Here is a 288,358-nt window from a genome sequence, read left to right on the forward strand (position 1 = left end):
CTCGGTTCTTTCAGTACCAAGGGTCTGGGCTCAATCCTTGGTCAGGGAACCAAGATCCCATAAACTGTGTAATGTTGCCAAAAAAAAAGAAAGAAAGAAAAAAAATGCAAACTAAAATTACAATGAGATGTCTTTATCTCATCATACTGGCAAAATTTAAAAGATTTACGAAGTGCAGAATGGGTGAAGGAAATTGTGGAGAAACAAGCATGTTCATGCCCTGTTGGGAGAACTTACATTAATTTGGTCTCTTGAAGGTGACTAAGCAGTAGCTATGGAAATGTAGATGGTATACTCTGACCCAGTATTTACATCTATAAATCTTTTCTATTAAAATACTCTCATATGTGCTCACTATATATGTATATATATATATATATATATATATATATATACACACACATACATATATGTATATACATACGAGGGTAATTGCATGGTATTATTTATAATAACAAAACTTTACAAACAAGCTGTAAGCCATCAACAACGAATATTTGGCACAACACTCTATCTTGATACATACAATGTCAGTTAGTTCACTTGCTCAGTCATGTCCAACTCTTTGCGACCCCACGGACTGCAGCATGCCAGGCTTCTTTGTCCATCACCAATTCCTGGAGCTTGCTCAGATTCATGTCCATCTAGTTGGTGATGCCACCCAACCATACAGTGTAGCTTTATGCAATATTTACATTGAATCAGATAATGTAAAATATTGAAGTGAAAAAACCTTTTATATGACAGAGACTCCCAGAGCTGTATATAAATAAGTAAATATACAGTTCAGTTCAGTTCAGTCACTCAGTCGTGTCCGACTCTTTGAGACCCCATGAATCGCAGCACTCCAGGCCTCCCCGTCCATCACCAACTCCCGGAGCTCTCTCAGACTCATAGAATATAAGAAAATGTCTAAGATTCCAGCTTTCAGGATGAAGAGGGGAAAGAGTCTAAAATTGAGGGGGCAAAAGAGGAATTGAGAAAGAAAAAAAGGAGGGTGATTTTCTTTGGAAACATGCTGGATTAAAGGTTTAAAAAAGAAAAAGTGGGTGCATCCTGAATACTCAAGGAAATATTGAATTAGAGCTCAGTTTAAAGGGCTCTCAAGTGCTGCTTTCCCCCAAAGTTAGAGTTTTATTAAAATAATTCATTCAGGTTCTATAATCCAAAACCCAGTCCAGTTTTGGATTATAGAGTCCAAAGTCCAGTGAAGGTTATACCATGAAATGTGCCTGAAGGCCCAAGTCAGTGCTCTCGTCAGGATCACTCTATGATCAAATGACCAAAGCTCTTGTACAAACAGATGTCCTATTCCTTCTCTCAACGTGAGTTATCTCACAAGAGACTCTGGGCCACCTGGCAAATGCTCTTTTGGTTTATCTGCCCTCCCATTCGTCACACATACCTAAAAATGTATAATTCTCATTTTGAGATCAATCACTATCTCTCAGCTGCATTTATTCCAGGTGGCACAATAGTAAAGAATCCACCTGCCAATGCAGGAGACACAAGAAATGAGGGTTTGATCCCTGGGTTGGGAAGATCCCCTGGAGGAGGGCATGACAACCCACTCCAGTACTCTTGCCTGGAGAATCCCATGGACAGAGGAGCCTTGTGGGCTACAGTCCCTGGGTCACAAAGAGTCGGACATAACTGAGCATGCGCAAGATCCAAGTATCGCTCAGCTGCATTAATCAATATGTGATATTCTTTTCTTATAAATTGTTTCATTTTCAAATAAAGCTATTAAACTCTAAAATTAGTTGTAGTTAATTTTTAAAAAATTTAGGGGGACTTCCCTGTTGGTCCAATGGCTGACTCTGCACTCCAAATGCAGGGAGGCTGGGTTTGATCCCTGGTTAGGGAACTAGATTCTGCCTACTATAACTGAAGATCCCGCATGCCTCAAAGAAGATAGAAGATTTTGAGGGCTGCAACTAAGACCTGGCACTGCCAAAGAAATAAACATATATTTTTTTTATTTTGGGGAAAATATTTTAAACATTATTTAAACAGCAGAATGTACTTATGTTTACATTTATGCACAAGGAAAATTAGAAGGTTTAAAAATAACCATGGTACAATATTGAGGTTGTTGATATTATAGAAGGTATAATCTGTTTAGGTGAGTTCATAAATACTCATACCCTAAACTTATCACCTGATGAAGTTCTAGAGAATTTGAGAATCATGTTCCTTGGAATCTATCCCTTTCTTCTAGGTTATCCAATTTGTTGACATGTAATTGTTCATATGGTTTCACTGGACCCTTTAAAATACCTTTAAAAGGTATTTCTGTGGCACCTGCTATACTGTTGCCTTTTTAAATTCCTAGATTTATTTATTTATTTGAGTTATCTCTCCTTAACTAGATGGACCTTTTTTGGCAAACTAATGTCCCTGCTTTTTAATATGTTGTCTAGGTTTGTCATAACTTTCCTTCCAAGGAGTGTCTTTTAATTTTGTAGCTGCATCACCATCTGCAATGATTTTGGAGCCCCCCAAAATAAAGTCTCTCACTGTTTCCTCTATTTCCCCATCTATTTGCTCTCTTAAATTAGGTCAAAGCATACTCTTAGCACACATCAGATCTTTCGTGGTGGAGATGTTGAGATTGGTCCAAATAAGAGCTGCAAGCTCGTCTCCTCATGTCTATGCCAGGCAGCCCAGAGTGGGTGAGGCTGAAAGTGTGGGTGGTATTTACTCACAGACTCACCTTTCCTGTTCTAGCTTTAGTTCCTTCACCAACCACATTCCAAAAGTCTCTCGTTTAGTGTGGCTGCTGGTACCTCAGTTCTGAAGACTTGATGTCAAAGCAAAGAAATATTTTACTTTATAGTAAAATACTATAGTATACTTTATAGTATTTTTTCCTAAATTCTAACACATTCTTTACTTACAATGACAGTAAGACTATTCTCCTGCTTTGCTTAAATATTAGTTGGGAAAGGCATTGCTCAAACAGTTGGCTGAACTGGGACATTTAGCTCATGAAAGTAACTAGGCTGCAACTTGCTTTAGTTATTGCAGATGATTTAATTACCAGGTATCCATCAAATTAATCTCTCAGCTATTAACTAGTGATTACAACCCCAAATAAAACCCATCATCTATTTAGCTAAGCGAGCTAGAAATGACTTAAACATGGAGGATTCAGTCTTTCGATCAACGTTTTTACCCATCACTGAAAATAGAAAATATCTTAAAATTTTTTCCACATTTTAAGTAAAAATGCTTATCACTACATTGACCTTCAACCAAAGGACAGTGATCACTAAAGCCCTAGAATGTGGCTATAAATTAGGGTTATAAAGTTTTCTGCAGACTTCATGTCTTTCTACTTAACAAAAGAAAGGTAAGATAAGAAATAAGAAAAAGATCATTTGTACCTTTTTTTCAGTTTCCACATATAAGTGATATCATATACTTATCTATGAAACAGAAATAGACTTACAGATGTAGAAAATAAACCTATGGTTACAAAGGGATAAAGGGAGAGAAATTGGAATATTCATATTAACATATACACATTAGTATACATAAATATAAAATAGATAACTAATAAGGGCCTACTGTATAACACAGGGAATTCTACTCAATACTCCGTAATGACCAAAAGAGGAGATATATGTATATGTATAACAGATCCACTTGCTGTACATCTGAAACTAACACACTATAAATCAACTTTATTCCAGTAAAAAGTTTTTTGAAGAACTAGGTAAAAAGAAAATGACGCTTCCTTCCTGTGTTCATACTGGCTTCCCTCATGGCTCAGTGGTAAAGAATCTGCCTGCAGTGCAGGAGACCTGGGTTCGATCCCTGGGTTGGGAAGATCCCCTGGAGGAGGGCATGGCAACCCACTCCAGTATTCTTACCTGGAGAATCTCCATGGACAGAGGAGCTTGGCGGGCTATAATCCATGGGGTTGAAAAGAGTCAGACACGACTGAGTGGCTAAGCACAACAAGGTTCATATTACCTGATGGTGAACAGAGATTTTTATGGGTTGTATCAAATGCACTTAATTGCAGGTTGCATCAGAGAAAGTTCTTTCTACACACCAATTCATGTGATGGAATGGGAGGAGCCAGATAGTATTGGGACATTCTAAATGGTGTTTCCATTCTACTTTATGTTCCTTCGTTACTACCAACCAAGCTTATTTAATATGCTTTGGAATTCGGAGAAGAAATTATAGCTGGCCAACATGTGAAAGAGTTTTTAAACCTAGAGGTTCTTCTGACTTTAGAATCAGTTGTTATATTACCAGGAAGAGATAAATGCAGGTGTTGGAACATGCCAAAAATCTTGTCAAGAGAATGGATTGTTTCGTACAGAAACGAGATATGGCTTCTGATCCTGGTGGCGCATTTGTTCCAGAGAAATGTGAATTCAGGACCTATGCCGACTATCACTGTGGACCCAGAAGCATTCATGAATATTGTAAGTTGGGATTTTCCAGGTCTGGGGGGAAAGGAAGTACCTTACCTGCTTGTTGCTTACGACTGTGTGTTATCTGCATTATATATCATATTTATATGTGGTGGTGATTTTTGCAAGTTGAGCATAGTTTTAAATGAATATATTGTCCTGAAAAGAAAACACTAAGCTGGGTGTGAGTGGATGTGGCTTCACCTCGAACAGTTTCAGTAAATTCAGGCAAATAATAATCCCTTTGAGCTTCAAACACAATTTAACTTTTCCTTGAATTCTTAGCTTCATCCTATGAACAGTTAAATGATTGCAGTGTCTTGGGTCAAGCTCAGAGCTATGATTATTTCCATATCATCTGTGCTAATTGTATTCCTCTTCTACTTTTTCCAATATTAGAAAGATGTTATACCTCCTTTCTTACTCTCAGGACAGCCCCTTTTAGCAACATTTTGTGCCATTCTAATCTATTTAATCCTAGTTTGAACTGGTAAATCTGTTGACTGGCAATAAAAGGACCCTTATAAATGATAGAGAGGGCTTCCTGTCGGTAAAATTCATGAATGATGTGACCTCTCTAGACAGCTCACAGAATGTTTTTTTGGCTTCTGCTCACATTCTTAGCTGAATTTTAATAACATTCATGATATAGTAATATTTATCCCACAGCAGACATTGTGATGAAAGCTGAAAAGATATTATTTCATCTTCACTGTCGTATGCTATAGATATGACCAAATCAAAGAACTGAGATGAAAGAAGTTAAGCAACTCAAATCAGGCCACATCCCTGGTAGGTGGTAGAACTAGAATTCAAATCTAGGCCTGCCTGAACACACAACTTATAATTGTAACCACTGTGCAACAAATCCTCCCAGGGAAGAAGAGGCTGCCTCCAGCTGAATAAGGTGATTCTCTGTAATGTTCATGCTCCATAGCTTTATCATAGACTTAATATACCTTTATACAGATTTAAGATGCTTTTTACAGAAACTTCCTTGAATGAATTCTAAAACTCTAAATAGGCTATTGAAATATTCTGAATCTACACACATGCAAATACTGGGAATGGGTTGCCATTTCCTTCTCCAGGGAGCCGTCCCCACCTAGGGGTCAAACTCCCATTTGGTACATTGCAGACGGATTCTTTACCACTGAGCCGTCGGGGAAGCCATATAAATTAGTACTCTGCAGCACTTCTATTCTACTTCACTTAATTTATATGAGAGATTATAAGGATTTTCTATCTTACTTTGACTCTCCATGTACAATTCTCTATGCAGAGTCCAATTTAATGGATTTTAGTCTTAGGGCTCCTGAAGCCTGAGTGTTGTGTAGGTGCTGGGCACACCCAGTGGGTGAGGCCCAGGGAGATTGGCTATATCTACAACTAAAGAGATTCTCTTCACTCAACAACCCAGAAGAATCTGTATGGGAACTTCTAAGGGCCAGAAGGATGTCTCCCAAAGATCTGGCTCAGTGGTAAACAATATGCCTGTCAATGCAGAAGACACTGTAACACAGGCTCAATTCCTGTATCGGAAAGATCCCCTGGAGAAGGAAATGGCTACCCACTCCAGTGTTCTTGCCTGGAAAATGTCTTGGACAGAGGAGCCTGGCAGGCTACAGTTCATAGGGTTGTAAATAATGGGTCATGACTAAGTGTCTGAGCATATACACACACTAATTCATAAGGATATAATTTATCCTATATTTTGGTATACAACTTGCCTCACTCAAGTATTCTTCCAGCTAGTGTTAATTGAGCACCTGTTAGGCCTCAATACTGGGCTAGGCACCAAAGTTAGAGAGATCTAAGCATATCAAAGCCCTGAGTTCATGGAGTTAACAATCCAGCAGAGAAGACAGACACTCAATTATCAACCACAAGAGCAGTGAAATCAAAAAGAAAATATAAAATAGAGAAATTAAGAACGTTTTTCTGAAGAAAGATTTCTTAACCTGAATTCTGAAAGATGAGTAGGAGTTACTTGAAGGGGTAGGAGAGATTTTTAATTACAGAAGTAGCTAATGCTCGTTAAGTCCCTACTATGTACCAGTCAATCTTGTTGGTGTCATATGTGAATTATCTTTTTACATTCTTTGCAGTAATCCCACAGAATGCAAACTATTGCAAAAGCATGTGTGGGTGCTCATGTGTCTTTGAGATCCTACAGGCTGTAGCCTTCTAGGCTCCTCTATCCATGGGATTGTCCCAGCAAGAAAATGGAGTGGATTTCCATTTCCTCCACTAGGGGATATCTTCCTGACTCAGGGATCAAATCTGCATCTCCTGCACTGCAGGCAGATTCTTTATCACCGAGGCACCTGGGAAACCAAAATAAACTATTGGTGTACCTAATTTATGAACAAATAACCTGAGCAATAGGGACAGGTTAACTAAATTTCCTAAGATCACACAGTTTATGTATTAGTGCAAGAGTCAGGATTTAAAAACTCAAGCGTTGGGACCCCACAGCCTTTCTCTTAACTCCAATGCCCTTTTATCTTATATACTACACTGGCCACTTTGCACCTAGCTTTCTCCTCTCCTGTTCCTTTAAAACCAGCAGCTAATAGGAATAATTCCCTCCTTCTCAAATACTTAGGAGATTTGGCAGCTTTATAGTCTGTTGGCATATTGAGTGCAGCTTTATATTCTACCAATGCATTGGAATTACCTATTTCCTAACCTGAAGTGACTCAGGAATATTTAAGTGCCCCCAATGTTTCTGACATATGCTCAAGTTTTGGAATAAGTGTTCTTGTCCAGTGGTTCTCAAATGTTAGAGTGCATCAGAATTTCGTAAGAGACTTGCTAAGACCCAAATTACTGGACCCTATCCTCGGAGTTTCCAATTCAATAGGTTTGACTGGAAACTGATCATTTTGTGTTTCTGCCAATTGTCCAAGTGATGCTATGCTCTTGGCTCAAGGCTACACTTTAAAAACTATCCTTCTAGTTCAATCTCCACATTCAGTTCAGTTCAGTTGCTCAGTCGTGTCCCAGACTTTGCGACTCCATGAATTGCAGCACGCTAGGCCTCCCTGTCCATCACCAACTCCCAGAGTTCACTCAGACTCACATCCATTGAGTCTGTAATGCCATCTAGCCATCTTATCCTCTGTTGTCCCCTTCTCCTCCTGTCCCCAATCCCTCCCAGCATCAGAGTATTTTCCAATGAGTCAACTCTTCGCATGAGGTGGCCAAAGTATTGGAGTTTCACTTTAGCATCATTCTTTCCAAAGAAATCCCAGGGCTGATCTCCTTCAGAATGGACTGGCTGGATCTCCTTGCAGTCCAAGGGACTCTCAAGAGTCTTCTCCAACACCACAGTTCAAAAGCATCAATTCTCCGGCACTCAGCTTTCTTCACAGTCCAACTCTCACATCCATACATGACCACTGGAGAAACCATAGCCTTGACTAGACAGACCTTTGTTGACAAAGTAGTCTCTGCTTTTCAATATGCTATCTAGGTTGGTCATAACTTTTCTTCCAAGGAGTAAGCATCTTTTAATTTCATGGCTGCAGTCACCATCTGCAGTGATTTTGGAGCCCAAAAAAATAAAGTCAGACACTGTTTCCACTGTTTCCCCATCTATTTCCCATGAAGTGATGGGACCAGATGCCATGATCTTCATTTTCTGAATGTTGAGTTTTAAGCCAACATTTTCCCTCTCCTTTCACCTTCATCAAGAGGCTTATTAGTTCCTCTTCACTTTCTGCCATAAGGGTGGTGTCGTCTGTATATCTGAGGTTATTGATATTTCTCCTAGCAATCTTGATTCCCGCTTATGCTTCTTCCAGCCCACCATTTCTAAGGATGCACTCTGCATAGAAGTTAAATAAGCAGGGTGACAATATACAGCCTTGACGAACTCCTTTTCCTATTTGGAACCAGTCTGTTGTCCCATGTCCACTTCTAACTGTTGCTTCCTGACCTGCATACAGATTTCTCAAGAGGCAAGTCAGGTTGTCTAGTATTCCCATCTCTTGAAGAATTTTCCACAGTTGATTGTGATCCACACAAAGGCTTTGGCATAGTCAATAAAGCAGAAAGAGATGTTTTTCTGGAACTCTCTTGCTTTTTCCATGATCCAACAGATGTTGGCAACTTGATCTCTGGTTCCTCTGCCTTTTCTAAAACCAGCTTGAACATCAGGGAGTTCACAGTTCACGTATTGCTGAAGCCTGGCTTGGAGAATTTTGAGTGTTACTTTACTAGCATATGAGATGAGTGCAATTGTGCGGTAGTTTGAGCATTATTTGGCATTGCCTTTCTTTGAGATTGGAATGAAAACTGACCTTTTCCAGTCCTGTGGCCACTGAGTTTTCCAAATTTGTTGGCATATTGAGTGCAGCACTTTCACAGCATCATCTTTCAGGATTTGAAATAGCTCAAATGGAATTCCATCACCTCCACTAGCTTTGTTTGTAGTGATGTTTTCTAAGGCCCACTTGACTTCACATCAGGATGTCTGGCGCTAGGTGAGTGATCACACCATCATGATTACCTGGGTCGTGAAGATCTTTTTTGTACAGTTCTTCCGTGTATTCTTGCCACCTCTTCTTAATATCTTCTGCTTCTGTTAGGTCCATACCATACAAGACGGTAGGTAAGAGGGTAGGTGTTGCAAGAGGGCATCAGAGGGCAGACACACTGAAACCATACTCACAGAAAACTAGTCAATCTAATCACACTAGGACCACAGCCTTGTCTAACTCAATGAAACTAAGCCATGCCCGTGGGGCAACCCAAAATGGGATGGTCATGGTGGAGAGGTCTGACAGAATGTGGTCCACTGGAGAAGGAAATGGCAAACCACTTCAGTATTCTTGCCTTGAGAACCCCATGAACAGTAGGAAAAGGCAAAATGATAGGACACTGAAAGGGGAACTCCCCAGGTAGGTAGCAGGCCAATATGCTACTGGAGATCAGTGGAGAAATAACTCCAGAAAGAATGAAGGGATGGGGCCAAAGCAAAAACAATACCCAGTTGTGGATGTGACTGGTGATAGAAGCAAGGTCCAATGCTGTAAAGAGCAATATTGCATAGGAACCTGGAATGTCACATCCATGAATCAAGGCAAATTGGAAGTGGTCAAACAAGAGATGGCAAGAGTGAATGTCGACATTCTCGGACTCAGTGAACTAAAATGGACTGGAATGGGTGAATTTAACTCAGATGACCATTACATCTACTACTGTGGGCAGGAATCCCTCAGAAGAAATGGAGTAGCCATCATGGTCAACAAAAGAGTCTGAAATGCAGTACTTGGATGCAGTCTCAAAAACGACAGAATGATCTCTCTTCGTCTCCAAGGCAAACCATTCAATATCATGGTAGTCCAAATCTATGCCCTGCCGGGGTCCAGCCCCGGTGGATCCAGGGTAATTCGAAAGGGGCACGGCGTGGCAAGGAAAAACTTACTTATTTAGAAATATAAAGAGAGATTAGAAAAAATAGTATAGTGGGAAAATTAGTGGAGAAAAGAGTCTGAATAACTTGGTTTACGTGGAAAACAAATAAAGTTCCAAGACAAGGAACTTGCACCATCTACGTTAGGCCACCAGCGCCCACTTGAATAGTGGAGGGTGCCCCACCTTGGGCTCCCGCTCGCGTATGTCTTAGAAGCCAGGGCAAGTAAGTAAACTCAGAGAGACTCCACGCCCCAGATGTGAATTCAGCCTGAAAAAGAGAGTGAGGGAGAGGGAGAAAGAGAGAGAGAGAGATTCAACATGGAGGAAACCAGTCTTTCCAGTGACTTGCCCATCCTTTATTGTCCGGGAAAGCTGTTTATACTTTTGGTTGTACATAGAGATCAATGGATAATACAAAATTATGCAGCATCAGCAGCCCTGACTCTTATTGAGACCAGGCTTTCTCTCTGCATACCTAGCTGTATACACAAGTCTTAGGTGATTTACATCATCTTCTGGCCAGAAGGCCAATTAACATTTTACAGCCCTTCTCTGGTAAGGGTCTGTCAACCAGAGAAATTATTTGCCTTAATAGTGTTGTTCTTCCCAAAGTCTGGTGCCGCTCTCAAAAAGCACTAAATAAAGTTACATTCTTACATAGCAAGGACACAACAATTTATAAGGAAGAAAGAGGAGTACAGTGATTTATAACAAAGAGAAAGTTCATTAGCTCAAAAGTCTAGTGTTGCTAACATCAAAACTACTGTATCCCTTTTTCTATATCCCAATTACATTGATTAATATCCTTCAGGTGCCTAAAAGATAAAGTATATGGAGGCCTGGCAGCAGACGTTAACTCAACAAAGAAACACTTCACCAAACTAATTCTTAGCTCTAAAAGGCTCTATATCTTTAAGATGTTTTAAGCTTCGTGCCTCTCACGGTTGGGGGCTGTAAACAATCACAAGTTGTAAAAGTTTCCAACTGTCAGGCAAGTTAGAGAGCCATCAGAGGGATTTGAGCTGAAACATTCCTTTCATATGCAGGCGACCGGTTGGAGCCCTAAGTTAACTTTTTCCAGAGAAAGGTGGTCGGGGATAGCCCCCTGTAATGTCAGAAGAGTATAGTATAGCAGACAGTAAACAGACAGATTTTGGTTTCGGGGTAGATGCTCAGGCAGAGGACCCCTCAAGACCTGACTCGCCTTGCTCGTTAGGTCTCTCCACATGACCTTGTCATGGGTGGGATCTATGCCCCAACCAGTAACGCTGAAGAAGCTGAAGTTGAACGGTTCTATGAAGAGCTACAAGACCTTTTAGAACTAACACCCAAAAAAGATGTCCTTTTCATTATAGGGGACTGGAATGCAAAAGTAGGAAGTCAAGAAACACCTGGAGTAACAGGCAAATTTGGCCTTGGAATGCAGAATGAAGCAGGGCAAAGACTAATAGAGTTTTGCCAAGAAAATGCACTGGTCATAGCAAACACCCTCTTCCAACAACACAAGAGAAGACTCTACACATGGACATCACCAGATGGTCAACACCAAAATCAGATTGATTATACTCTTTGCAGCCAAAGATGGAGAAGCTCTATACAGTCAACAAAAACAAGACCGGGAGCTGACTGTGGCTCAGATCATGAACTCCTTATTACCAAATTCAGACTCAAATTGAAGAAAGTAGGGAAAACCACTCGCCTATTCAGGTATGACCTAAATAAAATCCCTTATGATTATACAGTGGAAGTGAGAAATATATTTAAGGGACTAGGTCTGATAGAGTGCCTGATGAACTATGGATGGAGGTTCGTGACATTGTACAGGAGACAGGGATCAAGACCATCCCCATGGAAAAGAAATGCAAAAAAGCAAAATGTCTGTCTGAGGAGGCCTTACAAATAGCTGTGAAAAGAAGAGAAGTGAAAAGCAAAGGAGAAAAGTAAAGATATAAGCATCTGAATGCTGAGTTCCAAAGAATAGCAAGAAGAGATAAGAAAGCCTTCTTCAGCGATCAATGAAAACAAATAAAGGAAAACAACAGAATGGGAAAGACTAGAGATCTCCACATTAAAGATAAAGAAAATGAGAACTGGAGAGGGTTTACTTTAAAAAAAACAACAACAACAACAACAATAACCTAATTAGCTAGTGAGAAGCAAGGAATTTCTTGTCTATTTCTTCCATGCTCAAGAAATCTACTTTTTACTTTATAATCATTGAGAACATAACCATACAGAACTGAACTAAAAAAAAATTTTTTTTTTGCTTTTTCTGTAGAGTGAAATCATCCAACATAAAGGTTATCCTTGTGAGGAGTATGAAGTCTTAACAGAAGATGGGTATATCCTTTCTGTTAACAGGATTCCTCAAGGCCTCGTGCAACTTAAGAAGACAGGTATGATTTCCCCTATATTATCCTAACATCGCAGTCTTCCCTACAGTAAAGAATTCCTTGTGATTTGAGTATGTAGAAAGAAACATGGAATTTTGGTACAGACTGGGCCCATTATGCCAGCCAGAAGGTGGCTTCAGCTCCTTCTTAATTCCCATCACCACCGTCCCACTCCCAAGTATCTCAAATAAACAGTGAGGCATGGTTGTGGTTGTTGTTGTTGTTGTTGTGTTTGGCTGTGCTGAGCACACAGGCTTTCTCTACTTGCAGCACACAGGTTTAGTTGCCCCTAAGATCCGTGTGGGATCTTAGTTCCCTGACCAGGGATTGAATCCACATCCCCTGCACTGGAAGGGGAATTCTTAACCACTGGACCACTAGGGAAGTCTCTAAACACAGCATTTGCTTTTCAAAAGACACCTTCAAGAAAAGCTTATTTTTTATCCCTTCTAGTAATTAATTCATTCCCCCCAATCCCTCCTATATAGATATTCTAGAATATCCCCTGATGATCTCTTAAATAGATCACTGCAAACCTTGCTCACAAAGAATATAAACTCCAACATGGCATCTGATATCCACCCTAGCACATATATTTCCCATCCAGATAGTCTTATAAGTATCCTGTAAATATTTCAGATGTTGCTTAGCTTTTCACTAGTCTTTTAAAGAACTGAGCACTATATGTATATTTTAAGGTTTTGGTGCATGTTTCCATGGCTCTTACAATCCCTTTTTTTTAATAATGATTTTCAGCCACTGTTGGCTTTTAAGAAATTCACTTTCATTACTAATTAAAGTGTACCCATCCTTCAGCTACATTTGGCTCTATTCCTTTTAAAAGGCTAGAGCTATATTTACAGCAGCAACTACATTATCTGTCATGAGTGCTGCTGCTACGTCACTTCAGTCGTGTCCGACTCTATGCGACCCCATAGATGGCAGCCCACCAGGCTCCCCCATATCTGGGATTCTCCAGGCAAGAACACTGGAGTGGGTTGCCATTTCCTTCTCCAATGCATGAAAGTGAAAAGTGAAAGTGAAGTTGCTCAGTCGTATCCAACTCTTAGCAACCCCATGGACTGCAGCCTACCAGGCTCCTCCATCCATAGGATTTTCCAGGCAAGAGTACTGGAGTGGGGTGCCATTGCCTTAGTACGGATAATGTAATTTCTTACTGTCTTCTTTCATATACCAGGTACAATGCTAAATTCATTTACATTAATGCCATTTAGCTTTCATAATAATCTGAAGAAACTGCCACTCACAGAGGTTAAATTACCTCGAGAATCTCTGCTAGTACTTGCTAGTATGTTGCAAAACCTGCACTCAAATTAAGATTCCTCTCTTAACTAGGACCAGAAAATGCTGAATGAATGCTATTTGGCTTTGGTATAAAGAAGCTTCAGGGTTCTGTTTTACTCTAATTTACATTTGTACAGCTTTTTCAAACAATATATTTTCATTTTATTTTATTTTTTTCTTTGGAGTATAATTATTTTATAATGTTGTTACTTTCTGCTGTACAAGGAAGTGAATCAGCTTGATGTATACATACATCCCCACCCTCTTGGACTTCCCTTCCTCCCTACCCCAATCCCACCTCTCCTAGGTCATCACGGAGCACCAAGCTGAGCTCCCTGTACTATAAAGCAGGTTCCCACTAGCTATCTGTTTTACACATGGTGGGAGCCTGGCGAGCTAAGTCCATGGGGTCACACAGAGTCGAACACGACTGAGCAGCTAAGCACAGCACACAGCACAGTGTGTATATATCAAGCCTAATCTCAAAATTCATCCCACCCCCTCCTTCCCCCTCCCCCATGTCCACGTATCAATTCTCTAAGTCTTTATCTCTCTCTATTCCTGACCTGCAAATAGATATATCTGTACCATTTTTCTAGATCCCACATATATGCATTGTGAAGTGAGTCTCTCAGTCCTGTCTGATTCTTTGTGACCCCATGGACTATGGAATTCTCCAAGCCAGAATACTGGAGTGGGTAGCCTTTCCCTTCTCCAGGGGATCTTTCCAAGAGATTGAACCCAGGTCTCCCATATAGCAGATTCTTTACCAGCTGAGCCACAAGGGAAGCCCACATATGTACATTGTTATATGATACTTGATTTTCTCTGACTTACTTCACTCTGCATGACAGACTCTAGGTCCATCCACATCTCAACAAATGGCCCAATTTTGTTTCTTTTTATGACTAATATTCTATTGTGTATATATACCACACCATCTCTATCCATTCCTCTCTTGATGGACATTTAGGTTGCCTCCACATCCTGGCTATTGTAAACAGTACTTCAATGAATTTTGGGGTACACGTGTCCTTTTAAACTATGGTTTTCTACTGGAGAGGGTGTGGCGAAAAGGGAACTCTTTTGCAGTGTTGGTGGGAATGTGCAGCTTTTTTTCACACCAGGTAAATAGCTGTGCTTTATATATGTCCAGCATGCCCTTACGTCAGTGCTTTTGAACTTACAGTTCTCTCTCTGGACCGCAGTTCCATCAGATACCCATGCAGTTTGCTCTGGCCTCTCTCTTTCAGCTCTTTTGCCATGTTCTGCCTAACCAGTCTGTTCAAAATAACAAACCCTTGCCAACTATGGAGATCTGGCCCTTTATCCTGATTACTTTTCATTATAGCCCTTAACACCATTGATATGATAGATATTTTCTCGTTTGTTTATTAACTGTCTCTTCCAACCAGGATGTAAACTCAGCAAGAAATTTTATCAGTTTTGTTCAAGGGTATAACCAGTGCCTAAAATAGTACCAAGCACATGGCAGGTGTCAAATATATGTGGAATGAATGAATGAATATTTTATAAATAAATGAATAGCCTGGAGATGGAAAGAACTTTTTCACTAAGCCCCCCGAATCCTAGAGGGAAAGCAAGCCACAGTTCTTCCAAGCAATCAGGAGACTGCCGCGTTTCATAAGCTTAAGGGGTTACCTGCAGCACCTGTTCAGGGATGGAGTTTGTTTTCTTAAATACTGTTTATTTAGACTGTTCCCTCATTGCCCAGGCAATTGGAGTTCAAGGTGAAAGTGAAAGTCACTCAGTCATGTCCAAATCTTTGCGACTCCGTGGACTACATAGTACATGGAATTCTCCAGGCCAGAATACTGGGGTGGGCGGCCATTTCCTTCTCCAGGGGATCTTCCCACGCCATAGATGGAATCCAGGTCTCCCGCGTTGCAGGCGGATTCCTTACCAACTGAGCTATCGGGTGCAGAATACTCCCCTCTAGTGGCTGATATTGTTCCTGCAGCTCCCGTTGGCCTCTTCAAGGAAGAAATCTCCCAGCAATGACGGAGAAGGATTTCTCACCATCTCTTCAAAAAGAGGGCCGATAAAATTCATAGTGAAACAACTGAAAGATGTCTATAAGTTTGTGACAAAAGCCTTTTTTAAATTTTGTTTTCTCAAATAATCATTGTTAGCTTCAAATATTTACATCAAGAGGTAACATAGGCTGGGCCATCTTCAGAAACGATAGATCTTTCAGCAGCCCTTACACACTCACCTGCTAGCTATAATTTAAATGAAAGCCCATGACTCAAGGGGATATTTGAAATGAAATAAATCATTTCTAAGCCAATTTATTCACTAGGTGAACCATAAGTACAAAGCGTACTGCTAAGGAGGACCAAGCTGGCCTCAATCATGGGAAATGTCCTTAGCGTTCCAAAGAGGAGCACTGATTCTCCTTGATTTGATCACCTCATGTTAAGGTCATCTCCTTGAAGGTTAAGAGGATGAACTCAAGGACCAGACATAAAGGAAAGCCTAAAATAATTCTGAGTTCCTTTATCCTGGCCTTGCAGTAGCAGCCCTCGAGTTCTCTCTCCAGAAGCATAAAATGAGGCAAATGGCATTCATGAAGACTGCCCAGATGCTGAATGAGTTTTCTCTAGAAAGGCCTTTGTCTTATATGGAGGCTCTGAATATGGACTGAGTATGGACTCAGTTCACTGATAAGAACTCAGTTTACTGAATGACAAGAGCTACTATCTTTTAAGAAGTCAGGCATTTCCATTTTGGCAATATTTAGCAGCAATGATGACTTTGCTAAGGTGGTGTCTGCTGTTTTTCTACCATAAAGTTCATATTCTTCACTCTGGAATTCATAAATAATTTGTGAGGAGATATTTTCAAGACAAGTAAATATCCTATATCTCTTCAAACTTTTACCCACTAGTTGTAGCATCCATGGATGAATTTATAACACCATCCAAGTTTCCATATTCCCTGGTGGCTCACACAGTAAAGAATCTGCCTGCAATGCAGGAAACCTGGGTTCGATCCCTGGGTCAGGAAGATCAATGGCAACCCACTTCAGTATTCTTGCCTGAGAATTCCATGAACAGATGAGCCTGGCAGGCTACAGTGCAGAGAGTCACAAAGGTCGGACACAAATGAATGACACTTTCACACACATGCTGTAACTAAGAGTTTTTTTCCTCCATAATTACTTATTTTTTTGTTGGTGTCATTGTTAACTCATACATTTTTAATTTATTCAGTGGGATGTAATTTATATCATCATTATTTATTTTGATGTTAAAAATTTCACATGTTTAACAGTTGAAATTCCTTCAAGTTGGTTGCCAGTCCTCTTGATATGAAAGACCTATAATAATTAAGCCATTAAGTGTATGGTGTATGGGTGTATACATATGTGTGTGTATAAATATCATAATATTTATAATTATACAAGTGTATGTTTATGTATTATTTATATAGTAAATATATATAGCCTGATGAACTATGGAATGAGGTTCGTGACATTGTACAGGAGACAGGGATCAAGACCGTCCCCATGGAAAAGAAATGCAAGAAAGCAAAATGGCTGTCTGGGGAGGCCTTACAAATAGCTGTGAAAAGAAGAGAAGTGAAAAGCAAATGAGAAAAGGAAAGATATAAACATCTGAATGCAGAGTTCCAAAGAATAGCAAGAAGAGATAAGAAAGCCTTCTTCAGTGATCAATGCAAAGAAATAGAGGAAAAAAAACAGAATGGGAAAGACCAGAGATCTCTTCAAGAAATTAGAGATACCAAGGGAACATTTCATGCAAAGATGGGCTCGATAAAGGACAGAAATGGTAGGGACCTAACAGAAGTAGAAGATATTAAGAAGAGGTGGCAAGAATACACAGAAGAACTATACGAAAAAGATCTTCACGACCCAGATAATCACAATGGTGTGATCACTCATCTAGAGCCAGACATCCTGGAATGTGAAGTCAAGTGGGCCTTAGAAAGCATCACTATGAACAAAGCGAGTGGAGGTGATGGAATTCCATTTGAGCTATTTCAAATCCTGAAAGATGATGCTGTGAAAGTGCTGCACTCAATATGCCAACAAATTTGGAAAACTCAGCAGTGGCCACAGGACTGGAAAAGGTCAGTTTTCATACCAATCCCAAAGAAAGGCAATGCCAAAGAATGTTCAAACAACCGCACAATTGCACTCATCTCACATGCTAGTAAAGTAATGCTCAAAATTCTCCAAGCCAGGCTTCAACAATATGTGAACCGTACACTTCCAGATGTTCAAGCTGGTTTTAGAAAAGGCAGAGGAACCAGAGATCAAATTGCCAACATCCGCTGGATCATGGAAAAAGCAAGAGAGTTCCAGAAAAACATCTATTTCTGCTTTATGGACTATGCCAAAGCCTTTGACTGTGTGGATCACAAGAAACTGTGGAAAATTCTGAGAGAGATGAGAATACCAGACTGCCTAACCTGCCTCTTGAGAAATCTGTATGCAGGTCAGGAAGCAACAGTTAGAACTGGACATGGAACAACGACTGGTTCCAAAGAGGAAAAGGAATACGTCAAGGCTGTATATTGTCACCCTGCTTATTTAACTTCTATGCAGAGTACATCATGAGAAACGCTGGGCTGGAAGAAGCATAAGCGGGAATCAAGATTGCCAGGAGAAATATCAATCACCTCAGATATGCAGATGACACCACCCTTATGGCAGAAAATGAAGAGGAACTAAAAAGCCTCTTGATGAAAGTGAAAGAGGAGAGTGAAAAAGTTGGCTTAAAGCTCGACATTCAGAAAACGAAGATCATGGCATCTGGTCCCATCACTTCATGGCAAATAGATGGGGAAACAGTGGAAACAGTGGCAGACTTTATTTTGGGGGGCTCCAAAATCACTGCAGATGGTGACTGCAGCCATGAAATTAAAAGACGCTTACTCCTTGGAAGAAAAGTTATGACCAACCTAGATAGCATATTGAAAAGCAGACATTACTTTGCCAACTAAGGTCCATCTACTCAAGGCTATGGTTTTTCCAGTGGTCATGTATGGATGTGAGAGTTGGACTGTGAAGAAAGCTGAGCACCAAAGAATTGATTCTTTTGAACTGTGGTGTTGGAGAAAACTCTTGAGAGTCCCTTGGACTGCAAGGAGATACAACCAGTCCATTCTGAAGGAGATCAGCCCTGGGATTTCTTTGGAAGGAATGATGCTAAAGCTGAAACTCCAGTACTTTGGCCACCTCATGCGAAGAGTTGATTCATTGGAAAAGACTTTGATGCTGGGAGGAATTGGGGGCAGGAGGAGAAGAGGACGACAGAGGATGAGATGGCTGGCTGGCATCACAGGCTCAATGGACATGAGTCTGAGTGAACTTTGGGAGTTGGTGATGGACAGGGAGGCCTGGCATGCTGTATTTCATGGGGTCACAAAGAGTTGGACACGACTGAGTGACTGAACTGAGCTGATACAAGTGTATATATTAATAGTATTTCAATAATTTATATACTTTATAATCCTAGTTTTAAATTGTATATTAATTTTATTGCTCAGTCACTAAGTCATGTCTGACTCTTTACTGCCCATAGTATACATTATTGATATTATGATATTAATATGCACATATATTTATGTATAATTTTATAATATAGCTTATCAAAATATAATGACATTATTTTCTAATTTATATATTATAGTTATAATTATATATAATTAAATTAATCATTATACTATACGTTCTTCCTGGGGCACTTCCAATATCCTTTGACCCCAGGCAAGTCTAATGATAATGGTAACTACACAAAAGCAATAATAGAAGGCAAGCGCTATTGATTCTTTCTCTGTGCCAGACATTCTGCCATCTGCTTCTTGTGCACTATTTTACTTAATCATAACAAAAATACTATTTTTTTCATGAGGAAATCAAGGCAGAAAGGTTAAGTAACTGGCCAAGGTAATCAAGTTAGCAAGCAGCTGAATCGAGGTTTGAACACAGGTCTGTCTAACTTTAAACCTTCAAACACATTAAGGGATAAGGCAGGTGCAGAACATTACATGCTGTTGAAATTCACTTTTTTGTAGGTCCCAGACCTGTGGTGTTACTGCAGCATGGCCTGTTGGGAGATGCTAGCAACTGGATTTCCAACCTGCCCAACAACAGCCTGGGCTTCATTCTGGCAGATGCTGGTTTTGACGTGTGGCTGGGAAACAGCAGAGGAAACACTTGGTCTCGGAAGCACAAGACCCTCTCCATAGACCAAGATGAGTTCTGGGCTTTCAGGTATATGTAAATCTTGAGAGTGAAGGTGGGCATGGATATCTGGGAGAACTGAGTAAAGAATTAGAGCTCCTGGTATTAGGATAATTTACTTTGGTTGACCCATCAATATCACAACACTATGTCCCCCAGTTGTCATAGTTGACTAGTGATTCTCTGGGGGCAGTAAACTGAGTTCCCCAAGTAGAAGGTTGGTATGGCCAGTGGGGTAAGGTGATGGAGACTGGGATGGGAGAAACGTAGGTCCATTTCCTTGTAGGCGGATATCCTGGGACTGACTCTTCCCTAAGTGATGACTCCCACCCCCAGAAGAAGATGAGGACAGGCAATGTTAAAGATATAAGGAGAATGAATAAGCCTTAGGGGCCGTCAACTTGGTTACTGTATCTCTCACACCCTTACAGAAGTTTTTTTAATGTTTTATTTGAATGATCTATTAATATTCAACTTGCTGTTTATCCATTTCACCAGAGAAGGGACCCTGCAGCATCTTTAATACATTTCATATCAAGAATCTGCATAGGAATTCTCTGGCAGTCCCATCGTTCAGACTTCATGCTCCCACTGAGGGCAGTATGGGTTTAATCCCTGGTGGGGAACTAAGATCCTGCAGGTCGCCTGGCATGGCCAAAAAAAAAAAAACCAATCTGGTTGGCCCCATGCTATTCTGCTAGTCGAATAACAAGGACACCTCCACCAGGAGGTGGAGCTTGTGCTCACTAAATGTTGATTAAGATGGTTATTTCTCTTTGATAATATCTAGCGAAACTTAGCAGCAGCAGCGAAAACAGCAGTTTGCTAACAGCCCATGATCCCAGAGGCACCCACGCACCATGGGTTTGAAACAAGTCCATCCTGTTGTGAGGAGCACAGTAACAAGCTGATGGATGGGACTGACAACTCAAGGGTGTTTGTAAACCCTGGAGGGCTTCTTTTGTTTGTTTCTGGTTATAATTTTTCATTTAACTTTGTCTTTTCCCCTTGTAGCTATGATGAGATGGCTAGGTTTGACCTTCCTGCAGTCATGAACTTTATTTTGCAGAAAACAGGCCAAGAAAAGATTTATTATGTCGGCTATTCACAGGGCACCACCATGGGTAGGTTCCAAAAAAAATCAGGTTTGTATATTCAGGAGAAATGTGAGCGTATATGAGCACAGCCAGGCCAGGCATCACACAGTTCTCTCAGATCTGGCTTCTTCAGGGCCGTGAGATTCTGATTTCTCCCTGCCCACCCTCCTGCCCCACAACATGCAAATATCAGCTTAGACAGAGAGTGTGCAGGTGCTTTTGAAACAGATACAGAGTATTTCAAATATAACGGCCATGCTCTGGCTGTCTATGATAGTATTTTCCTCCTGAAGGCTCTAGAAAGATTGTCCCTTTGCAATCTGGGGTATTCGTCTCTATTTTATAAGTATGGAAACTGAGGCACAGACTGACTTTACCAATATCCCAGACCTAGTCTATGGGCAGAAATAAGAACTGGAATCCAGTTCACTGAACATTTCTACTAGTGTGTGTGGAAGTCGCTCAGTCGTGTCTGACTCTTTGCAACCCCATGGGCTATACAGTCCATGGAATTCTCCGGGCCAGAATATTGGAGTAGGTAGCTGTTCCCTTCTCTAGGAGATCCTCCCAACCCAGGGACTGAACCCAGGTCTCCCACATTGCAGGCAGATTATTTAGCAGCTGAGCCACCAGGGAAGCCCATGAATACTGGACTGGGTAACCTATCCCTTCTCCAGCAAATCTTCCCAACCCAGGAATCGAACCAGGGTCTCCTGCACTGCAGGTGGATTCTTTTCCCACCTGAGCTACTGTGTTCCAATTTGGGCTCCAGAAAAGCTGGAGATCCAAGAAAACTAGCAAAACTCTGTTATTTCAATACCCATTATGTTAGACAACATGCTTTTTATCAATAAACAAGAAAATATCTCTCATCCTTGATGTCTCTCACTATAAAGATGTATGAAAAATATCTCACAAACATCTGAGAATTAAGTAAGATCCATGAAAGTCTCCTGCAAAGTGTCTAACATATAGTTGCCTCTCAATATACGTATTTTCTCAAAATCCATATTATTGGATTCAATAATTGAATAATTCACTGAGAACCTAGCAATGGGCAGCAAGTATCCTATACGTCAGAGGAAGCTCAGAGATGTGGTTGCTGCCATTGTTTTTGCCTGTCAAGGAGCTTATAATTTCTCAAGAGAGTTAAAACACACATAATTCAGTTCAGTTCAGTTCAGTTCAGTCTCTCAGTTGTGTCCATTAGCACACATAATTACCGAGCTACTAAACAACAAAACAATTACTGAAACATCTTGATAGAAGTAAAATACGCATTTTATTCACTCTAGGATATTCGATATCCATGTTGACATATTTCTTTTTTGCAGGCTTTATTGCATTTTCCACCATGCCAGAGCTGGCTCAGAAAATAAAAATGTATTTTGCTTTAGCACCCATAGCTACTATTAAATATGCAAAAAGCCCTGGGACCAAATTTTTGCTGCTGCCAGATATGATGATCAAGGTATGTGACTCCTCAGAAAATTCCTTGCCTATACACAAGAGTTTTCCAGCCCATTGGCTAGGAAATACACTTTTACATTAGAGACACTTCTTGTTTCCTATAATGACTATTTCATTTCATGTTTTTACAGGGATTGTTTGGCAAAAGAGAATTTCTCTACCAGACCCGATTTCTTAGACAGTTTGTTATTTACCTTTGTGGCCAGGTGATTATGGATCAGATTTGTAGCAACATCATCTTACTCCTGGGAGGATTTAATGCAAAGAATATGAACATGGTAAGTGGCAGCCTAGTCAATTCTCAGTGTCCCAGAACAAAGCAAACAATTATTAGTCTCCCTCCTTGAGGGTGAGCTAATGCCAGGAAAGATTTAGGGAAGTGATGCTCCAAGAAACTCAGTTTTCTTCAAATCAGAATACTATGCAAAAAATACTTCAACATGGGCTGAGTCAAGTTTAACATGACGACACATTAACTCCATAGATTCAAGATTGAAGAGGTCTGAAAGCAGCCTTACTATAGTGAATTAACATCTGCAAAAATATGTGATTAGAACCCATAAGTCAAAAGAGAAAACTGCTGTGCACTATCCATGTCTTCTTTTTACTCAGACTTTCCTGGTTTGTAGTTCAAGTTCTGTGATAGGCTGCCTGGGAGTTTCAGTCTGGCTAAGACAGCTTCCCAGGGCTTCCCAGGTGGTGTTAGTGGTAAAGAACTTGCCTGCCAATGCAGGAGATGTAAGAGACACAGGTTTGGTCCCTGGGTTGGGAAGATCCCCTGGTGGAGGGCATGGCAACCCACTCCAGTATTCATGCTTGGAGAATCCCGTAAACAGAGATGCCTGGCAGTTTATGGCCCATAGAATTGCAAAGAGTCAGACACAACTGAAGCAACTTAGCACACACAAGGCATAGCTACCATTTTGCAAGTATGACAGTGGGTTCCCCAGGAAGCATACTCTGAGATGGAGATTTGTGTGCAGAATGATTCAGGCTATGGCCTTGGGATAACAACACATAGGAAAGGGAAGGCAACAGGACTTGGTAGATCAAAAAAGTCCAACTGAGATGTAGCCTTAGTGGGAACCTCAGTTGACTGCCGGGAGCCAACATGAGGAATCCCGCCCGTAGCAAAGGTTATGAGGAAGGAAGCCAGACATACGCAAAGGCGTGATCTGACTTCAGGGGTTCCCCCTGGGTTTTCCTGAACATCTACCCCCAAAAACCAGAGTCTGCCTGCCTTATTGTACTGTGCTTTCCACTCTTCTGCCTCTAAAAGGAATTAACTTAGGGCTCCAGTTAACAGTCTCCTGCATATAAAAAGAATGTCTTGGCTTAAACCCCTTTGATAGCTTTCTAACTTACCTGACCGGTCTGCCCAGATTTTATAACTTGTGAATTGTTTATAGCCCCTCAATGGTGAGAGGCACAAAGCTTGAAGCATCTTAAAGATACAAAGCCTTTTTCTAAAGAGCTAAAAATTATATTGGTGACGGGTTTCACTGTTGAGTCAATGACTGCTTCCAGGCCTCCATATTCTTTATCTTTTAGGCACCTGAAGGATACTAATCAATGTAATTGGAATACAGAAAAAGGAATATAGTAGTTTTGACGTTAGCAACACTAGACTTTTGAGTTAATTACTTTTCTCTTTGTTATAAATCACTGCACTCCTTTTCCTTGTTATAAATTGTTATGTCCTTCCTATGTAAGAATGTAACTTTATTTAGTGTTTTCTGAGAGTGGCACCAGACTTTGGGAAGAACAACACTTTTAAGACAAATAAGTCTCTGGTTGACAAACCCTTATCAGAAAAGGGCTGTAAAATGTTAATTGGCCTTCTGGCCAGAAGATGATGTAAATCACCTAAGACTTGTATATACAACTAGGTATGCAGAGAGAAAGCCTGGTCTCGATAAGAGTCAGGGCTGCTGATGCTGCATAATTTTGTATTATCCATTGATCTCTATGTAAAATCAAAAGTATGTAAGGCCTTTCCGGACAAAAGAGGATGGGCAAGTCACTGGAAAGACTGGTTTCCCCCGTGTCTTCTTTTCTTACTCTATTTTCAGGCTGAATTCCCATCTGGGGCGTGGAGGCTTGCCATGTATACTTACATGCCCCAGCTTCTAAGACCCATGATAGAGGGAGCCCAAAGCGGGGCACCTTCCACTATTCAAACAGGCACCAGTGGCCTAACGTAGATGGTGCAAAGCTCTTGTCCTGAGGTTTTATTAGTTCTCCATGGAAACCAAGTTATTCAGCCTCTTTTCTCTACTAATTTTTCTACTATACTCTTTCTTCATAATCTCTTTTTATATTTCTAAATAAATAAGTTTTTCCTCGCCACGCCATCCCTGCTTCGAATTACCCTGGATCCACAAGGACTGGACCCCGGCAGTTGACCCTCTAGGGATCTGTAAAGATGGGATGATCCTTCAGAATTGTCCCAAGTTAGCATGAGAGGGCTGGGTCTTTATAACCCCCACATCAAATAGTCATTTAATGCAGACAGCAGCAGTCGTGGGGAGATGGGCAGTGCAGCTCTCTGCAGAGGGGACAGTTCCCCAAGGACACCAGACAGCAGAGGGCTATCTGTCAACAGTTGGAGGAACATGTTTTTAATTCCTGAAGATTGTTTTGCCTTTTTTTAATCAAAAATATGATGAACAGCTATCATTTGATAAGCATTTTATTGTATGTCAGGCTATTATTCCCTATAATAACCCTATGAGACAGGTATTATCAATATTCCCACTTTACAGATTAATAACCTGACATTTAGTGGATTAAGCTATGCTCTTAATTTCTCCTAAAAATTAAACAGCAGAAGTGAGATTTGAATGCAATCTCAGTTTTTGCGTCTTTATCCTTAATTACTTTAGGAAAACTTTTTAAAAGATAAAGTCAGATGTCTAATGAGAAGCTTTTCTCAGATGAAAAATTTAGGTGCCTGGGATAGGTTTAGGGACATTTTTAAATTATCTGCATATGTAGTTTTCTATTTCATGGATAAATGCTGAGACTTTAATGATGTTCCCTTTTCTGAGTTTGACACCCTGAAGATTTGATCTTAACAAGGTGCAAATCTTGTGAGTTTTTCCATTCATGTCCCACAAACTACTCATACTTTGTTACAGAGCCGAGCAAATGTCTATGTTGCTCATACTCCTTCAGGAACATCTGTGCAAAATATCCTGCACTGGAGCCAGGTAAGGATGCTGAATTTGTAGTCTTTGTTTAAGGTGTTTGTGCAGTTTGTCTGGAAAAGTCAACGCTCTTCGGACAGCCCAGGAGTTGTTTCACCTTTATTCCAAGATGACACGTGATTCTGCCAACACTATTTCAACTGTGAGTTTGATCTAGAACATTGAAACTTTTCAAAATATGGGAGGAAAGGATTGGCCCTAGGACATCTTTAGTAGACTTCTGAAAATGTGAATTCAGACGGTCCAGGTGAGACCTTCTCAGTCCCTAGCCACCTCAAAGATGAGACTGGAGATAGGCTTTTCCAGCAGGACGGCATGGTCAAAAAAAAAAATGCAAACGCAGGTCTAATTCCCCAAAGAGGTTTCCAGGGAAGTCCTTTGTGCTGCAGATTTCACCTGTAGCCGAGGAAGGAATGTCCTGATTAATAGTTACAGGAACTCTCTCTAGGCACAGTGTGGTGAGTTTGTTCTGCATTGGTTCAAGGAACAACATGACTGGTAATTATTCTTTCACATGTGAAGAAGCAACAAAACTGATATTGCTCATTAGAGATGATACTACAGAGTGACCCCAATTGGCTGTGGGAATAAAAATGCACATAGGACAGAGAGTTAGAACCTCACCAACCTTAGATTCTCACCTATTAAAAATACCCCTGGAGAAGGGAATGCCACCCACTCCAGTATTCTTGCCTGGAGAATTCCATGGAAGAGGAGCCTGGTGGACTCTAAAGTCCATGGGGCTGCAAAAGAGTCAGACATGACTGAGCAGCTAATGTATATACATATATACTAAAAATACTACTTTGTTTTTTAAAAATGAGAGACTTTTAACTCAACAAAAAGTTGTAATAGTGATGATGACATTAATAAATCATAAATATTGGTACTGTCCATTTTTCTAATTTAGAACCTAGTCAAATTGTTCTTCAAAGGTCATTGTTATATTTTAGTAGATGTGTGTGAGAGCAGGAGAAAGAGAGAGAGAAGAATGGGGAGAGGCATTTTATCATCAAAATCAAAGACTTCTAAACTGGATTAAGTGTTGGTCATCTTCTTCCAGAGTCACTACATTGCACAACTGTACGGGGTACTCTCCCACTGTAGGTTTGTGCAGGATATCCACCTACATAGACTATGATGGGAATACACTTCCCGGGGTTGTATAATATGGTGGTCAAGTTCTATAGCTCATTTTTCTTCCTGAAGGACCTTATTCTTATCTTTACAGTCTCCTGAAGATTATCCTGAAGTTGAATGGAAAGCAGCTTCAGGCTTTATTCTCTGCTTCCCTCATAACTGCAGATTTGGCAGCAGTTTCCACCCTTCCTCCCATCTTTACCCCTTAACACATTTGAATGCCATCTAAATTTTTGTTTCCTTTTAGGCAATGAATTCTGGGGAACTCCGGGCATTTGACTGGGGCAGTGAGACCAAAAATCTGGAAAAAGGAAATCAGGTAAGAAAATCAAATACCATCTGCTGAAAACATATCCTTTTGAAATGCATGAGAGAAAAGTTATCCTGGCAGTTTATTCTAGAAATGCAAATAAAGTACAAGAAATCAAGTAGAATAGAATACTACTCAGCCTTAAAAAAAAGAATGTAATAATGCCATTTGCAGCAATATGGATGCACCCAGAGATTATCACACTAAGTGAAGCATGTCAGAAAAAGAAAGAAAAATACCATATGTTATCACTTATATGTGGCATCTAAAATATGTCACGAATGAACTTATCTACAAAACAGACCTACAGACAAAGAGAACAGCAGACTTGTGGTTGCCAGGGCAGAGGGGTTAGGAGAGGGATTGACCTGAAGTTTGGGATTAGCAAATGCAAACTATTATATATAGGATAGATAAACAACAGCATCCTACTGTATAGCACAGAGGACTCTATTCAATATCTGGTGAATATAATTGAAAAGAAAATGAAAAAGAATATATATCTGAATCATTTTGCTGTACAGCAGAAATTAACACGACACTGTCAGTCAACTATGTGCATGGCATAAAATAAATTCTTAAAAAAGAATTCAAGTGGAAAGTAGTTCTGGTTCAACTTCACTTAAGAATGAGAAAATTTAAAGCTTTGACAAGAGATTTTTAGAAGTTAAAAAAAAACTGTTATAATGCTTAGGAGAACTTTTCTGGTAATGCTGCCTCTGTGAACAAGGGACTGGGCCTCTTAGGAGCAAGACTGGGTAGACAGTGAAGGGAAGGGTGTAGTCTGGTGGCTGCTAGAAAGATCTTTCAAGATTTAAAAACAACAATGACAACCAGAAAAAAATGACGATGGCAGGAGTGAGGTTGGTTCATGGTACAATAAAAGGAGTATTAATAACAAGTGAGAATTATTGCATTAGTTGGGCCTCTACCCTACAAAATTGTGTAATGATGGCTAGACTGCTTTAATTCTTCAGGCCTCAATCTGTTTCTCTTTAAAATGAAAATTATTAGACTAAGTAACTTTTAAGAATTCTCCCTGGTTACACTTTTAATGAATCTGTAATCTACAAGTGAAAAATATGAAAAAATATTACCCAAGAAAATGTGTGTGTGGTAAGTGCTATGGACTAAAATTTAAAGTAAAAGTAATGGGCATCAAACTTTTCTGAGCATAAAATCTCCACTGAAGTTTATTGGTTAGCTCATACATGAATGTAAACAGATATTGACCATGCAAACACAAAGCTGGAGGTAGCAGAATACACACACAGGTGAATCTCTCGAGAGTCTCACATCATACTTACCATCCATTTTTCTGTTACAGTCTAGATATAAAAGTATAGGAAACTGGAGAGGCCACCGCAGTGCCACTGAAGAGCAAACTCTCAATCACCAGTATCAGCTATATATTTTTAGATCCTTCTTGTTTCCTAAAATATATCTTTAGAGAAAGCATACCAGTTCCAAGGTATATTTAATTAATCAATATTTAAGGTCATGAGTTAGAAAGCGAAGCATGCAAAATAGGTGACAGAAAATGTCATGGAAAGAAAAACACACATACCAAAAGGTGTTATTACACAAAAAGATATCACAGAAGCACACAGCCTTAGAGCCAGTCCTGATATTCAGTTCAACCTTTTCACCTGTTAGATGAGAAAAACATATTATAGGTTCCATAGACTATTACAACCTTTCACATCTAGTTACTCTTTAAAAAGTGGATCTGACCTCAAACGTGGATGAAGACCATACACATATGTCTTATTATAACTCACAGTATCAGATGCTGTACCTTCAAATTCTTAAAAGCCACAAAGAGAAATAAAGACTCCCAGGATTGGAGTCCTGGGTCCAGGGTGGATTTTCTGAGAAGTGGGCGTGGACATTTCTGTTGAGAGTTCTCATTGTTTATTAACATCAAGGGCTCTCAGCCAGCCAAACTGATCTGGTAGTTCTGTTTGAATAAGAGAAGATCTCAAGAACTAGGAATCCTAGATATCCTTTCTCTGGGTGATGGGCGACTAGAGCAGGGGTCTAATTCTCACCACTTCTGGGTTCAAACTCCCTAAGTTTCTGTGCCATTGGCTTCCCCATGTTTCTGGAGACACAGAACAGAAAACCCCTGTGAACAGCCAAGTCCTTCTAGGTAGGTTCCATCCTCTTCCCTTTCTCTGTAGACTCTCTTCAATCTGACCTCACGAAATGTTGTGAAATTATCTTTGAAAAAAACAGGAGTATTATCTTTTAAAGGCAATTTATATATTAAATATTTACTAATAGGAAGGGAAAGAATTGAACGTGCAGTGCCAAAGGGGCTAGGCAACTGAGATGTTTTCTCATTTAACTTGGTAAATTGTTCCAGGCATCATCCACGTTTTGCAGATGAAGAAACCGAGGTTAAATGAGCTTAAGCAGGAGTTGGAGTGGAAACTCTTAATGAAGTTTTGAATGGCTCCAGTGCCCATGCACTTTCATCACAACACAGAGCACATTCACTGTGTTTATTAGAAAAGTAGATTATGAGTTTGGAAGTCCAAATGTTGTACAGTTAAAAACGATTTCTTTTCTCTAGCCAACTCCCGTAAGGTACAGAGTTAGAGACATGACAGTTCCTACGGCAATGTGGACCGGGGGTCAGGACTGGCTTTCAAATCCGGAGGATGTGAGAACACTGCTCTCCGAGGTGACCAACCTCATCTACCATAAGAACATTCCTGAATGGGCTCACGTGGATTTCATCTGGGGTCTGGATGCTCCTCACCGTATGTACAATGAAATTGTACATCTGATGAAACAGGAAGAAGTTCCCTTTCCTGGGGAGCTATCAGTGTAAGCTTGTGAAGCATCTGTTACTAACTAGTCTTAGGAAAAACCTTATGAATGATAGGGCCAAGAATGAAAGATATTAAAGATTTTCAGCATTGGAAACCCACCATATTAGTTAAAGGGAGGGCAGACATTAGGGTTAAGATTGTACTCATTTCTTCAGATTTTTGCATTTGAGGCTAAAACTGACATTTAATTTTTTCAGTTAATTGAACTGCTCATTGGGTAAACACAGTTTTCATGTTCTATTGTGTATTCTGTCATCTTGAAAGGTAGGTTTTAGCTGACAGCTAGGAATTATCTAGTCATTCTCTACATCATTCAAATAAACTTCCCTAAAACTTTTGTTCATGTCTATGAGCCATATTTTTGGAGCAATAAAATAAAATGATGAACTGGAGTCAGAGGTCTTGAATCTCCAGATGGTTGCTGAATTTGAAAAAATAAGCTAGATGTTTTTACCTTATTGCTACAGAGACATAACACTACCTCAGGAAGCCAAATTGCTTTAACCAAAAAAGAAAAATCAATGTACAGTATAGATGAAAAGGCCAAGATTCATAGCTGAGAGTCAAAGAAGATTATCTTCTAGGATATTTATGAGTTTTTCCAATAAAGTATGCGTGTGTATTTCAGTACCTAGATTCTAGCTCAAGCTTCTTTGATAATTTACAGGTTGTTGCTAGGAGACCTACTGGCTACAAATGTCCAGCCCAGTTTTCTGCCTTCAAAAGTTAAATACCAGGAAGAAAGTTTTAAAAATATCATGAACATAATACAACATGTTTTGATCTTAACAGAGATACTGTTATTAGACTACCATACCCAGTTCAGTTCAGTTCAGTTGCTCAGTTGTGTCCGACTCTTTGCGACCACATGGACTGCAGCACACCAGGCCTCCCTGTCCATTGCCAATTCCCGGAGTTCACTCAAACTCATATCCATTGAGTCAGTGATGCCATCCAACCATCTCATCCTCTGCCGTCCCCGTCTCCTCCTGCCCTCAATCTTTCCCAGCATCAGAGTCTTTTCAAGTGAGTCAGTTCTTCACATCAGGTGGCCAAAGTATTGGAGTTTCAGCTTCAACATCATTCCTTCCAAAGAAATCCCCCAGGGCTGATCTCCTTCAGAATGGATTGGTTGGATCTCCTTGCAGTTCAAGGGACTCTCAAGACTTTTCTCCAACACCACAGTTCAAAAGCATCAATTCTTCAGCGCTCAGCTTTCTTTATAAGCCAACTCTCACACCCATATATGAATACTGGAAAAACCATAGCCTTGACTAGATGGACCTTTGTTGGCAAAGTAACTCGTTTATAAATCTGGATTTATTTCTTTAGGAAATTGTTCAATTTTCACACAGTTTCAAAGACAACAGTTATGAATTACATGATATGGTGATTTTGCAGAACTCTGACACCAAACCAAAGGCATACTGGCAATTTGTTGGAAGTTTCACTTTTTTGTTTTTAAATCTTCAAAGTCACCTTATAACTCAGTTCAATGTGAATGGATCTTAGATAATGTAGTAAGAGACATTTAAGGGCTTCAGAATCTATATCTACACACAACTACTTCCCTCACAAAGTATGTACTTAAGGAACTGTGCAGAGTTCAATAAATTTTCCTGGATTTTATTTTTTTGTTAGACCTTTGTTCTGTTTGGAGATGGTAAACCTTTCATTCTTAGACTGCATTTGTTTCTACACACTGTGTAGTCCATGGATAAAAATAATTAAGATGCAGTCTTGCTTTGCAAAATTCAATTATTTTTAAATGTGCTTATTTCTGTTCTGTCTCACTGACAAAGAACTTGAGACAGATATTTCAATGTTCACTATCTCTCTTCTAGAAGTTTAATCCAGACTCCACCTCATCACATAGTTCTTTCTTGTAAAGAATTATTTTATTCAAATAATTTACAATATTTTTATTTTATCAATAAAAATTACACTGACAAGGTAACTGCCCTGCATTCACAAGAGAATCATAAAAATATTTTTGAACAAACAACCTGATAGTCACATAATCACGTTTGAAATCAAGACGGCTCTAATTTGTAAACTGATAGCAAAACATCTCGAGATGTGCTGGTACACTGGCTCTTTGTAAGGGAAAAAAAAAAGCTGACTGGAAGCATTTGCCAATATCTGTGGTTGACAACTGATACATGATTTTGTTGAAGTTGGAATATTTACATAAAAATCTCTAAACCTACACACATACATATACCATTCTGTACAAATATATATGCTTGATTCTTTGTCTTATTACTCAAAGGAGCCTCAGAGGAACAGTTTATCTCTTGGGGCAGGATACGGACGGGACATCCTCTTTATAAGAGCAGTGCAACTGAAAAGAGAGAAGAACACTGATCCTTTCCTTCAGGAGAAATTGACTTTGAAACACCAACTTTTTTTGACTGATGTGGAGAGTCCAACATCTTTAGTGTCTCTCTGAAAAGGATTGTGACCACAATGAACTCCACTGAGCAAAAGACATTAGAAATACAAAGCTCTTCAAAAATGTTACCCATGGCAACCAACCTTATCCCCATACCACGGGGGTCTCCAGAGTGAGTGGTCTGCAGACCCATAGTCCAAGATTGAGACACAATCCAGGCCTAACTTCTTCATATGAGATCGCAAAGATTATGATGCTTTCCTTAGCATTAATTCAATCTGGGAAAATTTTAATCTCTGTGCAATATCCAGGGAAGTCTCACCATGCTGAGAAGAAAAAGAAACTGTAGTTATCGCCAAGAAAGTCAAATGTCACTGCAAAGGCTCTAGTAAACAGTTTAGTGTGACTGACTCACAGGCTTGGCAAGGGCTTTGAATGCCACTGGGTTCTAACTTTAATGGGATAACTTGATTCCTTAATAACTTGCTATTAACAACTTCAGGGGCAATTTATTTATGTCAACACAAGGCCAACGTTAGAAGGCGATGCTGCTGGAAGGACCTCAGACCGTGGTCCACAGATCCTTACCTTATTCTTTATCATGGGGTTTGCATGGGCTTCAAGGAGCAGAGGAATGAGAGTCTGGTTCTTCATTTCACAGGCATAGTGTAGCGCAGTGCAGCCATACTGAAACGCAAAAGACCAACACTGCAATGGACCCATCGGAACCCTTACACACTGAGCATGTGGCTTCTTTAGCACACATTTTTTCATAGTTTGTCTTGTACAGCTAAGCCAAGCCAACAGTCTGCAAACCATCCACGTGCAATTACATTTCCTGTGCTCAAAACGTCTGTACTGCCTCGGTGTGTATATTACCAACAGCCTGTAAGTCATCCATATCTTCCCTTGTTTTCTGTTCCACTAAACAAACTCCGCTTATAAAAGGCTGATGCTGAACTATCCCAAGGTTTCTTTCTACAGTTCTGGACAATCACCACCTTGATTATGTTACCATCTTTTCTCTTAAAAAGTTCCCAAGTTTTTACAAATATCATCCTTTATGGTTCATAATCAAAACCCCTCCAGTCTGAAGAAGGTTGCTGGTGCTCAGATGTTATAGCACACCTACGAAATCAGTGTTGGTCCACATAGTCATTGCCCATCCTTGCTTTGTTGTAGCTTATATTATGTATTATACAATAGCAGACCTACTAGATGGGTCTAATTTAAAACACTAGCTGACAGTCAAAGGAAATTTATAGCTGAGATATTCATGCCCAAAATTTTGTCTTTTAAGAAGCTGCCAAATAACTATGATTTTGAATAATAATATTCAAGAAGTGAAGAAATAGTATGCTTGACTGTCAAGACTAATAAAATTGACTCTGGATCTTATTCCCCAGAAATTCCTCTAAGATCGTAGGAAATAATGCTGCAATCATTTATTTTTTATTAAATGATAACATGTTAAATGAAGATCTGGATCTGAGTTTTTCCATATGAAATAAATAGGATCTAATTACCTAAAAATGCAATATACTACATTACTTAGATTTGGAAAAGGGGCCTTAATATTCAGATGGTTTTTGAAAAATAGTGATGAAAGAGAGTGTCTGCATGTGTGTGCTTGTGTGTATGCAGAAATGTGATTTTCTATCCAGAGATGGAGAGAGACATAGATAATGAGAAAAATGTGCTAGGGAAATTTCAGTCATAGGCAAAGTTTTAAACCTTTTTTAAGGGAAATTAAGTTTGCAATTATTATTATGAACACATTTTTAAAAATAGATACACTCTCTGTTGACTCATTTATATACATCCTTGGTGTAGCATGTTGAAAATCATCAACTACTAAGTTAGAAACTAAAAAGCTCTGGATGAAATGATCTTTCAAGACATTCCACGTGCTTTACATATTTTTAGTTATATAAATAACACTGCTGCTGCTGCTGCTAAGTCGCCACAGTCGTGTCCAACTCTGTGCGACTCCATAGACGGCAGCCCATCAGGCTCCCCCGTCCCTGGGATTCTCCAGGCAAGAACACTGGAGTGGGTTGCCATTTCCTTCTCCAATGCATGAAAGTGAAGAGTGAAAGTGAAGTCGCTCAGTCGCGTCCGACTCTTAGCGACTCCATGGACTGCAGCCTACCAGGCTCCTCAGTCAGTGGGATTTTCCAGGCAAGAGTAATGGAGTGGGCTGCCATTGCCTTCTCCAACAAATAACACTAAATAAGCAGAATCTTGAATTAGACAAGACATCAGAAGTCATCCAATAAAGTCTCTAACCGCAAGTGGTTAGATAATACTTAAAGCAAAAACTATTTAAAAAAGAAAAAAAAATTCACTTTTGAATTTAAATAAGAAGACCAATCAATACCTGCAACAAATATTTTAGGCTTTTTAAACATCTTACTTAATACATTTCAAAGTTATCTAAGAAAATGATGATGCACAGTCTAGCCAAATTAATCCAAAAATTCTACCCTAAATAAAAGGGAAAACATTCATTTCATAAATGTATTCTCTTGGGCATTCTCCTACTATATCTCTCTTTCTCTTTCTCTCTCTCTCTCTCTCTCTCTCTCTCTCTCTCTCTCTCACACACACACACACACACACACACACACACAGAGTGTTACCTCCATTTAAACAATACCAATATAACCAAAACTAAAATTACAATAATGCAAACAGGGGTGGGGACATTTTCTCTATCACAGAAAAATGGTAATAGACACGCACACACACAGATGTACACAGCATAAAATACACAGCATGGATGTACAAGCATGGATCATAAAGAAAACCTAAGAATATTGGTTGTCTTAGGATCAAATTTCAACTTGCGTGCCCTTTCAATAAAGAACTGGGAATCAAAGTTTCATTTTACTAATATAAGCAAAATTTCATGCCAGTAAACTTTTGATCCCTATATTATCATGTAAGAGAAGATGAGTACAAGGGTATGGGGCAAAAGGAGAATTCAAAATCTTATATTTAAACAGGAAGAAAGTAGCTTACACTGCTTCTGTTATCACTGTCTTTACTGTCATTTGGGTTTCTCTTTGCCCTTTGCCCTTATTTTTCCTTAGTTTGCAGTTGGGGACCTTCTCACCAGTGGGTTGGGGTTTTGGCTGCAACAGCTGTTAGGATTCATTGAGCCCTTACTGTGTGCCAGTCACTCTGCTCAGTGCCTCACATGAAGAGCCTTGTAAGAACTAGTGATGTCCTCATCTTACCACCCAAGAGTCAGGCAAGTTTAAAACTTGCCACAACTCGCATACGTAAAAACTGGCAAGGGATCTGTCAGTTTACGCACAGACATTGGGATCCCAGCTTAACTTCTGAGAATGGAATTTTGTAATCAGAGCCTCCATTTTCATTACCTTCCCACTACTGGTGGAGCAGTTCTCTTAAAAATGTCCTGTATTCAATAAAAGTATTAATCCAGTGAGTTCAGTGGCAATCTCAAGGTTGCCTGACACAGTAAAAAGGAAGAAGAAAAAGGAGGGCAGGAGGGAGCGAGGCAAAGAAGGAGGGCGGGAAGAAGAAAGGCAAGAAAGGAGGAAGGAGCAGCTAAATGTTCAAGTGTTTCACAAAATAAAAAACAAGCAATTTATAGATGACAAGTATCGTTGCTGTTTAGTTGCTAAGTCATGTCTGACTCTTTCGAGACAAGTATGCTACCCATACAGAGAAGGCGATGGCACCCCACTCCAGTACTCTTGCCTGGAAAATCCCATGGATGGAGGAGCCTGGTGGGCTGCAGCCCATGGGGTCACTACGAGTTGGACACGACTGAGCGACTTCACTTTCGCGTTTCACTTTCATGCATTGGAGAAGGAAATGGCAACCCCCTCTGGTGTTCTTGCTTGGAGAATCCCAGGGGTGGGGGAGCCTGGTGGGCTGCCATCTCTGGGGTCACACAGAGTCGGACACGACTGAAGCGACTTAGCAGCATACTACCCATAAATGCCATTTTGAATGTTATTTCAAAGTGACTAAAAATGTAAGCTTACACAGTCTGTGGCATTAACTTCGACACCAGCATTAAGCAGCTTCCGTACAAGAGCCTCATTCTGCTTCGTCTTTGACACCTGTTACAACAGCAAGCACAAGAAGAACAAGAGAGGGTTATTTACAAACATGGTCTCCATCTTATATCTGGAATATTCCCATCAGTAGGCTCTATTTTAATCCCAACATCCCGTTGCATCTCTGTATCATTCTTAAATTCTCCCCACTTCCCCCCTGCCCCCCCATAACAACTAGGGAAAGCCATGGTTGTCAGAGTGTAATCCTGGAGTAGCAGCATCAGCATCTGGGGACCTAGAAATGCAAAATCTAGAGCGCCATGCCAGACCCACCAAATGCTACTGAGGTTGGAGTCCAGTGACCTGTCTTTCTTTTCCTCACTCAAAACCTTTCTATAACATCCCATTGTTCTGGGGACAAAAGCAAAATCTTCAGCCTGTGGCAATCCCCATATATTCTGCCCTCCACGTACAGCCTCAGCCATCTCAACCACAGCCCCCAGCTCACCTTGCTCCAGCCACATTGGCCTCTGTTAATCTTTCATCCCCACAGGCTCCGCTGTGCCATAGAAGAGTTGCACTGACTGTTTCTTCTGCCTAGAAGCCTCCTCTCTTTCTTCTTTGCCTGGTAAATATCTCACCCTATGCCCCTCTTCCTCCAGCAGGCTTTCTCTGACCTACCTGTCCAGGCAACATCCCTCTCCATTGACCACCTCTGTGTACCAACTACCTCATGAGAGTTTCATAAGTTTCTTTCACTGTTTGATTGAGTGACTCATTCTTCACTACCATCTAACTCTCATGAGGACAAGGATCAAACCTGTTTGGTGCATCATTGTATTGCTAATACCCATCACCATGTCTGGCACATAAAAGGTTTATAATTAAAAAGGTGAATGATTGAAAACATGAATGAAATTAACTAGGCTCCTCAGAAATCCACCTTTCCTGCCTAGTCTTCTGAGATTCTGGGGGACACTTTGAGCATCCCCCACCATTCCACTGTGTAGGGAGCATGGCTGTCCCTATTCAAGTGGGCGTGTCCTGGAGTTAAGCCCCTTTATCATTTAGGAAGCTCCATCCAGCTGTCTTCTCTTTGCAGTTCCCTCCCACCTCAATATCTGCCTTTCTCCTCCTGTCCTCTAATGAAACACAGTCCTTTCTGATCCCTTCCCAGATTATTTCCTCTCATGTCATTTATTCCTTATGCATCATAAATTTACAACTTCAGTTCAGTTCAGTTGCTCAGTCATGTCTGACTCTTTGTGACCCCATGAACTGCAGCACACCAGGCCTCCCTGTCCATCACCAACTCCCAGAATTCACTCAAACTCATGTCCATCAAGTCAGTGATGCCATCCAGCCATCTCATCCTCGGTCGTCCCCTTCTCCTCTTGTCCCCAATCCCTCCCAGCATCAGGGTCTTTTCCAATGAGTCAACTCTTCACATCAGGTGGCCAAAGTATTGGAGTTTCAGCTTCAGCACCAAAGAACACCCAGGACTGATCTCCTTTAGGATGGACTGGTTGGATCTCCTTGCAGTCCAAGAGACTCTCAAGAGTCTTGTCCAACACCACAGTTCAAAAGCATCAATTCTTCAGCGCTCAGCTTTCTTCACAGTCCAGCTCTCACATCCATACATGACCGCTGGAAAAACCATAGCCTGGACTAGACAGAACTTTGTTGGCAAAGTAATATCTCTGCTTTTCAATATGCATCAGAGGGCAGACACACTGAAACCATAATCACAGAAAACTAGCCAATCTGATCACATGGACCACAAGCTTGTCTATCTCAATGAAACTAAGCCATGCCATGTGGGCCACCCAAGATGGGAGGGTCATGGTGGAGAGGTCTGACAGAATGTGGTCCACTGGAGAAGGCAATGGCAAACCACTTCAGTTTTCTTGCCTTGAGAACCCCATGAATAGTATGAAAAGACAAAATGATAGGATACTGAAAGAGGAACTCCTTGGGTCAGTAGGTGCCCAATATTCTACTGGAGATCAGTGGAGAAATAACTCCAGAAAGAATGAAGGGATGGAGCCAGAGAAAAAACAATACCCAGTTGTAGATGTGACTGGTGATAGAAGCAAGGTCCAAAGCTGTAAAAGAGCAATATTGCATAGGAACCTGGAATGTCAGGTCCATGAATCAAAGCAGATTGGAAGTGGTCAAACAGGAGATGGCAAGACTGAACATCAACATTCTAGGAATCAGCAAACTAAAACGGACTGGAATGGGTGAATTTAACTCAGATGACCATTATATCCACAACTTCAGGCCCCATGAATTAATATAATACATATACAATCAGAGCTGACTTATTCACTGTAATTCATCTTTTTTGCCCAGGCTCCAGCTTTAAACATTGCACCATTTTAGAGTGCAAGTTTGTGTGTCAACAAATTCTGAAACAGCCTGAGCAATCCTAGTTGAGACTTTTTCTTCATAATCTCTAAAAAGGCTTGGAAGTGAATGGCAGATTCTGCTCCCCCCACACACACACCAAAACTACAAATATTTGAATGCTGTAGACTAAATATACATTTTTAAGAACTTTTTGAGAGTATAAACAGATTATATGTTTGTCAGTGAATTATAGTTTTCCTGCTCTCTCATAAATCCAAGTATCAGAATCAATGTTACCATATTTAATTATAGTTCTTCAAAATTTATAACATTTAATTACTCAAGGTGATAATCACATTGCCTACCAGCAGAGTTTGTTCTGGAGCTTATGTTGACAAGAATAACTAACAGCCATACTCTATTAGCAAGAAGGGAAGGGAGTTGGTCACTTAACTGAAATGAATTGCATATATGTTGAGTCATCTCTCAAACGTGGAACTTGCCAAAAGAGGAACCAGATGGGAAAAAGTGAATGAGTTAGTGCAAATCTGCCATTCTATTTGGGAAAAAAACTCAAGCTTCATTCTCTACTCATAATAGGATTGTATTCATATACCAACTGCATCTTTCTTTATGCAAGCAGATTATTGCACTCCAAAGCTTCCTTCAAGCATGAATAAATCTACCAAGGGGAAAGGTGGGCTTCAAATTCTCTGTAAAGATCTCTTATGTTTGTCAGCTTCTGATGCAAATCTCCTGGGATCTGTTTTTTAATTCACACCAGGGTGAGTCCTAAAAGTCAGAAACTCAGAAAGATATGTACAGACTTACACTCTCCTTACAAAAAAAAAAAAAAGAGAGAGAGAGAGAGAGAGAAAATAAACAGTAGGAAGGGGATTTTTTTAATATTTAGAAGTTTTGCTTTTCCTTCAGAAGATTCGTAATCAAAATTAATTTATTTTTCCAAACAAACATTGTATAGATTATTTTATCATTGATTGATTGACCTGGGTTCCTTTCTTCTTGCTTTATTTCAGTCATAGCATTGCATATATGTTGGTAATGCCCTTTATAGAATACAAACCAAGAGCTTATTTTTGTTACCATTTATTTACATCTCACCAGTGTAGCAAATCTTAATGACTCATGTTGACGAACTCTTACTCACTTATCTCATGAGTATTGTACTCACCATGAGGAAATACCCAATAAGCAGGACAGGCATTAAGAGGATAATGAGTAGATAATCAAAGAAGGTAAATCTTTTCTTCACGGCATAATGCAAGCAGGTTCTCTGTTTCTAAAAAATTCATAAAAGGACTCTTTATTAGTAAAACACTTTTTCAAAATTCAGATATTTAAATTATAATATCAAAAAATTTAGTCTGTGATTTTTATTTTTGTGGTACCCATGGCACCCTTTTCTGAAGAGTACATCTAACAAATAAACCCCGTTTGCCATTGACCAGAATATTGAACACAGTAAGTCTAAAGGAAAAGTTGGGCCACAGAAGAAGACAGTAAATAAAATGTACATTTTACAAATTATCAGAAGATGGATTATCGCACTCTGTTTGGGGGGAAAATGCATTGAGATATAAACAAAGGACTGAATTTAGTATGAAAATCTATAGTTAGTCCTTAATCTGGGCTTTCCTGGTGGCTCAGCAATAAAGAAATCACCTGCAATGCGGGAGGTGCAGGTTTGAGACTTGGGTTTGATCCCTGAGTCGGGAAGATTCCCTGAATGAAGGCATGGCAACCCACTCTAGCATTCTTGTCTGGAGAATCCCCAAGGACGGAGAAGCCTGGCAGGCCACAGTCCATGGGATCACAAGAGTCAGACATGACTTAGCAACCAAGCTACCACCACCACCCCTCCTTAATCATCAATGGTACACACCAGAGCGTTTTGTTTGTTTGCTTTTAAGGACTCCAGTTAGGAGTCCTTACTCCTAACTCCTAGGTTAGGAGAACTTCCTGAAGGCAGTTCATAGACCTAAGAAATGAGAAAGCACCAGTTCAAATTATTAATGTATAAGAATTAATAATAGGGGAAAATGTAACAGATTAAACCTTTAAAAAACATTAAAAATATTTTTTAAATTGCAAACCAAATACCACTTCTCATAAAATCTCTTCTTAAGTAGCCACTGAAGTCCTTTCCATGACCTCCATGAGCAGGCTGGCTCAGGTTCTCTGCCAAACAGAGCTAAGCTGCCTCCTCAGCCCGTCCTGGTGTTTACAAACATCTCCCTCTCTCAGCTTCCTAAACACCAAGTCTCCTGAGAGGGCATGAACCCAGACACATCTGTCTTGGCCACCCGCTCTCACCACAAGGCCACCTACCTGGTTCCTCAGCTGGGTGCTGGGGCAATCATGTCACACTCCACTAAACTCCCTATCTGTTAGATTCAGCCCAGCCGTGACTTGCTTTTAAGCCCCACAACACAAGAAATAGGAAGCACAAACAAGAAAGTCCAGCAGTGATCCATTTTCTGGTAATAAATTATTACTCCAAATGTGGACTTTGAAGTTACTTGGAAGGGGCCGGTGGGGCCTTATGGGCTATTTTCCGTCATTGAACGTACTTGAGTGGGTACTGGACATGCACAGTTATTACAAGAGTGACTTTTTATGTTTACTCAGTGTCCTTTAAATGTCGGCTTTACTGTGATGCCAGAACTGGACATTCCCATCGGGTTCTGAAAGGATGTTCACAGCATCTCCTGTCTGGTTTCAAGTAGCCTCATATTTGTTCTTTGCAAATTTCTTACCTAAGTTCTTTTAGTCCATAAGCAAATTATAGAATCTCTCGGAGATCAGAACATTGACATAGTAGACAAAAGTCTAACTAATGAAATAGCAGCACCAGGTCAGTACTTGTTTCCCAGGAACTCTTGCCAATTACGTTTGTAATAGTGAGGAAGATGAGCAGGGAAAGAAGAAGGGCAAAGAGAAGCCTGGGGAGGAGGAGAAAGAGGAAAAGAAAGGAAGACGCTCTTGGCAGACAAATGAGTGAACCATTCCGGTTTTGTTTTGCTTTTTCATAAATGCAAGGACATAATTGCCACAAAACCCACAAAATATGCCTGCTCATGGAACTATGCTTTATTTTGCTTTTTAGCCTGATAACATGGCCTCAGTAAGTGTCAGTCTCTCTAAAGTAAGGCCAAAAAAATTTTTGTTGATATTAAGAGCTGCAAGCAACAAGCAAATGACATCCACTGCTTCCACTGGGCCAAGGGGAAAGGCATTACTGTAGTCACAGCCTCACCTGGTTTTTGAGGTTCACATCAGCATTTCTTCTCAGAAGGAAGGAAACAATTCTCATGTGCCCCCGCCTGCAAGCGCAGATCAAGGGGGTGTCTCCATTAAAGCTGTCTTGGATGTTGATATAGTTGCCGTCTTCCCTCACCCACCGCCACACTTGACCCAGGTCATTCTGATAGGCCGCCTGGCAGATGGGCTGAGGAGAGGAAAACAAACGCAGGTTTTGAAATACAGGAATAATTAAACTACAGAAAAAAAAATCACCTGATACCTTGAAATTCAGTGTTTTGGAACAGTCGTCCTCTGCTTTGTAGATGAGATCTTGAGTCTCCATTATGCCTACTTTTAAGTCTGGGACAAGCATAAGTACACAAGGAACCTGTTATGACTTCCTAAATTGCTTGGCACACAGGCATGTCCATCCAAGACCAGCGAGTGAAAGAATGGATACAATATTACCAACTCAGTAAGGAAATCATGTGTTGGGTTCATGGATTAATGTCTGTCAGGAAAGCAGGATTTTACTTAAAATGGAATTGGCCTATGGGAGGAGTTCAGGGCAGCAGCAAGTAATGGGTTAAGGACATATAACCACCTGCTCCCTTCCCGCACACCCCACCAAGGAGCTCTGCACAGTGGGAAAGACCTATTTCAGACAAATAATATACAAATAATGAATTATGTAATTAGTTGCAATTAGATGCTGTTTATTTTATGAAAGCATTATAAGGAACTTTGCAAAACACAATGGGAGGTTCTGAGCCTACCTAATCTTGCCAATTTTCCCTCTTTGCTCTCCCTCTGAACTTCTCTCTTTTTTTCAATTTGTTGATGTTTAGTCACTAAGTCATGCCAGACTCTTTTGCAACCGCTATGGACTGTAACCTGCCAGGCTCCTCTGTCCATGAGATTTCCCAGGCAAGAATACTGGGGTGGATTGCTATTTCCTTCACCAGAGGGTCTTCCCAGGGATCAAACCCACATCTCCTACACTGACAGATGGATTCTTTATCACTGGGTCACCAGGGAACCCCATGTTTAATTTCCCCATCGGGGCCTCTGCCCTTACTACCCCCTCTGCAAAATAAACAAGCTAAGCAAAACACTTTTCACCTCTCTCCTCACCTGGCTAACTTCTAGCTTATCCTTCATGTCATAAGTTATTTTCATCCAAGTTTTTCCTGACTGCAGCATTCCTTTACAGCAACTGGCATAATTATACCTCTTTTCTTATTTATAATTGTGTGTTTCACACCAGTGTGAATCAGGAGGTGTTGAGGCCACAGTGAGTGTGGGGAAGCACTGAAGCTCAGGCTAGAAATTCCACTTGAATAGAAACAACTTAATTCTATTCACCATCACAGCCCCAGAAAAGAGTGCTGAATTTGATCATTAATGACCATTCAGAGGTCATGCAGTGTTGGGAAGCACTGGGGAAAGAGGAGAAAAACATTAAGTATTTTCAGATTGATTGTAATTAGACAGTATTAAAAAACACTAAAAATACCTAGCACATGAATCATACTTAGTTTATGGAAGCTATTATTATCACTTATGAGTTTCCCGGGTGACATTAGTGGTAAAGAACCCGCGTGTCACTGCAGGAGACATAAGAGACACAGGTTCGATCCCTGGGTCAAGAAGATCCCCTGGAGGAGGAAATGGCAACCCACTCCAGTATTCTTACCTGGAGAATCCCATAGACAGAGGAGCCTGGCGGACTGCAGTCCATGGAGTTGTGGAGAGTTGGACATAATTTAGTGACTAAAGCAAGTATTAATTAAATTAATCAGTAGTATCTGCCAGGAGGTAAAGAAATAGTGTCCAGAGAGGTTGCAAGAGAAGCCAGGAAAAGATATGGCCCAAATGCAAATGAGGCAAAGCTTTTCTTAATTATAAAATTAGATTGTTATGAATGTTCAAACTACCGCACAATTGCACTCATCTCACACACTAGTAAAGTAATGCTTAAAATTCTCCAAGCCAAGCTTCAGCAATACGTGAACCGTGAACTTCCTGATGTTCAAGCTGGTTTTAGAAAAGGCAGAGGAACCAGAGATCAAATTGCCAACATCCACTGGATCATGGAAAAAGCAAGAGAGTTCCAGAAAAAGAGCTTTCTGCTTTATTGACTATGACAAAGCCTTTGACTGTGTGGATCACAAGAAAGTGTGGAAAATTCTGAAAGAGATGGGAATACCAGACCACCTGACCTGCCTCTTGAGAAATCTGTATGCAGGTCAGGAAGCAACAGTTAGAACTGGACATGGAACAACAGACTGGTTCCAAATAGGAAATGGAATATGTCAAGGCTGTATATTGTTACCCTGCTTATTTAACTTCTATGCAGAGTACATCATGAGAAACGCTGGCCTGGAAGAAGCACAAGCTGGAATCAAGATTGCCGGGAGAAGTATCAGTAACCTCAGATATGCAGATGCCACCAACCTTATGGCAGAAAGTGAAGAGGAACTAAAAAGCCTCTTGATGAAAGTGAAAGAGGAGAGTGAAAAAGTTGGCTTAAAGCTCAACATTCAGAAAACGAAGATCATGGCCTCTGGTCCCATCACTTCATGGGAAATAGCTGGGGAAACAGTGGAAACAGTGTCAGACTTTATCTTTTGGGGCTCCAAAATCACTGCAGATGGTGATTGCAGCCATGAAATTAAAAGACGCTTACTCTTTGGAAGGAAAGTAATGACCAACCTAGACAGCATATTCAAAAGCAGAGACATTACTTTGCCGACTCAGGTCCGTCTAGTCAAGGCTATGGTTTTTCCAGTGGTCATGTATGGATGTGAAGAGTTGGACTGTGAAGAAAGCTGAGAGCCAAAGAATTGATGCTTTTGAACTGTGGTGTTGGAGAAGACTCTTGAGAGTCCGTTGGACTGCAAGGAGATCCAACCAGTCCATTCTGAAGGAGATCAGCCCTGGGATTTCTTTGGAAGGAATGTGAAGCTGAAACTCCAGTACTTTGGCCACCTCATGCGAAGAGTTGACTCATTGGAAAAGACTCTGATGCTGGGAGGGATTGGGGGCAGGAGGAGAAGGGGACGACAGAGGATGAGATGGCTGGATGGCATCACCGACTCAATGGACATGAGTTTGCGTGAACTCCGGTAGTTGGTGATGGACAGGGAGGCCTGGCGTGCTGCAATTCATGGGGTCACAAAGAGTCGGAGACAGCTGAGCGACTGAAGTGAACTGAACTGAACTGACCGTAAAGAGCCTGCCCGCGATGCAGGAGGCGTGAGTTCCATCCCTGGGTCCGGAAGATCCCCTGGAGAAGGAAATGGCAACACACTCCAGTATTCTTGCCTGGAAAATCCCACGGACGGAGGAGCCTGGCGGCTACATACAGTCAATAGGATCTCAAAGAGTCGAACACGACTGAGCGACTACACCTTCACTCTCAACTTTTATTTAGACATCACACAATGATTTGTTGGATGACTTGTACAAGCAGATGAGAAAATTCTATGTTGTTATACACGATATCTCCACTAGGGGGCAGCTCGGAGTCATAAAAGCACTGACAACAGTCTAATCAGAAGGGGAAAACAGTCTGCAGTCTGTCATATTAGCTAGATTGAGCGGTTTGGAAAAACCCATTTCATTTTTTAAAAATTTAACCATATACCTGTGAAACTTTGCCTCTGGTCACTACTACTCATGGGAAATGATGGTCTCCAAAACTTAAAAACAGGTGGCTCTAGAGTTAAATTTTCTGTTAAAAAGTAAAGTGTCTTCCTGGCTTGGTTAGACATCCTACACGAATTGTTAATTTTTCTTTTTTAAAAATTTTTGTTGACAATATTTAAAAACGTGGAGTCTTTCATGTAGTAATCTGGCTTTCCAGATCAAACATTTTAAGAGCCCACAATTCACACAGGACACCACACAAAGCTCCCTCTGCTTGGGCTGCTCAAAATCTCCATTGAGAGTTAAATATGAGGAGGAAAGGAAAAGTGGACAGTTTTCCTGCAAGAGTTGCCAAGCCCTTGGTGTGTTTTCTCAATCCCATTTGAGCGACATTACTTACAATATTAACTTGACCTTATTTTTCCATCATTCCTAGGCTTCTTATAACCTAGAAACATAGTTTCTGTATTTAGCAATATCTGCTTTAAAAAAAAGTTTAAAAATTTCAAGAAGGAAGATAGAATTAAGAAAGTCAAGTGCAGTTCTGATGAGATGGATGAAACTGGAGCCGATTATACAGAGTGAAGTAAGCCAGAAAGAAAAACACCAATACAGTATACTAACACATATATATGGAATTTAGAAAGATGGCAATGATGACCCTGTATGCAAGACAGCAAAAAAGACACAGATGTGTATATCGGACATTTGGACTCAGAGGGAGAGGGAGAGGGTGGGATGATTTGGGAGAATGGCATTGAAACATGTATACTATCATGTAAGAATCGAATCGCAAGTCTATGTCCGATGCAGGATACAGCATGCTTGGGGCTGGTGCATGGGGATGACCCAGAAGGATGTTATGGGGAGGCAGGTGGCAGGGGCGTTCATGTTTGGGATCGCATGTACACCTGTGGTGGATTCATGTCAATATATGGCAAAACCAATACAGTATTATAAAGTAAAATAAAGTAAAAATAAAAATTAAAAAAAAAAGAAAGTCAAGTGCAAGAAAAGATTGTTGGATCTGATCATTAATAACCATTCAGAGATCAAGATCATACAGGCTTGGACTTCCCTGGTGGCTCAGACGGTAAAGCGTCTGTCTACAATGCAGGAGACCCAGATTCGATCCGTGGGTTGGGAAGATCCCCTGGAGAGGGAAATGGCCACTCCAGTACTAGTGCCTGGAAATACCCATGAACAGAGAGGAGCCTGGTAGGCTGCAGTCCATGGGGTCACTAAGAGTCAGACATGACTGAGTCACACACCAAACTTGCCACAAATTCCTCTCTGATCACACTCTGCGGAATTTCCCAGAGAAGAATACTGGAGTGGGTTGTAAGTTTGGTAGTGAAAGCTAAGAGGGAGCCAGTGGGTACCCAGAGGGGAGTAGCAGGGACCAGCCAAAGTTCTACCCCCCTTATAGACAAGACGGTGGTTTCAAGTGGTTATAAACATGGGCACTGGAAGCAAAGTTCCTAGGTTCTGATCTCAGCTCTGCCATTCAACAACTGTGCTATTTGGACAACTGAAACAATTTGTGTTCAGTTTGTTTCTTCATTTAATAATCACATCTTCTTTACTAGGTTACAAAAAGGATTAAGTGTGACTGTATAGATAAGCACATAGCTCAGGTCTGACTCATAATAAACCCTCAATTAATATAAACTATACCCTTATAACTATTTTTTTAAAACATAGGAGGCCAGTGAAGATAAGCAGAGATGGTTATCAGATAAATAATTACTGAAAGAGTAATGATGGGATAGGAAACAGAAGTCAAAGCATTAACCTTACTAAAGAGAATGACAATTTGGTGCTAAGGAAATTTGAACAGTTTGGTTCAAAGCAACAGAGAAAAGATAGTCAAGATATAGAGAACTTTATATTAGCTGAGTTTTTTGCCAGAAAATCTGAGGTTTGACCTTCATGCTTTATGCTAACATGTTTTTATCATAAATAAATATAGACATAGTTAATAAATACCAATTATGTTTAAATAGATGAATGGGCTAATGATGTAGGGGAGCAAAACTTGATACCCCAAAATATCTCTCTTTGGCATGAGGATTAATTTAGGCTGGTTATTTTTAAGAAACTGAAGACTCAGAAAGTCTTTCTTTTTTACCTCCCACTTAGTTACCTGAAGAATTTAGATAAAAAGGCCTATTATGATTCTTTGCCATGTGTATGAAAGTCACTTAGCTGTATCTGACTCTTTGCAACACAATGAACAGTACAGACCACGGAATTCTCCAGGTCAGAATACTGGAGTGGGTAGCCTTTCCCTTCTCCAGGGAATTTTCCCAACCCAGAGACTGAACCCAGGTCTCCCACATTGCAGGCAGATTCTTTACCAGCTGAGCCACAAGGAAAGCCCAAGGATACTGGAGTGGGTAGCCTGGCCCTTCTCCAGGGCATCTTCCCAACCCAGGAATCAAACTGGGGTCTCCTGCAATGTAGGTGGATTCTTTACCAACTGATGTTAGGCATTTCTGCAAAGAAGACATATAGAGGGTCAATAGGAACAAGAAAACATGCTCAACATAACTAATTATTGTGCCTGCTAAGTTACTTGAATCGTGTCCAGCTCTTTGCGACCTGCTGTCCATGGGATTCTCTAGGCAAGAATACTGGAGTGGGTTGCCATTCCCTACTCCAGGGGATCTTCCTGACCCAGGGATCGAACCCAAGTCTCCTGTGTCTCCTGCATTGCAAGCAGATTCTTTACTGCTGGCCCCATCACTGGGGAAGCCCCATCACTAATTATTGGAGGAGGGGTAAACTGGGGAATTGAAACTGACATATACACACTACCATATATAAAATTGTGTTGGAGAAGGAAATGGCAACCCACTCCTGTGTTCTTGCCTGGAGAATCCCAGGGATGGGGGAGCCTGGTGGGCTGCTGTCTATGGGGTCGCACAGAGTCGGACACGACTGAAGTGACTTAGCAGCATATATAAAATAGATAACTAGAAAGCACCCACTGTATAGCGCAAGGAGCTCTACTCAATGCCCGGAAATGAACTATATGGAAATAGAACCTAATGCCATTTGCAGCAATATGGAGACCATCATACTAAGGGAAGTAAGTCAGAAAGAGAAAGACAAGCGCCATGTGATATCACTTACATGTGGAATCTAAAATGTGGCACAAATGAACCTATCTGTGAGATAGCAACAGACTCATAGACTATTGGTTGAGATCAGACTTGTGGTTGCCAGGGGGCTGAGGAGAGGGAGAGAGATGGACTGGGAGTTTGGGGTTGGTAGATAAGGCAATGGCACCCCACTCCAGTACTCTTGCCTGGAGAATCCCATGGATGGAGGAGCCTAGTGGCCTACACAGTCCATGGGGTCGCTAAGAGTCGGACACGACTGAGCGACTTCACTTTCACTTTTCTCTTTCATGCATTGGAGAAGGAAATGGCAACCCAGTTCAGTGTTCTTGCCTGGAGAATCCCAGGGACGGGGGAGCCTGGTGGGCTGCCGTCTACGGGGTGGCGCAGAGTCGAACACGACTGAAGCAACTTGGCAGCAGCGGCAGATGTAAACCATCACATTTAGAATGGATAAACTGTATCCAGTCTCCTGGGATAAACCGTAATAGAAAAGATACTTAAAAATAAGAATGTATGTATATGCAAAACTGAATCACTTTTCTATACAGCAGAGATTGGCACAACATTCTAAATCAACTATAATTTAAAAAAAAAAAAGGCCCGTTCCAAAATAGAGCTATCACCAGAGGTCTCTGCAAGGAGTATGGGAAAACTCAGCAAAGCCTAAAAGTCAGAGTTCACTTTGTGTCCCACTGTTTATGCAGGCCCAGCAAACATCCATCTACCAAATATCTGCTTTTTCATCTTTTTAAAGAAAAACGTTCATTTTGTTTTTCTGACTGCACCGGGTCTTAGTTGTGGCATGAGGATCTAGTTCCCTGAGCAGAGATCAAATCTGAGCCCCCTGCATTGGGAGCATGGAGTTTTAGCCACCTGCCCACCAGGGAAGTTCTGTGCTTTTTCACCTTTACGTGAATTGCCTTCTTCCCCTTTGAAGTCTCAAATCACTACCCCGACATCCTCTTCATATTTAGCTGAAGATGGTATTTAACGTGAGGGTTTCAGCCATTTGGGCGAGCTCCTCAGTTATCCTGGGTCTCTCCCATGTAAACATGTTATCAAAGGTTCGATTGATTTTCTCCTGTGTATCTTCCTCATGCCCATCTAATTCGCAGATCAGCCAGAAGAAGAGGAAGTGTATGTGTCTGGCCTTAAAAATAGTCAGGAGCTGGGTGCTGGAAGCCCACCTCTGCCCACTGTGTATCTCACCTTTTTAGGCTTAGAGGGTAAAGAATCCACCTGCCAATACAGGAGACCCAGATTCAAGCCCTGGGTTGGGAAGATCCCTTGGAGAGGGGAATGGCAAACCCACTCCAGTGTTCTTGCCTGGAGAATTCCATGGACAGAGGAGCCTGGTGGGTTACAGTCCGTGGGTTTGCATTTCTAGTAACATGGAAGAATCTGAGCTCCCTGCACCATTAGAGACTCTCTGAAAGCGAAGTTTCTCCCGCCACTGCCGTCCTCAGTATTGCTTCCCTTTAAGTGCAGAGGATCTTCCTGAGCTGTCTGTCTAAAGAAAGGTGATGTGGAACTCTGCCTTGATAAGTTGCTTGCTAACCATCTCCATGCTGAAGATCCACTCATTTAAAATGTTCCCTGGGGCTTCCCTGGTGGTCCAGCGGTTAAGAGTCTGCACTCCCAATGCAGGGAGCACACAGGTTTGATCCCTGGCTGGGGAACTAAGATCCTGCATGCTACACGGCATGGCAAAAAAGGTCTGTGGGGGGGAATTAAAGTTGTTCCCTAACAACTTCTGAGGAGAATGAGTGGCTTTTGATGCAACATGGTTCAGGTAAAGAGCCTTGTATATTAACGAAATGTCTTCCCAGAAAAGTCCAGAAAGCATTTTCCTCCTCTTCAATTCAGGAAATCTTAAGGAACAATAATGAAGGTTTAATTTTATTTGTACAATAAATCTCAAGCCTTTCCTTCTGATGACTTCTTTCTTCACATACTGTGACTTAAATTTCCCAGTAAATTCTTTCTTTCAGACAAATTTTTTAAAAAGGCACAAGATGTTTTTGTTGTTGTTGCTGTTTTTTGTCTTTAGGTCCACTATCCTTTATGTTACGTGAAGGATAGTCTCAGCAGTGGTTGGGTTATCAGGAGTAGTAGCAGTGAAGGGGAAATCAAGGCAAGGCACACATTTATCTATTTTCTATTCTTTCTCCAACAAATATCCTCTTGAGAATGTGATGATGTCTTCACTGCCAGAAAGCTAAAGAAGCATCATTACCACACTTGAGACTGAGAAGCCCTGCGGTCAGTGATGGGGACCAGGAGACGGCAAGCTTGCTTGAGGAGAAGGGGCAGAGGAAGCACGGGTTCTAACTGCTAGATTTCACACATCAGAAGCCCTGTATCTCCCCACCAGCTCAGACCTCCAAAGAAGTAAGTGCAGAGCTTTGAGGAGGAAGCAGTGTTGAGGCAGGAGATAGATGGGCCCCAGTCTGAACAGCTGGAGTTTCTTCCCTGTAGATAGATACTCCAAAATAGCTGGAGCAAGAGAGGAGCTGAGCCTTACCCAGGTCAGAGATAAACTATCACATATTCCTCATTCTCGAAGGCAAGGAGACCTTCCAGGTGACGCATGTGCAGAAAGACTCCTTGAAGGTCAGAAAGGGAGGCAGCATCACCTCATAGCAAGTGATGTCAACTTCCCGGGGGCCTCTTCGCTAGAATGCATCTTGGCTAAGAGACGCATACGCACACTTAGGAGGATCCTGGTGTGCACCAAATATATCAGAACCAAGCAAAGCAAGGTGAATGGCCAAAGGAAACCCAGAAGAAATGCCCCATAAAAGTAATTCAAACTACCAGGGGGACAACACTCTCTCTCTCTGAGCCTGCCTGTATGTCTTTCCATATGGACTCTTTTTCCTGCTAATAGACACTTTACTTGCTTCACAACTGTCCATCTCTACGTGGAAATTCATTTCCACACAGCTGCGGGGCCAGGGTCTTGTCATCGATCACTGGTCCCTGGTGGTCTGGTGGCCAGGATTTGACACTCTCGCTGCCGTAGCCCAACATCAGTCTCTGCCAGGAGCTAGAACTCTGCTTCAAGCTGCTACAGGTCGAGACCAACAGAGATTAGCGTCACACTTCCTGCTTTCTGTACTCCGGGACTTGCTGCCAAACAATGACTGCCCAAGGGTGGGGAGGACCATGTTAAACTGACATTATTTAGAATCACTGGAGCAGTGATGACAAAAAGCAAATCAATCCTGAGTCAGATTCATTAATCTTTAAATTCCAGGCTTCCCTGGTGGCAGAGTGGTGAAGAATCTGCCTGACAATGCAGGAGATACAAGAGATGTGGGTTCAGTCCCCAGGTCAGAAAGATCCCTTGGAAAAGAAAATGGCAACCCACTCCAATATTCTTGCCTGGAAAATCCTATGGATAGAGAAGTCTGATGGGCTACAGTCCGTAGGGTCACAAAGGGTCAGACACAACCTGAGCACAAGAAAGCACAAATTCTGAATAGACAATAAAACTTCTTCTTGCCTGTACCTAGATGAACTGTTCTTACCAGCATGCCTTGCATACACTGCTCAGTTAGTCCAATTGGCCCAACCTCCCATGCTTCAGATTCTCCACACATGCATCCTCTGTCCAGGACACTATCTCCAAGAGTAGATTCCCCAGAGTTCAGCTCGAATGTCACTATCTCAGAGAAGCCTTTCAGGACAAATCTAATTCCATACATACACCCCTCTTAGATACTTTTTCTTTATCCTGTTGCTTCCTTGCTTCCTCTTTTCGCTATAATTCTTTTTCATATAATTCTTTTTTTTTCCAATTTGTATATTCATTTCACACTGGTAGCTCCAAGAGGTCCAGATCCACTTTTATTTTATTTTTTATCACTATGTACCAGGAACTAGCACGGGCCTGGAATGTAGTATGTGATCAATATTGTTGATTAAACAAACAGGTGACTGAATGCATGAATAAATATTTATTAGCACTTAGTTCTGGTTTCTGCTCATACATTGAAGTTATCATTTCCTCTTTGAAAAGTGATTTAGTACCTTATTATCATTTGTAAAATACTTAAAATATACAAGGAAGGAATCAAGACATCAGCTGGGTGCTCTTTGGTGCTCTTTTTAAATACATAGTGCCAAAATTTTGCAAAGGGAGCAATATACAAACAAAGAAGACACAGCTTGCAAAATTAAGAGGGAGAATTTTGTTTTTCAACTGCCTTTGCTTCTCCTTTTCCCTCATCTGAAATGACGCAGTGTTTCATGCTGAACTGGATCTCACCCAGTCCTCTTGCTTTATGTGTATCAAAACTGTGACCTGGAGAGGTTAAATGGTATCCGGTAAGGGCCAAGAGTTTCTGGCACAATGGGGACTAAACTCCAGGTCTTCCGGATTTCCATTCCGATGGCCTTTCCACTCATTACATCTCTCTTTCTCTCCCCACTGAGCTCTCCTCCTCAGGGGTACCAGCTCTCCCCAAAAAGCCCTGCTCAGCTGAAATTGCTTTCTTTCACTGTTTATTTCAATATGATAAGCTTTTCTTTAAACCATATGCTCTTTTGCTACGGCATCATCTTCCTATCTGAAAAATAGATTCATTTCTAAAACATTAATACTAAGAGTGTGTGTCTGTAAGCACCTCTGTTCACAGGTAATTTTAACATTTAACTTTCCTAAAGTTTAAAGGGCTACATCACTTATCATATGATTCTCTAGATATTCCGCTTAGGGCCTGCTTCCCCAGCTGACAAGTATAAGAGCTTAGAGAAGATTCTATAGGTCTCCTAAGCATGAAGTCTTGAGCCCTTTAAGTTTTTATACATATTTCTGCTTTCTAATTTTTGTTTGGCAACAATCCTTTCCAGTGCAACGCTTCTCTACAGCTGAGAGTAAGATGCACCTCACTGGCACCTGGATTTAGTACCCTATTCTTCTAACTAAGGGAAAGGGCCGTAGTGTGTCTTCGTGGGGAGCAGAGTGGTTAAGGCCAGCTTCTTTATGGAGAGTGACATGCCTGTTTAGAGAGCTCTAGGGAAAGAGTTTAGCAGGTTCACCAGCAGGTAAGCAGAATTCCCCTGCACAGGTCTCTAGCCAGTAAGTATTCTTTAGTTGCATAACTCTGAGCAGGTTCCAGAAACTGTCTCTGCCTCATGTGTACATGCGTGCTAAGCCGCTTCAGTCATGTCCGACTCTACAACCGTGTAGACTGTAGCCCGCCAGGCTCCTCTGTCCATGGGATTCTCCAGGCAAGAATACTGGAGTGGGTTGCCATGCCCTCCTCCAGGGGATCTTCCCAACCCAGGGAAGGAACTTGAATCTCTTACGTGTCCTGCATTGGCAGGCGCAGCCAGGCACATAAAAGTCCAAAGTATATGTTTGTTATTACTGTAAATAGTGTGAACAGATATGTGTCATAAAGGTTTAAATGAATCAGCCTTGTTTAAAAATCCAGCTTGCGTAACTGGGAGTGATCACTCCACTTCTCTCACTGAGCTCTGAGCATATCCCCTACTGTAGCCATTAGGAATGACTCTGGGATGCCCCCTCATTCCCTCCTTCTATTTTTAAAAAAATTTATTGGAGTATAGTTGATCCACAATGTTGTGTTAGTTTCTCCTTCTTTCTTAAAAATATATTAGAAACAACTTAAATGTCCATCAGTGAATCCATGGATAAAGAAAATGTGGTATATCTATATCTACAGTGGAATATTATTCAGCCGTAAAAAGGAGCGAGTTTCTTTTACCACTTGTAACAACATAGATGGAGGAGGAAATGGCAACCCACTCCAGTATGCTTGCCTGGAGAATCACATGGACAGAGGTGTCTGGTGGGCTACAGTCCATGAGGTTGCAAAGAGTCAGACACGACTGAAGCAACTTAGCAGGGGCTCATAACAAAGATGGACCTTCAGGGTATTACACTAAGTGAAGTATGTCACACAGAAAAAGATAAATACCAGACGCTCTAACTTCTGTGCTGTGATTAGTTGCTCAGTCATGTCTGACTCTTCACGGAATCAAGTAACAACAATGAAAAACAACAAACAAGCACACACACACAAACGCACACATGAATATTGAGAATAGATGGTGGTTGCCTGAGACAGAGGGAAGGAAGTGGAAGGCGGGGGAAATGGGTAAAGGAAGCCAAAAGGTGCAAACTTCTAGTTATAAAATGAGTAAGTCATTGGGATGCAATGTAAGCTTGGTGACTATAGTTAGTAACAGTACAGTTCTTGCTTGAAAGCAACTAGAGGAGTGGATCCTAAATGTTATCATCAAAAAAGTTTCTAGGAACTTCCCTGGTAATCCAGTGGTAAAGACTCCAAGCTTGCAGTGCAGGGGCGTGGGTTCAAACCCTGATCAGGGAGCTAAGATTCCACATGCCACATGGCCAAAAAAAAATTTTTTTTAATTCTAACTACATATGGTGATGGATGATAACTGGACTTATTGTGGTGATCTTTTGCAATATATACAAATATTGAATCATAACTTTATACACCTGAACCTAATGTAATGTTATGTCAGTTATATCTCAATAAATATATATATGCTAGGTATTAATATAAATAGATATTAATATAAAATAGCATAACTATTAGCAATGCAAGACTCTAAAGAGTAGCAGAATATGCACCCCAATTTTCACCTCTTAATGTAACAGTTATTTTGAGGTAAAAGCAATTGAGAAAAAGTAGATACAAAGATTGTTCTCTGCCCTCCTACTTAACTAAAAGCAGGATATAAATTTGTGAAGGTATCGCCCTTCCTTCTCTACCAGAAAACACAATATTACCCTTGTCAGCCCAGAGGAGGCAACAAAGCAATCTACAGAAACTAGCTCTCATCTTCCATTAGCTAGCTTATGTGTTTGCCGTCCCTCAATTTTCTGCCTTAGGAACCCAAAGTTCTTTTCCTTCCATCTTGCCACTGATATACAAACTCGTTTTTCTTTTGTTAAGATGCTATGTGAGCCCAAGTCGTAAACACCTCTTTGAGTTGCCCAGAGTAGTAGCATTTGATAATTAGTTGCATGGAAATACCTTTTATCCCATCACTACGTTATTGCCTGCCACATCAGTAAACAAAGGATGTCAAAATCATCGTAGGCTGCAGCCACCTCTGACCATCAAAGGTGACCTGGTGAGCCCTGAGGGAACTCTGGAAGAAAACAAAGAATAACCTGCCTTCAGACTGTGGCCACTACCTACAGTGAGCCCTGAGAACACTCAGGATGTGGAAACCAGGATATAGGCCCCAGATAGCTGAGATGCATATCAAAGAAATGATTTCAGTGAGCCCAGACTCTGGCGTCTTTCCATACACGGAAAAGCACTAAATTCTTTAACTTGAGATATCTAGCTTTCTTCGGTTAACAGTAATCTTTTGTTCCTACTCCCTGCCCTTGCTTGCAAAGCTCCTATATATCCTGGCTTCCCCTTCACCTCCTTGGAGCAGTTTTCTGAGGGTTACTTGAGATGCTGCGTTCTAGGCTTCGTCCTCAGAGTGTCTGCTGAATAAAACATAATTCTCAACTTTTAGGTTGTGCATGTGTTTTTCAGTCAATACTATTCACGATTCAATATTAATTATGAGCTTTGAATAATTACCTATGAGTTTCTGAGTAAGTTAAAGTCTTTAGGGATGTGTGTAAGCATCCCTAGAGAAGGGAATGGCAAGCCACTTCAGTATTCTTGCCTTGAGAACCCCATGAACAGTAGGAAAGGCAAAATGATAGGACACTGAAACAGGAACTCCCCAGGTCATTAGGTGCCCAATATGTTACTGGAGATCAGTGGAGAAATAACTCCAGAAAGAATGAAGGGATGGAGCCAAAGCAAAAACAATACCCAGTTGTGGCTGTGACTGGTGATAGAAGTAAGATCTGATGCTGTAAAGAGCAATATTGCATAGGAACCTGGAATGTCAGGTCCATGAATCAGGGCAAATTGGAAGTGGTCAAACAAGAGATGGCAAGGGTGAACGTCGACATTCTAGGAATCAGCGAACTAAAATGGACTGGAAAGGGTGAATTTAACTCAGATGACCATTATATCTACTACTGCGGGCAGGAATCCCTCAGAAGAAATGGAGTAGCCATCATGGTCAACAAAAGAGTCTGAAATGAAGTACTTAGATGCAATCTCAAAAACGACAGAATGATCTCTGTTCATCTCCAAGGCAAACCATTCAATATCACAGTAACCCAAGTCTATGCCCCAACCAGTAACGCTGAAGAAACTGAAGTTGAACGGTTTCATGAAGACCTACAAGATCTTTTAGAACTAACACCCAAAAAAGATATCCTTTTCATTATAGGGGACTGGAATGCAAAAGTAGGAAGTCAAGAAACACCTGGAGTAATAGGCAAATTTGGCCTTGGAATGTGGAATGAAGCAGGGCAAAGACTAATAGACTTTTGCCAAGAAAATGCACTGGTCATAGCAAACACCCTCTTCCAACAACACAAGAGAAGACTCTACACATGGACATCATCAGATGGTCAACACCGAAATCAGACTGATTATATTCTTTGCAGCCAAAGATGGAGAAGCTCTATACAGTCAACAAAAACAAGACCAGGAGCTGACTGTGGCTCAGATCATGAACTCCTTATTACCAAATTCAGACTGAAATTGAAGAAAGTAGGGAAAACCACTAGACCATTCAGGTATGACCTAAATCAAATCCGTTATGATTATACAGTGGAAATGAGAAATAGATTTAAGGGCCTAGATCTGATAGATAGAGTGCCTGATGAACTATGGAATGAGGTTCGTGACATTGTACAGGAGACAGGGATCAAGACCATCCCCATGGAAAAGAAATGCAAAAAAACAAAATGGCTGTCTGGGGAGGCCTTACAAATAGCTGTGAAAAGGAGAGAAACAAAAGACAAAGGAGAAAAGGAAAGATATAAGCATCTGAATGCAGAGTTCCAAAGAATAGCAAGAAGAGATAAGAAAGCCTTCTTCAGCAATCAATGCAAAGAAATAGAGGAAAACAACAGAATGGGAAAGACTAGAGATCTCTTCAAGAAAACTAGAGATACCAAGGGAACATTTCATGCAAAGATGGGCTCGATAAAGGACAGAAATGGTAGGGACCTAACAGAAGCAGAAGATATTAAGAAGAGGTGGCAAGAATACACGGAAGAACTGTACAAAAAAGATCTTAATGACCCAGATAATCATGATGATGTGATCGCTGATCTAGAGCCAGACAATTTGGAATGTGAAGTCAAGTGGGCCTTAGAAAGCATCACTCCGAACAAAGCTAGTGGAGGTGATGGAATTCCAGTGGAGCTGTTTCAAATCCTGAAAGATGATGCTGTGAAAGTACTGCACTCAATATGCCAACAAATTTGGAAAACTCAGCCACAGGACTGGAAAAGGTCAGTTTTCATTCCAAATCCAAAGAAGGCAATGCCAAAGAATGTTCAAACTACCGCACAATTGCACTCATCTCACATGCTAGTAAAGTAATGCTCAAAATTCTCCAAGCCAGGCTTCAGCAATACGTGAACCATGAACTTCCTGATGTTCAAGCTGGTTTTAGAAAAGGCAGAGGAACCAGAGATCAAATTGCCAACATCCGCTGGATCATCAAAACAGCAAGAGAGTTCCAGAAAAATATCTCTTTTTGCTTTATTGACTATGACAAAGCTTTTGACTCTGTGGATCACAATAAACTGTGGAAAATTCTGAAAGAGATGGGAATACCAGACCACCTAACCTGCCTCTTGATAAATCTGTATGCAGGTCAGGAAGCAACAGTTCGAACTGGACATGGAACAACAGACTGGTTCCAAATAGGAAAAGGAGTAGGTCAAGGCTGTATACTGTTACCCTGCTTATTTAACTTCTATGCAGAGTACATCGTGAGAAACGCTGGACTGGAAGAAACACAAGCTGGAATCAAGATTGCCGGGAGAAATATCAATAACCTCAGATATGCAGGTGACACCACCCTTATGGCAGAAAGTGAAGAGGAGCTAAAAAGCCTCTTGATGAAAGTGAAAGAGGAGAGTGAAAAAGTTGACCTAAAGCTCAACATTCAGAAAATGAAGATCATGGCATCTGGTCCCATCACTGCATGGGAAATAGATGGGGAAACAGTAGAAACAGTGTCAGACTTTATTTTTGGGGGCTCCAAAATCACCGCAGATGGTGACTGCAGCCATGAAATTAAAAGACGCTTACTCCTTGGAAGAAAAGTTATGACCAACCTAGACAGTATATTCAAAAGCAGAGACATTACTTTGCCGACTAAGGTCCGTCTAGTCAAGGCTATGGTTTTTCCTGTGGTCATGTATGGATGTGAGAGTTGGCCTGTGAAGAAGGCTGAGCGCCAAAGAATTGATGCTTTTGAACTGTGGTGTTGGAGAAGACTCTTGAGAGTCCCTTGGACTGCAAGGAGATCCAACCAGTCCATTCTGAAGGAGATCAACCCTGGGATTTCTTTGGAAGGAATGATGCTGAGGCTGAAACTCCAGTACTTTGGCCACCTCATGTGAAAAGTTGACTCATTGGAAAAGACTCTGATGCTGGGAGGGATTGAGGGCAGGAGGAGAAGGGGATGACCCAGGAGGAGATGGCTGGATGGCATCACAGACTCGATGGACGTGAGTCTGAGTGAACTTCGGGAGTTGGTGATGGACAGGGAGGCCTGGCGTGCTGCGATTCCTGGGGTCGCAAAGAGTCGGACACGACTGAGCGACTCAACTGAACTGAACTGTGTAAGCATGTGATGTGTGTATATGCATGTGGTTGTTGTATTTGCTTTCAAATATGACAGTAAATTCCACATTGCTTTGTCCTCAATATATCTGAAAAGTGAACCATTCATTCTGCTTCTGAGGATATTCTCATTGATACTGCTAGTGAAGTGAAGTCCCTCAGTCGTGTCCAACTCTTTGCGAGCCCATGGACTGTAGCCTACCAGGCTTCTCCTTCCATGGGATTCTCCAGGCAAGAATACTGGAGTGGGTTACCATTTCCTTCTCCAGGGGATCTTCCTGACCCAGGGATCTAACCCGGGTCTCCCGCATTGGAGGTGGACGCTTTAACCTCTGAGCCACCAGGGAAGCCCACATTGATACTGCTAAGTAACTCATTATGTCTTACCTTGCCTTGACTCAACCACCTGCCACATCAGCAGGCCATTAACAATTACACTGCTCACACAGAAATTTCTGTAAGTAGTTATTTCTGGGGCCTAAACTACAGTCTGGTCTTCCCTATTGGTTCAGTTAGGAAAGAATTAGCCTGCAATGCAGGAGACCTGGGTTCGATCCCTCGGTTGGGAAGATCCCTTGGAGAAGGGGACGACTAAAACTCGCAGCTGTGGTCCTGGCCCAGCAGCATTATTTTAGGCCCAGCCAGACCTACAGAATAATAATCTATATTTGAACAAGATGTTTGAGTGACCTGTATGCACATTAAAATTTGAAAAGCACTGGCCTAAAGCAGTATTTCTCTTGGGAGAATGGCACTGAAACATGTACACTATCATATAAGAAATGAACCTCCAGTCTAGGTTCGATGCAGGATACAGGATGCTTGGGGCTGGTGCACTGGGAAGACCCAGAGAGATGGTATGGGGAGGGAGGAGGGAGGGAGGTTCAGGATTGGGAACACGTGTACACCCGTGGCAGATCATGTTGATGTATGGCAAAACCAATACAGCATTGTAAAGCAAAATAAAATATAAAATCAATAAATAAAGCAGTGTTTCTCTCCAAGAAGTGGTAAGCTGATCGCTTACGTCAGGATCACTTGAGAGGCTCCTCTACAAAGTAGGTTTCTGGACCCTACCCCAAACTGAGTGAAACAGACTCTCTAGGGTGGGGGCCCTTGAAACTGCATTGTCAACAAGTTCCTCTCCCCGGCGCTTAGGCAATCTATGGTTTAAGAAAAGCTGGAGTAGCATTTTAGAATATTATACGTGTTGACACTTTCATCTATGTGAGTTTTTCACCAGCCTACAGTCATTGGTCAAGACACACCTAGAAATATAAACTAATTAAAGAACAAGTTGACTACAGAAACACACACCCACAACTGGCATTAGACAAAACTGCCAACACTGAGAAACTGCCTTTAGTAACAGACGAACCACTCAAAGAGGTTCTACTGAGCGTCTGCAATGAAATGCAGACAGACAGGCTATTTGTGTCAGAGAGGAGAGGGAGCAAATCGTGAATAATAGCATCATTTCCTCTCTTATTTAAACATCACTCTCTTGTTCTCCTTTAAAACATTAGTAAAAATCTATTTGATTCTAACTGGTTACTCTCAATATAGGACAAAGTATTTCTGTATCCATCAGACGTGAAAAGAAAAATATCAAAATATATTCTGTTTTTATCTGTCTTCTATATAGACAGAGGCTTTATTAGTAACTGCTAGAGGTGAATTTCCCTTCAAATACCAAGAAAAAAGGTGTTACTCTGTATTATACAAATGGATCCTTAAAAGAACCAGGCTATCTTTTGTCTGTTTAGAAAATTCAGCTGAGGACAATTTTTACTTATCCCCCGGATATTTGACATCAAAAAACACAACTCCATTAACTCCATCTTCATAAATTTCATTTTATGAATCCAAATTACCCCCATAAACATCTGGACATCATGACTTGTACACACTATGACTCTGTCTAGCTGAAGTTTTAGAGCTGCAAAATAATATTGCCTTAACAATATTAAACATATCAAAAAGACTAGCACACAGGACCTTATTTTGACTTAGTGCCCTTACAGAAAATTAGAAAAGAGAAGTGGAGACATATTAAGAGGGATAGGAAGTTCCATTTGAAAAGCAGGAGCCAGTCTTAACACCCTGGGAATCTTATTTCCAGAGAACTTACATACCTCAGAGTATAGGATTCCCATGCTAGTCCTTCACGGATTTACTTCACCTCTACAGCTTCTTGAATCTTCTCGAGGTATTTCCAGTTAATATCCAAATCCTTCCCAGTCCAGAGAAAGGTCTCTAGAAGCCCAGGTCGGTCAGTGGCAAGTCGTATCTTCCCACGCCAGTGAGTACTCTTTCCGCAGCCCAGGCGGCAACACACCTTCCAGTGAGCCCAACCCCGGGAAGCAAGTTTACTGTGTAATGAATGGCCCAGTCTTGCATCATCTAATGTTACAACCCTGAGGAACCAGTTTCTGAGTCATATCTAGTCTGCCAATGGTGACATGTGAAAAGAAGGAAGCAGAGTTGAAGAGGGAAGGAAAGTTCTCACGGGGGCAGGAAGGACTCAGGGCTCAAAACGGGGTACTGTGTTTGGGACATTTCCTATTGAAATCTGGTTTTCAGTAGCTATTGAGAAAGGCTAAGTACAAACAAACTCACTTGTTAGACCCATATATGTCGGCACAGGACTTGACCTTTGTGAAAAATCAACTTTAAAACTAATGGATTATTGCTATCTTTATTCACAGATAAGTTTGTTTAACATTCCTTGATGTTTTAATATAAACTAATTAAAATAATAAAGCCAATTTGAGAGCTATACTATTTTATATAAATAAATACAATGACTTTCAAGGGCATCTCTGAGTAAAGTTTGAGCAACTCAAAAAGAAACTAACTTTTGGAAAAATTAGTCCCATTTACGTTCTAGTCAATTCAATTACCTTGAAAGGTTTAAATTATACTTATAGTACTACCATATTTCATTTTCCTTTATAAGCACTGTAATTCTGAGCATAACAAGTAATACTTTCATGGCTAAACAACCTTGTGAATCTAATAAACTTACTCTAATGAAACAAATATTAAATTGTCTTAAACATTCTTTTTTCAAATTTAGTCAAATTAATTTATAATATTCCATTTAGAAATCATAAGTCTAAAATCTCTACTATACACTTGATGCTTTTGAGCTGTGGTATTGGAGAGGACTCTTGAGATTCCCTTGGACTACAAGGAGATCAAACTATTCAATTCTAAAGTAAACCAATCTTGAATATTTATTGCAAGGACTGATGTTAAAGTTGAAGTTCCAAAACTTTCTCCACCTGATGCCAAGGGCCAACTCATTGGAAAAGACCCTGATGCTGGGAAAGACTGAAGGCAGGAGGAGAAGGGGACGATAGAGGATGAGATGGTTGGATGGCATTACAGACTCAATGAACATGAGTTTGAGCAAGCTCTGGGAGACGATGAAAGAGGGAGAAACCTGGTGTGCTGCAGTCCATGGAGTCACAAAGAGTCAGACACAATAGAGCAACTGAACAACAACAATACATTTTTCATGGAATCACCAGGCCACGGGGTCAAATAGGCTAGCATGCCAAATCTCTTAAGCACTGTTGACATTGTGTGTGTGTGCGTGTGTGTGTGTGTGTGTGTGTGTGTGTGTGAATAGTCAGTTACTCAGTCATGGCTGACTCTCTGCAGACCCATGGACTGTAGTTTGCCAGGCTCCTCCATCAGTGGAATATTCCAGGCAGGAATACTGGAGCAGGTGACCATTTCCTGCTCCAGGGGATCTTCCTGACCCAGAGATCAACCCAATGGAGTTCTCTTACTTCTCCTGGATTGGCAGGTGGATTCTTTACCACAAGCGCCATTGGAGGAGGAAATGGCAATCCACTCCAGTGTTCTTGCCTGGAGAATCCAAGAGGCGGCGACGCCTGGTGGGCTGCTCTCTGGTCGCACAGAGTCAGACACAACTGTAGCGACTTAGCAGCAGCAGCAGCTCCATCTAGGAAAACCAGACATTTTATATACCAAGTGAAAGTTCAAGTTGCTCAGTCATGTCCCAATCTTTGTGAGCCCAAGAACTGTAGCCTGCCAGTTCAGAGCCTCCTCTGTCCATGAAATTCTCCAGGCAAAAATACTGGAGTGGGTAGTGGTTAGTTCCCTTCTCCAGGGGATACTCCCAACCCAGGGATCAAACACAGGTCTCCCGCATTTCAGGTGGATTCCTTAGCAGCTGAGCCACCAGGGAAGTTGTCATATTTGATACCAAATATAATACAAAATATTCACACATTTTCTCTGAACGTAACACAATCACAGCAAAGTGCTAAACATTCTCAGAATTAAAACACACACTCAAGAGAAGAGTTCAATCATCCCAAGCAAACGGATGGAACTCTCTGATCAACTGAGGTTCTTTCTGGTCAAGATTAAGGAGCTAGGATTCAACCTGAGCTCTTGAATTTCTTTTCCTCCCCAGGGAAATTCTCTCTACTCCACTGATGGATGCAGAGGGCTAGCCTTATTGTTGTTATCATGAGAATTATACACCCTTATGCCTTCGCTTTGGAGCCAACCCCCCAGTAGCTTTAAGAATTAGCTAACACTTCTGCTGGAGACTTGGAGGCGGAAGCCTGCAATATGCACTAAGATTGCAGCTGACTTCCTCTTTGGCTTAGTTTGATTTTGCGTTTCTTTATTCTTAAGACATTCAGTGTCTTTCCCATTGACCTAAACATCAATGCTGTTTCCAGGGGGTACTTCACTCTTGTGTAAATCTTCTGTAACCTTTTTTAGCTTCCTTTGTAACCTCTTCTAACTAACCTATTCAACAGAACTCTTCACTTTCACTACCTCCACGCTAAGGTTGCTGCTGGCTTCTCCAAGCTCTTCGCACCCTAACTGAACTGAGAAGTCTCCTTTAATTTCCTATCAGGACCACAGCTCCTCTAACTGGAATCTGTATCTCTCTCTTGACTGCATCTTGAAGGCCTGGGAGTTTGAAACAAGCTTCCCCAAATGTGCCATGTTAACATAAAGATTGCTTTGAACTAAAGGCAATGGAGATCCAGTGGGTTCAAGAGAATCCATTGCCCCTCTCTTAACTACCCAGATTGATTTTATTCTTTGCAGCCAAAGATGGAGAAGCTCTATGCAGTCAGCAAAAATAAGACCCAGAGCTGACTGTGGCTCAGATCATGAACTCCTTATTGCCAAATTCAGACTTAAATTGAAGAAAGTAGGAAAACCACTAGACCATTCAGCTATGACCTAAATCAAATCCCTTTATGATTATACAGTGGGTGAGAAATAGATTCAAGGGATTAGATCTGATAGACAGAGTGCCTGAAGAGCTATGGACAGAAGTTTGTGACATTGTACAGGAGGCAGGGATCAAGAACATCCCTAAGAAAAAGAAATGCAAAAAGGCAAAATGGTTGTCTGAGGAGGCCCTACACCACATAGCATTGAAAAGAAGAGAAGCAGAAGACAAAGAAGAAAAGGAAAGATATACCCATTTGAATGCAGAGTTCCAAAGAATAGCAAGGAGAGATAAGAAAGCCTTCTTCAGTGATCAATGCAAAGAAATCGAGGAAAACAACAGAATGGGAAAGATTAGAGATCTCGTCAAGAAAATTAGAAATACCAAGGGAAATTTTCATGCAAAGATGACCACAATAAAGGACAGAAATGGTATGGACCTAACAGAAGCAGAAGATATTAGAAGAAGTGGAAAGAATACACAGAAGAACAATACAAAAAAGATCTTCACCATCCAGATAATCACGATGCTGTGATCACTCACCTGGAGCCAGACATCCTGGAATGCGAAGTCAAGTGGGCCTTAGGAAGCATCACTAAGAACAAAGCTAGTGGAGGTGATGGAATTCTAGTGGAGCTATTTCAAATCCTGAAAGATGATGCTGTGAAAGTGCTGCACTAAATATGCCAGCAAATTTGGAAAACTCAGCATTGGCCACAGGACTGGAAAAGGTCAGTTTTCATTCCAATCCCAAAGAAAGGCAATGCCAAAGAATGCTCAAACTACCACACAATTGCACTCATCTCACATGCTAGTAAAGTAATGCTCAAAGTTTTCCAAGCCAGGCTTCAACAATATGTGAACCGTGAACTTCCTGATGTTCAAGCTGAATTTAGAAAAGGCAGAAGAACCAGAGATCAAATTGCCAACAACTGTTGGATCATCAAAAAACAAGAGAGTTCCAGAAAAACATCTACTTCTGCTTTATTGACTATGACAAAGGCTTTGATTGTGTGAATCTCAACAAACTGTGGAAAATTCTTCAAGAGATGGGAATACCAGACCACCTGACCTGCCTCCTGAGAAATCTGTATGTAGGTCAGGAAGAAACAGTTAGAACTGGACATGGAACCACAGACTGGTTCCAAATCGGGAAAGGATTACGTCAAGACTGTATATTGTCACCTTGCTTATTTAACTTATATTCAGCAGTACATCATGAGAAATGCTGAACTGGATGAAGCACAAATTGGGAATCAAGATTGCCGGGAGAAATATCAATAACCTCAGATATGCAGAGGACACCACCCTTATGGCAGAAAATGAAGAGGAACTAAAAAGCCTCTTGATGAAAGTGAAAGAGGAGAGTGAAAATGTTGGCTTAAAACCCAACTTTCAGAAAACTAAGATCATGGCATCTGGTCCCATCACTTCATGGAAAATAGATGGGGAAAGAGTGAAAACAATGAGAGACTTTATTTTGGGGGGCTCCAAAATCATTGCAGATGTCGACTGCAGCGTAAAATTAACACACTTGCTCCTTGGAAGAAAAGTTATGACCAACCTAGACAGCATATTCAAAAGTAGAGACATTACTTTGTGAATAAAGCTCCATCTAGTCAAAGCTATGGTTTTTCCTGTGGTCATGTATGGATGTGAGAGTTGGGCTATAAAGAAAGCTGAGCACCGAAGAATTGATGCTTTTGAACTGTGGTGTTGGAGAAGACTCTTATGAGTCCCTTGGCCTGCAAGGAGATCCAACCAGTCCCTCCTAAAGGAAATCAGTCCTGAATATTCATTGGAAGGACTGAGGCTGAAGCTGTAACTCCAATACTTTGGCCACTTGATGTGAAGAACCGACTCATTTGAAAAGACCCTGATACTGGGAAAGATTGAAGGTGGGAAGAGAAGGGGATGACAGAGGATGAGACGGTTGGATATCACTGACTCAATGGACATGACTTTGAGTAAACTCTGGGAGTGGGTGACGGACAGAGAGGCCTGGCGAGCTGCAGGCCACGAGGTCGCAGAGTTGGACACGACTGAGCAACTGAACTGAACTGAACTGACTACCCAGATGAACTTAAGTTTGGAGTTTTTCCCAAAAAAAGCCTTGCTATTGGAGATAAATTTTATCTAAGTGGCTCATTTAATACTGCAGGGCAAATATTAAATTACCAAACATGTCCTCTTATTATCTTGCAAATGAATTTCCTGTCCTTTGAAGCCCCAGGCCCCTGTTCCATTGCTTAGCTCAGGATGGCATATATACCTCATTCACTTTTCTCTCTCTCTGAACTTCTCATGTATGTGTGGTTCCAGTGCGTACAAAATTAAATCTGATCTTTTCCTGTTAATCTGCTTCTTGTCAACTAATTTTTAGGCCAGCCAAAGAACCTAGAAGAGTAGAGAATTTTTTTTTCCTTCCTGATAAATGGTAGCAGAATATGTCATCTTAAAATAGGCCTTTTTGACATAAGGATTATTTTGAATTGATTATTATTAAAACTGCAAATTCTCAAGAGAATCTCTGAAAACAGTAGAATTCACTCTTTTAAATGTATTTATTTTAATTAGAGCCTAATTACTTTACAATATTGTAGTGGTTTTTGCCATACACTGACATAAATCAGCCATGGGTGTACATGTGTTCCCCATATTGAACCCCGCTCCCACCTCCCTCCCCATCCCATCCCTCTGGGTCATCCCAGTGCACCAGCCCTGAGCACCCTGTCTCATGCATCGAACTTGGACTGGTGATCTGAAAACAGCAGAAGTTACTCTTTTGCAAGGGAGATTTACATTTAAAATGAAAGCCTCCATTTGCAGTGTCTCCTTCACTGTACCTGGAAGAAAATGTGCTTGTGCCTACTCAGTTGCTAAGTCTGTCTGCCTCGGCCACCCCATGGACTGTAGCCCACCAAGTTCCTCTCCATGGGAATTCTCCAGGCAAGAATACTGGAATGGGTAGCAATTTCCTTCTCCAAGGGATATTCCTCACCCAGGGATCAAACTGCGTCTCCTGTATTACAGGCAGATGCTTCACCACTGAGCCACCTGGGAATCCCCACCAGAGAGAAAGGGTGATTCTAAATCTCTAGAAATTTATCCGAGGAGAAAGAATGACTTAAATCTGCCTAACACCATTACCCTTGTTTCCTGTGCTTTCTTGATCACCTCCCATAACTGCCGCTCCCCCAAAATCTTCTTCTGCCTGAAGATGGTATTGAAGGTGGTGACTTGGCCATTTCCAAGAGTTTCCCTGGTTCTCTCCCAGTACATGAGTATACATGTTAGTAAACTTCTGCTCCATTTTCTCTTGTTAATCTGCCTTTATTACAAGGGAGTTCTCAGCCATAGAATCTAGAAGAGTAGAGGGAAAATCCTTTTTCCTGCCCTATAATCCGTTTCTAAAGGCATGATACTTATTATAATCATGAAAAATCAAATGTTTGAATGTAGATATTGTTGTACTGTTCAGTGGCTAAGTCGTGTCTGACTTTGCTACCCCATGGGCTGCAGCACACCAGGCTCCTCTGTTCTCCACTGTCTCCTGGAGTTTGCTCAAATTCATATCCACTGAGTCAGTGATGCAGACACTAAAAGCAAAGTGATAAAAAAGCAGCTGATTCATTGCAAGTGGTGAAACACGTTCATTAACCTCTGAACCAGAGCCTCTCGATCAGGGATGCTATTCTTCCCCAGGTAAGACAGCCAGATCTAGCACATAAAAATGCAGGGTGTTCAATTAAATGTAAATTTTAGATCAATTTCTTAAATGTTGCATGGAACATGCTTATACTATATAATCATGTCATTTAACTGAAATTGCTGTTTAACTCAAAATGAGACATCTGGCATTATCTGGAGACATTTTTGGTTGCCACAACCAGGTGTGTGGGGCACACCACTTGTCTTGAGAAGGTAGACGCTAGGGATGCTGCTAAGCATCCTGGTACAGGACAGTCTCTCCCAGCCAAGAATTATCCTCCCCAAATAGTGTTGAGGTAGAGAAGCCCTATTCTAGGCCAACAGGAGAATTAAAGGTGAAGATAGAGGACAGATCAATTGTAGTGTGAGAATGGAGTATCACTGTAGAGGAGAAAAAAATTTTATTTTTCCCTCTACCCTTCTAGGTTCTTGCTGGGGGCTCTTAACAACTGGAAAGTTTGTTTGCTTGTTTTTCCTTCGGCTGTGCCTCTCAGCTTATGGGATCTTAGTTAACTTCGCTAGGGATTGAATCCATGCCCTCTGCAGTGGAAGCACTGAGTCCTAAACACTAGGGCAGCCTTAACCACTGGACCACCAAAGAATTCCGAGGGTCTCTTAAGAAAAGAAAGATTAATAAGAGAACAACAGGGACTTTTCTGGAGGTCCAGTGTTGAAGACTCCCAGCTTCCAATGCAGGGGGCTCCAGGTTTCCACCCTTTCCATTATAGATACAAATTTTCTTCACAAAAAGAAAACTTGGATCTTGCTTTTAAATCTTTTCCTGCATCTGCTGGTCCTCAGTGGACTTTAGTTCAATAAAGTAATTCATTTGCCAAAGAAGCATAGTTAGGGGGAGTATGTTCTGGTGGCCCTCATGGTGAAACACTGTCATAATGACGTCTGAAAGTGAAAGTTGCTCAGTTGCGTCTTTGCGACCCATGGACTATACAGTCCGTGGGATTCTCCAGGCCAGAATACTGGAGTGGGTAGCCTTTCCCGACTCCGGGGGATCTTCCCAACCCAGGGATCGAACCCAGGTCTCCCACATTGCAGGTGGATTCTTTACCAGCTGTGCCACCAGGGAAGCCCACTGAAGTATGAGAAACATAATTTTTTAAACCTGTTTAGAGTTTATGCTCTGGAAACTGAGCCATAATTATAGGGGGGGAAAAAAATTCTATGAAACAACTTTCACCCATGAATGCCTTCTATCATGAAACAATGTTTGAGTCAGACACTGGCAGCCTTAAAATTAAGTGTCCACTTCATATGGGTTTCGTTGTTCTGTCTCTCAGTTGTGTCCACCTCTTTGTGACCTCATGGACTGCAAGATGCCAGGCTTCACTGTCCTTCACTCTCTCCCAGAGTTTGCTCACACTCATGTCCACTGAGTCAGTGATGCCATCCAACCATCTCATCCTCTGTTGCCCCCTTTGTGGACAGAGTCAACTCCAGCTGCCCAGCACCTTACTGTCTGTGAGGAAAAAGAGGTTCCTACAAGGTATAACCCAAAGACTTGCTCCTCATGAGAGTTCAGTAGAGCATACCTAGGGAGGGTGGTCCACGCAACCTCAGAGTTTTCCTCTGAGATCTTGACGTATCACATTGTCTAAGGGCTCCCATAGCAGGCACTTGAGTAAAGGAATGTCATGATCAGAAGTTCCTTTATATAATAAAGCTATCACTTGGGCCATTGTGTGGAGACTGGATTTGAAGCAGCCAAGAGAGAAAACAGCAAGACCAGAGAGAAGGATGTTGCATTAGGTCAATGAGAGATTATGGTTCCAAAAGCAGAAGAGCCGTAGTGGGATTGGAGAGGGAAGGAAGAACTCTGAAGGCCGCAAGGAGCCAGGTCAGCAGACCAAAACTTACTTAACTTTTGTGTTCTTATAAATGCTCTGATTGACCAAAAACACAGTTTGACCAAAACCACAGTATTTCCAGCCTGCCAGTCCTTAAACATCAAGAACCTGTTTTCATATCTTTGTTCTAAATAAGATCAGAGGGACTTCCCTGGTGGTCCAATGACTAAGAAATCGGTGCTCCTAATGCAAGGATCCTGAGTTCAATCCCTGGTCAGGGAACTAGAACCCACATGCCGCAATTAAGAGCTGGCATGCCACAACTGAAAAGAACCTGCATGCTGCAACTAAGACTCAGCGAGGCCAAATAAATGAATAAACAAATAAGATCAGATGGGCAACCCCAGAGTAATCAGTTTAAGCCAAAAGTCCAAACATTTTCCTTATTCTGTAAGTGACCTGCCAGGCTTATGAAGAAATCTCCATACTCCTAACCCATCATGCCCTATTTCTGTGTCACTGCTCCTAACAACCTATAAAATTCACTCCTGCCCAAACATCCCTCAGGCAGAGTACTCCACTGCTTCTGAACCTCTCTCCTCCTCCAATCCACGGATTGCTTTCCCTTAAACAAAGGACATCATATTGAACTGTTTTATTTTTGTCATTTGATGGGTACTATCCCCTGGCACCAAACACAGTGCTTTCTGTTTTAGCCTGGGATGCTGACATCGGAACTCTGTAAACTACCATTTCTTTTCTCTCCATTGGCTTCCTGTTAGGTTCTCCCAATAGGGAAATCTCAAGGGAGACTACACAGCTAATGAGGGAGAAAGAGACTCCCTCATTCCTCCATGTTTGCTGATCGTATCAGCGTAAGCCCAGGACAGCCTTTCATTCTAGGAATAGCCATTGGTCCAGCTTCCTTCCACACTCCCTGAACCAACCTAATCACACCCTTCAGTGGTCCCAGGACCAGCTCTCTCTCTCCCAACTTGATGCAGCGCCTCTGCTGAGCTCCTGCAGCATTAGCAACAACCAGACAATGGCCCCTCTTCGTGCCTGGGTCCCAAGAATTTCAGGGTCCTTCCCGAAAGTTCCTGAACTCTGATGATCCCAACCTATGCTCTCTGTTCCTCCAGTCCAAGAGGTAGTGGCTGCCCCTGAACTCTCTCAGTTAGTTTAAGGTTCTGTCTTTCCTTTTCCAACCCTCCAATACCCACTTAACTGATTCCTTATATTAAATCTTTCTTTTGAAGTAACTAGTGTGCTTGTCCCCACTGATATAATGATCTAGAGATCTAGAGATCAGGTGGCCAAAATATTGGAGCTTCAGCTTCAGCATCAGTCCTTCCAATTCAAGGTTGATTTCCAAACTGACTGGTTTGATCTCCTTGCAGTCCAAGGGACACTCAAGAGTCCCTTTAACAAGAAACAGGAGAGTTTATTTGTATTTCTTGGTAAAAACAGAAAGTAAAACTTAGGAAGTAAATATATTACTGACAAATCTTGTTACACTGATGGCTCTTTCAAGATACAGCTACCTACTTCTGCAAATTTTCCATTATTTCTCCACTGACTTTTAAGTCTCTTTCAATTTCGCTGTAAACCCAGTTTCACAGTATGAAACAAACGATACACTTCAGGGTGTGAGTTTATTACTCTGACCCAGAATGAAGAATGCAGCCTACTTTACACTGTGACCTACAAGTTTACTTTATTCCTGGTGCTTTTCAGGGTTTAAAAAAAAAGGATTTATGTCTACTCCCTTATGAGGTCCTATGAGATGGTCCTATAAGCCTATGAAATGCAGTCTCAAGCTGTTATGGGATTTTGTGTGTTTGGTTCCAATTTATAATAAAGTGTTTTGGGGGTATATACCCTTCACTATTCTTCCTATAAATATGTATACACTGTTTAGCTATTTGGAAAGAAATGACATTTTTTGCATGATTTTTTTGCATCCTATGTTTGCCCTTCAACAGTACATAGTAACACTCTTCCATGTTATAAAATAGTCTTTAACATCATTCTTAGTGACTACCTAGCCATTCCTTGATATCAAAGATAACAGCTCTCATTTATTTATCACTTACCATGGGCTGAGCCCATTGCCAGCAGGCTTAACAAACATGATTTCCTAGGACCCTCTCCCCTGGTGCTGCTTTCCCATGTTTACCAACTCACCATTCTCTTGGGGAGTCATCCCGTCTTCAGCCATGCCCCTCACCTTGTTAACCCCAGTGATGATAATGGTTCTGGCAGGCCTTGTGACTTGCCTGTAACTTGCCTCATCCTAACCCTGAGTCATCCGTGACTCTACAGGAAACCATCTTATTTGAGCTATATGAAAAGAAACACTGGAATTTGGCCATATCTCTCTTCTTCTCTTGGAAGGATTCTGGTGTGCCTTGACTTGCCTTTCTATCAACAAGCCATGAAACAAGCAAATAAACAAAAGCAAGACAACCCCTCCAAATCATCCAGTGCAGCTAGAAGAAAGTAGAAAACTTGGTAGGGCTCCCCAGGTGGCACAGGGATAAAGAATCCACCTGCAATGCAGGGGACTTGGATTTGATCCCTGGGTTGGGAAGATCCCCAGAAGTAGAAAATGGCAACCCACTCCAGCATTCTTGCCTGGGAAATCCAATGGACGGAAGAGCCAGGCAGGCTACAGTCCATGGGGTCACAAAGAGTTAGACATGACTGATCACATACACACACACACATACACACACACACACACACACACACACACAGAGAAATGAAATGTATTTACTGCTTAGAGTGCCATCTGGCGCACTGTTTGCCAAGTGGCATAAACATCTCTGTTAGGAGCCATGGGTTGTGGCTCAGCTGGTAAAGAATCTGCCTGGAATGTGGGAGACCTGGGTTTGATCCCTGGGTTGGGAAGATCCCCTGGAGGAGGGAAAGGCTACCCACTCCAGTATTCTGGCCTGGGGAATTCCATGGACTGTATAGTCTGTGGGGTCACAAAGAGTCGGACACGACTGAGCGACTTTCTCTTTCTTTTTCATTCTAACGGTTTTCTAAGATGGATTGTGTATATTGTATCATCTTCCCTCTAAGAGTAGCTACTTTGATTAAACGCCAACTCTACATTTCAAGCTATGGTTTTTCTAGTAGTCATGTACAGATGTGAAAGCTGGACCATAAAGAAGGCTGGGCACCAAAGAATTGCTGCTTTCAAACTGTGGTGCTGGAGAACACTCTTGAGAGTCCCTTGGACAGCAAGGAGGTCAAACCAGTCCATCCTAAAGGAAACCAACCCTGAATATTCATTGGAAGGACTGATGCTGAAGCTGAAACTCCAATACTTGGGCCACCTGATGTGAAGAGCCAACTCACCGGAAAAGACACTGATGCTGGGAAAGTTAAGGACAAGAGAAAGGGGCAATAAAAGATGAGATGATTGGATCACATCATCGACTCAAGGGACACGAATTTGAGCAAACTCAGGGAGACAGTGAAGGACCGGGAAGCCTGACATGCTGCAGTCCATGGGGTCACAAATAGTCAGACACAACTAAGCAACTGAACAACACTTCAAGTTAATTAAATATTGCATAAAACTCTCTTAATTTAAAGAATAATGGACTGATAGAATGAGAAAAGCCTTAAAAGTCATCTTCTCCTTTACTACTTAATTTTAAATGCTTTTTTTTTTTTTTTTGGCCACTTCACACAGCATGCAGGATCTTAATTCCCCAACCAGGGATTGAATCTGGCCCCATCAGTGAAATCACCAAGTCCTAACCATTGGACCCCCAGGGAAGTTCTTCCAAACCATCTTGAACACAGTGCCCAGATGCCCTTTCAAACTGGCTTTTCATAAAGAGGTGTTTAGTGAAAGACATGTATTTCTTCTATAACGTTTAAAAGTTTTATTATTATAAAAGTAATAGGTGTTCTTTGCAGAAATATTGAAAAAATAGAAAAACCATACAATTAGAAAAACTGCAAAAAGTGAAGAAGCTTATAATCACTTATGAATCCATCCCCCATCACCCAAGAGCTTTCCAGAATTCAAGTCATTCTCTAGTCACTGATATAATGCTAGAGTAAGTTATTTCTATTCCAATAGCTTCCTTAGGCTAAGTCAAAACCGATTTTAATCAGGTTAAATCAGATTTTAATGAAGTATCTGCTGACAGATGCATTTGTCTCCTTAGTCTAGCCTGCATTGCAAGTATATCTTTTTGGCTTTATATAGGGCTTCCCTGCTGACTCAGACAGTAAAGCATCTGTCCGAAATGCAAGAGACATGGGTTCGATCCCTGGGTCAGAAAGATATCCTGGAGAAGGAAATGGCAACCCGCTCCAGTACTGAAAGAGTATCCAAAGGCTTCCAAGCAGAACACATCACTTTCCTGAAAAGTAAGCTTGGCTATTTGCATGCTAAATAGCCTGTAAGTACATAGACAGACTCTGTACCCCCTGCCCCCTACCCCTAGCCCATAAACACACTTTTTTTGTTGTTCAGTTTCTCTTTGTGAGAGAAAAAGTCATATCTTTATGACTTGTGAAAGTCATATCTCTTTGTGACCTCATGGACTGCCATACACCAGGCTTCTCTGTCCTTACTATCTCCTGGAGTTTGCTCAAACTCATGTCCATTGAGTCAATGATACCATCCAACCATCTCATCCTCTGCATCTCTTCCCCTCCTGCCCTCAATATTTCCCAGCCTCAGGGTCTTTTCCAATGAGGTGGCTCTTCGCATCAGGTGGGCAAAGTATTGGAACTTCTACTTCAGCATCAGTCCTTCCAATTAATGGTCAAGGTTGATTTCCTTTAGGATTGACTGGTTTGATCCTATTTTGTAGCTAAAGAACTTGCGGGATGGCTCAGAAAAGTCTCTCCATCTGACTCTGCCCATCTGACTGACCTGCTAACCAGGGACTCCTTTTTCACCACTAACTGTAATGGTGACTAGTTTTTGAGTGCCCACAGGGTGCTGATCACTGTGCTAAGTACATACTATAACAGCTCAGTGCATAGCGATTAACTCCCTTTGAAGTAAATTACTATCCCTGTTTTATAGATGAGTAAACTAACATTCAGGGAAGTTAATTCACTGGCTCAAAGGTCACACAGCTGCAAAGTGGCAGTACTAAGATTTAAACCCAGGTCTGACTCCAAAGCACTTTCTCTCTTAATCATTGCTGTAAATGACCTTGCTTTTGGCAGACATAGCCTGTGTTCACGGTTATAATGATCCAGGTTCAGAGGAAAATGCTGAACCAAGAGTAAAGAGTCTTGCACTCAAACCTTAACTCAAAGATCCCACCTTGAAACTTAAAATTGAATAGTTTAGGGTCAGTGAAGCAGATTTCCATTGAATTATTTTATTTGGTAGGATAGTTCCTCTCTCCCTGCATTATTGATCCCATCCTTTAAGATCTTGCTGTCTTCACTGGATGCATGCTAAGTTGCTTCAGTCGTGTCTGACTCTGCAACCCCATGGACTGTAGCCCGCCAGGCTCTTCTGTCCATGGGATTCTCCAGGCAAGGATACTGGAGTGGGTTGCTGCTCTCCTCCGGGGGATCTTCCTGACTCAGGGATTGAACCCAGGTCTCTTGAGTCTTCTGGCAAGCAGGTCCATAACCAGCAGCACCACCTGGGAAGCCCAAGAAGTAATGAAGCTGTCTTCATTACTTCTTTGCATATTGCACAGTCTTCTTTATGCCTTTTGATACCTGGTCTTTCCCTTTGCTTCCCTGACTAGATGAAGAAGCTATCAGTTCTCGGCTCTGGGGACCTCCTGATTACCAGTCTAGTCTTTGCCTTCCTTTGGGGTAACTGATGCACAGTTGGCTTCCCATTTTTTTCCCAAAACTTTCTTTTCACTTCCCTGTAAACTGATTGATGTGCTACCCCTCTCCTGAAAGCATACTCTTTAGGACCAGTGACTTGTAAATGGGAAAATCCAGTTGCCTTCCTTCAGACTTTGTTCTTGCCATCCCTGCAGCATTTGGCTCTGTTCACCACCCCTTACTTAATGAGATCCTCTGCTCCCTGTGGTTCAGAATGCCAGCTTTCATCATGGTTATATCACTCCATTTTCTCACCAGGAAAATAAAGGTGATGATATAACCTACTTTGTTGAGTTGTATGGATTAAATGAGAGGATGTAAGCAAATGGGCCAGGAAAAGTCAGCGTTTTTACAACATTTCCCACACTCAGTTATACCTGGCTCTCTTCTAAGACTGCTCTTTTCTAGCTCCTCTTCCTTCTTCAGCCCAGCACACACAGAAATCCATGGTGCTCAGGCCTTTCCCATTAAGCCTTTAGGCTTTTGTTTATTTTCTGATCACCATTCAGCAACTAATCTCCAAATCTATACCTTAAGGTTAAAGTCTCAGGATTGCTAGGCATTTCCACTTGGCTGCTCTGCATTCAGAGAAGCCAATGGCACCCCACTCCAGTACTCTTGCCTGGAAAATCCCATGGGTGGAGGAGCCTGGTGGGCTGCAGTCCATGGGGTCAGGAAGAGTCAGACATGACTCAGCGACTTCACTTTCACTTTTCACTTTCATGCATTGGAGAAGGAAATGGCAACCCACTCCAGTGTTCTTGCCTGGAGAATCCCAAGGATGGGGGAGCCTGGTGGGCTTCCGTCTATGGGGTCGCACAGAGTCGGACACGACTGAAGCGACTTAGCAGCAGCAGCAGCTCTGCATTCATTGCCAACACAGCACCATCTCACATAGCCTATGTAATTGCTTGATTTTTTCCTAGCAAAAATAGTGTGAAAATTAATAAAGGGAAACTCATGAAAATAGATTTGGGGCCCAGTAGGGGGAGCCCTCACACATTTACCACTTGCCATCAATACAGATTCCAACAAAAAGAGCTGTACCTTGCACCTCTGGCAGGAAGTGACACTGCTTCACCACCAACAGGAGGAAGATTTTCTTCTTACCTAGTAACAGCTCCACTGAGAGATTGCCATAACTCAGCCAATGAAAAGCTACTAGACTTTGAACTCCCAATTTCCTCCAACGGACTTCTTGTTAACAACAGGCTTTCCCAATGTCCTAGTCTCCTCTATAAAAGTACAGCTTCCTCGCCTTTCCTGTTCCCAAATAGATCTGCTTGTGGTAATAAATAAATAAATGGCTATTTTATTGCTTTATGTTAAAAACAGCACCATTCTTTTTGTAGTCCAGACTAAAACCCCCTTCCATCCCTTCCTGCCTTATACAGAAGAAGCTAAATATGGTTTATTTAATCTTCATAAGAATTCTATTGTATTTACCCATCAATAAACCGAGGCTTAGATAAATCAACTGCTTTTTAATTTTTTAATTCATTTGTTTATAGTTTCTGGTCATGCTACCACGCGGCATGTAGGATCTTAGTTTCCCCAGTCAGGGGTCAAACCTCCACTCCTTGAGGCGGAGGAACAGCTTTAGCCACTGGACCATCACGGAAGTCCCTTAACCATCTCGCTCTTGATGTAAAGTCTGTCCGACTGAAAGCAACCATGTTTTGTCCTCGACTATCTTGCCACCCCACATCCAACTTCACAAATTCATTTATCTTCCATCATGCAGAACAGATATCCATTTGTGTCTATATGGCACTGGAGTTCCACTTTATTTCTGACCCTTACTGTCATGTGTTTTGCAGATTTTTAGTCTTCTCAGCTCCACTCTTTTCTGTTACCCCTTCTAGAAACACAATCCTTCACCTTTTGGCCTTGCATACAACCTTTTAGTTTCACAGGGTTAAGAGAACCAACCAATCAATATCATGCCTGGGAAAGTAATGTACAATCAGTAAAAGTAAAATCTAACCCTAGCTAGTGGTGAGCTAACCATGTTTCCTGACTGTAATGGAACAGATTCAAGACTAAACTGTAGTGCAGTCTACAGTGACCTTGACAAGTCATTGCCACTTTCAAGATCTCAGTTTCCTCCTCTGTGAAGCAAGGAAGTTGGGCTAGATGATATCTGTGGTAACTTTGGATTCTCAAACTTGAAAATTCTGCTTGTTCAGGAAAATGTACCTTATTTTCTACCTCAAAAAAATGATAACAAAATCGTTCTGATTTAAAAAAATGAGGAAGTCAAAGACAGGGAATAACAATAACTTCTCAGTACTTGGTCTGCCCTCTCTTTTTGCAGGGCAGACTGTGTCTGTATTTATTTGAGTCTAAAAACCTGATGCATTATGACAGAGGGACCTGTGATGACAAAGTTTGACATTTATTCAGAGTAACTGAGTAAGTGAGTGCATAACATGAGAGTCATAAGTGTTTCGTGCCCTGGGGTAGAAGAATCCTATAGTTCCTAAGAGGCTCGTGTGAAACTATGCGGTTTTATTCAAGCTCTATTTTGTATCGAATACCTGGAAAATGTGTTGCCAGAGACTGAATTGGGTGCCCCCAAATGTGACTCAATATGACTATATTTAAAGACAAGACTTTTAGGGAGTGATTAAGGACATGAGGGAGTGTCCCAAGACATTTAGGGAGTGATTAAATGACATGAGTTTGGATAAACCCCAGGAGTTGGTGTTGGACAGGGAGACTTGGCGTGCTGCAGTCCATGGGGTCACAAAGAGTCGGACACAGCTGAGCAACTGAACTGAACTGAACTGAAGGCTAAATAAGGGCTTTCCTGATGGCTCAGATGGTAAATGCAGGAGACCTGGGTTCAATCCCTGGGTCGAATGGCTACCCACCATATTCTTGCCTGGAGAATTCCATGGACAGAAGAAGCTGGCAGGCTACAGCCCGTGGAGTCTCAAAGAGTTGGACAGAACTGAGTAACTAACACTTCCACTTTCTTTTCAAGATTAAATAGTCAGAAAGGTAGAGTCCTAATCCTAAAGAATTAGTGGCCTTATAATAAGAGGAAGCGGAGAAGGCAATGGCACCCCACTCCAGTACTCCTGTCTGGAAAATCCCATGGATGGAGGAACCTGGTGGGCTGCAGTCCATGGGGTCGCTGAGGGTCAGACACGACTGAGCGACTTCACTTTCACTTTTCATTTTCTGGCATTGGAGAAGGAAATGACACCCCACTCCAGTACTCCTGCCTGGAGAATCCCAGGGATGGGGGAGCCTGGTGGCCTGCAGTCTATGGGGTCACACAGAGTCAGACACAACTGAAGTGACTTAGTAGCAGCAATAAGAGGAAGAGAGAGAGAGATCGGTTTCTCCCCTGGGCCTCCATGTGAGGACACAGAGAGAAGGTTGGTGTCTACAAGACAGGAAGAGTGCTCTCACCAGAAACCCAGTTAGCCAGCACCTTAATAGGGGCTTGCCAGTGTTCAGAAACATGAGGAAAACTATGCAGTTTAAGCCACGCTGTCTGTGGCCTTTTGTTGCAGTGGCCTGAGCAGACAAAGACATTAGCATGTATCTACATTATGAGACTAATTTTAAGCCCAGCTGCACAGGTATCTTTAGAGATCTGCTATTTTTACTATTTGTCTTTGGAAAAGGTCATGTCTTTGCTCACACAGCAATAGATTAAGTTTAAGAGTTGTATTTTAGGAAGGTTTCATTCTCTCCGATGAAAACTTCAGCTGGGCACATTTTTCTATAAACAGAAGATATTCTCCTTCCATTGCCCAGACATTTTAAATTTAAATAACAAATACAATGCTATCCTGTGTGCTTTTCTGCTTGAATCTACTGAATAGCTGTTAAATAATAGTCAAAGCTTACCACAGAAGGATTTCTGTTACATGAAGCAGCCCCAGGGGAGATGCTGCTATCACAGGATATGTTGTGACCGTAAGGGTAGGGGTCAGATGCTCTTCTATTAATACCACCTCTCTCCTGCTCTTCCTCTACCTGTCTGTCCCTCCAAACACATCCTTTATGTCCATATGTAACCCCCTGCAAACAAAGGTCTTTAGAGAAAAGTCTATTGCTCCAAACACTACTATTATTTATCCACATTTATCAACATCTTATGTACCTGAATCCAAGGGATTAATACCAGTTGAAGAAAGAATTTACATTTTCATCAAAAGTCTGGATGTCAAAATGTTAAATTGTAGTAAGCCTTCTATCTGTAAAGCTCATTGTCGTTTCCAAAATATTTTCATATTTATCAGTTTTGTAGCTTCATTAAGAGCTTCACACCCCTTTGTAACGTGGCCATCATTCCCATGTTCTGGAGGAAAAATTAGGCTCAGAAGGATGAGACTCAGGGCAGTTTGTAGGAGAAGACAAGTTTCCAGGAATTCTGAAACCTCATTGAGTATCTAGTATACTGGATATATGAGAACATAATGGGCATAGAATTCTCTGAAGCCTAAGTAACTCACAGGAAGAGAGCACCAAAATAAATCTCAGGAGTGGAAAAAGCCAAACGTGCCTGCAGTTTCCATTTTTGAAGCAGTTGTTTCCTGCGTTTACTGACACAGGCTAGTTGCCATAGTTATGATATATTTCCTCAATGAGGTTTGAGGGGAAAATAGGTTATTCAGAGCTTGGGTGGTGGTGTGTGTTCTCAGTCTTGCCAACTCTTTGAGACCCCATGGACTGCAGCCTGCCAGGCTCCTCTGTCCATGAAATTTTCCAGGCAAGAATACTGAAGTGGCTTGCCATTTCCTAATCCAGGGGATCTTCCTCACCCAGGGATCGAATCTGTGTCTCCTGTGTCTCATGCTTCAGTAGGAAGATTCTTTACCCCTGAGCCACCTCGGATTTTCCAGCGGTCATGTATGGATGTGAGAGTTGGACTATAAAGAAAGCTGAGTGCCGAAGAATTGATGCTTTTGAACTGCGGTGTTGGAGAAGCCTCTTGAGAGCCCCTTGGACTGCAAGGAGATCCAACCAGTCCATTCTAAAGGAGACCAGTCCTGGGTGTTCATTGGAAGGACTGATACTAAAGCTGAAACTCCAGTACTTTGGCCACCTCATGCGAAGGGTTGACTCATTGGAAAAGACTCTGATGCTGGGAGGGATTGGGGGCAGGAGGAGAAGGGGGCAGGAGGAGAAGGGGACAACAGAGGATGAGATGGCTGGATGTCATCACTGATTCGATGGACATGAGTTTGAGTGAACTCCGGGAGTTGGTGATGGGCAGGGTGACCTTGTGTGCTGCAATTCATGGGGTCGCAGAGAGTCGGACACGACTGAGTGAAACGAACTGAGCCACCTGGAAAGTCCCTATTTAGATAATAACAAGCCCCTTATTATTAATAACTCCTTGATGTCACAGATCATTGGCTTGCAAACTTTTCAGCCTCAGAACTCTATACAATCTTCTTTTTAATTTCTTTTTTTGAAGTATAGTTGATTTACAATGTTGTGTTAGTTTTAAGTGTACATCTATACAATCTTAAAACAAGTTTCAGAATTATTGAGGACTCTAAAGAGTTTTATTTATGTGAGTTACATCTATCCATTTTTTACTATACTAGAAAATAATATAGACACATTTAAAATATTTATCCCTGTAATAAAAATAATAAACTGATCCCATGTTAAACCAAACAAACTCACTTTCATTACAATATAATGGTATTTTCACCAAACTTAATGCAAATTAGTAAGAAAACTGGCCCTATTTTATATCATTACAAATCTCTTTCAGCATCTGGTTTCATAGGACATGACTGGATTCTCACACCTGTGTCTGCACTCTAGCTGTGGAGACATCATCCACACAGCTCTGGAAAACTTCACTACGAACTCATAAGAAATTGAGGACAAAAATGTCAAATCATGGATTTATGTTTTCATGAAAACAGTTTTGACCTTGCTGAACAGACTGGATAGTTTTGACTGTCTGAAAAGATTTCAAGGGTCACTTCCATATTTTGAGAACCATTGGTATAAACAACTGCAAACCCGAGAGCTTTAAGAACAAATGTTTTTAAAAATATAATAATTTCTAAAGGAAGTGCTTTTAAATACACAATCTATGAGATGAATTTTTCTTCCAGTAGAATGAGCTGGTCATTTTCATTCACTTTTCCCCCTTGATTTTAAAGATAATCCAGAGTCAGGAAATTTTAAATCTGTGAAACAAAGAACAAGAATTCCAGTTCATCTGGTCTCAGGAAGGACCCCCAGTAAAGAAAGTGAAAGTTGCTCAGACATGACTGACCCTTCACGGACAGAGAACTCCTCTGTCTGTGGAATTCTCCACTCAGGAATACTGGAGTGGATTGCCATTCTCTTCTTCAGGGAATCTTCCCCACCCAGAAATCAAATCCAGGTCTCTTGCACTGCAGGCAGTTTCTTTATTATCTGAGCCACCAGGGAAGCATTCCAAAGACCACCATTTTATGTGCACACACCAAACAATTTGGGGAATGCACAAATGCAATTTCAGTCTCTTAATCAATCTAAACTCAACCCTGCCCACTTTCTCTTTGCACCATTGTTGCTGTTCAGACTCTAAGTTGCGTCCAACCCTTTGAGAATCCCTGGACGGCACCATGCCAGGCTCCTCTGTCCTTCACTATCTCCCTGAGTTTGCTCAAATTCATGTCCATTGAGTCGGTGAGGCTATCTAACCATCTCATCCTCTGCTGCCTCTTTTTCCTGTTGCCTTCAATCTTTCCCAGCATCAAGGTCTTTTCCAATGAGTCAGCTTATTTGCATCAGGTGGCCAAAGTATTGGTGCTTCAGCTTTAGCATCAGTCCTTCCAATGAATATTCAGGGTTGATCTCCTTCAGGATTGATTGGTTTGATCTCCTTGCTGTCCAAGGGACTCTCCAAAGTCTTTTCCAGCACCACTTTGAAAGCATCAATTCAGGCCCAGGTTTTTTTTTACTGTCCAGTTCTTACATCCTTACATGACTACTGGAAAAAACCACAGCTTTGACCATACAGACCTTTGTGGACAAAGTGATGTATCTTTTTAAAAAATATGCTGTCTAGGTTTGTCCCATAGCTTTATTTCCAAGGTGCAAGTGTTGTCAGTTTCAGCAAATAAGATTCTATTAGGATGTTGACTGATGGGAAGAACAAAGACTACTCCAAACTTGTGGACTTTTGGGTGCCCCCAAGGAAGGTTGGCAAGCAGCCAGGTGAAGGCCAGTCAGAGGCAAGAAGTTGCCTGTTTGTCTTAAACACTAACACCCTGTGCTCATCCAACTTCTCTGAACAGACTTATCGCTGATGTTGTGGAACAGGGAAAAAAAAAAAATCTCCCTATTACTCATCCAGTGAGAAAGGTATTACTGTTTTGCCACTTATTACAGTTGGGAAATATTCAAATGCAGTATTACTTAATAAAGCTATTTAGAATGGCATTACAGTTTCTATATGTACCATCAACTAAGCAAATGACAGGGGAGACACTATCCTTAATTCATTTTGTGAAATAGTGTGACCTTACTTCCTTTCTCCCTCCCTTCTTTACTCCTACCTTTAGATTTTTCTCAAACATTTGTCATGTAACTATTACGAATGAGGCAGTGATGGACTATTGTAGTTTTAGTCCTTAAGTTTTGTCCAATTCTTTTGAGACCCCATGGACAGTAGACCATCAGGCTCCTCTGTCTATGAAACTTCCCAGGCAAGAATACTGGAGTGGGTTGCCACTTCCTTCCCCAGGGGATCTTCCTGACCCAGGAATCAAACCCTTATCCCCTGCATTGGCAGGCTGATTCTTTACCACTGAGCCACCAGGGAAGCCCACTGTGACAGGTAAAACATTACTATTTTTCTGATTACAATACTGTTTATTTTTATTTAATATTTCTGTTCTCTGAATAAGACAAAATCATGTCCTTTACAGGAAATCTAAATTACAGCAATGTATAAAGAAGGCAATTAGAATTGCCCATGACTAATCTCTAGGGGGTAATTTTAATAAATTATCTTATGTGTTTTCCCTCTGTTTTTACCTACTTGAAATTATATATATATATATATATATATATGCAGTTTTGTACCATTCTTATGTATTTAATACTGTATTGTAAGCAGCTTCATAATAAACATAACTTTAAAGTCCAGAGTTGGTGATAAATATCTCAGTGGAAAAACATCTTACTCATTTCCAATTTCCTTAGGATAAATTGCTTCCCGGAAGTGGAATTACTTTGGGCAAAGAGATGTGGGTATTTTATAGCTTCTGTTAAATAAATTAACATACTGATAAATTCCATCCCTGGGAGTATATCCAAATTGTACCACCAGATGAGGGGCTCATTTTATTGCATCCTCACTAGCGTTGAGGTCAACTTTTTTATACACAATCTTTGTTAATATAATGGATAAAAGTGAAAAATCCTATCTTTTAAAGGGATTAACGCTGAAATAGAATCTCCACAAGTGGAAGAAAAATTATAGAACACTTTAAAATTCTCTGAGATAAAAGTTGTAGGGCATCCCTGATGGGTTAGTGGTAAAGAATACACCTGTCAATGCAGGAGACACGGGTTCAATCCCTGGTCCAAGAAGATCCCATATCCTCGAAGCCCAGCTCTTGAGCCTGTGTTCTGACTGAAATGAGAAGCCCAAATATGGCAACTAAGTAGCCCCCACTTGCCACCAGAGGAGAGCCCCTGCAGCAACACAGCCCAGAACAGCCAAAATAACATTAATTAATTTTTAAAAGTTGTATAGTAGACTTGTGCCCACTTTATTATTGTTGTCATTGTCATTACTTATTATTATTTTTTGAAGCCCCTCTGTGCAGGGTGAGGGATCTTACTTCCCCAACCAGGGATTGAATCTGTGCCCCCTGCATTAAAAGCATGGAGTCCTAACCACTAGACCACCACGGAAGTATCTGTGCCTGCTGCTGCTGCTGCTGCTGCTGCTGCTGCTAAGTCACTTCAGTCGTGTCCAACTCTGTGCGACCCCATAGATGGCTGCCCACCAGGCTCCACCATCCCTGGGATTCTCCAGGCAAGAACACTGGAGTGGGTTGCCATTTCCTTCTCCAATGCATGAAAGTGAGAAGTGAAAGTGCAGTCGCCCAGTCGTGTCTGACTAGTAGCGACCCCATGGACTGCAGCCTACCAGGCTCCTCTGTCCATGGGATTTTCCAGGCAAGAGTACTGGGGTGGGGTGCCATTGCCTTCTCCAGTCTCTGTGCCTACTTCTCATTAATTTAATTAATGAAAGGGAAGCAAAGTTTGGATCAACCCAATGGCACTGTGTCAGAGCTCTCGTAGATAAAACTGAAACCAATTAACTGAAACCAAGTTAACCAATTCAGAGTTCTCGTAGATAAAACTGAAACCAATTAACTGAAACCAAGTTAACCAATTTGGTTAACTTAAGCAGAAGGGAAATGTCTTGGAAGGCCATTACATAGAACACCAAAGAGACAGGAAGGTTGGAAAAGCAGGCTCATCAAACAGGCAGGGCCGCTGGGTAGTTGGAATCACCACCCAAACAGCCTTCGTAGGACACCTCTGGCACTGCTGTTTATGGGCACGAAAGCCAGTTTACAGATAATGGTATTATTTCAAAAATGTCTCTTTGAATCAGATTCCAGATTCAGAGACATGGATAAAGTAGGTTACATGACAGTGCCTTAGCCAGCACGGGGAGGAGACGACAAGTATGGCCATTTTGGCTTTTATGAGCATTTGAGATTCTAGGCAACAAGACCTTGATCAACGACTACTGTAAATATTTATGTGGGATTCTTTGTTTCAGAGTATTAATATTTTTTAGAAATCTTGAATATTTTTTAAAATTACCAATGAATTTTAGATTGTCTAATAGGTCATGGGGCTTCCCTGGTGGCTTAGATGGTAAATAATTCACCCTCACTGTGGGAGACCTGGGTTCAGTCCCTGGGTTGGGAAGATCCCCTGGAGGAGGGCAAGGCAACCCACTTGTATTCTTGCCTGGAGAATCCCCATGGGCAGAAAAGCCTGGAGGGCTATAGCCTACGGGGTCCCAAAGAGCTGGACGTGACTGAGCGTCATGAGATTATCTAGTTGAGGACTACACACTCAACTGTCTGCCATATCCTCATTGTCAGTGAGGTGGGGTACAAAAGAATGGTGGGAGTGTGGGAAACTGAGGTGCATATTCCCAGTTGAAAGGAGACACATACTTCTTGGTTCCAGATGATGGCTGCTAGATCCCACCATGGTCCAAAAATTGCAAATTCTTCCTACTTTCTAGCACATGCCCAAAGTCTGAATTTTTATAAGGTTTCCTGATTTTACCTGTTTATTTTCTTAATTTTTGGCTGCACCTCACAGCATGCGAGGCCTTAGTTTCCCAACCAAGGATGGAGCCATGCCCACTGTTTTGGAAGGCAGAGTCTTAACTACTGGACCATCAAGGAAATCCCCAAATTTCCTGATTTTAAAATTCAGACTCAAATTTAAAATTCGAAAGCAAAACAACCCCTTCTTGACTCCTTCCCCTCCAATGACATCATTGCTTCTTAAAAATCAAGGCTGCAGACTGCCTGCAATAGGCAGACCTCTCCATTTCAAAACCCAGCGCAGGTGTGTGTGTCCAGTCTCTTAGTCATGTCTGACTCTTTAAGGACCCCAGGTTCCTCTGTCCAAGGGATTTCCCAGGCAAGAATATTGCAGTGGGTTGCCATTTCCTTCTTCAGGGGGTCTTCCTGACCAAGGAGTGGAACTAGCGTCTCCTGCGTCTAACGCACTGAAGGCAGATTCTTTACCCGCTGAGCCACCAGAGAAGGCCTCTAGGTAGGTAACCTGGGACAAATTGCCTTGCTTCTTTGTGTCTCAGTCATGGGAAAAAGCAGTAACTTTTCTAAGGCTGTGGAGAGGATGACATATGATTTCACGTGAAGAGTGCCTGGCTCAATGCCAAGGCCATACTAAAAACACTACATGTTAATATAATATCCAGCATATATAATAGCTTTCATTACCAGAGGACAAGGAGTGGGCAGAAAGGAAGAGAACTAAAGGGTTTCATGGTGGTGGTGGTGGGTAATGGATAAATCTCAAGATGGAATTCCTAACAAGAGGTCTAATGAGATTTTCCATCAAAACCCTTTCCTTCCTCTGACTCCAATGCGAGTGTGTGTGCACGCTCAGTCGTGTCTGACTCTTTGCAACCTCATGGATTGCAGCCCGCCAGGCTCTTCTGTCCATAGGATTTTCCAGGCAAGAATACTGGACTGGGTTGCCATTTCCTCCCTCAGGAGATCTTCCTAAGCCAGGGAAGGAAGCCCAGACTCCTGTGTCTCCTGCATTGGCAGACGGATTCTTTACCACTGCGCCACGAGTTCATGCTCGAATCCTACTGTATCACCACACGTGTACACTTAAAAGGCACCTACTCTGGTCCACCTGGGTGACACTGATGGCGGAGCAAAATGAAAATTCCGGGCGAGCAAGGGAGGGGCAGAGTTTCAGAAGAGAAAGTCGCGCTCCATCGCTCCATCATTTCACACTCCCTCTAGGTCGAAAGCAGAGACCCGCTTGCAACCGGGAGCTCTCTCTGCGGACCACTGGAGGCCGCCGCCGCCGCCGCCGCCGCCGCCGCGGGGGAGGAGGAGGGCGGAGGCAGAGGCGGAGGCGGCACCAGGGGCGCGAGCAGAGGCGGCCAGGACCATCGCAGGGGCAATTTATTATCTTGCCGCGGCGGTAGCAGGGACGGCTGCTGCAGGCTCGGTTTCGCCAGGCCTGCGCGTGGGGTTTTGAGGGAGCTATCTGCCCCGAGGCTGGGGAGCCACGGAGGCGAAGAGGAGGGGAGGAGCGCACCGAAACCCAACAAGTGAAAGCCGCAGAGCACCACCAGTCCGCAGAGCACCACCAGTCCGCAGAGCAGCGGAGGAGGGTCGCCGGAGCCAGGGAGCGGGCGCCTGCTCCCTGGGCGCGCTATCACCCGGCGGCACTGCCTTCTAGCAAAAGCCACCGCGGCCCGGGCTGCAGCGGCCAGACGGATGCCCAGGCCACACGGCAGGCGTGGAGAGAGCCGCTGCAGTCGCCGTGCCACGCGGGCCCCGGACTTCAGAGGCTGCTGGTGAGTAGGCGCGCGCGCCCGCGGGTGAGCGCGCACCGGCGCAGATGCGTGTGCACGCCGGGCGCGTGTGCCACAGGCCTGGCGCGCACTCGCCCCTCTTCCGCTAGCGGCGTCCTGTCCCGGGCTTGCTCCGCGGGAGGAAAATGCGCTGTGCCAGCCGCTCACTTCCTTCCTGCCGGCCGTGCGATCGCCTGTCTCCGCCTGCGTTGCCTCTGTCCGCCCCCCGGCGGGCCCCCAGGGGTTAGTTTCACCTTGATGGGGAAAGCAGGAAGCTGTGACTCCTGGGGGGGCAGGGCGGGACCCTGGCGGTGATCCATGTACCCGCGTGTGTTTCTGGTTTGGACTTGGGGTGCGGCCTCGGAGATGGTTCAGAGAGCCCACCGCACTGTCTTTGGGGGTGCGTGGTGTGGGGAAGGAAGGGGCGAGGTTGGAAAAACGGGCGTCCTGGAGGGACGTGTGGCAGGTCTTTGTATCTGATGCTTACTGTTATGCCCTTGATGAGCCACTCTTAAGGCTTTTTCCCCTCTCACCTGAATAACGTAGAAGCCTTAACTGAAAGCCTTAATGAAATGCACAAAGTGGCACGTCACTAAAACATTATTTTCCAGAACTTTCTGAAAGAACCCCACACCGCTGATAGTCAAGAGCCTAAGGTGTTGTAATTACAGACATTTAGAAATAAAGAAACAAGAAGTAATTCAGGAAGCAGAACCTGATGGGGAGGACTGAAGGAAATCTTAAGTGCCTGAGTGGCATAGGGGTGGCTTTATGGAATCAGTGTTTCGTAGCAAGTAAAACAGACATCTGAGTGAGCTCCGGAGAGCACCCTGCGTTCCAAACATCCTGCTAGCCACTGAGAATAAAATGAAGTCCTGGGGTTTAAGGCGTTTCCGAGTTTATAGTGGATAATCATCAGGATGCTGATTTATGATTTCATGATTCAAGGCCCTGTCAAGGTCAGTATGGCAGATTCGTTTCAGCAGTTCAAGTACACCTGAATGGTTGATTTTCTGTTTCGAGTTTAGGGGAGTCATTTTTTATGGTGGTTTTATATAGAGATGAAGCCACAGTTTTCTATGTTTTTCCAAACCTTGTTTTAGTTGGCAGTCTTTGTGGGATGGATGCTAACTTTAGCTTCAAAGATGTACTCTGTGACTCTGTTATAGTGGGCATTATATAGCTTCTCTGTGAAGATCTATGTTTCCATTTAATACTGAGTCAGTGCCTTTGAGAATTAGGTTCCTCTTTACCATTTACTCCGTTACATCTTTTTCATTCAGAAACTTGAGATGTCATCGGAATCCCCCTGGAAAATGAACTGGCTGCTTGTTTTCTGTTCAGGCGTATATACAGCAACTTGCTTGCCTCTTGGGAATCTGCTCTCAAATATACTGCTTTAACTGTAATTTATGTATCAGCTGGTTCTTGGGAATTTTAGGAAGAAACTTGTTTTCTTACACTCTTTTGTCAAGGAAGCACCATTTAAATCAGCAACTAGAGAATCCTACTACTTTATCCACTGTGGTCTTCAGGGCCAGTTTCTTGCCTACTTTCACCCTGTTTCGTAAGCCTCATTCCCAGTGAGAGGCTTGGAGGGAGAAATGGGAGCATCGTGGTCCCCAGGATGGAGGGGACCTCAGTAAAGAGACTTGTTCCTGGAGAGGATACTCTTTCTGGGATTGGCTTCAGAGAAGGACTGATAAAAATAGTTAAAGAATTGTTAGCAATAGTTATCTCTCTCTCTTTTTTTTAAGCACAAAGGACTTAACACAGTTTGATCACATTCCTCCCTCAAGGATTCTTCTCAAACCTACTTCCAGCTACAATCCAGGGAATGAGGTTGCCTTTTACAGAGAAGGAAAGCCTGGTGATTTTTGCTCAAAATCTGAGGGGTAGAAGAAATAGTAGATGCTGCCCAGAAACTACCAGGTGCCTCCCTGGAGGACACATTTACCCATTAGACACACTTTTAAACCACTGGGCTTGTGATTCTGTCTAATCCTAGCATTTTTTTTTCCTCGGCCCTGTGAAAAATTTTGAAGTAACTTCAGTTGAAACTATGAAAAGTGACTCACGGTCATTCTGGAAAATATGATCATCAGTTCCCTGTCTTTGGAGGCTAATATTTAAGCTGTACACTAACTATTCATTTAAATGAATACCAATTCTAGAATCTTCCCATGCTTACTATATAACCTCTTTTAATGTTGATTGTTTCTAGCCGTCACTTTATAGGAATCATTAACCATTTCATCAAAATGGAGCCAATTGATACAGTCAACTAAGACCAGCTGAAGGAATAATAGCAATCCTTCTAAAACAAATGAAAAACCACTGTAGTGGTACCTACTGACTTGCTTATTTCAGCTGTCTGAACATGTGAGTTGTGCAACTGGATGTGTTGAGTGTACATTCAGAAATCCTGAGTTGACATCAGAACGTTCAACTCAGGAATGATCTGGATGTAGCTACATCTGGATATGCCCTTTGTCAGAAATTAGTTGGATTTCTAAGCAAATCAGATGAACTTCTAGTACCATCCTTCATCTTCTCATGCTGAGTGGAAAAGTCACTTACACATTGGACAAATAGCCAAGTCTTTGAAGTTCATGTTTGATTTTCTTTCTGAGTTTTATATTAAATCTATACTATGTTTGTCCATTGATGTGGTTGGAAAAAAGACATTAATTCAGACCACTGGTTACTTAGCAACTTGCATTTATTAAAGGCAGCTCTGTGAGATAAGAACCAGTAATTCATATTTTTGCTTAGCTCTAGTTAGCCTTTCAAGACCCTCTTGGAAATGAATGCATTGTGTGATCTTGAATATGAAGGGTGTTATGCTTCCACCTCCCCCCTTTTTTTAATAGTTCTCATTTTCCATCCTCAGTCATTGGAGGTTTACCCTGTGATTCATGATCTAATTTCAGAGTGAAAGATCAGAAAGCTGACTGAAATTTACCTAGATATTAACATTATAGTGCATATAGTAAAGCAGATTTTTCTCTGGTATTCTTCCCTTTTGAGACTTCAGTCAAGCTGTTTAAGATGAGATACTTAAATATTTAAGTTTTTTTCTCTTGGGCTGTGCCCAAAATAAATAAAACTTTTAAACTGCTTATCATGGTTTTGAAGTAGCACAAACACTGCTATTCTCTGCATAATGAAGCATGGCCTTTCTTATCAAGTATTTATTTGGTAAGTAGGCACCAGAGCACTTGAACAAGAGTTAAAGTCATGTTCCTTTCATGTCTTATTAAGGTCCTTGAAAGCAAGGGAGTGGAAATTTGATTTTGGCAACATAGCCAATTCAAGATAGGTTTCTTGAAAGGAGCAGGCGTGAACAAATCTTTATGGAAGGGCACTTTGGCAATTGGGTGGTGAGTGGACTGGCAAAAGGAGAGTACAGGTGTAATCTGGTGTCAGATGATGACAGCCTAACGTAGGATCCCAGTGACACTGGGATGAAGAAGGGAAAGCTTTAAACAACCAGACATCAGGATTCTTTGTTTTATGTGGAAGAGAGGTGTCAACCTGGGGTACATACAGTGTGGTCACACGCCTATTCCACATCCACAGAATACCTCCCCACTTGATGAAAATATTCTTTCCTCCCAAGCCCTGATGTAACCTCAGAATCTTGCAAACATTTGACAAATGCTTATTAATAAGCATTAGTTATGAAACATGTGCCATGTGCTGGGCACTGTACTCAGCCTTTACATGTGTTGTCTCAAAGATGATGTACTGGTTAGGAACATGAACTCTTTTTGCCATTTACGAGTTATGTGTCTTTGAGTGAGTTCCTAAGTTTTCTGAGCTTCAGTTTATTCGTCTTTCAATTGGGGTGTTAGTTTTTCTCTCGAAGGTTTGGGGGAGGAGTAAATGAATAAATAGATATAAATGGAAAGTTCTAAGAAGTGTCTGACACGAGGTTAATTGCTCCATGTGTTTGTTATTATTATTATTAATTCATAAAACAATCTTATGCAATAGGTACAATTTTGCAGATTAAAAAACTGAAGCACAAAGAAGCTAGGTAAATTGCTCAGGGTCATTGCTCAGAGAGTGACAGAGCTGAGCATCAAACTTGAGACAGTGACTCAGTGTCTGCTTTCCTGACTTAGGTGGGGACACTGATTGGAGTGAGAAAAGTAGGGGCTTGTCTTCATGAGAGTCGGTGCTCCAATCATTTCCACTGTAGAGTTTATCATCCCCTGTATAGAATTAGTACTCAGATTCTTGTACAAAATTTTTGCTATTTTTCCTTGATGTTTAATGGTTTTGTAAATGGTATTTTTCATTAAATTCCTTATTAAGAAGGGTTCCAATTTGTTTTTGCCTAAAAGTTGACCTATGTAATTCTATTCATTTGTAACATCCCTTCTTATACCTAGTGAACCTTTGCTGGAGGCAGGAAGATGTGTGTGTGTGTGTGTGTGTGTGTGTGTGTGTGTGTGTGTGTGTGTGTGAGTTGTTCAGTCGTGTCCGACTCTTTGAGACCCCAGGGACTGTAGCCCACCAGGCTCCTCTGTCCATGGGATTCTCCAGGTGAGAAGCCTGGAGCGAGTTGCCATTTCCTACTCTAGGGGATCTTGCTGACCCAGGGATCAAACCCAGGTCTCCTGCATTGAAGGCAGATTCTTTACCATCCGAGCCACCAGGGAAGCCCGTGTAATATGTACTATGTATCTTTTATACAATGTGTGTGTGTGCTGAGTGGCTTTAGTTGTGTCCAACTCATTGCAACCCTATGGACCCAGGGATCAAACCTGTGTCTCCTACATTGCAGGCAGATTCTTAACCCACTGAGCTACCTGGGAAGCTACAATGTATGTAGTGTATACATAATATAATGTGTACATTATGTAAATGTGTGCATTATAAAATATATATATTATATGTAATATATATGCTGTATAATACATTATATTAGGGAGATATTTATATATAATCACTGCATAAGGAGAGATATTACAGATGAGTATGTATATATTATATTATTGGAAATGTATCAGTAGTTTGAAAAATTGCTATGCCATCCACGTTTATCCACTTTTTTAGAGTCTCATATATCTCCCATTCATAAGCCATGGTGAAGTTATGATGCCATTTCACGACCATTTTTATTCAGAATATTTTAGAGTATTAATATTTTCATTTAAATATTTTAACTTTAATATTAAAGTTAAATTAAATTTTATTTTAGTTTAATTTAAATTTAATATTAAAGTTAAATATCAGCTGTTCTTTGACTTGTTGAAATAATTACATCACATCTAATTATAAAAGGCCAGACCTTTTTTATTATTGGACCTGCCACTAACATTATATTATACTTCAGCTATACCTCAATTAAAAAAAAATAGATACCAGATTTTAATTAGAGGTGGTAAGACTGCTGTGGTAACAAAGAATAAAAAATTCTGAATTCCTCCAGAACTTCTTTAGGAAGGAGTATGTCATCACTGATTCCAGTATTTTAACGTTACGTTGGTGGTGGTGGTCAGTCACTCAGTTGTCTCTTTTTGCAACCCCGTGGATTGCAGCATGCCAGGCTTCCCTGTGCTCTACTATTTCCCAGAGTTTGCTCAAGTTCATGTCCACTGAGTTGGTGATGCTATCTAACCATCTCATCCTCTGCAACTCTCTTCGCCTTTTGCCTTCAATTTTTCACAGCACCAAGGTTTTTTCCAGTGAGTTGGCTCTTCACATCAGGTGGCCAGAGTATTGGAGCTTCAGCTTTAGCAACAATCCTTCCAGTGAATATTCAGGTTTATTTCCCTTGGGATTGACTGGTTTGATCTCCTTGCAGTCCAAGGGATTCTCAACAGTCTTTTTCAGCACCACTATTCGAAAGCATCGATTCTTCGGCGTTCAGCCTTTTTTATGGTACAGCTATCACATTTGTACATGAACACTGGAAAAACCATAACTTTGACTATATATGGACCTTTGTTGGCAAAGTAATGTCTTTGCTTTTTAATATGCTGTCTAGGTTTGTCGTAACTTTCCTTCTAAGAAGCAAGTGTCTTTTAATTTCATGGCAGCAGTACCATCCACAGTGATTTTGGAGCCCAAGAAAAGAAAATCTGTCACTGCTTCCACTTTTCCCCCTTCTATTTGCTGTGAAGTGATGGGAAAAGATGCCGTGACACTAGTTTTTTTTAATGTTGAGTTTTAAGTCAACTGTTCCACTCACCTTTTTCAAGGTGAGGCTGTTTAGTTTCTCTTCACTTTTTGGCTCTTCAGTTCCTCTTCACTTTCTGCCATTAGAATGGTATCATCTGCATCTCTGAGGTCATTGATATTTCTCCCTGCAATCTTGATTCTAGCTTATGGCTCATCCATCCCAACATTTCACATGATGTACTCTGCATAGAAGTTAAATAAGCAGGCTGACAATATACAGCCTCATACTCCTTTCCCAGTTTTGAACCAGTCAGTTGTTCTATGTAAGGTTCTAACTGTTGCTTCTTGACCTGCATGCAGGTTTCTCAGGAGACAGATCATGTAGTCTGGTGTTCCCATCTCTTTAAGAATTTTCCACAGTTGGCTGTGATTCACACAGTCCAAGGCTTTCTCATAGTCAGTGAAGCAGAAGTAGATTTTTTTCTGGAATCCCCTTGCCTTTTTTTATAGTTCAATGAATGTTGGCAGTTTAGTCCTTATAATTATTTGTTCTCATAAATAACTTTCAGAAATTTGTAACTCATTGTTTTTTTCTAAGGAGACAAAAACTATTCTGGGTCTTGTGTAAAAAGTTCATGGATACTCTTTAGTTGAGGAATATTTTTTAAATCTGATTTTAAAAAATATAGCCTGTGTTGTTTGATTTTACCCTTTTGTGTAAGTAATTATTTAACTGAAGTCCAGTTTATTTAAAAGAACTGTTTTAAAAATTTGTGAGTTTAAACTTAATTAAGGATGAAAGAATTTGAGTTTTGATGAATTTGGTGTTTTGCTTTTACACGTTTGCTATACTTAGGTTTCGGCAGTACTGCAGTAACTGAACCAAAGATTCAACCCAGGCTCATATAAGAGATAACTGTTCAGAGACCCATCACAAATTATTCACTTTCATTGCTTCACTTGATTTGACTCTGGTTTATCTGGAAACAGGTGGCCAGTGATGAGTCATATTTAACCCTTCTAGGCCCCAGTTAACACTGCCTGCCTGTTTTGTCTTCGCATGTATTTAGAGGTACACTCTAAGGTACCTCTTAGGGTGGGTCTCTGGGGGAGTATTACGTTTCAGGCTTGAATGGCTAGGCCAATAATCAACTGTGCACCTTTTCATTAAAAGCAGAAAGAAAACTGTAATCACTAATGGCCATCTTGGTTAACTTCTGCTCATCTAAGGACCCTGTAATTGTATTTAACCAGTTGCTGGAGCCTTGTCTTTTAACTCTGGGAGCATGAATTTCAGCCACTGGGAAGAAATATGGGAGGCCTTCATGCCTGTGGGTTCACACTTCAGTCTTCTGATGGGTTGACTCCATGTTTTTTTTTTTTCCAATCTGTTTTGTCCTTGAAAGGTTGGCTTTAAGTTGTTCCACAAGGTAAGTTTTCTTTAACGGGAAGAACAATTGGAAGTGGTGAATGGAATGAGGTTAGAAAAGAGAAACCTAGAATAAATCCTTCATACATTCCCGTTTTTGTAAAAATGGGGCAGAGAAACTGCTTATTGAATCATTATACCTCTTTAAGGGGGAAAAAAATGAAAATCATTTGGAAGCAGTAGCGGGTGTGGAACTTTTTTGTCCAAATATTGAAAAGTTCAAGAAATTCAAATATGGCTTTGAAAGAAATGTAAATGACATTCTTAGGAGATCAAGGTTCTTTTTCTTTCGTCAGAATGTTAGTGAAAGTGTTAGTCACTCAGTTGTGTCCAACTCTTTGTGACCCCATGGACTGTAGGCCACCAGGCTCCTCTGTCCATGGAATTCTCCAGGCAAGAATACTGGAGTGGGCAGCCATTTCTTTCTCCAGGGGATCTTCCCAACCCAGGGATTGAACCCGAGTCTCCTGCATTGCTGGCAGATTCTCTACCATCTGAGCCACAAGGGAAGCCCTTTCTTTTTGTCAAGTGTAATATTATTGAAAGACTTAGAGGTCACTAAGGCCGTGCATCTCAAACTAGTCTCGAAAAACCAGAATGACTTCCATGCCACCCCTATAAGTTTTTTTTTTTCATTGTATTTACTTTTCTTTTTTTTTTTTTTTACTTTATTTTAATTTACAATACTGTATTGGTTTTGCCATACATTGACATGAATCCACCACGGGTGTACATGCGTTCCCAAACATGAACCCCCCTCCCACCTCCCTCCCCATAACATCTCTCTGGGTCATCACCCTGCACCAGCCCCAAGCATGCTGTATCCTGCGTCGGACATAGACTGGCGATTCGATTCTTACATGATAGTATACATGTTACAATGCCATAAGTTTTAAAAAAATATTTGTTTTATTTTTTGGCCATGTAGTATGTGGGATCTTAGTTTCCCAACTAGGAACTGAACCTGTGCCCCTACATTGGAAGTGCAGGGTCATAACCCATGGAGCACCAGAGAAGTCCTCCCATAGGTTATTTATTATTCAGTAAGTCAAGACAGGGCCTGGGAGACTTCTTTTAACAACCTTTTCAGAGAATTCTGATGCAGGTGGTCCATAAAGCATACTTAGAGGAAAACCTATTTAGAAGCTAAATTTAATTTCATATTCAGATTTGTGCTTAAGTTTTATGCATTTATTCCTCTGACTTTCATATACATTTTTATGGAATAATGTGTCAGTGCTACCTTGGGGTTTTTATAATGTCACCCAATACTGTGTTTTATTTCCTTGTTATTACCTATTTTTAAATAGATGAAATCAGAAAACCACAGAGTTGGTGGGAAGTTTTAGAAAGGATGTCGAACCTTCTGAATGGCAGATGTTGGGGTAGGGCAGAGAGGGTTTGCTCAAAACGAGAAGTAGAGGAAGCTGTATATTACGAAGCAGTGGAAACAAGTCGGTATTGCACAGCACCGAGGGCTGGCCAGAGTGTTTGGACCTCTTCTGGTAGGCAGTAGGTTGCCAGTTGCTTTTTTGAGCAGGGGACTAACCTGATGCAAACAAGCCTTACTCTTATGCAAGGGACACCTGATACCTGGTCCAGAAGAGAGGATTCATGAAAGGCAGCAGGCAGCAGGTGAGCACTTAGGCCTTGATTTTAGCAGGACTGACTGAAAGGTTCATGAAGCAGAGTTCTCCCAAGCTGTTTTCCGTAAGGTCTATAGCTAGTGAATTGCTGTCTCCAGCAGCCGCAGTGGCGGTGCAGTGTTAAAGAGTCCACCTGCCAACGGAGGAGACGCGGGTTCGATCCCTGGGTCGGGAAGATCCCCTGGAGAAGGAAATGGCAACCCACTCCAGTATTCTTGCCTGGAAAATTCCATGGACAGAGGAACCTGGTGGGCTACAGTCCATGGGGTTCACAAAGGACTCAAAGGTGACTTTACTAAACAACAACAGGCAGCCGCATGTTATGGTGTAACATCAAGGTCACCCAGCCCAGCCATAAGGACATATAGTCTCTCTCAGCTTTGAGAGCCCTTGAGTAACTGTATATTTCAACTAGTATTACTGCCATAACATGGTTGGGCATGAGTCTCACATTAGACTAGGGAAATAAACTCAGGGAATAATTGATCAGAATAATTGATCAGAATCCATACATCTAGAAACTGGCAGGGCTGGACTAAAAATCTGGAGCTACCTACTTAGGATTTATAGGCTTTTCTAAAAAAAGTATTATTTGTCTGATTATAAAGTGATACATCTCTGTAACAAATTATATTGAAAGTGAAAGTGTTAGTCTCAGCTGTGTCCGAGTCTTTTTGACCCCCTGTCCTTTAGCTCACCAGGCTCCTCTGTCCATGGAATTCTCCAGGCAAGAGTACTGGAGCGGGTCACCATTCCCCTCTCTAGGGTATCTTCTCAACCCAGGGATAGAACCAAGGTCTCCCACGTTGCAGACAGATTCTTTACCGTCTGAATCACCAGCTGAAAACAATCCAGTGTATGTTATTCAACTTTTTTCTTGCAAACACCAACATACATGAAATACATATGTATTAGGAATACAAGATGGGAGTCGTGTTATTTTACGACTTGCTTTTTTTTTCACTTAGTGCTGTAATTGGGACAACTTCCTGATTCAGAGCATACAGATGTAAGTCTTTTCTAATGGCTTCATTTACTATAGGAATTTTTTTTTCAAATAACCTCTTGCATATTTCCATTTCCTCCTACATATTTCAGTTTCCAGAATTGTACTATTTTTAAGCTATTCTGCATTGATTTAGAGCAAATGTGTGTTTGAGTGTGTGTGTGTATGTGTGTGTGTGTTATTAGTGTTTTATTGGGCAGGAGAGTCTATGGGAAAAACTTGGAATTGCTGGGTCAACAGAAACATGTACTATTTTTTAAACAGCCAATTTTTCTTCCAGTCTTCAATATTAAGTATGATGGATCATGTAAAGTTTATCAAAGAAATGAAAATACAGTTTCAAATTCATAGTTTCGTAATTACTAGTGAAATTAACATTCTTTCACATGTTGCGTAGCCATTCATAGTTCTCTCATGACTTGTTCATTTGCCTATTTTTATTCAACTTTTTATCTCTTCCTTACTGTTACCCAAATATGCCTTATAGTTTAGACATAGCCGGTATTATATATATTGCATGTGATGCAAACTTTTTTTCCCTTTGTTGTCCTTTGTTGAAGGGATTGTTAAGGTACTAGCTGAACATTTTACAAATATGTAATGTTACGTAATTTCAGACTTACAGAAAACTGCAAAAATAGTACACAGAATTTCTGTGTGTCCTTTACCCATTTTCCCCAAATGTTAGCACCTCATTAATCATGGTAGTTATCAAAATAGGATGCTAACGTTGTTACAGTGCTATATTGCCTAGTCTACAGGTCTTGCTTACGTTCCACCAGTGTCCTTCTGGCCCAGAGCCCCATCCAGGGTCACACGTGGCATTCCTAGTCCACAGGTCTTGCTCGCGTTCCACCAGTGTCCTCCTGGTCCAGAGCCCAGGGTCACACGTGGAATTTTGCTGTCCTGTCTCCTTAGTCCCTTTTGGTCAGAAATGTTCGCTCAGTCTTTGTCTGTCTTTCATCGTCTTGACACGTTTTCGGAACACTGGCCAGTTGTTTTGTAGGAAACAAATAGACCAATTAGAAGGCTATTCTAGTGATGCAGACATAATAAGGAGTGACACAGATTAGGCTCCTCTGAGGAAAGATGGTGAGAAAATGCAGATTTATCTTGAGGGTGACTCAGTAGATAGAGTGATAGGGTGGGTGTGGATTGAGGGAGGAAGGAGATGTATGGCAACTGTTTCCAGGTTTTCCCAGGTTTGTGTAACTGATTGGATGTTGATGGCATTCACTGAAATACAGGAGAAATGTCTTCGGAAGTCAGATGCATCACCATCTCTGCTTCCCTTACACGCAACATTCACAGTATCTTTGCCTGCTAGTGCTCCTGAATCCCAGTCTGTCCACTTCACTCCCAGGTTCTACGTGTTTTCCCCTTAGAATCTCTCCCAATAGCTATTTACCTGTCTACATTCTTTTAACCACTCTCAGTCCAGTCCTGGGGTACCTCAAACACAGTTGCATCCTTGCCTCCTTTGTGAATTGCCAGTATCTTTTTTGCTATGTAAGTTTACCCATCATTCACAGACTCTGTTTTTTTTTCAGCTTCATTGAGGTATTATTAACAGTGTTAGGTGCTCAGTCATGTCCAACTCTTTGCATCCACATGGACCAGAGCCTGTCAGGGACCTCTGTCCATGGAATTCTCCAGGCAAGAATACTGGAGGGGGTAGCCATTCCCTTCTCCAAGCAATCCTCCCAACCCAGGGATGGAACCCAGGTCTCCTGCATTGCAGGCAGATTCTTCACCACGTGAGCCACCAGAGATTACTTCATTTGAATAAATAATGTACTATGTGTCTAGTTTGGGCAGATCACCTTATTGAGCAGAGTTGAGAATTAAACAAGAAGCTAAGCAAAATTGAAGAGATTCAAGGTCAGGTTGCCTCATGATAAAAAGAAACTGTGTCCTTGTCAGACTCCTTACATAAAAATAAGTTCCACACAGATCAAAGGTATTCATTCAAAAATAACTAACCATAAAATTACTCGGAGAAAAAGATTGGTAGACATATTTAAAATTTTTATCATTAGTGAGTTTGAAGACCCTCTAAAGAATGATGTATAACCCAGGTATCATAAAGGAAAAATAGATCTATTAGTTTAAAATTTTGTATAAAAAGTAAACAACCTTCAACAAAAATTCCAACTAAACTAATAAATATAGAATAATGATATAGAAGGACAGAAATATAAAATCCACCATTTTCAAACTCTGCAGAAATAAGTGCTTCAGGAATGAATCATCTTTGAATGCTAAAATGAATATGCAAAAGTATATTTGCATTTCTCAAAGTAACTCACTATAAGATACTTTGTAATTATAAGAGGAAAATTAGTGTCTCTACAGGGAAGAAACCTGGCAGATGTAACTTAGGTGATCAAAGTTGACATCAAGTAACAAGGCAAATCATTGTCTTCCTGAAGTACTGAGAAGAACACGTCACCACTTCTGAGGTATTTTTGCCCCCAAAATGCATAACTATCTGTTGTATTTTGTATCTGTAGCACTTACCACAGTTTTAAGGATTTATTTGTGCAGATGGTTAATATCTTAGCATCTCTGCTCAACTTCCTGCCTCTGGCAGAAAATAAGTTTCATAAGATCAGTAGTGTCTGTATATTTGTTCACTAGCTCCTAGCAGGAAGTAGGAGCTTCATAAATAATGTTGAATAAGTCAATGAATGAGTGAATTTACTTAGAGGTAATACTTGTGGGAAAGAGGTAGTTAGCCTTGGAACTGTTGAGTTCCCACTCAATCCCAGTTGGATGCCATGGTGAAAGTGGCTGGAGTGAAGACACAGTGCTCAGACTAAGCCTTAATTGAAGCCTTGAAAGAAACATGGAATAAAAGAACATTAAGAGAAAAGACTTAACATAAAGTGTGTTAAAAGAAAAAGGTGGCTTGAAACTCAACATTCAGAAAACTAAGATCATGGCATCCGGTCCCATCACTTCATGGCAAATAGATGGGGAAACAATGGAAACAGTGACAGACTTTATTTTCTTGGGCTCCCAAATCACCATGGATGGTGACGGCAGCCATGAAATTAAAAGACACTTGCTCCTTGAAAGAAAAGTAATGACACACCTAGACAGCATATTAAAAAGCAGAAACATTACTTTGCCTACAAAAGTCCATATAGTCAAAGCTGTGGTTTTTCCAATAGTCATGTACAGATGAGAGAGCTGGACAGTAAAAAAAAGTGCTAAAGAATTGATGCTTTGGAACTGTGGTGCTGCCAAAGACTCTTGAGAGTCCCTTGGCCTGCAAGGAGATCAAACCAATCAGTCCTAAAGGAAATCAGTCCTGAGTATTCGTTGGAAGGACTGATGCTGAAGCTGAAGCTCCAATACTTTGGCCACCTGATGCGAAGAGCTAACTCATTAGAAAAGACCCTGATGCTGGGACAGATTGAATGCAAGAGGAGAAGGGGGTTATAGAGGATGAGCTGGTGGGATGGCATCACCAACTCAATGGACATGAGTTTGAGCAAGCTCCAGATATGGTGAAGGACAGGGAAACCTGGCCTGCTGCAGTCTGTGAGGTTGCAAAGAGTCAGACACGACTGAGTGGCTGAACATCAAAGGTGAGGGAAGTGGGAGGAGAACAGAACTACCTCTACTTCATTTAAAATGAGGCAGGAGTTTGTTGTAAAGGCAATGGTGACCCACTCCAGTGTTCTTGCCTGGAAAATCCCATGGGTGGAGGAGCCTGATAGGCTGCAGGCCATGGGGTCACTAAGAGTCAGACACGACTGAGCAACTTCACTTTCACTCTTCACTTTCATGCATTGGAGAAGGAAATGGCAACCCACTCCAGTGTTCTTGCCTGGAGAATCCCAGGGACGGGGGAGCCTGGCGGGCTGCCATCTGTGGGGTCGCACAGAGTCAGACATGACTGAAGGGACTTAGCAGCAGCAGCAGCAGCAGGTACTGTTCAGCTGATCAAGGCTAGGCGTTTAGAGGTTATTGGTAACTGTCTTAGAGAACTTTTTCCTAATGCACTGAGTCTCAGGTTTCAATGAACATAAAGATCTTCTGGGGCGCTTGATAAAAATAGAGATCTGTGGGGCACCCTTCCCAGAAATTCTGACTTGGTGAGGCATAGGAATCTGTTTCTTGTTAACAACCACCCTCCTCCTCTACTGAGTAATTATGCTGCAGGTGGCCCAGGAACCACACTCAGAGGAAACTACATCAGAGTGGAGGGATGTCAGCTGCAGGGAAGGAAAATAGGAAGTGAGTGGGGTGTGCAAAGAGAAACAGGGGACTGGACTGTCACTTGCTAATGATTTGGGCAATACATTGGGGCTTCCCTGATGGTTCAGCCAGTAAAGTGTCCACTTGCAATGCAGGAGACATAGGAGATGATTCCCTGGAAGAGGAAATGGCAACTCACTCCAGTGTTCTTGCCTGAAACGTCCCATGGACAGAGGACCTTGATGGGCTATAGTTCATAGGGTCACAAAGGGTCGGACACAACTGAGTGACCAAGCACACAATTGGCAGTATAGGGAATTTTTTAAGCATTTAAAAGTAACCTTACAGGGAACGTTTTGGAAGGACACAGCCTGTTTTGATTTTGTCCACTACATTGAAGAGATTGTCTACTTCAAAACCAGAAGTGTGACTGCAGCTGTCTATTGAAATATGTTGAACAGTTAGAATATTTCCGGTGGTTGAGAAACCCTGGAGAAGCAGTGGATGGGAGGTATTCTAGGACAGCTTTTGCTTTTGAAAATAGTGCTGAATGAAATTCATTTTGTTCGTGTACTGCCCTTAGGAAGTATATGAAAATTAATTGATTAATAATGCCCAAGGACTGACCTCATCTCTGGGCTTCAGGCATCTGGCAGGCAAAGAAAATGATATTTAGAAATTTTATTTGACTCATTATGCTTCGTTGAATTAGATAACTTCTGGATGGTATTTTCTTAATAGCAAATTACAATAAAAGGGAAGTATGTTCAAGTGGATATTAGAGTTTGGTGGTTTATGGGCGGTTTATCTTTAGAATGCATAATTTCTAGGAAATTTTAGTATTTTAACAGCAAGATAACACAGTTGAGCTCTTGTGAATTTATAGTGATAAATTAGCTGCATTTCTTCCCAGCACTTCAAATTCATTTTCCAAATGTTTTATGAAGTTTTTATTGTTTTATGAAAATATTAATTGAATCATCTCATTTAAAAATACAGCAGAATCGTAGATCAGTACATTTATGAGCATATGAAATGCCTTTTGAATATCACAATTTATTTTATTTTTGTATTGAAGTAGAGTTGATTTACAATATCATCTTAGTTTCACAAGTACAGAAAACCAATTCAGTTATGCATATGTATTTTTTTCTAATTCTCATCCATTATAAGTTATATGACATTGACTATAGTTCCCTGTGTTATACAGCGCATACTTGTTACCTATTTTATATATAGTATTGTAGATCTGTTAATTCCCTGCTCCTAATTTATCCCTACCTCCATTTCCCCTTTGGGAAGCTTGTTTTCTATTTCTGAGTCTGTTCTGTTTTGTAAATAAGTTCATTTGTATTACTTTTTAGATTCCGCGTATAACTGATATCATATAATACCATCCATGTTGCTACAAAGGCAATTATTTCATTCTTCCTTATGGCCAAGAATTTGAATACCACAACTGCAAATTTATGTTAAAAACCAGCAAATATTTTAAATTGAACTGTCTTGGTTAAATAACTATGCATTGAATTTCTTTTTTTAATGTTTATTTTTATTTATTTACTTATTTTTTAGCTATGCTGGGTCTTCATTGCTTTGAAGGCTTTTCTCTAGTTGCAGCCCGTGGGGTCGGTGCGCAGGCTTCTCTTGTTGCGGAGCACAGGCTCTAGGGTGTGCAGACTTCAACAGTTGCAGCACGTGGGCTCAGTACTTGCAGAGCTGGGCTCCAGCGCACAGGCAGTAGTTTGTGGCACACAGGCGCAGTTTCCCCACGGCACACAGGATCTTCCCAGACCAGGGATCAAACCCGCGTCTCCTACATTGGCAGGCCAGTTCTTTACCACTGAGCCACCGAGGAAGCCCTGAATTGAATTTCTTAACTACATATTCCAGGCGTTCAGTCCACAGACATCGAATCATCCTGCCTAAGAAACAAGTGGAGGGAATGGATGCCCTGTTACTTTTCGGCAGCAGAAAGACTATGAATCAGATGCTAGTAATGCCAGACTGAAGTCTTATTTCTGCTCTTATCCGAAGCCCGAGAATTTGACCTCCCCGTGATTTCATCATTGACTATTAAATGTGAATTGCCATTATCACTGTGTGACTAATAGCATGAACTCTGGGATCTTACACACCTAGCTTTAAGTCTTTGCTCCACCGCTTGGTTAACTTGCTTACCTATTCTAGGCTCTAGTTTCCTCCCCTGTAAAATGGAGACGATGATCGTTATCAGTTGATGAGTGCTTCCTGCCACCAAGCCTCTTGCCACCGTTGGTTTCGTCTAGACTCAACTGCCTCCTGTTTGATAAGGCTATTGTGAGGACTGAGCTCACGGGGGTTAGTACATTATTTCAGTTAACCAGGGAAGGAAAGCTTTTGGTTAGTTGTGTGTGTGTGTTAGTTGCTCAGTCGTGTCTGACTCTTTGCGACCCCATGGATTGTAGTCTGCCAAGCTCCCCACCATCCATGAGATTTCCTAGGCAAGGATACTGAAGTGGGTTGCCATTTCCTTCTCCAGCAGATCTTCCCCACCCAGGGATCAAACCTAGGTCTCCTGCGTTGTAGATAGATTCTTTACCGTCTGAGCCACCAGAGAAGCCCTATCTATTATTATTATGATAGCTTTTGCTGAATTAAAGGTGATATACATAGTCTTACTTCAGCTTCACAGAACTCAGCTTGCTCTTATCTAGAAGGAAGTGGAGGCGGGGGGGAAGGTAAGAAAAATGACTTTTGAGCAACCAAATTATAAGTCATGTAGCAGTCATTGTAATCAGCATATAGTTTACTCAGGAGACTATACAGGAGATCCCTTCAGACCTGTGTCCAGTTCAGCTTTGATTTTACAAATAAGCTCAAATTAGAGCGATTGAGCTAGACTAAAAGGAGAGAAAGGCTGAAGTCAGAGCAGTTTAGTGAAGTTATTTTTCCAAGTGATTTTCTAGATGAAAGCAAGTTAGAAATGGGAAACATTGCTGTTAGCAGGTACATTGAAATGAGGCTGAGTCATCAAGAAAGAGTATATAATGTATTGTGTGTGTGTGTTAAGTTGCTCAGTCATGTCCAGCTCTTTGCAATCCTATGGACTATAGCCTGCCAGACTCCTCTGTCCATGGAATTTTTTAGGCAAGAATACTGGAACTGGTTGCCATTTCCTACTCCAGGAGATCTTCCCAACCCAGGAATCTCTTGGGTCTCCTGCATTGGCAGATGAATTCTTTACCACTCTTTATATTTTAATCAAAGAAAAATATAATATTGTCTTAGAAATATTTACTTTGACAGGTAAATCTCACAAAATTCTTCTCCTTCTTTGTCTTATTGATATTCAGAATCACCACTTTCACCACTGGATTCACATCGGTAAATACCAGGATTTCCCTGTATTGCCAGAGTAGCCCTGTATCAATTAGGCAGCAGATTATGGAATCCTAAGAGCGCCTTAGACAATGGTACTTGTGTCTTACACAATAACAGTTCAGAGAAGAATGGTTTCAAGATAACTTTAGCAGCTCAGCAGTATCTGCAAGGAGCCAGGCTCCCTCCACCCTCCACCTCTGCCATCCTCCGCACACCAGCTGCCTCTTAGGCTTGACCCATCTGGGTTGCAAGAAGGCTGCTGCATTTCAAGTTTTACATGAAGACACATGTCCAGCTGATGAAAAGGCACATATTCTGCAGTCTAGTTGTATAGGAGATGAAAGTCTCTCAGAGTCCTCCCAACAAATTGCTTCCTTCTTGTCCCTTTGTCCAAGATTTGGTCAACTGTCAGCTAGTCGAGTCCTGAGTGCCAAGGAGGCTGGAAAAGTGAGTATCTCTAGTGAGATTGGGCCCTGCTGGCAGGAAGAATGGTGAGGGGTGGAGGAGTGGGCAGCTGTTGGATAGACAACTGACAGTGTCTGGCAAAAAGCTAAGTGCAACAAAGCAGGTAGTTAGACATTAGTCATTTCTGATATCTACAATAGAAGTCTGTATCACTTTACTTTCCTAACCGTTCGATGTGAAAAGGGGCTGATTTTTTTTTTATCTTCCTACTGTGTGCCAGGAACTATAATAGAATTTTGTGTGTTTCTTTAAATAAATTTCCATTCCAGTTCTTCTGGAAAACTGTTATTTCTCTCCATTTAATAGATGAAGATAAAGTGCACAAAAAAGTTAAATAAGACACCATCGCACTGCTGTCTCACAAGTGGTAGAAGCTGGAATCTCCTACAGGTATATGGCCCCAAAGCCTGAACTGTTGGGTTAAGACTATGCAGCGACTTCACCCTGGTGTCAGAACGAACATTGTAGTGCACTATGAGAAATAATTCTCTTATGGCCCAAAGTGCGACTTGATTGCACTCAGAGTGGCCTAGATTTACCTCAGGGTAATTTAAAACATATGTTGGGTGTGGTGATTTATTTAACTGAAGCAACTGCATTCCTGCCGATTGATCTAATCTAAGCCACACTGCCAAGGTGTGTTTACCTTTGGATATCCTTCTGAGGATGGGTTCCCCTGGTGGCTCAGATGGTAAAGAGTCTGCCTGAAATGCAGGAGACCTGGGTTTGATCTCTGGGTTGGGGGACAGCTATCCACTCCAGTATTCTTGTCTGGAGAATTCCTTGGACAGAGGAGCCTGGCAGGCTACAGTCCATGGGGTTGCAAAGCATCAGACACGGCTGAGTGACTAACACAACATCCTCCTGGAGATAGGAGACAAACACCTGATCCCCAATGAGTACTCGCATGTAGTACTTAATAAGCATATAAAAAAATCAATAAAAGCTAGTTCTCATATTTGGGTCAAATTTCATATTTATCTTACCAATATTTTAATACAAATAAGATATCCTCTGGGTCACAGCAGATTTCTGATTTACAAATATTATGTAGAAATAATCTTTCAAGTATAAAAAAATAACCTTGGGTTTTAATGTCTGAATCCTTCCAAATAGCAAGAATGGGCTTAGGTCTTTTTTTTTTTTTTTTTTTCTTTTCCTAAAGCAGGTCCCAATCTATAAATGTGTGACTCAGGAGCTCCATCTTTCTGCATCTGTCATTAAAGGCATGGGAGCGACCCTTTGCTTCCTTTTATCTAAATCAGATTAGGTCGCTGCAGCCCACGGCCTGCGTTATGATCATTTCCTTTATCTCCAGCTGTGAACTGCACCCTTTTCTTCCTGGAAAACATGAACTATAACCCAGTGGGGAGAAGAAAGGCTGCTGGAGTGACCAATCAGAAATGAGGCCCCGGGACATGCGTGAGGTGTTCTGGCCTCTCGCCTGCCAGCAGCCTACACCTGCTTATCCAGTTCTGTACAGCGGTCAGTCTGAAGGGAGTGCCAGGGAGCCAATGACGTGTTTGCGCCAAGGTCTCACTGGCTGTCTTGTGTGCCCCCTCTCTAAGGAGACTGTTCACTGCCTGGCTGGTCTGTATTCTATACTTTGTATTCTGGAAAATCTGGTTCTGTGTGTGCAAGGAAGTTAGGATTCTGAGCTTACACACACACACACACACAAAGTAAGAAAAAGAAGGAAAATTAAGGGAATTAAAAATTAAGGCTCAAAAGGTCACAAAAGAAACACTGTGTTAACCAGTCGGACATTTTCCTCTTTTTCTTGACGTTACTTGCTCCTGGCTATAAAGTGCAAGATTATAGAGCTGCTTCATTTCCTTGGGGGCAGTTGAGACACACAGACATCCAGGTGGGACCCTGAACCCAGAAGGATCCTGGTGTTGGGTGTAATACCTTGAGGGCATAGAGAGAGTAAACGTCAAAGCTGTATCAGTTTGGAGAGGGTCGTGCCCCCTCCCAGGCCACTCTTGGCTGAGATTTGATTTTTGCCCCACCTCCTCTGGGCAGAGTCAGGAGTTGCTCAGATGGTTCCTGGAGCTACCTGTTAGCTGTTCCACGGGTACTGGGGTTGGTCTTCGTGTGCTCACTGTAAATATATGGTCCCGAAACCCCTTCTGTGCCTGATTCCCCCACAGTGTTGTATGTGAGGATGAACAGAGAGAGGACTCTTTACTGTTTAAAAGGTCCATTCAAAGAGGAAATATGGTTGTGTCTTTGGAACCTACAGTCCAGAGATTAAGGCAAGAAAAGAGGAGCTCTAAAACAAAAAGAACTTTCTAGAGGTATCTTACAGGCTAAATGTATCGCAAGGCTGTAGTTTAGATGCTATCAAGCTTCAGGAATATGGGCTCTTCTGGGAGCAGAGTAGGGAGCAGGTTGAGATTAAATCAGGCATTCCTGATGAATGTTTCTGGTTCAGTTGTAGGCCACTCTGAGGGTTTCCCTGGTAGCTCAGCTGGTAAAGAGTCCACCTGCAATGTAGGAGACTCTAGTTTGATTCCTGGGTCAGGAAGATCCCCTGGAGAAGGGATAGGCTACCCATGCCAGTATTCTTGGGCTTCCCTGGTGGCTCAGATGGTAAAGAATCTGCCTGCAATGTGGGAGACCTGGTTCGATCCCTGGGTTAGGAAAGGTATAGAGGAGGGAATGGCAACCCACTCCAGTATTCTTGCCTGGAGAATCCCCATGGACAGAGGAGCCTGGTGGCTACAGTCCATGGGGTCACAAAGAGTCAGACACAACTGGGCAACTAAGTAGAGCACAGCACAGACCACTCTGAACTGATGGAGTGGTGAGGAGCCCGGCTGTGAATGAGAAGTGAGCCTGGGAGGGTCCAATGAGGATGACTAGCAAGTGGATAATGAAGTTGGGCCTCACACCCAAGCTGAAGCCAAAGGCTGTCTTTGCACTATGTGCTCCTGGAGGCTCCACTTTAAAAAAAAAAAAAAAAAAATTATTTAGGCTGTGCTGAGTCTTAGTTATAGAACCATCCTAATTCCCCACCCAGGGATCTAACCCAGGCCCCCTGCTTTGGGAGTGCAGATTCTTAGCCACTGGACCGCCAGGAAGTCCCAGAGCCTCCACTTTGAAAAGGGACTTTATTTGTGTATGATGTCGAATCCTTTCCCTGTGCCTTTGGCATCCTCTGGGGTGTCCTGTTTCTGTATATTTCTGATCCTCCAAACTGCACGGTTTATCTTATCTCTAGCACTCGAAGTCACCTTCAGTCTGTCCTCCCATGATAAGTGCTGACGTGTGAGGATCTGGAGAAGACAGCGTTTCCAGCATCGTGCCAGCTCTCCTGTCGTTGATGTTACGTGGATTACTTCCTTCATTTAAGGACCATTTGCTTATTATTATGGCACCTAATTTGTCTTTCCTTCCGCTGGAAATGGAGGAAATACTAGACATCAAATTGGCTTGATCCACTGCAGTCAGCAAGGCGCCATCACCTCTCACCCCTTCCCTTGCTGCCCATAGTCCATTTTCAATAGCACACCCCACGGTCACTTTTTAAATTACACTGCCATAGATGTCCCTCATTTGCCCATAGCCCTAAATAGTTCCCCATTTAACTCTGAGTAAAAGTGAAAGTCTGTTTGGTGACTTTGTGGTGACCTCTTACTTTTCTTGCCTCCCATGTTTCATGTCCCACCACTCTCCTCTCCGTTCACCCTGCTCCTCTTGCTTTTTCTCAAACACACAAAAAGACGCATTGCCGCTTTAGGGCATCTGCACTGGCTCTTTCCTGATCCTCATCTCCTTCAAGCCCCTGCTTCTTTTTGGCTTCAAAGTGGAGTGTGTGTGTGTGTGTAGGGCTTCCCGGGTGGCTTAGTGGATAAAGAATCCACCTGCAGTCCAGGAGATGCAGATTCAATATCTGGGTGGGGAAGATTCTCTGTAGGAGGGCTTGACAGCCCATTCCAGTAATCTTGCCTGGAGAATCCAATGGACAGAGGAGCCTGGCAGGCTATAGTTCACGGGGTCCCAAAGAGTTGGACATGACTGAAGCAACTGAGCACGCACGCGTGTGTGTGTGTATATACATATATGTTTCTGTGAGTGTATATATAGACCTCATTATGTAGGAAGCACTGTTAGAAACTCAGGATAGAAGACAAATAATAACAAATAAGTATTCCAAGTATCAAGCTCAGTGGAGCCAGATTCTCTGATTTTTTTTTTAAGAGAAGCTTTAATCTGAATTTTTATATGAAATCTCTCAGTTTTTAAATGTTGATAACTAAATTAGAATTTCTAAATTTACTGTGACAACAAAATTAAATATTTATCACCACCATATGTTGCCTTTGGGCTTTGCTTATAATATCTGCTAGTTTGAAGGATAACACAGTATCAATTCAGAAGCAGTCTGCAACTTTTAGATGATAAGTGGATCTTAGAGGATGGGCGGGATTTAGGTGTGCTGCGGGGAGGAAAGAGGGAAGGAGTGGTTTTTTTGTGGCTTCTGGTACCTGGAGCAAAGGTGTGAAGGCAGGACAGGCAGAGTGCTGACACCAGGGCTGGGAAGGGTGATGGAGGAGGTACATTCTTCACAGTAATGGCAAGTAGTCTCCTTGGGTTATACTGAACTACCCTTTTTAGGTTAAACTTACTGCATTTGTCAGTATACAGATCCAAACAAAGTATTAGGTAAGACAGAAACTTATCTTTGTCATAATGGTCTGAGTGTAAGCAAACTAGAGTGGTCCTTTTCTCGATTCACGAAGGCTCATTCTCATAGGCCAAAGATGGCTCAGCTGCAGGTTAGCATTCCAGCCGGTGGGAAGGGAAGGGGAGGATGGGTGAAGGCCGTGACCCTTTCTTTAAAGGCAGGATCCAGACTTTGATCACAGGACTTGTGTTCACACCCTGTTGGCCAGAACTTGGTAACATGGCCACATCTGATTCCAAGAAAGCCAAGAAGTGTAGGTTTTTGCCCCGGTGGCTATAAAAAGGTTACATTTTTCTAGTAGAAAAAGAGAATGGGTATTGCAGGTTATATAGCCATCCATCACATTTGCTCTTGTGGGTACTGGGTTATCTGGGGTAAGGTATCTCTTTTTATGTCCTCAATTTTCTAATTATTTTAGTAAGACTTCAGTGGTACAAATGGAAGGTGATCCTTTTAAAAAAAGTTCTATTTATGTTTTTATTTTTGGCTATGCTGGGTCTTTGCTGCTGCTGCACGGAGTTTTCTCGAGTTGCAGCGAGCAGGGGCTACTCCCCAGTTGTCATGAGCGGGCTTCTCATTGCAGTGGCTTCTCTTGTGGCAGAGCACGGGCTTCAGGGTGCCAGGGCTTCAGCAGCCGCAGCACATGGGCTCAGTAATTGCAGCTCCCAGACGCTAGAGCACAGGTTCAATAGTTGTGGTGCAGGGGCTCAGTCACTTCACTGTAGGTGAAATCTTCCAGGACCAGGGATCAAACCTGTCTTCACCACTGGCAGGCAGATTCTCTACCACTGAGCCACCAAGGAGGCCCCAGAAGGTGATCCTTGACAACAATTTTTTCATCTTTTAGATTCTTATAGCCCACTGTATTTCTGGTTAAACCAAAGTAGCTTGGTGAGGTTTGTTTTTTTTGTTTGTTTGTTTCTTTGTTTGCATAAAAGGTCTAGAGCAGCTGGTTTTCAATTTTTTGTTGTTGTTGTTCTTGGGACCCCTTTGCACTCTTAAAGATGACTAAGAACCCTGAAAAGATTTGTTTCTGTGGAGTAAAGAGAGGTTTAACTATTGGTTTTCATCTATAGCAATTCAGTAAATTCTGGTGTTTCAGATGTATTGAATTAAACACTTTATATATCTAGAAGCTCCTTGTGGAAAGCTTTGACTTCTGTGCATGCTTATCATTGCTTTTGGCCACCCAGCTCTGTATCTACCTTTTTGCACTTGGCAGATCCTACTTCTCCTCCTGTGGAGGAGTAAAGCACTAGATATTTGCACCCTCAACCCCCTTCGCAGCCTGGCTGCAGGCATGTGACCTAGGTTCTGCCGGTCAGATGCACTTCCATCTCATATTTTGAAATAGAAACCAGTGACATGAGAAAGTGTGTGGCCGCTCCCCAGGTGGTTTCCAGGACAGCAGCTGGTGTTGGCAGTGGAAGCTGCTGGCTGCCCTACCCGTCAGCGACAGGCAGCGGGCCACAGCTGCTATGTGATTTGGGGTGATGTTCCCGGATATGTAGCCTCCAAGCCCAGTTTCTCTGGCCCTTTTGGAAATTTGTGATCCTTCCATTCCTTCCATTATCATTCTGTGTGTTCTTTGCTTGAAACTGAGAATCCTGCTTGATCCATTCTCAGATGTGGCGTCTTTCAAAGCATTGCTTGGAAGTCTCATGAATCAGAATTACCTGGGCCACGTCCTAACAATCCGTGCCTGTCAGTGGACTTGAAACTAATGGATCCAGAAGCCTTTTGAGTTCCAGGAATCTGAATTTCATTTACTTTATTTTTTCTTCTTTGGCCATGCCAAAGAAGGTTCCCTAGTGGATCAGATGGTGAAGAATCTGCCTGCAATGCAGGAGACCCAGGTTTGATTCCTGAGTTGGGAAGATCCCCTGGAGAAGGAAATGGCAACCCACTTCAGTATTCTTGCCTGGAAAATCCCGTGGTTGGAGGAGCCTGGTGGGCTACAGCCATGGGGTCACAGGGTCAGAGACAACTGAGCGACTTACACTTTCTTTGGCCATGCCACCTGGCATATGGGATCTCAGTTCCCCACCAAGGATCAAACCCACCCCCATCCCCACTACACTGGAGCACAGAATCTCCCCTGGACCACCAGGGAAGTCCCAGCAACCTGCATTTTAAACATCTCAGGTTTATATGATTTTAGAACTGCTTTCCTAATGTTTCCAACTTTTTAAATTATCTGTGCTCTGTTTAAAGATCTGACTGAGTAAGCCCTCAAAGAATTCACTCTCTGTTTTTAGGAGACTCTAATCAATGAGTAACTAGTATTTCTTGCCCTCTTCTCTCTCCACCCAGCCTCAAATTCTCCCTAAGCCTCTTTGTTCTGTCTCCAGCTCTTTTAATGTCTTTTTTTTTTTTTCCTGGCTTATTCTCCCTGAGAAGTAATAATTCCCCCAATGGGATTGCTTGTATTCAGTGGTCCCAGGATTGATTTGGATTTTAAAACTGTACCGTGACTGGTGCTTCCTGCAGGTCATTTCTTTCTTGGGCATTTCTGCAGCCTACTGGTTTATAGCTTAATGTTTACTTCAGGGATCACTGGAGGGGATGAAGGTGAGAGATTGGAACATACTGAGTGACTTTCCTCAGAAAGCTTTACATTCAGGCCAGAAAATAACACAAAAGGATTGAATAATGTACCTCTGAAGTTTCTAGTATCACAGAAGGTTATAACTTGATAGAAGCTTAGCTCCATCATTTCATGAATGAGGAACTGAGGAGAAGTTATGTGTCCAACATCACATAATTGATTAGTGGAGTTTAAAAGGCAAAATAAATTTAGAAGTGGGAAGTGACAATGCAGTGCTTGATCTAAACTGGCATACGAAGGAAGGAGACTAGCATTTATTGAGTGAGTATTTAAACTTGGGTACATTCACTTAACATCCTGAAGTCTCAGCTTTCTCAACTGCAAAATCAAGATTCTAATAGGAGCAAACACTGATATGATATTGACTGTGTGCTGGGAACTGTTCTAAGCACTTTGTATGCTAAGTCATTTAATCCTTATCACATCTTAGGTACTATTATTTTTCCCCTTTATTCAGATGCACAGAAAGCTATATATTTACCTGCAGTCACCCTGATAAAGTACTCTGTTTTCTATTGCTGCATTACAAATCACCCCAAGCTGCATGTGTTAAGACAACATACATTTATTATCTCACGGTTTCGTGGGCTAAGGAGCCTAGGCATAACTAGGTCCACTGCTCGAGGTCTCGCAAGGCAGCATGGAGGTGTTGACCAAGGTTAGGATCAGATCTGAGGCTTGAGGTCTTATTCTAAGAAAAAATATGAGCCGATTGCAATAAGTTATATAATCTGAGACTACTGGAAATTTCTTTTTGAAAATACAAAACTGCAGGTGGTTATAAGGTTTCTTGAAGCAGACTTTGAAAAGAGGAGGTATGAAGAGATTTAATTATTGCCTAGTACCCAGTAAGAATCTGCTGGGTGTTATTCTTGGCATTATTCACGTCATTTTTCTTGGTGTTATTCACACCATTCTTGGCAGCAGCGTCTCCCTATAGCTATGGAACTCATGATGACTGAGTCTTCAAGGTCAGCAGAAGAATGCCTTTTTCTTTGAATGATCTCCCACTCTGGATAATCTCCCTTCTGATGAACTTAATGTCAAATGTTTAGGGGCCTTAATATATCTGCAAAAATCTGTTCATCTTTGCCATATGACAGGATGTAAACATGGGAGTAATGTCCCATCGCCTATGCCATGTTTTGCTGAGGTCAAAAGGTAGTCACAGGTCTTCTCCACACTCAAGGGGAGGTGATTATATAAACCTGCGGATCCCAAGGCGTATCACCTCGCCATCTTAGAATTCTACCTACCATAGCCAGGAAGATTTAGGTTAAGCCCAGACTGGCTCCACGTCTAAGAGTCCATGCTCTCAGTCACAATGACCTTCTTTCTCCTTTTGAAGCAAGTAAACCCACTTTATAACCTTGCATGGTGTTCTAAGAAAGATAACACCCAGCAGATTCTTACTGGGTACTAGGCAATAATTAAATCTCTTCATACCTCCTCTTTTCAAAGTCTGCTTTAAGAAAACTTATAACCACCTGCAGTTTTGTATTTTCAAAAAGAAATTTCCAGGAGTCTCAGATTATATAACATTGCGATTGGTTCATATTTTTTCTCAGGCAGAAATGACCCTGGGTTTTGGGATATGAGACTTGAGTTCTCAAGAAATAACCCTAGCTCTGCTTTTTTTTGTCTTTGAAACAGATGAAGTGATTAAGAAGAAACAGTAAACGTTGTCATCTTGTAGACAGGACAGCATGGATCAGCCATTAACTGTGAACTCCCTGGTAGGTGGCGCCAACTGATATTTTACATGTGGTTCGAAAACCCAGAAAGAAGAACAGAAACACGCCAAATGTGAAATGAGTCACAGTGACTTCAAGAAGTTAAACACTTGCTGTTTTCATCCATCTGTGTGGTCCTCTCCTTTGAGGAAGTGACTAATAAAACCATCTTTGTTAGAATTAAAAATAATTCTTTTTCTTTTTCCATGAAAGCATGAAATTTTAATTCTCTGGTTTGGTTCCAGGAGTGTAGTTCTTTAGCATGACACCAGAGAGAATTTGTAATGTCAGAGATGATATTGTAACAGGTACTTCGACTGTTCCGTGCCTCAGTGTTTTCACAGATGAAAAATTAGAGGTTTAGCTTGTGTAGTAATAGTTAAGGAAACATTTTATGCTTAACACCGAGATGCAGCTTTGGGATCCTTGTGTAAATGTGCAAATACCTGAAACACTTGTCCTTTTCATCTTTTCCTCTTACAGCCAACGTAGTGCACATCTTCTTGAGCTACATCTTAGGAGGAATAATGTGCTAGAGAGGAAATAACAGGGGCCTAGGGACCCCATGGGTTTATTGTGTGTCCCAGATCAGTCTCTGAATGTGAATAGAGCGACATTATATAATCTCCACGGCCCAGTTTTTTCCTTTTGCCTTACGACTTTTGGAAACCATGGTTTTAGTGTTACCAGCCTATCACTGGGGCTTGATAAACAAAGGTTGTCATTACCATCCACCTTCTCCTGATGACACTCCCAAACCTACTCACTAAACTTGTCACCCTGGGGGCAGCAATATACTGAATGCCCTACACACACAAAGCTTAGCACCAGAACGCAAATAGAGGGCCTAGTGCTTGCTCTGAAACAGGGTAGTGTTCTCTCTCCGTGGAAAAAGTCCTTCACAGTTGCTCAGTTGCTTTTGCGAGCATGTTTGAGGGACAGAGAGTTGCAGGCACTTTTTATTTTCTGACACTGTATTGTCAAGACTGTCACATTTCCACCTCCGTAGAAGGAGTCATTTCCTCGAGTTCCTTGTGTGTTTTTCTAGAACGTTATGTGAAAATAAAATTTTAGTGGACATGTCAATGTAAAAATGAACACTAAGGCTTTGTCATCTGGAAAATTTTATTTACATCCAAGAAGTTCATCTTGAAAAATTATAGAAGAATTATAGATTGATGAAGAGTTTAGGCTCTTTCCCAGTTTATCTCTGAAACCAGTTTTAAACTTAAGTAGAATAGCACCATTCCCATAGATGGAAAATAAATATTTTTTTCTTCAGGTGAAAAGATAGTCTAATTATAATCACATTGTTCCCTTTCTGTCTTCTTCCTTTATTTGATATATTTATTGGTTATCATTTGTGTTACAGGGAATATACTATATTCCAGAGCACAAAGATGAGTATAAAATTATTCCTTTCCTTCAAGGAGCTTATAATGAGTCAAAAATACTTGTAAACAAATAATTATAACTCAGCACAGACCGCATAGTAAAAAAATGGACAAGTTACTTTTGTGCATGCAATGCTGGAAGTCTGCCCTAATTTTCCTAGATTTTTTTTCTGATGTCACTGAAGCATTAATCTGTGGTCATATAATAGCATTCTTGGAACACAGTCAGGATTATTTCGTTACGTGGGGTTTATGCTGTTTCCTCACCAGCAGAGCTGAGAAGCTGCCACAGAGACTCTGTGTCCCACAGAGCCTAAGAAATGTGCTATAGGGCCTTTAACAGGGAAAAAAAAAATTGTTGACTTTTTCACCTTTCATAAGTACTTTTTATTGAATAATTATCCTGACTTTATATGTTCTGTGTTTTTCCAAGTGTGTATGTGTTTTTATTAATAAAACACAAATGTATTAATATCACAGATCCTTTTTCAGTTATTATCATTATTTTCTTAGGAATGAATTAACAGTGTAATTATGTTGGGGGGCTGGGGGGTAGTGTGTGTGGGAGGGAGAAGGTGGTGTGTCCATATGCTGAAAAAGGCTTCTCCAAGACTTATTGGTGGGGTTATTAAAAAAAAAAAAAGACTTATTGGTGGCGTTTTATTCACTTGGTAAAGATGCAAAGAGGCCCTGAAAGCTTCTCATTAAACCAAGTGTACTTTGGAATAGAATTGAATACATACAGTAACTTTGGATCCAGAACATGTCTTGGAGACCCTTCGAGTGTAATGATATGATCCCTGCCCTGGCAGGAATCCATCTCTTGGCTTACTTCCATAAGGATATAATGGTCAATGATATTTTACCTAAAATGACCTATAACATTCACATACCCAGGAACTGCCACATAACTGTAGCTGAAACCTACAAGAGATCTTAGTCCAAAAAGGTGTGTTTACCCTGCAGATATGTGGTTTTTTGGTGTGCAGACCACATGTTTAAGCAAAAAGACCTCACTTTAATCATGTTATTAACTCATTAAAAAAAAAAAACTTTCCTTAGGTACTGATGTCAGATATTTAGTACAAAAAATACATCTATAATTTCAGTCTGTTCATTTCTTCTTATAACCAGAGATTCCAATTTGGCTCTGCAGAAAAAGTTAGCTGCGATGCCAGACCACACGGATGTCTCCCTCACCCCAGAAGAACGAGTCCGTGCCCTAAGCAAGCTGGGCGGGAACATCACCATCAATGAAGATATCACTCCACGCCGCTACTTTAGATCCGGAGTAGAAATGGAGAGGATGGCGTCTGTGTATTTGGAAGAAGGAAACCTGGAAAGTGCGTTTGTCCTCTACAATAAATTTATAACGTAAGTATTTTATCTTGGAGATCTTTGAAATGAGAACATTGGGAACAAATATTTACATGCTATTTTGATGAGACAGCTTCAATGCCAGGCATGTATTCATACTCAGATCAAATTTACAATCTCCAGAAGCAGGAGCGGGCCAGGTTTTTAAGTTACCAAGTCATGTACTCAAAGGTGTCCCAATATTGTCTCTGAGGCTTAGGGGTGGAAGATCAGAGATGACGTGAGGTACAGGGATGTATATCCATAGGCCAGCACTGTAACCTGAGTGCCCGCTTCTCTCTCTTCACAAAATTTCTTGTTCCCTGTCATTCTCCCTTCACCAGAATGTAAGCCTTTGAGAGCAGACAGCATATTGTGGCTCTATCTAGAGCATCTGAAACGTGCCATTAACATTCTTGCAATTTAATTTGATGGGTTGAAACAAGGGGTAAATTGACGATCCTAGGAAGGAACTGATTGGGGGACAGAGTGTAGTAGTTGATTTAACATTGCAGTCAGTATTTCTTAAGGCAGTTATTTAGCCGTGTAAGAATTGTTGTGTATAAAAGATCTTCCAATATATTGAAAGTAGCAACATCAAAATAGTCATTAAAAATATCACACTTCACATTAGATAGATATTGATTAATAACGTATCCTCATTTGAACTAAAAAAACAGGATTTGGACTTTCTATACCAATTTGCCATCTTACTGATTGTGAAGATCTCCTGTTACCAAAAGTGATCTCATCAGAGCCGAAGCCCTTATCTTTGTTTCCACTGAAAATTACTCATTGATTAATTGTATTAATTTACTTGGGGATTTAATCTGAGAACATGCAAGAAGTTGAAAAGATTAACTGTTTTTTAAAACTTGGTTTTGGCTGCGATGGGTGTTTGGTGCTTTGTGCAGGCTTTCGGGAATTGCAGCCACTGGGGGCTACTCTCTAGTTGTGGTGCTGGGGGGCGTCTCTTGCTGTGGAGCACAGACTGTAAGCACAGGGGCCTCAGTAGTTGATGCTCTCAGGCCATAAAGCCCTAGCTTAGTAGTTGTGGCACACGGGCTTAGCTGCTCCTCAGCACATGGGATCTTCTCGGGCCAGGGATCAAACCTGTGTCCCCTGTACTGACAAGCAGATTCTTATCCGCTGCACCACCAGGGAAGTCCAAGGTCTTTTAAATGCTGCATCCATGATTCTACCATGGGTGAAATTAAAGGCAATTAGTATAGTATGCGAAGTGATCTCTTCATTTTATTCACGTTAATTAACTTATTGGAAATTTAGAGAATGGTTGGCAACATTCATTTTAACTGGGAAAAATCAGAGACTTTCAAGAAGGATAAGAAATAACTATCAAATTGGATGTTATCAACTGTCATCGATAGCACGCATTTTCCATTTTAGTTGCTGAAGTGTAAGTTATAAATTGATAATATTTTTTTCACCGTCTGAGTTTTGCACACACACATAAGTGTGGTAAAGGGCCACTATACTATCTGAAGGCTTTTCATTGGCACCAGTGGTAAAGAACCCACCTGCCAATGCCAGAGACCCAACAGACTTGGGTTCGATCCCTGGGTCGGGATGATCCTCTGGAGTTGGAAACGGCAACCCACTCCAGTATTCTTGCCTGGAAAATTCCATGGACAGAGGAGGCTGGTGGGCTACATACAGTCCGTGGGGTCACAAAGAATTGTTCATGACTGAGCGACTGAGCGCACACACATCTCTCTGAGTTGCTGAGGAATCAGAATATTTGAATTCTCTCCCAGCACTAACGACATGACCATTGATTCAGTTATCCGCTGTGAGTTCAATTTCTCATCTACATAAATTAAAGGCTTATAGGTGAAAATCTAAGGTCTCTACATCTCTGCATATCAGTGACTTTATTCTACATATAAAAGACTTAGGCAACTGACACCTTATGTAGTTTATGTAAGCTTTAATTTTCTCATTTGAGAAATAAGAATTATAATACCATGCCTATGCATTCAGTAGACGAGATGTAAGTGTATATGATTTGTAAACAACAGAACATCAATAATTATAAATGAAAGTTGCTCATTCATGTACAACTCTTTGCAACCCCATGGACTGGAACCTGTGAGGCTCCTCTGTCCATGGGATTCTCCAGGCAAGAATACTGGAGTGGATTGCCATTCCATTCTCCACGGAATCTTCCTGACCCAAGGATCAAACCCAGGACTTCTGCATTGCAGGCAGATTCCTTATCTTCTGATTCCTTACCTTACCATCTGAGCCACCCATGGGTGTAGATATTCTTAGTGGTCAAAAATTCCTATTCTCATTTCTGTAAAGGAGACCTAGCCATTCTGCAGTTAGGAAGACATGAGGAGTTCTGCCTAATGAAATGTGAAGGAAAATTACATGTATCAGCTCCAACCTGAAACAATCAGAAGTCCTTAGTGATTCTCCAGTCCCTTTTCTTTCCCTGACCTATGTTCCAAACAGAGTAACTACAAGATACCAGGGTCTCCATCGGTTTCCATCCTCCATCAGCTTGGGTTCCCAAGTATCTGAACCTTCTCACAAACCCTAGCTTGTACTGGTACCAACCATACCTGGGAAATAAACATTTGTTATTTTAGGACCCTGAGCTTTGGAGGTTGTTCAGTTACTGCAGTATAGCCTAACCTCTCTCAGCCAATAAAAAACTAAGTAGTTAATTGAAACATGTCTGTGGTGAATCAATAATTAAACAATTTCAGAGGAAGGGAGAATGTGCTACTATGTTAATCAAAACTAGTATTTGCTCTAAGGGCCATTTGTTCATTTAACAAATATTAATTGGGCATTTATTATGATGAGATGGACACTATTCTACAGGCTGAGGATACATCAGTAAGAGGAAAAAAAAAAAAATTTCATGCCCTAGTGGAAGCAAAATCTTAACTTTACCTGGAAACAATGAACCTGGTTTGCTGTAAGGATTTCCCTTCATTTTTACTGTCCCTTGTTCCTGAAAAGGTGATGAAAAATAATTCACTATTAATTCAGTTCAGTTCAGTCACTCAGTTGTGTCTGACTCTGCGACCCCATGAATCGCAGCACGCCAGGCCTCCTTATCCATCACCAACTCCCAGAGTTCACTCAAACTCATGTCCATCGAGTCGGTGATGCCATCCAGCCATCTCATCCTCTGTTGTCCCCTTCTCTTCCTGCCCCCAATCCCTCTCAGCATCAGAGTCTTTTCCAATGAGTCAACTCTTCACATCAGGTGGCCAAAGTACTGGAGTTTCAGCTTTAACATCAGTCCTTCCAGTGAACACTCAGGACTAATCTCCTTTAGAATGGACTGGTTGGATCTCCTTGCAGTCCAAGGGACTCTCAAGAGTCTTCTCCAACACCACAGTTCAAAAGCATCCATTCCTTGGCACTCAGCTTTCTTCAGAGTCCAACTCTCACATCCATACATGACCACTGGAAAAACCAGAGCCTTGACTAGACGGACCTTTGTTGGCAAAGTAATGTCTCTGCTTTTGAATATACTATCTAGATTGGTCATAACTTTCCTTCCAAGGAGTAAGCGTCCTTTAATTTCATGGCTGCAGTCACCATCTGCAGTGATTTTGGAGCCACCAAAAATAGTCTGTCACTGTTTCCACTGTTTCCCCATCTATTTCCCATGAAGTGATGGGACCAGATGCCGTGATCTTAGTTTTCTGAATGCTGAGCTTTAAGCCAACTTTTTCACTCTCCTCTTTCACTTTCATCAAGAGGCTTTTTAGTTCCTCTTCACTTTCTGCCATAAGGGTGGTGTCATCTGCATATCTGAGGTTATGATATTTCTTCCAGCAATCTTGATTCCAGCTTGTGCTTCTTCCAGCCCAGCGTTTCTCATGATGTACTCTGCATATAAGTTAAATAAGCAGGTGACAATATACAGCCTTGACGTACTCCTTTTCCTATTTGGAACCAGTCTGTCCCATGTCCAGTTCTAACTGTTGCATCCTGACCTGCATATAGGTTTTTCAAGAGGCAGGTCAGGTGGTCTGGTATTCCCATCTCTTTCAGAATTTTCCACAGTTTATTGTGATCCACACAGTCAAAGGCTTTGGCATAGTCAGTAAAGCAGAAATAAATGTTTTTCTGGAACTCTCTTGCTTTTTTGATGATCCAGCAGATGTTGGCAATTTGATCTGTGGTTCCTCTGCCTTTTCTAAAACCAGCTTGAACATCTGGAAGTTCATGGTTCACGTATTGCTGAAGCCTGGCCTGGAGAATTTTGAACATTACTGTACTGGTCTGTAAGATTCTGTTACGTATTCTGGCTGACATTTATCTGAGTTATAAATTTTCATATACAAGGTTTTAATACACATATGTATACCATATCGGGCTCCCCTGGTGGCTCAGCTGGTAAAGAATCCTCCCGCAATGTGGGAAACCTGGGTTCGATCCCTGGGTTGGGAAGATCCCCTGGAGAAGGGAACAGCTACCCACTCCAGTATTCTGGCCTGGAGAATTCCATGGACTATTCCATGGGATTACAAAGAGCTGGGCACAACTGGGTGGCTTTCACACCATGGCACTGCTGGTTCATCAGTGGCCCTTTGAATCTGTTCTGTGAGAAGGTATCTTTTATCCATCTTTCGGAACTCTTACATTTTCACGTGATACTCAGTGTTGCCAGCACTATCACAAGTAGAATGGTGCTCTAGTGGGGTTAAGTGCCCAAGATCTGAGAAAAACTAAAGTGATGTGATCTGTTGAGGAGCATCCTGACTTTAACCCTCTTAACCTCAGTGCTTAGTTTGCCGAGCTTAACTCCTCTGTAATGCCAGAATCATATTCATACCAACCTTTGATGGCAGATGGAAAGAATATAGGTTAAATAAGAAGGAAAATGGCAACCCACTCCAGTATTCTGGCCTGGACAACCCCATGAAGGAAGAGCCTGGTGGATTACAGTCCATAGGGTCACAAAGAGTTGGACACGAGTACACATAAAAAATGTCATTAACCATGTCCTTTTGAAAAGGAGGTTCATTCTTATATTAGAAACCATCACTGAGCTTTTTCTGTCATATAACTCTAAGGATGTGTTTTCTCTTTCTCCAGTTTATTTGTAGAAAAGCTTCCCAACCACCGGGATTACCAGCAATGTGCAGTACCCGAAAAGCAAGATATCATGAAGGTATTGAGTGATCAACTCTCTCCGGAGGTTCAAGTTCCTCAAGTATCCATTATTGATTCATCCCTTTTCTTTCCTCCTCTGTCTAATCCTCTCGAGAGTTTCGGTGCAAAAAAAAAAAAAAAAATCATTCCATTAGCTGTGATATTTCAATCTCTTCTTAGACCTTTAGTCATCATTACTATGAGATGTCTACTTAAAACTGGGAGAAGAAAAGAAAAAAATCAAGAATGCACTTGATCTTACGATATGAAGAAGGAATTATTTTATGATTACTCTCAGAGATTGAAAGAATAGTTGTCTCTTTCAAATACTTATTTAAGACAATCATTTTGGCTGGTTGTGATTATTCCATACAATTCTCAACTCAATACCTATTTGAAAATCAGTGTTGATTATCAAGGCGGCCCCAAATTTCTAGTCATTTTCTTCTTACAGTTACTCACCTCTTAGACAATGAAGTCTTTAGTGAGTGACCTGAAATATTCCAAAGGAAAAGGAAGGCTATTGAAATGTTTTTATTTAGCAGCAATGTTTGCTACATATATAGTTTCAAATATCTTTAGCTGAGAATATATCCTCTTAGATAACATTTAAGCAATGTTTTCCATTTATTTATCTTAGGTAGTTTGGATTGATTTTATGTGATGGAGATAATGTACACAAAGTCAATCACAACATGAAATTTGAAATTACTCTCCAAAAATATTTTACCGCATAATGGAATAAAAACTCTCTTAGCCAGTTATGTCGGGATTCCCTTGTGGCTCAGTGGTCGTGAATCCACCTGCAATGCAGGAGATGTGGGTTTGATCCCTGGGTCAGGAAGATCCCCTGGAGAGGGAAATGGCAACCTACTCCAGTATTCTTGCCTGGGAAATCCCATGGACAGAGGAGCATGGTGGGCTACATTCCATGGTGTCACGAAAGAGTCAGACACCACTTAGCAACTAAACTACAAAAACCAGTTATGTCAGGCCTGAGGGTGCCTGTAAGCAGAACACAAATGGTCATCTTCATTGTTAAATTTCTGTACACTGTCTGAAGGGTCCTTCCTTATCCAGCCTTCATGTAACATTTCCCTTCAGTTCTCTTGTTCATTTAATGTCAGAAAGTTCTGGATGGAAACCAAGGTGTTAGGCTGCCAAGATGACTCTTTTACTCTAATTTGGTGGTGGTGGTTTAGTTGCTAAGTCATGTCCGACTCTTGCAACCCCACGGACTGCAGCCTGCCAGGCTCCTCTGTCCATAGGATTTTACAGGCAAGAATACTGGAGGGGGTCGCCATTTCCTTCTCTAGGGGATCTTCCCGGCCCAGGGATTGAGCTCAGGTCTCCTGCATTGCAGGCAGATTGTTTACCGACTGAGCTACAAGGGAAGCCCACTCTAATTTAGGATTATTCTTATTTTCACTTATAGAGAAAAAATTCTGCAAAAGCATATACATTTTCTGTTTGTGCTCATAGAATAAATGGACCAATGGATGACAAAAAAATTAAGAGCACAGAAATTTTAATGGGAGAGCTTAGCTAGAGTTAGGTGTTTTGGGTTTTAGTCATAAGGAGACCATAAGTCAGTTATATGACGCTGGACAAGCCTTTTGATCTCTCTGAGCCTTTGTTTCCTCATCTATACTAAGGCTGGGGTGGGTACTTGGATGGTATTTTCATGCCATCAAGCAGGAATCACTGAGAAGTTGTTTGAGATACAGATCCCAATCCTTTCTCTGACTATGTTGATTCAGTAAACCTGGGGTTAGGCTTGGGGATCTATATTTTTATAAAAGGTGCCTCAGCTGCTTTTTACAGTCCCACTAAGCCTAGGGATCTCTACTTACCGTGTTCTCCAATGTCCCTTTTAACTATGATGCCATATAATTTACATATCATGGAATGTGCAGTTACAAATCCACTACCTGAAAATGAGGTACCTCCCTATACAAAATGCTTCCCTAACCAGTGGAGTCAATAAAGGTCTTACAAAGGGGATAATTTTTCCTCTTCTCTACTGAAAAGTTGTATTTTGGAACCCTAGAAAATATTGATTTTTCCACCTTCCTGTTTGGTTACTTGTGTCTTGATTTCTAATACACATACCAGTTGTTTTCCTTTCTCAGCTGATGATCTGAAAGACTATACTGAAAATTCTACTAATCAATATGTGTATATATATATTTTTAAAAGAAACTGAAGGAGATTGCATTCCCAAGGACAGATGAATTGAAAAAGGACCTTTTAAAGAAATATAACGTAGAATACCAAGAATATTTGCAAAGCAAAGTAAGTTCAATTGGTATATTTATTTCATGAATTGTTTTCTGTGCAAATATTTTTTTAAATTTTATTTTCATGAGTTTTTCAAATCTCATATGCATTTAAGTTAAAATTAAAGAAACAGTGATGGAAAACACAAAGATGTTTAAATTTTTATTCCCCAACAAGATCTAATAAAGTGAAACATTAGAAAATAGACTTTCTACAGTAATTTAACCAGAGTGTTCCTTCACTGTTTACCTGAAGGGTCCTTCCTTATCCAGCCTTCATGTAACACTGTTTACCTGTTGTTTACCACAACATTGTCAGTTGGCTATACCCCAACACAAAATTAAAAGTTTAAAGTTGGGGAAAAAAAAAGAATAAACAGAGCTTTGTGACCAACTCTTGCCAGTGTAATCTTGAACCAGGTGGCTGCTCTTTAGCAATGAAAGGAGGCAATAAGAGAGGTAGGGAGAATAGTACATAGTTTCTGAGGTATCTAATTCGATTCTTAAATATTTTAATGTTATGTTATTATATTCTTAAATATTATACTTACTATAATAACATAGAATAATATCTAGCCATATGAGTAAAATGTAATCATATCATCAAAGGATGATGACTTCTGGATTCTTCTTAAATAGAGAGTGAAAAGAAAAATTATGTCTGAGATCAAAGGGCATTGAGTGAGGAAACTGACCGATCAGTCTATAAGATATTCCAGTTCAGCACTTGAACTCTTAAGGTTCACAGCTTCTGTTTTGCTGTCTTGTTTGACTGTGTGTTTATGTGCTTTGAAAGTTTCACTATTGCTGATTCTCAGTTCAGTCCAGTCTCGTTGCTGCTGAACACGGTCACAGGCCTTGTTTACTTCCTTTGGTGTTCTGGAAGTAGGTTTGCGTGAGCCGTGTGCACTGAGTAACAGAAGGAAGGCTGAAATCAGAAGATTCCCTCCAGTGTGGATAGTGATCATTTGATTTGAACTGTGAAAGACTGGGGCTTCCCAGGTGGCCCCTGGGAAAGGGTTAAAATGGTAAAGACCCTGCCTGACCTTGGTCAGGAAGATTCCCCTGGAGGAGGGCATGACAATCTACTCCAGTATTCCTGCTTGGAAAATCCCTATGGACAGAGGGGCCTGATGGGCTGCAGTCCATAGCATCACAAAGAATCAGACACGACTGAAGTGACTTAGCAAGCACGCACGTGAAAGATTGAAGTAATTTTGGCGGCCCAGACAGGACAACAGGAAGGGGGGAGCAAAGCCTGTTGCGTTCCCCTCCCTACTCAGCGGTGTGAACGCTAGTCCCCTCTGCTCTCTGGGAGGAACAGCGTCAGCAGTTGTGGTCTGCTGTTAGTGACACTAAGGATAGTCCACAATAGGATCCCAAGTATATGACAAGTAGAAATATTTGGGGGGGTAGCGTGGCAGCCTTTATGTCTGGGAGACATGGACATGGCAGTAAGCCTTTGCTGCAGGCAACACTCACATCACCTGCAGTCTGGTAGAATGCACATTCTCTGGCCCCTCCCCAGACCTGCTGAATGCCAGTCTGCCCTGTAACGGGACCCAGGGGATTCGTGAACATAAAGTACTGCTTTAAACTGTGTCCCCCACCTCGCTCCTGCCTCCTAGTAGCTCCCAAAGTTTAGTTTTCAACAGAATTATTTGGGAAGCTTCTTAAAGATTAATTCTCTGACCCTAGATATTTTTGTTAAGGCTGGGGAGTTTGGGAATCATCATTTTTAACAAAGTTCCTATTAGTTTGTTCTGATAGAGATGATGACCCCATTCTGAGAACCACTTTTTAGGGATACCCCCTTCTCCATTAAGTCCCAGCACTGTGACTTCAAGAGTCCAATGCAAAAGGGTTCAAGGGTGGTACTGGCCCTAAGAGCTTCGGATGATGATGACAGTGTTCTCTCTGGCGCTGTCTCATAGGGGAGCCACTAACCCGGGTACTTAACACATGGCTAGTGAGACTGGGGGATTGAATTTCGGATTTCATTTTATTTTAATTAAATTTCAATAGTCACATGTGGCTAGTAGCTACTATACTGGACAGTGCAGTCTAGGGTAATATGACCCTTCTGTGAAATGGTCTGATCAGCCAGGCTATGCAGACAGTCCTGGCTTTGATTTTCTAGTATTTAAAAACACAGGAGGATGGAGGGAACTTGATTATCCTGGCTCATCTCTGGTAAAATATGAGTGGACTCCAAACTGCTCCTGAAATCAGATTAAGGGGCTTTTGCCACTATGTTCCCTCTCCAGTACTCTTGCCTGGAAAATCCCATGGACGGAAAAGCCTGGTAGGCTACAGTCCATGGGGTCGCAAAGAGTTGGACATGACTGAGCGACCTCACTTTCACTTTTCGTTTTCATGCATTGGAGAAGGCAGTGGCAACCCATTCCAGTGTTCTTGCCTGGAGAATCCCAGGGACGGCGGAGCCTGGTGGGCTGTCGTCTGTGGGGTCGCGCAGAGTCGGACACGACTGAAGCGACTTAGCAGCAGCAGCAGCAGCCACTATGTTATATATTTCTCTGGTGGTCTCAGGAGTGTCCCTGTAGGCATGTGGGAATATATAGCTGTGTCTCCTGGGAGATTGAAAGCATCTGCTTTTTTGGCCTGGAAACTAACCTTTTCCTGTGGCAACCACATTTTCTAGAACAAATACAAAGCTGAAATCCTCAAAAAACTGGAGCATCAGAGGTTGATTGAGGCGGAAAGGAAGAGGATCGCCCAGATGCGCCAGCAGCAGCTGGAGTCAGAGCAGTTTTCGATTTTTGAAGATCAGCTCAAGAAGCAGGAATTAGCCCGGAGTCAGGAACTAGCCCGGAGTCAGCTGCGAAGCCAGGAAACGCCGGCACTGTCAGAGCAGATCGATGGCAGTGCTTTGTCCTGCTTTTCCGCACACCAGAACAATTCCTTGCTGAATGTACTTGTAGATCAGTCTAATAAAAGTGACGCAACCAGTTATGCTGGCCACTCACCTCCCGTCAACAGGGCCTTAAAGCCAGCTGCCACTCTAAGTGCTGTTCAGAGTAAGTGATACACGCCCACAAGACATGCAATCACCTCTCTTTTGGTTTGTTTGTTTTTCATTTTTTTTTAATTTATTTATTTTTAATTGGAGGATAACTGCTTTACAATAGTGTGTTGGTTTCTGCCATACATCAACGAATCAGCCATCGGTATACATATGTCCCCCCTTCTTGAGCCCCTCTTCCCACCTCCCACCCAATCCCACCCCTCTTGGTTGTCACAGAGCACCAGATTTGAGCTCTGTGGGTCATACAGCAAATTTCCACTGGCTATCTAATTTTATATATGGTGATGTATATGTTTCAATGCTACTGACTTAATTTGTTCCATCCTCTCCTTCCCCTCACTGTGTCCACAAGTCTGTTCGCTATGGAACCGTATTGCTGTGACATTTGGGCAGGGTCTACTCATTTTATCATGAGCCGTAGTAGTTCCCCTGTATGATGTGGTATGAATGACTGTGTCATCTGCGTTTTGCTATATGTAACCTTAACATTCAGGAAATGTGATTTGCCCCCTGATAGAGCAGAGACTCAGAGAAGGCAGTGGCACCCCACTCCAGTACTCTTGCCTGGAAAATCCCATGGGCGGAGGAGCCTGGTAGGCTGCAGTCCACGGGGTTGCGAAGAATCAGACACGACTGAACGACTTCACTTTCACTTTTCACTTCCACGCCTTGGAGAAGGAAATGGCAACCCACTCGTGTTCTTGCCTGGAGAATCCCAGGGACAGGGGAGCCTGTTGGGCTGCTGTCTCTGGGGTCGCAGAGTCGGACACGACTGAAGCAACTTAGCAGCAGCAGCAGCAGAGCAGAGACTGCATAATAAACAAGATTATATTTGATCACAGTACAGATATTTTAGAAGAGAAAAATTCTGAGCATTTTTTTCATTCATGTATTTTAATCAAGAAACACATACATCCTAAAAGGTAAACACTTAACACTGGAGAAGAAAGAAGATGCTGGCAAACTTGTTTGTCCAGAACTTTGCTCAGTCATTAAATGTAAATATTTAGCATTTCCCTGGCCCAGGAGGCCCCACACACATGGGTGGTTAACCTCCCAATGGATTATGTGTCTCTGCCAAGAATTAGTGCTGCTTGGGACTGTTACATCAGTGCTGGCAGGTTTCCCAAACCAAGTGGGAAAATTTCCCAGCAAACACTGTCAGATGGAGTTTGTATTTCTTTTTGTTTGGAAAGACTTATGATAAGCAGTCATGCTATAAATTACTCTACTGCTAGTTATTGCTGAAAACATGGTGCTATTACTTAATGACGACCAACTCCCATAAGATAGAAGCAACACATGGCAAACACGAAAAAGAGTATCCTAAGGCTTACAGAACATGAGACGTGTTGTCTGCAGCTTCTGCGCTTTGTGCCAAGTGAAAACAGCACGCACGCATGTGAACAGTGGATCTAAGACCCCACGATGGAAAAGCGCTTGCACCTTCCCACTTACACACGATCTGTATGCAAAGGGCAATTCTACCTTCCTTCTGGTCACTGTTCACTTTGATAAGTTTTAAAACAAAATGCAGGGAGGGGAGCACCAGATAATTTCATTTTTAGAATTTATATTTATCTGTAGTCACTTGAGGGATGGGATGTAAGGTGTGTTTTTTTAGCTTTTTCTCCCTTTTCTGTTTCTTAGATTTCGTGGTTGAAGGACTGAGGTGCGTCGTTTTATCAAGAGATCTTTGCCACAGATTTCTGCTGCTGGCAGAATCCAATACAGTGAGAGGAATAGAAACCTGTGGAATACTCTGTGGGAAGCTGGTATGGACTGTGTTTCATGTCTTCTCTGCACAGGATACTGTCAGTAAAACTGGCTTTCTTGTGATGAGTTGAGCAGAACAAAAACATCCTCAGTGTCATTATGAAATTACCTGTATATAGATTAATGTGATAAAAATACTGTCATTAATGGAATTATCCTTTTAGAAAATAGATCACAAATCTCAGGGAGGCTATAAAGTTTGTTGTAAAGAACTAATCACACTGTAAATTAAGTCTTTGTTTAGAAAAAGGGGGGGTTTCAGATTTCCAGAACTGTCTAGTTTTCTAAATCAGATTTCCCTTGCAATTGTTAGTTTTGGATGTATTCCTATAATTAACTCAACTTGCTTGTAAGTGATAATCTTGCCACCCTTTTTCAGGTATGTGATGAATAAAGCTAGGGTGGTGTTGTTTTCTTTAAAGCAGTGGTTTCAGCAAACCGCAATCACATAGCACCGGTCATATTTAAGTATGGAAGATTTTATCAGAAATAAGTGATGAAAGACAATGTCAAACTAGAAGGAGATAAAAGAGAGAAGAAGCGTATATTTTTCTACTTCAAGAAAAATATACTCTCTTTGGGGTATCAGTTTATATTTCTGAATCCAGGCACATTTTCATTCCTAAACATTTACTTGAGGACTGTTATTTAATGATATGTTTCATTCCCTGGTGGCCTAGAGGGTAAAGTGTCTGCCTGCAATGCGGGAGACCCGGGTTCAATCCCTGAGTCAGGAAGATCCCCTGGAGAAGAAAATGGCAACCCACTCCAGTACTCTTGCCTGGAAAATCCCATGGAAGGAGGAGCCTGGGAGGCTGCAGTCCATGGGGTCGTTAAGAGTCAGACACGACTGAGCGACTTGACTTCACTTTCATTCAACACACATTCTCCTACTGTGTTCCAGTGTTGCGTCATCATGGTTTCCTCCAGGCAGAGGAAGCAGAGAAGATAAGCACAGAATAACCTGTCGTTTCCTCCCCACAGCCACCTTCTTTGCCCTGCAGGGAGGCAGTATGCTATGGCTGCGTCTTCCCCAAGACCACATGTTGTACTTAGTTTGATTGATTCATTCATTCTACATCCATCCCTTCATCAAACAAATATTCACAGGCCCTGCTCTAGATGTTGGCATTCAGAAGCCTGCAACAGCCACAGTCTTGCCTCATGATACCTGTATGATGCTTATAAAGAACCAGACAGATGACTAATTATAAGTGGAGCTGGGTGCTCTCAGTGGAAGTGTAGGGTATCCTGGGAAGGTGTATGGTGATCCAGTGGCTAAGACTCTGCCTGGGTTCGATCCCTGGACCAGGAGCTAGATCCCACATGCAGCAACTAAGACCCAGTGCAGCCAAATTAAAATGAATAAATGATTTTTAAAATTAGAAAAAAGGGGGCTTCCCTTGAAAGGTAATATTTACATTATATATATTTAGAGTACATAAAGTTAGCCATGAAAGGAGGGGCTGGGGTGGAGGGAAGTGTTATAATCAAGGTCACAGGAATAGTGCCCAGTTTGCAGAAGCATCCTGAGAGCAGAGACAGGATGGTGCTGTCAAAGGAGGGATAGCTCCTCACTGCACAAACATCTCTTATCTGAGGATCCTATCACTACAACCCTCTTCCTTTCAACTCTTTATCTTTTACCTGAGAGGATAAAGGAGGGGAAGGGAGTCACAGAGGGTGAGATGTTGGTTGGCATCGCTGACTCAATGGACATGAGTTTGAGCAGACTGTGAGAGATAGTGAAGGATAGGAAGGCCTGGCGTGCCACAGTCCACAGGGTTGCAAAGAGTCAGACGTGATTTAATGACTGAATAACAACAAAGGGATAAAAGATTTTTTTCTTTCCCCTTTATCTAACTGCCTATCCAAAACAGTGTCTTAACTGTGGAAAATCCCTGTGAATCCTACCCCGCAATAGTAAAAGAAAGTCGTGAGTCTTCAGGTGAAATTAAATAATAAGAAAGACCATCAGCCTTCACAAACCATTAGAAATTGTCCTTCAGTAAAACCACAGACTTATTTAATGACCATCTCCCCTTCCAGAGAAACCTGCTGTTATCTTATTCTGATTTTTCTATGGCAGTTCTAATGCAGCGTTTTACTTACTATCTAAACTTCCGGGGATCAGCCCAGGATACTGATTCCTATTTATGATACATTGTTCTGTTGTGAAAATGGGTTTCAAGCGCCAAACAATTGACTCTCAATGTTTTTGGTAAATGGTCCGTTTTCAGGTCTGGGCCTTTGTTTTTGAATTGTGATGCGGGTTGGGAGGAGGATGTAAGTGGTGGGTGCTTTCTAGTCTTATTAAAACCATTACACTTCCTACTCAGGCTTTCTTTTTTTTTTTCCCTCTCAGGTGTTTATTATTCTCTTTGCTCTTCGTTTTTCAGACACATAATGAATTTACTATTACCCACTTAATAGTGCCAAAGCAGTCTGCGGGCCCAGACTACTGTGACGTGGAGAATGTAGAAGAATTATTCGGTGTTCAGGATCAACACGATCTCCTCACCCTGGGGTGGATCCATGTACGTTCGACCTTTTGGGTTTTAGGTTGTTGTTGGTGTGTGTGTGTGTGTGTGTGTGTGTGTGTGTGTGTGTGTGTGTGTAAGGCTTTTTTCCTCCTGGAGGAATTTCAGCTTAATCGAAATAATGTATTATTTTTCATTTTTCCAGGTGTAATAAATGTCATCATATTAAAGCATTTTCTTCAATGTGAGGCAATGTCTAAATATGTCAAATCTGGATTTGGAGAGGGCTATTATAAATATGCTTTTTTCCTACCATTCCAAGTTAAAAGAGAAACTTTTGGAAGTCAGGTTGGCTTGTCTTAATGATTTCCTGTAGTCTAATACAGGCCTGGGCTTCCCTGGTGGCTCAGAGGGTAAAGCGTCTGTCTGCAATGCTGGAGACCTGGGTTCAATCCCTGGGTCGGGAAGATCCCCTGGAGAAGGAAATGGCAACCCACTCCAGTATTCTTGCCTGGAAAATCCCATGGACTGAGGAGCCTGGTAGGCTACTGACCATTGGGTCACAAAGAGTCGGACACGACTGAAGTGACTTCGCTTTCTTTCACTTTCCGTCTAATGTGATTAGACAATTATTAATATTCCTTTTCCACTGGCTGTGGGTCTAAAGTAGATTAAGAAAATTTCTGAAAATGTTTCTTGTAAACAATGTTTGTACTTGTCAAACAGGGACCATACACTCCACTGTATAAAGACCTCCTCTACAGGCCACAGATATTTGTGCCGTTGCTTATATAGCCACAGAGTGGGACCAAAAATTTGTGTTCCAACATTTACCAAGCCACCATAGAAGCAGGACAGGGCTTACAAATCGAAAGACATGAATTTAAATATCAGCTCTGCTAAGAATTCACTGTAGGAATGTTGGCAAGTGATTTAAGCAATCTCAGCATCAGCTTTTCTTCCATAAAATGGGGACATAATAATGGACTTCGTATGTCAGTGAATTTCTCAACACATTTTCTTCTAGGGACCCAGAATATTGAAGCAATTGTTATTGGTGATGATACGGTACTTTTACTATCCATGTTTTCTCTATTTGGTGAACATTTTTCCATCCAGTCTCACACTGGGCCTGGGGTAGGAACAGGTCGTCTCACCAAAGACTGAGAAAGAACTACCTTTTATTTTGCTTGCTTTATAGAGAAGTATTTAATAACAATATTAAAATAACAGTAACGGCAATAACATCAATCATAACAGCTAATGATTTTGACAGCTTTCTGTGTACTGGGCACTGTTCTATGAATTTTACATTGGTTGTCTCACTTAATTTTCATAGTAATCCCATTAAGAAAATTATTATTATCATTATTTTACAACTGATGACATAGGTATAAGGATGTTAAAGAATTTTTTCAGTTTTTTGCTTACAACTAGTAAGTGAGGAAGCCAGGACCCAGCATGAATACGACCTTGGATTCATGATTTAAGTGGTCACATTCCTTTTTGAAAGTGGTTGGAGTTTATTGTGAATTTGAAAATCATTATGAGTGCATGTATTTTTCATAGTCAAATATAGACTTCTGATTTGCCTCTCATAAACACTTCCAAAACCCAGAAGATAGTTCTTTTAATTTATAATCTCCCCTTTCCTCTCATCATCCAAGATGAGCACCAAACATCTTCAACAGCTCTGAGAATTCCTTTCTCTTATTGTAGGGGGTGGAGATCCATGAAAGGACACCAGCTTAGTGGGATATATTTAGCAAGAATTTTCCTTCTGAGTCCACAGTTTCATATCTTAGGTATCTTGCAGTCGAGGTTCTGTTCCTTGCAGGCAAGTTACTTAAAGGAGCCTCAGGATCTTTATACATAAAACTGAGATATTAATAATAAGTATCTCCCAGATGAGTTGCAATGATTAATTGAGGATCTGTTTAAAGCCTCTGGCAAATCTCCAGTTTTATCTTTCCCAATAAGCAGAAAGTATATAAACATTCCCAAGAGTCTCTTTTCAAAGTCATAGTTATTCCATAGATGTATGAAGGGAAGGATTATTTCAGTATGACATTTTTCAAAATCCTTATTTGATTAATGGTGGTAAAAAAGATAAAGCAAATAGCTAGAGTTTTTTCTTGGAATGGGCTCTGGTTTTGGTTAAGACTTATCGGTTGCTTGTTCAATAAGATTGTCCTCTTTTCTTTTTATAGACACATCCAACCCAGACTGCATTCTTATCCAGTGTTGATCTCCACACTCACTGTTCCTATCAGCTCATGTTGCCAGAGGCCATTGCCATCGTCTGTTCACCAAAGCATAAAGAGTAAGTGGAACTCAAGAGGGTGTAAGTAAGGCTTCGTCTGGGGCTGCTGGGTTCAGGGGTGCCCACACACCAGGCTGAAGCCCTTGGATAAGCCGTACACCGTGCCCTTAGGGAAAAGAGATCGGCTCCTGCTGGCTTCCAAATATGTGTAGCTCTGCGGTCTTTTGCTTTTTAAGGTCTTTCCCATGGTAGAATTACCATGGAATTCTTTCTTTACTTAATGTGACCTTGAAGTGGATAAACCAGATGTTTCAGTTTGCCATTTGGGATCCTGGTTCTGTTGTATGATTTCTTTTGTGAGAAGATTTCCAGCTCAGGGAATTCCCTGGTGGCCCAGTGGTTGGGACTCCACACTTCCATTCGTGGGGGCATGAGTTCGATCCCTGGTCAGGGAACTAAGATCCTCTTCCCACACAGTGTGGCCAATAAAAAAAGAAAGAAAGAAAATGTCCAGATTTCGTTTAATTATCTCCAAAGTCTTAAGTCCTGGGGACGATGATTATTGCAGCACAGTTATGAGCAGAGGAGTCAGCCATGGAATCCCAGCTTGATTAGCGACCACTGTGAGCCTCCGTCTTGTCAGATCCCTGATACCTGCCCATCACAGATTAATATGAGGGTGAACCGAGATGATAATTTATGTAAAGGGCTTAGCATGGTGCCTGGAACTATAGCCAGCACTCAATACATATTTGCTGTGACTGTATAAATATTAGTTATACCTTAGAAATACTGCAGATGCAGTCCCAGACCACCAGGATAAAGCAGCTACCGCAAGTCACATGAATGTTTTGGTTTCCCAGTGCACATAAAACTTTGGTTCACACTGTAGTCTGTTAAGCGTGCGATAGCATTATGTCTAAACACTGTACAGACCTTAAATTTTAAAAAAACATATTACTCATAAATGCCATCATCTAAGTCTTCACCAAGTCAGAGAAGTAACAGCAAAGATCACTGATCATGCTTTTCCATAACAAATACAATAACAAGAAAATTTGAAGTATTGTGAGAATTACCAAAATGTGACAGAGAGATTTGAAGTGAGCAGATGCTGTTGGGAAAATGGCTCCGGTAGACGTGCTTAATGAAAGATTGCCACAACCCTTCAATTTGTAAAAAACGTAATATCATTAAAGGGCTGTAAGTGAAGTGCGGTAAAATGAGTGTGCCGGTCATTTTATGTATGACGGCATACACGATAGATAGAGGATAGAGATATCCGTCACTTGTAATTTCTTCCATGGGGTCTTGGCTTTTCCTCTGAGGTGTCCCACTGCCCCGTTACTGTCCTTCGGGCGCTTGGCATTAGCACTGGTACCTCCGGTCTTCCTCTAGGCCACCAGCACAATATTGATTTAAAAAAAACTGTAAAGTTTATAGTTTGTAGCTTCTTTCTCCATTCCATTAGAGGAATATGTATGCATGTGCTTTCAAATAAAACATCTGCAAATCCCAGATGATCCTTAATTTTTGTACCTTTTTTCCCTAAAATTTAGCACCGGCATCTTCAGGCTCACTGACGCTGGCATGGTTGAGGTTTCCGCTTGTAAAAAGAAGGGCTTTCATCCACACACCAAGGACCCCAGGCTGTTCAGTGTGAGTAGATAGACAATGCTGATTATTTTCTGTGCACAGTATTTACTTTTCACCCCTTCCTTTTTTAAAAAATTGAAATATAGCTGATGTAATATGTTAGTTTCAGTTGTACAATTTAGTAACATTTTCATACCTTATGAAATGATCACCACAGTAAGTCTAGTACCATCTGTCCCCATACTAAGTTATTACAATATTATTGACTATATTCCTTATGCTGTATGTTACCCCCCTGTGGCTTAAAAAGATGTGGCATTGTGTATGTACACACACACACACACAAACACATGCACACAGTGAAATATTATTCAGCCATAAAAAAATAAGATCTGTCATTTGCAACAACATGGATGAACTATAGGGTATTATGCTAAGTGGAATAAATCATACAGAGAAAGAGAAATACCATATGGTTTCACTTATATGTGGAATCTGAAAAACAGAAATAAAACAGAGTAATAGATACAGAGAACAAATGGGTGCTTGACAGAGGGTAGGGGGTTTGCAGGGTGAAATAGATGAAGATTAAGAGGTATAAATCTCCAGTTATAAAACAAATAAGCCTCTGTTTTTTAAGAGAGAAATAGTAGCAGTATGATATAGGATAAAACCCTTTATTGCTTGGTTTAGAATTTCCTTATCTCACAAACTTAAAGTCTTTGTATTTCCTTCTGATGTCTTGTCATTATTATTTTATTTACAAAGGAAAGAGTATTTCTGTAGCAGAGTTGATTACATATATAAAGTTTCCTTCCCATCATGGTATATATGTGTGTCTATATATATTTAAACAATCATAGTTTTCTTTGGAGTCCCCAAAAGCAAGCAGTTATTAAAGAAAATGAGATTAAATGTGTCTTGAATTATTACTGCTTGATACAACCAAATTAGTTTTTCATAGCAGTTCAATGAAAACCGTAGTCCCGTTTTTTGATGAGCTTCATATAACTCCAGAGTAATATTATCTGAATACATCTCTTTCTGTTTGCTTGGCTGTTCCCTGTCTGAGACATCAGAGAAACATGATTTTGAAGTTAGGATTTATTTAACATGAAAGCTACTTGGCGCCTTCTGTAAATATTTTCTTGCTGTTGAAAATGAGGAGATATGGTCAGGTTTGTTCTGAGTGGAAATATTTTTCAAAATTAGGAACATTTTAAAATCAGGAAATTCATACTCCTCCTCTAGAGAGAATCATGTTAAACATTATGAGCTAAAGCCAGTCTTTCTTTCCTAGGTCTGCAGACATGTGCTGGTGAAAGACATAAAGATAATCGTGCTGGATCTGAGGTGATACGTTCTGCAGATTAGCACCCTCCACGCCAGACGCTTACCATGGACCCGTGGTTGCCAGATTTTCTTAAGATGTTTCCAGAAATGACTGATATTTTATATTTATACATTTTAGATCAGAGAGTTTGATATTTATTACTTTTGCACATTTTGACGCTTTATTTTTGGGTTGCTTTGTCTTAAAAGAGATTACAGTGGAGTTGTCAGTACCTATTAGTGTGCCTGGATACTATGACCACATAATAAATTGTGCTGCAAACAACATGTCTGATTTTAAGCTTATTTTTTGGATGTATAGTTGATGTACAGTATTATGTAAGTTTCAGGTGTACAACATAGTCATTCATAGTTTTTAAAAGTTATACTGTCTGGTATTTTGAGAGACCTCTGCATGAGTTTTTAGAGCTTCAGATGTTTCACTATTTTTTTTCCCCTGTAAAATGCAGTTCCAAACAAATTCTGAGTACCAGGTGATCTCTAGGACAGGCCATCTGTTTCTGCAGATTCTCCCTGTGGGTGGTCAAGAAGAGTGTGAGAAGAAATACAGCTGCAGACAAAGTTGAGTCCATCCTGTGATTTTCAGTGCCAGGGAATCCTGGCTTAGAGTCTGCCGTCAATTTTAGTGTAGGAGACCAGGGCCTGAGCTACTATCCAGGGGTCAGGTGTCAGAGGGCCTGAGATAACCTGTGATTCATGAACTTGATTTAGAGGAGTAAGAGCAGAGACAGTTGAGAGAGGAATAAAAAAAGGCTCAGATGGAAGCATAAAACCTATTTCTGTGGAAGTCAGTGGGGTGACAGGGAGAAGAAATGAGGCATAGGAAATCCTGATAATTCTCAACCAAAAAGAAGAAATACAATCATTTGGAAAGAACATTTGTAATTAAAAGTGTCTATATAAACCAAGGCACAGGGAATAGGAAGAAAAATGTTTAAACTGAATAGGGTATCATGAATACAATGGGCTTAGAATGGGGTTTGTGACTGGGACCTGGATAATAAAAGTGTTTACCTGGATTGAAAGATAATGGATTAATAGAAGGAAAGAGGAACTGATGGAGTGTGTTGACAAGTTGAATTGGTAGGAAAACCTCGAGAGTGGAAACATTATGAAGAAAATTTAGCCCAAAAGAAGGAGAAGAAAGGAAGGCGAGCTAACCTGATCTAATTTCTCTTTCTAAAGTCTTGCCTGTCAACCACAGCTTTCCCGAAATTTACCTTCCTCCTGGCATGGTATCCTAAATGCTCTTGTCTGCATGTACAAGCTTCCACTGTTCAGTGCCAGGACGCCTGTAATCCTTGAAGGAATACTCCCTACACTCTGTGCTTAGATGAAAGGACATTCCTCCTCCTTTTGTCTGCTCCCTTATACAGGTATCATGGCAGCCAGCTTCTACTCCAGTTCTCATTCACTGTGGGCAGCTCAGTGGCTTGTTTCTGCCTATGACAACTTATGGGCTTGGAAAGTTGTTTCCAGACCCCGGAAGCAGATCTTTGCCTGCTCAAAGCACGAGACTTGAGACCATAGTCTCTGTCAGCTAAGGGCAAATGACCTCTGTGAACCTGGCTCCACAAACAACCCACTTTCCCCGGAGTGATGCTGTCCTCAACATCTTAGAATTTAAGGACAGTATGATCCTGACATACTTGATCACAGGAAAAGATTATATAACTTATTCAAGTAAAAATAACTGTTAGGACTGGGCAGAACTGAGAAATGAATATCCTCAGAGTAGAAACCAAAGAGGAAGAGATCACAGGATGTGAGATGAGAAACATCTGATGAAAAAACTATGGCCTTGAAATGGTGTCTAGAGATAGAAAGGGCTCAACTGAAAGCCTAGAACTTTTAGCTTCTTAGCTTTCTGGAGAGAACAGAAAGAGCTACTATGACCATTTGGAGCCTATTATATCCCTTCTGAATAGCAAATTAGACAACTCATTTTTCATTAAAAAGATTATGTCTCCTAAAGGAGTGGGGCATTTTTGGCGTTTTTATTCCCTTGCAAGGAGATGTAAAATGTCAGGCCTGAAACGAATTTTGCAAAAGTTGCCCTTAAAGGGCGTGTGGTTTTCTTATTGCTGGATGCAAACCCAACTAGCCAGATTTGCCGGGAGAACCTCGTCCCAGAGCTGAAGGCAGCAAACCTGTGACTTGCCCTGCCTGGAGAGTCTCTGTGTCTGAAAGAGGAGTCATCAGACATGCGGCAGCACCCCCGAGGGCTGGGCTGACTGAGGCAGAACCCATGTGAGTCACCCTGGAGATTCTCCTGAGTGTGAGTGTGAGCGTATGTGGGTGGGTGCAACCATAGATGTTCCCTGGAAGAGCTTCCTCTGGCAGAGCTCGTTTCCAGCAGGCGGTGCAACTCACTCGTTTGAAAATTAATCCATTCCAGAACCCCATTTGCCACCTCCTTACCTCCAAAGGAGAAGATAGTTCATTTCTATCAAAGGCAAAGATGGTTCATTTCTTTTCAGACTGGTGCTTCTGTAGAAAAAAGAACCAATTACACCTTTTATTGGAGTATAGTTGACTTACAACGTTGTGTTGGTTTCTGTCGTGTATCAGTTATACTATTATATTAACACATGAACATATATCCACCCGTTTTTACCTTCTTTCCCCATATAGGTCATTTCAGAATACTGAGAATGTTCTTCAGTGTTTGATGCTACTGTTTGGATTCAGCGCCTGGCACCTGGTATGTACTTGTTATGGGCATAGTTGTGTCCCCCCAGAAATTGTATGTTGAAGTCATAAACCCACAATACTTTAGAATGTGACTGTATTTGGAGATAGAACGTTCAGAGAGGTTCAGTTCAGTTCAGTTCAGTTCAGTCGCTCAGTCGTGTCCGACTCTTTGCGACCCCATGAATCGCAGCACGCCAGGCCTCCCTGTCCATCACCAACTCCCAGAGTTCACTCAGACTCACGTCCATTGAGTCAGTGATGCCATCCAGCCATCTCATTCTCTGTCGTCCCCTTCTCCTCCTGCCCCCAATCCCTCCCAGCATCAGAGTCTTTTCCAAAGAGTCAACTCTATCATGAGGTGGCCAAAGTACTGGAGTTTCAGCTTTAGCATCATTCCTTCCAAAGAAATCCCAGGGCTGATCTCCTTCAGAATGGACTGGTTGGATCTCCTGAGAGAGGTTAAGTATGTTAAAATTTGGCCGCTAGAGGGCTCCCTAATCCAATGTGACTATTAGGAAGTTAAGTATTTGTCTGTAGTCAACAAGAACTGTACTAAAAAGAGCTTCACCACCAAGATAATCACGATGGTGTGATCACTCACCTAGAGCCAGACATCCTGGAATGTGAAGTCAAGTGGGCCTTAGCATCACTATGAACAAAGCTAGAGGAGGTGATGGAATTCCAGTGGAGCTATTTCAGATTCCTGAAAGATGATGCTGTGAAAGTGCTGCACTCAATATGCCAGCAAATTTGGAAAACTCAGCAGTGGCTACAGGACTGGAAAAGGTCCGTTTTCATTCCAATCCCAAAGAAAGGCAATGCCAAAGAATGTTAAAACTACTGCACAATTGCACTCATCTCACATGCTAGTAAAGTAACACTCAAAATTCTCCAAGCCAGGCTTCAGCAATACGTGAACCATGAACTTCCTGATGTTCAAGCTGGTTTTAGAAAAGGCAGAGGAACCACAGATCAATTGCCAACATCCGCTGGATCATCAAAACAGCAAGAGAGTTCCAGAAAAACATGTATTTCTGCTTTATTGACTATGTCAAAGCCTTTGTGTGGATCACAATAAACTGTGGAAAATTCTGAAAGATTTGGGAATACCAGACCACCTGACCTGCCTCTTGAGAAATCTCTATGCAGATCAGGAAGCAATAGTTGGAACTGGACATGGAACAACAGACTGGTTCCAAGGCTGTATATTGTCACCCTGCTTATTTAACTTCTATGCAGAGTACATCATGAGAAATGCTGGGCTAGAAGAAGCACAAGCTGGAATCAAGACTGCTGGGAGAAATATCAATAACCTCAGATATGCAGATGACACCACCCTTATGGCAGAAAGTGAAGAGGAACTAAAAAGCCTCTTGATGAAAGTGAAAGAGGAGAGTGAAAAGGTTGGCTTAAAGCTCAACATTCAGAAAACAAAGATCACGGTATCTGGTCCCATCACATCATGGGAAATAGCTGGGGAAACAGTGGAAACAGTGTCAGACTTTATTTTGGGGGGCTCCAAAATCACTGCAGATGGTGATTGCAGCCATGAAATTAAAAGACACTTATTCCTTGGAAGGAAAGTTATGACCAACCTAGACAGCATATTAAAAATCAGAGACATTACTTTGCCAACAAAGGTCCATCTAGTCAAGGCTATGGTTTTTCCAGTGGTCATGTATAGATGTGAGAGTTGGACTGTGAAGAAAGCTGAGAGCCAAAGAATTGATGCTTTTGAACTGTGGTGTTGAAGAAGACTCTTGAGAGTCCGTTGGACTGCAAGGAGATCCAACCAGTCCATCCTAAAGGAAATGAAACCTGGGTGTTCTTTGGAAGGACTAATGCTAAAGCTGAAACTCCAATACTTTGGCCACCTCATGCGAAGAGTTGACTCATTGGAAAAGACTCTGATGCTGGGAGGGACTGGGGGCGGGAGGAGAAGGGGACGACAGAGGATGAGATGGCTGGATGGCATCACTGACTCGATGGACGTGAGTCTGAGTGAACTCCAGGAGTTGGTGATGGACAGGGAGGCCTGGCGTGCTGCAATTCATGGAGTCGGAAAGAGTCGGACACGACTGAGCGACTGGACTGAACTGATAGTCAGCACATGTTCTATAGCCAACATATGTGTGTGTGTGTGTGTGTGTGTGTCCATGCACACCCATATGCACGTGCACTTGGTCATTCAGCAGGGTCCACCTCTTTGCGACTGCAGGGACCATAGCCTGCCAGGTTCCTGTGTCCATGGAATTTCCCAGGCAAGTATACTGGGGTGGGTAGCCTTTTTCTGCTCCAGGGGATCTTCCTGACCTAGGGATCAAACCTGGGTCTCCTTCTTTGCAGGCAGATTCTTTACCCTCTGAACCACCAGAGAAGCCCATAATTAAGTTAAAATTTGGCCACTAGAGGGGGCTTCCCTGGTGGCTCAGCTGGCTTAAAAAAAAAAAAAAAACGCCTGCAAAGTGGGAGACCTGGGTTTGATCCCTGGGATGGGAAGATCCCCTGGGGAAGGGCATGACAGTATTCTTGCCTGGAGAATCCCCAAAGACAGAGAAGCCTGGCGGGTTACAGTCCATGGGGTTGCAAAAAGTCAGACACAACTGAGTGACTAAGCACAGCACACAGCCCTCATCCAGTGCGGCTGGGTCCTTATGAAAGAAGAGTTCAGGACACAGACACAGAGGGAAGACCCTGTGAAGGCAAGGAGAAGATGGCCATCTGCAGGGAGAGCGGCCTCAGAAGAAAGCAAATCCACCAACAACTTGATGTCTAATTTCCAGCCTCCGGAAATGTGAGAAAATCAATTTCTGTTGTTTAAATCAAGTCACCCAGTCCTGGTATTTTGTTATGGCCACCCTAGCAAATCGGCACAATACTCCAAAAATATGTACTGAAGTTGGTTCCCGCCCCCGCCCCTCAGGGAATAGAAATGACTTTCTTTGTTGTCATGCAAAAATCATCCTCTTTTCCACAGACCTTTTCAGTTATAGAGTAGAAAAGCAGGATGCCTATGGATTATTCTCAGCTACTGAGAATAGTTTCTTTTTAGTAGAATTTGGTTGTGGGGAAAATGGTATTATTTTTTATATAAAATGTCATCTATGGCCACATCCTAGAATTGGCTCAGTACTTTTCTCCCCAATTCATCCCCTGCTGCAGCCACTTGGTCATGCTGGCAACTGCCTTGTTATAATGTTTGGATTTAAATAGAAGTTTCTGTCACAAAAGCAACTACAGTTGTTAGGAATGTGGGAAGCAGATGTTTCTCTTCCAGCATGTCTTGTAGAATTTCCTAGCAAGCAAATGCCTTTTGTGAAAAGGATGCGTGAGAAACGCCATGTCTTTGGCAAAGATAGAAGAAAGGTAAACTTTTAGCTGCTTATTCTTGGAAGGCTTTAGCTTGTTACTTATTGTGAAGACAACCATGTGATTGTTGGTTAAGATATGGTAAGACAACCAAGAACTCTTCTGGGTTTGTTTGTTGGTTTGTTTTAAGAAATTTGTTTCCTTTTTTAGTATCTTGGCTCTTCACCAGGCAAGAATGTATTTTTCTTGGGGGCAGCTGACAAAAACGGTAGTTTAGTTGGGTTGCGGAAATGCAGAGGATGAGAGAGAGAAAAACCAGGAAAACAGAGAATGACCCTGGGGGAGAGAGGAATTAGAATACTGGAGAGCGACTTTTCTTAATTTGTGTGAAGTGAACGTCTTGGGCATTATCTCGACCAAAACAGATTCTAAAACTAAATGGAGAGAGTTAGTTTAGTTGTGTCTTGTCTCACTTCTATCAAGGAGGATTAACTATTCATTTGCATCACTTTAACAAGAGTTGATATGAAAAACTAGTTTACTCAAATTAGTCATTGAATGGGTGTGTTCCAGATGTATCAATGCAATGAGTAGTGAATCTGTATTCTTGAATCTGAAGAAGATATTTAAATTTTCAGTTTTTCAAGAAAAAAAGCATTTATAGGTTGTGCAAAAGATAAGCTTCATTATGTTTCCTCCTAATAGAAAGCTAACACACAAGGAAAACAAACAACAGCTGGAAGACATTTACTCTGTTCTTGACTTTAGGCAAGGGTTCTTGTCTGAATTAACTGATTTTGCAGGTTTTTTTCAGCAATAAAACTTTATACTTGTCAATGTTGTTTTTTTCAGCTCAATATATTATTTTTTCTTTTTTATTAAAAAAATTATTGAGGTGAAATCCACGTAACACAAAATTAACCATTTTAAAGTGAACAAGTCAGTCACAGTACATTCACAGAGTTGTACAACCATCATCTATCTCTGTCTAGTTCCAAAACATTTGCATCTCTGCAAAGTGAAACTCCTTACCCAGTGAACCATTTATCCCCATGCCCCTCCCCCAACCTCTGGCAATCACCAATTTGCGTTCTGATTCTACGGATTTATCTATTGTAGAGATTTCATATAATTGAAATCATACAATATGTGAACTTTTGTGTCAGCTTCTTTCCCTTAGTGTAACATTTTAAAGGTCCATTGTGTTGTAACGTACAGCGCCGGGGTCTAGCCCCCACAGGATCCAGGGAAACCCAAAGGAGAAACGGCGTCAGCGATTGCAATTGATTTAGAGAGAGAGAGATAGTTAAGAATGTTGTAGATAAGAAAATAGAGGAGAGAAGAAAAGAGGCTGGTGTTCCTTGGTTTATATAGAAAATCAATAAAGTCTCAAGACAAGAGACTTGCACCGTCTACGTGAGGCCACAGGTGCCCTCCCAGTCTCCCGAGGGAGTGAAGGTGCAGGGCGCCTTCCCGTTCAAGTCTTAGGAACCCAGGCAAATAAGTAGACACGGCGGACCTCTGTGCTCCAGATGGGAACTAGCCTGAGAGAGAGAGCAAGAGGAAAATGATTGACACGAGGAGACCAAGCTGCTTCAATGAGCGAGATCCAGTAGCTTTATTTTTAAACAGTATTTATATACCTTTTTGTACATAGAGGGAAATGAAAGATGCAAGGTCACACAGAGTCAGCCCAACATTCCAGCAGTATTGTCCTTATCGAAACCATGATTTTTTTGCATACCTTTTCCACAAAAGATGTTGTGTACAGTATCTTCTGGCGATGGAGGCCGGTGAACATTTTATGACCCTCTTTTGATAAAGGCTGCTCAACCAGAAAACTTATTTTCCCTCAAAGTGTTTTTTCTTTATATTTTTAATCTATGTCAGCCTCAGAAAATGCCAAACAGAGTTACGTTTTTCACAGAGCAAAGGTTCAGTGAGTTACAAGAAAGAACCAATTAGCTCAAAAGTCTGATGTGGTTAAATTCAAGGCTACACTTGTTTTTCTAGCATTTTCACTATGTTAACTAATGGGTTTCTGCGGGGGTGCGCTCCGCAGAGAGAGGCAGTGGAACTTCCCTCAGCAAAGCCAAGGGGTCCTGAGGAGAGGTGAGCCTGCTGTCCGCCAACCCAGCCCCTCGGCAAGCGAGAGACAATCAGATGTGACAGGGGTTCCATCTAAGCAGTTCTGCTTTATTGCCACAAACTCTTGGTTTATATAGGCAACCAGGGGGGTTTTGCGAGGGACTTTCTATAGTTGCACCAATCACGTTAAAGGTCAAATCGTCATGTGCCATAGTTGCACCAATCTTGTTAAAGGTCAAATTGTCATGTGCCTTCATTATAACAGGAGTCTATGGTGATCATGCACTGTCCACGTGCACGGAAATCAAGAGAGCCAATCAAAAACTTTAACATAGACCACGCCCCTATCTCTTCCACCAGGCGCCATCTTAGTTTCCGACCACAAAGCTAACCCATCTTTAAGTTTTCCCATTTAGGGCCCCACACATTCCCAGGTGCACAGTGGATAAGAGATATGGGAACTTCGCAAGAAGCATTGGCCCAATAATGAAATCTTACATCAGCACTAGCACTACTCTAATAAGTTTTAACTCTTTTAAAGGCTCTATGTTTTAGGCTTTCCGTGCTTCTCACAGTTGGAAGGCTGTAAATAATTGTATGCATAGCTGCAAGAGTCTGGATAACCTGCCAAGCAAACTAGAATGCTAATAGTGGGGGTTTGATTTGAAATATTTCTCTCATGTCCAGGAGACTTATTAGCTATATCCCTAAGTTGATTTTTTCCAGAGAAAGGTGGTCAGGGTTAGCCCCCTGTTAATGTCAGAGGAGTTGGTGAAAGTCATGAACCAGTAAAACAGACAGATTCTGGTTTTGGGGTAGATGCTCGAGAAAGCCTAGGGAGCCCCTTGAGTTCTGAAGCCTTGCTTAACAGTTCTCTTCCACACGACCTTGTCATGGGTGGGATCTCCCGTGGCAGCTCCCAGCAATACAGCAATGCATTCCTTCCCTCAGTGGGCTTGTGGGCTGTTCCTGCTGTCTGGCTGTTGTGGGTATCAGGGGCTGCTATGAGCCTGTGTGTGTATGTGCTTGTTTCGGTGTATGTTTTCAACTCTTTGGGGCACATATTTAGTGGTAGAATTGCAGGGTCACGTAATTCTATGCTTACCTTTTCCATAGCAGCTAAAACATTTTATATTCCCACCAACGATGTTCAAGGACTCCAATTTCTTCACCTTGCCAACAACCTAACTTTTTATTATTATAGCCATCCTAGTAGGTGTGATGTGGTGTCTCACTGTAGCTCCTCCATCCATGGAATTTTCTAGGCAAGAGTACTGGAGTGTGTTGCCATTTCTTTCTCCATTTGACAGAGCAATACACTATTAATTCTTTCAAAGTCAACTTAATAATAAAAGCAGAAGTAATGATGAAGGCATCTGAATCTTCTAGAATCCACTCTTATCACACTTTTATTGTTGTGGGTGACTAGTCCCAGGCCCTTACCAAGTTCACTAGAACTAAGTTCAGAAGCAGATTTTTATTTTATAAAGGATGATCAACTCTGGGCTGCATAAGAGCAAGCAACCAGCTAGAGTCACAGTAATAGTGCTCTAAAATACTACTTTTGCTTTTCATCAAATGCGTTGGTTTATATGTTCACAGGCTTCCCTGGTGGCTCAGGTGGTAAAGAGTCTGCCTGCAATGCGGGAGACCTGGGTTCAATCCCTGGGTCGGAAAGATCCCCTGGAGAAAGAAATGGCAACCCACTCCAGTGTTCAGGCCTAGAGAATTCCATGGACAGAAGGATCCTGGGGGGCTACAGTCCAGGGGGTCATAGAGAGTCAGACACAGCTGAGTGACTAACGCTTTCACTTTTACATACATTCACAAGGGAGAAGATTACATCAGAGCATCCATCTGAAATCATAACTTCTATTTTTAAGAATGAGGGCTGGTTGTGAATTTGGAGGATATGATTCACCTGCTTAATATATTTTGGTCTGAGCAGGTGAAGCCACTTCATAAAGGAAGGTTGAAGTAAATGATTTTAGGCCATTTCTTAAGGTGTTTTGTTGTAGCAGACGCAAAGTTGAAAGCAGTGGTCGAGGGGAGCAGAGAGAAGTGATTCAATGACAGGACCAAGGAATAAGGTTCAAAGCTGCACGTGGAGGGAAAGAAATAGAAGACACAACCTGAGAAGAATATGAAATATGAAAAGGGTGTCTTTTGGTGTGACTGCAATGCTTTTTTACAGCGTGACTCATCAACTCAGTGGACATGAGTTTGAGCAAACTCTGGGAGATAGTGAAGGACAGGGAAGCCTGGCGTACTGCAGTCCATGGGTTCACAAAGAGTCGGATACGACTGAGTGACTGAACAATGCTTTATCTCCAGTGATGGAAAACCTGCCTAAGGATCCCTGAGCATTAGGCCACTGAAAACTGTCTTTACCCTACAGAAGAGCCTGTTTCAACATCTGTTTTCCTTGAAGAAAACATGTTCCAAGAACAACCAGGTAAGTGGTAATCATTTCTATTCCCTCTGTCTTTAAGGGGCATGAAGTTACCCTAAGAAGAACAGCCTGGAATAGCTAAAGTCATCAGGAACAAATTAGAGTGAGGTGATGCTATTAGTGCATTCATTTCCCAGATACATTTCTGAAATTGAAATGAAGAATTGAATTAACCTGTAAGGGGAAATGCTCAGGAATGGGAAATAAATCAGAGATACCAAAGCTCTCACTCCAACATTGCCTTAATTGCTTATAATCAGTGTCTAATTTCAAGACAGACATTTCATAGAGAAAATGTTATGAACTTTACTTTGGAAAATTGTACTTCCTGGTAGCTCAGACGGTGAAGAATCCGCCTGCAGTTCAATCCCTGGATTGGGAAGATCCCCTAGAGGAGGGCATGGCAACCCACCCCAGTATTCTTGCCTGGAGAATTCTCAGACAGAGGAGCCTGGAAGGCTACTGTTCATGGGGTCACAAAGAGCCGGACAGGACTGAGCGACTGAGCACGTAAGCACATTCTTCCAAGGAGCAAGTGGCTTCTACTTCCATGTCAGGGATTAATTGTTAAAAGACACAGCACTAGATTTTGGGATCCACTAAGATATTATTTGTGCTCTAGGTCCTTTGATTATAACCATCAGGTGGATGTATAAAAAAAGAACCAAATTAAAGCAAAGTTACATTTTTCTTGAACTGTGTATTGTAAAAATTTTATTGCAGAGTCTCATCTAAAGAAAAGAATCCACCTGCCAGTGCAGGACATGCGGGTTGGATCCCTGTGTCTGGAAGATCCCTGGAGAAGGAAATGGCCACTCTCTCCAGTATTCTTGCCTGGAGAATCCCATGGACAGAGGAGCCTGGCGGGCTACCGTCCATGGGGTGGCAGAGTCGGACACGACTGAGCGACTAAGCACACCGCGTGTACTTCTAAAGTCTGTACGTAGGTTCAGTTCTTGGCCTCCTCTTTTCTACATATGCAGCATTGCCTGTGCCTGGAACACCCCCTGTACACTCTACTTTCTCTTGTCCAGCCTCAGCCCTCTCATCCCCTCTGATTTTATTCTAGTTAACTCTTGCTGTTAAGCCTCTGCTGAAGCCCTACCTCCTGAAGTCATAAGAGCTTCAGGAAGCCTTCCTGAAGTCATAAGAGCTTCAGGAAGCCTTCCTGAAGTCATGAGAGCTCATACCCCATGTGTTTCCACTTCTGTAATCCTCACGACGCACCTTCATTACTTGTTTCATGTCCATTTTCTCCATAAATTGTAAACTCCATCCAGGCAGAAACTTGCTCTTTGTATCTCTAGCGTGCGCCCTTCAAGCACTACCTGAATAGACTTGGCCCTCCTAGGAATGAAATATCCATCTGATTTTCATATTCTGATGAAGAAGAACCATCTCCCCAGCTTTCCCATCCCCTTTTCTCTCTCTCCTTTTTTGTCCTATCTTTTTGAATAAGCTTAGCTGCAGACAGAGTGTGTTAGCCCAGACAGCCCCCTCCAGTGCAGTAATCACAACATCTCTTCCAGAATGTTCTTTGTTTGAAATCCTGCTAAAAAATACTCAAGTTCAGCCTGACTACACAAATGATGCTTCAGCAATAACAGAATTATTTGTTTTTCAAAAATAATGTTTTCTCTTGCTCATATGCTCACAGCAAAGCTTGCGTGATATGAATAAATGTTATTAAAAGTCCAGGTCATCCTCAAGGGTTATGTAAGCCTGTTGTGGGAAAGTTTGTGGTCACAGAAGGAGTGTTAGAGTTTGGGGAGAGAAGAGGACTCAGGAAGCAGCCGAGCCTGTCTGTTGCTGGGTTTCCCTCCTCTGGAGATTCATGTGAGGCTCAACAAGAGACTCTCACCTGTCCAGCCCTTCACGTCATTAGCATCTGCAGAATCAAAGGGAGGAATTACTGATCTGTGACAGGAAGAAAGTGCTTAGGCACTGCCTCTGTGTGCTCATATAGAAAGAACATTTCACGAATGCACATTCAGCGGGTCGTTCTGGTTTTCCTGATTTTTACCTCTGGCCACTGTCCGTGAGGTTGCTAAGAGTCGGACACGACTGAGCAACTTCACCTTCACTTTTCACTTTCATGCATTGGAGACGGAAATGGCAGCCCACTCCAGTGTTCTTGCCTGGAGAATCCCAGGGACGGGGGAGCCTGATGGGCTGCCGTCTATGGGGTCGCACAGAGTCGGGCACGACTGAAGCGACTTAGCAGCAGCACCACCACCAGTTTCTAGATACCTTGTTCTAGACGCCCTTGCTTTTACCAGAGACTTCACGCCCTCTGGTGGTGAGTATGAAGTACAACAGCACAGTCAGCTTGGTTCACTTTACCTGAAAATTCCATGGACTGAGAGGCTCCTCAGAGCCTGGTAGGCTACAGTCCACGGTCTCGCAAAGAGTCGGACACGACTGAGCGACTTCACTTTCACTTTCACCTGAACCCTGTAAAGACTATGAAATGGTAGGTGATTTTTACCTCAATTATGACTGTGATCTGTTTCCAAATATCTGCATATTAATCATTAAGTTTCAGTTTAGTGGGTATTAAGTGCCTTGCCTGGTAAGCATAAATTTACAACTGGACTATTTCAATCCTAGTATTTTACAGTGGTTCTCAAGTTTTGATGTGCGAAAGAATCACCAGAGAAATCTGATTAAAGCTCCAGTTCTCAACCACAGCTCCAGACGTCCTTGTTCGGCAGGCTTTGGGTTTCCCAGAAATAGGCCCATTTAAAATGAGCCCCCGGGGGATTCCCTGGTGGCTCAGTGGTAAAGAATCTGTCTGCCAATTTCAGAGTTAGGATTGGCACAAGAGAAGCCACTGCGATGAGAAGCCCACTTGCTTCAGCTGGAGAAAAGCCCATCAGCCACAGAGACCCAGGACAGCCAAAGATAAGTGCATATAGTTAGTTATCCTTTAAAAGACGAGCCTCTGACGAGGTCGACCTGTGTGAGCTGTACTTTGAGAAATGCTGGCTTAAATACTAACAGTATGGATTTGGAACCAAAGCCAAGTCCCGTCTCTGCCGGTAGTATGACATTGGATTGTCCCATCCGTAAGAAGGCAATGAGAATACCTACTCCATAGATCTGTCGCAGGGTAAAACGAGACCCTAATATAAAGGGCTTGGCAGGGTCTGGTCATGACAGGGACCCAGTACATGCCAGCTCTTATTATGTGTAGTATTGATTTAATTAGGTCAAACTATGAGCGACTTCCCTTTCACTTTTCACTTTCATGCATTGGAGAAGGAAATGGCAACCCACTCCAGTGTTCTTGCCTGGAGAATCCCAGGGATGGGGTAGCCTGGTAGGCTGCTGTCTATGGGGTTGCACAGAGTCGGGCATGACTGAAGCGACTTAGCAGCAGCATAGGGCAGAGAAGACCAGGGGATTTTCTGGATCAAAAAGGCGTTCCGTCTTTGGCTCTGAGCTCTCTGTAGTGAGACGCTGCCCTGGATGGAAACCCACTCCCTCATTCCCAAAGTCAACGAGGGGCAGCTGTCCCCAGGAAGACAAGTGGCACTGTACCTGGGCGCTTCAAGGATGTTAAGCAGCCTGGGAGGAAAAGCGCTTTGAGAAAAAATGCTTAAGGGCAGGGGAAATACTTTTATACATCTTTGTACCTCTTGGGCCAGAGGAGTAGAAGAGAAGTTGGCAGCTCTCCTATATAATGTGATATTAAGGGAACAACTGCTGTTTTTCTCTCTATAAGATGTTTAGGATTCACACACACACACTGCTACATATAAAATGGATAATTAGCAAGGACCTACTGTGTAGCACAGGAAACCATACTCAGTATTTTTAATAACCTATAAGGGAAGGGAATCTGAAAAAGAATAGATACATCTGTGTGCACAACGGGATCACTTTGATGTACATCTGAAACTAACACATTGTAAATCAAATATACTTCAATAAAAAATTAATGTCAAAATAAAATAAAATGGGCCCAGAGCGTTCTGAAGAACAAATGCGTGGAGACATGTGTAAACTCCTTAGTGTGATGATTGACACCGGTAGTGCCTGCAAAGTATGGTTATTTTTCCTATCTCTTCCAGCCTGAATGTATCTGTAGTATCATTTCAGAGACAGGTATTGATCAGAAGGGAAACAGATGCTTTAGATGTATAGTAAGATTTTAGCCGTGTTTCTGCTTTTTAAAAATCTGTATTTCCTCTGGTAAACTTAAAAGTCACACTTTAAAATATATATATCCAAGTTTAATATTTCATATAGAAAAAGTCATATATATGTATAATATATGTACGTATGTGTACACAGGCTATCAGGCAGTTATAGAGAGCAAAGTTATATAATGACTCATCAGGTTGTGCAGTCAATATGCACTATCCTACTGATACACTTTAATCCATGTTTATGTTTATCTCCTGTGTATCTGCAAATTTTTCCCGGTACAGCATTAGTTGGCACGTCTCACCTTAATGTAACTGTAGCCTTTCCTGGGAAACTTACACATCTAGGTTGTCATGTCCATAGAAGCACCACTAGAGGGAGCCACTCCATAACAGGTGAGTGAAGTTGCTCAGTCGTGTCCAACTCTTTGCAACCCCATGGGCCTACCACGCTCCTCTGTCCATGGGATTTTCCAGGCAAGAGTACTGGAGTGGGTTGCCATTTCCTTCTCCAGAGGATCTTCTCAACCCAGGGATCGAACCTGGGTCTCCCACATTATAGGCAGACACTTTACTGTCTGAGCCACCAGGGAAATCCATAACAGGTGAGGTCAGTCTAACAAAAACAACGTGATCAGCCTGACGCTGATCTGAAGCCAAGGCTACAGATTACAGGTAACATATCTCAGATTTATTAAAAAACACATAGGTAACGAGTCAGAGCTTGGGCTAGGAATGATTTGAAAAAGAATTGAAGGCACTATTCCACAGAACATTCACAGCGTGTACGAGAGACAGACAAGAGAGCAGGGCAGTGTCTCAGAAACATTTGCGGTGGACGATGGACGGCCCGGCCTCGTCGTACTCCTGTTTGCTGATCCACATCTGCTGGAAGGTGGACAGAGAGGCCAGGATGGAGCCGCCAATCCAGACAGAGTATTTGCGCTCGGGAGGGGCGATGATCTGTTGGTCAGGATGAGAAAGGCCATTAGCGCACTGGGGGGACTGGGGATTCCAGCATGGTCAGGACGTGTGGCCCCGGCCGAAGTTGCGTGGGCCCTGGGGACAGTCTTGGCTGTTAGATGCTGAAACTGAACCCTAACTCACGGGGTGTGAATAGTTGTGGATTTATAGATTCTTCAATGAGCACCTTTGGTTTCCCGGCTTCCTTTTATACCAGGGGTCACTAACCCTTGGGATCTAATGCCTGATGATCTGAGGTGGAGCTGATGTAACAACAGCAGAAATACTGCACACAATAAATGGAATGCACTGGAATCAGCCCAAAACCATCCCCTAACCCCCAGTCCATGGGAAAAACTGTCTTCCACGAAACCGGCCCCTGATGCCAAAAAGGTTGGGGACTGCTGTTAAACAATCTACTCCAAAACCTCTCTGAGACTTCAGCTTCATTCAGTTCAGTTCAGTTTTCAGTTCAGTCGCTCAGTCGAGTCTGACTCCTTGCGACCCCATGAATCGCAGCATGCCAGGCCTCCCTGTCCATCACCAACTCCCAGAGGTCACCCAAACTCATGTCCATCAAGTCAGTGATGCCTACTATCAGACAAACGGAAAGCTGGCCCCCAATTCTACACAACCTCCACTTAAGCCCTGACATTGTCCCTGATTCCTATCAGCTGTTCTTCAGAGCTCAGCACAACACATACACTCTGTGGACACAAACACCGGCCACTTCCAGGGGAATTTTTAACTGTGTCAGAACTTCTGACCATATAAGAACTTACTGTGAGACCTGATTAAGTCTACCAAGATGCACTGTTTAACACTGAGGGATCCATTGCTGGGATGAAGATTCCCCTGGGATAAGTCTCAGCTAAGCTTGCACTGGCTGGCCCTACCAGCATGAACCGGCCTGGCACGCAAGGACGTGCTGATGTTTCTTAAATCAATGAATGGTTTAGGCCCAGAGAGCAGTGATTCAGAACAAGGGTACATCTACCTTGATCTCTGCTCTCTGGGTCTAAAAATAGCTAGAGTTGAGTAAGTCTAAATTCCACATCAGACTTGGATACTTAGGTAGAAATAAATATTGACACTTGGCCAATAAATAAGATATTTCTGCAACTGTGGTGAACGGGTTTAATTTCTCTTTATTCCTTGAGCTCTGGTTGAACATTTATTTTTAATACAAGTAGCTGACGTTTACTGACCACTTACTATCTGCCAAGCACTTTGTCCAGTATTTTACATGCACTATCTCATTTAATCTTCATAACCACCTTGAAGAGTAAGGACTGAATCTGTCCCATATTCTAATGAGGAAACAGACTGAGCAAGGTTTAAGTAATTGACCTTGGTCACACTGACTGGTACATGTCAGACCCAATATGCAAACCAGGACCTCTCCCAGGTGTTTTTTCTGTTTTAGAAATACCTTTCAGTTTTAGATACTTTTAGATTTACATACGAGTGGTACAGACATACAGAATCCCTACAGACCACCCCCAACCCCATTCAGTTTCAATTTCCCATGATGTCATCATCTTACTGTCCCAGGTTTTCAATGGTTTGCTCTCACCACACTGGAGCTCAAAATTCTACACTCATTTCTATTGAAGACTCCAGATTGGAGAACTAGAAACTACCCAGCTCTGGCTGGGTGTCTATCATCCGAGGAACACAAATCCTCAGAAACCAGCCTCTCTCCTCTCACCCCACAGTACCTCCTCGCCTGTAATGTGGAGAGTGTGCTTCAGTCTAGCACACCCTGTTATGTTAGCTGCAGACTCTTTTCTTACAAAAAGAGACGGGAGCGCAAATAACAGAGGACTGGTCTGAATACCTCTCGTGTGTATGAACTGCACCACGAGTGCCCTTTCTCCCGCTCCCTGGGACATGGATCAGAAGGTCCCAGCCTGGCCTCCTGATTTCAGAGTAACAGTAGCCTTTGCGAAGTCACCAGCCACGTTAGCGTACCTCCAAAGAATGATAGCCTTTTAATCTGAGTTCCTCTGACTGACTCAAAACGAACACAGTGTAGGGGTCCTGCTGGCTCAGGGAGTGAGTTTGGCTATCCTGGGGTCATGCTGCACTTTGGAGCACTTGTTTCAAAAGGTGCATCAGAAAGAGAGATGAAGATAAAGTTCCAATTCCTGGCTGCTGAGATGGAATCACATTTAGTACTGCAAGAAGAGTATACTACTGAAGCTACAGGATTTATACCTGTTTAGAAAGGTCAGGCTCACCTGTAATGTTTATAATGTTCTATACATGAGATGCACTACTTTCATGATGAGGAAAAACAACGTATTGTGTATTTCAGTGAGATATGGGCACACGAGTGGCTCTATTGACCTTTTCCTGCATCCGCTGAAAGTAGCTGACTGACATGGATAAGTGTTGATTAAACTTTGTACAAGATAATTCAACTCCTCTATGAATGGAACTGACTTAGACCCTTAAAAGTATGATACTTGAGGACTTTTACCCACTACCTAGCTCCAAGACCCATAAGTGTATGCAACCAAGAGGTAGCCTCTGAAGAATCCCTCACTTCTGGTTATAAGCTGGGCACTGCCAGCAGCATATAAGGGCCTGTCACAGAGCTCCTACCTTGATCTTCATGGTGCTGGGAGCCAGGGCCGTGATCTCTTTCTGCATGCGGTCAGCAATGCCGGGGTACATGGTGGTGCCCCCGGAGAGGACGTTGTTAGCATAGAGGTCCTTCCTGATGTCAATGTCACACTTCATGATGCTGTTGTACGTGGTCTCATGGATGCCAGCAGACTCCATGCCTGGAAAAGAGACACCGGTTACAGTCCTTGGGTGATAGAGAAGACCCAGGCTGACATGGAAGACCATATGAGCAACTGGACGATCTCACTCTGGACCACAGCTTGGCAGGCACAACACTCTAGCAGCCACAATCTCAGGACCGAAAGACCCTTGAAATGTCCCAGGTCCTCCTACCATTTGTCTAGGGAGGAAGCCCTGCTTCGGCGTCTCTGGAAGGGTGAGAGGCTACAATATCACAGTCCTAAGTCTTAATAGACTCACTACTATAAAGGATTCAAATAAAAAGCAAAGCCTTCAAATTCCCAAAGCCTTGTGAAGGTCCCAGGCTGAGCTAATGCCACAGCTGTTGCTCAGAACTCCTAAATCTCTCCTTGACCGCTGTCTTATTCTCACCCCTCAAAGCTAAGTGGTGCTGGAACATTCGAAATACGTTTCATTTTATTTGCACAAAGACTCGTTTTTCTTCAACCTTGATAATATTTTTTTGTCTGAATTTCTTGTTAATTTCTGACGTGGGTCTTTTTGAAAAGAACCTCCAGATGGCTCTTCATCTTTTACAGCTTTATGATGTACTACTAATCATGCTTAGTAATTGATTACTGCCAGTATGAGTTTGGGTAAACTCCGGGAGTTGGTGATGGACAGGGAGGCCTGGTGTGCTGCAGTCCATGGGGTCGCACAGAGTCGGACACGACTGAGCGACTGAACTGAACATCTAATCAGCATTGACTGCACTCAGTGCCCCCGCCCCCACACACATCTCATTTTAAAGATGACGATACTTTTTACAAATGAAGACATTTTACAGATGAGGCTCCAGGAGGCAGAATTATGAAAGGAGAACTGAGATTCACCCCCAGGCTCACCTCTCTATAAACAACTATGCTAACCTGTCTCCCAAGGTCAGTGCTAGTGTAGGAACGGACATTTCCATTTTTCTCTTCCCCTGTTATTTCCAGACTCAGCATTCAACCCATCCTTCTGGTGGCTCCGCTGTCTCCTAAGCATGGACAGTATCTGATTCTTTCACCATAAACCATAACACCAAGAATGCTTCAGCTAGACTACAACCTAGATAATGTTTTCTTAAAAAGAAAACTCCTTTCATGGCTTATGGCTTCTCACTTTAAAAATGTGACATTCTTTCCCTTGCCCTGGCTCAGAGGTGCCCTTGGTGTTTTGGCCCCTGTCACACGTTGCCACACACAGAAGGGCGCTGGGGGCTGAGACCGGCTGGTGGAAGGAGAGCAGGGTGCTCTCCCCGGGCGTGCTGCCTACCGATGAACGAGGGCTGGAACAGGGTCTCGGGGCAGCGGAAACGCTCATTCCCGATGGTGATCACCTGCCCATCAGGCAGCTCATAGCTCTTCTCCAGGGAGGAGGAGGATGCGGCGGTGGCCATCTCGTTCTCAAAGTCCAGGGCTACGTAGCACAGTTTCTCCTTGATGTCCCGGACAATCTCACGCTCAGCTGTCAATGAGATACAAACATGGTGGCCAACCTTGAGATTTGCACGGGTAGTAAAAATCCGTCTGCCCTACAGCACTGTCTTACAATACAGGTTTCTCCCTGAAAGTGTGTATTCTATTCTGCAACCCCAGATCCATGAGGACAATTAAATTATAGGTCCATTAGGGAACCACTTCTGTTCCCAGCAAAGTGCTTCACACAGAGAAACTTCTAAGCAGACAAGGTCCAGACAGCGCATGATAGGATGAAAATGAGCTGGCTAGCAACAGACGAAGAGCAGGAATCCTTTTGGACATTAACTTTTTTGCATGATTAATTAACGACTCTCTGTTATACGTGCTATATAACAGTTTGTTATATTGGATTTTCAGCTGACCAGGAAGATTCATGCCGAAAGAGTCCCTTAGAAGCAGCTACAGTTTTAAAAAGCTCTGAAGACCCATGTTGTCTGACCCAGGTGAATTCCAACTCAAGTCCTTGGAAAACTCATCACCTTCCAGAAAGAGGCTCAGGATCAGTCCCAGCAGAGAAGGTCCCAGTGGTGCATGGAAGAAGTGGGTGGGCAGACCCCTTTCCGACTCCTGTCTTCTAAAGTTCTAAACTATCGGTTTTACCCAAGCCTCTAGGAACTTTTTGGAGGCATCTTGGAATTCCTCAGAGGGGGCAGAGAAGGGTCAGAATTCATTCAACTCTCTATCCCAGAAAGAGATTTTTAAATTGTCAGGGCTCAAGTTTGGAGTCTAGGATAAGTCTCGGGCATATCCAAAAACCTGAACATTTGGACAAGAGTAAATTGGTGAGGGAAGGGCAGGCAGCCAGGATCAAGGGCACTGAGGTTGTCCTGATGTCTCTAGGACTGCCTGCCTCTGCCTCTCATAGAGAGAGACCAAGGGTACCAGTTTAGTTGGAAGACAAACATGTCATTGCCTGCTGGGTTTGTATTACTAATCACTAACAAGTAAGTATCTCATGCTTCCTCAGGACCAGGAATTCCACGTGCATGATCTCATTGACTACTCCCAACATCCTTGTGAGAAAGAGTAAATGATTATTCTCATTTTACAGACAGCCTGTGGCTTAGTGGACTTGGGCATCTTGTCCAAGGTCACACAGTTAGTGAGTGGCAGAACTGGGACCTAAGCCCTGTCAAGATGTTTCCAAAGACTGCCAATCACCATGCCATACTATTTCCAGGCTCTTTTCAAATTAATTTTTTTTGGAGTATAGTTGCTTTACAATGTTATATTAGTTTCTATTGCATAGCAAAGTGATTCAGCTATACGTACACATATAATGCGCTCTTTTTCTCTGGATTTCCTTCCTTTTCAGGTCATGGTGGAGCATCGAGCAGAGTTCCCAGTGCTATGCAGCAGGTTCTCATTAGTTATCTACTTCCCACATAGTATCAGGAGAGTATATATGTCGATCCCAATCCCCCAATTCCTCCCCTATTTTCAGTCTCCTTGTGTGTGAGTAGAAGGGATTAAAAAACGATCAAAGAATGCAACTCTGACGAGCTCAGAAGACCTGATGGTTGTCTACGGCCATACCACCCTGAACGCGCCCGATCTCGTCTGATCTCGGAAGCTAAGCAGGGTCGGGCCCGGTTAGTACTTGGATGGGAGAAGACCTGATGGTTGAAACTATTCTTCTCAAGGAAATGGTGTGATTGTTTTGCGATCACACATAGCAAAATACTCAGAGCTTCACCCTGCGAATTAGTGTCAGGTCTCGCTGTCTGCAAGGCTCCCTCCCATTGTTCCCTTGGATAGCCACCAGGTCAGGGAAGAACACCCCGCCCCGATGACCCCTCCCTTTATGTCCCTCAGGCCTCACCGGTGGTCACGAAGGAATAGCCTCGCTCAGTCAGGATCTTCATGAGGTAGTCGGTGAGATCTCGGCCAGCCAGGTCCAGACGCATGATGGCGTGGGGCAGGGCGTAGCCCTCATAGATGGGCACGTTGTGGGTGACACCATCTCCAGAGTCCAGCACAATGCCTGGGGGACAGTTGTGCACGACAATAGTCAGCAGGGGAATGACCTGGTGTATGATCACTTACTGGTCTAGTAGAAGGGGAATTTCTAAACCTTTTATTTGAAAGGAAGGAAGGCATTTGATAGGAAAAGAGAGTTGAGGCAGGGCTAGGTAAAGAAAAGAAAGGGGAAAAAAAAGAACAGGAAGAGGAAACAATAGAAGTCCTCCTGGAAATACAAGTTAAAGGGCTTTTTTTCAAAGGTGAGAAGAAGCCCTCAAGGGGTGGAATTAACTGTCAATTCTCAATAACCCCCAGTCCATCACAACACACATGTTTAGGAACCATTCAATCCTGTAACTGATGGTGTACCCAACCAGGGCTTTCCCCCTGCTCAGCCACCTACCAGTTGTACGTCCAGAGGCGTAGAGGGACAGCACCGCCTGAATAGCCACATACATGGCTGGGACATTGAAAGTCTCGAACATAATCTGCAAAGCAAGCCAAAGAGATGAGTTAATGATGCTGCCAGTATCACCAAGAATGCACAAGAGAGCATCTTGTTGATGACTGCAGGTGGGCCCGCCTGGTTCTGGGTAGAGGAAACTAGGGTAAAGGAGGGTCAGAGAAGCCTTGGTTACTGGTCGAGGAGAAAGGAAGGTGGAACCGGTGACCTGGTATCTGGGGGTAGAAGGGACAGTGTGCACACATGACCAGCCGGATATAAGGAGGGTCTAGCTTCTGGTCCTGGCCCTGACTTGAACGTGACCTGAAGAACTCACCAAACTAACAACTGACTAATGTGGGCGGCCTGCGGGATCTTTGTTCCCCAACCAGGGATCGAACCCAGGCCCTGAACAGTGAAAGAATGGAGCCTAAACTACTGAAGCTCAGACTGGTTGAGAGGAACCTCATTCCGTGATCTGTCTGAGATTCCATTTAATCTGTTCAACTTTTTTCTGCAGTTGCTGGGTCAGTGTCAGCCCTCGAGTCTGAGGCCAATCTAGCTGCAGTGAAGGAGTCCTGATTGCTAGAAGAAAAGAACTGCCTGCTGGTAACAGAGAACCAAATATGAGTGTTGATGCGGCAGTTCATGCCGTCCAGAGCACAGTCAGCACCAGAGCCCCTCCAGGTCACGTGTTAGAAATGTGTGCCCACGGAGATGCCCATAGGCCTCCATATCTCCATCTGCAAAACCCTCTCCAGTCTATTCACCAGAGTAAACATCTAGCATAGTTTGCTGCTGCTGCCAAGTCGCTTCAGTCGTGTCCGACTCTGTGCGACCCCATAGACGGCAGCCCACAAGGCTCCCCTGTCCCTGGGATTCTCCAGGCAAGAACACTGGAGTGGGTTGCCATTTCCTTCTCCAACGCATGAAAGTGAAAAGTAAAAGAGAAGTCACTCAGTCGTGCCCAACTCAACAACCTACCAGGCTCCTCCATCCATGGGATTTTCCAGGCAAGAGAGCTGGAGTGGGGTGCCATTGCCTTCTCCGAGCATAGTTTGCTAGACGGCCATAATTCCCAACTATTTGTTTTTACCATTCACTGGGAAAAAAGCTCCCTTAAGAAACAGCATCTCTTGGGTCATGAGTCCTTTCCAGACACACAGATGTTCCCCTGCAGAGAACAGCTGCTAGTGTGTTGATGAGGCATCCAGAGCTCTTCCAAGAAAAAGGCTCTGCAGTATTGATGTTTATTATTCTCTGAGGTCAAAAGATTGTGGGCCAGATCCAAGCTCTGGCACTTCTAGCTGCGTGACCTTGGGACCATCACCTCATGTACTTAAGTCTCAGATTCTTCATTTATATTGGTGGTGGTTTAGTTGCTAAGTCTGACTCTTACAACCCCATGGAGTATATAGCCCACCAGGCTCCTTTGTCCACGGGATTTTCCAGGCAAGAATACTGGAGTGGGTTACTATTTCCTTCTCCAGGGGATCTTCCTGACCCAGGAATAGAACTTGGGTCTCCTGAATTGCAGGCAAGATTCTTTACAGACTGAGCCATCAGGGAAGCCTTCATTTATATTATTAGGATACTAATAGCTCATGCTTTAAGTTAAGATTTAAAGAGACAGTCTGTATAAAATGCTTAGCCAAGTGCTTAACCATAACAAGCATGAAGTTGACACTAGGTGTGTTTATTAAGCAGCTCATCCAAACTGGAAACTTTGTCTGGATGATGGAATAGAGAGTCTCCTGTTCCAAAATCTCTGAGCTTCAGAAAGTCACAATAAAGAAATACCTGTTTAGCGTTTATCATACCAGGTACCATGAAACACATTTAGCATTTGTCTCATTAATCTTTGAATGGTTTGAAAAATAATAGTACTAATATTATTCTCAACATACGGATAAGGAACCTGAGTCTATGAAAACTAAGTGGATATTTTAAAGTCACACGTCTGATAAGTGACAGATTGAATCTTCAAACTGGGATCTGACTCCAGGACCAAAATTCTCCATTGTATGTTGTCCTGCATTTTGAAATGATTTCTCCCGAGAAGTTTTAAACCTAAACATGTGGCCTTTTCAGTTAAATCTGGACAATTTCCTATTGCTCTTTGAGCCAAGGGGCCATTCCTGCAGTAAGGATGTCTTATGCCTATGGCCTTGGGAATCCAGGAAAGTTGTCAGCCTGCGAGTGGACTGTTGGACGGGCCTTTTATCTGCTCTTCTGTGCAACCCCCTTCAAGGATGTCCTCCAAGCCCCAAAGTGCTGGGTCCTAGAGTGGTATTTACCTGGGTCATTTTCTCCCGGTTGGCCTTGGGGTTCAGGGGCGCCTCGGTGAGAAGGGTTGGATGCTCTTCAGGAGCAACACGAAGCTCGTTGTAGAAAGAGTGGTGCCAGATCTAGGGGGCCGAGGAAAAGCACAGCAATGAGGCGCGGCAGAGGCGCGGCAGTCCTCGAAAAGGGACCGGAATGAGCACGTGGAGCCAGGTCCAAATACAAGCGCTCATTATGCGCCCACCTTCTCACAGGTGCAGAGACTCAAGCTTAAAGACTACAAGGAACTTACCTGAAAACTCACACCTGGTAAGTGAATGAGCAAAAACCCAAACCCAGGTCTATGAGGCAGGATAGGGTAGTGGTTAAGGACATAGGCTCTGGAGTGAAACCTGGGTTCAAATCCTGGCTTAAGCACTTCTTGGTTATATGAGTGTAGGCAAATTTTAACCCTTCTCTGAAACAATCTCTTCATGGGGAATATAAAAATAATTCATATCTTTGTGAGACTAAAATCAGGGAACCCTAGAGTTACTATTCAGCCCAGTGCCTGGCCCGGAGCAAATGTCGCCATTATTCAACTATATCTTCTTCACCCACTGGTGCTCACTAAGTCGTGTCCAACCCTTTGCAAGCCCATGGACTGTAGCCCACCAGGCTCCCCTATCCACAGGATTTTCCTGGCAAGAATACTGGAGTGGGTTTCCATTTCCTCCTCCAGGGGACCAGCCTGAGCCAGGGATCAAACCCATGTCTCTTGTGTCTCCTGCATTGCAAGCGGAAGCTTTACTGCTGAGCCACCAGGGAAGCCCCCACTTTAATATTCGTGGGCAAATGACTTAGTGTAGCAAGTAAAGGGACAAATGAATGACATATGAATGGATGAATGAAGCAGATCTGAAAACCCAATGGTTATTTTTAATATTTAAGGGAATTTTCCCACCCCGCCATTCCTCTTTTTGCTCCCCAGGGTTGAAAGACGCCTACCCTGCTTGGCACACACTGGACCTTTCATTCATGGACAGACCTTGGCCTTCAGGCGTTTCCCCAAAAAACCAGTGCCTGTTTCTAGCGTGATGTACTTTGAACACGCTTGCATCTGCTTCATGCTTAAGCATGCGCTTTATTTTTATTTTTTGAGCTGTTTCTTCTTGTAATTTAATTTTTATTTTATATTGGAGTATAGTCAATTTACAATATTGTATTAGTTTCAGGTGTACCGATAAGTGATTCAGTTATACTGAAAAGTCTTTTTCAAATTCTTTTCCTATATAGGTTACTGTAGAATATTGAGTAGAGTTCTCTGTAAGCATCCTTTTTAACCCTGGATGCCATAAAGAACAAACTATTGTGAAAAGAGTTCAGTTGATTAATTATTTTTAAAAGCCCCAAAATTCTCCACTCGTGCCTGAAATAGATTAAATTCATTCAGAATTAAAACAAAATAAAAACAAGAACTGCTAGTGAAAGTTTGTACATTAACAAAAGCTGGATTGACTTTAAAGATTCTTTATCTTGTTGCAGTTTCTTTGGTTTTGAATTTGTGGTTTCTAGAAAGGAAATGAGACTCCTGAAAGTTCTCCTCCTTTGATGGAGTAAAAGTAACACAGTGCTCAAGAAATTTAAAAAAAAAAGAAAGAAAAGAAATGCTGCCAATCTTATTGAATACTGTTGATAGTCTGAAACATCGTTAGAAACCAACCAATCTCTCTCCCCACTCTGTCTCCCTTCTTCTTCTCTCTCTCTCCAGAAGACACTTTACATCTTAGAAATGACAGTATGCTTCCTTTGTTTTTCTCCAGGTGTATCCCTTCTGTGATGCTGCCAGCTCCATGGAGAAAGTCTTAAAAGAGAATTTTCTCATCACTATTATTATCTCCTCCTCAGTGTCTACTGCAGTCTTACCCAAATCCAAACTCTTAGACTCAGCAAACCGAATGAAACACATTTTTTTTTTTTTGTAGAGCAGCAGAGGTTTCAGCATTATCACTGATAAATTCTAGCAACATTATTTTCTTTTAAAGACTACTTTCTTTTAAAATCGTGAGAGAGAGTATGTGTGTGCATCTGCGTGTGTGGAGCTGACAGATATATAAAAGTCCAGATTTTCTGGTTCTAACATATTTGCCACATTTAAAAAATTTAGGTCACTTTCTCATTATCTCTTCTGCTTTTTCTTTGATCGCTTTGTTTCCATGATGCTTAAGAGCAAACATCAAAATCCTCAGATTTAATTCTTCTCATTAGCTCTTCTATATGGGTCTAGGAGAGAAAGACTTCACTTAATGCCACTCAGGGAGATATTTTTTGAACTATTTAAAAATTTGTGTTGGTTGCTTGTGCTTCAATATGTTGAGGGACATTTTAGGAATGTACCAAAGCTACAATGTCACAGCCCCTTTTCTATAGAGAAAACTAAAAGCAAAAAAAAAAGAACAACCAGTTTTTTTTTTTTTTATGTTCAGGGTAAATTAATGAAAAACTTTCAGGAGTGGGTGGGTGAAGGCTCTTCCCCACTCTTCCATCCCTTGGTACCCTGTTTGCAGCCCATACAGTGCTTGTCCTTAGAGACCAAGCCAGTTGTCTGAGCAATAGACTATAAACCCCACCACTGTCAAAGGACTACTGCTCCCATTTTTAGAGCTCGCTCCCTCTGTGCTATGCTTAGTCGCTCAGTTGTGTCCGACTCTCTTCAACCCCGTGGACTGTAGCCCACCAGGCTTCTCTGTCCGTGGGATTCTCCAGGCAAGAATGCTGGAGTGGGTTGCCATTTCCTCCTCCAGGGCATCTTCCCCACCCAGGGATCGAACCCACATCTCTTGCATCTCCTGCACTGGCAGGTGGATTCTTCACCACTAGCGCCACCTGGGCAGCCCGTCTGCCTCTAATTGCTTTATTAAACCCCCTTAGTCAAGGAATTTGCTTTTTAAAATAAATAAATAAAGTTCAGAATTTTAAAAATTCAGTTGGTAATAATCCAGAAGGAACACCAACAAGGAGAAGCACAACCAGGCAAGGCGAGCCTGTTGTTTCCCCAGCAGTAGCCAGACGTTTGCGATCCGGGCCTCTCCCAGTACCTTTTCCATGTCATCCCAGTTGGTGATGATGCCGTGTTCTATCGGGTACTTCAGCGTGAGAATCCCTCTTTTGCTTTGTGCTTCATCACCCACGTAGCTGTCTTTCTGTCCCATTCCCACCATCACTCCCTGAAAATTTCAACACAGTACAAGTCAGCCTCTCTCAGAGCTTGTGAACCGATTACTGTCCAACACAAAGGGTTAACTCATTGCAATGAAAGTCCTTCCAGTACCAGCAATGACCTGCTGATCCTATAGTTATTGAGCTCTTAGGAAACACCCCTTAGGTGATTTGAAACAGGCCTGAACAGGCCTACAAATAGCAGAGAACCTTGAGGGTAAGGCGACTTTGTCATTTATCTTCTGTGTTCCTTCATAAGCTCTCTTAGGGCAAAGATTGTATCTGTCTTATTTGCCACTAAGACAAATTGCCTGGCATGTATCTGACACTCAATCATTATTTGTTGAATGGATTAAATGGCATTTTGCCTGTCATGAATCCTTTAAACTATATGTTTGGAACTGTCACCTACTCAAGAGTATATCTAACCATTATAAGCAAAAGCATTATTTCTACAAATGACCACTCAGTACTTGGTTTCTAATAGATAAAATCATACTGATCAATATTACGCTATCTGCCTAAACTAGTCGGATGCATTTTTTTAGTCATCAATGTGAATCTTTAGAAAAAAAAGAATCCTCATGACTGAAATTTAAAATTGCATTGGAGTGACAGAATTGCAAAACAGGTGGGGCTCCTATCATTCCTTAAGAAGTGATTTTTGTAAAATATCTTGGTTGTAAAAGTTCAACAAAGAGACAGAGTTCTTTCACTGGGGAAGGCTTCTATTATGTCTTCTTGTGAATTGATGCCAAATCAAAAGTCTAAATATCAATCAGATAGGCTCAATGTGCAAAATACATTTCTGATGTAAAAGGGGAATTTCTGGGATGAAGCTCTCACCTTTCACCCTGTGGCTGCCATCCATATTTACTTCCTATATAATGTTATGTAAAATTGCCATATGTCTATCCACATGTATTTTGTTGACATCTAACAGATGTAAAATTACAATGCTTACTTTCATTTCCCTTAGGTTCTTTGAGAATGAGCAACCTGACCTTTTACTGTAGTTTCTTTCCATAGAGTAGCTATGGAATACATCAGATAACTCATAGATATTTTTGATGCTGATGACCATGGTTACATTTAGACAGAAAGGATTTATGGGGGGGAAAAGTCATACTTTTTGTATTTATGAAAAAAAAAAAAGTCTCCCACCAGGTAATCGGTCAACAATGTATATGAAATTGGCACTTATCTCTGGACATCAGTCATCAGAGGTACATTTCTAACAAAGTTACATAATTTCTAGGCAGAGAGCAACAGTCTATGAATATCCTTGGACACAGAGACATAGAGGGACCAAATCTATATGGCTTTGTTTCTCTCTGCTTCAGAGAGAATTTTGCTCACCTGATGTCGAGGACGTCCCACGATAGACGGGAAAACGGCCCGGGGAGCATCATCCCCCGCAAAGCCGGCCTTACAGAGCCCAGAGCCATTGTCACACACCAAGGCGGTGCTGTCCTCCTCCTCGCACATCCCGGCTGGAGCTGCTTCACAGGGTCCTAAAGGGTCAGGGAGGAAGCCGACGCAGGCGTGATGCGGCTTACCTTGCCACTCCCGCCTTCCAGCCGGAGTTGACTCCTCCTCTGTACTCCTAGAGCGCCCTCTGCTGATTCTTATCTAGCACACCATTTATCTCAAAGCACTTTCATTAGACTGTAATCTTAAACTCAGACTTCTCCATTCCTACAGTAGGTCTTCAGCACAGGAACATCACGTGTGCTCATAAGCGCTTTAAAGATTGACTAAGCAAGTGAAGGGATGAACTACTGTAGAGCACAGATGGAATATCGGTCCATGAGATCTGATCTCACAGGGACAAGTCGCCAGTCACTTGTTATGAATTACCTAAAATTTGCTGTCTGTATACACCCATACTCATATTTTTCTAGATATGCTATAAATTAAAATTTTTTTCCAAAAAAGTAGATTTTGAGGAATGAGCAGCATGTGAAATTTTGGAAATACTGAAACATTTCATGTAAACAATGTTTAAAAGAATATTCTCTATTGGATCCTGGGGACACAAGGGTAAAATTAAAGCCCTGAGGAACCAAAGTGTCTTAAGGAGGTGCTTAAAATTTTAGGGGTCATAGTCACTCCATTAACCTCTAAGTCCAACAAGGCAGAGTGAGTCCAAAAAATTGCATATCCTGCAGTAGAATGTTCTTTTGTCCTTAAGAAACATGAACAATAGGATAAGTTACAGGTCATTCTTATGCAATACTAGGCTAGAGGTATGCATTGTATGAGCCCATTGAAAATGTGTTGTTATGCACTAGAAAAAAAGATCAATCATATTTACCAAGATGTTGATGGGGGTTATTTTTGAAGTGGTGGATATTCTAGGTGTTTTACATGAAACCCTGGGTTCTGTGATGTTTTGTAAATAGATTGAGCATATATTCTTTCAGTAAGAGAACAGTATTTTAAATATCCCACGTTTAAGCTTGAATCGCATGACAAAATTTGGAAGGTGGGAGCAAAAGTGACACCTTAAAGATTTGGGAAATTGAAGGCTTATTAGAGAACATTTTCTTTTAATACCCTCATTTCTACAAATGAGAAAACTCAGGGAAAGTGATTTGCCAAAAAACATGTAAAATTAAAGTCCCCAGGATCCAAAAGAGAATATTCTTTTAAATATTTTTTACATGAAATGTTTCAGGATTTCCAAAATTTCACATGCTGCTCATTCCTCAAAATCTACTTTCATGGAAAAATTTTTTCAATTTATAGCATATCTAGAAACATGAACATAACTTAAAATCCAGGCTAACAAGGAAATCAAGACTCAAGGAGTTGAAGTGACTTGTCCAGATCTCAAAAGTGGTAAAGTTGGGACAGCAAAGATTATAGCACCCAGTGATTATGGTCTTGGACTCTGGAGTCTCACTGCCTGGATCTAAGTGGCGAAACTTAGAAGCTATGTGATTTAGTAAGTTATTTAATATCTCTGAATCAGTCTCTTTATCCATCTATGAAAGAACAATAATATCCATGTGTAGTACATAGAGTCTTTTGGGGATTAGATATTTTAAAGTATTTAAAATAATTGATGGTGGCATATACATTATGAATTATCAGTAAATAGTATTTTTAAATTATTAATTTAAATTATAATTATTGTGTGATTATTATCATTATCCAGATCTTTTTATTTCTAGTCTTGGCTTCCTTTCTACACTACTTCCAGGCTTAGGACAGAGATCTTCCACTTGCAGATTCTACTTGTAAGAATAGAAAATGTAACTTACAAGTGGGTGACTTTCCTTTCCCACCCTTCCCTTCCCTTTCCAGACACTGGATTGTGCTTGGCAGTCATGTGACTTGGCTTCCTTGCTAGCAGATCAAGAAGTAAGAAGAGAGGTGAGAAATTTAAGGGAGATGAGGCAGAAAAAGCAGTCCACGGCAAGTGTCAGAGGTGGCCAGCACCAGACCAGTACCCTCTCTGGATGCGCTAAGCAGACTTTCCAAACCAAAAGGAAGAGCTGAAAACAGGATAAAATATTCAGGATTAGGAGACTTTGAAAATGTGTTGGTATGGACACCAGGAATACACGTCTTTAGTAACCCTTTCCTTGGGCAAGAAAGGTTTGGTGGAGTGTTAGAATGCACTGCAGAAGAAATAGATTGGACCCTCAACATGCAGGAAAAAAAAAATCTCAAAATTTAGTAAATGTGCTTTTATTTGACCCCCCCCAAAAAAAAAGTCTAGGAAGAATCTTAAAATCTCTAAGCCAAGCACTGTCGTTAGAGAAATCTGTATGCCCCAGAAAGAAGCTGGCTCAATGGTTTACAACTCTTATCTAACCTGATGAGCAGCTGGGTTTGGAGCAAAGCATTTCCTAATTAGGTAAAACCCACTAGAATGTCTGCTCTTGGAACGGCACCCAGGTCAGGGGGGTTTGCTCCAACTGACTGGAGTACATCTCGTGCCAAAAATGAGGAGTTAGTGGGAGGGGAACACTCCAGTTCCCAGCTCCACGGTCTTGAAACACAAACCATATTTAGTCATGAATCACAAAATGGAAGGAAAAATCTTAGCGTGAAAACCCCAGTCGGGGCCGGAGCTGCCAAACCCTGATTCACAGTGAAGATCAGCCTGGGGTGGCGAGGTTGGCTCCGTGGTCCCGCCTGGCTGAGAAATGCAAACCATCCCATAGGCTGAAATGCAAACAGCTGTCAGCTGCACGCCAGCTCCCTCCCTCTTTATTCACCAAGATTCAGTTGAGTTCCTGCTAAGCTCTGCTGCAAACCAACCAAGGGAGACGCATATACCCTGAACTGCAAGCTCACAGTTACACTCAAGAGACTTTCCCAGAGAAGACACCACCAATGAGAGCCAGAGGAACCCAGATGCAAATACACAAAGAGCCGATATCAAAGGCTAGGCAGCTAACCACTGTTCAGTTCTAAAATCCACTGTCAGACACCGTAGTTGCACCAAAAGTACAGTCCAGTGAAAAATCCCCACACCTAATCTGAACCACAAGCAGATACTGGAGTTTCCAGTGTCTAAATATACATCATTATGTAGCTGACTGCAGACAGCTAGACTGCACCTCTGAGATGCACTGCAAGACCGGGGCTGCTGGTTTAATAAAAACAAATTTTGCAGGTGACACTGATAGATTTCATTCCATCTTCCTCACCCCTTCCTCCCCGACACAGGCTGCATCTTAGCTTTGTTTTTGAGGTTAGATAATTATAGCGAAAGGCTACAATCGTGTTAGTAGTACAGTCTTCATTCAAACATTTCTGAGTGTGAGTCTGGCTAAAATCTCCATAGATGACATTTGATTATACTGGGAAATGTCAGAGCTGCTGGAATCTAAGCTACATCTCTGGGCCGGTGCCACTTACCCTGAAAGTGCTCGGCTGGGCTTCTCCGCTCTGGGTGGTGTTCTGGAAAGCTGAAGGCTGGAGGGTTATATAGCCCCTTGGCCTGTTCCCCTCCCACTGGCTTCCCAAACAAGGAACAAAGACAGACTCAAGCCCTCTGTGGAGTCTAACACAACCATATAGGGACCTCAGCACAAAACTCTCTAATCTGGGTGGCCGGAGGCCTGGGTCTCTTCCACCGCATTCCACTGTTCTGCTCATGAAATGGGAGGCAGCTCAGCTGCCTGTGGGAGATAAACACCCCCAGCCTCCAGAACAACTGCTGAAATGCCCAGAGATACTGAGCAAGCCTCAGGGGGCATATGCAGGCACGGCTCACACATTCCTCAGGGGATGCCAACCGGCTGTCAGGCTAGCGTTTCGGGGCATTTCCTCATGAACTGAGCACAGAAAGAAGCAGCCTCTGAGGAGTAGGGACTTTAAAAAGTTCTCCCACAAATGGGGCCTGCAAGGAAGGACGAGATGCTTCAGTGTTCAGAAGTATAGAGATGATGTGAGGACTCTGCGGTCATCAGCACTGGGTTTGTGAGTCGAGTCTGTGGGGGGTATTAATGGAAGCAGGAATTGCAGAGGAGACAGGCTGGAGGGCCCGTGTTTCAGAGGCGCTTCAAAGTCTGCACAGTCTTAACCATTTTGGTCCTGGTTCATTGGTGGTGTCTGCTATTTTGTCCTGACCCATGTAGCAGCATGTTGAGGGTCATCCTTCCAGCAGAGTCCACGCAGGCCCCTGTCACACAGGCAGTCCAAGAGCAAAGCATGTGTTTAAGGGAAGGCTCTCACGCACTTCGAGAGCCTCCTTTTGCCCTGATGATCCACTGATAGGTGACAGACGGATGGGGTGACCCAGGCATTCCTCCAAGGAAGGTAGTGAATGAACACACCTCTGGTCTTAAGCGTGCATGCCCAGGTGGCAATGGGTAACTTCAATGGTTTTGCGTTTTCCTACTCCCCTCCACCAAGCCAAGGTTCTGACTAAATTCATGATAGAAAAAAAATGTTTTAATGGATACCATAAGCATTTTTGCTGACATGTGAGAAAAATCCCAAGGTGAATGTCTCTGTTTTACAGCTGTGGCCAGCTCTTCACTCATGTTACTCTATCTGACTTACTTGATTTATGGTACAGACAAAAACTCACATTAATCTTTGAGAAAGTGCACTATTGACTATTATGTAATTTTCTGTAGCTTAAGACTACATAACTAAACTACAGATATCTCTGTATTTTCAAGCATTTGTCAACTGTTTCTAGTTTCTGGCAACCAGAAAATACAGTCGTCTGAATGTCAAACTTGAAGACTATGCAATCCAACATAAAATCGGGCATTTGGGATATCCAGTGGGGTTTTTTTTTAATCACAGGGAGTATGTGAAGCAAAAATTTCATATTTTCCTCATTGGGAGGGCAATTTGAGTAGCAATAGGACCCTCCCTCCTCTCACTTCTGTCTCAAGCAGTGTCTGTGTAGTCCCTGATAGCTTTATGAAATGAGTAAGTTTTGATGTTCACTTTTATGATTCTTCATTTTCTCCCTCGATCCTGGTAGTGTATATTCACAGACCTGATAGCAGTCAGAATATAATGACATAAACAGACTTCAAGACGATGACTCAAGGTTTAGCTTTTCTTACAAGCTTGCCTTCCTTCCTTCTTTCCTTTCTTTCTTCTTTCCCCAAATTTATAACACTAATGAGGGAGCACCTGCAACTGAAAATAAATTTTTGACTCAGCAATTAAATGGTCTCATTGTCTGGGTCTGAGGTTTACCCCATCCAAGCCTCCTCAGTGAGAGAAAGCAGCACTGGGTGAGTACGGATGTGTGTACAGAGAAATCCCCAGTCAAGTGGCCGGATCTTTTCTGGGGCTTTCAGCCATGTATCCAAGGAGCTACAGAGCCATTAGGAAAACAGTAGTGTCTGATGACTTGGTTGCTGTTCAGGAAAACTATAAAATAAATTCCAGGCTATAAGCACAATCGAGAATCATCTCCAGATGTGTTACTCTATAAACAGCACACCCCATCTTGGTAACATAATCCAATGATGATTTACTATAAATTCATTGAGAGCTGGGGCAATTTTAATCCTCTTTGGGGCCTAGTCCAGAGCTGAGTAAGCAGTGAGTGTTCAATAATAGCCTAATGATTTCTTGATTAATCTTTATCTCCAGTACCATGTAGATTTCAATTGGCTGTGTCCATGCTGGCACACAGCCAAATAAGATGGATGTCTGGCAAAGAAAATGATTTTCTGCTGCTGCTGAATATTTGTTGAAATTGTTTTCTCTAGACTCATCACGCTCATTAGCTATTTTGTTCAGCTCATAGAATTCATTTTTCTGAGAAGATTCAATGAGAGCAAGCTATCTTTTCTATCTCTCATTCTTGGATTTGAGTTCTGGAATTCTCAGAACCAAAGCTTGAGTCCTCCCAGGAGCCCAAGCAAACTCATCCAGCCCACGCTGGCACAAAAGCCATTCTAACCACATTTGCATGGGTGTGCCTGACCCTGTTCTCTTCTTTGCTTGAGCAAAATCAAAATTTTTATGGCAAATTTGATTTGATACCTACTATGGGATGGTGGTGTTGGAGAAGACTCTTGAGAGTCCCTTGGACTGCAAGGAGATCCAACCAGTCCATTCTGAAGATCAGCCTTGGGATTTCCTTGGAGGGAATGATGCTAAAGCTGAAACTCCAGTACTTTGGACACCTCATGCGAAGAGTTGACTCATTGGAAAAGACTCTGATGCTGGAAGGGATTGAGGGCAGGAGGAGAAGGGGACAACAGAGGATGAGATGGCTGGATGGCATCACTGACTTGATGAACGTGAATCTGAGTGAACTCCGGGAGTTGGTGATGGACAGGGAGGCCTGGCATGCTGCGATTCATGGGGTTGCAGAGTCGGACACGACTGAGTGACTGAACTGACGGAACTGATGGGATGGTAAGGGCTTCCCCGGTGGTTTAGTGGGTAAAGAATCTGCCTGCAATGCAGGAGATACAGGAGCTGTGGATTCAATCCCTGCGTTGGGAAGATCTGCTGGAGGAGGGCATGGTAACCCACTCCAGTATTCTTGCCTGGAGAATCCCTATGGACAGAGGAGTCTGGCAGGCTACAGTCCATAGCGTCCCAAAGAGCTGGACACGATTGAAGCAATTGGGCATGCACACAGGTACATGGGAAGGTAGGCTGATATTCTTGGGGATATGCTAATACTGAGAAGATGGTATTTATTTTCACAGTGTTCTCATTTATTTGAAAAATCTGAGAGATTTAAAGGAATTTCCTATAAGAGAAGACACTTGGCACACTAAATGTGCAGCATAAGGAGGGAATGCAGTGAAAATCAGCCCTCAGTCCTTGTCTTTGAGCAAAAATTTAGACCAATACAGAAGGGATTTTGATTCCGAGTTTAAGTTCTAGAGCCACCATTAGCTCTGTGTTATCTCTTTGGCCCTTAGATTTCTTATATGAAAAATAGGGTTAATAATCATATCTTATCACAAGGTGGTAGTGAGATGCGAAGAGTTAACAAATGAGAAGTGCCTGGCATGCTGCCTTGCCTATGGAGAACACTGTGGAATCATTAGTTATTATTATTATCCATTGTCCTATGAGGGAAATTTAGATCTAGAGGTGAGAGAGAGATACTTTCTCACGCAAAAAAAAAAAAAAAAGAATTGCAGACTTAAACTTTTTTTAAATTTCTTCATTTTTAATTGAAGGATAATTGCTTTACAATATTGTGTTGGTTTCTGCTAAACATCAACATGAATCCACCATAGGTATACATATGTCCCCTCCATCTTGAACCTCCCTCCCCATCCCACACTTCTAGGTTACTACAGAGCCCTGGTTTGAGTTCTGTGCTCCATACAGCAGATTCCTATTGGACATCTGTTTTACATATGGTAATGTATGTTTCCATGTTACTCTCTCCATAAACTCTTAACCAGTAGAATGTGACAGAGTGTTAGTTTCCTGTTTTTGCTTCACCAAATTAAAACAAACTTTCTACAAACAACAAAACTTTATTTTATTATAGTTCTTCAGGTCAGAAGTCCAGGTTTCACTGGATTAAAATCAAGATAATTATCTTTCTTCTAGAAGCTCTGAGGGAGAACGTGTTTACCTGTCTCTTCCAGTTTCTAGAGGCTACTGCATTCCTTGATTTATGGCCCCTTCCTCCATCTTCAAAGCCAGTTCTGTAGCATCTTCAAAGCCAGTTCTGTAGCATCTTCAAAGCCAGTTCTGTAGCATCTTCAAATCTGTCTTTCTGACTCTGACCATCCTGCCTCCCTCTTAGTTAGAATGACCCTTGTGATTACATCAGACCCTGATGGATAACCCAGGATTATCTTCATATTCTAAGAAGATTAACTTAATCACATCTGCAGATTCACAAGTTTAGGGCATTAGGGTGCAGACGTGTTGGGAGGCCATTATTCTGCACACCATATCCAGACACACACAGATGCATTTCCTGTTTGTTGCATATCAAGGCATTTGTAACAGCTTCTCAGTTAAAAACATATTTCCACCAATAGTGTTGACATCAGATATACTAACTAACATCTAATAGACGTTTAAGAGATAATGCCCAAGTCCTGTGTTAGGAAAGGGATCAGAAAACCATAAAACCATCTGTCCACAATGCCATAAAAGCCAACTGGAAATGCAGAATTAGCTTGTTCACTTCTTTAAGCTTGTCAGGCTGTCTAGAATATGTAACGAATTTCATGATGTATTCAAGTGCTTCATTTGTAAAATGTATGTTGGATTGCAGGAGAGCACTCTGTTAGATTTGGGAGGCAGAACAACTTTCAGTATTCTCACTATCACCAAAAGATAGCTTGGGAAATTAGGTTTGATCATAAAGAGTAGAGACTTCTACTAGCTGAGGTGAATTTCTGGACGAGAAAGACATTATATGTACTGTCCCTTTTTTAACAGCACTTACATTTTGCCTGTACCTGCCACTCTATCGACGTCCACTCAGAAGTACTATGCTCCCACATTGCCATACTAATCCTGGACTTTTCCACTAACAAACCAGACTAGCTCACAGGTTAGGACCTTCGCTCTCACTGTTCCTCTGCCTGGAACAGTCTTTCCCCATTTGCCTCTCCAATTCCTCCTCCAAATCCAGTGCTTCTTCCGTCGTGTTCCACTCATCCTCCTCAACTCAGCTAGGTCACTAATCCCCAGTAAGCCTCCCCACCACCTCCTGCCCTGACCCGCACCCTGAGGTGATCACAGCTGAGCAACTGCACACACATACTTTATTGACATTTCCTTAGTTTTTACCTAATGCCTCTCTTTTTGTTCCAGAGTCCCACCCAGGACATCACATGACAGTTAGTTCTTCAAGTTCCTCTCGGCTGTGACAATTTGTTAGGCTTTCCTTACAGACCTTGACAGTGCTGAGCAATACTGGTTAGGTATTTTGTAAAATGCCCCTCAGTTGGGAATTACTGGATGATTTTCTCATGACTAGACTGGGAGGTTATAATTTTGGGGAGGAAGGCCCAGAGGTAAAGTACCATCATTTTCATTGCTTCTTGTCAAAGTACATGCTACCAAAGTGACTTATTATAGCTGATATTAATCTTAATCCCCTGGTTGAAGCTTGTCAGTTTTCTGCACTGTAAAATTTCTCTTCTCTCAGTCCCTTCCCTACTGTATTGTGTGGAATGAAGTCACTATAGCCCAGACTTAAATAATGGGGAGCTACCCTCCATCTTCTTGAAGGCAGAGAACCTACATAACGCTTATCCAGCATGAAATCTAATTTTGATAGGATCCCAAAAGACCCCTATCCATACCGAAACCTGGGAATCACTGGTCCGAAGGGCAGAATCACGTGATGTTCTGGGTTTTCTTCCAACTTGAGGACTTGCTGATTGCCTGAGTGTGGATGACATGGTGAATGGATGGATTTGCTGGACTTCCGTGGAGACTGATAGTCACTTATTTAGTCTAGAAACCAAGTCTCGGATCCTCTAGACACAAAACAGTGGATAAATATAGAACTGTTGATATTACCACCATGGAGTGTTTTGGAATTGGAACCCCGCATATTGGAGGAGAAAAAAGCCATACCAAGGAGAATATATATACAGTGTTTAGGACTGGAGTCATACACACCACTGAGGGATCAGCTAAAGAGGAGAAAGTATCAGCCGTGCCAACTAGAGGAACGTTGTCAAGGGGGAGCCCAGAATCCTACGGTATAAAAGGCCATGTGAAGAGGGTCACATGGCACATGAGCAGTAAAGGGCACTTCAGAGCCACAGTAGCATTAACAACAGCAACAAACATTTATTAAGCTATTTGCATATATCAAGCATCAATTGTACTATTAATATACCCATTCCTTAAATCAGGGACTGCAACTGAGTTTAAGTAACTCACCCAAGGTGACATCATTACTGTGTGATGGGCTTAGGATTCAAACTCAGGTCTGTATGACTTTGGATATGAGGCTAAAACAAAAGATTAGGTCAGCTGTTTTCTTAGAGAAAGGAGACATTCCCAAAGTTATCCAAGGGATGAAGTAAACATACAAGAGGTGAGAAGCAACCACGTTTCTACTCCGGAAGGAGGAAAAATTAAGCAGCTTTGTGAAAGTTGCTGACTTCAGAGAAACGATGCAAGGAAGGCAAGCTGAAGATGGAGCCATTAGCAAGAATTCTGACATGTGAACTGTTGAGAGAGCTTATGGTGTAAAACGAAATTCAGAAACTAATTTTTCCCTAATGGAAGCCTTGAACAGTAACAAAGCTGCTGCACCCAGGAGAAAGTTGAGTGGGTTATAACATTTCCTTGTTAAAAGCTCTTACATTTTCTCATGTGCACCCTGCACTCAGCATTCGGTTGCAAACTTTAACAGGCAGGCTGCGGTTTGGTTATTCCCAGAGGGCACAGAGTGGGAACTCAGGAATGCAGTTAAGCAACTTCCTACTTTCCTCAAGCCTTAAAAGAGCTGCAGGGACCATCTCAGACATTGTTATTTTCAGAAAAATTTCCTAATGTATTTTAAGAAAAGAACAGATAAGATGCATATGATAAGGAAGCGCTCTGGCTTTAGGCTTTCTTTAGCGCATTTCAGGGTGATGGAAACATGCTGGCATTGCCCTCTCTTCCTTCAACAGTGCGGCTGTCTAGTATCTCAGCCTTAGGAGGTCAGGCCCACCAGCTCTATCAGTCCCCTTCCCCTGCTGAAAACCAACGCCCATAAGAGAGCCCTGGGCCGAGCAGGCTGGACCATCCATAGTCCAGGTCATTTGGCAAGGCAGGCAGGGGTAGCCATCAGGCTTCTCTTTGCACTTCTGCAAGGGACAGATTTTCCCAAGATTGCTGAGCAGAGGAGCCTTTTACTAAAGGAACATCAGACTCCTTCGAGGAGTCTTTATTTTATGAGATGCCACTGGTTTGGGTTGACTTGCTGCTAACCGATTATTGATGATTGCATGATAACTGGTTTCTGGGACAGCTTTACAAAAGTTGACCCTTAAATGTAGTTAATCAGTGCATTTCCCATCCCAGTCCTTGGAAATACTGAGTTAGAACAGTTTCTTTCTTAAAGCATGGCTTAAACTTATAGAACCTTAGCCATTGGAATTACCTGTTAGTTTATCAAAATGTACATTTCTGGGGTGTACTTGAGCCAGATTCTCTGGCGCAGAGCCTGAAGATGTGCATTTAAACAAGAGCTACCTAGAAGCTCTAGCACAGAGCGTAGGGGGATAATGCGACTCTCAAAAATATAGGAAGATAGTGTAGGTTGGGTCATTATTAACATCATCCTCTCTCTTGAGATGACAGGTGCCAGGCATGTGTCCTCAGAGAGCAGCACAGACAGGGGAAGGCAACTGAGCAAGACCAGAAGACTTCATTCTATTTTAGGCTCTGTCGCTAATTGTCTGTGTGGCTTTGTATGGTTCACTAAGCCCTGTGGCCCTGGTTTTGTCATTCATAACTTTAAGTGTGTGGGCCTATATATTTCAATGTCCTTTTTATGTCCACTCATCTCTGATTGAAATATTGTCTGAAAATACAAAGTATAAACTGGCCTGAGGCATCTGTGAAGTTCAATTCAATTCAGTTACTCAGTTGTGACCCTAAGGACTGCAGCACGCCAGGCCTCCCTGTCCATCACCAACTCCTGCAGTTTACCCAAACTCATGTCCATTGAGTCGGTGATGCCATCCAATCATCTCATCCTGTGTTGTTCCCTTCTCCTCCTGCCTTCAATCTTTCCCAGCATCAGGGTCTTTTCAAATAGTCAGCTCTTCACATGAGGTGGCCAAAGTATTGGAGTTTCAGCTTCAGGATCAGTCCTTCCAATGAATATTCTGGAATGCTTTCTTTTAGGATGGACTGGTTGGATCTCCTTGCCGTCCAGGGGACTCTAAAAAGTCTTCTACAACACCATCTATGAGGTAATAGGCTGAAAATGTTGACAGTTTCCACAGAAGGTAAGTTATGAAAAATACAGGCTGAAATTTTGCCCCCAAAACTGGCACTTTATTGTTCACTGGCTGTGGGTGTGACCTTCACCTGTTTTCTCATTTGCAAAATGACAATAACACCGGCTCAGTTACTGCACAAGGTTCCTGAGCTGATAAATTTTATAGAAAGACTTGAAATGCTAGAGTACTTTGAAAGCTTTAAAAGGCCAATCAAGGGAGCATATTATGAGTTGTCACCAAAATGAGGATTGACTCAACGGAGTAGCAGGAGATACTTCAATGCTGTTGTCCAGAGTGTCGTGGGAAGCCCTGGGAATGTAGGGTGACATTAGATGGTCCAGAGGTTTAAGTGGGAAGATTCCATAGAAAGCAAAGTGGCCTGATCCAAGCCGAGGCAGCACAGGCTGAGGGCCAAGATCGGCTGCGAGTTTACACAAACACTCTCATTTTAGCATCAGACATACTTTTAGCCCCCAGAAAAGAAAGTGAACAGGAAGGACCCCACGAGATAACTTTGGATGCTTCAAGAATTTTAAAAGCTGCAGTTTGGAATTTGAGGCATTCATTTCCTTTTCCAACAAAATTGAGACCCTATAGGGTAATTTCAGGCTGATGAACTCTCACTTCTTTAAAACCTGATTGGAATTTGAGATAGCTGGATCAGGCTGAGATTCTCACTGTGAAGAAAAGTTTCACAAAGTAGGAGAAAACATATGGGCTTTGGAATCAAGTTGGATTCAAAGGCTAGTTTTTTTTTTGTTTCCAACAACCTAATTTGACTCATTGGGCAAATCATCTAACATCTGAGCATCTCAGTTTTCTTGTCTGTAAAATGGGAATATTGTAATATTGCTATAAGGACTGATGGGAGAACACAGTGGAATACTGAATTCTGGTGACTTTCAATCGAATGTTCCTCAGCAGTGTTCCATTCCTACATGCATTTGATTATAACCTATGTTGCCTGAACCCAAACTACAAACACAGAACACCCTGGCACCCTTCAAATACAAACAAAAAGAAGCCTAAGAGCAGTTGTTTCTTAAACTTTCCAAGATGAAAGATTAACATATAATGTAAAACAAATGGTTTCATAACTTTCTTGCCATGGGCAGTATCTTGTTAAGGCCAGTAAAAGACAAGCAGGATGAATCTCTGTGAATTACTTCAACTAGTCCAGAAGCCATGAGGCTTCACATCCCCAAACCCAGTTTATTCTCTTTTTCTGGTAATATACCTGATTGCCTTATGCATTTATCCTTTTTCTCTTATTGAGTATAGTTGATGTACAATGTTAAATAAGTTACAGATGTACAACACAGTGATTCACAATTTTTAAAGATTATACCCTTAACCCATTTTGCTGCTGCTGCTGCTGCTAAGTCACTTCAGTCGTGTCCAACTCTGTGTGACCCCATAGACGACAGCCCACCAGGCTCCGCTGTCCCTGGGATTCTCCAGGCAAGAACACTGGAGTGGGTTGCCATTTCCTTCTCCAATGCATGAAAGTGAAAAGTGAAAAGTGAAGTCACTCAGTCGTGTCCAACTCTTAGTGACCCCATGGACTGCAGCCTACCAGGCTCCTCCGTCCATGGGATTTTCCAGGCAAGAGTACTGGAGTGAGTTGCCATTGCTGGTTGATAAGTCTTCCCTCAAACCCCTACATTGGGTCTCTAATAGGAATAAATATAAATTTGAGTTTTTAAAATGAATCTCAAGATTTTGTTGGTATTATTATCATCCTGCAAGCTTACATTTCCTCCAGAATTTAAGCTATATCATCCATATAACGATTGCTTTTTTGCTGTAGCTTATAACAATAATTGAGATGTTCCAGTTGTGACCTGCAAGTGTGGCATGATTCTAGCATTCCGTTAGAAGTATTCAATTCAGTGGGGTTGTATATATAATTATTTATGTACAATTTATATGTTGTATATTAAATCTGTATGTAAGTCTTTGCAAACTTCTAACTCAGATCTGTTAGATTTAGCAACTCTCATTCATGCAGAGTATCTGACTAATCACAGTATTTAATTATGTTCCCATGTGATCACATCTATGCATTAATAGACTTCCTTATTGTGCAGCAATTTTCTTACATGTGATAGACATGGTTACCTATATAATCATCTTGACAGGCACAGGAACCCAGGGAGTCTGCAGGCAGGATCTTCGGTCACCTTGGGTTTAAAATTCATCACAGAACAATAAAACATGTTTGTTTTACTAAGCCCATGACAACGAAGACTTTATCCAAAAACCAGCTGTAGATGCTGGTAACACGGGCACTCCACTGACCTGAAGAATGTGAGCAGGGTTTGTGTCTTGTACACACATTTGCCGACAGAGTGCTTTTTTGGTAGAGAGGAACAGAAAATTCTGGCTTCTTCAGAGAGCTGGATGCAAGCAACCCCTCCTCCAAAAGTAGTCAAAATACCACCGGGGAGAACCTTGACTTTATAAGGGAAGGCAGCTTCTGAGTCACAGAAAGTCTTTTCCTGCTTAATTCTCTCTTACTGGCTGGCCTGGAATGAGGCTCTGCTAAAAATGTTTCAGGCAACTGTTGATTTAGGAATTTCTGTCCTCTTTTCTAGTAACAGACTGTGTGTGTCTTGTGGAAATTCTACAGATCCCTACACCTCGCTCACCCCTTTTAAAGTCTTCCTCTTGGAAAGTGGACGTGGATGGAACATTTCTCAGGCTTAAAGAAGGAAAAGTTTCTGTCCGTCAGAACTTTATATAGGTCTGGCATTTGGGATAACACACTACATTAAAAAAGCTTTTTTCCCAGATGACATACAGATGGAAAATCTGTCTGGGTAGAAGATTCTTCTGAATAAGAAGAAACATCCCAGAAAACAGAAAGATTTAAGGGTTTGGAACATTATTATCTGCGTTGCATTGGGGGTTTTTTCCCTCACATTGAATGGTACTCAAGGCAATTTTATACGTAGGATCTTGATTATTGAACCAGTAAGTATAATCTTAAGTGATGGGAGTAGGGGAAGTTGGAACACATTGTCTCCATAATATTAAAATGGATTTTCCAACATGCTGTTTGCTTTGCCACTTTTCTCATCTCCCAAAAAACTTTCTTGACTTTAGTGTCAATATTCCATCTTAAAAAAAAAAAAGATACAAACATTTCCACATTCTGGTGTATTTGGGGCATCAACTGTGCCTAAGTCTATGCTGTAACCTGAACTGTCACTCTGCCTTGATATACCTTGGATATCTCTGTCTGAAAGGACACGACCCACCCAGAATAACAGATTTTCTGTCATGCAGAGGAGACTTTCAGAGCCTTCAGCTTCATCTCTCGTCATCCTTTTATGGCTTTCTTATTTCCACTCAGATTTTTCAGATCTCTGAGATGGTCAGCTTCTTGGAAGCCTTCCCTGACCACCACACTCCCTCCCAACTAGATATTATGTTCTTTAAGAGCACTCAACCTTCTTCTCATAGTACTTTTTGGTGTTTGTAATAGTGTGTGATTATTTTGTGATACCCACCTTTCTCATTAGACCTGGGTAGGGACCTGACTGTTCACCACAGTATCTCCGGTGTCTTTTAAAAGACACGGGCATAGCAGGTGCTCAGTAAATGTCTCTCACGTGGGTGTTCGCAAAGGACCGACTCCACCCGGGCCTTGATGATGAATTGTCATTGCTGTTGTTTCTATGTTGTCTGACTCTTTGAGATCCCATGGACTGCACAGTAGGCTTCCCTGTCCTTCACTGTCTCCTCTCAAACATGAGAAGAGTTTTGCTCAAACTCATGTCCATTGAGTTGGTGATGCTATCTAACCAGTGATGATGAGTGAATGCCTCTAATCCTTCAAGAAGCAGGCACTCCTTGCAAAATATGCTGATAGTGGACTACACTGGTAATGAAAGAAAGATGAATTTAGATGCAATTTTAGTGAGAGAAAAGTGTTTTCAATATTCAGGCAATCCATAAATCCCTTACATTTAGTGTTAAAATGCAGGATATGCCGCTTAAGAAAAATTTTTACTTTTGTGTACCTGGAGCTCACCAGTTCTTTCTCCACTCAGAGGCAATGTCATTACTCCATTCAAGCAGATCTGTTTGTCCAAAAAGCATTCCTCCAACCTCCACCTCTTAACTCCACTCTCCAGAAACATGCTGAAATCCTAGCAAAGTCATGTTCACCTGACTCTCCTCTCCTCTGAGTTCCCTTCTAATCCAGAAAATTGCCGAGTGTTCTCCAACTTCCATCACCACTTAAAAAAAAATTTTTTTTTTAATCTTTTGGCTCTGCCACAAGGCACGTGGGATCTTAGTTTCCTGACCAGGGGTTGAACCTGTGTCCCCTGCTTTGGCAGTGAAGAATCTTAACCATTAGCCTACCTGGCCAAGTCCTCCGTCACCACTTTTATTCCAAGGTTTCCTTGGAGCTCAGGTCCCTGCTCCTGAGAAACAGCATCCAGTTAGGAATTCAGGGACCATCTGAATAGAGCTGGTTCTAGCTAAAAACAACTCAGCCCAGCAGTGAGTCCTAGAGGGTAGAAAGGACACACACTAAAATATTAATATTGCATTGGGTAGTCCTAAAATTAGTTTGCACAGCTCTAGAATTGTCCACTTGATATTTATGAATCCAGAAATCTGACAAAGACATATGCCTGAATTTGTGTCTGACATTGGGATTTTACCACCAAAAGACAATAAAATGTAATGACAAACTTTGTCCTTGGCTTACTCTTATCCATCAAAGGGATAAATAGTAGACATCTTCCTTAGTGATTAAGCCTTATCTTTCAGTACTTCTCATACAATTAGGAATGGGGCAAGAAAGGGTTTTTAGAACACCGAGGCTGTCACCCTGCTTATTTAACTTATATGCAGAGTACATCATGTAAAATGCTGGGCTGGATGAAACACAAACTGGAATCAAGATTGCCAGGAGAAATATCAATAACTTCAGATATGCAGATGACACCACCCTTACGGCAGAAAGTGAAGAGGAACTGAAGAGCCTTTTGATGAAAGTGAAAGTGGAGAGTAAAAAAGCTGGCTTAAAGCTCAACATTCAAAAAACGATGATCATGGCATCTGGTCCCATCACTTCATGGCAAATAGATGGGGAAACAGTGGAAACCATGACAGATTTTATTTTCTTGGGCTCCAAAATCCCTGCAGATGGTGATTGCAGCCATGAAATTAAAAGACGCTTGCTCCTTGCAAGAAAAGTTATGACCAACCTAGACAGCTTATTAAAAAGGAGAGACATTACCTTGCCAACAAAGGTCTAATCAAAGGTATGGTTTTTCCAGTGGTCATGTATGGATGTGAGAGTTGGATGGATCATAAAGAAAGCTGAGCGCTGAAGAACTGATGCTTTTGAACTATGGTGTTGGAGAAGATTCTTGAGAGTCCCTTGAACTGCAAGGAAATCAACCCAGTCAATCCTAAAGGAAATCAGTCCTGAATATTCACTAGAAGGACTGAGGCTGAAGCTGAAGCTCCCATACTTTAGCCACCTGATGCGAAGCGCTGACTCAGAAAAGACCCTGATGTTGGGAAAGATTGAAGGCAGGAGGAGAAGGGAACAACAGAGGATGAGATGGTTGGATGGCATCAACAACTCGATGGACATGAGTTTGAGCAAACTCCGGAGTTGGTGATGGACTGGGAAGCCTGGTGTGCTGCAGTCCATGGGGTCACAAAGATTTGGACATGACTGACTGACTGAACAACAAAGCTGGAGAAGGCAGGTGTTTTTCTTATTTTCACTTATCTAGAGTTTAAAACTTCAACTGCTTAAATGAATATCTCACTTCCAAGTGCGTAAAATAACAGATGATACATTTGTTTTTTATCCTCAATTGTTAATATGATGAAACAAGTACAGTTAAGGACAAATACAGACATAAAATGGGCAAACCCCATGTACTATGTTTTGTAAAAGGTATCAATGGCATGGAGACATAGGATTCTGTCTCAATCATTGTCAACACGGCCCCTGAAATTTTTTGTTAGTATGTGAGTGTTTGGGTAAATAGAATAAGGTAAGAATGAATAGAAGTTATATTTCCTTATATCACATCTGCTAAATGGTAAGACCCAAATTTCGTTTCTTGACTCTTTCATTTCAGACCATTAGGTTTTATTTATTTTCTGATGGGTTTATCAGAAGTCGAAGCAACAGTGCTAATCACTAGAAGAGATTTTTGTTGTAGGTGTTGTCATTTGTTTTTTGTTTTTACCAATAGGACCTTTGTATAATGAAGACAGGATTTACAGCATGTAGGGGCTTAACAATTGGTGCAATACCCCTCTTGTTAACCTTGCTGCGTATTTTTCCCCTAGAAATAGCCAAGAATAAGTGTCTGGAGGGTAGTACTCTGACGATGAGTTAACATACAGATCTGTGCCTTCTCCAATAGTTCCTTATTCATTCAAGCCAGATTTACAGTTCCTGGAGAACTAGCAGGCGGTTGTTCAGTGGAACTACTTATTGGTTATACGTTTCTAGTGAAATGAAACAAAGTCATCAGCTAACAAGAGGAGAGGGGCTTAAATTCAGCCATTGGCTGGTCTTCAGGCAGCAGGAAAATAAGGGACTCTTATTTTTGATAGTGATTGATGTTTTACTCTTTCTCCTTTCTTGACTTCTGTTGTACTATGTAAATATTTTCTAAACATCATTTTAATGTATCTATTTTCTTTTTGGGTCTCCGTGGTGATTCAGATGGTGAAGAATCTGCCCACAATGCAGGAGACCTGGGTTTGATCCCTGGGTCAGGAAGATCCCCTGGAGACGGGAATGGCAGCCCACTTGACTGAGTGACTTCCCTTTCACTTTTTACTTTCATGCATGGGAGAAGGAAATGGCAACCCACTCCAGTGTTCTTGCCTGGAGAATCCCAGGGACGGGGGAGCCTGGTGGGCTTCCGTCTATGGGGTTGCACAGAGTTGGACACGACTGAAGCGACTTAGCAGTAGCAGCCAGTATTCTTGTCTGGAGAATTCCACAGACAGAGGCGCCTGACAGGCTACAGTCCATGGGATCACAGAATTAGACACGACTGAGTGACTAACACTTCATTTCTTTTTAGCTGTATCTTCTCGGTACTATTTTTAAGCAGTTGCTCTAGAGACTACAATGTGCCTCCTTAAATAGTCACAATCCACATAGAGTTAATACTGTTTCACTTCATGGAAAAAGTTGAAACCTTATAAGTACTTTTATCCTCTCATCCTGTTACAATGCCTATTATAAATCCCATACAATCGTATAATTTTTGCTTTAATATACTCTGCTTTATTTCTATGTGAGCATATGCACTGTCAAAGTGAGCACCTCGTTTATCTTTTGCTCTGTCTCTACACTGTGTCTCCAATATGTATTTGAGCTGAGAGTCCTAAAGGCAATTTTGTGTTGCTTCTTGTGTTTTAGATGACTGACCCAAAGATTGTGTTTCTATGTCCATGTGTTTGTTAAGGGCTAAGCTTTTGAAAAGAGCCATTGCCGGAGACGAAAGAAGAATGAACCCATACGGTGTTTGCGGTTGTTTTATTTTAAAATCCAACTTAGTAAGGCCTTGGTCTTTCCAAAAATAAAATTTAACTTCAGGATTCCATTTTTCTATTTTTGCTTTGCTTCTCTTCCACTGACCATCCCCCTTCTTTCCTCTGTGTGACCCATGGAGTCAGAAACTCCTTATTTGGATAATTTCAGGTACAACTTTGGAGACAGACCCCAGGAAATTGACCCTGGAGATGCGGTTTGACCCTTATGAGATCCCACCCTTAGGGACCTCGAGGTTATCATCCCCATCTGAACAGCAGCTTTAAGAGAGATATGAAGTGAAATGTCTTGATGGGGAGAGGGAGATGCAGTCCCAGAGACTACCCCTTTCTAAAGAAAAATGTATTGCTTCATCCTGATTCATCATTCCATCAAGTATTCATGGATGTAAGACAATGTGCCTGCAGGCCCCATTTAGAGTGCAAAGTGCCCCCAAAGCTCTTTAACGGGCCATTCTTTCTTCAGAGACAAAGTGCTTAAAATGAACTAACCTCAAATGGCTCTCATTCAATTACAGACATTCAGATAAAACTATATTCATTTTTGCAATTGAACCAAAGTCACCAGGCAATCTAGTGTTGGTCAGGCCAAATATAAACAAGTATATATACATGTACCAGCATAATTACCTGTGTGCTTTGCATAATTACATAAGCACGTACCTTCAGAGCTACAGAGTTTATTAAATTTTACAGCTGGGCCTAAGACAGGCATTAAGGTGCATTGTAAATGTAACCTGATTTAAACCATATTGAACTTGGCTTGAATCTTCAGCAAAGAAACGAGGCTCTCAAGACCCTGATTTAAGAAACCAACAGCAAACAGAAAACTGTTCTTTATGTTTTTCACCTAATAGGTGTCCACAGAATTTGTACTTGAAATTGGATGATTTATGTATTAAAAGACGGATTGAGGCTAAAGCTCCACTCAATTAATTTGAAAATATGGAAAAAGCAATTGCCAAATCATGCAATTTATTAAATGTTGGTGGTCTCCAAACTTCATCTTTAAAGTGGGGGAAAACGATATAGTTATTCTGACAGTGAATGAAGTAATGCACATTGCTTAGTGCAATGTCTAGCATGCAATAGGTGCTCAGGGCCTTTCGCTATTAGTATCACATTAAATTGCCAACTAAAGTCAAAGTGAAACAGTGTCTAAAGTCATTGATTAAAAAGAAAAGAAGACTTTCAAGCAGGAGCAATGATACTGCTTCTATGTTTTCTAAATCTCTGAACATGAGGGTATTTTAAGCCTTCTGAAGAAGACTGCTGAATTTATAAAAAGAAAGATGATAAATCTGAGACAGAGAGGACCCCCGCAGGTCAGCATCTGTGCTTCAGTGACGTACTAGCCCCGCAGGTATTTTGTGCGTGCTTAGTCGCATCCAACTCCTTGTGACCCCATGGACTGCAGCCCACCAGGCTCCTCTGTCCATGGGTTCTCCTGACAAGAATACTGGAGTGGGTTGCTGTTTCCTACTCCAAGGGATCTTCCTGACCCAGGGATCGAACCCTCATCTCCTGTGTCTCCTGAATTGCAGGCAGATTCTTTACCCACTGAGCCATCAGGGAAGCCTAGCTCCATGGAAGGAAACCAACTGAAAAAAAGATAAATTTGTGATTCTTTTTTAAGGAAATGAAAAACACCAAAAGTGTTTTGTTTGTTCCAGAGTAGACATAACAAAAGTTTTCCTGTTGTTTCTCACTTCCCAAAGCTCTAAGGCAAGAATCTCAGGCGGAAAGGCAAGAAGAATACAGGAAGCAGCATGGAAAGGGCAAGAACAGAGCCTTGGGGAAATAAATCTGTGGGTTCTGGGCTCGCTTTCGTGGGGCCACATGTGCTTTGCACCTGAACTGTAAACTCCAAAGGGTAGGAAATTTTCTTCAGTTTTGTTCACTGCTGCATCTTCAGGACACAACCCAGTGCCAAGCACATAGTGGGCTCTGAATAAGTATTCTAGAATAAAAGCAAGGAGAGAAAGTGGATGATACTAAAGGATTCAGTTCAGTTCAGTTGCTCAGTCGTGTCCGACTCTTTGTGACTCCATGAATTGCAGCACACCAGGCTTCCCTGTCCATCACCAACTCCCGGAGTTCACTCAAACTCATGTCTATTGAGTCGGTGATGCCATCCAGCCATCTCATTCTCTGTCATCCCCTTCTTCTCCTGCCCTCAATCCCTCCCAGCATCAGAGTATTTTCCAATGAGTCAACTCCTCACATCAGGTGGCCAAAGTACTGGAGTTTCAGCTTTAGCATCATTCCTTCCAAAGAAATCCCAGGGTTGATCTCCTTCAGAATGGACTGGTTGGATCTCCTTGCAGTCCAAGGGACTCTCAAGAGTCTTCTCCAACACCACAGTTCAAAAGCATCAATTCTTCGGCGCTCAGCTTTCTTCACAGTCCAACTCTCACAGCCATACACGACCACTGAAAAAACCATAGCCTTGACTAGACGGACCTTTGTTGGCAAAGTAATGCCTCTGCTTTTCAATATGCTGTCTATGTTGGTCATAACTTTTCTTCCAAGGAGTAAGCGTCTTTTAATTTCATGGCTGCAGTCACCATCTGCAGTGATTTTGGAGTCCCCCAAAATAAAGTCTGCCACTGTTTCCACAGTTTCCCCATCTATTTCCTGTGAAGTGGTGGGACCGGATGGTTAAGGTAGTAGAAACCTGTCTTCTCTCCGTAGATGTGGGGAATGTAGCAGGATTAGTGTACATGTTTAGTGTGTGTGTGGGCTCCCCAGGTGGCGCTAGTGGTAAAGACCCCTCCTGCCAATGCAGGTTAGACATGAGAGATGTGAGTTCGATCCCTGGGTCAGGAAGACCCCTTGAAGGAGGGCATGGCAACCCACTCCAGTATTCTCATCTGGAGAATCCCACTGACAGAAAAGCCTGGCAGGTGACGGTCCACAGGGTCGCAAAGAGTAGGACTTAGCACACAGACACACATAATGAATACGTAGTAGTTGTAGAGTGTTCACGTGTAGTGTTAATACATGTGGATACTATACGATAACACAAAGGGTAGTACAACACTATAGTGTGATGCCAGAGCACTATACAGTTGTAATTCAGTGAATTTAATTTAAAACCAGTATTTGTGACATCATTTGATTCTTCTTTAAATTCTCAAATTAATTGCTGCCAAAATCTGAGATCCTTCTCAAGCTTGATTCCTATGTCCTTTGTAGATTAGGACTCTATTATAGAACATTGATATTGTCATGGATTATCATTATTATTAATTTTATGATCTGAATAGATGGTATATAATTGATATATTAATTAACTATATTAATATTATCACAAAAGCCAGAGTAAAGATGATAGGAAAGTATTTATTCTCAAAGTGGTTGATAGGGTTGACGACAATATACTGGTTTATTTTGACAGTCGTGCAAAAGACAAGTACATTGATTACTTTCAAGTAACCTTTCCATTGTCCTGATCTAATTAAGATTTTGGTTCTCAAATTCTGTAATTTTATAGTTAAAAAACACTTCCTCTTTGGCGATTTGAAAAGGACTAACTGTAACAAATGCTGAATTCATTACAATTCAGTGACATTGTATTCTTATTTTAAAATGTATGTTAAGCATTCTGACCGATTGCAATTTTAAGTTAATACAATTGTGTTCTCTTGACACTTTAAAATGCATATCTATAATTAAAGAATTATGTTAGGAAGAAAATGTTGAATAGAATTCTTTGAAAATGTCTCATTAAATTACTCAAAACATAAATGCTCAGGCACTTGGGTAGAGTTGAGGTTTGAAAATTAAATAATCATTTATTTTATCAAACATTATTAGACCCTCTTAAAGGCTTAAATCAACACTAATGTTTGTAAAAGATGTTCACATTGTTTGAGATGCTTGACTCTGGTTTAGGGAGTTTTGCCTACGCTGCCCCCCCCCCTCCCAGTTTCCTTTGAATAAACAGCAAAATATTTTACTCTGAATCCCAAAGGAGAAACTTATTCCTGGCCTCTTCAGCATTGAATGAATTAATATTTTTGAAGACTGAATTACTAAAAGGCTAAAAGAAGTCTCTATCTCCATTTCACAGAAATAGGTGAGGCTGAGAGAACGGAACTGCCAGACCTCCACAAACCTGAGCGAGCCTGCTTTCTGTGCACACTGAGAGAGCTTCCGCATACCTCTCTGACCTGTCAGCAAGCGGAAGGAGAGGAAGAAGACTGTTCTGTTGGAACCACCTGCAAGAGAAGGAAGAAATGGAAGCCACCAGGCTCGTGCTGACAGCTGGTCTGGCCATCAGTCCTTTCACACTAAAGCGCCAGCTCACCCTACTGCCAAGGAACTCGAAGCCTCCAGGTGTTCAGAGACCACTCCGGGAAGGGACTTTTATTCAAGTGGATCTTCTCTCCCACTAGGGTGTGTTTGGTGTCTTGGTAAAGAATCTGCCTGCAATGCAGGAGACCAGGGCTTGATCTTTGGGTTGGGAAGATCCCCTGGAGGAGGAAATGGCCACCCACTCAAGTATTCTTGCCTGGAGAATTCCATGGACAGAGGAGCCTGGTGAGCTACAGTCCATGGGTCACAAAGAGTCAGACATGACTGAGTGACTAACACTTTCACTTTTTCTCTGCCACTAACACATGGTAAATTGGGCCACCCCTCACAGCAGCAGCTTCTCCAAAGTCTTCTATGGTCCCGGAAGCTAGAAGCAACCCTTCCTCCATTTGGATCTCTTGGCAATTTGACTTCCTTATACTAATAATAACACTATTAGGAACTAACACTCATCAGGAAATGACTATGTGTCAGATTCTGTGTAACACGCCCTTTCCATGAATTACCTGTACCTTCATAACAAGCATAGAAGGTACATTCTGTTGTTAACATCTTTTTACAGATCAAACTAAAAGTTTGGAGAAACTAAGTAACAGCTACATGCCCACCTACTTAATGGTTGCGGAGCCACAATTTAACTCCCAGAATCCATGCTATGACCCCATAGATTATATTGACTGCCTAGGTTCTCTCGGGGACAGGACCCATATGCTATCCATCTTTACATCCTAAGTCTTCCTTTTCTCTTGCTGCTGCAAAGATAGAGACTTGCCCAAATGTCAATACATAGTTTTGGAATTAAAACCCAGCAGTGAATTGGTCTTTGGTTTCACTCTGGGCGGGGGAACAGGCTGGCTTGTTATGACGTCCTCACTGAGGGACATGAAAGGATCATGTAGCAATGTGAAGTAATTGAGAACAGAATCGAAGGTAAAAAGGCTTCCTCCCTATGCCTTCAGAATTATAAACCAAGTGAAAGTCAAGCCACGGTTGATTGTCAGGGTAACCTAGAAAGTTCCTCTTCTCCCTCACCCTGTTTAATAAACCAAATCTATTTTCACTCGGCCACCCCATTGAATACACCCAGAATTCTACCATCTTCCGTAAGACAACAGTAGAGAAATTTCTTTAATACAAGTGAGCCTCTGTAAGTAGTTAGTATGGGGAAATGTGGTTTCTATGGACAAAAGGCTCAGTCCTGAGAACGTGATGGCATCTGACAGTCTCCCAGAAGAGAACTGAGGATACAGTATTTTCCCTGTCCTGATGTACATCGACACTAATCCAGCTGTCCTTATGCCTCCTCCGCTTAATGGAGAAAAAGCAGGATGACCAGAGGCGGAGTAAAGAGAAGAATAAAATGTGTATCCAAAAATGGGCACTGGTGAGGAAAAAAAACACACACACACACACACACACTATTTTATGTTTGGGAACATGGTCTGCTGTCTAAAACCCTGGAAAACAGAGAAAAACAAACCCAATTCAAGTGATAGATGCTTTAGCTGTTATTAAGCCAGTTTTAATGGGCTGCACTGGTGTGTGTGCAGGGGGAGGGGTGCAGAGAGAGGGAGATGAGAGCTGAGAATAAAGGGAAGAAAGAAAAAAAAATCGGGTCAGTGAGTTTCCAGGCTCTGCAGCAGGGAGGTTTGGCAGCTCTGGCTCCTAAGGAAGCCAGGCCTTGTGATTCATCACAGACCAGATTCCTGCTGACTTCAAAGAGAGATGTTCAGGAGGAGAAGATGTCAGCATCTAGGAGGAAGGCAAGTCTGGCCAAGTAATTGTCATGACCCCTGAAAATGTATGCTACTCATCTAGAGGTAATACTAAACTCTGGTTTGTGTAGCAGTCATCACCCTAGCAAAGAACGGGAAAGAGAACTTAATGGCCTCAAGCTGAGGCATCTGCTGTCCTCCTGCTTTTCTTTCGTGGATGATGACATTGCTGTTTATCTTAACATGTCTCAAAGCCCTGAACTTTGTTGAAGGACAGCATGGATATAATTCTTTTGATCATTTTATTAAAAATCAGGGCAAAATTAAAACTTCATTCAATCAGAAAAGATTATAGGTGTTTGGCCTTATAATTTGCTAGCCACCTGGTCCTGACTCCACAATCAAGTGACAGGTGAGTCTGTATAGAAACAGCCAAAGCCATTTCCAGTGTCTGCATCTTCACCACATACCTCCTCAAACAGTAGAAAGTGCCTCATCTCCCTCTCTCTGCACCCCTCCCCCTGCACACACACCAGTGCAGCCCATTAGAACTGGCTTAATGACAGGTAAAGAATCTATCACTTGAATTGTGTTGTGACTTCAAGGGTAGACCCTGACAAGATGGAATAGTAAAAGTTGTACCTTCTACTTTTAAGAAGCTTCCAATCTAATTAAGGAAATTAACAGACAGAAGCAGCAAAACACAGCTGCAAAGTCTGTGGGCTCTGAGCATGGCCAGATGGGCCCAAAGACTAATCGTGGGCTTGTTTCCACTTGAAATTTGACTTTTTTATTTTGTTCACTGCTTTCAATTTCCTCACCCTTGTGGTCTGGATGGAAATCAAAGAGCTCAGGTTTAGACAAATGAACAGTTTGAGGTGATAAGTGGAAAATGAGAAGGAATTAAAATAGTGCAATGGGAAGGTAAACCTAAGCGGGAGAAAGAGGGAGAGATCCGAAAGTCATCTGGAAAGAGGGGATGGTCAAAGCTCAGGGCATCTTGGAGAAAGATGGGAAAAAATGCTGAGGAGAGTAGCAGGAGGTCAAGCATAACCAGGGTGAAGATGGCAGGGCAGGAGGGGACCCAGAAGACAGGTAGGTGTCTGGTGAACTGAAGGAGATAAGTGTTTCTCAGGCAAGGTGAGTCAAGGTTGACAGTTACAGTCATTTTGTAAAATCTGTTAAGGCAGGGACCACACCTGTTCAACTCACTGCTATTCCCAGGACTTAGTACAGCCCATGCCACAAAGCAGATATTCATAGATACTCATCTAATTAAGGAGATTGTTGGGATCCAGACAGACTTAAGTTCAAAGCCTCCATTCAAAGAGTAGTAAAGGATGCCTCTCTCTCAATTTGTTTTCTGATTTAGCAATGTATCTGGTGCTAAATAAAGTCAAGCCCATTTTTAAGGCAAAGGTGAAGCAGGGTGGGGTAGTTCAGTTCTACGTTGATATAGATTTATCTGAAATGTGGTTTTATTTTTTTTAAAGATGATTTTCACAGATTCCAAATATGAAACTCTATCATTCACTCTTCAAAAGTGGTGAAAATTTTCTATGTTCTGAAAGGTCACAATGAGTAAAGAAAGTCAGAAAAGGCTAGAGTTTTAAGTTCTGCCTTCTGTGAGAAGTGGGATTTGGAGGGTCAAAGTGGAGGAAGAGGGTTCTTCCAGATAGGCAGTTGGGATGAGAGGTTGGGGACAGGACATGGGGAGGCTGACTGCCAGGAAGTCAGTGTTAGCAAAGGGCAAAGGCAATACATCATTAAAGAGGGAGTGGGGTTAGTTGACAAAGGGATAACTTAGGAGACCTGAGACCTGTGTTCTAACCTAGATCTACCATATACTGGCGTGTGTAACTCAGGCAAATAACCTAAATTCACCAAGCCAAAGGTTCTTAATTTGTAAACTGAGGACAATCTTACATAATGAGATCATGTTAGGATCACAAGAGATTGTGCAAAAAGTACTTCCTAGTGGGCTTCCTGGTGGCTCAGCTGGTAAAGAATGCACCTGTAATGCTGGAGACCTGAGTTTGATCCCTGGATTGGGAAGATCCCCTGGAGAAAAGAGAGGCTACCCACTCCAGTATTCTGGCCTGGAGAATTCCATGGGTTGTGTAGTCCATGGGGTCGCAGAGTCAGACATAACTGAGCAACTTCCACTTTTACAGTGCAGTTAAACTCTTGGCTAAAGCTTAGTAATGTGTCAGTCATTGGCCTGAGAGAGGAAATACTTTTTCTGAAGAAATTGGCCAATGCTTTACCCTTCGTCATTGTGGTTTATGAATTTTCGCTATATTCACAACATGAAAAGTAGATAGGAAATTCTGTTTTGAACGAGGGCTAGAATAGTATCTAAAGAAAAGAAAGAAAAATGAAGAGATGCAATCCTAGGGCGTGGGAAAGCCCCAAGGGAGGGTAAGGGAGGGACATTTTCCAGTTCCCATCTAATGTCGCCATTGTTAGTAAGACCACAAAGGAGACAGATCGGGGTGGCAAACATGAGGTTACAGGAAGAGGGGACTAGGAGAAAGGAAAGGTGAGGTGGGGAAAAGACTAAGGAAAAGTTAGGCCAGGTATTTCAGACCCTTCCAGAAAGAGCTCCAGAGCCAGAGAATATACATCCTAGTCTATGCTCTGGTATATGACAAGGTTTCAGATTGGTGCTATATCAAAAGAAAGCAAGAGACAAACTCTCATTCACTAAAAAAGGTAGGAGATATCAAGATACTGGGCAAAGACAGAGCACAGACTTTAGAGTCAGACAAACCTGAGTTCAGTGGACATGAACTTGAGCAAACTCCAGGAGATAGTGGAGGACAAGGAAGCTTAGCATGCTGCAATCCAGGGGATCACAGAGTCAGACATGATTTAGCAATTGAACAACAACAGACGTGAGTTCCTTACTTACCTCAGGAACTTGACCAAGGTACCTGTTTACGTGAATAAGAAGTTAGCCTTTCCTCATAGATGCAGGTAGGAGAATTAAATAAGATAGTATATGTAAAAGGATCTAGTACATAATGAATGCTCAATTAACTAATCTGTGCTGGTTCAGGAAGAAGGCAGCACATGGTTAAATGCAAGAAACAATTGTTTGGTTCACATCCCAGCCCTACAATTTATTTGTTGTGTGACTAGAGTAAGATTTTTAACCACTTGGGTCCTCACCTTATTACATCTATATAATGGGTATAAGAAGATCTATCTCTCAGGATTTTTATGGGCATTAAATGACATGATATTTATAGCCCTTAGCATAGTACCTGTCTCATATTAAGTGCTCTAAATAAACGTGTTAGATATTATCATTGAAACATAATCAAAAGCTGTACATGCACTAAATTTAACATTAAAAAAATTTCTACATGAGAGATCCACTGTGGGTTATTTATTTATTTATTTATTTTGGAGAAGGGGAAAGTAAGACATAAAAGGCAGAGTATGTGCACAGAACTGTAAGATACATGTCCCCACGACAGAAATAAAGAAGGCAGAGATTCACTGAGGGGGGAATTCATGGACATTTATGGTCACATTATTCTGATTGGCTGAGGGGATCAGCAGGCTTCTGGCCAGTTTTCTTTCCGTTCACGGAAATAAAAGTTCAGTGTGTTTGAAAATGAACTAAGTTTATTCCCCCTTATTTTTCTTGATAGGAAGGATTTATTTATGTAGTCAGAGAAGGCTTGTTTCTGCTAAGTGAAAATTTGGCCTAGGGAGTATAATAATAAGCTAAATGGAAACTGGATAAAAATATGTTTATTATGACATTATTTAATTTGTTGATATCCCTACATTCCCTACCTAATACCATGAAAGAAATTCTCAAATAACAATACAGTTGGTCAAACTGTTAAAAGTGGGGTCAGTTTGTCTGTATCTGTATGAGCTCGATCAACGGCTAGTTTCTCTGAGCTGGTTACCTTGACAACCCAAGGCTCCTCTTCAGATGTGCTATCCACAACAGGGATGTGCATATGAGAAATGCAGAGTCTCATGCTTCTCTTCAGACCTACTGCATCAAACCCTGAATTTCAACAGAATCACCAGGTGATTTATCTCTATATTAAGATTTGGAAAGCACTGAGAGTGTGGAGTTATGGCCACATAATCTTAATTGTTACAGTCATCACTTCAGTTAACATGGACAAGAGCTATGATAATCAGGAGTGAGTGGATATAAACAGCAACATTTCATACTTGATAGATTTGCTCGGTGCAATAAAGAGTTCCCTTAGCTCATGAAATCTTAGGAAATAAACCTGAAATTTAAGCAACTAAAATGATGAAAGTATGACAATAATCAACCGGAAACCACGTGCTCAACAGAACCACAAAAACTTCCTTAGAGTAGATTCAGCCTGGACTTTAGAGCTTTGCCTCAGCCACTTTATAACCAGGTGACTTTGGGTAAGTTGCTGCAACAAGTTTCTTATATCTGAAATAAGATGCTAACAGAACCTATTTCATGAACCTACAGGATCTACTTTAAGTTACGAGGCTTAAAGAGTTAGTTTGTGTGTGCAAAGAACAAACAAATGACTGTGCCAAGATTAGTTATTATTAAGCATTAGACATTTTAATATTGTTAGATATTATTATGAATAATGCCTTAGGTTTGTTGGATTTCACAGCTTCCTTCACATTAAACAATTCTTCCCAACATATTTCCATGGTTTAAATAAAAATAAATTTGAAGAAAAATCTTAAAAGAGTACTGATAAGCCCCTTGGATGACTTGGAATTTCCAAGACTTCACAGGCAGGTGAGTAGAAGATGCCTGCTTTGAGTCTTTGCTCAGTCCCAGCCTCTCCAAACCCCAGCAGACTCATAACCACTACAACACAGGAAAGACTCTTCTAAAGAACTATCCTTCCCAGAGGGTGGTGTGTGTATAGGAGGACAGGATGCTTAGAAATTTAAAACTATTTTAAATAGTTTACCTATGACATTCTCCCTTTTGGGGTATGTCTCATTATGGGTTTGAACAACTTGATCATAATCACTGAAGCACACACAAAGCAAGTTACTAAGATCTTTGTTTTTTATCAATACCCATTTGATAGACTTGAACCAGCAAATGAACTATGGACATGGCACGAACTGGGCATATAATTTGCATTTGGTTCTTAATGAAACCTTTGGGCCAGCCTAAGTAGTCAAGTCACATATGAAGAGATCTGATCAGAGCCAACAACAGATGATCACGGGATCAAAAAATCTGAGACAAGGACTTCTTTTTAGTTCTTTTCCAGAAAGTTTAAAATATACCTTCCTTTGTGGAGAAGCCAAGGTGAGGGGCTGCAGGCCATGCTTATGCTCTCCAACCTAGTGAAGAAGGAAAAGCGGCGCAGGTAAGTAAAGGGACACTGATAGTGATAACTTTGGGACCAGCCCATGTATGTTGTCACCCATTAAAAGGTGCTGGCAGTCCAAGAGGTTTTGAGAGGACATTTGCACACTGCAAAAAAAAAATAAAGTTGCAAAATACAAGACTGGCTTCCAAGCAAAGCATTATGCTGAAAGTGCTTAGGTTTACCAGGTGAGAAAATTGAGGCTGAAAGAGGTGAAATATTATGCAAAGCTTCCCACAGCTAGTGAAGGAACTGAACTAGGATTTAAATTCACGAGCCTATTCTCCCCACTCTTCTGTATTAGCTGACGAAGGCCATCTTCAGCAGAAAACCATCTTCGTCCTTCTCTTCGTGTGGTCTGTGCTCTAGATTAGCCTACGGTTCCCCTATCCTCTCTTTTCTAATACCTTACTCTGCATTCTATCTCTAGCTTTACGAGACTCTCTGTAACCCTCCTTTATCTCTCACCCGTCATCTCCCTTGAGCTGTCACTCAGCCTGTTCTAACGGGAAAGGCTTGGGCCTTGGCACAGGGTTTCCCCCAATCTCATCCCTTCAGCACTAGGTGGGGCTTAAGAGGCAATGGCTGCCCCTAACTCCATGCTGCTCTGACATCTCTTGACGTTGATATTACCCAGGTTTGCTGCTCTTTTTTCTGGTGGTCATTTTGGAGGCAGAGAGGAAGGCTAAAGCAGAAAGACTTTCATGCCTTATGTCAACCTTTTCAGTACCCTTACCACTGGTGGTTTGGGAAACATTTTTAGTGGTATGAAGGCAACTATTTTGTTTCAATGGTTATTTTTACAGATACCTTCTATCTTTGGTAATGAATGCGGATTTTCCATTTATGGTTACAATGTAATGTGCTTTTCTTTTTTCTATTTCTATAACATCTTTTTAAACTTATTTTTTAATTGGAGTATAATTGCTTTACAATGTTGTGTTAGTTTCTGCCATACAACAACATGAATCAGCTATGTGTACACATAAATCCCCTCCTTCTTGAGTATTCCTCCCACCCCAGCCCCATCCCACCCCTCTTGGAGCACCCAACTTAGCTCCCTATGCTACACAGCAACTTCCCAGTAGCTGTCTGTTTTACACATGGTAGCATATATATGTCAGTCCCGATCTCCTAATTCATCACACACACATACACACCCTCGCTGCGTCCAGAAATCCATTCTCTCCATAGTCTTTGTACAGAGAGAAGTCAGTCGGAAAGAGAAAAACGAATACCATGTATTGACATGTATATACGGCAGGTAGAAAAATTGGTACTGATGAGTCTATCTGCAGGGCAGGAATACAATATACTATGTTATTTTTAAAATAAATTACTTAAGAATAATGCAGGTTGACTTTATATTATATATATGTTCGTTGTATATTATATAACTGATATATAACTAAGTTGGATATTATACGCTGCTGCTAAGTTGCTTCAGTCGTGTCCAACTCTGTGCGACCCCACAGACAGCAGGCCACCAGGCTCCGCTGACCCTGGTTATATATTATATAGAAAGTGAAAGTGAACGTGAAGTCGTGTCCGACTCTTTGCGACACCGTGGACTGTAGCCCACCAGGCTCCTCCGTCCATGGGATTCTCCAGGCAAGAATACTGGAGTGGGTTGCCATTTCCTTCTCCAGGGGATCTTCCCGACCCAGGGATCGAACCCAGGTCTCCCGCATTGTGGGCAGACGCTTTAACCTCTGAGCCACTAGGGAAGCATATATTATATATATATTAGTTAAATGAAAGTACAAGTGGACCACAGAAATAGCAAAAGGTAGACTGAGGCTTAAGAAATATTGCCTCAAGATAAGCCTTAAATCTCATCTGCCCCAGATTAGCTCTTCTTGAAAAGTGGCCCCTATCTTTTCATGTGTGGTTTGGAACACCGTGGATGGGCCCATTTCTGGTGTGTGGATTCATAGAAAATCTGTGCTTTCAGGGCACTCAGGGAAGGAGTGTCCAACTGGATTACAAAACCAGGACCTACAGAAGAACCATTTTCTTCAACTACTTGCTGCTCAGAGTGCACTCCGCATCTTAACCACAACAGTCTTTAGGGACTTCCCTGTTGGGTCAGTGGTTAAGAATCCATCTGCCAATGCAGGAGATGAGAGTTAAATCCCTGGGTCAGGAAGATCCCCTGGAGAAAGAAATGGCATCCCACTCCAGTATTCTTGCCTAGGAAATCCCATGGACAGAGGAACCTGGTGGGCTATAGTCCACGGGGTCACAAAGAGTCAGACACAGCTGAGCGACTGAGCATGCACACAGGGAACCTACACGCTTTAGGGGTACTGAGCCTGCATGCTGCAACTACTCAGCACTCTCTGGAGTCCGTGTGCCGCAACTGGAGAAGCCTGCACGCTGCAACAAAGATCCTGTGGGCCGCAACTGAAGACCTGGCTCTATCAAATCAGTCAATAAACATTAAACAAATGAATGTGCTTTAATCCATTGTCTTTTACAAGTTCTTGCTCAAGAGGTAGGCTGATACATCAGGTTTCAAGGCAGAAGACATTGGGAGATTGAGGAACTTGCTCCATATCCCAGTGGCCAAGCTTTCCAGCCTGTGTCTGCCAGGCTCCACGTATTTCCCTTGGGCTGTACCTCCAGGTCACAAACACAGTCATACAGGACGTAGCACAGGAAAGCGGTTGTAAGCTACTCAAGTTGTCTTTCTTTCCACCTGAACTGTGACCCCAATTAGCAACCTGTCCTGTGAACACACCTCATTTAGGAAGAGTGATGATAAAGTAGTATTTATTGAATGTGCTAGGTGCTTTGTATACATTGTGTCTTTAATCCTGGAAGAATGTTCTCATATAGATGAAAATGTCTAGATTCTCTCTCTCTTTCTTCCATTTCCCAAGAACCCAAATAGATTTTTATTCATGAGTCTAAACCTTGTTCAAGTTGCCTCATCGTTTGGCTGATGTGGTATCTGGCACCCTCTAGTGACAGAAAGATTCTTTGGTAGAAGTGATGTTCCTAATCTTCAGCCATCTCTACAGGCTTGTTTAAGACCATCATCCTTACTGAAACTCTAACAGTCTATTCGTAACAACTAATTTTGATAACAGAGAATTTCTTATGCTGATTATAAGCTCTGATGACCTACTTGTTAAGGCTCTTTTTAGCTGTAAGACTGTGGCTTAAGCAAACGTTGAGACTGTATTGAGCTGGGTAACTGTGGGTAGCCTAACTTCCGATTTCAGCACTAAGTTGATTCCAGACTCAGGCGACACTATCAGGCTTGGCCCTTCAGTGTGGTTTCTTCTCATCATGGGCTGACTCTGCCTTCAGCTCTGGCAGGAGCAACCTTATCAGTTCTCTACCGCAAATATTTCCACTTCAAATACAGTGGAAAAAAGAAAAAGAAGAGCTTGCGTCCCACTGTTTCCTGGAAAGCTCACGACAGAAAGTGATGAGCTGGTTGCATTAACCACGTGGGGTTCCTTGTCCTCCTCTCCCCTGCTTTACATACACACACAGACTCTGGGATTGGTGTCTCTGCAGCTGTAGTGATTAATCTTATGTGTCACCTTGACTAGGCCACAGGATCCAAAGACTTGGTGTTTCTAGGTGTATTTCTTAGATGGGATTGATATTTAAATCAGGAGACTTTGAGTAAAGCAGTTGCCCTCCATAGGATGGGTGGGCCTCATCCCACCAGTTGAAGGCCGTAAGAAAAGGACTGACCTCTCTTGAAAGACAGGGAATTTTGCCAGCAGATGGCCTTTGCAATTCTTCCTTGGGTCTCCAGCTTGCCAGCCTTCCTGGCACATTTTGGACTTGTCAGCCTACATAATCACATAAAACAATCCCTTACAATACATCTCTCTCTCTCTCTCTGTTTATATATAGGTCTAAATAGATATCAGTTCAGTTAAGTTAAGTTCAGTCGCTCAGTCGTGTCCGACTCTTTGCGACCCCATGAATCACAGCATGCCAGGCCTCCCTGTCCATCACCAACTCCCGGAGTTCACTCAGACTCACGTCCATCGAGTCCGTGATGCCATCCAGCCATCTCATCCTCTGTCGTTCCCTTCTTCTCCTGCCCCCAATCCCTCCCAGCATCAAAGTCTTTTCCAATGAGTCAACTCTTCGCATGAGGTGGCTAAAGTACTGGAGTTTCATCTTCAGCATCATTTCTTCCAAAGAAATCCCAGGGCTGATCTCCTTCAGAGTGGACTGGTTGGATCTCCTTGCAGTCCAAGGGACCCTCAAGAGTCTTCTCCAACACCACAGTTCAAAAGCATCAATTCTCCGGTGCTCAGCTTTCTTCAAAGTAATGTCTCTGCTTTTGAATATGCTATCTAGGTTGGTCATAACTTTTCTTCCAAGGAGTAAGCGTCTTTTAATTTCATGGCTGCGGTCACCATCAGCAGTGATTCTGGAGCCCAAAAAAATAGCTATATATAAATCTTGGTATCTATGGCTAATCTGTATGTATCCTATTGGCTTTGTTTTTCTAGAGAATCCTAACTAACGCAACTACGTCAATAGCCAAGAAGACAGAAGAGGGACAAAGGCAACTTGGAAGATGTTACCAGGAAGAAGGGGAGAAGATGTAGCAAAAACAGTCACGAGTGTGCACTACAGATGGGGATTATTAAAATCAATTTGCTGCTATTTAGTAAGAGAAATTTTGTTGACAAAAATTTTTAACCATCAGGGGATAAGAAATAAAAAATCTCGGTGGTAAAAGGGTATCGGGGGTTTTCTTCCTCCCAGCTTTTTAAAATAAGTAGATATGTGTTTAAATGTTGTTCAGAATGAAATGTTCCATGGCAAGGATTTCTTTAGAGTAGAAGCATCAGGCTTTCACTTACATGGTGCAGTTTGAGTAAAATCAGGATGGTTGTCCGAAGCGTCTCCCACATCTGGTAGAGTGCCTGAAACTCTATTATTAAAATTGTATTTCTTTGCCCTTGAAGGCCTGTGTTCTTAAAATTAACTGTTAAAGACGTCTGAACTGTTTCTTCCAGAACACCAGCATTCATAAGGTGATATTCAGTAGGTGTTCTTCAAAGAACTCCATAAGGACAAAGAGGAGTAGGGAACAGTATAGATCACAGTCCCATCTTAGTCAGAATGTGTATTAGCATACTGAGGGCTCAGAGAACTCTTAGATTAGGAGACCTGTTCAAATTAACCCGGAATTTTCTAAAATCATTTGATCATGTAACACATTTCTTCCCACAAAGTACCTATTACTATTTCATTAAACTTCAGGGTTAGGTGTGTGTGCGGAGTGAGGGAGGTTCGAGGGGAGTTAGAAAGAGCAGTCCCATCACTTCATGGGAAATAGATGGGGAAACAGTGGAAACAGTGTCAGACTTTATTTTTTTGGGCTCCAAAATCACTGCAGATGGTGACTGCAGCCAGGAAATTAAAAGATGCTTACTCCTTGGAAGAAAAGTTATGACCAACCTAGATAGCATATTCAAAAGCAGAGACATTACTTTGCCAACTAAGGTCTGTCTAGTCAAGGCTATGGTTTTTCCAGTGGTCATGTATGGATGTGACAATTGGACTGTGAAGAAGGCTGAGCGCCGAAGAATTCATGCTTTTGAACTGTGGTGTTGGAGAAGACTCTTGAGGGTCCCATGGAGTGCAAGGAGATCCACCAGTCCATTCTGAAGGAGATCGGCCCTGGGATTTCTTTGGAAGGAGTGATGCTAAAGCTGAAACTCCAGTACTTTGGCCACTTCATGCAAAGAGTTGACTCATTGGAAAAGACTTTGATGCTGGGAGGGATTGGGGGCAGGAGGAGAAGGGGACGACCCAGGATGAGATGGCTGGATGGCATCACTGACTTGATGACGCGAGTCTGAATGAATTCCGGGAGTTGGTCATGGACAGGGAGGCCTGGCGTGCTGTGATTCATGGGGTCGAAAGAGTCGGACACATCTGAGCGACTGAACTGAACTGAACTGAGAAAGAGCAAGGACTTAGGAGCAAGAATATCGAAGTTTAACTCCTGAATCTACTACTTACTAACTAATCAAACTGTCAGTATTGCTTAAACTTTTTCAGCTACAATTTTTTATAAATAAATATAATAATTAGCTACCTCACTGGGCTAAAATGGCAAATATTAGGGAGAAGGGCCCGACTCTTTGCGACCCCATGGACAGTAGCCTGCACCAAGCTCCTCCATCCATGGGATTTTCTAGGCAAGAGTACTGGAGTGGCTTGCCGTTTTTTTCTCTAGGGAATCTTCCTGACCCAGGGATCAAACCCAGGGCTCCCACATTGTAGACACACGCTTTACAGTCTGAGCCACCTGGGAAATCCAAGAGATGCTGATTTTGTCAGCTGTCTTGCTCTCCTCCCTTCCTTGTTATGATTTTTTTTAAATTTCAATAAACTTCTAATTTCAGAATAGTTTTAGACTTACAGAAAAGTTGCAAAGATAATACAGAGTCTCCATACGCCAGCCCGTCTACACCCCTCTCCCCAACCTCCCCGCCATCCACCTCTCTTTGTGTCCGTTTTGGGTTGGGAACTGTAGGAGCAGGACTGGCCAGCTAGGATCTTCTTCATGGCACTAATAATCTGCTGGGCAGTGAAGCAGGGGACAGGTAAGTCCACAGCTGTAAGACAGGGCCACGAGGGCAGAGCAGCAAACGGAGAGTGAAAGCAGTTAGGAGGAAAGCATTTAGCTGCTAACCTTGCGTTGGGAGCCAGGAAGATCTCCCAAACGAAAATGTCTTGAAAACGTCTTCAGAGAAGGATCCGCATGGATGAGGAATGAGGCAGGCAAAGGGAGGGAAAGGAGAGTGTTCCTAATGGGATACAGCCAACAGGGAAGATGGGCAACAGAGCGCAGGTGCAGAGCTTCGCGGAGGATGCGGTTCCCCGCTCACCAACTACTTTCAGATTCACGCTCATGAAGGATGTCATTATACGAACCTCCTGTAAAACTGTTGCAAACTGGCTAACCGGACGGATCAACTTTTCCAAAACAATAATGACTTCGAGCTGTTAACCAAAGCACTAAAGTATACTCTTTTTTTTTTTTAATAAAGAAAATTGCCCAGGAAATAATGAGTAATAAAGGAGGAGAAGTAATTGTAAGCTTTTAATCATGTAGCTGGAGCTGTGTGATTCGTCTTAGGAGTTAGCTTTGTACTCCTCGTGAGAATAAAATACAGAGGGTCCTCCCTCTTCGGAATCCCCACAGCACTGCCACTACAGGCACTAGTCCGGGGTTCCTGTGAGCCTCTAACGTGGCCACCGCGGCACACGGAGCTGAGCCAAGGCTGGGTCTGCTCTGGGAATCGCAGCAGTCAGCCGAGGCTCCTGCTCCGAGCAAGACGCGTGCGCTCTGCACCTTAGTCCTCCCTGAACCCGAGCATGCCAGTAGACTGCGGAAACGCTCCCAACGGGAAATGCCCGTTTGTGCAACAAACGCTGGCTCTTTCCCCGCTCCCCACTCAACACCCCTTCCACCACCCCACCCCCAACTCCAGGCGCAGGGTTGCAGAATCAAAGGCGCCCTCCCCTACCCGGGCGTTCCCCAGCTAAGCTTCCTCCTCCAGCCCCCACCCCCTGGCCCCGGCGACGTTACTTTTGGTCTTTTCAAAAGAGCTACCAACAGGTGTTCAGACACGCTGCCGGAGAAAGAGGAAAGCGTCCGGAGAGTAACTGTGCGTGAGCGCCCGGGGCGGGCCCGGGAGGGGAGCACTCTCCCAGGCCGGCTGGAGCTCGGGGAGGGGCCAATCGCGGCTCACTACTCCCCGGGTGCGTAACTCGCCTTGGTGCCAGTTGGAAAGGCTCCTTCACTTCGGAGATTGCTCCACAGCCATGTCCGGGATCTGGGTTCACTTGTCACTGGTGAGTCGCCTCTGCCTCGGCGAGGGCCTCTCCCAGCTCGGCCCTGGGCTGGCGCGGGACGCGCTCTGCGGGCGGCCGGGGGACGAGCGCGTGGGCGGCGGCCTTGGCCGGCCTATCCCCGCTAGCTCCGCTTGACTGCTAGGACTTCTCTTGAGGCGAGGTCTTAGGAAACCAGGCTACTCGTTTTTCTTGGGGCTCGATGCGAAGCTGCGAGCCTTCGAGGCAGGAGGAACATCTCTGGGTGCCCCCTGGGAACGCGGTTTGCGGCGCCGAGGGGGTGGGCGCGGGGGGCTGGCCGGCGCCGAGGATGTTTGGGGGTCGCTGCAGGGAGAGCCCCGTCTGGGGCAGGAAAGGGTCTTCTGGACAAGTCCTTGCTTGTCTCGCTAAGGCTGTGCTGTGAACGTGTGCGCCTCGGGGCGGTGAGAACTTGCAGTCTCGAAATGGATAATACAAGTTTTTCCAACACTTCCCAACTTTAGGGAATAAATCAGCCTCGAGGCAGTGGTTACACGAGAGGCTTTGGGAGCGCACCGTTTCTTTCTTGAAAACGTTATCTTGGGACTGAATGCGCCTTAAAGAGACTTGTTTACCTTTTTACTGCTACACAGAAAAAGAAACTGTTTTGTTTCCCTTCCGGGAATCCCTCTCCTTGAGAGTGAGTCACTATCTCAGGTTTGCCCCCCGCCCCTTTTTTTCCCTCTCTCTCTCTTCCGTTTTTTTTTTTTTTTTTTTTTTTAATCTTTCATGGCTTGCCGGACTCGGGGGCGGGAGGTAACCCTGGCCCCATTGCTCAGGCGGTGGTACCTGCTGCCATCGCGCACGCGCTGAGCAGCCTGAACTTGGCTTAGAAGCGTAAGCCGCATCCACCTCTTTTGGAGAGTCCCTACCTCAGATATCCCGGCTTGGTGATGGCTGATCGAAGACCTTGGCCTCAAGGGGTTCATTTGAGTTCCGAACCCTCTGGAAACCAGTGGATTCTTGTTTGCTGGGCCTCATCGACGTGCCAGGCAGTGTGATAGGAATGTTTATGAGTATGATCTCCGTCAATTCTCGCAGAGCTGCGCAGTATCTCCATCTTACAGATGGCAAAATGGGGTTCAGACAGCTTACGTAAGTCGAGTCCAAACAGTAAGAGGCAGGACTGAATTTAAATCCAATTTAGATCCCATTCCAAAGCCTGGGGGGTGGGGGTGGGGGTGGGGGTGTCGACCACACCTATGTCCAGATGACACCAAGAGTGGAAAAGAAAAAAAAAATCGATGTCTGGAACTGTCTTGTGGTTGGAAAAAAAAAATTCCCCCTGGTCCTTTTGGAAGTAATGTATGATATTTGGGCTCCTTTAGAAATTTTCTTGGAGAAAATTTGAGATTCAAAGTTGGGAAACCATTTATACAACCTCAAATCACATTCTTCCTTATCATGAACCACTGCCTTATTGCAGTCTTGGTTGCTTTGACAATCTCTTAGTTCTAGGAACTACAATTCTAACTCGTATAGCAAAATTATCAAAGCCCAGAGCTACACTTTACTTTTATGATACTATAGCGTCTCTACCAGGGGTGCCTGTTTAAAACACCAAGGAAACTGCTTTTCTGAAAGAATGCACACGTATTCATACACACACATGTGCAAATACAGATTTCATTTATTTGTATATGCATATTATAATATCTATTATAATATATGATATATATTAAACATTCATTTATTATTGTTATATGATATAGAACCTCAGAAGTGAATGTTTATTGAATAAAATGTGTTAATATAGATGTGTAGAAAGAAAAAAAATCTGATATAACTGCATCACAGACAGTCCTGTTTACATTTTGTAGTATATCCTCTATTTCCCTTTTCTAATATGACTTCAGTTTGGTTACACAGAATCCTGCCCTGCCCCCATCAGGGGCCCAGCATCACACCTCTATTCTTAAAGAAGTTTCCACACCATTATGTCACCTTGTGTGTCTCCAGAAAATGCTTGCTTTTATGATCGAGCACTTAGTGGGCCTTACTTACTAGTCGCAAATGAATTAAACCAGGGCGTGAGTGCTAACTACATGGAACACAAGCAAATTTGGTTCAGTCGTGTCAGTGGACTGGAAAGGGATGGGAGGGAGCGGCCATGCTTGCTTTTTTCCTCTTTCTTCTCTAGTCCTCTCATCTCTAGTGTGATCTATCATCAGCAAATATCCCATCCTTTACCTCTTTCCTTCTTTCTTCCCTCTTGAAGTTAGTTTTCTCTCTCTTAGTTTCTGGGTGTCGTTCGGATACAGAAGAAAAGGCAGTTACTTTAGAAATTTGTGTGAGAAAAAAAAAAAAGCTCTGATAGCTTTTGTTTTGTGCTATTTAGGTCTATGGTTAGGCAATTACTAGATAGCCATTTTCCTGTCCTTTATTTCTTGGAGTTTTCGAAATTATGGGCAAGGGAAAGGAGAGGGCAGCTGAAAAAGAAACCGGTGTATTTAAAGTAATCATGCAGGAGAGCTTTGAGGAGAAATAAAGGAAATAAAGTTGTTTAATTTGTAATTTAATAATTTTTCCATAAACCAGGCTAAGAAGCAAGAAATAGGTTGTAGTGTGTTTCTATTTATTGTTGTTTTTAGCAGATTTTCCTTATCTCATGGTGGACTTGAAAATTCTTTTGAATAAAATATTATGAAATGTAATTTAAAACATTAACAACCAGCATGTAAAAACACACATTGATAAAAGATGCCAAGATTGGGAGGCAAAAATGAAATTGATATGTGAAGATTCTCAGGGCCCTCACCGCTAGCTTCAATTAGATGAATGAAAACTCTTCTATTGTCTATCTCCATAATACAGTTACCACCCTTAGTGGCAAAACTAGAGTTTAATTTAGAGAAAGCAGTTTTTCTTCCTGCACTGAGTTTATAGAAGGAGAAAAATGAGGTAGAGGCAAAGAGGACTCAAGATTTTGATGTTGTCTCTAAGTAAGTTTCTTTCGAATACTAAACAAGTAATTTACTTCTAAATAGTTCCTGAGAGTGGAAGTGTCAGCATTTCAAAGGAACCTCTCTGAAGGCTACTAGCACTATACCACAACTGCTAAGGAGTAATCACTTTCTAAGAGATGATCAAAAACCTGAAAAAGGAAATCCCCCACTTGAAAACCCCTAATGAGTTAAGTACATTTTGGTAAATTATCTTGGGTTCCAAAAGTCCCTTAAATGAGCACATGTTTTGTAATAGGTACTAAAGACTTATTGACTTATGATGAAAAGTAATAATATAAAGGTAATAACATATATAGCTTGTTACCAAAAAATTATTTGCAGAATCATTATAAGTACCTTAATGGACAGTAGTGTATTCTTTTTGCTATGTCTGTGTATCTATTTACAAAAGTGGGAAAACTGCATTTAATACTTAATAAGTCCTTTCATTTCCCGGAAGACCTTTGCTTTTAAATGAAACAGATGAAATGAGTAAATAAATAAACAAAAATGAAATAAAGTAGTGTATCTTTGCTTTGTATGTAATTGGATCCCTAACACCAATTAAGTATCTTCCATTCAGTCTTAAACAAGAACAAATAATTCAAATGTACTTGCCTACTTTTATTTTCTTTGATGTGAGAGTATGAGTAGTAAGACTCGAATTAGAAAGTTGATTATTGTAAGACTGTTAACTTCACCTTCCTCAGAAGGAAATGGGCTGGTTCTCCTCTTTGATCACAGTTCCCTTCTTGATTTGGAATGAGCTTTGTGCAGCTGAGCCATCCGCATCTATGGACCAGTTAGAAACAACAGCCATTGCTCTGTTGGACACCTGGCTAGAGACCCACTAAGTGGGGGGTGATAGTAACTTTTGTATGAAATTATGCATTTTGATTAAGGCTAGTCTTATAAATTAGCAGTCTGACTACAAACTCTTTCAGCGGATGTACTCAGCCCAGCAAAGCAAGCAAACCTACTATATGTAGGTATTGTGAAGCTGTGAACTGGGATAAACTTGGGAAATTGGGATAAACTTGGGAAATTAAGATAAACTTTTTTTGAAGTCATTAATGTCAGGCTATCCTATAGTCGAGTGACGCTGCATTGTAGATTTAGTCACTTCCGTGTACTGGGACATTATAAAAATATAACCTGTGAGAAGCGTCAGTACTTATGATTTCTGAGATCAGAGATCTTGGAAAAAAGAGAGAGAGATAGAGAGAGACAGAGAAAATGAACTCAGAACAGGTGGCATAAGGTTCCCACCCCTTGCTGAGGTTTGAGCTTTGGTTTTTAGCCATCTTCACAAAAGGATCCTTGTCCCTAATGGACTGTTCTTTTTCATATGAATGTCTGTCTTAGGCGTGATTTCAAAAATTGGGCTTACATTGCCCCAGACTATGTTTTTGTTTTTTATTGTTTATTTATTTGGCTGCACTGGGTCTTAGCTGCAGCATGCAAGGTCTTTATTTGGAGCATGTGGGATCTAGTTCCCTGACCAAGGATCGAACTGAGGATCCAACCCAGGCCCCTTGCGTTGGGAGCATGGAGTCTTAGCCACTGGACCACAAGGGAAGTCACCACCCCGACTGTATTATGTCTATGCTGCACTGTCTTGACACATACAGAATATATATAGGCAGGGATGTATTTTTCATATTAGTTGCCCCATTTAAATGTTGGAGGATTTTGGTTTCTCTTGGAAAATGAAAGGTCTGGAGCCACATGCCACCTGGTCCCCACCCTCCTGGATCAGAAGGCTGCCCCTTGGGTCCAGGTGTGCCTCCGTTTTGACAGCCCTGCCTACACTATGTTGTCTGTTCCACCTGGATGCTTTACCCCTGTGACCCCTCTGGGCATTTGAGAATTCTTGAGCTCTAGTTTAGGACTCGGTATCCTCCCATTTCCTCCACCAAAGATGACTTCTCTTCCTTTCAGGCTTATTTTTAGAAGGGTCATTATGTCTCCATGAAAAGTCAAATTCTGATTGGCAAGTGCAGAGCGCAGAGGCTGTTGGTCTATAATACTCTTCTCACATGTAAATGTACTCATCTGCTAACCTCAGATTTCGCTTCCTCCAGCCCTGAAGACCTTCCCAGGTCTTCAGCTGGGAGGAGCAGCAAAATAACCAGGGTTATTAGATACTAAATGACAAGGGTGAGCATAATCATGAGGAGGCCCCATTCTCCGAGATCCTGATTCTGTAGGTCTGTGTTGGGACCGAAGCATTTCTTATTTTTAATGTATCACTGTGTATGTGTGTGCTCAGTTTTGTCCAACTCTTTGTGACCCCATGGACTGTAGCCCACCCAGCTCCTCTGTCCTTGGGATTTCCCAGGCAAGAATACTGGAGTGGGTTGCCTTATTCTTCTACAGGTGATCTTCCTGACCCAGGGATCGAACACGCATCTCTGTGTCTCCTGCAGTTCAGGCGGATTCTTTACCCGCTGAGCCGTTGGGGAAACCATCACTACATGATTATAATGTTTTTCAGGGTTTTGAGGATAGTTTTTCTAACTCTAGCACAAAACCCCAAATCTAATCCCAAATGGAATTCTCTAGGTTTCCTCATTTTATTTATGACTTGATTCAGTCATTAGTCTAACCAATCACTTAGTCTCAGTTCGGTTCAGTTCAGTTCAGTCGCTCAGTCATGTCCGAATCTTTGTGACCCCATGAATTGCAGCACGCCAGGCCTCCCTGTCCATCACCAACTCCCGGAGTTCACTCAGACTCATGTCCATCGAGTCTGTGATGCCATCCAGCCATCTCATCCTCTGTCGTCCCCTTCTCCTCCTGCCCCCAATCCCTCCCAGCATCAGAGTCTTTTCCAATGAGTCAACTCTTCTCATGATGTGGCCAAAGTACTGGAGTTTCAGCTTTAGCATCATTCCTTCCAAAGAAATCCCAGGGCTGATCTCCTTCAGAATGGACGCGTTGGATCTCCTTGCACTCCAAGGGACCCTCAAGAGTCTTCTCCAACACCACAGTTCAAAAGCATGAATTCTTCGGCGCTCAGCCTTCTTCACAGTCCAACTCTCACATCCATACATGACCACTAGTAAAACCATAGCCTTGACTGGACTCACCTTAGTTGGCAAGGTAATGTCTCTGCTTTTGAATATGCTATCTAGGTTGGTCATAACTTTTCTTCCAAGGAGTAAGCGTCTTTTAATTTCATGGCTGTAGTCACCATCTGCAGTGATTCTGGAGCCCCCCAAAAATAAAGTTTGACACTGTTTCCACTGTTTCCCATCTATTTCCCATGAAGTGATGGGGCCAGATGCCATGATCTTCATTTTCTGAATGTTGAGCTTTAGGTCAACTTTTTCGCTCTCCTCTTTCACTTTCATCAAGAGGCTTCTTAGCTCCTCTTCACTTTCTGCCATAAGGGTGGTGTCATCTGCATATCTGAGGTTATTGATATTTCTCCCGGGAATCTTGATTGCAGCTTGTGCTTCTTCCAGCCCAGTGTTTCTCATGATGTACTCTGCATAGAAGTTAAATAAGCAAGGTGACAATATACAGCCTTGACGTACTCCTTTTCCTATTTGGAACCAGTCTGTTGTTCCATGTCCAGTTCTAACTGTTGCTTCCTGACCTGCATACAGATTTCTCAAGAGGCAGGTCAGGTGGTCTGGTATTCCCATCTCTTGAAGAATTTTCCACAGTTTCTTGTGATCCACACAGTCAAAGGCTTTGTCATAGTTAATAAAGCAGAAATAGATGTTTTTCTGGAACTCTCTTGCTTTTTCCATGATCCAGTGGATGTTGGCAATTTAATCTCTGGTTCCTCTGCCTTTTCTAAAACCAGCTTGAACGTCAAGGAGTTCATGGTTCACGTATTGCTGAAGCCTGACTTGGAGAATTTTGAGCATTATTTAACTAGCATGTGAGATGAGTGCAATTGTGCGGTAGTTTGAACATCCTTTGGCATTGCCTTTCTTTGGGATTGGTATGAAAACTGACCTTTTCCAGTCCTGTGGCCACTGCTGAGTTTTCCAAATTTGCTGGCATATTGAGTGCAGCACTTTCACAGCATCATCCTTCAGGATTTGAAACAGCTCTATTGGAATTCCATCACCTCCACTAGTTTTGTTCGTAGTGATGCTTTCTAAGGCCCACTTGACTTCACATTCCAAGATGTCTGGCTCTAGATTAGTGATCACATCATCATGATTATCTGGGTCGTGAAGATCTCTTTTGTACAGTTCTTCCATGTATTCTTGCCACCTTTTCTTAATATCTTCTACTTCTGTTAGGTCCGACCATTTCTGTCCTTTATCGAGCCCATCTTTGCATGAAATGTTCCCTTGGTATCTCTAATTTTCTTGAAGAGATCTCTAGTCTTTCCCATTCTGTTCTTTTCCTCTATTTCTTTGCATTGATTGCTGAAGAAGGCTTTCTTATCTCTTCTTGCTATTCTTTGGAACTCTGCATTTAGATGCCTATATCTTTCCTTTTCTCCTTTGCTTTTCGCTTCCCTTCTCTTCACAGCTATTTGTAAGGCCTCCCCAGACAGCCATTTTGCTTTTTTGCATTTCTTTTCCATGGGGCTGGTCTTGATCCCTGTCTCCTGTACAATGTCACAAACTTCATTCCATAGTTCATCAGGCACTCTGTCTATCAGATCTAGGCCCTTAAATCTATTTCTCACTTCCACTTATTCTACTGACTACTATCTCTCTCCTGGTGTTCCCAGAAACCAGCCTTAAGAAAGAATGAAGACCTTACTGGAATAAGATTACCTTGTGTGTTTTTATTTACACACAAAAAATAAGAGCAAATGAAATCTTCGCTTATCTCTTTAATACTGAAAAGTTTCTGTGTTTAGAAAATTTAGAATACTTGTTTTTCTTTCACTTTTTCAATAATGCACCTACTACAAAATACCATCACTATTAATATTATCTCACTTTCTATACAAATATATTAGCGATGAATTGAACAGTCAGACATGTTGGACTATTAATGGTGTTTTAGAAGTTCTTTTTCCTAAAGTGGTGATCAGTAACTAAAAGTCTGAAAAGGGAATGACCAGTACTCGTCTGGTGTTACAGTTGTGTCCTGGACGGTAGGGGCCAGTGAGATTTCAACTTCCTAGCGGAGGTCTGTAAGACTGGGAAGTTCAGGTTCCTCCTGGCCCCGGAAGATTCCAGTTCTCAAGACCGTTTTCGGCCTCTCGTCTGTTTGGCACAGTGATGGTTGAAGATGGGAAATCCTAATGCTTAGCTGCAAGGGATGCCCAAATGTGTGTGCACCATGGACCGCCCTCAAATCCAGACTGAGGGAATCAAGAGACAGTGGTGTGGGCCGATAGGTACTCATTTCCTGTGGCTGCGGTAACTGGTGGCTTAAACAGCAGAAATGTATTTTCTCTCAGTTCTGGAGGCTAGGCGTCTGAGATCAAGATGTCGCCAAGTTCGGCTCCTTCTGAAGACCATGAGGTGACGATCTGTCCTGTGCTCCTCTCCTTGGCTTGTGAATGCCCTTCCCCCTGTCTCCTCTTATCCTCTTCCCCTTGTCCCTGTCTGCGCCCAAATTTCCTCCTCTGAGAGGGACACCAGTCGCATCGGATTAGTCGCATCGACCCAATGACCTCATTTTAATTTCCTCTTTAAAGACTCTGTCTCTAAATATGCTGACATTCTGGGTTACTGGGGTTAAGTCTTCAGTAGAAGAATTTGGAGGTGAGGGAGAGACCACTCGGCCCATAAGAGTCTGACTCTCTTGATCCAGCTGTATGACATGGTCCAGGCACCCGACCGCCAGTTTGGGACATAGCTTCTTCTAACGGATGAAGGGCTTGGGTTCTAAAACTCTTCCCAATGATTACTGGAGAGCTTGTAGTCTGTCTGAAGTATGTGCTCAGTATCAAAAATTCTCGCTGACCATTCTAAGCATCTGTCTTCTTATTCTTGTCATTTGAAGGACTGCCATTTTTCACCTTCAGACACCTTTTTTTTTCTCCTCTACTTTTAAAAATTCTTTTCCTGTTGTTTTGAACTTCACTGAGAACAGAAAAAAAGGTGATTTTTTTTTTTTAAACTTCCTTTTCAAACCCTGGCTCATCTCTTAGGGCTAATTGCCACACTGATTCTTTGAAGTAACCCTAACGGGATTCTCAGTTTCTTCTAGTAGTTTGTTTAATTCAGTCACTGTGAGGCTACTCTATTTGTAATTGCCATGTTAGATCTTGAGTGTTTACAATTCCTGGGAAAGCATGCTGAGCTTGTCAAAGGGGAGTGATATGCTTCAAGGGTGGTCATCGATTTCTGGATCTTGCCCTCCCTGCTTTGTTTCCTCTATGTAGTAACAGAGTTGGCTATGAAAAGTGATCCATCATATGATGCAATTAATTAATATAAAGTCAACTGTCATCTGATACAAGGGACAGACTCTCATGTCAGCCTGTTTTTGAGAGTTTCAAAGGGAGCAAATGCAAAGATCAATGGTAGGCTAGGAGGACTTCTGGTTCCTAGCTATTCACTGCAAATCCCCGCCCCTACAAGGGACTCACAGGGCCTTTGATGGCTGTGCTCAGAAACTCAGCACCCAGATGGGAGGAAGGGAAACCCAAACTCCTCTTCTTTTCAAGATGCAGATCAGGGCTAGGAAGTTTCCCCTTCCCTGCCAGCCAGAATCCCAGCCTGGATAGCCCTGCCACAGTTTTCCCAAACTAGAGGGCTTGGGATGGACTTCTGGTTTTCAGAAAGTTCCTGCTAACTTCCTCTACCCTCAACACACATTTGCTTTGAAGGTTCATTGTAAAATTAACACTCAAGCATCTTGCCCACAATTGTCTGGAAACAGACTGCATTGTTGGCACGCATAAACGGAGAAAGCAATTAGGAAACTGATTTATAAACCAGAACCAGAGTCCAGATTTGCGCCAGAGGTGCCGAGTCTTCCCTTAGCCCATCCTAACGGGGGTTATCCAATGAGTCATTTCACATACTCTGTTCAGCTTCCTCAGCTATAAAATAAGAAAGTAATAATTCCTCATGTCTAGGTTTATTGTGGCGACCATGAGGTGATATATATATAAATGAACTTTGTAAAACGCCAGGCAAATGTCAAGGAAGAATAGGTAAATAACTCTAGGGTTTGGTTTCCTGACAACACTTTCATGAATGATTCAGAGGGACTCTACCCATTCGACCTAATGACATCTTGGTCATAATAGTCTCCTCACTTAGGATGCTAGATATGAATTGCCGCTTCATTGTCAGAACTCTCAAGATTCTGAATTTAAGAGACTGTAATATTTTTACGTGCCATTTCTCAAAATGAATTTCACCTTATGCCGTTAAAGCATCTACTGGGCATGCTAAATAACAAATCTTACCTTTCTTCATCATTTCATAAGAAATTTTCTGATTTGCAGAAAATATTAAAACCTTGTAAATAAGGAAGGACTCAAGAAGATCCACTTTTTAAATCTATGTGGAAGTTGAGCAGGTGGTTACATGGTCCCTTTCTGCTGTGATGTTTCAGGATTCTACAAGATTGCAGCATCTGTGGTCGTGGCTGGCTGTATGATTCCACTGCACTGTGTCTTTAATAGCCAACATGTTAATTACCTGTGTGGTTCAGTAGACATTGATCCTCATCTCTGTTAATAGCTAACTGTTAATAATATTTTTGCTGAGGACCGCAGGTATGTCCCCATTTGGGCTAAGCCAAGCTCCTCTGGGGGTGACTTGCCTGGAAAGCCCTTTTCAGCTAATCATCTGCTTGCAACAAGTCAGTTTTCTTATTCAGTGGCCTTCACAGACAGCTCTTCCTGAAAGAGCACTGCCTCGCACCTCAAATTCTCCATGCCCCCTAAGCTTGCCTTATTCCTTTGAATAGTCCTCATTCCTCCTGGTTATGTTGCCTGTTGCTCTGTTTCTCCATCATTTCCCTCCATGTGATGCCTAATATTATTTGTCTACATGACTGGCCCATGGCACCCAGATATTTGTTCAAACACTACTCTGGATATTTCTGTGAAGGTTTTGTTTGCTTTGTATGAGCTGAACATTTAAAGTGCTAAACTTTGAGTAAATTAGATACCTTCTGTAATGTGTGTGGGTCTCATTCAATCAGTTGAAGGCCTTAGTAGAAGGAAGACTGAGACCCCCTAAGGAAGAAAGAATTCTGCCAGACTGCCTTTGAACTTCAGCTGCTACTCTCCTCTGACTCTCCAACATACTGACCTACCCCATCAGCAGAATCTGGACTTGCCAAGCCTTTACAGTTGTGTGAGCCAATCCCTGAAAATCAATCAGTCTCTCTTTCTTCATACACATACGCACACACACACTCACTCACTCACACTCAGTACTGGGCCTGTTTTTCTTGAGAAGCCTGACTAATAACTTCATTTACATATAAATGCTATAAGAGCTGAGTCTTTATCTGTACACTGCTCTGTTCCCAGAGTCTGTCTGGCGCAAAGCAGGCACTCAACTGGAGAAGGAAATGGCAGCCCACTCCAGTATTTTTGCCTGGGAAATCCCATGGACAGAGGATCCTGGTAGGCTACAGTCCATGAGGTCACAAACAATTGGACATGGCTGAGTGACTAAACAGCAACAAAGGTACTCAGCAAAGTGTTTGCTCATTTAAATAATTAATGTATCAGCTAAGATTATTCCCAGCAGAATCTAAAACTGAGGTCCTTTTGACTTTTTAATCTTTGTTATGATGGTTAATTTTATTCCTTTTTTCCCCATTTGGTTATCATTTTCCTTAGAATATCTGCTTTTCAAATCTTTAACTAATTTTCTGGCCTTTTCAGCTTTTTTGAAAAACAATTTTTGAGCATTCTGATCATTTAGTTCTTTGTGGGTTTCCTGCCTTGTCACAATTAAAAACACCCCAGTTTCTGCCAGGAAAGTTTAGGTTAAATCTTTGCATACTGCAAACTTGAGCTAATATAAAAACTTTAAAAAATGCAAGCTGTGTGGAAACTGCTTACATCGTATCATGTAACAGTTAGAATATGCTCTTTAGACCCATCTTTCTTTTTTTAATACTTGACATAATTCTTTGATGCTGAAGTAAGTAGGAAATGTTTCCAGAAATTGAGCTCTCTAAAGCTGGTGTGATCAAATATGAGGTGAGTTTGGTGCCGGTGTCTGCTTCATGGCCAATGATATTTATGTCTTTCACTGTTTACTCCAAGATTCACATTTCTCAAATTCTGAATGTATTTTGGACAGTGACTTTTGATTTCCAGTCAAAAACTTCAACACTAAAACGAAATGTATTAGCAAGTACATTTCTTTCAGACAGTTCCAGAAAGTTGAGTATAGGCACAGTGTTTTTAGAAATAACACTAATACAACAATTCATAAATACAAAATGTGCTGCTCCTCTGAGCACTCGATCATTTAAACCAGGAATTGTGGACCTGCTCATAATATTGTCACATGATTACTGAATGAAATTAGCATACCAAGGAAGATGGGCCCTATAGCTGTAGGGTACACACACACACACACACACACTGCTGTGTATCAACCTTGAGCACCTTTGAGTTGTCAGTTTTGACTAGTCCAATTTTGACTCAAATCTCTTTGAGTTTAAATGTGCGGCATTTTGTTCAGTTTCTGGTGAGATGAGAAACCAGAATTGAAAGAGGAGAGCAAGTAGTATCTCTCTGTTAATTCCCTCTTTCCAGGCCTTGAGGTGGCTGACAACAGAAAGAAATTGCTCCTACTCAGTTTGGTTGCTTCGATTCAGTTTCCCATTATCTGTTGTAGAAGGGGCTTACTGATTTCTTCTAGCAGAGACTTGTACATTTGTGCAAGAATTTCCATGTGCTGGCAATGTCTGGAATGTTATATGGTTAGTATATTTAATTCCTGACTGTCACATTGAGCAAAGTTTGTGATAGAATAAGGATCCTAAAACATGGGTGATTTTCATTTGAAGGCCCTTCCCATCTTAACAGTGAATGCTTTGGTGTGATTTCAATCACATTTTTTCCTAAAATGTCCAGTTCAGTTACTGTTCATTAGCTACTGATTCTATGATTTAGAAGAGGGACTAATATTAACAGATTGATCTTCTGTAGAGAAGGTAAGAATTGATTGGGGAACTGTCATCTTGAAAAGAGAAATTGATACTGACAAATATCTTTAGTTCAGAGCTGCTTTAGAAAAAGACCATAGATTCAAATGTGTTTTAAAAAGTAAAAGTCAAGCAAATATAATGTTAAAAAATTCCCAAATGATAAATATATTACAAATGACACGCCCCTGTGCAAGCCTGCTTTTGGAAACTTAAAATTCATCTTCGATTATAATCAGTGTTACGCATCTCTGTATTCACAGGACCTGGCACAGAGTAGGTGCTAAAGAAATGTCTGTTGGGTTGAAAAGGCAGTGGTTTGATAGTGAAGCCAGCACACTGAGGCATAATTCCTCTGATCCGTTTACCAGCTCCAGTTATTCTTTAAATAGAATTGTTGACATAGAAAAAGTAAGCTACATTTTATGGTGAATTGGGTGTAGCAGGAAAAACACTGTAATATGAGGAAGGTGACTTGGACAAGACCTAGCTCTCTGCTTTTTGCTCATGAGTGACCCTGGATAAGTCAGGTATTTTCTTGATATTTTGGTGTGACTTTTTCTCCTGGAGTCTGGGTGTTAGTAATGGATTTTTGTTTTTTTATTTATTTTTAAAATGCTTTTCTTCCTTTCTTTCTTTGACTGGGCTGGGTCTTAGTTGCAGCATGTGAGTATTTGTTGCTGCACACAGACTCTCTTTCTAGTCTTAGCATGTGGGTTCCAGAGCTTGTGGGCTTCAGTAGTTGTACACGGGCTTAGTTGCTCCATGGGATCTTAGTTTCTCCAACCAGGGATCGAATCCGTGTCTTCTGCATTGCAAGGTGGATTCTTAAGCACTGGACTACCAGGGAAGTCCCTGGAAATGCATTTTTAAATCAGCCATCTCAGAAGGAAAAGATGGCAACCTCCTTCATCCGTCCTTCCTTGGAGGTCCCATGGTATCTTGTGACTTAGAGGGGAATGCAGGCTTTGGTGACAAAGGGGGAAGGGCTAAAAGGGAAGATTTGGGGACTCCTGTGACAGTGATGTATACACAAAGAATATTTAGTTCCCTTAACCCAGAAGATGTCATGAAGTAGAAAAAATAATGTATGCCATGAAAAATGTGATAAATGACCTTGAGGGAAAAAACCCTCAGAACTAGTAGTTTAAAAAATTTTGATGCTTAGCAATGAATTTACGTATTCCACACAGAATGAAAGATTATTTAAATTTGTGTTTAGAAAGACAAACAATAAATGTTTAGAAAACCTGAGAAAGGGATCAAACAGACATTAACCCCAAATGTTTCTATACATTTTAGGAGCTTATTTTTCTGAGGAACTCAAGCCTACAACTGACTAAGATAAATTTGACAGTGTCCCTTATGGATTTTGTCTCCCAAACAAAGGAACCAATATTGAAAGAAGTTCATTTTTCCTGAATAAAAGTGAAAAACATCCTGTTGGATTTATTGTGAAAGCCACCAGGCTTTTCTGTCCATGATTCTCCAGGCAAGAATACTGAAGTGGGTTGCCGTTTCCTTCTCCAGCAGATCTTCCCCACCTGGGGATTGAACTTGAGTCTTCTGCACTGTTGGGCAGATAATTTACTGTCTGAGGCACCTGTTAGTGCTGGTTAACCAGGAAGGATTTCATCAGCACTGAAGATTCTGTCACTATATATAAAAAAGGAAGAAACAGAACATGCTGTAAGCTAAGTACCGGGTTTGGGAGAAATTACCATTTTTTATCCTCACAGCGCTTCAAAGCGGAAAGTACTGTTGTCACTTACAGATCAGGACCTTGAGGATCACCGAGGTTATCTAACTTGCCTAAAGTCAGTGTCGACAGCAGAGCTAGGATTCAAACCACAGTTGTTTTGAAATTTCATGTTTTTTTCCCAGTCTTCTGTGTTGTCCCTTGAGCTACCATCTGTGATGCTGTGTCTCAGGTGGTTTGGAGAACCCGAGGTTTGGACTGTTATGCGGTTGACCTGCTCCTTTTTTGGAGATGGGTCAGTGGAAGGATGGAGCCTACGTCGATCTGTGTGCAGCAAATAAAACACAGTCGTTTGGGGTGAGGTAACACCTTTTCTCCAAGTTGCTTAGTTCAGAAGTCAGTAAAATTCTGTTCATGCTTTTCTTTTACAGATATTTATCTCTGTTTCTGGACCATTGTCTAAAGGTGAAAATGCCCACGTGGCTGGTATCAACTCTGAGGGGCTGAGATTGAATAAGAATATTACTGGAGCAAGTTCCTGCCAAGAAGGCCTATATCGTGAGCACCTGTTTTGCTGTCAGCCTTGTCCTCCTGGTATGTTATACACACGCAAACAAAAGCAATCCAGTAATCAGAGTGAAAATCAGGGTGAGGAGTAGCATGTGGTCATAAGGAAGAGAGTGTTTTTATAGCATTCACTCCTGCATTATGGCATGACTGAAAAGAAAAAAAAAAACTATGACATTATTTTCCCAAGACTAGCTTAATTTTAAATGTATTTACTTTTCAATTGAAGGATAATTGCTTTACAGAATTTTGTTGTTTTCTGCCAAACATCAACACGAATCAGCCAGAGGTGTACATATGTCCCCTCCCTCTTGAATCTCCTCCCCATCCCACCCCTCTAGGTTGTCACAGAGCCCCTGGTTGAGTTCCCTGAGACACACAGCGAATTCCTGTTGGCTGTCCATTTTACATGGGAATGTAAGTTTCCACGTTACTCTCTCCATACATCTCACCTTCTCCCCCACTCCCCCCATGTCTGTAAATCTGTTCTCTATGTCTGTTTCTCCATTGCTGTCTTGCTAATAAATTCATCAGTACCATCTTTCTAGATTCCAAATATATGCATTAGTATACGTTATTTATCTTTCTCTTTTTGACTTACTTCACTCTGTATAATAGGCTCTAGGTTCATCCACTTCATTAGAACTGACTCAAATGTGTTCCTTTTATGGCTGAGTAATATTTCATTGTATATATATACTACAACTTCTTAATTCACTCATCTGTTGATGGACATCTATGTTGCTTCCATGTTCTAGCTATGGCAAATAGTGCTGCAATGAACGCTGGAGTACATGTGTCTTTTTCAACTTTGGTTTCCTCAGGGTATATGCCTAGGAGTGGGACTGCTGCGTCATATGGTGGTTTCATTCCTCCAAGACTAGCTTATTTTATCTTTATCACACTGGTTTGATGTGAGCATGAGTAAATAAAATTTGTAAATGACGTGTACCTCAGAAGTGAGAGGATTTATTTGTTTAGCTCCATTTTTCAATAGCCAAAAGAGACTAATTTGTAGATATTAAAACTTACCACATCAGAACTGGTTAGAATGTATCATAATAATTGTGGAGCTCTAAAAGCAAGAAACTTCTACCCTTAAGAGATATGTGTCAACACTTCCCTTCAACCAGAAAGTCTCTAAGAAAAATGTTTGTCCTAGCACTGAAGCCTGAAAAATATATTTGCATTTTGCAACCGAATAACTAGATGAGCTAGAAAAGCAACGGATAAAAACCAACCATTTTTTAAAATCAGTATTGAAAACCAATTTCAAAACGGAAATCCTCTGAACACTAGCCAATTAAAAGCTAAGCAAAATGCAATTGTGCAGACGTTTATTATCAACATGGAGTAGAGTTGACTACTATGTTATACAGATAAGCATTTCCCAGCTGCATCATGAAGGAAGACAGGAAGATAAAGGAAAACAGCACATGGGCATATATAGTAGATTAATAGAACCGTAAAGGATGGTAGTAGGTTTCATGTTTGGCTTTCCAGGCCTCCAGTACTTAAGCTGCTAAACAGATGTGGGTCCTATTTATGAAAAGATTCTAACAGTCTTACTTGGCCTTCTCTCCAGGTTTTAACAACCCTTATGGAAAATCTGTCGTAATCCAACCCATTTATATTTAAGCCTGTTTATATTTAGTCTTCTCCAAATGAGAATAAAGAACGGCTTCCTGGCTTTTTGTAATCTGTTGGTAAAGAATCCGCCTGCAGTGCGGGATACCTGGGTTTGATCCCTGTGTTGGAAAGATCCCCTGGAGAGGAGAAGGCAATGGCACCCTACTCCAGTACTCTTCCCTGGAAAATCCCATGGACAGAGGAGCCTGGTAGACTACAGTCCATGGGGTTGCAAAGAGTTAGACATGACTGAGCGACTTCATGCTCACTCACAAACACCATCTATTTGTCTTATGAATTGAGATTTTTACTCATATTTTTAAACCCTAAAATGCAAATTAAAATAAAGATAATATGGTCTGCATATCAAGCTGTTAAGGACTTTCGTTGGTTTGCTTTTTTTGTTTTGCTTTCTTTTATTTTCATTTTCGAAGTGATCTCAGTCATAGTGAGTTTGCTTATGAGATGAGCAAACTCTCCTATGTCACTCTCGGAATGTCGATTGTTAAAACGTTTTAAGAAAGAAATTCGGGTATGTGGGTCAAAAAATTGAAAATCTACTGATACTATAATAGATTTGTAGGAAAATGTCTGAAGAAAATAGTAAAAAATAAAAGAAATATATGCATAACATTTCACTGTGATATCCAATGATGTGAGATTAAGTAAATTTCAAAGTATTCAAAGACTGGAATACTATGTATCAATCAAAATCATGTTTTCTGATATATTCTTGATATAAACCTCAATGTATATAAATTTCCTTAAGAGATTTCTAACTGATCTGCTGGCTGGATTAACTGATTCTCTCTGCTCCATCTCTCAAACATCCTGGATGGTGTCCAATATGTACTAAACATCTTCCCACTTCTATTCCTTTTTGAAAAAAAATTGAAGCTTATCAATATCCAAATTGCTTCCAAACATTTTTGCGATGGTAATATATAATTTAACATTACATAAACCAGTAAACAAATACACATAGAAAACATTTAATTTCTATTAAAATTATTTTTAATTCTTTGAAGAATTTCAGTAAAGTCGAGTTACTAAAAAAATTATTAATGAACTAGATGGAGGCAAAATACATGGGAAAAATAATGAAACTATGAAAGCCTTTCATACAGATTATTGAAGTCTTTAACTTTACTTTCCATCAAAAAGAAAGGAAGAAGGAAAAAGAAAAAAGAAATCGTGAGTGATACATTTTGGATGTGACTTAAATGAGAAAGAAGCTGGAATTCTAATAACTTGTTTCTATATCACAAGAGTGGCAAATAATTATACAGTTATACTTTATAAACTGAATTATTTATAGTAATTTTTCTGTGATCCCCTATGTGAATTGACATTTTTTTAATCAAAAAAGTCCTTATCACCATATTCAATAAGAAGGATTCTATGGTACACTGCATACATTGCATATATATATGTTTATATATATATATATGCACAGACACATACATATACACATAGGTATGTATGCATACATATACTCACATGTATATATGTGTATTTATATGTGTAGGAATGCACCAAAATAATATCTCAGAGTGGTTGATATATAGATGCTTTTTACACTTTCCTAAAATTTATACAGTGAGCATATGTAGTAGTATACTCAGAAACAAATATATTTTAAAATATTATTTTCAAGAAAACAACTTCTTTTTTTAATATTTTGATAAACTTAGGTTTTATACATTGGAAGAAAGAAAGAACTTGTGATATTATGTCTCTGTCATGCCATAGGCATTCTGCAAGATCATTTATTAAAGAGGTCAGTCCATTTAGAAAGCAGTATTATTCTACTGGCAAGCAATTAAAGTTGTACTTTGACTTGGTTTTCTTAAACATACTGCTGCAATGATATAGAACCCTGATGCCCTGTATTTAAATTTGGTTCTGAGTTTCCACGATTTGTTTATTTTTTATATTGACATATCATTGCCTTTGTTTACTAAAGTATTGTATATGTTTAAATTTCATGACTTGTTTATGTATTGAGTAGTATTGTTTTATCAAAAGGAATGCTGTGAAAAGAAATTATTAAGAAAGTCATGTTCCTAGGAAAGATAGTATACATAATTTTTGCTGTTCATGTGAATAGGGCAGATTAAACTTTAAAGTGCATACCAGCTCTCTTCAGGAAACATCCTGGAAGATATTACTGGACACTTTGCTAACATCCCATTGGCCAAAATTTAATTACATACCCATGCAAAGGATGCTGGGAGATGTAGTCTTGACTCAAGGCAGCCATGTCTCCTAGTAAATATTCTCTTCTTATGAGAGAAGGAAAAATGGATATTAGGTGAATCAGGGATCTCTGCAACATTGACTGATCTTTTACAAAGTTCTAAATTAAGAGAAATGTAAAGACATTGTAATGTGTTAAACTGTGTAGTAATCACCATTTGCAGTTAGGTTTTTGGCACCATAGTGGGCATACCAAGTAAATAGCTCCCCAGTAAAGCGATCCCAGGAAGGCAAACTGACTTCTGAGAGAGAATTATGGGGCATTGTTAAAAAGGAAAGGGAAAGCAAGTGAAGAATCATTCTCCGGTGCAGGAGATAAGCCACTGGGACTGAGATGAAGGCAGAGAAATAGGACAGAGCCCCTGACCTGTTTTATCAGAGCCCCTGAAAAGTTTTGTTGTGTTAATAGTTTGTAATATGATAGCTGAAATCTTTACCAAGCAGATATTGAATTGTGTTTCATAGTTTAAGTTCTGGCATCAGACACTGCTTTCAGATCCTCCATCTGACACTTACAGGATGACCACCGTATTCTGGTTTGCCCGAGACTTCCCCAATTTTAGCACTAAAAGTCTCACATCCTGGGCAAACAGGGATGATTGGTCCTCCTAGCTATTTACAAGCTTCATGTCCTTGGGCAAGATACTTGATTTCTTTGAGTCTGGTTCTTTAACTGTGAAATGGAAGTAGTAATAGTTCTGACCTTTTGTGATTATTGTGAACAATAATGTGTTAATAGTGTGTAGCAGAGTGCTTGGCTCAGTAAGTGTTACTATTATCATTTATTGTCACCACTGTAAGAAGTATAACAGGTTCATATACATTTGAATGGGTGGTTCATTTGAATGGATCTGATGAGTTCATATACATTTTACCTGCATGCTTCTGGATGGAACTCCGTGCTATATTGGAATAAGTGAAACTGAGAATTTGTGATGGTCTTCTAACATATTTCTCATGAAGGACAATGAGCTACTGTAACTGAGGAATTTTCTTGTAAAATTTAACATAAATCTCAAATGTTCCTTCTCTCACTTTCTCTGTATACTAATCCACTAATCTTTTGTTGTTGCTGCCATGGAATCCAAAATGAGAATATTTTCTGAACAGTCATGTAAAGTAATTGTCTGAAATGTTAGAATAAATTAGAGTAGCATTGTCATATATACACCCTGGTTCTGGGTCCTAGGTTGAAAGAGCTGAAATCACCTAGTGGAATTTTAAGTAGACAGATAAGCCAGCAACCAGGACAATCCCACCTTTACTTAAAATGGCTCCCCTGTTCTCATCTAGAGCCTGTCTACACCAAGTGTGGTTTATAAGCCAGCAAAATCCGCATTAGCCAGGAGTTTGTTAGGAATGCAGAGTGTCAGGCCCTGCCCTAGACCTACTCAATCAGACCAATGCCAAAACCCTCACTTAGAAATTCTGATTTAATTGCTTTGAGATGGGACCTGAGTGAGAGAGTGAATGAAAGTCGCCCAATGGTGTACGACTCTTTGCAACCCCATGGACTAGCCCACCAGGCTCTTCTGTCCATGGGATTCTCCAGGCAATAATACTGGAGTGGGTTGCCGTTTTCTCCTCCAGGGGATCTTCCTGAGCCGGGGATTGAACCTGTGTCTCTTACATCTCCTGCACTGGCAGGTGGATTCTTATGTATACATAAAGCTGAATCGCTTTGTTGTACAGAAGAAACTAACACAACATTGTAAAGCAATTATACTCCAATAATAGATTTTTTAAAAAACTAAGAAAAAGACAAAAAAAATAATGTTATGAAGTTATTAAGAAAGTCATATACCTGAGAAAAACAGAATAAATTATGTTTGCTGTTCATACGAGGGGGGCAGATTAGATTTTGCCTATTCTTTTTATTTAGTAATAACAAGTTTAGTCACTACTTAGGCCTTTCTCTTAAACTTCTCTTTATACTTTCTCTTTCATCTTTCTCTGTTCCCTTGCTGTTCCCTTTATATTTTCTCTTCTTTCTCTGTTCCTTTGCTATAACTTAGCTTCCCCCACAGCAATTATCACCACTTGCCATCCTGTATTTGTTTGTGCATGGCCTGCTTCTACTTTGAAAATGTGAAGTCTTTGGAGACCAACGACTTGTCTTTCAAGGGTATCTCCAGCTCCTAGAAAGTGCCTGGCACACAACAGGTATTAATAAACACTTCTTAAGGAAATGAATTTTCCAGAAGACAGTGTTGTATGAAAAAGAAAGTAAAAGTCTCTCAGTCATGTCCGACTCTTTGCAACCCCATGGACTATACAGTCCATGGAATTCTCCAGGCCAGAATACTGGAGTGGATAGCCTTTCCGTTCTCCAGGGGATCTTCCCGACCCAGGAATTGAACCAGGGTCTCCTGCATTGCAGGCAGATTCTTTACCAACTAAGCTATCAGGGAAGGCCATTGTTATATAATACTTACTAATAGCAATCCAATGATTCATTTTATTTTTAAAGGAAAGGAAAGCAAACATGATTATGATTTAAAATTTTGTGTATTAAGACAGCAAGCCTGGTAATAAAGCTCATGCCTACACATCATAACATACTCTGTCACTCGGTGGCAAAGGAATAGAAAGAAAGAGGAGTGAAAAGGAAACTATGAGCACTTACTGGGCAGGCCCCTTGCAGTTCTTTTAGCTGTGCAAATGAAGTGTGATTATCTCCATTGCATGCATGAAGAAATTCGGCTCAGAGAGATTAAGCATCTTGTTAAAGATATTATTGATATTATTTTTAAAAATGTAGCCAGAGTCTTTAGAACTTCAAATGTTCTTTTCATTAAACAATACTATTCTTACCAGGATTTGTGGACTTTGGAAAGTGAAATGAGAAGTCAGAGCAAGAATTGGGTCATCTCAGTGGCCAGTGGCAGTCATCTCTTAATATGAATATATACTTAGCAACCTTCTTCCCTCCTCCCCCAAAGCTGGTAAAGGCATCTCTTCCAGTGCTTTTGGTCATTCTAACCTCTTTTTCATATGTTCCTACTGCTAATCATCCTATAGAAGTAGGCATAGGAACTTCCCTGGTGGGCCAGTGGTTAGAAATCTGCCTGCCAATGCAAGGAACGTGAGTTCGATCCCTGGTCCAGGAAGATTCTGCAAGCTGTTGGGCAGCTAAGGCCCTGTGCCACAACTACTGAAGCCTGAGTGCCCTAGAGCCTGTGCACTACCACAGGAGAAGCCACTGCGGTGAGAGGCCTGCACGCCACAGACCGAGAACAGCACCTCCTCCCTGCAGCCAGGGAGAGCCCGCGTGCAGCAGCAAAGATCCAGCACAGCCAAAAGTCAATCAATCAATCAATCAATGTTTTTTAAAACGAAGTAGGCATCAGTTCAGTTCAGTTCAGTTCAGTCACTCAGTCATGTCCAGCTCTTTGCGACCCCGTGAATCTCAGCACACCAGGCTTCCCTGTCCATCCAACTCCCGGAGTTCACTCAAACTCACGTCCATCAAGTCGGTGATGCCATCCAGCCATCTCATCCTCTGTCATCCCCTTCTCCTCCTGCCCCCAATCCCTCCCAGCATCAGAGTCTTTTCCAATGAGTCAGCTCTTCGCATGAGGTGGCCAAAGTACTGGAGTTTCAGCTTTAACATCAGTCCTTCCAGTGAACACCCAGGACTGATCTTTAGGATGGACTGGTTGGATATCCTTGCAGTCCAAGGGAGTCTCTCTTCTTCAACACCACAGTTCAAAAGCATCAATTCTTCGGCACTCAGCGTTCTTCACAGTCCAACTCTCACATCCATACATGACCACTGGAAAAACCATAGCCTTGACTAGATGGTCCTTTGTTGGCAAAGTAATGTCTCTGCTTTTGAATATGCTATCTAGGTTGGTCATAACTTTCTTTCCAAGGAGTAAGCGTCTTAATTTCATGGCTGCAGTCACCATTTGCAGTGATTTTGGAGCCAAAAAAATAAAGTCTGATACTGTTTCCACTGTTTCCCCATCTATTTCCCATGAAGTGATGGGACCAGATGCCATGATCTTCGTTTTCTGAATGTTGAGCTTTAAGCCAACTTTTTCGCTCTCCTCTCTCACTTTCTTCAAGAGGCTTTTTAGTTCCTCTACACTTTCTGCCATAAGGGTGGTGTCATCTGCATATCTGAGGTTATTGATATTTCTTCCGGCAGTCTTGATTCCAGCTTGTGCTTCTTCCAGCCCAGCATTTCTCATGATGAACTCTGCATAGAAGTTAAATAAGCAGAGTGATAATATACAGCCTTGATGTACTCCTTTTCCTATTTGGAACCAGTCTGTTGTTCCATGTCCAATTCCAACTGTTGCTTCCTGACCTGCATATAGGTTTCTCAAGAGGCAGGTCAGGTGGTCTGGTATTCCCATCTCTTGAAGAATTTTCCACAGTTGATTGTGATCCACACAGTCAAAGGCTTTGGCATAGTCAATAAAGCAGAAAGAGATGTTTTTCTGGAACTCTCTTGCTTTTTCCATGATCCAGCGGATGTTGGCAGTTTGATCTCTGGCTCTCCGTAACTCTTTTAGCTTTTGTCTTGGGAGAAATTCTGTCTCTTGATAATGATTTTTCAACAACCTTCTCCACTACTATATTTATATTTCATTAGCTTAGCCCTTCCACTCCCGTTTCAGCAGTGTTTTATTATCATCCCTGCAGACTTCACTTGCTGTTGCATGACCACCTTGTGTTTAAACACTTGCTCCATTTTCTCCCCATGGGCAGGCCAACGTAAAAACGGTGATTGCAAACGCGACGGAGATATGCCAGAATGTGTGCTCTGCTCGGAGGGGAACGAGTACACAGACAAGAGCCATCATTCTGACAAATGCATAAGATGTAGTGTCTGTGATGAAGAACATGGTAAGTGTCTTAAAAAAACATTCAAAAGGGACAAATCGTGGTATTGCATGTAGCATCATGTATAATACAGTCAGAAACTGGGACCTACGCTGGTGCTATGTCAGCTTCCAGGAGGGAGAGGGTGGGGCTGATGGGGATGAAGCAGGATCAGGCACTGAGGGAATGACTGGTCTAGACATTTATGGGTCAAGTCTAGGCAGTTCTTCCCGATGTAAGAGAATGACTGAATGCAAGCATGCTGAACAGGACCCATCAGCTCTAACCAGAATTGAAGGGACTTTTTTTCCTGTCTTGATTTATGCTTGTAAAATAGCTTTTGTTCTTAGCCAAAAAGATCTCAGAAGCCTGCAGATACAAGGACAGATAAAGCCAAGAGGTGGATGGACTGCTCCCCCTTTCTCTGAGAATCTGGCTTGTCCTGATAATTACTGTTGAGGACCTGAATTTTCATGGATATTCCAGTCTATCTTGAGGGTTCAGATTAAAATAAAGCAGAAATACTCCCAGTTTTGTTAAGAAGAACATCAAGAACTCTCTGGACATAAAGCTTTTCTTGCCCCTGTGCAGGCTCTAAAGCAATGTTTCTCAACCCTGACTGTATAGTAGAATCAAACAGTAAGCTATGAAAATTGCCAACATTTAGGTCCAATTTCAAGGGCTTCCTAGTGGCTCAGATGATAAAGAATTTGCCTGCAATGCAGGAGACTCCGCTTTGATCCCTGGGCCAAGAATATTCCCTGGAGAAAAGAATGGTTACCCACTACAGTATTGTTGCCTGGAGAATTCCTTGGACAAAGGAGCCTGGCAGGCTACAGTCCATGGGGTCACAAAGAGCTGGACACCACTGAGTGACTTTGACTCACTCTCTCACTCAGGTCCCATCTCAGAGCGATTAAATCAGAATCTCTAAGTGAGGGTTTTGGCATTGGTCTGATTGAGTAGGTCTGGGGCAGGGCCTGACGTTCTGCATTTCTAACAAGCTCCTGGGTGAGGCTGATGTTGCTGATCTATAAGCCACACTTTGAGTAGCCAGGCTCTAGACGAGAGCAGGGGAGCCGTTTAAGTACAAGTCCGATTGTGTAGGTTGCTGGATTGTCTGTCTGCTTATAACACTGCTAGATGATTTCAGCTCTTTCAGCCTGGGGTTATCTATTTGGCATTTAAGCACTAGTTATGTTACTAAAGGTTTGATGGTTTGACTGCTGATGTCAGCGCTGGATCTCAAAAACCCATGCTGTTCCTGCCCATCCTTTTCATTGTTCATTCATCAAATTGGTGTTCTAGGGCTAGAAGTGGAACACAACTGTACTCGGACCCAGAATACCAAGTGCAGATGCAAATCGAATTTTTTTTGTAACAGTTCTCCATGCGAACACTGTAACCCTTGCACCACGTAAGTTTTACTCTTTCTCTGGTTAAAACAGTAGATAAATCTTGAGAGAAAATGATTTCCTGAAAGGGAAGCAACACTGGCTGAGAGTGAAGAATTTGGGTTTTAATCTTGCTTTGACTCCAAGAAACTAAACAACCATTTTTTTCACCCAAACATCCTGTGTCTAAACATTTATTGAACACTTCCTGAGTGCTTGATTCCGTGCTGGCTGCTCAAGCCATTGATGTATGCAGACACATGCCTGGTCTTGAAGATCTAAGGCTAGAGGCAGAGAGTGTCAAGAAAGATGATGGTTATTATGTCCAGACCATATGGTAAGACTTGTGTTCCAGATTTTGAGTTATATAGGAAGACCTTTCAACTCTGGGGGATGGGTAAAGATATGACACATGGCTTGAGTCTTGAAAAAAGGTGTAAACAGATAGAAAGGACATTTCAGGCAGGGGAATAGCAACTGCAGCAGGCAAAAGGAAGCTCTGGAGAACAAAGGACCTGGCTGGAGTTTAGGAAAGACTGAGAAGGAACCAGGTCAGATCATGAAGGACCTGTCTTTCATGCTAAAGTGCTTGATTTCAACCCAAAGATAGGACACCTGATTGTAGGTTTCCCTTTTCTTCCGATTAATCGGGTGATTTTGAAAGATCACTTAACCTCTCTGCACTTTGGTTTCCTCACTCATTTTGTTGTTGTTCAGTCGCTAAGTTGTGTCCGACTGTTTGCGACCCCATGGACTGCAGCATGCCAGGCTTCCCTGTCCTTTACTATCTCCCAGAGCTTGTTCAAACTCATGTCCATTCTAACCATCTCATCCTCTGCCGCCCTTTTCTCCTCCTGCCCTCAATCTTTCCCAGCATCAGGGTCCTTTCCAATGACTTGGCTGTTTGTATCAGGTGGCCAAACTGTTGGAGCTTCATTTTCACTATCAGTCCTTCCAATGAATATTCAGGGTTGATTTCCTTTAGGATTGACTGGTTTGATCTCCTTGCTGTCCAAGGGACTCTCAAGAGTCTTATCCAGCACCAGAGCTCAAAAGCATCAATTCTTCAGCACTCATCCTTCTTTATGGTCCAAATCTCACATCCATACATAACTAATGGAAAATCCATAGCTTTGACTATATGGTCCTTTGTCAGCAAAGTATTGTCTCTGCTTCTTAATATATTGTCTAGGTTTGTCATAGCTTTTCTTCCAAGGAGCAGGTGTCTTTTAATTTCATGGCTGCAGTCACCATCCACAGTGATTTTGGGGCCCAAGGAAATATAGTCTGTTACTTTCCATTTATTTCCCCATCTATTTGCCATGAAATGATGGGACTGGATGCCATAATCTTAGTTTTCTGAATGTGGATGCAAATAATACTCACTTGTCTTATCAACATCATTTCTGTGACAATCAGATTGGGTAGTATGTGCTGTAAAAATTTGTCCAAGCTCACCTTGTTAGGGAATGGGCAGAACCAGGTTATAATTCAGACAGTTTGTCAGTATTTGGCTGTCTGAAGAAAATCCTACAGGGACTTCTTGAGTGTCCTAATCACTAGTTGATATAAAAGAGGAGGCCTTTAGGGGCTAGCTACGTAGACTCCATAAGCAACAGCCTGGGCAGTGGGCTATTGTCTGACCATTTAATTGCTCCATGACTGTTCTGAAATTGCTTTTGGCAATTTATGATTTTAAGTTTATTTGCTAATTAAACTTTATTTTATGTCTATTCCATCTTTTTTCTCATATGTTGATATTTTAATGCCTATTTTTTTAACTTCGAGGTATTTTTAACCCATAGTCATTCTTTAGGATATTTTTCATCCAAACATCCAAATTATGTCATGAATTTGCACCTAGTAGATGCTAAAAAACACTAAGATCATGTCATCCGATCCCGTTAGGCATGTGTGCTTAGTCGCTCAGTCATGTCTGTCTCTTTGCAACCCTATGGACTGTAGCCCACCAGGCTTCTCTGTCCATGGGATTCTCCAGGCAAGAATACTGGATTGGGTTGCCATTTCCTTCTCCAATCTGGTCCTATCACTTCATGGCAAATAGATGGGGAAAAAATGGAAACAGTGACAGACTTTATTTTCTCAGACTCCAAAAATCACTGTGGATGGTGATTGCAGCCATGAAATTAAAAGATGCTTGCTCCTTAGGAAAAAAAGCTATGACAAACCTAGACAGTGTATTAAAAAATAGAGACATTACTGATAAAGGACCATATAGTCAAAGCTATGGTTTTTCCATTAGTTATGTATGGATATGAGAGTTGGACCATAAAGAAGGCTGAGTGCTGAAGAATAGATGCTTTCGAACTGTGGTATTGGAGAAGACTCTTGAGAGCCCCTTAGACAGCAAGGAGACCAAACCAGTCAATCCTAAAGGAAATCAACCCTGAATATTCATTGGAAGGACTGATGCTGTAGCTGAAGCTCTGATACTTCGGCCACCTGATGTGAAGCGCCACCTCATTCCAAAAGACCCTGAAGCTGAGAAAGATTGATTGCAGGAGGAGACAGGGATGACAGAGGATGAGATGGTTGGTTGGCATCACCGACTCAATGGACATGAGTTTGAGCAAACTCTGGGAGATGGTGAAGGACAGGGAAGCCTAGCGTGCTGCAGTCTGTGGGATCGCAAAGAGTCAGACACAACTGAATGACTATGCAATAACAACAAAATGCTGATCTAGAAATATGTGAGGGAATATGTTTGCCAGAGATGCAAAAATGGATAAAATGTCCCTGGATTTATAGTTTGCTATTGAAAATGATCAAGGAATCAGTCCATCAGAATTTTTGAATTCCTTCTGTATTTTTTTCTAGGTGTGAACATGGAATCATTGAGAAATGCACACCAACTAGCAACACCAAATGCAAAGGTTATTATTTCTTTTTATGATTATATTCTCCTTTCTCCCAAACTCACTGTAAAATATGAAGAAAAGGCAATCCATTTTGACTCTATGAGTACTTTGTTTCCATCTTTTTTTTTAAATAATATTAAGAATTATGTACTTTCATATGCCATGTACAATGTTCCTATCTACAGGATCCAGATCTCACGCAAACAGTTTATGGGCCCTCCTGATCCTCCTCCTCCTCATCCTAATATTTCTAATAATATACAAAGGTAAGCTCTTACTTCATTCAAATGGCAGGTTGAAGTGACTTGGGAAGTCATTGTTCCCAAGAATTCCCTTCTGTCTTCTACTTGTAAGAAAGCTCCTACCAGGTAGCAACTCTGGTATAGAGTTAAATTCCTACTTCTAAATGCACCCCTGAGTGCTGATAAGAATAGATGATATTATCCTTCAGCTACTGTTTTTGAGCAATCATTCTGGGGCACTCATTCGGTATTCCCATCCTCCCCATGAACAAGGGTATTTTCATTTACACAGCAGCCAAGTTGGCCAAGAATTGGAAGTGGTCCTTCACTCTACATTGAGGTCATCCCCTGCACAAAGAGAAGGCCAAAAGCAAAGGGACTGCAGCAGACACTTGATAAATTCATCCCTCTCTGGGTCTCTTCTCCCTTGTCCAGACCCCATGGTTTTTGATTATTTGTCCACTTTAAAGACTGTGGCATACCTTTTATGCAAGAGTTACTTAGTAAAATCATCAGGTAAACCAAAATTTGGAATACCCTGGGCTTCCCAGGCGGCTCAGTGGTAAAGAATTTGTTTGCCAATGCAGAAGACATGGGTTTGATCCCTGGGTCAGGAAGATTCCTTGGAGAAGGAAATGGCAACCCGCTCCGGTATTCTTGCCTGGGAAACCCCAAAGACAGAGGAGCCTGGTGGGCTACAGTCCATGGGGTCACAAAAGAGTCAGACACAGCTTAGCAACTAAAGCAACAACAATAATTATTCTAGAAAACTCCCATTAGATCATTCATACAACACATGGCAGAGCCAACTTTTGATAACACTGATGCATCCAATTTTTCCTTTCTGTTGGAACAAATCGCTGTTTCTCCAGGTCAGCTGAAGATAAAAGAGCCTTGAGAGGTTTAGCTGAAAATATAAACTCAAGGTTTAAACACTTTAAATCTGCTTTAAATGCCACTTCACAGCAAATTGAAGTCAACTTTCTGTAATCTATGGCTTCTGTGCCCTGCTGTAGCCATGCTACCCAGCTTCAAGCCAGCAAGACAGAGTGTTGATGGCCACAGAGTAAGTCAAAAGCCAGCTTCAGGTACCTGGATGGCTCCATTAAGATGTGGCATAGCAGGACATTCCTGACGGTCCTTCCGGTGCTGGGGGTGTAGGTTCGATCCCTGGTTGGGGAGCTAAGATCCTACATGCCTTATGGCTTCAGGCTAGTGTGTGGTACCTGGATGGCTCCATTAAGATGTGGCATAGCAGGACATTCCTGACGGTCCTTCCGGTGCTGGGGGTGTAGGTTCTATCCCTGGTTGGGGAGCTAAGATCCTACATGCCTTATGGCCAGAAAACCAAACATAAAACAGAAGCAATGCTGCAGCAAATTCAGTGCGTGCGTTAGTTGCTCAGTCGTGTCCAAATCTTTGTGACCCCATGTACTGTAGCCCACCAGGCTCCTCTGTCCATGGGGTTCTCCAGGCAAGAATACTGGAGTGGGTTGCCATTCTCTTCTCCAGGGGATCTTCCTGACCCAGGGATCGAAGCCAGTATCCCTCAATGCAGGCAGGTTCTTTACCATCTGAGCCACCAGGGAAGCATTAACAAACTCAATAAAAGACTTTAAAAATGGTCCACATAGAAAAAAATTTTTTTTTACTTTTAAAGAAAGATGTGGCATGTCTCTGTACCACTTGACTCAATGGGATGGAATTTTCAAAATCAGGACAAATCTGCCTCTTTTGGTGCTTGGTTGCTATAAATTTTAGTGAATGAATTTCTCCTTTATTCTCATGCTTCTCTTAGTATGAAACTGTTCTGTCATGCTTCCTACAAGGCTGAGACCTGAGTCTGATAGATATTTCTTGGATCTTTCAGTGGTGAGACGTCGACGCAGGAATAAAAAGAATGGTAATTGCGTCTCTGCAGCCTCAAATGATGTAAGTGTTGAAATGTGGACAGCTATCCTAAAAAAATAGTCATTCAGTTTTTTACTTGTTACTTTTAAAAGATTAATTAATTTATTTTAATTGGAGGCTAATTACAATATTGTGGTGGGTTTTGCCATACATTGACCTGAATCAGCCGTGGGTGTACATGTGTCCCCCTACTTGTTACTTTTTAAAAAGCAAACCTTTATGGTGCTTGTGTGTGCATGGATTAGAGGGGCATCAAAAATGAATTAAGACATGGTGCCCAGTTTATAAGAAACTTCTATACAAATAGCATACAAATAAATTCTTATTAATAAGTTCTCACTTACACAAAGGTAGCTGACAAAAGGATGTGGCCAAGCCTCCATGGTGATATTATTCATGAACAGAAATGCAGAGAGATATCCTTTACCAGAGCATGGATTCAACATGCCCAAGCAAAGAGATTACTCTGAAAGCCCACACTAAAGGCACAACTCATCTCTCTCCAGTCACTTGTTACCTTATCGGTCACCATATCTTTTTCTAACATAGAATAAAAGCCTGTCACATCGCTAAAAAAAGGAGTTCCCTGGTGGCCTAGTGGCTTTCAATGCCGTAGCCTGGGTTCAGTCCCTGTCAGGGAACTGAGATCCTGCAAGCCATGCTCAAAGGAGAAAAAAAAAAAAAAAAAAAAAACAGCCAAAGGTACACTGGGGAGAGTAACCAGCTCATCTGATGAATATTGATTTTTCTCACTTGAGGCCAGTGGGATTTAGGGTTCTTTAAATCACTATAGTACAAAATCATTTCAACTTAAACTATGTTCTTGTATCAAAAATTCAAATCATTACAGTAAAGAAAATGTTAGAATGATGTTTACTATGTTTATTTTCATGTGCCTGTACAAAGAATAATCTCAGCACATTTCACAAATCCCTTAGGTTTCTTGCCTCTGTAAAAAATGAACCAATATTCCCTTCGTTTCTGGTTAGGCTGGAACGTTTCAGAATAAAAATTTGAATGGTGAAAGAATCCTCCTTAGTCATTTAGTCTAATTTTATACATCAAGTAAGTGTACTTCCTTGAGTATTAAGGAAGAATTAGAAGATTGCATTTGGAGTATTCTAAATATATTTTTATTTCCCTCTCTCCTTCCCTCTGTTGTTGTTTTTTTTTTTTCTCCCCAGGAAGGGAGGCAACTGAATTTAACAGGTAAGATTTTTATCATTTTGTTTGCTAGAGATGGCTTCCTTGGGAGTAACAGGCTAATTTTGCAGTTAAAATAATGTTGTGAATTTCAGTGACACATTATGCGGTCTTGCTGTTCTTTGAGGCTGCGTTTCTTCCTGCTCACAAGGGTTTATTAGGCAGTGTGTTTAAATGTATAACTAATGCTCATTATTAAAAATAAGTCAGGTAACATAAGATGCTATATTCTTAAAGCTTTGTTTTCCTTCACAAGCAGTTGGGTATAGTATAGAAGAACTCTGCCTAAACCCCTAGGTAATCTGAATTGTAGACTCAGTTGTATACTTACTCTTGGTGTATCCTAGTTCCAGTGAGTCAGTGATAAGATGACTGACTTAAGGGCCGTAAACCCTTGGCCTGCCTTTTAGATTTGTGGATCATTGATCATCAGACCCGTGATGGCATTAGAAATGAGCTTTTCCAGCCCTGTTATTATATAGATGAGAAAAGAAGATGCAGAGATGTTCTGTATCTCGCCCAGGGTATAGAGCAAATTACTGGGGACATAGGAGGAGCTGGGGTAAGAACTCAAGGTTGTTTCTGTTTTTATTTTTCCCCAATTGGCTCTGTAGATATCTAGGACTTACCCATATTCTTAAGTACAGTAAGAAGAGAAATAGCTGTGGTTTTTCAAAAGTGGGAATTTTGTTTAGAAAAACAAATTTTCAGAGACTGTTCTCTATTTTTTAGATGTTGACTTGGGTAAATATATCCCTAGTATTGCTGAACTAATGAAAATAACTGAAGTTAAAGAATTTGTTCGGAAGAATGGTATGGAGGAAGCCAAAATAGATGATATCATGCATGACAATCTCCATGAAACAGCTGAACAGAAGGTCCAACTGCTCCGCAAGTGGTACCAAAGTCACGGGAAGAAAAATGCATATTGTACATTGACTAAAAATCTCCCAAAAGCTCTTGCAGAGAAGATTTGTGACATAGTCCTGAAGGACATTACTAATGAACGTGAAAATGCAAACTTGCAAAATGAAAGTGAAAACCTGGTTTAAAGTGAAAAATAATTAACTCAGTTCTGAGAATATACTAAATATTCTAAATGTTCAAATAAGTTCTGAGTAGCTGCAGATATTGCTTGGCTTGGCTTTTTACTGGATGTGTTTTCTTTTTTTCATTTATTAGATTTGTAGAGCTAATATATTTGCTCAAAGCTATTTGTAGGGCTAATAACTGAGCATTTCGTGATTCTGCCTTCAAGGGTTTTTAAAGTCTAGTTGGGGAGATGAATGCTGGTGAGAGTAAATACCCATGTTTATCTTCTTGCCTGTTAAGTGTGTTAAAAAGCATCTTAAAAAGTGTGTAAAAAAGCATGCATTCAAAGATTGAGATCATGCTCAAGTGTGTAACATATGATTCTGTCAGTGTGAATGTAATTAATGTATGTGAACACAAATGCCTATCCACAGGTTGACCCCATTCCACGAATTAGTAGATGTGATCATTGTTGCCATGTGACAATCAACTGCCTCTAAATTACTTCCCCAGCTCCACTGATAATTCTAGAGATTTTGCCATATTTATAAATTTTGTTTACACCTTTGAGAGGAGTATATTCAGGGAAAACTTGCACATATCCTCTGAATGTAAAATTTAATAAGGTTCTACCTCAAAGATCTTTGCACAAATTATTGGCCTTTCATAGTGAAATATTTCCATTTTGGATTCACATAGAAAATGCAGACTCAATTATAATGCTTGACTATTTTATATTTGTCGCTTTGGATCAAATAACCCACTTTTTTCTCAGGTGTCAAACATTTTGATCAGGAAAGAATTACTAGATCACTGTCATCTCTCTATTTTCGCCTTCCTTGATGTGCATCTTGGTAGACTGTGTATGCCCAGACTTGAAAGGACTTTCTAAGAAACACTGAATGATTCATGAAAAACTGGGGCTGCCCTTAGAAACATCTAGCTTGGTTTGGAGAGATCAGCTGCTCTTATGGCAGGTAGCTTTGTGGCATATCATGAACCCATGTCTATCACCAAAGCTGATAAGATAGATTCTTATTTTGTTCCATCCCCCACAAAGTGCTCAGTAACTTGCCATGTTTTCTCTGTTGGTGTAAAGTCAGCTTATACACAGCAGAAGTGAAATCATACTGCTGCTGCTGCTGCTGCTGCTGCTAAGTCGCTTCAGTCATGTCCGACTCTGTGCGACCCCATGGACTACAGCCCACCAGGCTCCCCCATCCCTGGGATTCTCCAGGCAAGAACACTGGAGCGGGTTGCCATTTCCTTCTCCAAGGCATGAAAGTGAAAAGTGAAAGTAAAGTTGCTCAGTCGTGTCCGACTTGGTGATCCTATGGACTGCAGGGCTCCTCCGTCCATGGGATTTTCCAGGCAAGAGTACTGGAGTGGGGTGCCATTGCCTTCTCCAGAAATCGTACTAGGTGTTAAGAATTGCTTCTGTTGTTTTCTGTAGCTTCTTAGACAAGCCCCTCTCCCCACTACCACTTCCTTGCTTTTACATTTAAACACTTTTGAAAGTTTGTATTAACTGTGAATGTTAATAAATATTATTTATATTTATATAGTTGTAATTAGAAGAAAATTTTAAGCTGAAACAGATGCTCAGAACTACCTAAAGAGCGTCCATTGATGGCAGATGTTTTCCCTTATAGAAATATAAGGAAATAGAAAATATAAGCAAAAATATTTTATTAAAATCATGTTTTTGATATTTCTGGTTATCTCTTTTTTGGTGGGACCTTGCTTTTTATTTTCCTTTTTTCTGTTTATTACTAGCTGTAACCTGTTCATTAATCTTTCATCCATTCTCTGATCTCTCAGGAGGTATTTCCTTTTTAAAGGCTTTTAGTGGTTAAATCACTTCCTCCATAGTCTGCTACTCTAAGAATATATCTCCTAAACAACACATAATTACTCATTATGTGAGGACTTATCATGACAGGATTATATATTAGGCACTAGAAATGTTGTATACTGACCCGTGTAGATGAAATCTAGAAAAATGGTGCAGATGAACGCATTTGCAGAGCAGGAATAGAGACGCAGACGTAGAGGACAGACATGTAGACAGAGGCAGGGAAAGGAGGGTGAGACAAATCGGAGAGTAGCATTGATATGTATACGGTGCATGCATGCTGCGTCCCTTCAGTCTTGTCCGACTCTTTGCAACCCTGTGGACTCTAGACTTTCAGGCTCCTCTGTCCATGAATTCTTCAGGCAAGAATACTGGAGTGGGTTGCCATTTCCTCCTCCAGGGGATCTTCCCAATCCAGGGAGCGAACTGCATCTCTTACGTCTCTTGCACTGACAGGCAGGTTCTTTACCACTAGCACTACCTGAGGAGTATCCTATATTACAGTACCATGTGTAAAACAGATAGCCGGTGGGAGCCTGCTCTATGGCACAGGTAGCTCAGCTGAGTGCTCTGAGATGACCTAGATGGGTGGGAAGGAGGCTCACGAGGGAGGGGATATATGTGTATGTTAAACTGATTTACTTTGTTATATAGAAGAAACTAACACAACACTGTAAAACAATCATATTTCAATAATAAAATTTCTTTAAAATATGTATAACTGGAAATATATAAGAAAAAGAAAAAAGTAAGTAGTTCAAAAAGGATTGGTTTTATTGGTAATAAAGCTAAATGGGGATTTTGAAATATTCCTTCCTGCATACTTTTTATTTCTGGCTCCGTAATGACCACTGGACTATCTCTCTTTTTTAAAATGTAATTTTAATAATACATTTTGGTTAGCCCATTATTTCCCAAGTGTTATCATTTCAACATCTAAGCAATGTAAAAACTATTAATGAGATCATTTGCATTCTTTCTTTTTTTCCTAGTAAAGCCTTCAAAATCTGGTTTGTATTTTAGTTACAGTTTTAAGCACATCTCAGTTTAGACTGGCTGCATTTCAAAGATTCAACAGCTGGTGGCTAGTGGCTATGGTATTGATAGTTCAGGTCTCTATCTTTATTAGGGCAGGTCTGCAAATTTAACTCTATGGCTACTACTAAAGTCCAGTACTTGCAGGGGGTTCTCTTCACTCTGGTTGGTTGGAGTGTCAACATCGCCCACCCCCATGTCACTGCTGGGAATTGTTCTGCTTGCAGCACCCATCGCTGTTCTTTGCTGGCTCTCAGAGTCTTATCTCTGCACATAGTAACAGCCAAAGATTCCAAAGAGTCTCTGCACAGATTTCTGGAACTCTTTTTCGGTGTAACTTCCTTCTTTTCAGTACTCTGTTCTGAAAAGTCTGGCAGCCTCAGCCTCCTAAATACTACCCTCTGCCCTTCAACTTGATAAGAAGACTATTCTCTGCTTAGAGTTCCTCCTGTACCAGGGTCTGAAAAGAGCCTATGGGCAGAAGGTCTGAATGATCATAGGGGTCACCTCATTAGTTTTTATCCTCTAAGGGACAATCTGTTCTCTCTATTATCTGGTTTTCTAGTTCTAGACAGCAGTGGGGCAACTAGTTCATCTTCCTGGCCAGAAGCAGAAGTCCTGTGGCCACATCTCAGTATATTGTGCTTCACTTTATTGCATTTTACAGATGTTGTGATTTTTCCCAACAGGTTTTGTGGCAACCCTGCATTGAGCAAGACTATTGGCATCATATTTTTCTAACAGCATTTGCTCACTTTGTGCTTATTTTGGTAATTCTTGTAGTATCAATATCTTGGACTTTCTCATGATGATTATATTTACTATGGTAATCTGTGATTAGAATCAAATCCCATACCAACCAGAGATGCTCAGAGGGCTCAAACAAGCCTTGTGTGCACCAGGACCCAGAGACCCCACAGAGACTGAGACTGAACTGTTTTGGGGTGCCTCCTGAGGAGGTACGGGTCAGCAGTGGCCTGCCACAGGGGCAGGGGCTCTGGGCACAGTAGACCTGGGTACGGCATAAGCCCTCATGGAGGAGGTCACGATTAACCCCACCACAGAGCCAAGAGAACTTAGACCGGACTGGGGAAACAGACTCTGGGAGGGCACAAAGAGAACCTTGTGTGCATCAGGACCCAGGAGAAAGGAGCAGTGACCCCACGAGAGACTGACCCAGACTTGCCCATGAGTGTCCATGTGTCTCTGGCAGAAGTGTGGGTCAGCAGTGGCCTACTGCAGAGTCAGGGACACTGAGTGTAGCAGTGTGTGCATGGGATCTTTTGAAGGAGGTCACCATTATCTTCATTACCTCCACCATAGTTTGGCCTCAGGTCAAATAACAGGGAGGGAACACAGCCCCACCCTTCAACAAAAAATTGGATTAAAGATTTACTGAGCATGGCCCCACCCATTGGAGCAAGACCCTTTCCCCCTCAGTCAGTCTCTCCCATCAGGAAGCTCCCATAAGCCATTTATCCTTCTCCATCAGAGGGCAGACAGACTGAAAACCACAATCCAAGAATACTAAGCAATCTGATCACATGGACCACAGCCTTGTCTAACTCAATGAAACTATGAACAATGCCATGTAGGGCCATCCAAGATGGACGGGTCACGGTGGAGAGTTCTGACAAAACGTGGTCCACTGGAGAAGGGAATGGCAAACCACTTCAGCATTCTTGCCTTGAGAACCACATGAACAGTATGAAAAGGCAAAAAGATAGGACACTGAAAGATAACTCCCCAGGTCAGTAGGTACCCAATATGCTACTGGAGATCAGTGGAGAACTAACCACAGAAAGAATGAAGAGATGGAGCCAAAGCAAAAAAATCAGAGTTGTGGATGTGACTGGTGATGCAAGTAAAGTCCGATGCTGTAAAGAAAAATACTACATGGGAACCTGGAATGTTAGGTCCATGAATCAAGGCAAATTGGAAGTGGTCAAATTGGAGATGGCAAGAGTGAAAGTCGATATTCTAGGAAGCGGCTAACTAAAATGGACTGGAATGGATGAATTTAACTCAGAGGACCATTATGTCTACTACCGTGGGCAAGAATCCCTTGGGAGAAATGGAGTAGCCATCATAGTCAACAAAAAAGTCCAAAATGCAGTACTTGGATGCAATCACAAAAATGACAGAATGATCTCTGTTCATTTACAAGGCAAACCATTCAATATCACAGTAATCCAAGACTATGCCCTGACCAGTAATGCTGAAGAAGTTGAAGTTGAATCGTTCTATGAAGACTTACAAGACCTTCTAGAACTAACACCCAAAAGAGATGTCCTTTTCATTATAGGGGACTGGAATGCAAAAATAGGAAGTCAAGAAACACATGGAGTAACAGGCAAATTTGGCCTTGGAGTACCGAATGAAGCAGGGCAAAGATGAATAGCGTTTTGCCAAGAGAACACACTGGTCATAGCAAGCACCCTCCTCCAACAACACAAGAGAAGACTCTACACATGGAGATCGCCAGATGGTCAATACCAAAATCAGATTGATTATATTCTTTGCAGCCAAAGATGGAGAAGCTCTATACAGTCAGCAAAAACAAGACCAGGAGCTGATTGTGGCTCAGATCATGAACTCCTTATTGCCAAATTCAGACTTAAATTAAAGAAAGTAGGGAAAACCAATAGACCTTTCAGGTATGATCTAAATCAAATTCATTACGACTATACAGTGGAAGTGAGAAATAGATTCAAGGGATTAGATCTGATAGACAGAGTGCCTGAAGAGCTATGGATGGAGGTTTGTGACATTGTATAGGAGGCAGTGATCAAGACCATCCCCAAGAAAAAGAAATGCAAAAAGGCAAATGGTTGTCAGAGGAGGCCTTACAAACAGCTATGAAAAAAAGAGAAGACAAAGACAAGGGAGAAAAGGAAAGATATAAGCATCTGAATGCAGAGTTCCAAAGAATAGCAAGAAGAGATAAGAAAGCCTTCCTTGGTGATAAATGCAAAGAAATAGAGGAAAGCAATAGAATGGGAAAGACTAGAGATCTCTTCAAGAAAATGAGAGATACCAAGGGAACTTTTCATACAAAGATGAGCACAGAAAGGATAGAAATGGTATGGACCTAACAGAAGGAGAAGATATTAAGACGTGGCAAGAATACATGGAAGAACTGTACAAAAAAGAACTTCACAACCCAGATAATCACGATGGTGTGATCACTCACCTAGAGCCAGACATCCTGGAATGCAAAGTCAAGTGGGCCTTAGGAAGCATCATAATGAACAAAGCTAGTGGAGGTGATGGAATTCCAGTGGAGCTATTTCAAATCCTGAAAGATGATGCTGTGAAAGTGCTGCACTCAATATGCCAGCAAATATGGAAGACTCATCAGAGGCCACAGAACTGGAAAAGGACAGTTTTCATTCCAATCCCAAAGAAAGGCAATGCCAAAGAATGCTCAAACTACCGCACAATTGCACTCATCTCACACACTAGCAAAGAAATGCTCAAAATTCTCCAAGCCAGGCTTCAACAGTACTTGAACTGTGAACTTCCAGTTGTTCAAGCTGGTTTTAGAAAAGGCAGAGGAACCAGAGATCAAATTGCCAACATCTGCTGGATCACAGAAAAAGCAAGAGAGTTCCAGAAGAACATCTCTTTCTGCTTTATTGACTATGCCAAAGCCTTTGACTGTATGAATCACAATAAACTGTGGAAAATTCTTCAAGAGATGGGAATACCAGACCACCTGATCTACCTCTTGAGAAATCGGTGTGCAGGTCAGGAAGCAACAGTTAGAACTGGACATGGAGCAACAGACTGGTTCCAAATAGGGAAAGGAGTACGTCAAGGCTGTATATTGTCACCCTGCTTATTTAACTCATATGCAGAGTACATCATGAGAAAGGCTGGACTGGATGAAGCACAACCTGGAATCAAGACTGCCAGGAGAATATCAATAACCTCAGTTATGCAGATGACACTTTATGGCAGGAAGCGAAGAAGAACCAAAGAGCTTCTTGATGAAAGTGAAAGAGGAGAGTGAAAAATTTGGCTCAAAACTCAGCATTCAGAAAACAAAGATCATGGCATCTGGTCCCATCACTTCATGGCAAATAGATGGGAAAACTGTGATCAACTTTATTCTTTGGGGCTCCAGAATCACTACAGGTGGTGACAGCATGAAATTAAAAAATGCTTGCACCTTGGAAGAAAAGTTATGACCAACCTAGACAGCTTATTAAAAAGCAGAGACATTACTTTGCCAACAAAGGTCTGTCTAGTCAAAGCTATGGTTTTTCCAGTAGTCATGTATGGTTGCGAGAGTTGGACTATAAAGAAAGCTGAGCACCGAAGAATTGATGCTTTTGAAGTGTGGTGTTGGAGAAGACTCTTGAGAGTCCCTTGGACAGCAAGGAGATCCAACCAGTCCATCCTAAAGGAAATCAGGTCTGAATATTCATTGGAAGGACTGATGCTGAAGCTGAAACTCGAATTCTTAGGCCACCTCATGTGAAGAACTGACTCATTTAAAAAGATCCTGATGCTGGGAAAGATTGAAGGCAGGAGAAGAAGGGGACGACAGAGGATGAGATGGTTGGATGGCATCACTGACTCAACAGACATGAGTTTGAGTAAACTCCAGGAGTTGGTGAGGGACAGGGAGGCCTGGTGTGCTGCAGTCCATGGGGTCACAAAGAGTCGGACACGACTGAGCATGTGAACTGAACTGAACTGTGATCAGTGATCTCTGATGTCGTGAAGAGTGAAAGTGAAAGGGTTAGTTGCTCAGTCATATCCAACTCTTTGCGACCCCATAGACTGTAAAGCCTGCCAGGCTTCTTTGTCCATGGAATTTTCCAGGCAAGAATACTACAGAATATGTTGCCATTCCCTTTTCCAGGGGATCTTCCTGACTCAGGGATTGAACTTGGGTCTCCTGCATTGCAGGTCTTCCCTGATAGCTCAGTTAGTAAAGAATTTGCCTGAAATGCAGGAGACCTGGGTCCGATTCCTGGGTCAGGAAGATCCTCTGGAGAAGGAAATTGCAACCCACTCCAGCATTCTTGCCTGGAGGATCCCATGGACAAAGGAGCCTAGCAGGCTACAGTTCATGGGTTCGCAAAAGTCAGACATGACTTAGCAACTAAACCGCTACCACTCCTGCACTGCAAGCCGATTCTTTACCATCTGAGCCATCTGCTGCCCATATATATATAACTTGCTGAAGGTTCAGATGATGGTTAGCATTTTTTAGCAATAAAACATTTTAAAATTAGTGTCTGTAAATTTTTTAGACATAATGCTAATGCAGACCAAGTAGACTAAAGTACAGTATAAACATAACTTTTACATGCACTGGGTGACTCCATAATTTGTGCGACTTGCCTTTTTTTTTTTTTTTGCAATATTTGCTTTATTGCAGTAATCTAAAACAGAGTCCACAATATCTCTGAGGTATGCCTTGTACTTTGCAAGGTGAACTTGAGTCATAGAATACCCTGTACCCTCTCTGGTGAGCTCCAATCCAAGAATTTCAGGTTCCTTTGGGAGGACGAGGGAAGTTGAGAAGATCTTTGGACTTGGTGGCATGGCTCTTTCCCTCCTAGTTTCACTTGAGTGTGACTGTTCCTAATAGTTATAACCATGTTCCAGAGTCTGAGGTGGCCCTTGGTTCAAGATCACCCTTACTGTGGTGAACATGATCTGGTCTTGGTGGTAGACATCATGGGGAAGAGCATCACCTGTGAGCTGGAAGGAAAAGGTCATTTAGAGAAGCAGTGAGACTTGCTTACACAAACAGCTTGGTCTTCCTCATTGGCATGCACACAGAGCGCTCCTAACTCTGATTTGATCAGAAATTTTTAGCGATCGAATCAGTTTCTGCACAGCTGTCTAGATAAGTTATAGCACCAATACAGTTTAAAATTTTTTCCATACTTACTCCTGAAAGGTATTTTATCTGAGCACAGAATTTTATGTTAGGATACTTGCAATTTTCCCTCATTTCTTTGAAAATGTTAATCTATTATCTTCTTACATTTATTGCTGCAGAAGGAATGTCTACTCTTGGTCTAAATATCATTCCTTCAAAGATAATATTTATTTTTTAACTCTGATAAGTTTTAAACTTTCCCCTACCTCTTCCTTGGTATTCTGCTATTTCACTATAATGAGCTTCAGTGAAGATTTATTTTTACTTAACCTATGTAATAAGCATAGAATTTTTATCAGAAAGATAGGGCTGTAGTTTTTGTTCTGTCTGGAAAATTCTCAGCTATTTTCTCTTTCACAAGAGTTTCTTTTGAAACTCTTAGTATTATCTGGTGAACTTTTTTGCATATCTAATTTTTACTTTTTTATTTTTAATATATTTGTCTCTAAATGTTGCAGTTGGGGGAAATTCCTCATCATTCTCTTTATTTTTTTCTTACTAATCAGGTTGGAGTATTCTATCTACTTAGGTATGTATTTTATTCTCTACATTTTTCATTCTTAACATTTCTAAGTGCTTCTTTCGCATTTTCTCTTGTACTTATCTCATTTATGCTTGTTCTTCATTGGCAATGTATTAGAGTTTAATAGATTTTACTCCACCATCGATCTCCTTCTAGAGAAGAGGATCTTATAGTTATTTTAAAGTCTTGTTTAGAATTGCTTTGTTAACTTTCACTGAAGCAATTTCATACTGATTTTGAAGTGTGGCTCTTCTGGAAGGATTTTCTTTTCGTATTTTTGAGCTCCGTACTGGATCCGCCCCACCCCACCCCGCCCCCCGCCGCCCTTTTCTCGGCAGTCTCGTTTGTCTAGTAGTTTCGTGGCTTCTTTTATCAGGGCTTCCGGAGTCCTCAGTTCTGAGACTGGATTCATAGATGTGTTATGCAACTCACAGTCCTTGGTGACATTAGAGCGTCACATTTTCAGAGGAGCCTGGTGTGCAGCAGTCCATGGGGTCACAAAGAGTCGGACACAGCTTAGCGATTGAACAACAGTTCTCAGTCACGCGTCTAGCGGCAGCTTGGCTCAGCTCCATGTCATGTAGCTATTGTACCTAGGACTTCCTAGCTCTCAAACTCCACAACTGCATAGAAGCCATAATCCCGGGCCATGTTTGGCAGAAGTTCTGTTTAGCTTTCTTTCACCAGTCAGAAAGCTCTGCCTCATTCCCCGATTTTAAGAAGAGAGGCTGGCTCTTGTCCTCTGCCTCAAGTGGGGCATATTTATTGTTGACTAAACCCATGAACAAACCCTACTTTCTTTCCAGGCATTGATCTCACAAGGCTTTGGCTTGTGTCCAGGTCATTAATTATCTTGCAGCTGTTTTCCATTCTTCTAGCAAGGAAGGGTTTCTTATTCTTTAGCCTGGCTGTGCCTTTTCGTTTTCCTTTTAAAGTGTGTTGTGGATCATTGCTATTTGTTCAGATTGGGAGGGCGTGGCCCTCCAGAAGCTGCTTACAATTCTAGTTTAACCCTAAGGCCCCAATTTTGTCATTAGGTGATCAGAAACAATGTTTTGTTTTACATTTTTAAGCTACAACTAACACTCAAGTTGTTTTCAGTTACATAGAGTCCTTTGATAAGAATAGAAGAACAGGGACTATAGGATTTCCCAAGTGGACCTGAGTTTTATTATTGTGATACATCTAGAGACCTACAGATCTGGGATTAAATGTTTATTTTCTCCATAAGGGCAGAAATGCATATTTTAATGTCTTTGAGACTTAGTTTCCTCATCTGTAAAATGGGAAAATTGTTTCAGTATTTTGGAGTTTTATGATGAATAAATTAAACATGTATGAAGTATATGCCATGGTGCCTGACTCTATACCTTGGCAGATAGTAATAAAAAAAAAAATCCAACTGAGATGCATAAGCAAAATGTAAATTGACTGGCATATTTTACTAGCAGTTCAGAGATAGGGTGGGTTTAGCGGTTAAAGCGTCTGCCTGGAATGCGGGAGACCCGGGTTCGATCCCTGGGTCGTGAAGATCCCCTGGAGAAGGAAATGGCAACCCACGCCCGTACTCTTGCCTGGAGAATCCCATGGAGGGAGGAGCCTGGTAGGCTACAGTCCATGGGGTCGAAAAGAGTCGGACATGACTGAGCAACTGGTCCCATTAAGCACTAATCTATTCCAGTGCCTCCAGTCATGATTTCCCACGATTCTCTTGGATTTACCATCTTCATATCGATCTATTTGTCAGACTGAGAGCAACAAGCTCCTTGGACCTATCTGTGTATCACAACATCCAGGAAGGACAACAGTTATGTAAGGGGGCAAGACGTTCTGGTTGGCTAAATCCATGTGGTGCAATCTTGAGCCTGGGATAGGATCAGGTTTCCCTGAATTGACAAAGATGTAGTTGGGAGGAGGACCCTTGCTAAGAGGGTAAAAGGGGGGTTCTCAGTAGGAGTGCTAGGATGTTTTGGGTACCCACCTCAAACTGACAACAGAAAAATACAGTATCAGGTTGGCCAAAAAGCTCGTTTGGGTTTTCCATAAAATGCTACGAACTTTCTGGCCAACCCAATACATTACAGGACAGACAGTCCAAAGGCATGACTCAGTGATACCATGAAGACTGCTTGGACCAGCTCAGTTCAGTTCAGTCTCTCAGTCGTGTCCGACTCTTTGTGAGCCCATGAATCGCAGCACAACAGGCCTCCCTATCCATCACCAGCTCCCGGAGTTCACTCAGACTCATGTCCATCGAGTCCGTGATGCCATCCAGCTATCTCATCCTCGGTTGTGCCCTTCTCCTCCTGCCCCCAATCCCTCCCAGCATCAGAATCCTTTCCAATAAGTCAACTCTTCGCATGAGGTGTCCAAAGTACTGGAGCTTCGGCTTCAGCATCATTCCTTCCAAAGAAATTCCAGGGTTGATCTCCTTCAGAATGGACTGGTTGGATCTCCTTGCAATCCAAGGGACTCTCAACAGTCTTCTCCAACACCACAATTCAAACGCATCAATTCTTCGGCGCTCAGCCTTCTTCACAGTCCAACTCTCACATCTATACATGACCACAGGAAAAACCATAGCCTATACAGTCAACAAAAACAAGACCGGGAGCTGACTGTGGCTCAGATCATGAACTCCTTATTGCCAAATTCAGACTTAAATTGAAGAAAGTAGGGAAAACCACTAGAGCATTCAGGTATGACCTAAATCAAATCCCTTATGATTATACAGTGGAAGTGAGAAATAGATTTAAGGGTCTAGATCTGATAGACAGAGCCTGATGAACTATGGAATGAGGATCGTGACATTGTACAGGAGACAGGGATCAAGACCATCCCATGGAAAAGAAATGAAAAAAGAAAAATGGCTGTCTGGGGAGGCCTTACAAATAGCTGTGAAAAGAAGAGATGTGAAAAGGAAAATATAAGCATCTGAATGCAGAGTTCCAAAGAATAGTAAGAAGAGATAAGAAAGCCTTCTTCAGCGATCAATGCAAAGAAGTAGAGGAAAACAACAGAATGGGAAAGACTAGAGATCTCTTCAAGAAAATTAGAGATACCAAGGGAACTCTTCATGCAAAGATGGGCTCGATAAAGGACAGAAATGGTCTGGACCTAACAGAAGTAGAAGATATTAAGAAGAGGTGGCAAGAATACATGGAAGAACTGTACAAAAAAGATCTTCATGACCCAGATAATCATGATGATGTGCTCACTAATCTAGAGCCAGACATCTTGGAATGTGAAGTCAAGTGGGCCTTAGAAACATCATTATGAACAAAACTAGTGGAGGTGATGGAATTCCAGTTGAGCTGTTTCAAATCCTGAAAGATGATGCTGTGAAAGTGCTGCACTCAATATGTCAGCAAGTTTGGAAAACTCAGCAGTGGCCACAGGACTGGAAAAGGTCAGTTTTCATTCCAATCCCAAAGAAAGGCAATGCCAAAGAATGCTTAGACTACCACACAGTTGCACTCATCTCACATGCTAGTAAAGTAATGCTCAAAATTCTCCAAGCCAGGCTTCAGCAATACGTGAACCGTGCATTTCCTGATGTTCAAGCTGGTTTTAGAAAAGGCAGAGGAACCAGAGATCAAATTGCCAACATCTGCTGGATCACAGAAAAAGCAAGAGAGTTCCAGAAAAACATCTCTTTCTGCTTTTTTGATTATACCAAAGCCTTTGACTGTGTAGATCACAAGAAACTGTGGAAAATTCTTCAAGAGATGGGAATACCAGATCACCTAACCTGCCTCTTGAGAAATCTGTATGCAGGTCAGGAAGCAACAGTTAGATCTGGACATGGAACAACAGACTGGTTCCAAATAGGAAAAGGAGTACGTCAAGGCTGTATATTGTCACCCTGCTTATTTAACTTCTATGCAGAGTACATCATGAGAAACGCTGGACTGGAAGAAACACAAGCTGGAATCAAGACTGCTGGGAGAAATATCAATAACCTCAGATATGCAGATGACACCACCCTTATGGCAGAAGGTGAAGAGGAGCTAAAAAGCCTCTTGATGAAAGTGAAAGAGAAGAGTGAAAAAGTTGGCTTAAAGCTCAACATTCAGAAAACGAAGATCATGGCATCTGGTCCCATCACTTCATGGGAAATAGATGGGGAAACAGTAGAAACAGTGTCAGACTTTATTTTTTGGGACTCCAAAATCACTGCAGATGGTGACTGCAGCCATGAAATTAAAAGACGCTTACTCCTTGGAAGAAAAGTTATAACCAGCCTAGATAGGATATTCAAAAGCAGGGACATTACTTTGCCGACTAAGGTCCATCTAGTCAAGGCTGTATAGAGCTTCTCCATCTTTGGCTGCAAAGAAAATAATCAATCTGATTTCGGTGTTGACCATCTGGTGATGTCCATGTGTAGAGTCTTCTCTTGTGTTGTTGGAAGAGGGTGTTTGCTATGAGCAGTGCATTTTCTTGGCAAAACTCTGTTAGTCTTTGCCCTGCTTCATTCCGCATTCCAAGGCCAAATTTGCCTGTTACTCCAGGTGTTTCTTAACTTCCTACTTTTGCATTCCAGTCCCCTATAATGAAAAGGACATCTTTTTTGGGTGTTAGTTCTAAAAGATCTTGTAGGTCTTCATAAAACCATTCAATAAGTGCGGGCAGCTGCGAGCCAGCTCACTAAGCGCGGCTGAGAGGAGCCACCCCATGTCCGAGGTCAGGGGCAGCGGCCTAGAGTGCCAGCCTGAGACAGTGCAGGAACGGCCGAGAGGAGCTACCCTGCATCCGAGGTCAGTGGCGGCGGCCGGGAAGAGACACCCCGCGTCTTAGGTCAGGGGCGGCCAGGAGAATCCACCCTGAGCCCGAGGCCAGGGGCGGCAGCTGGGAGGAGCCACCCACACCCGAGGCCAGGGCCAGTGGCCGGGAGGAGCAACCCGAGGAGCAGTGGCTGCGCAGCACAGGAGGGCCTAGAGGAGCTATCCCACATTGAAGGTCAGGAACGGTGGCTGTGAGGAGATACCCCTCGTCCAAGGTAAGGAGCAGCAGCTGTGCTTTGCTGGAGCCGCCATGAAGAGATACCCCACGCCAAGGTAAGAGAAACCCAAGTAAGATGGTAGGTGTTGCAAGAGGGCATCAGAGGGCAGACACACTGAAACCATACTCACAGAAAACTAGTCAATCTAATCACACTAGGACCACAGCCTTGTCTAACTCAATGAAACCAAGCCATGCCTGCAGGGCAACCCAAGACGGGCGGGTCATGGTGGAGAAGCCTGACAGAATGTGGCCCACTGGAGAAGGGAATGGCAAGCCACTTCAGTATTCTTGCCTTAAGAACCCCATGAACAGTATGAAAAGGCAAAATGATAGGATACCAAAAGAGGAACTCCCCAGGTCATTAGGGGCCCAATATGCTACTGGAGATCAGTGGAGAAATAACTCCAGAAAGAATGAAGGAAAGGAGCCAAAGCAAAAACAATACCCAGCTGTGGATGTGACTGGTGATGGAAGCAAGATCCGATGCTGTAAAGAGCAATATTGCATAGGAACCTGGAATGTCAGGTCCATGAATCAAGGCAAATTGGAAGTGGTCAAACAAGAGATGGCAAGGGTGAATGTTGATATTTTAGGAATCAGTGCACTAAAATGGACTGGAATGGGTGAATTTAACTCAGATGACCATTATATCTACTACTGTGGGCAGGAATCCATCAGAAGAGATGGAGTAGCCATCATGGTCAACAAAAGAGTTCGAAATGCAGTACTTGGATGTAATCTCAAAAACGACAGAATGATCTCTGTTCGTCTCCAAGGCAAACCGTTCAATATCACAGTTATCCAAGTCTATGGACCAGCTCACAAGCATTAATTGTTCAATACTCAGGAATTTTGTAAGCCAACTGTTAAATTGCTGGCAGCTTTATATTACTGTGGGGGGGAGTAATATAAAGCTTCTTAAGTAGAAGAGATCAGTCTACTATGAAACCCAGTGAATGTCAGGAGACTTGCAAGTTTTGCTTAAAAGTCCTACATTTAATTTCTAGCCACCATTGCAAGCATCTGTCTGGTAACGCTTGCACTGATAAAGATAGGATCAAGCTAAAGAGTGGGACACGTCTGAGAGACTAAGCAGAGCAGAGAGAAGCTCTGTCTTATCCTCTTCCATGAGCATGTTAGAAGGGGACTTTCCTGGTGGTCCAGTGGTTGAGAGTCTGTGCTCCCAATGTAGGGAGCCCAGGTTCAACCCCTGGTCAGGGAGTTAGATCCCACATTCCACATGAAGAGTTTGCATGCTGCAATGAAAACTGAAGACCCCACATGCCACAACTCAAGACCTGGCACTGTCAAATAAATGAATAGAATAGTGTTTAAAAAATGCTTAAAGAGAGGGGTTAGCTTTCTGACACCAACAGTAATCTTTTTTAAAAAAATTTTTTAATGAGAGGGGACTAATCTAGTGGTAACATTAACCGCCTTGTGAGACATCTGCAGTCATCAACCATCAGCTCCTACTGGAAACACAAACCCAGAAACACAGAGACTGGGCACCACCAGTGGCCACCGAACCAAGAAGGGAGAGCCTTTCCTTTCCCTCCTCTGACCTCATTTTCTCAGCTTTCTCCTCTTCCCCTTCTTCTCTAGCAACAACTTGAAGGCACCTCTCTCTTGTCCCTCCCTCCTCCCCATCCTTCTTCTTTCCCTCCATCTCACGCTTTTGCTGTGTTTTTTCCCTTCACTTCTCTCACTTTCACATTGGATTCATCAGGAAAGTTGTGTAACCACAACAAAAAATATTTTTTAATTAAAAACAAAGACTAAGAGTCTAGAGGTTCAGGATATGTTAGCCCCAGAAAGCATTTTCATCAGTGCACCTTACTGTGTATATGGCATTAATAATCTTGTGGTATCTGCCCTCCTAGACGAGTAAGCTAACTTCAGCTACCAGGGAAAAAAAATCTCAACTACAAAATTAAAGATCGAAGGACTGGTGCACTGGTCCTTCAAATGCATCTATGGTGAGTGAGGATGGCTCAGAACATATCCATCATTGAAAGGAGCATCAAGGTCTGCAAGAGAAAATGATCAGTAAAAAGCAAGGTTACACTTTGCTTTCAGGCGGCCAGAAGATGGCAGTGTTTCTCCTAGTACTAACTGCCCGGCTTGTATAAAAGACATGCCTACTGAAACAAAGCAGTCATTTTGTGTTTTAATTTTTTTTTTTTTTTAATTTTCCTAGTGTCCCTGTGTACAGGCACAGCACAGATTGGAGTAGTAGGTCAAGGACTCAATCTGAAATCAGATAAATCCAAGTTCAGATTCTAGTTCTGCCACTAACTAACTTACAATCTTGAATTTAACATCTCCAAGTTTCTGTTTCCTCACCTATGAAATGACAGACACATCTGGCTTGCCCTTCTTATGATGGAGAAGAACAAGAAGAAAATACATGGGCAAGTGTAATCAATTATAATGCACTGTGGAACAGGTTCTTAACCATTAATGTGCATAGAATCACCTGAGAAAATTCTTTAAATGCATATTCCCCAGGTCTTTCTCCCAGAGATATTCAGTAAGTACAGGGCTGTGCCTGGAAAGGTGCATATTACCAAGCATCTTTGATAAATAGTCACAATGCTGAAGGCTCTTGGACCACAATTTAAGAAACTGCGTTATGCAAATATATACCAATAGAAAGAGAGCTTAAGGCACAGAAGTTATTAACTTCGTTTGTAATAACACTAATTATTTTCTGTTTTGAATAAAAGTTTTACAAAATCTCCTTTACTCATCAGTTCAGTCGCTCAGTCATGTCTTTGTCTCAGCACGCCAGGCCTCCCTGTCCATCACCAACTCCCAGAGTTCTCTCAGACTCACGTCCATCGAGTCAGTGATGCCATCCAGCCATCTCATCCTCTGTCGTCCCCTTCTCCTCCTGCCCCCAATCCCTCCCAGCATCAGAGAATTGTATTTTGTTCATCCTTTGGTGTTCACAGCAAATATTTAGAAATATTTACTGTGTGGTAATCAGATCTGGGGAAGGGGGGAAGATCCCCTGGAAGAGGGCATGACAACCCACTCCAGTATTCTTGCCTGGAGAATTCCATGGACAAAGGAGCCTGGCAGGCTACAGTTCACAGGGTCGCAAAGAGTCAGACATAACTGAAGTGACTTAGCACACATGCGATCAGATCTAGGACAATCTATAAAGCATCCTTGAAGGTTTCACCTCATTTACGGGTATATTAGGATAACAGGGCTTGGCAGACTCAACAGAATCATCTTGAGCTCTGCCCCTGGACTCCCATGGGCTGCTCTTTGCTTACGACTAAGTGACCCAGTGCCTTCTGATAATGGCTTCACCCTGCAGAAAGAGGTAGATGTGCAATGAAGTTTAGCAATGAAGTTTCAGGAATCTCCTTAAGTTCTCTGTCACTGTGGCTATCACAGACCTCCAGGACTTTCCGACCAGTACTGGCAGGATTTTCACAATATCAAAGCAAAGATTCGGCCCCCTTACTCTTCAGAGGGTGCTCCTCCACTGCGTTGTTGCCCCAGCAGAGAAGGTCCAGTTCAAAGTGTGCACAAGCGTTATGCAGTCTGGCCCCTGGGGAGTGGGGCTGGAGTAGAATAGCTCGATGTGACAACCCCAGCACCTGGACGTTAGTATTTCTACTCTCATCTTAGGCAACAGGAGACAACAAAGCTTCCCAAAGGGGCTGCAGAAACTTGCTTTGCTGGGACTATGTTCAGACTTCACACTAAGATGGCAAGGAAGGTGCTTAAGTGGAATCACAGAATTTTTAGTCTGAGAAAATCCCTGTTGAACTATTCTTTTTGAGCCAGGCACCATTTTAAACCTTTCACTAAAATGTTAGTAAAATATCCAAAGACTACGATTTGTGGAGCTAAGATTCTAGCAGCAGGAGACATACTACATGATAAATGGATTTGATTGCAGTTGATCTTTGTAAAGACCATTTGTTGAATTGGTGGAAACCTGAATCAGTAAATGAGAGGTGATCTCAATGCAGCACTTCCTTCTTTTATTTCGGTGGTTTTACTCATCCAGCTCTTGCTCTTAGCAGTTGCTTAGGAAAAAAGATTGAATACAGAAATGTGAGGATCATGGAAGAACTGTAAATCTGATATAAATGTAGCATAGCAAATAAAGGAATGTGATACTGTTTTTTGCTTGACCTAAAATGTGACTCATTAATGCAGCACTTTTTGCACCCCATTCTGCCAAGTCCTTCTTGTGCAAAGCACACTCTGCCTTTGGGCATTTTCCTGACTCCACTACATTTTCTAGGGATGACCTATGCCTCACACCTTAGTCATCTTTTCACTGAGAAAGGACTTTCTTAAGAACATCAAATTTGGAAAGTCCCTTTCTGCACCCCTCTTTTTTTGTTTTCAACTGAGATGAAATTCACATAAGATTATCCACTTGAAAGTGTACAGTTCAGTGGCATTTAGTATATTCACAAAGTTGTGCAATCGCCATCTCTCTCCAGTTCCAAAACATTTCCATCATTCTTAAAGAAAACCCAGTATCCATGTAGGGGTCATTTCTCCCCCTCCCCAACTCCAGCCCCTGGAAACCACCAATTTGCTTTCTGTCTCTAAGGGTTTAACTCTTCTGGACATTTCATATAAATGAAATCACATAATATGTGGTCTTTTGTGTCTGCTTTCTCTCATGGAACTGTATGTCTAAGAATATTCAAGTGAAGTGGCAGATTTTAATTCTGCAGTGAAAAAAAGGAAATGCAATACCTGCCAGTTCTTATCTGATAGTTATAATCAAAGATTTTTCTGATTTCTTCAGCTTCAGGTGACACATACAGTGCTTGTCAGATTTGTATTTCCTGGGGCAAGTTTTCTTTGGGTAAAGATACATAATAACACCTGAAACTAACACAGCATTGTAAATCAACTATACTCCAATAAAAACTAAAAAAAAAAGATCCAGAATACACGTGGCAACAATAATAGCTTTGATAGGTCCTTGCATAGTCTTTCCTCAGTTTCTGCCCTTATTGTTAATAAAAGAAAACATTTCAATAGAGGTTTAGTGAGATTGTTTCCTGTAAGATGTGAAGCTGGAGGGTCTCAGATGTGAGAGATTTGTTTGAGGTAGTCTTACTTTTTTCATTATAGAGAAATAGTTCTGGTCCTGAGTATTCATTGGAAGGACTAATGCTGAGGCTCCAGTACTTTGGCCACCTGATGCAAAGAACTGACTCATTGGAAAAGACCCTGATGCTGGGAAAGACTGAAGTCAGGAGGAGAAGGGGACGACAGAGGACAAGGTGGTTGGATGGCATCACTGACTTGATGGCCATGAGTCTGAGCAAGCTCCTGGAGTTAGCAATGGACAGGGAGGCCTGGCGTGCTCCAGTCCATGGGGTTCCAAAGAGTCAGACATGACTGAGCGACTGAACTGACTGACTGATTACTGGTTCACTCAAGAATCCTTTTAAATTTTAATTCCAGTAATGCATTTTATTCCCAGACTTTGAGGTAGGTATTATTATCCCCGTTTTAAGGATGAAGAAACCAAGGCTTTAAGAAGATAAAGCTTTCTACATATTTATACATCTTTCAGCTGACAACTCAGACTGAGTTTTCACATTCTAGAGAAAGTTCTAAAATAATGAGCAGTGTCATTTGCAGGAACTCTTAGTCATACCTACATCTCACTGGAAGCCTAATGAACTTTCATGGAAAACCAGCATGGGTCTGACATGAGACTTAGAGTTGGATGAAGAGGTGCCTGCTCTCCCCTTGAGAAGACTCTCAGTTGACAATAAAGATGACCAGAGCAGGCGCAGACTTTGCCAGTATCCTCCATGCCTCATACTGCTCCTCAAAAATCTTTGAGTATGTATGTGGGTTCCCTATTCTGTGTTTTGTTTTTTTTTTTTTTAATTGGAGGATAATTGCTTTACAGTGTTATGTTGGCATCTGCCACAAACAAGGTGAATCAGCCCTAAATAAACAAACATATACATATATACATATATATGTGTGTGTGTGTATATATATATATATATATATATATATATCCCTCCTTCTTAAGCATCCCTGCCCCCTCTCATCCCTTACTTCTCTTGGTCATCAACCCTATTCTGTTTCAAGTCCACAAAATGTATCAGTTCCTAATGAGAGCTATAGTAGCATTTTTGTTTCTATAGGATGCTTTCAAGACTGCGCTTGACAAAATGTTTGAAATGGCAGCTAACTGACCTTACAACACACACACAGCCTTTTAATGTTAAACTTTATTAATTCAAGAAACATATGTTATATACTTAGCACTCGTTTTAATGCTGGGGATATAGCAATGAATGAGACAGACATTGTTCTTACCTCGCTAGTAAGAACTTATTTCATAGTGGAATTATATAGCAGAAAACATCTCCAGTAATTAGCTAAATAATTTCTTCTCTAATAAGGAATATCAAGAAAAAGTACAGGTGATATGAACCTGTTTAACAGGGGAGACTATTCTAGACTGGGATGAGGGTAGAAGACTATTCTAGACTGGGATGAGGGAAGAGCTTCTCAAGCACATGATATCAAACTGTATTCTTCCTTATCTAAATGTATCTGTAATAGATATGAACAGATATTCATGAAAAATTAAAATGTAATTATCTTCAAACAGTGAGCATTGGAATTATATAGAATAATTATTTTCAACACACACACACATATATGAAACAAGTTATTTTAAGGCATTTCCTATGTAAAGTACATACACATTTATTGAAAGTTAGATTTAAAAACAATCAAATGAAAACAGATAATCTCTGCTGATTTTTTATCCTTGACTCTGCGATTTTTACTAAATAAGGAGCTATTTGATATCCATAGAGGCACTTAGGAACTCTCAGATGTTTTGTTTTTCCAAGAATTGGATTGCAAAATACCTATTACAAACTTAAATAATGACAGTGTCTGCTGAACCCTAATGGAAGCCATCCCACGAGGCTAGTCTTTCTGTAACACCAGGCAGAGAACCTCCTTTGTGATGTGCTCACTCAGGTCAGAGCACCTTTGCTGGATGAGTATGTCAAGGAGGCTCCTGGGCAGTTTCCATGCTGTCTTGAGGGAAAGGCAAGCCAAGCATGTAAAAGCACTTTCTGAGTATACTTCGGCTGCATCCTCTTACTCCTGCGAATAACCCAGAACGTCAGGCAGGACATGACTGCGGCCATTTAACCTCTGTGGTAGTGAGTGCACATGAATCACCTTGTGGGGTAAGTTTAAAGCGTAGAGGATGTTCTCATATGCAGATTCTAATGCACACGGGTAACAGCTGAATTCCTAACATAGCTCTCCATGAGTGAATTCTGGTGATGATCCCCTGAGAGATACAGACCTAGAGAACCTGTAGATGTGCTTCCAGGAGCCTTGAGTCCTCTGGAATTATGTATTAAATTGAGCTTGCATGTAAATTTTTCTAGGAAACGGCCCATCCTTCTCATCAGCTTTTCTAAAATCCAGGTTGGGAATGAATTACAAATCACCTCCTTGAAGAGTATTGATTGACATGTGCTTCTTAAGGGCTAGGTGCTCATTGGACACTTCATTTCCACAAAAGCCGGTGAACTAAGTAATTTACAAATGATGAAACTGAAGCTCAGAGAAGTTAAATAGTCCCTCCACCTGCCGCTTCAACAGCCCTGAATGAATTCATCTATTTAAAGTGTACAGTTCAGGAGACTTCCCTGGTGGCTCAATGGTAAAGAATCTGCCTGCCAATGCAGGGCACACAGGTTCCATCGCTGAGCCAGGAAGATCTCACATGCCCCAGAGCAACCAAGCTCATGCATCGCAACTACTGAGCCTGGGCTCTAGATCCAGGGAACACCAACTACTGAAGCCGTGCAGTAAGAGAAGCCCCATGCTCTGCAATAAGAGAAGCCCCGGAAGTGAGAAGTCTGCACGCCTGAACTAGAGAGTAGTCCTCCCCTCCGCAACTAGAGAAACGCCCATGCAGCAATGAAGAACCAGCATAGCCAAAAAGTAATTAATTAAAAAAATTAAGCGTACAGTTCAATGGTTTTTGGTATATTCAAGGAATTGTGAAGCCATCACTATAATCTAAATTTATAACATTTTCATCACCTCGCCAAAAAACTCATACTCACTAGCAATGAGTCCCCATGTCTAACCCTGCTGCTACTGCTAAGTCGCTTCAGTCGTGTCCGACTCTGTGCGACCCCATAGACAGCAGCCCATCAGGCTCCCCGTCCCTGCGATTCTCCAGGCAAAGAATACTGGAGTGGGTTGCCATTTCCTTTTCCAATGCATGAAAGTGAAAAGTGAAAATGAAGTCACTCAGTCGTGCCCGACTCTTAGCGACCCCATGGACTGCAGCCCACCAGTCTCCTCTGTCCATGGGATTTTCCAGGCAAGAGTACTGGAGTGGGGTGCCATTGCCTTCTCTGATGTCCAACCCTAGGTAGGCACTAATCTACTTTCTATCCCTGTATCCTGGACGTTGGATATCAATGCAGTCATGCAATATGTTGCCTTCTGTGATTGGCTTTTTTCCACTTAGCATAATATTTTCAAGTTTCATCCATGTTATACCATGTACAGTACTTCATTCCTTTTTGTGGATAAATAGTACAATTACATTGTATAGATGTATCACATTTCATGTATCAGTTGATGGATATTTGGGTGGCTTACACTTCTTGGCTGTTACAAATAATGCTGTTTTGCACATTCATGTACTAGTTTTTGTGTGGACATATGTTTTCGTTTCTCTTGGGTATATACCTAGAAATAGGTAGACTTGCTGAATCCTATGTTAACTCTAGGGTTTACATTTTGATGAACTGTCCAACTTTTCTGGGAAGTGACTACACCGCTTTACATTTCCAGTAGCAAGCAATGCAGGTTCCAGTTTCTCCACATTCTCCTAATACTTGTTACTGTCTTTTTGATGATATTCATCTTATAGGATGTGAAATATTATTGCGTTGTACTTAGTGTTGTGCTTCAAAGGCGTTCATATTGTTGATGACTCATTATTATATAGCTAGCAGTTAGGCTTACATGCTTAAAGTCTAACATTTGAGATTAAAAACAGCAGATTTATTGTTAAATTTTAATGATTTATTTCTGAATGATGAGATGGGGATTGCATTCTGCTTTCAGGGAGCACTTTTTCATAAATAAATATATCATAGTGAGAAAAGTATGTCCACCAATGAGAATTCATATTGTACATCATTGAGACTCTTTTTTTTTTCTTCTACACTATATTTTTCAGCATTCCAAAGGGACCCAGAGTCCTATGATTTTGAAAAATTACACAACAGGAAGGTTAAGGAGAAAGAATGCATATAAAATATTTTTTTGGAGTAATGGAGTGCCTTGTTTATTAAATTCATTCAAGCAGTGCTAATGGAATGCATACCTTCTGTGGCAATAAGACAACCAGGGTCTCAACTTCATGATGTCGATGGTCAAGGGCAGGAGACTTTCCTCCAAGTCTGCCAATTTAGTATTGTGGCCAAGAAATCCCTTTCAAATTGTTCTGCATTTCTAGCAGTGAGGACTTGGCCAACACATGAACCTCTCTGGATATTAATTTCCTCACATGTAAAATGTCTACAAGGTTATAATGATTAGATGATCTGAACAGAGCATCTGGTGTGCAGCAGTGACATGGTGAAGAAGAAGAGGTTATGTATGGGGCACACGTCTTATACACCCTCTCGGCTTCCTTCAGCTCGACAGGTCTCCCAGGACCCCAGCTACTACTCCACTTTGTCAAGTACAGTCCCCTAAACTCTGCTTTTCCCTGTCGCTCTGCTGTCTAAGCCATCCAGTAATGCACGCTGAGTGTGTTGACTCAAACTTGACTACCGGCCCTGTTGGTGTTTCCAGTTCTGGTCATCATTTCTAGATTTAGACAGAACACCATGTATCAGGGTTTGGGGTCAAGCATCCCATGAGGTTACTGAAAAGACTGGATGACACAACCCAGGAGCATTTTCTCCTTGTGGGAAAAAATTTTGAATATGGCAAAACATCCAGTGGGAGGAATCTGGGCAGATAAATCTTCTCTCCCTCCTCTTTCCTCAAAAGATAGTCTCTCTTTGCCATTCAGTTGGAGAGCTTCCAAGTAGATAGATAACTGCTGTGCTGAGCAACCTGCTGTGTCTCTTTATGACTTGTCATGGAGCAGCAGGCAGCATCATTTCTGATGGTTTCACATCCTTCCTTGCCCAGAAATCCCAGACACACATTTCAGAGTTCAAGTTTAAATTTTATTGCCATTATTTTTTTCTTGGTCTAAGAAAAGTTTTCATGTAGATTTTGGGTAAGAAGTATCTAAGACCTGTGACACAAACATTGATAAACTAGTAGAACACTCCTGTCTTAAACAAAAGTCCTGTGTTCCTGGAAGGTTTTTTTTTTTTTTTTTTTTTTTCAAATTAGTCTCTCTTCTCTGGAAAGTTAGAAATGATAACATAAGAAAGGAAACATGCCAGTTGTTCAATCTTAATGAGAAATTATTTAAACTGGAAAACTCAAGCATCCCCATCTCTTTCTCTCTCACTTCCCATATTCTATTTATCACTCATGCTAGTCAATGAAATTTATCAACAATTTTAAACCATGTCCTTGGCCTTCGTCCCATTATGAACTTATTCAGACCCTAGTCACTACACTTCTAGACAAAATGCTGCATTGCTGGTTAACTGGTCTCCAGTTTCATCCTATCTGAACCCATTTTCCAAACTGCTACTGGATCAGTCTTTCTAAAATATAAGGTAGATTGCTTTGCCGTTCTACTCACAAATCCTCAATAACCCCTTATTGTCTTTTAGCGATAGCTTTCAGGTTAAATTCATTTGCCCACTAGAAGGAAATGGCAACCCACTCCAGTATTCTTGCCTGGAGAATCCCATGGACGGAGGAGCCTGGTGGGCTACAGTCCACCGGGTCACAGAGAGTCAGACATGAATGAGCGACTTCACTCACTCACTAACTCACTCATGACGTATTACAGGGCTTCCCTGGTGGCTCAGAGGTTAAAGCGTCTGCCTGGAATGTGGGAGACCCGGGTTGGATCCCTGGGTCGGGAAGATCCCTGGAGAAGGAAATGGCAACCCACTCCAGTGTTACAAGAGTATGGCAAATACAGAGGAGGGAAATGCTAAGTACTATGAGAACAGGGGACAGGAGGAGAGGGCAGTGTTTTACAAGAGGCACTGATATTTGAGCAATGTTTTTTTTCAGGAACTAGATTTAGAAAGGGTCCAAACCATTGACTCTTTCCTGTCCTTTCTCCTACATAAGGATGTCCCCTCCGGCAGATCACAACATTGTCCAGCAAGTTCCCCACTCCTCCCCGTGAGAGGGTGATGCACGCATGTCCCAGTGTGGCTGCTCATGTTGCTTCTGCTCCTTTATTTTATTTACGGCTGTGCTGGGTCTCTGTTGCTTTGGGGGGGCTTTCTCCAGTTCGGTGAGTGAAGATGTGCAGGCTTCTCATTGTGGTGGCTTCCCTTGTTGCAGAACAGAGTCTCTAGGCTCATGAGCTTCAGTAGTTACAGCTCATGGTCTCTAGAGCACAAGCTCAGTAGTTGAGGCACGCAGGCTTTAGTTGCTCTGTGGCATGCGGAATCTTCCTGGACCAGGGATTGAACTCCTGTCCTCTGCAGGAGATTCTTATCCACTGAACCACCAGGGAAGTCCAACTTCTGCTGTTTCTTGCAGGAGGCCATCCTTTCCTGCCCCTTTTGAAATGTCATCATCTTGGCCATATGATTTGTCTAATGAAGGGTGAGTAGAAATGTATGAATCTTCCAAGTAGAGGCTTTAAGGGCCAAAGTGTAATTACCTCATTTCCTTTTGACCCTTTACTGTGACATCACTAAGCTGCAGATTGAGGCTGCCCTTTCATTCTGGGTCCAAAACAAAGATTATCTGAACTGCAGCTGACCCACAATGGGCAAGTGATAGGAGCAAGGAAAAAACTTTTGATGTTATCAAGTCTCTGAGATTTGGCGGGTTGATAGCTATTGTAATTAAACCTAGTCTAAGCTGATCCATATGTTTACTTACAAGGGGTTTCAGGTATTGATTGTTGTTTACAATCCACCCTAAAACTAGTGGCTTAAAACGGCAATGATCATTTTGTTTGCTTACAAACCTGCAATTTAGGCAGAGCTGGGATTGGGGAGAGCTGAAGGTAGCATCTTTCTGTTCCCTGCAGAATAAACTAGTGCAGTTCAGTGGCTGAGGGCTGGACCACAAGATGGCTCCCTCCCTCCCTCCTTTCCTCCTTCATGTGTCTGGTGGTTAAGGCTGGCTGCCATCTGGGATCTGAGCTGGGCTGTAGTCAGAACACCAACATGCAGTTTTTTCATTCCCCTTCCTCCCAGAGTGATCGCTGGCTCTCACCAGCAAGCAATCCAAAAGAAGTAAGCAAAAGCGCCATCATTTTTGAAACCTAGTCTTAGCAATCACAGAATCACTTCTACATCTATACTACACACCCCATATCCTAAACAAAAAAAAAAAAAAAAGCAAAAAAAAAATTGCATTAGAGTTCTCCAGAGAAACAGAGCCTACATGGTGATCTGTATGGTGAGGCAACCCACTCCAGTATTCTTGCCTGGAGAATCCCAGGGACAGAGGAGCCTGGTGGGCTTCCATCTACAGGGTTGTACAGAGTCGGACACAACTGATGCAACTTAGCAGTAGCAGCAAGAGAGAGAGTTTTAAGGGACTGGCTCACACAGACATGGGGCTGGCAGGTTTGCAATCTGCAGTGCAGGTAGGCAGGAATCTACATTGCAGTGTTGAGTCTATGGTCCAGAGAAGAATTCTTTCAGATTTAAATCAGAAGTTGCAAATTCCCCAGGAGAAACATAGCTCTAACCACGTGAGATATAATCAGTTCTCTTTGTGATACGATGGTAACACTATCCATTCATGGACACTAGTGAAAAGTGGCTATTTTACAAAAACACTTCATAAGGCAAATGGGACAAAGGAGGTAAAGAAAGTACATTCAACTTAAGATATTCCAATTACCCAGTAAAAAAAAAAAATCAAATCAATTTAATAGCAAAGGAAAAATTTTCTCAGAATGTAGAGGTAAAAATGTGATTTGAGAGTTAAAAGGAAAAGATGGTAAGCATTTATCATTAAAATGACTTTAGAGTTGTGGTTAATAGGCTCAAACATTAAATAGATTTATAGGTTTAGTCTAATTAATAAAACAACCTAGGAAAGGATTCAGAGAAGGCAATGGCACCCCACTCCAGTACTGTTGCCTGGAAAATCCCATGGGCAGACGAGCCTGGTGGGCTGCAGTCCATGGGATGGCTAAGAGTTGGACACCATTGAGCGACTTCACTTTCACTTTTCACTTTCATGCACTGGAGAAGGCAATGGCAACCCACTCCAGTGTTCTTGCCTGGAGAATCCCAGGGACGGGGGAGCCTGGTGGGCTGCTGTCTCTGGGGTTGCACAGAGTCGGACATGACTGAAGCGACTTAGCAGCAGCAGCAGCAGCAGCAGCAGCAGCTGGAAAGGATACAGAATGTCATCTAACCATGTCATGAGACAAAGGTGAAAGAACTCAGAGGTCAAGATTTTAAATCTAATCTCATAAAATGAGTATTAACTTGGAATCTCCCACTGTCATCATAAAAACTCAAAAAGAATGTGTGTGTAGGGGATGTGGGGGAGGGTATTAGTGCTTCTATCTAGGGCTCAAGAAGATTCAACTTAGAATTATGTATCTTCCAGTTTTTTATACGGGTTCACAATTGCATTAAAGTTATCAGTTGTCAACCCAGAGACTGAAACTTGTTGCAAATTTTAATGTATTTAACAAGAAAATTGAATATAAAAATTATAAATGCAGTTAAATATTTAAATAACTACATAATTTAATTTAAGCTTGTAAATAATTTGATATGTTTGAAAAGAGATCATCAAATATTAATCAAAGCCTCTCCTGGAAATAATAGTTCTTGTTTTACATAACATGTACTCAATTGGTAAATATATAAGATTGACAAAAGATATATAAAGACAAAGAAAATTCGATTTCTAAATTTTGGCTTTATAAATTAACTATTACAACTGGATTCAAGGTAACATCACACGTTACTCGATTAAACTTTCTCAAGTTGGATAAATAGCTAAAGTGTAAGACTAGCAGTGTTAAGAAGATTCTCTTCTATTTCTACTTTATTCTCAATACTGAAGAATTTGGCACCAAATTCTTCATTCCATTAATTGGTTGGAATTCTTTACCATTTTTTAAGTAAAATTTACAACAGTCCTGGACGGTGGAAAGTGCCGATTCTCAAATAACAATATACCTTGTTTATTGTGCTTTGCTTTTTTGTGTGTGGGTGTTTTTTGTTTTGTTTTTTGTTTTCATAAATGGAAGGTTTGTGGTAACCCTGCATTGTCAAATGATGATTAGCATTTTTTAGAAATAAAATATTTTTAAAAATAAGGTATGTGACAATGATTTTTAGACGTAATGCTATTACAAGCTTAACTGACTAAAGTATAGTATAAACATAACTTCTGTATGCACTGGGAAACCAAAAAGTTCATGTGACTTGCTTTACTGCAATATCTGTTTTATCGTGGTGGTCTAGCACTGAATCTGCTATATCTCAGAGGTATGCCTGTATCTCAGAGGTAGCTCGGGTAAGAGAAACCAGAAACATGTGCTCTAGTGCCAGCTACTGAAAAACAAAAGAAAGGTCTCTAATTACTAAACTTGAATGTTTAGAATCAAGTGAAATAACAGCTCTACCTAAAGATGAAAGCTTTGCTACTTCATATGCACAAGCAGAGGAACAATTCATCAAGTACCATATAAAACCATGGGACACAGTATCACAGAAAGAAAATAATAGTTCTCCAGAAGCCATGCTTAAAGTTATGGAGTATTGTGATATAACTGATAGAGGATTCAAAATGGCCCCTATGAAGAAACTAATGAGCTATAAGAAAACTTAGAGGCAGTTCAATGAACTCAGAAGTAAAATTAATAAACAGATAGAATACTTTACCAAAGAGACTGAAACTCTAAAACAGAACCAAATAGAAATTATGGAGCTAAAGTATTTAATAAACGAGACAAAGAAATATTGGAAAGTATTGGAAATAGAGCAGACCATATGGAAGAAAGAATTAGTGAGCTGGAAGATAGAAATTTAGAAGTGATACAAGTAGAAGAGAAGAAACAGCTAAGATCTAAACCAATGGGACTTTCCTGGCAGTCCAATGGTTAAGACTTTGCCTTCTAATGCAGGGAGTGCAGGTTTGATTCCTGGTCAGGGAGCTAAGATCCCACATGCCTCAGGGCCAAAAAATCAGAACATAAACAACAGAAGCAATATTGTAACAAAGTCAATAAAGACTTAAAAAATGATCCACATCCAAAAAAATCTAAAAAAAATTAGAAACTAAACTATGAAGAAATTCTATGAAGACTGTCTGACTCTATGAGGAAGGGAAACATAAGGATAATGGGTATCCCAGAAAGAAAAGAGAGGGAGCAGGAAGCAGAGAGTTTATTTAAAGAAACAGTAACTGAGAACTTTCCAAATCTGGGAAAGAAACATATACAAGCCTGTGAAGCTAGAGAACGCCCAGTTACCTCAACACAAAAAGACTCTCCAAAACACATTATAGTAGAATTGTCAAAAGTTGAAGACAGAGAAAGAATGTTGAAGGCCCTCAGGTAAAAAAAGCAGCAACCTATGAAGGAAAGCACAATAGACAATCAGCAGATTTCTCAGCAGAAACTCTACAAGGCCAGGAGACAATGGAACGACATTGTTACAATACTGAAAGATAATACCAAAAATAATCTTACATACTAAAATACTTGACATACTTAGAATACTGAAACTGTCTGCCAAGAATACTCTATCCAGCAAAGTTATCATTCAGATATAAAGGAGAAATATCCTTTTTTTGGGGGGAGCTGTCTTCTCATGCAAGGGAAATGAAAGCAAAAATAAGCAAATGGAATTACATCAAACTAAAAAGCTCCTGCATAGCCAAGGAAACTATCAATAAAGTTGAAAAGACAGTCTACTGAATGGGAGAAGATATTTGATATCCATTAGGGGATTAATATTCAAATATGGAAAGAATTCAAACAACTTAACAACAAAACCCCCCAAACAACCCGACTAAAAATGGGCAGAAGATCTCAATAGACATTTCTGTAAAGAAGACACACAGATGGGAAACAGGTAAATGAAAAGATGCTAAACATTGCTGTACTAGGGAACTGCAAATCTGAACTATAATTGGAATTATAAAGCTATTATCAAAAAGGATAGAAATAACAAATGTTGGAGAGAAGGTAGAGAAAAAGAACACTTATATACTGTTGCTGGGGTCGTAAATTGGTGAAGTCACTGTGGAAAACAGTATGAAGATCCTCAAAAAATTAAGAATAGAACTATCTTATGATCCAGCCAATTAATATCCACCTCTGGGTATTTATCTGAAATGAACAAAAACACTAGCTCAAAACAATATAGGCGTCTCTATGTTCATTGCAACACTGTTAACAATAACCAAGAGATGGAGACAGCCTAAGAGTCCAAGGATAAAAGAATATAGAAGATGTGGTTGGTATACACACACACACACACACACACACTCACACACACACACTCATTCAAAGATACCATTTAGTTCAGTTCAATAGCTCAGTCGTGTCCGACTCTTTGCGACCCCATGAATCGCAGCACGCCAGGCCTCCCTGTCCATCACCAACTCCCGGAGTTCACTCAAACTCACGTCCATCGAGTCGGTGATCCCATCTCATCCTCTGTCATCCCCTTTTCCTCCTGCCTCCAATCCTTCCCACCATCAGAGTCTTCTCCAATGAGTCAACTCTTCATTAAAAAGATAAAATCTTGCCATTGGCAAAAACACGAATAGACCTTGAGAATATTATGCAAACTGAAACAAATCAGAGGGAGAAAGACAAAAAGCATGTGACTTCATTCACATGTGAACTATAAGACAAATAAATAATTTAACAAACAAAAACAGACACATAGACACAGAGAACAGAGCAGTGGTTACCAGGGTGGGAGGGCAAAAGCAAAATTAGTAAAGGGAGTTGACTGTAAGGGGAGGAGTGGAAAATTTGTACAGAAGTTGAAATATCATGTTGTACATGTCAAATGTACATTATGTTATAAACCAATGTAACCTCAATAAAGAGTAGGGGAAACCAAGTATATTATCGTCTCACTTTTTTGTAAATCTCTAAATTTGTTCTGGAAAACAAGGTTCAGTTAAAAAAAATTCATTGTCTTTCAAATACAAAAGTTGCAAAAATGGAAACACTTGCATCAACTATTCTGATGGAAGTCCAGGTCCAACTAGAGAGCGTGTGTGCTGTGGTTTGAGAGTGACTGGCAGGCTACAGTCCATGGGGTCTCAAGAGCAAGACATGACTTAGCAACTAAACAACACCCCAGGAAGGAAGGCTATACCCCTAAACTATTAGGAAATAAGCCAGTCATTTCATTTCTTGAGTTCGTAAAGACTTTTCTGAGCTAGAGATGTTAAATGCCTTATGTGTTTGGAAGCCTTGGAAAAATGTGTAGAGAAGAGGAATAATGAAAAATAAGGAATTATACCATTTCTTCTTCTTGTTTTCTGGGTGGAACATTTGACTTCTATCACAATTTGATTCTGTTAAACTTAAGTTAGAGATTTTCCTTCCTTTTTATAATAGAACAGTTTTGTAACTGTCATCCTGAGCTAATCTTTTTCACTTTCCTCCTACTTGCTGTGTCGGATATAAGTAAACCTGGGGTTTGCCTCATTTGTTAATGATGGATGTTGGATTGTAGCTGTGAGCTATATTTGTAGTGCCAAGAATTTGGGAATATTATAAGTTCGTAAAAAGTTTCTATTTTGAAAAATTTAAGTGTTATCTAATAAGATATATATGTACATGATACAATAGTGAGACATTCATGTACTCTCACCCAAAGTGTCACAAATATCAGCAGTTGTCATAAATGTTTCAAATATTTTAATAAAAGAAAAAAATCATTAAAATATATGTCCTGGAAAAACACTAAATATACACAGAATTTCCATTCCAAGAATTCATTATTGTACTTTGAATCTAGTAGAAAGTTAAGAACGATAGCCTTGGCAAAAGAACAATGAAAAGTATAGTACAAAGCTTTGAGAAACAGGAAATTAATAGAAATCTGTACTCTTAAGAGGAAGCAGAAAACATCACATGTGTTTCCTCCCATGGTGTCAGTAAGTAATTTACTTCAAAAAGGATACAGAAGAGGGGAAAAAAGGATACAGACAGACTAAAACACAACCTTGAGTCTATCTTTCCTGGAAAAATACAATCCTATACACATACACACACACACACACACAAACATGCTAATTTGCCTCCAGGTTTTTCTTTCTGGAACTTCCAAAGTCATTTAGAGGTCAAATGTACTTCAGTTCTAATTTTTTTGCCTCTTACTGTCTAAACAGCCGTTGCCATATCATTTATTATTATAGCCCTTGACTTAGAGAGTTGAGTGATCCATTACAACCTAGTACATTATTTTACATTACATAACCTAATACATTACATTACATAGTGCTGTTAGTTCTTATCACTAATTGTTTTATAATTTTATATCTTGTCTCCCCAGCTGGACTGTAAATTCTTTCATAAAAGATTGGTGCTATGATTTTGAAGTCCCAGAGCTTAGTGACTCAAAGAGTTGTGCATCTTGTAAATCTTCAATAAACACAGGTTTAACTAGTATTTTTATTGCATTTAATTAGTGGTTTTCTGTATTTTTGTAAATGCCCTCTATTCCTGATACCATCACTAAATTAGGTTAACATTTAAAAGCCCAGCTCAAGTCCATAGTTCTGCAAGAAGCCTTTTCAGGTGCACCAAACGATATTTTTAATCCACATAGTTCTTATAGGCTTATAACTCTTATGTTTTAGTTTATATGGTACATTATATTTACATTTAAGTTATGCTGTAACTTACATTTATATATTTGGTGGGAACATATGATGCAAAGATAAAGGCTCGATAAAGGACAGACATGGCATGGACCTAACAGAAGCAGAAGATAAGAAGAGGTGGCAAAAATACACAGAAGAACTGTACAAAAAAGATCTTCATGACCAAGATAATCACGATGGTATGATCACTCAGCCTGACATCCTGGAATGTGAAATCAAGTGGGCCTTAGAAAGCATCACTATGAACAAAGCTAGTGGAAGTGATGGAATTCCAGTGGAGCTATTTCAAATCCTGAAAGATGGTGCTGTGAAAGTGCTGCACTCAATATGCCAGCAAATTTGGAAAACTCAGCAGTGGCCACAGGACTAGAAAAGGTCAGTTTTCATTTGAATCCCAAAGAAAGGCAATGCCAAAGAATGCTCAGACTACTGCACAATTGCACTCATCTCACATGCTAGTAAAGTAATGCTCAAAATTCTCCAAGCCAGGCTTCAGCAATATGTGAACCGTGAACTCCCTGATGTTCAAGATGGTTTTAGCAAAGGCAGAGGAACCAGAGATCAAATTGCCAACATCTGCTGGATCATGGAAAAAGCAAGAGAGTTCCAGAAAAACATCTGTTTCTGCTTTATTGACTATGCCAAAGCCTTTGACTGTGTGGATCACAAGAAACTGTGGAAAATTCTGAGAGATGGGAATACCAGACCACCTGATCTGCCTCTTGAGAAACCTATATGCAGGTCAGGAAGCAACAGTTAGAACTGGACATGGAACAACAGACTGGTTCCAAATGGGAAAAGGAGTACATCAAGGCTGTATATTGTCACCCTGCTTATTTAACTTCTATGCAGAGTACATCATGAGAAACACTGGACTGGAAGAAACACAAGCTGGGATCAAGATTGCTGGGAGAAATATCAATAACCTCAGATATGCAGATGCCACCACCCTTATGGCAGAAAGTGAAGAGGAACTAAAAATCATCTTGATAAAAGTGAAAGAGGAGAATGAAAAAGTTGGCTTAAAGCTCAACATTCAGAAAACAAAGATCATGGCATCCGGTCCCATCACTTCATGGGAAATAGATGGGTAAACAGTGGAAAGTGTCAGACTTTATTTTGGGGGACTCCAAAATCACTGCAGATGGTGGCTGCAGCCATGAAATTAAAAGACGTTTACTCCTTGGAATGAAAGTTATGACCAACCTAGATAACATATTCAAAAGCAGAGACATTACTTGGCCATCAAAGGTCCGTCTAGTCAAGGCTATGGTTTTCCAGTGGTCATGTATGGTTGTGAGAGTCAGACTGTGAAGAAGGCTGAGTGCTGAAGAATTGATGCTTTTGAACTGTGGTGTTGGAGAGGACTCTTGAGAATCCCTTGGACTGCAAGGAGATCCAACCAGTCCATTCTGAAGGAGATCAGCCCTGGGATTTCTTTGGAAGGAATGATGCTAAAGCTGAAACTCCAGTACTTTGGCCACCTCATGCGAACAGTTGACTCATTGGAAAAGACTCTGATGCTGGGAAGGATTGGGGCAGGAGGAGAAGGGGACGACCGAGGATGAGATGGCTGGATGGCATCACGGACTCGATGGACGTGAGATTGAGTGAACTCCGGGTGTTGGTGATGAAAATAGAAGCCTGGCGTGCTGCGATTCCTGGGGTCGCAAAGAGTCGGACACGACTGAGCGACTGAACTGAACTGAACTGAACTGAACTGAACCATGCTGTGGGCAGTTTGACCAGAGATGACAGCAAGTGTGCATCTTGAAGTCAGAGGCCGTCCACTGACTGGTTATAGGACTTAGTCATCGAGGTTATAGGATGCCATGCATGGAGGATGATGTGGAATAACTTTAATAATTCAAACCCTCCAACTCTCAGTTTTTTCATCTATTAAACATGTGCAACTGGATCTAACCTGGAGGAATTATTGTAAGAATTAAATGAGATAATGTGTTACATGTAACCATATATTAAATAGAAAACGTTTATTTCAGGACATATCATTGGCATTTGCCTGTCTTTTAGCTTTCCATAGACTTAGTGAGTGTTTTTTTACATTTTTTCTTTTCCTTTGAAGGATAATAAACCCAGTTCACCTTTCATGCCTTCATTCACTACCACTTATTTCATTCACAGCACTTATTACGATGTATATTTTTTGGCGTGCCCATCACCTTATGGTCAGTATATTTCTCTAGACATCCACGCATCCAATAAACCCTGTGTATTGTTCACCTCCATGATCTATGTGTGCTTTACACCGAGCCTGACAACCCACATGAATCTTTTTCTGTGGGTTATGAAGTCTAAGCTACATAGCACAGGCGACACTCTGTCACTTGTGTGAGTCACCTTCAGGACAAAAAGAAACAATCTCCTTCCCACTCAGACCCTAATAATGAGATAAGAAGGATAAATTATCCTTTCCTCTGAGGGGTGTTGGAGACACACTGGCAGGAATAGGTGGGAAATTCCTCCCCCATGCTGGGAAGCTCATTGGCCCCTGAGTAATGTCTATTAACTCCTTCAGGACAAAAGGACTCATTTCCAAAGGACCTTCTTAAGCAGGGTTTTCTAATATTTGAGTGCATAAAAATATTTAAGTGCATAAAAAATCACCAAAGGAGTTAAAAATGCTGCTGGTAAACTAATTTGTTAGGGGATAGTGCACAGGAATCTGCATGTATTAGTCTCAACTCTCCTTCTCCCCATTATACTGATGCAGGTGGTCCTCTGCCCCTACCAATAATTCTCTTCTCCAGATTGGTCAGCATCTTCCTTGGCAGGGCCAGGTTAGTCCCACCCTCTGTAATACTAATTGGGTTGGTAGGATGATACCTTTATGGCTCAGTTGGTTGCTCTGCAACATTAACCCTAATGGGACCAAAAGCAATCATTGGAGTTAGTCACTTAGATCCTCAGCAGTTTAAAAGATGAATTCAAGACCCAGAAATTCTGTCCAGTTCCAGAGGATGCACTTTTACTGGGGTTATGTCCAGAAAAAGAGAAAATTGGGGAAACATTAAAAAACCATGACATATGCTAAGCGGGTAAAAGACCCAAGGACTCTGAAGGCATTGGGATAGGGGCTATCTTCAGATAGCTGTAGCACGGCCATCATAATTGGGGGTGAGAAGCAATGACTGTGTGTGGCCCCAGAAGGCAAAACATATTTCTCCCTGCAGATTGTATCCTGATCTATATTCAGTGCCAAGGTTTGTCTCACATATATCCCTGGGATCATGATGACATCAATGTACAGCAAAAATTAAATTTCAGTAATGATCAAAATGTTATTAAATCGTTGAAGCTGAGAACAATACTTTAGTCTCTAGTCATTGGGAATAGTCCTAGTACTTTCCTCATCCTTTATCCACGTCTTTGCTCACTCAATTTCCACTCTCTAGGGTGTGTTTTACTTCTCTGCCTGGTAACCTCATATTTATTATTAAAGTTAGATAATGCCTCTAAGAATTCCTCCTTTATTTCCAGGCAGAGCAAATTCTCCATGGGGCTCCTGCGATTTTGCATGTCTTATGAGTGAGGTATGAAGTGTCCGTTTGTTTCTGGTTGTCTTTTTAAGGGTGTTTAAACAGCCAGCAGTCTTGGAAGATAGACAGAGTGTCTCTCTCTCTGAAGAGGAAAGAGTAGCGCTTTCATACTGTATAGAATCAAAGATTCAGGTTCCCTAAACTCAAGGCAACCTCAGCTGTGACGCAAACATCCGGATGGATCTCTTCAAATCACCTTTGTGGGAATTGCTGGGCAAGAGAAGTGACACAAACATGAAGTCCATGTTTGTGTCATGAGTAATAGAATTCTTTGTCTTCGATCCAGAAGTATGACTGATGTCTTCTCTCAGCTTCCATGAAATTGTGTTAGGCTAACTCATTAGCTTGCAAGGAGGGTAAAAGCTCTGATCCATCACAGTTCTCCGTAAGTGGCCTTCCAGTTAACTGCTTTTATCATAGTATTATTCATATCCAGTGTTAAAATAATCAGTGTATACTGTGAAGGTTTCACTGGAAGAAAGTGACCGTTTTGGTGTTTCTGCTTGTATGTGTACCTCACGTGATGCAGTGAAAGTTTACAGAGAAAACAATTATCATTAGAAGAATTCTTTTGCCTCAACTGAACTGAAGATTCAGTAGATTGAATTGAATTCAGTTATTATTATTTGCCATCCCTCCCACTAAACACACTTGTTGAAAGTAAGAAAAATTTCTGAGAATAGAGAAGAACAGTAGAGGTGAAAGTAAGGATGAAACTATGAAAAATTAGGAGCAATGTAAGGACACGTATTTACAGATGGGAGAAAGGTCCCGCAGGGGATGAGCAATAGGTGGGCTCAAGGGAACATTATTTAAGCCCATCCATCCAAGGTGCCAACCAGGAACTCGTAATTTTTTCAACTAATTCTACCTCCACTTGTTTCCTAATGGTCATTTCTAATGACTTCCTAATCTAGCATTCTAAGCACTGAGAATATAGACTCAGAATCAGAAATATACTTCCTCCAACAGACACATTCCTAATTAGTATTGATAAACTATTCTAGCATTTTTTCTTCTAAACCATGAATCCATTTCTCCATCTAGATCTCCGGTTATCCATTACCAGTCAAGAGGAGTTGATAAATGCGATACAGTTGATGTTTGCCATTGCAGACAAGTCCCCCAGCCCTACAGCCCTGTGGTTCTCCCACTTCCTTTGCCCTCCCTCCTGCAAAGTAAGTCGGGAGAAAAGTGCCTATAATATGAGAAACACACCAGAGGAATGTCTTCTAAATTCCATCTGGGCACTGTCTTCTCCACATCTGGAGCTTCTGAGGCATTGGGAAAATGCGTTGGAGATCTCTGAGGAAATTTACCAAATGTGGTTTACCATGTGACTGAGCGAAGATGGGAGACGTGGGGGAGTTGGGCTGTCTGCCAGATGTCCTCACTGGCCTCCCATGTCATGCGTTCTTGCCCATCAGCACCACAGCCTTCTCATAGAGGAGTATGTGGTTTGGCTCCGTCTGCTTAGAGCCCACATTTTCTTCTCCCACAATGAAGCATTTTGGATAATCATCCAATAATGAGATGATCATAAGGAAGAAGTTGAAATCCCAGGTCATGCTGTCTTCCCTGGATAATTGGGTGGTACAGCAAAGATTGTCATGTGGTGTTTAAAGATGACTTCATTCTCATGAGGATGCATGGCAAGAAGGGCCCCCAAAATTTCACAGAATTCTGACAGTCAAGCACAAAACCAAATATTTATTTACAAGAATTTTTGTTCCAGTATGGTTCAGAATAGAAAAAGAATCTAAAGAAACTTGAAATTAACAACAATAAGCGTTCTGTTACATAGTTTATTTGATGCCAATATGTTGGAACAGTACTATTTAAGTATTTTTTAAATCATGTTTAAATAGAAACTTATTCAAGTGAGAAAATATCTTTGAAATACTTTAGGAGATAAGTGAAAAAGTGAAAGTGAAAGTCACTCAGTTGTGTCCGACTCTTTGTGACCCCATGAACTATACAGTCCATGGCCAGAATACTCCAGGCCAGAATACTGGAGTGGATAGCCTTTCCCTTCTCCAGGGGATCTTCTCAACCCAGGGATTGAACCCAGGTCTCCCATATTGCATGCAGACTCTTTACCAGCTGAGTCATAAAGGAAGCCACAAGGAGATAAAGGAAGACCAAAAAGACTGTATATAGTACAATCCTCATTTTATGGCATATATGAAAGATACTTATGCAAAGATATTCACGGTGATTTTACTAGAAGGTAGAAATCATGAATCAATTATTTATTTTATCTCTTTTTTTTGTAGTTGAATTATTTTTGTACATTGACTAATCATTATGCATGCAATCAGAAAATATACATATTAATAACAAAAAAAATAAAAAACAAAATCTCTGAGAAGGATGGTGTGCTCTTTTTGAGAAATGTTAAATAAGTTTGAGAGAAAGCTGAAAGCCTAATAAAATAGGTATTGAAATCATGGTAATGGATAAACAACTTAATATTGTAAAAACATCACTTCTTCCAAAGGTGATCTATAAATTTAGACAAATTCAATCAAATTCAAACAAGTTTGTGTGTACGCATGTATTGTTGTGCAGTCGCTAAGTCGTGTCCAACTCTTTGCAACCCCATAGACTGCAGCATGCCAGGCTTCCCTGTCCTTCACTAGCTCTCAGAGTTTGCTCAACCATGTAGAAATTAAGTGAAAGTGAAAAGTCACTCAGTCATGTTCAACTCTTTGAGACACCATGGACTATACAGTCCATGTAATTCTCCAGGCCAGAATACCAGAGTACGTAGCCATTCCCTTCTGGGGATCTTCCCAACCCAGGCATCAAACCCAGATCTCCCACACTGCAGGCAGATTCTTTACCTGCTGAGCCACCAGGGAAGCTGCCTATTATTTATGTGAGAAATGAAAAGATCCAAGAATAACTAAGTTAATTTTGCAGAGGAAACATAAATCTGAAAGTCTTAAACTATTAGATACAAAGACTTGTTCATTTCAGTTCAGTTGCTCAGTCGTGTCCGACTCTTTGCGACCCCATGAGTCACAGCACCCCAGGCCTCCCTGTCCATCACCAACTCCCAGAGTTCACTCAGATTCACGTCCATCGAGTCCGTGATGCCATCCAGCTATCTCATCCTCGGTCATCCCCTTCTCCTCCTGCCCCCAATCCCTCCCAGCATCAAAGTCTTTTCCAATGAGTCAACTCTTCGCATGAGGTGGCCAAAGTACTGGAGTTTCAGCTTTAGCATCATTCCTTCCAAAGAAATCCCAGGGTTGATCTCCTTCAGAATGGACTAGCTGGATCTCCTTGCAGTCCAAGGGACTCTCAAGAGTCTTCTCCAACACCGCAGTTCAAAAGCATCAATTCTTCAGCTCTCAGCCTTCTTCACAGTCCAACTCTCACATCCATACATGACCACAGGTAAAACCACAGCCTAGACTAGATGGACCTTAGTCAGCAAAGCAATATCTCTGCTTTTGAATATGCTATCTATGTTGGTCATAACTTTTCTTTCCAAGGAGTAAGCATCTTTTAATTTCATGGCTGCAGTCACCATCTGCAGTAATTTGGAAGCCCCCAAAAATAAAGTCTGACACTGTTTCCACTGTTTCCCCATCTATTTCCCGTGAATTGATGGGACCAGATGCCATGATCTTTGTTTTCTGAACGTTGAGCTTTAAGCCAACTTTTTCACTCTCCTCTTTCACTTTCATCAAGAGGCTTTTTAGCTCCTCTTCACTTTCTGCCATAAGGGTGGTGTCATCTGCATATCCGAGGTTATTGATATTTCTCCCAGCAATCTTGATTCCAGCTTGTGTTTCTTCCAGTCCAGCGTTTCTCATGATGTATTCTGCTTATGAGTTAAATAAGCAGGACGACAATATACAGCCTTGACATACTCCTTTTCCTATTTGGAACCAGTCTGTTGTTCCATGTCCAGTTCTAACTGCTGCTTCCTGACCTGCATACAGATTTCTCGAGAGGCAGGTCAGGTGGTCTGGTATTCCCATCTCTTGAAGAATTTTCCACAGTTTCTTGTGATTCACACAGTCAAAGGCTTTGGCATAGTCAATAAAGCAGAAAGAGATGTTTTTCTGGAACTCTCTTGCTTTTTCCATGATCCAGAGGGTGTTGGCAATTTGATCTCTGGTTCCTCTGCCTTTTCTAAAACCAGCTTGAACATAGGAAGTTCATGGTTCATGTATTGCTGAAGCCTGGCTTGGAGAATTTTGAGCATTACTTTACTAGCATGTGAGATGAGTGCAATTGTGCAGTAGTCTGAGCATTCTTTGGCATTGCCTTTCTTTGGGATTGTTATAGAGCAGTTAATCAGTTTCAGTGGGGGAATGGTGCAAGAACAGACAAATAGACCAATGGAACAGAAAGAAGAGTCCGGAAACAAACCACATACAGTCACTTGATTACTCAGTGCACTGGGGAAAAATTGGTCTTAATAAATAATGCTGTATCAAACAGATATCCATACGAAAAAAAATTTCACCTCTACTTCTCAGTATAAACAAAATTAATTCCAGATAGACAAATGTTATGACAGATGACATCATAAAATTTCAAGCCTGAAGTACAGGAGAATATCTTTATGACTTGGCAAAGATTTCCTAAATAAAATACATTAGAAAGCACTAACCATAAGAAGCAAATACATTGGATTATGTTATAGTTTAAGATATCAGTTCATCAAAAGACATCACTAGTGAAAAGACGAGAGCTTCAGAATGGGAGAAGATATCTGCAAAACTTGTATCACAATAAGGTTTATATACAGAATACGTATATTTTTAAAACTTATAGGAAGAAAAAATCAAGTCGTGCAACAGGAAAAAACAGACAAAAGGCATGAAAAAATGCTTCTCAAAGTAAAATATTCAGATGGCCAATCAACATAAGAAAAGGTGCTCACCTTTACAGGTTATTAGATAAATGCTAATTAAAAACAAGTTAAACATTAATTCACAATTACATGAATGGCTAAAATGAAAAAGACAAGGAGAACAATAGCTCAAATATACATTGAGTAGAATGAATATATAAATTATGGTGTTTTCATACAATATCAGTAAAACAAAACATTATTGCTACATGCAACAATGTGTGATTTTCACAAAAATAATACTTAATCAAAAATGCCAGTAAAAACTGCATGATTCCATATATATATAATTAGAAAACAAGAAAAATCACCTATGTATTATATAAGGATAGTGGTCAGCCTTAGAAGGCTAATGCCTGGAAAGGCCATGAAGATGCTGGCAATGTTTTATTTTTTAACTTGGATGCTGATTACCTGGTATGTTCACTTATTAAAAAAAATCCTTAAGCTGCATACTTGTATGTGTTATACTTTAATATAATGTATACTGTTAGAAAAATTGCTGAAGAAACCATTTTTATGTTGTAATTAAGTTATATAGTGGAAGATATTAGAATATGATTTTTAAGAAAAAGATTAAAGATAACCGACCTGGCCTCAAGTTTCCATGAGTGCTGAAGTGTTAAAACCTAGGCGGGACACAAGTTCCAAACATGTTTTCCTCTTTGAGTTTCCTGAACTCTGATCCGGTTCTTCCAGTAAATTCTCGACTTGGTTGCTCTCTGATCTTCGTGATACAGTTCTCAGCTGCCTGCCTGCCTCCAGCTTCGCTCAGCCCCATATGTGACCCCCAGGTCCTCACTCCATGGACTGGATTTATTCATGTCCTATCTATGACTCCATCTTCTTGATTTTTACCACTCTATCAGCAGCCTCTGATAAGCTTTTAGTCTGAATTTATCACTATTCAGATGAACACTGATAGGAAAAATAAAAATAGTAAAGATTTATTTTACAGAAAACAATAGTTCTCTCTCTGGGTTCTAGCTTTTGTAAAGCTATGAGAAATGAAAAGCACAGAATCTTTATCACAGAAAAAAGACACTAGGGCAAGAGTTGTAAAATCAAATACTCAAATGGGCCAGGCAAATTAAAAATGATAAATTTCTGTAAATGAATTTATTTTCCTATTAAAAGAAAAACACATACTTATTTCTATTTTTTCTAAAATTATAAAGCTCTTAGTCTAAATCTGTGGTACAGGGAAATATGTATTTACTATATATTTGAAGAGTTGCTGCTGCTGCTGCTGCGAAGTCACTTCAGTTGTGTCTGACTCTGTGCAACCCCATAGATGGCAGCCCACCAGGCTCCTGCGTCCCTGGGATTCTCCAGGCAAGAACACTGGAGTGGGTGGCCATTTCCCTCTCCAGTGCATGAAAGTGAAAAGTGAAAGTGAAGTCATTCAGTCGTGTCCGACTCCTAGCGACCTCAGGGACTGCGGCCTACCAGGCTCCTCCGTCCATGGGGTTTTCCAGGCAAGAGTACTGGAATGGGGTGCCATTGCTTTCTCCAATTTGAAGAGTAACAGCAAATAAAATCATTAAGGGCAGCTCCTCTTAGGGCAGACATGAATAGGGGCAAAGTATAGGGCTCATGACTTGCTGAAACAGGTAGCTGATATTCTGATCCACCATATGATGCTGTGGGAAAAATACAGATCTACTGCAAGCGGAGTTAGAACCTATTTTTTTAGGTAAAATCCCCAACTCCTACATTTTAATTAAAAACCTTAAAAGACTCTGAAAGTCAAATAAAAAATGCCTGGGTCTGGATTTGGCCAATGAACTGTTAGTTTGTAACCCCTGTTATGGGCTAGTTGCATATTCATTAAACTCATCCCTGTATTAAAGAAATTTCAGAGGAATATCCAAGATGACAATAACCAGACATGCTGCTGCAGCATACAAGTTTTGGACCAAACGTGTAAGGGTCAATTCAAGCACTAGTTCTCAGATCCAGAGATGGAAATGAGGTTTAAGTAAGTAAGCCAATTCATTCATTCACTCAATGAGCAGTTTTGAGGTAGCTGCTCCCCAGATGTGCTTCAATTTGACACAATTAGAATTATTTAATTACTCTGAAGTAAACAACCAAATATAAGCAAGTGCACAAACCAGGAAAACTTTTGGCCAAATGACAGGCCAGGACTTAAAATTCAGAAACTTTGACCCCTCTTTGGGAAAGCTTTTTGGGATCAGCTTTTATGGTAGTTACTTAGGGGTTAGTCCTGGAGGCTAGAGGGAAAATGAAAGCCTCTTGAAGGCTGACCTTTCAAACCAAAGTCCAGCCATTTCTCAATTCACGTTCAAGATAAAGAAACAGAAGATAGAGAAAAAGTTCACTAGACACACACAGTTAAATAAATTCATGCAGAATAACATTTCGAAGTGGACATGCAGTTAGAACTAAGATTGTAAGAGCTAAGGAGAGATACAAGGACAAAGTAACAAATACCTAAGTCATCCTGCTATTCCATGTCCTAGTTTTTGATTTAAAGAAAAAGGCACAAAGAATACAATGTCTGTCATCCCAGTAGCCTTTTTTTCCTCCTTTCTGTAATAGGAAGAGAGTTGAGGTCACTATTCTTTTTTATCTTTCTTTCTTTCTTTCTTTTTTTTTTTTTACTGTTCCTATCTCTGGGGTTTAGTTTTTCCTTACATATACAGGCCAGTCTTTAATAAATATTTTGCTTCTCACAATACCACCCAAGGACTCAAACATTAATTATTTCAAACGCCAGTAATTACTCTTTTATGTAACATCAGTTCTCCAAGCTACTCAGGGGCTTCCCAAAGATGTTGCAGTTGCCAATTCAAACCAGATTGAATGCAGAGCTGAAGTGAATTCTTTCCTGGAACCAAAGGGCGTCTTTCTGAACTTTGTTTACAGAATTTAATTTCTTCTCTCTTCAGTTCCAACAGAACTTGTGACAAAGAAATATGAAAACATTCTTTAGCAATTCCGAGGTCAAGACCATAAGACCAAAAGGGGCCTTGCGGTTTGTTCCTTTTTATCAACATTTGGTGCAGAAGAAAAAGGATTGTTAAATTCCCCTGTATTGAGGTAGTCAAAATCATGTCTGATTCAGGAAAAAAAAAAACAAACCAGAAAAACTTGGATAGGATTTTGTTTACCTAGACCTCACCCTCAATAGAAAGGAATGGAAATGCTTGGCAAGTTCTGTCCACCCATGTTCCTTCTCTGTACTCTCTTCTTCTACCCTGCTACTGCTGCTAAGTCACTTCAGTCGTGTCCGACTCTGTGTGACCCCATAGATGGCAACCCACCAGGCTCCCCCGTCCCTGGGATTCTCCAGGCAAGAACACTGGAGTGGGTTGCCATTGCCTTCTCCAATGCATGAAAGTGAAAAGTCAAAGTGAAGTCACTCAGTCGTGTCCGACTCTTAGTGACTCCGTGGACTGCAGCCCACCAGGCTTCTCCATCCATGACATTTTCCAGGCAAGAGTACTGGAGTGGTGCCATTGCCTTCTCCATCTTCTAGCCTAACATCTGCTTATTCATGGGTATAGAATGGTGCCTTTGTTAGCTTAGCAAAAGGCTTCCTGTCTCCTGGATCTCTCAGCAGTGACAGTCTCTAGAAGATCATCTCTGAGGATCACTATTATGATGGAAAATGCTTAGATTTGGAGTCGGGATTCTTGCTGAACAAGACAATTTCAATAGCCTCAGTTTTCTTATCTGTATCACGAGAATAAAGACTCAAAACCATTATCTATAGCTACAGTCAAAATTAGATGAAGAATATGAAATATCCAGAATGGTACCTTAGGCAAAGCAAGTTGAATCTGAATTCCTAAGAGAAATGCATCTTGAACATTAATCACAATGTTGTATGTTATTCACAAAACTGTAGAATTGTCAACTTGAATTATTTCTCAATATGTGTCTCTTTTATTTGTTAGAAAAAGCCTGAATATTCTAGAATTTTAATAAATTAAGCACATATTATTTTTTCAGAAGAGACTCGGGCTGCAAGTTATGCTGCTAGGAATACTAGTATGCATGCAAGTATACTAAGTTGCTTCTGTCATGTCAGACTCTTTGAGAACGTGTGGACCCTGAGCCCCACCAGGTTCCTCTGTCCATGGGATTCTCCAGGCAGGAATACTGGAATGGGTCGCCATGCCCTCCTCCAGGGGATTTTCCTGGCCTAGGGATCAAACCCACATTTTTTACATCTCCTGCACTGTGTTCTTTACCACTAGAACCACCTGGGAAGCCTGAATACTAGTATACGGCAAGTCAAACACATTCCCTCACGTCCCCATGGACACATAAAAGTTTAATTCCAAGTTAAACTATCTAGAAAATTAATATGAAGGTCAAAATGGGACAGTTTTTCTAGTTGAAAACCCTGTTTATTTATTCTTTAATCCAAACATTTTACAAATCTGAAAAAGAGGTTGATTATATTTTAAATATTCACTTCGGCCTATTTGGTTCTGTTTGGTTAAAGGGTGATGGGATTTGGCCAGGCTTTTTTCCCAGAATCAAGAGTCATTCTCTGAGGAAGAGCAGACTCACTCACTGTCTTGAAACACTGATGGTCTGTACTATTCACTAGACTATGCGGGGAAACTGCATGCCTATAACCTTTCTCTTTTTTTTAATCTTCTACTAACATATAACATACTTACAGAAAGGTGTACACATCATAAAGAGTATGAAAGTGAAAGTGAAGTTGCTAAGTCATGTCCGACTCTTTGCTACCCCAAGGACAGTAGCCTACCAGGCTCCTCCATCCATGGGATTTTCCAGGCAAGAGTACTGGAGTGGGGTGCCATTGCCTTCTCCAGGGGATCTTCCCAACCCAGGGATTGAACCTGGGTCTCCTGCATTGCAGACAGACGCTTTATTGTCTGAGCCACCAGGGAAGCCCTTCTTAAGAGTATAGCTCGACAAAATTTTAATAAACTGATTACATCCATGTAACTAGCGCCACCCCCCCCCCAAAAAAAAAAAAAAAAAAAACGGACCAACACCAGGAACTCAGAAATCTCCTGATGCCCCTCCCCATCTCTGCCCATCCAGAGGGTAACCTTATAGCTGCTGCTGCTACTGCTGCTAAGTCACTTCAGTCGTGTCTGACTCTGTGTGACCCCATAGACGGCAGCCCACCAGGCTCCTCCGTCCATGGGATTTTCCAGGCAGGAGTACTGGAGTGGGGTGCCATTGCCTTTTCTGAACCTTACAGCACATGGGGTTTTACCAGTTTGCATACATTACATAAAATGATTCATACAGTATGTGTGGCTTTTTGGTCTGGCTTCTTTTACTCAACAGTATATTTGTGAGACTGATTCATATGTTTGCACCTATCCATAGATCAATGTAGCATTTCATTGTGTGACTGTATCACAGTTGGTTTGCCTATTGTGCTGATGCATATTTATCTTTTTTCTCCTTCCAGCTTTGGGATTTCACAATTAGTGCTGTAAAAAGTATTCTGGTGCTGGCCTTTTGATAAGCATATGTATGCATTTCTGTTGCTTACATACCTAGAGGTGGTACTTGAAAATTTAAAAATAAGCCTGTCTTTATCTTTGGTCAGTTCAGTTCAGTTCAGTCACTCAGTCGTGTCCGACTCTTTGTGACCCCATGAATCGCAGCACACCAGGCCTCCCTGTCCATCACCAACTCCAGGAGTTCACTCAAACTCATGTCCATTGAGTCGGTGATGCTATCCAGCCATCTCATCCTCTGTCTTCCCCTTCTCCTCCTGCCCCCAATCCCTCCCAGCATCAAAGTCTTGTCCAATAAGTCAACTCTTAGCATGAGGTGGCCAAAGTATTGGAGTTTCAGCTTTAGCATCACTCCTTCCAAAGAACACCCAGGACTGATCTTCTTTAGAATGGATTGGTTGGATCTCCTTGTCGTCCAAGGGACTCTCAAGAGTCTTCTCCAACACCACAGTTCAAAAGCATCAATTCTTCAGTGCTCAGCTTTCTTCACAGTCCAACTCTCACATCCATACACGACCACTGGAAAAACCATAGCCTTGACTAGACGGGCCTTTGTTGGCAAAGTAATGTCTCTGCTTTTCAATATGTTATCTAGGTTGGTCATAACTGTCCTTCCAAGGAGTAAGCGTCTTTTAATTTCATGGCTGCAATCACCATCTGCAGTGATTTTGGAGCCCCCCAAAATAAAGTCTGACACTGTTTCTACTGTTTCCCCATCTATTTGCCATGAAGTGATGGGACCAGATGCCATGATCTTCGTTTTCTGAATGTTGAGCTTTAAGCCAACTTTTTCACTCTCCTCTTTCAATTTCATCAAGAAGCTTTTTAGTTCCTCTTCACTTTCTGCCATAAGGGTGGTGTCATCTGCATATCTGAGGTTATTGATATTTCTCCCAGCAATCTTGATTCCAGCTTATGCTTCTTCCAACCCAGTGTTTCTCATAGATAATGCCAAACAGCCATCCAAAAATGGTTGTGCCAAAATCTATTCTTATGAACAATATATGAGAATTCTCGTTGACCCACCTCCTTGTCAACACCTGCTATTGTCAGCCTCTTTCATGGTAGGCATTCTTCTGAGTGTATCGTTATTATATGGAAATCACGTGTGTGCAAGTGCATATATATATTCAGTCATGTCTGGCTCTTTGTGACCCCATGGACTGTAGTGTGCCAGGCTCCTCTGTCCATGAGATTTCCCAGGCAAGAACACTGAAGTGTTTTGCCATGCCCTCTTCCAAGAAGAAGTATAGTTGTAGAAGTAATTTCTAGGATCAAGAATCACACTCCCACAGAGAAGAGCTGCTTACATAATCTTCACAAAGACACATTTTATCACAGTATAGCTGTGAGATATTGGCCATAGCTTACAGTTTTTGAAACCAAGTCTCAGATGTATTGAAGCCACAAATAAGCTGATTATCTTTCCAGTAGTACTCTTCCTGTCCAGAAGTGGCACACCTAATGATTGCTAACAACTTTGTAAATAGACGCTGGTCATTCTCAAAGGCAATGAAAAAGGGTGAGTGGATGGATCACCACAAAGCCTTCAGGGAGATCAGAAAGAACTTTATGGGCATTTCCAATGGTACCTTTATAAATTTATCATTACTTGATACAAGAATTCCTTTTATTTTATTGAGGTACTTATTAAGCATAGAGTCTAGAACCAGGCTGCCAGGGTCTGACTCCTGATTCTCCTGTTTACTAGCTGTCTTACCTTGCCCAAGCTTTTTAGTCTCCCCAGTTTCCTCATATGTAATGTGTGGGAAATAATAGTATATGATAAGAGTTGTCATGAAGGTTACATGTGAGTTAAATGAGCTATATGAAGTGCTTAGAATACTGCTTGGCACATGGTAGGCATTATTCAAATATTTGCCTCTATTTCATAATGTTATGTCATGAAACTATACCCCATCACCTAAGAGAACCCTCCAATAGTTCTCAAAACCTGATATTATATGTGGACAGACTATGGCCAAAAGAGACATTATCAGCCTTAGACCAAGTCAGGAGTCATGAATTACCAAGTTAACCATGCTGATCAGTGTGACTTCTAGGATCTCTTGCATCTGTAAGATTCTCTAATTCTAGTGAGTATTGAAATAAGAAATGTGGCTTAATATTTATGCTTGCAAGCTTTTTAATCTTGAAACTTCTTGCTATTTCAAGGATGAAAGAGATCAGATAGAGAAGACCAATACCCTGAGTACCTTGTGGTACTTATCCAGAAGTCAATCAAAAAATAAAGGTTAGTCTAGTTAAAAAGTTTTATGTGTTGGGTGCATTGCTGATAATAATAAAAAAACAAAACTGCCCAGTGATAA

The 288,358-nt window shown here is 41.6% G+C and overlaps 5 protein-coding genes, 2 long non-coding RNA genes and 1 pseudogene across 12 annotated transcripts; 6 read left to right on the forward strand and 2 right to left on the reverse strand.

Moving 5' to 3' along the window:
* The first annotated feature begins 1,978 nt into the window (after positions 1-1,978).
* Positions 1,979-30,193, forward strand: LIPM (lipase family member M). The gene is made up of 9 exons (XM_069567936.1): positions 1,979-4,445; positions 12,136-12,253; positions 19,622-19,820; positions 20,805-20,914; positions 22,222-22,358; positions 22,489-22,635; positions 25,498-25,569; positions 26,954-27,025; positions 29,595-30,193. Exons 1-9 carry the CDS (start codon positions 4,299-4,301, stop codon positions 29,853-29,855), a joined length of 1,263 nt encoding a protein of 420 aa, XP_069424037.1. The 5' UTR covers positions 1,979-4,298; the 3' UTR covers positions 29,856-30,193.
* Positions 30,194-30,415: 222 nt separating this feature from the next.
* ANKRD22 (ankyrin repeat domain 22) lies at positions 30,416-62,162 on the reverse strand. The gene is made up of 6 exons (XM_069567941.1): positions 61,555-62,162; positions 41,918-42,109; positions 39,833-39,940; positions 36,274-36,351; positions 32,840-32,938; positions 30,416-32,577 (listed from the first exon to the last, which is right to left on the reverse strand). The coding sequence occupies exons 1-6, from the start codon at positions 61,573-61,575 to the stop codon at positions 32,500-32,502; spliced, it is 576 nt and encodes a 191-aa protein (XP_069424042.1). The 5' UTR covers positions 61,576-62,162; the 3' UTR covers positions 30,416-32,499.
* Positions 62,163-87,289: 25,127 nt separating this feature from the next.
* Positions 87,290-138,336, forward strand: STAMBPL1 (STAM binding protein like 1). Of its 6 annotated transcripts, none has more exons than XM_069567779.1 (11): positions 87,290-88,097; positions 115,302-115,384; positions 117,932-118,149; positions 123,220-123,295; positions 125,476-125,571; positions 128,218-128,593; positions 130,252-130,376; positions 132,777-132,914; positions 135,068-135,180; positions 136,680-136,779; positions 138,017-138,336. In XM_069567779.1, the coding sequence occupies exons 2-11, from the start codon at positions 115,355-115,357 to the stop codon at positions 138,071-138,073; spliced, it is 1,329 nt and encodes a 442-aa protein (XP_069423880.1). In that variant the 5' UTR covers positions 87,290-88,097; positions 115,302-115,354; the 3' UTR covers positions 138,074-138,336. The 6 variants fall into 6 exon arrangements, with proteins under 6 accessions (XP_069423880.1, XP_069423883.1, XP_069423881.1 ...); XM_069567782.1 differs by having other exon boundaries at positions 87,556-88,097; positions 117,910-118,149; XM_069567780.1 differs by having other exon boundaries at positions 87,659-88,337.
* Positions 138,337-146,405: 8,069 nt separating this feature from the next.
* Positions 146,406-150,307, forward strand: LOC138427851 (uncharacterized). Its single transcript, XR_011252199.1, has 3 exons — positions 146,406-148,615; positions 148,948-149,122; positions 149,336-150,307. It is a non-coding gene; the product is annotated as an uncharacterized lncRNA (long non-coding RNA).
* A 3,125-nt stretch (positions 150,308-153,432) lies between these two features.
* Positions 153,433-171,281, reverse strand: ACTA2 (actin alpha 2, smooth muscle). The gene is made up of 9 exons (XM_069567937.1): positions 170,767-171,281; positions 167,248-167,402; positions 165,768-165,896; positions 162,705-162,815; positions 160,369-160,453; positions 159,826-159,987; positions 157,798-157,989; positions 156,337-156,518; positions 153,433-153,726 (listed from the first exon to the last, which is right to left on the reverse strand). Exons 2-9 carry the CDS (start codon positions 167,374-167,376, stop codon positions 153,583-153,585), a joined length of 1,134 nt encoding a protein of 377 aa, XP_069424038.1. The 5' UTR covers positions 167,377-167,402; positions 170,767-171,281; the 3' UTR covers positions 153,433-153,582.
* LOC138427999 (5S ribosomal RNA) lies at positions 159,526-159,634 on the forward strand (annotated as a pseudogene).
* A 25,959-nt stretch (positions 171,282-197,240) lies between the features above and the next one.
* LOC138427850 (uncharacterized) lies at positions 197,241-204,634 on the forward strand. The gene is made up of 3 exons (XR_011252198.1): positions 197,241-197,287; positions 198,122-198,231; positions 202,722-204,634. It is a non-coding gene; the product is annotated as an uncharacterized lncRNA (long non-coding RNA).
* A 1,001-nt stretch (positions 204,635-205,635) lies between these two features.
* Positions 205,636-239,496, forward strand: FAS (Fas cell surface death receptor). The gene is made up of 9 exons (XM_069567940.1): positions 205,636-206,088; positions 221,244-221,406; positions 229,987-230,124; positions 231,409-231,517; positions 234,333-234,388; positions 234,559-234,639; positions 236,486-236,547; positions 237,711-237,735; positions 238,462-239,496. The coding sequence occupies exons 1-9, from the start codon at positions 206,059-206,061 to the stop codon at positions 238,779-238,781; spliced, it is 984 nt and encodes a 327-aa protein (XP_069424041.1). The 5' UTR covers positions 205,636-206,058; the 3' UTR covers positions 238,782-239,496.
* Positions 239,497-288,358: the final 48,862 nt, after the last annotated feature.

This window comes from Ovis canadensis, chromosome 22 (assembly GCF_042477335.2).
Source record: "Ovis canadensis isolate MfBH-ARS-UI-01 breed Bighorn chromosome 22, ARS-UI_OviCan_v2, whole genome shotgun sequence".
In the NCBI taxonomy this organism is placed as follows: Eukaryota; Metazoa; Chordata; class Mammalia; order Artiodactyla; family Bovidae; genus Ovis; species Ovis canadensis.

Coding starts and splice junctions, on each gene's coding strand:
- LIPM (XM_069567936.1), top strand. CDS start 4,299: ATGCCAAAAATCTTGTCAAGAGAATGGATTGTTTCGTACAGAAACGAG. Junction 4,446..12,135: donor CAGAAGCATTCATGAATATT/GTAAGTTGGGAT, acceptor CTTTTTCTGTAG/AGTGAAATCATCCAACATAA. Junction 22,359..22,488: donor TGCCAGATATGATGATCAAG/GTATGTGACTCC, acceptor ATGTTTTTACAG/GGATTGTTTGGCAAAAGAGA.
- ANKRD22 (XM_069567941.1), bottom strand. CDS start 61,575: ATGGGAATCCTATACTCTGAG. Junction 39,941..41,917: donor ATGTGAACCTCAAAAACCAG/GTGAGGCTGTGA, acceptor TGAATTTTTTAG/AAACAGAGAACCTGCTTGCA. Junction 32,578..32,839: donor ACCCCATGATAAAGAATAAG/GTAAGGATCTGT, acceptor TTTTCTTCTCAG/CATGGTGAGACTTCCCTGGA.
- STAMBPL1 (XM_069567779.1), top strand. CDS start 115,355: ATGGATCAGCCATTAACTGTGAACTCCCTG. Junction 130,377..132,776: donor GAATACTCTGTGGGAAGCTG/GTATGGACTGTG, acceptor TTCGTTTTTCAG/ACACATAATGAATTTACTAT. Junction 132,915..135,067: donor TCACCCTGGGGTGGATCCAT/GTACGTTCGACC, acceptor TTCTTTTTATAG/ACACATCCAACCCAGACTGC.
- ACTA2 (XM_069567937.1), bottom strand. CDS start 167,376: ATGTGCGAGGAGGAGGACAGCACCGCCTTGGTGTGTGACAATGGCTCT. Junction 165,897..167,247: donor TGGGACGTCCTCGACATCAG/GTGAGCAAAATT, acceptor TGAAATTTTCAG/GGAGTGATGGTGGGAATGGG. Junction 160,454..162,704: donor ACCGGGAGAAAATGACCCAG/GTAAATACCACT, acceptor CTTGCTTTGCAG/ATTATGTTCGAGACTTTCAA.
- FAS (XM_069567940.1), top strand. CDS start 206,059: ATGTCCGGGATCTGGGTTCACTTGTCACTG. Junction 230,125..231,408: donor TGTCTGTGATGAAGAACATG/GTAAGTGTCTTA, acceptor TTGGTGTTCTAG/GGCTAGAAGTGGAACACAAC. Junction 236,548..237,710: donor TCTCTGCAGCCTCAAATGAT/GTAAGTGTTGAA, acceptor TTTTCTCCCCAG/GAAGGGAGGCAACTGAATTT.